Source organism: Malaclemys terrapin, chromosome 1, assembly GCF_027887155.1.
Source record: "Malaclemys terrapin pileata isolate rMalTer1 chromosome 1, rMalTer1.hap1, whole genome shotgun sequence".
Taxonomy (NCBI): Eukaryota; Metazoa; Chordata; order Testudines; family Emydidae; genus Malaclemys; species Malaclemys terrapin.
Genome location: NC_071505.1, coordinates 233,278,259 through 233,566,616, shown reverse-complemented (window position 1 = coordinate 233,566,616; position 288,358 = coordinate 233,278,259). Strand labels below are relative to the sequence as shown.

The following is a 288,358-nucleotide window of genomic DNA, read 5'->3' as shown; positions in this document are numbered from 1 at the left end:
TTTTGCCACTGGTGCAAGCCCACAAAGAGTATGTTTAGGGCCCCATCAGTTCCAGTAGATCGTGTTGGGTGGTGAAATGTTTTAGCCTCATCTGTGTCTTTTTAGTGAAGAAAATGATGTTGTGCCTTTCCTCTTGAAAACTAGGATCAGGAAGGTCAGGTTGTTGTCTCACACCATGGGTAAAGGGCTGACCTCAGGAGTAGGACTGCGCCCCAGGCACAGACTAGGCCCAGGCACAGACTAGCTGTGCAAACAGCTTTACTAGGCTGTGCAAACCAAACACGCATTGTCAGCTTTTGCCCTAGAAGAAAGAAGTAAAAGTGGCAGAAGTGAAAAACCCCGTTTATTTTTTCTTTTGAGCCTTTATATAGGCTATCACACTTAAACAGATGATAGTTTGGATTCACTCACCCATAAAACTGAATGATTCTGCAGATTGAATTTCCTTAGATCCTGAACTGTCAGAGGTTATTTCTTCCCCTGCTGTTTATTGCCTCAGGGTAGTTGTAAAGGAGGTTATGCCCATGTATAAACTTGCAGACAACGCCACACACTCATGGAGCCCTTTGTACTTTAAAGCAATCAGAGTTTTTAACCAGACTCCCTTCCTCACACTTCTTGGAAACACTCGACTTCACTGGAGCAATACTGCCTCTTTTACTACTCTTTGGAAACATCTAGGAGCACAGCTCTTGTGAAGGATCCTACCCTATGTGAAAAGGGCTCGGAAGTGCCACAATTTCCTCTCTCATAAGGGGCTCTGGCTGGATTACACAGAAAACAGGTTATAAATCAGGCATGAATCAAGGTTTCTAGCAGCATATGGGCTAAACATGGTTCCATGCTTTCAGTTTGGACATCCCAATCCCACCCACGCATACAAATACAGACAGAATTGTCTAATGAGGAACTCATTAATCATCATTATCCAGAATAAAACTAAATCTTTGTCTTAATCCGGGAAACAATATTTCTACAAATATTTTAAAAAATTCAAAATGTTTTTGTTTAATAGCGGTTAAACTGTTTTTCCCAATACATTTTTATTTTAAAATAAGATTTGTTCCCCTGTCTGAGATAATAATGTTTTATTTTGGCGAGACCGCAGCTGCTCTTGGTGCCTTAGCAACAGAACAGAGATCTCATCTTGATGGGGTCAGGAAAGCTGAAAATATCAACAAAAGATCTTGGCATTTTTCCAGTGCTGCAACCATTTCTTTCTGATTCTGCATTATTATTTCGTTCCTGTCCTTATGACCCTCTCAGGGGATGGTGCTGCTGACCTCATCAGCAGATGGATTTTTAGTGTATTGTTTCTAGCTTGAAGGCTATATACAAAGAGCATGGTAGCAGGATTTTTCTTTGGAATCAATGCTTATTTGCTCTTTGGTATAAGAGCCCTTTTTAGCTAACTGTAGTCTCCACAAGTACTCCTGTTCTTCTTTTTGTAAAGTTTCAGAGTAACAGCCGTGTTAGTCTGTATCCGCAAAAAGAAGAACAGGAGTACTTGTGGCACCTTAGAGACTAACAAATTTATTAGAGCATAAGCTTTCGTGGACTACAGCCCACTTCTTCGGATGCATATAGAATGGAACATATAATGAGGAGATATATATACACACATACAGAGAGCATAAACAGGTGGGAGTTGTCTTACCAACTCTGAGAGGCCAATTAATTAAGAGGAAAAAAAAAAAAAAAAAAAAAAACTTTTGAAGTGATAATCAAGCTAGCCAAACTAGACACAATCAACTCCGGTTTGAATAAGGACTGGGAATGGCTGAGCCATTACAAACGTTGACTCTATCTCCCCTTGTAAGTACTCTCACACTTCTTATCACACTGTCTGTACTCGGCTAGCTTGATTATCACTTCAAAAGTTTTTTTTTTTTTTTTTTTTCCTCTTAATTAATTGGCCTCTCAGAGTTGGTAAGACAACTCCCACCTGTTTATGCTCTCTGTATGTGTGTATATATATCTCCTCATTATATGTTCCATTCTATATGCATCCGAAGAAGTGGGCTGTAGTCCACGAAAGCTTATGCTCTAATAAATTTGTTAGTCTCTAAGGTGCCACAAGTACTCCTGTTCTTCTTTTTGTAGTCTCCCAACTTTACTGAATTGTGATCAACTACTCCTCCAACTATCTCTTTGCATTATAATCTCTCTTTGCCTGACCAAAGTTATCTCTTTCAATGGTTTTGATATCATTTTGCTTGGCACAGGGAAGTAGAGCCACCCGCTTTACTTGTTGTGGTGATTTGGGGAACCTATGTACATATGACTAAGGCTCCATGTTTGTCACTGAGGTCATGGAAGTCATGGATTCTGTGACTTTCTGCAACCTCCATGACTTCTGCAGTGGCCGGCCTGGGAGCAGCTTGGGCAGCCCCCAGGGCAGTCTCGGGCTCCCCCGCCCCCCAGCAGCAGGAATTTGGGTGTGTGTGGGGGGCTCAGGGCTGGGGATTGGGTTCCAGGGTGGTGCTTACCTGGGGGGGGGCTCCCCGGAAGGGCAACACAACTCCCCTCCCTCAGCTCCTAGTTGCACGTGCTGCCTCCGCCCGCAGGCACCACCCCCACAGCTCCCATTGGCCACGGTTCCTGGCCAATGGGAGCTGCAGAATCAGGGCTTGGGGTGGAGTGGAGGCAGTGCATGGAGCTAGGAGCTGGAGGTTGCTGCTTGCCAGGAGCCGGGTAGGGAACCTGCCCCAGCCCCAGCAATCCCCTAGGCCCCCTGCCCAGCATCCCCAGCACCCCACTGAGCACCCATGGCCCCCTCTGCCCCCCCCCCCCCGAGCCTCCCCAACCCCCAAGTTGTAGTCAGGGGTATATAGTAAAAGACATGGACAGGTCACGGGCCGTGAATTTTTGTTTACTGCCTGTAACCTGTCCAAGACTTTTACTAAAAATACCCGTGGCTAAAATGTAGCCTTACATATGACTTCTGCATTCTGGTTGATATTATTAAATTACTACGAAGATGTTACCGTGAAAATTGCTGCATCATGAATGCCCTTCTTTCTATATGTATCCACCATTGCTGACAAGCCTTAAGCATGTACATCCTAGATCAGAGACAATGGTGGGTCATTAGTACTCAAAGACCATCTACTCAGAGTAAAGCCACATGAGACAATGGGTTCACTTGAGCTGGGAGAAGATACTTTCTCCTCTTGTCTGGGGGGAGTGGCGGGGGGAGAGAGTGGAAATTGGCAAGACAGAAAGACAGTGGTGTTGATGTTGGGACATGTCACCTAGGGAGATGCAGGCCAGGTCTATACCACAGACTCATATCAGTATAACTGTGTCACTCGGGTGTGAAAAATCCACACCTCTGAGCAACGTAGTTATTCTGATCTAACCCCCCAGGTAGACAGTGCTATGTTGGTGGGAGAGCTTCTCCTGCCAAAGTAGCTACCACCTCTCGGGGAGGTGGATTAATTACACCAATGGGAGAAGCTCTCCCGTTGTGCTACACAGCTGCTATAGCACTGTACGTGAAGACAAGCCCTCAGAGAGACATACTGAAAGTCTGGGCAGAAGAGGGGAACAAAGCTCCATGTTTCAGAACCCAAGCTATGCAGTAGAGCAGAAGGATTCTCGAGGGCCCCAGACGACCTTGCCTCTTGCCCAAAGAATGGTCTGGAGCAGTGAGGAAACTGAGGCAGGGAAATGAGTAGCGTTAGTTCTTTTGTATAGATCTTTGTGTATGTCTCATCCTATTCAAGAAAGAGCAATAATGTGTTAGAATCCTGTGCAAAGTCTCTATGTGTTATGTGCTACACCTTAGCAAGTGCCCTGAAGAGGTAACTCAGAAGGCTCACACCTTCAGGTGGAATTCTGCGAGAAGGTGTGTTTAACCTATCAGGGCAATCTGAGGACTCATCACTAGTTCCTGGGGCTGGGCAGAAGACCACATGGTTGCAGCTCTCAGGAGAGGGTGCCAGTTAGAAGATCTGCACCCTGAAAGGGCGTCCAGAAGTCCTAAGATAAGGACAGTGCCAAGGCTCTATTCAGATTCCAGATGCTTATAACACCTGGGATCCAGCAGTTGAGTCCCATCACAGTGGTCTGGTGAGCCGTCAGGAGGGGGCACTCAACTAGACTTGTGACACAAGTGAATTTCCATTCATCACCATATGAATTTGAGTGGCTCTATGTAAAGCTGATTAGCTCATCTTATTTCAATGGAAACCTGCTTGGTTTCCTGCCAGCTCACCCACTCTGCTCCTCAGCAGCCTGCCTGGCAAACTGCTGGGTCTTTTAGGCTCTGTGGTTCTGGGGCAGCCTACTGTATGGACCGCCCCAGGGCAGGAGACCCTAGGGCTTCCAGGGTCTGTGGCCACACTGCCGCTAGCTAGGTGGACTGCCCTGGGGCTTGGGACCCCAGGGCTTCAGGCATTCATTACCTAGGGAATCCAGAGGCTGCAGTTTGGGGACAACCAACCAGGTGGGCTGATCCCAAATCCAGAATCCCAGGACTTCTAGGGTCCATGGCTCCAGGGAGCCAGATAGGCAGACTGCCCCAGAGTTGCAGACGCCAGGGTTTTCTCTCTTGGCAAATTTCAAAATTGTTGGTGTGTTTCCAATTAGAACTAAACCAAATGTCTAACAAGCTTAATCCTCCTCAAAACAGAATTACATTTCTCCAAATGCTCTACAGTACTTTTGTTAAGACATGTGATGCCTGCATTGTATCGATCTACACTTTTTCTCCTAATGCAGTCAGTGTCAATGCCAAACAGAAAGGTGACAGAACGCATCTTTGTTTGACACCTATGTTAAACAATTCACTCACATCTGCATTTGTTTTAACTGTGCAAGTTTCACCTTGATATAAAAAGCCTTGATGAGGTGAATTATTTTTCTTGGCACACCATAGCATTTCAAGATGTTCCAGAATGAATCATGAAAGGGGCTGTACAAGGCTTTCTTAAAATCTATGAAGTTTACAATGAGTAGGTTTTGCCATTCAATGCTCTCTTTGACAATTATTTGTAAAGTGAAAATATGGTTGATGCATAATCCTCTAGGTCAAAATCCAGTCTGCTATTCCCCATGCTTTGCCTCAACTGCTTCCTTTATTCTGCTTAAGGTGCTACTGTAGAAGACACTGCCTATCACCAAAAGAAGTGTAACATCTTGTTAGTTATTGCAGTCGCTTAGGTTACCTTTCTTTGGTATTTTGACTATAATGCCCTTTCCCATTGTTCTGGAGGCTTTTCCTTATCTCATCTTTTGTTGAATAGTTTGGTGATTTTATCAACGATCTTAACATCACAAGCTTTCAACATTTCCTTGGTGACTTGGTCTTCACCTGCACCTTTTCACTTTTTCATTGCCTCTTTCACTTCTTTTGTGATGAGAGGTGTTATGATGTCTAGTTCTGCATGTTTAAATTCTTTGTCAGAATCAATAGATTCTTGTGGCCTTGGTCTGTTTAGAACCTCTTGAAAGGGTTCTGCCCGAAATGTGGCTGATAGATCATAATCCCAAGTTTCCTCTCTTCTAATATTTCAAATTGAAGATCCAGATCTACACTTGCAAATCTACATGTCAAAATCCATTACATCAAAATTGTGCAAGTAAAATTATAAAAGGAGGGTCAGTTCAATTCTTTATGTCAAAAGACTTGCATTCCTCTCCATCCAGTTAAGCAACTACTGAGTACATTTTTAACCCGGTTGGATAAGTAATGGGGTAGGAAATGACAGGGAGAGCAGGAGTTATGGACAAAATATTTAAACCTGTCTGAAGTTAGTCTCCTAAACCCATATACAAGCACGTAAATAAAACTGGCCTGATTTTTAAAGATGCTGAGCACCTGCAGCTCCCATTGACTTCAGTAGGTACCTCGCCCTTCTGAAAATCAGGCTAGGGCCAAGCAGAGGAATGACGACAGGGCAAGTTATTTTCTTGTATATCTGTCATCTTATCTATTAATACTAAGCCCTGGTCTACACTACAGAGTTAGGTTGACATAAGGCAGCTTACTCTGCAAAGGTCTACACTACAATGTAGCTCCCACTGATGTAACTCACCCAGAACACCAACTTACTAACTCCGCTTCCATGAGAGGCGTAGCACTTAGGTCAATGTACTTAGGTTGACCCAGAATCAGCATAGACACTACCTTGCTTACATGGACTGTTGCCGTATTTCAGAATCCACCCTACAATGCCCTACACTGACAGCTAAATTGATGGAAGCGTTTCTGGTGAGGACATAAAGCACCGACACAAGGAGCATACTGTGGACATGCAAAAGCAATTTAATTACTGTGGTGGTTGTACGTCGACATAACTTGGGTCAACTTAATTTTGTAGTGTAGACTTGCCCTAATATAAGAGGAGGGAATATAGTAGGGTTCCAGCAGTTGAGTTACAGTAACTATTTATTGTATTATAAAAGTTATATCCATTTTTTTAATCCTATCATCCCACTTGGTCAATCTCTTTTCAAATAGTTCAGCTGTTAATCTAATACAGTCAGAAAATTGCTCTATTTCTTTTAGTTCGTGCTCTGATTTGGTTTCTGAGAAGTTGGTTTTGATCCATAAAGCCATAATGTCTTGCCAACTGCCTACTTCAGATATCACCTCTTTCCCCATGTCATACTGACACAGTTGTAGTCAATGTAAGTGCTTGTGCTGGAGTCACCTTGATTTAAAAGAAAGGGGGTTAATCATAGAGTGTTTTCCTGGAAGAACCCTAAGCTTTAGAATCTATTCCCATAATTATCAGCAGTACAAGTTGCCCTTCATGGAGAGAATACCAATGAGACATTAGGAACAGATATTTTTACTCACCAAAACAAAACGAAATAGACAGAAGTGACCCAGAAAAATGCTGAAGAGAAGGCCATGATATAGGGAATCATCTTTCTGTCTTCTGTAAGTTTGAAAGGCTTCTGGTCTTGATGTTAGAAAACTAGAATCAGTGATGCCAACATGGCTGTTTTGTGCATGTAAAAGCTTATGCTCCCTATGAAACAAAGGGAAAAAATGTCTATCAAAATAATGAATATTCATTATTTAGATTCATAAAGTCCAAGGCTAGAAGGAGCCACTGGGATCATCTAGTCCAGGGATCGGCAACCTTTGGCACGCGGCTTGCCAGGGTAAGCCCCCTGGCGGGCCGGGCACATTTGTTTACCTGCCACGTCCGCAGGTTTGGCCGATCGCGGCTCCCACTGGCTGCGGTTTGCTGCTCCAGGCCAATGGGGGCAGCAGGAAGCGATGGCCAGCACATCCCTCAGCCCGCGCTGCTTCCCGCCGCCCCCATTGGCCTGGAGCGGAGAACTGCAGCCAGTGGGAGCCATGATTGGCCGAACCTGCGGACACGGCAGGTAAACAAACTGGCCCGCCAGGGTGCTTACCCTGGTGGGCCGCGTGCCAAAGGTTGCCGATCCCTGATCTAGTCTGACCTCTTATATAACATGGGTCATAGAACTTCTGCAAAAGAATTCCTAGAGCATATTTTTTAGAAAACCAACCAATCTTGATTCAAAAAGCTGTCCGAGATGGAGACTCTACCACGACCATTGGAAAATTATTCTAATGGTTAATTACTCTCACCCCATTAAAGCTGTATACCTTATTTTCAGTCTGAATTTGTCTAGCTTCAACTTTGAGTATTGGATCGTGTTATACCTTTGTCTGCTAGACTGATGAGCCCATTATTAAATATTTGGTCCCCATGTAGATATTTACAGACTAATCAAATCACCCTTTTCTCATCCTCTAATTCTAATAATTCTTATGGCTTTTCTCTGAACCCTTACCAGTGTTTCAACATCCCTCTTGAGTTGTGGGCACCAGAACTGGACACAGTGTTCCAGCAGTTCCAAATACAGAGGTAAAATAATTTCTCTACAACTACTAGAGAGTATCCTGTTTATGCATCCCAGGATCACATTAGCTCTTTTGGTCACAGAGTCACACTGGGAGCTCATGTTCAGCTGATTATCTAACACAACCCCCGAATTCCCAGACTTATGAGGCCTCAGTAGGCCCAGTACCATCCAACCCTACTCTAAGGACTGGGGCCTTCCATTGACCAGGGGTCCTGTCCATTTGCTGGATCAGGAAGAAGGCCCTGAGCCTGTTTAAAACCAGGCTATTTATAAAAAAAATCCTTTTTTTGTCTGTTGGTCCCTGAAGAATCCAGCCTGAACTAGTATATGTAGATTCACAGGGGGTGGAGGTGGCTTCAAAGGGCTGATAACCGAAGTAGTACATTAGCATCCCCTTTCTACTAGAGAAGGTACATACGCCACAATAACACATACACAATTACATTTTTAATACAGTGTACCTCAAAAGTATTAACCCTAATTCAATAAGGTTGAACTTAGTTCAATAATCAAAGTGGTAGCCGTGTTAGTCTGGATCTGTAAAAGCAGCAAAGAGTCCTGCGGCACCTTATAGACTAACAGACGTATAGGAGCATGAGCTTTCGTGGGTGAATACCCACTTCTTCGGATGCTCTTCGGTGCATCCGAAGAAGTGGGTATTCATCCACGAAAGCTCATGCTCCTATACGTCTGTTAGTCTATAAGGTGCCATAGGACTCTTTGCTGCTTTCTTAGTTCAATAAGTTTATCTTGAGTCCATAAAATTGTTCAGAATATTGCAGGATATTATCAGTCTGTCACATGCTGCTAACTGATAATTTGGCAGAAGAAATCTATGCTATGTCTTGTGGCACCTTTAAGACTAACAGATGTATTGGAGCATAAGCTTTAGTGGGTGAATGCCCACTTCGTCATGCATCCGACGAAGTGGGCATTCACCCACGAAAGCTTATGCTCCAATACATCTGTTAGTCTTAAAGGTGCCACAGGACTCTCTGTTGCTTTTTACAGATCCAGACTAACATGGCTACCCCTCTGATACTATGCCATGTCTGACACTCTCAAAAGGACTGCTGAGAAAACAGACATCATATAGAATATGATCTTATCTCTTTCCTGAAGTCTATGGCTTACATCTGCACTAGAGAAAATCCCTCTAAGCTGTTACAGCCAAAGGCTCTGATCCTCAAAGGTTCGTAGGCATTAACTCCCATTTAAATCAATAGGCATTAGATGCCTGAATACCTTTGATAATATGGGTCTAAGTCCCTACTGCCCCACATCTTACTTTTGTAAGGACACCTATGGTGATAAAAATAACAGAATGGGCACATCTGGTCCTAGTACTCCAATTCCTTTCCAAAGAGCCTGGAAGAGTTTTCATTGTTACATGTATAGATGAGAAGAAAGACTTGTTTCTTCTTAAGGCTTGACAGTCTTCTTCCTTGGAATAGAGAGAATTCATGTTAGAGGCTAGTCCTGATCTCCCCTAAGATCCAGCCAAGAAAACACTGTTTTACTCCTGCTTGATGCTATTGTCTTGACAAAACTGAACCTAGCACTTTCACTATCATTTGTGAGACAGGCAGGCCAAGTGAAGTGAGAACAGGATTGTGAGCCAGGAAATAGAGAATTCCAATCCTGACTTTGCCACTGATTTGCTGTGCGCTTTGGGACTTGACCTCTGTGTCTCAGTTTCCCCACTGGAGGAAATTAATGAGAATAAATAATACTGCCTATCACACAGGATGCTATCCAACACCAATAAAATGTGAAGTATTACCATATGCAGTTCACTACAAATGGCAAGGCAAGATACAAGTTTCAGTTCATTCACTGGATGTTACTGTGAGAGCCCAGAAGAATCTTGCTGCTGGGGGAACTCGAGTAAAAACTTAAGCTGTCAGCAAAGTGAGCAGATCTGACTCTGAGCACACACGGAGGGTTAAATCCTGCCCCCTTTGAAGTCAGTGGCAAAACTCCCATTGACTTCAGCAGGGGCAGGATTTAATCCTTAAAGTTAGGCACATGCAGAAGTAACTTGCTGAATTAGGGCCTTGTAGCCCCAGAATGTATGTCTGGCATTTTGAATACTACCTAATGAGTCTTATTACTTCTGTATTGTTTTGTGCATTTTATATATTGCTTTAGAAAATCAGTCTTCATAGAAGGAAAAGTGCCAACCACTTTTTTTTTTTTTTTTAAATTATTATTTTGGAAAACCTATTGTCACTGAAAAGGGGTTGATCTTGGTTGAATTGCCTTTAACAATCTTAACTCTTTCTTCACAGTTTTTGTTTTTGAATTAATAACATCAATTTTAAAAAGTAGGAAAAGAATATTTAATAGGAATCCTCTTGCCAAAGTGCAATGGAACTGCATAACAATTAATAATACCCTCTCTTTGACACTTGCGGTCCCTTCTAACCCTGTGATTCTATTAATACAATAGGGCATGAATCATAGACTCATAGGATTAGAAGGGACCTCAAGAGGTCATCTACCCCAGTTCTCTGCACTCATGGCAGGATTAGGCATTATCTAGACCATCCCTGACAGGTGTTTGTCTAACCTGCTCTTAAAAATCTCCAATGATGGAGATTCCACAACCTCCTTAGGCAATTTATTCCAGTGCCTAACCACCCTGACAGTTAGGAAGTTTTTCCTAATGTCCAACCTAAACCGCCCTTGCTGCAATTTAAGCCCATTGCTTCTTGTCCTATCCTCAGAGGTTAAGAAGAACAATGTTTCTCCCTCCTTCTTGTAACAACCTTTATGTACTGGAAAACTGTTATCATGTGCCCTCTCAGTCTTCTCTTTTCCAGACTAAACAAATTCAATTTTTTTCAATCTTCCCTCATAGGTCATGTTTTCTAGACCTTTAATCATTTTTGTTGCTCTTCTCTGGACTTCAGTTTGTCCTCATCTTTCCTGAAATGTGGCGCCCAGAACGGAATACTCCAATTGAGGCCTAATCAGCGTGGAGTAGAGATGAAGAACTACTTCTCGTGTCTTACTTACAACACTCCTAATAATACATTCCAGAATGACTGTCGCTTTTTCTGAAACAGCTTTACCCTATTGACTCATATTTAGCTTATGGTCTACTATGACCCCCAGATCCCTTTCCGCAGTACTCCTTATAGATTCATAGATTCATAGATTCATAGATTCTAGGACTGGAAGGGACCTCGAGAGGTCATCGAGTCCAGTCCCCTGCCCGCATGGCAGGACCAAATACTGCCTAGACCATCCCTAGTAGACATTTATCTAACCTACCCTTAAATATCTCCAGAGACGGAGATTCCACAACCTCCCTAGGCAATTTGTTCCAGTGTTTAACCACCCTGACAGTTAGGAACTTTTTCCTAATGTCCAATCTAGACCTCCCTTGCTGCAGTTTAAACCCATTGTTTCTGGTTCTATCCTTAGAGGCTAAGGTGAACAAGTTCTCTCCCTCCTCCTTATGACACCCTTTTATATACCTGAAAACTGCTATCATGTCCCCTCTCAGTCTTCTCTTTTCCAAACTAAACAAACCCAATTCTTTCAGCCTTCCTTCATAGGTCATGTTCTCAAGACCTTTAATCATTCTTGTTGCTCTTCTTTGGACCCTTTCCAGTTTCTCCACATCTTTTTTAAAATGCGGCGCCCAGAACTGGACACAATACTCCAGCTGAGGCCTAACCAGAGCAGAGTAGAGCGGAAGAATGACTTCTCGTGTCTTGCTCACAACACACCTGTTAATGCATCCCAGAATCATGTTTGCTTTGTTTGCAACAGCATCACACTGTTGACTCATATTTAGCTTGTGGTCCACTATAACCCCTAGATCCCTTTCTGCCGTACTCCTTCCTAGACAGTCTTTTCCCATTCTGTATGTGTGAAATTGATTTTTCCTTCCTAAGTGGAGCACTTTGCATTTGTCTTTGTTAAACTTCATCCTGTTTAACTCAGACCATTTCTCCAATTTGTCCAGATCATTTTGAATTATGACCCTGTCCTCCAAAGTAGTTGCAATCCCTCCCAGTTTGGTATCATCCGCAAACTTAATAAGCGTACTTTCTATGCCAATATCTAAGTCGTTGATGAAGATATTGAACAGAGCCGGTCCCAAAACAGACCCCTGCGGTACCCCACTCGTTACGCCTTTCCAGCAGGATTGGGAACCATTAATAACAACTCTCTGAGTACGATTATCCAGCCAGTTATGCACCCACCTTATAGTAGCCCCATCTAATTTGTATTTGCCTAGTTTATCGATAAGAATATCATGCGAGACCGTATCAAATGCCTTACTAAAGTCTAGGTATACCACATCCACCGCTTCACCCTTATCCACAAGGCTCGTTATCCTATCAAAGAAAGCTATCAGATTGGTTTGACATGATTTGTTCTTCACAAATCCATGCTGGCTATTCCCTATCACCTTACCACCTTCCAAGTGTTGGCAGATGATTTCCTTAATTACTTGCTCCATTATCTTCCCTGGCACAGAAGTTAAACTAACTGGTCTGTAGTTACCTGGGTTGTTTTTAGTTCCCTTTTTATAGATGGGCACTATATTTGCCCTTTTCCAGTCTTCTGGAATCTCTCCCGTCTCCCATGACTTTCCAAAGATAATAGCTAGAGGCTCAGATACCTCCTCTATTAGCTCCTTGAGTATTCTAGGATGCATTTCATCAGGCCCGGGTGACTTGCAGGCATCTAACTTTTCTAAGTGATTTTTAACTTGTTCTTTTTTTATTTTATCCGCTAAACCTACCCCCTTCCCATTAGCATTCACTATGTTAGGCATTCCTTCAGACTTCTCGGTGAAGACCGAAACAAAGAAGTCATTAAGCATCTCTGCCATTTCCAAGTTTCCTGTTACTGTTTCTCCCTCTTCACTAAGCAGTGGGCCTACCCTGTCTTTGGTCTTCCTCTTGCTTCTAATGTATTGATAAAAAGTCTTCTTGTTTCCTTTTATTCCCGTAGCTAGTTTGAGCTCATTTTGTGCCTTTGCCTTTCTAATCTTGCCCCTGCATTCCTGTGTTGTTTGCCTATATTCATCCTTTGTAATCTGTCCTAGTTTCCATTTTTTATATGACTCCTTTTTATTTTTTAGATCGTGCAAGATCTCGTGGTTAAGCCAAGGTGGTCTTTTGCCACATTTTCTATCTTTCCTAACCAGCGGAATAGCTTGCTTTTGGGCCCTTAATAGTGTCCCTTTGAAAAACTGCCAACTCTCCTCAGTTGTTTTTCCCCTCAGTCTTGATTCCCATGGGACCTTACCTATCAGCTCTCTGAGCTTCCCAAAATCTGCCTTCCTGAAATCCATTGTCTCTATTTTGCTGTTCTCCCTTCTACCCTTCCTTAGAATTGCAAAGTCTATGATTTCATGATCACTTTCACCCAGGCTGCCTTCTACTTTCACATTCTCAACGAGTTCCTCCCTATTTGTTCCTAGGCAGTCATTTCCCGTTTTGTATATGTGCAACTGATTGTTCCTTCCTAAGTGGAGCACTTTGCATTTGTCCTTACTGAATTTCATCCTATTTACTTCAGACCATTTCTCCAGTTTGTCCCGATCATTTTGAATTTTAATCCTATCCTCCACTTGCAATCCCTCCCAGCTTGGTATCATCCGCAAACTTTATAAGTGTACTCTCTATGCCATTATCTAAATCATTGGTGAAGATATTGAACAGAACCGGACCCAGAACTGATCCCTGTGGGACCCCATTCATTATGCCCTTCCAGCATGATTGTGAACCACTGATAACTACTCTCTGGAAACGGTTACTTATCACCTTATTATCTTCTAGATATTTGCAAATTGATTGCTTAATTATTTGCTCCATTATCTTTCCAGGTACAGAAATTAAGCTGACTGGTCTGTAATTCCCCAGGTTGTCCTTATTTCCCTTTTTATAGATTGGCACTATATTTGCCCTTTTCCAGTCTTCTGGAATCTCTCTTGTTTTCCATGACTTTTCAAAGATAATTGCTAACGGCTGAGATATCTCCTCAGTCAGCTCCTTGAGTATTCTAGGGTGCATTTCATCAGGTCCTGGTGACTTGAAGACATCTTGAAATCCAGTTTCCACTTTTTGTAGGACTCTCTTTTATTTTTAGATCATTGAAGATCTCCTGGTTAAGACAGTGTGGTCTCTTGCCATACTTCCCATCTTTCCTACGCAGTGGGATAGTTTGCTCTTGTGCCCTTAATAATGTCTCTTTGAAAAACTGCCAACTGTTTTCTATTGTTTTTCCCCTTAGACTTGCTTCCCATGGGATCTTACCTACCAATTCCCTGAGTTTTCTAAAGTCTGCCTTCTTGAAATCCATTGTCTTTATTTTGCTGTTCTCCCTCCTACCATTCCTTAGAATCATGAATGCTATCATTTCATGATCATTTTCACTCAAACTGCCTTCCACTTTCAAATTTTCAACCAGTTCCTCCCTATTTGTCAAAATCAAATCTAGAACAGCCTCTCCCCTAGAAGCTTTCTCCATCTTCTGAAATAAAAAATTGTCTCCAATACATTCCAAGAACTTGTTGGATAATCTGTGTCTTGCTGTGTTATTTTCCCAACAGATGCCTGAGTAGTTGAAGTCCCCCATCACCAGCAAGTCCTGTGCTTTGGATGGTTTCGTTAGTTGTTTAAAAAAAGCCTCATCCATCTCTTCTTCCTGATTAGGTGGTCTGTAGTAGACCCCTACCATGACATCACCCTTGTTTTTACCCCATTTAGCCTTACCTAGAGACTTTCAACAAGCCTATCTCCTATTTCCATCTCAACCTCAGTCCAAGTGTACACATTTTTAATATATAAGGCAACACCTCCTCCCTTTTTTCGCTGCCTGTCCTTCCTGAGCAAGCTGTACCTTTCTGTACCAATATTCCAGTCATGTGTATTATCCCACCAAGTCTCTGTGATGCCAACTATGTCATAGTTGTGTTTATTTACTAACATTTCGAGTTCTTCCTACTTATTGCCCATATTTCTCACATTAATATACTAAGATACTGATTTGATTCCCCACCCCCAGTTCTGTCTTGTCTCTCCTTTATCCCTGCTATAACAGCCCATGCTCCCCACAAATTCCAACCCTTCTCCCAGGTCTCCATGTTTTTGACTTACCTGTGCGCTTTGGTCATCTGCCCCCTTTGAACCTAGTTTAAAGCTCCCCTCATTAGGTTAGCCAGTCTGTATCCAAATATGCTCTTCCCCTTCCTCGATAGGTGGACCCTATCCCTGCTTAGCAGTCCTTCTTGGAACAGTATCCCATGGTCAAGGAAGCCGAAGCCCTCCTGGTGATACCATCTTCGCAGCCAGGCATTAACCTTCAGGATGCATCTGTCTCTATCTGGGCCCCTACCCTTGACCAGAAGGATCGAAGAGAACACCACCTGCACTCCCAACTCCTTCATGCTTACTCCCAGAGCCCTGTAGTCACTTCTGATCCGCTGAGAGTCATACCTTGCAGTATCATTAGTGTCCACATGGATGAGTAGCTTGGGGTAGTAGTCAGATGGCCAGATGATCCTCGACAATCCCCCCATAACATCTCAGATACAGGCCCCTGGCAGGCAGCATACCTCCCAGGATGCCATGTCAGGGTGACAGATGGGTGCCTCCATGCCCCTAACCACCACCACTACCCTATGTTTCCTCCTGGGAGTGGTGGCTGCAATCCTCTCAATCTTGGGAGTACATGGCTTCTCCTCCTCCACCTTTGGGGGTGATTCCTCATCGCTCGTTGCCAGGGCAGCATATTGGTTTTCCATAATCATGGTGGGTGGGTTGGGAGTAGGGGTGTAACACTGCTTCTGCCAGAAGTAACCAGCAGCCAGTATCCTCCCTGTGACAGAGCCATATCCTCCTCCCTGGTGGTGTGACAGCAGTCCTCTGTAGCTGGATAGCTTCCTCAGTCTTGGATGTCTCCATGTGAATACTCTCAAGGAATTCCTTGTGGGAACGGATGCTCCTCAGCCTAGCCACCTCCTCCTATAGCTCTCCCACCTGCTTCCTGAGACATTCCTCCAGCAGGCACCTTTCACACTGGATGGTCCCCCCAGCCTGGCTTTCTGTGAGTGGGAAATGCAAGCCACAGTCTCTGCAAATCCACACCAGGATCTGGGTGGAGGCATCCGTGGTTAGGTTCTCTGTCTGGATACAGGCGCAGGTGGAGGAGACAGGAGCAGTGTTGGCACTGGCAATGCGGCCCTTCCTAATGATTATAGTGATTATATTATGACTCCCACTTAAAACTCCCTCTCAAACTCCCCCGTTTGCAGTCCCCTAGGTCGCTTAACCTCTGGCTTTTAAGGCCTTCTCCCCTAGGTCAGCCCTACCCCCTCGTTAATCACACAGGGGGAGGGTGATCACAAGGTGATTGAGGCTGATCAAAGGTGATCCAGGGAACAAAGGCTCAAACAGTCCCCAGACACACAATCCCAACTGACCCAGTAACTGAAATAACTGAAAATAACCAAAATAACCAGAAAGAGAAAGAAAGACACAAACAGCCAAACAAACTCACTCACCCCAAAGTTAGTAGTCGCACCTTGTTTGTTCATCGGGGATCTCCTTCTCCCCCTCTCAAAATTCCCCTTTTTCGGTCCCCTGTTTGCTAGATAATCCCTTCCTACTCCATTCTCCCTTCCACACCCCCGCGCATTCCAGTTCAAAATAATATACTTCTTGGCTGAGTCCTTGCATGTTAAATTTCATCTCAGAACCACTTCTATTGTCAAGTCAAAATCCTGAAACTAGGGAGTGAAGGGGTCTAATGGGTACTGGGAGTCTAGTCTGGGCTCAGCTACTGACTAACTGTGAAAGCTCGGGCAAGCTACTTATTATTAACATTGTGGTGTATTGTGGTACTGCTTAGAGGCACCATTGTGTTAGGTACTGTGCACATATACATTATAAAGGCGATCCCCATTCCAAAGTGCAACCACTGCTCCTCAGTTTCTCTACCTAAAAAATGGGAATGCTGCTTTCCTACTTTATGAAAGAGGTTCTGGGAGGCTCAGTAAATATTTACACAGTAAAATGATTGGAAGAAAAGTGCTATGCAAGCGCACAGTATAATTGCTATTAAACTCATGTTTTATAACGGAAATAACAAAAAAACAAAGTACAGAACAAAGCTATAGGTGATACATTTTGTTAAACTCAGATGACTAACTAAAAGAATAAACACTAAACAGGCAAGCTTTTAGGAAACAGTATCTTTTTCAGGCCCTGGGATCCCTGCAGAACTAACTGTGTTCTGAACTATTTTTATTTCATGAACTAAATAATAGAAATGTTGGCGAACGCTTTACTTTAGTGCCACAGCAACTACACATGAATTATTTTGTGCCCAGATGGAGTGTAAGCATGATACACATGCAAACAAGGAGGAAAATGACAGCTCAAGCTCACCATAGATCCCTAAATGACACTGAAGAGAGGTTAGATTTGAATGGCCGTGGTAACTTAGTGAGAGGTAAATATAAGGCTTGGTGGGTGAAGGGAGTGAGAAGGGTAATTAAGAGAGGGAAAAGGTTTGTTTAACACACTGACCTGGGATTCAGTCATGGGCAGTGTGTGAACTGCTGGCTGGGGGAGGCTAGCCCACAGCCCCACCCCTTCTGCCTGAGGCCCCGCTCCCCCAGAGTGTTGGGAAGGTAGGCAACATGGCCATTCCCACCCCCCCCCCACCCCGGAGTGCCGGTGGCGTGGCCCCAGCCCCAGAGCACTAGGTTGGTGGTGCGGCCCCAGCATCACGCCAACCCCAGCCCAAGCCCTAGCTGGGGACATGGCACAGGGACAGGGGAACTGGCAGGAAGGGGTCAGGGCGGGGGCAACATGGGCAGGGCCATACCTGGCTATTTGGGGAGGCAAAGCCCCCCCCGCCAGCCTATGATACCCACTGCTCATGGATTCAGGAGATGTGTGTTAATTCCCAGCTCTACCACCGATACCTCGGTGGCCTTAGACAGATCAATTGATTTCTCTGTGCCCCAGTTCCCCACCTAACCCAGGGGGGTAATAATCCTTTCTTTCTCCCACCTTTTGTTGATTTTATCTATTTAGACTGTAAATCTTTGGGACAGATACTGTCTCTTATTATGTGTTTTCCCAGCACCAATCACAATGGTCCCCGGTCTCAGATGGGGCATCTTGGTTCCCCCATAATGCAAATAATAATAAATAATAATAATAATAATGATAAAGAATAAATCTGGTGTGTCCATCTAGTGCTAATAGAATAACCCGTTCAAATACTGGAATGGAAAGACCATGCACAGTGACTGAGGAAGACGCATTTTTCTTCGGCACCTTTAGTTTGGTCTCATAATCAAGCAGGCAGCACAGAGATTGCAAATGTGCTCTCATTGAGTTTAGTGGAGCAGGATTGAATCCAGAGTGTTAATTTTAGTTAAACAGGGCCTGGTTTTCAAAGGGGGATGTGTCTATCTGGCTGGCGTTTGTGCACCTGCTTCTTTGTGCAGATGTTTGTATACACATACACTTTTTGACCGCTGATATCTGTGCCTGCAGGTGATAGAATTTACATGCATGAAGGGGTGGACAAGTAGGTTTTATGAGCATAAATTCTATTACCAATGTGTGCAGAAACTAGAGGTCAAGAAATCGATGTGCTTGTCTGTGCACATAAAACTGAAGGTGGATTTTTGAAATATGACCCCCAAAATATGAAGATGGAATCCCCCTACACAATTCCCTCCTACGCAAATATCATTTTCCCTTTACGAATGAACATATTGTTCTGTGCAGAGGCGGACAGTTTGCTGAATTTCACTTCACTCCTTGAATCCATTTAATGAATAACAATGAGTTGTGAGGCTTTCATTGGATTCCGGTACCTTGCTTATATTTGCATTAACAGTTTTCAGTGCTCATTTGATTTTGGTTTTGTTCTGCGTTTCTGCCTCTTGTATTTGTCTGTGCAGCTACAATTCAAGGCACAGTAAATAAATAAACAAAACCCAAGCAGAGCATTCTCCAGGGAGCTACACATTACAATCTATAAAGTCACAGTACAGGCAGAGCTCACTCCTCAAATTGATGTGACTCACTCCTAAATTAAATCATAGCTATATGACTGTGGCTTCCCTGCTAAAGAAAAGCTATGTGTGTATGGAGTCTAGGGGGACGGTAGGAGATGCAAAAGCCATAAAGACGACAAGACTCTGGAGGATAGGTCTTCACTGCGCAGTTAAACTTGATCCTGAACTGGGATTTAGCCAACCACACACAAAAACCTATGCCCTGGGTTTGGAGGTGCTTTAAGCCTGAGCTAGATTCCTTGGCTGGAGGTTATAGGTTAGAGGCCAGACTCTACTTTAACTCAGGCTGGAACTCACTGTGCAGTAAGGACTCAGCCTAAATCATTGACATGCTGATAGTACTCCAGTGCCTTCCCCCAGTTCCCACTAAAGGACAGACAAGTTCTCCCACAACTGATAGTGTTGAGTCTTGCCAGTTCTCTGGCAATTAGGGCAGTTTTTCTTTCTGGGCATTCACTGTGCTGAGAGTCCACAAGGGGGCGGACATTCCAAGTGGCGAAATTCATTGTCTTGTATCAGCCACGGAGTTGAGTGATCCCACTGGATGCGGCCATCCAGTCGGAAGAGTATGAGACAACCTATGTTTTGGGCATCTTTTCTAGCTCCCTCCCCGTTTGGGGTGAGCAGAGGGGATCCTAAAGAGGCCTGCTCAATCACAGCCACTGCTGCCGAAATGCATTTCTGTCTCATCCAAGCACAGGACGACCGTCGCACGGCTGCCGCCTGCGTGCAGATTTGTGACGAAAGCCTCCCAGAGATCACTGCGCCTGTCTTCACTGCCACTCATCCGTCACCGCAGGGCTTTGCACGAGTGCGAGCCCTTTCGCAGAGGCCTGTGCATGAAATCTTTTAACATGGGAAAACTAGTTTGGAGGCAGTAACCACAGAAGACTTGACAGGAGGAAAATCCTGACTCAGTGGCAAGGAAATCTAAGACAATCAGGGGCCTCCCTCCTGCTGGATCCCTCATGTGCCTTCACAGCCGCAGAATACTAGAAGGTCCTCTGTATGCACCTGATCTACCATTGGGGTCTTGTGAAGTTTGGACTGCGGTTAGTCAGGAGCCTCCCCTCAGACCTGCTCACCAAATGGGACCCTACCAGGAGTATGAAAGCGCCGGATGATGTTGCTCCGAGGGTCTTTATCCCACGCAAGGCTCTCCACCACCACAAGGTTGTGGTCCATCAGAGAGGAGGGGTACATCTACACTGCAGTGTAAGCCCAGGGTTTGAACTCAGGGTCAAGCCTAATCACCCCTTTGGTCTACACACAAATTGCACTAACCCAGGGTCCCAGGACCCCCCGGGTTGGAGGGTCTGAGACTCATTCAGGAGCCAGGGTTCAAGCCCTATTGCTTTGCAGTGTAAACACATCCCCACTGGACTCATGCTCTAGGAGTCTGCCAAAGCTATTCCACACTCCCATGGGCCAACTTTCTTTGTCCTCTGGATAGTCACATTTGGTGGATAGTCAAGTTTTCCCACACTGGACCACAAACACAGGGCTAGAACAGCCCCATTTTGGGTGGGCATTACAAAATCCAGGATATGGGCGGTTGGACTCAGGCCTGCAAAATGCAGTGTAGATGCTGGAGCCCCAGGTTGGTTCCCTGGGATCAACAACTCCTAACCTAGGAGTGTCTACACTCAGGTTACAAATGCGTGTAGACACTCAAGCCCTAGGTTAACAAACCCAGGGTGTCTGCTAACTTGAATTCTACTAACGCTGGGCTTACACTTCAGGGTAGACATACCCTTAAAAGTTAGGTTGACATAGTTACTATGCTGAAGGGTGTGAAAAATTAAAATGCACACCTCTGAGCACTGTAACTATACCAAGCTAAGCGCTGGAATAGATGTTTCTAGGTTAATGGAAGAATTCTTCTGTTGACATAGCTTCCGCCACTTGGAGAAGTGGATTATGTACAGCAATGTCAACCCCCTTCTTTTGCTGTAGGAAGCGTCTACACTATGCTGCTACAGCAAAAGAGCTGCAATGCTGTAGCTGTGCTGCTGTGGAGCCCATAGCGTAGACATGGTCTAAGACAAGGTCCCTTCCCAAGGAATGTGCAATGTCATTTATACAAATAACAAAACAAATAAGGATATATCATCAATATCGGTGTGTGGTGGGGGGAAGGAGAGTAGTAAGGGTAGGAAGTTTGTATTGCATGTGTTGATTTGTGCATTGTCACTACTATAAACACAACACCTGTAGGATATATAAAAAGGATAACAATAAAGGGCTACATTTTCAACACAAGTATAAAAATTAATCTCTGCATTCTCTCTTCCGGCAAATGCTTGCTATGAAATATTTGGTAAAATGCTGTTTTATTATAGTTTCCTGGTTATTTCTCCCCAATAAATTCCTGAACTGTTTCTGCTTTGAAGACTCTCTCTCTCGGTTTTGAATGGCCAAACATCACCATAGCATGGGAGTGACTTTCCTGTAAAATAGATTGGCAGTAAGAAAGTCCCTAGTGGAGTTCCTGTCTTTTTTCCTTTTTCAAGGTTAGAGAAAATTCTGCTTGTGGAAGGGTCTTTTTTCAGAATATGGCAAGAGGGGAGTGGTTGATGCTGTGAATGTTATTCTGATTGTGGTGGGAAAAACTTTATCAAATAGCAACGTTTTGAAGCATATCCTACAGGTAATACAGATTTTTCTATCTATTTTTTCAGTTCTACATCTCTCTTAAAGAGGAGTCACTGATGCAGCAGTTACTTAGACCAGGAGAAAATTCTCTTTTGGTAGGTGAGGCAACTTCTGCAATACATTTCCCAAAAAGAAATAAAGACAACTCCTCACTTAAATTTGGTCCTCTAGAAACAATAACAGAGTACCATGCTTCAGACCACTGGCAATTGAAATCCTGCCAAGGTAAAGCATCATATGCAGTAACATGTCAGCTTTCATACTTGAGAAATCCATTTTTTTGTTAGAAAGGAATGCTATATTGCCAGCATTGCAGATGATGTGCTAAGAATGGACAGGAGAGCACTAGCAGCACAGTGCCGATTAGTGTACATTAAAATCTTTTGTTGAGCCATCTCCCTTCAGAAGTGACCATGCCTATGTATTCTACTCCATGTGCAGCAAGATGTCTCTGTTGTCTTTATGTCTTATGCCCACAGTTTATTGGTATCATAACAGTCCATATGTTTTTAATCTCACCAGTGCATAACAGCATCTGCACAGCCATTTCATATTAATCAGCTTATGCCTCACACTTAGAGGGGCCTTCTGTGCTAAACATCATCATGCCTGTTCCTCTCCTACTGCTAAATGCACCCAGTTAGTTTTATTTTCCTATTATAAAGCCTCTATGACTCCCAAAGCACATTTGTTATATGAACAGATTTTCCTAGAGTGATATTGGTTAAGGTTACAATTTTGTTATGGCTCCAAGCCATAAACAGCAGGGGATGCTGGAGCTCGAAGCTGCTGGGGGCCCCCGGAGCTGCCCAGCCACCGCAGGGGGTGGGAAATCCTACAGCCCCAGCAGCAATGGGTGCTGGAGCCTTCTCCCTCTCCATTTTGTCATGGATATTTTTAATAAAAGTTACGGAAAGGTCATGGGCATCTGTAAATTTTTCTTTATTTCCCATGACCTGTCTGTGACTTTTACTAAAAATATCCATAACAAAAATCTTAGTATAGGTTGAATCTCGCTAGTCCGGCACCCTCGGGAACTGACTGGTGCCGAACCAGAGAATTTGCCGGACCATGGAAGGTCAATATTGTAGCGAGCAGGTCTCTTTTCATTTTTATCTTGCCGAGGCAAATAAATGGAACAACACTTGCAACACCACTCAGCCAAGGCTTCCCAGCTCTCTTCATAACAAAAGTGTTAATGTTGTTACACAATTGTACAGTATTGGCCCAAGGAAATAAGTAGATAAAGCATAAAAAAACCAAAAAATAAAATCATGCTGGACCACGGATATTGCCAGACCAGAGAGTGTCAGACTAGAGAGATTCAATCTGTAATTGGTAATATGTGATAGGGATCTTCCCTAATACCAGCCACGCGGTGCGGGGAGGGATAAAGCGATCATCCAGAGAACTGGATGGGGTGGGTGGTTAGTTTGTTTTCTGCTGCTGAATGTTAACAGGAAAACCGCAGCACTCAACGGGCTTTGCTTGGTATGTGGGAAAGGAGGGCACAGAAGCCGAAAGACAATGGCTTACCATGGCCGCATGCAAGCCAAATTCTGTTGCCTGGACCTGCGTCTGTGATCTCTAGCAGCAAAGCCACAGGCACTCAATATTAAGAGGCAAAATGCGACCTTGCACAGAAATCACATGTGCTATGTAATGTGAATAGTGTTGGTCACCGTGAAAGAGTATAAGCATTGTTCTGCAAAATGTATCTTTTTAAAAAAATTCTCTCCTTTTTTCCCTCCCTCCAGCAGCTGCAAATTTTTCAAGCCTCCCTCCTCCATCCCGAAGGCTATCTCAGATAAGGAAAAAGAAGACGCGAGACGAGATGTTCACAGAAATCATGAAATCCACCCGCAGTGACAGAGCTCATCTGAATGAGTGGAAGGACACGGTTTCAAAGTATAGGAAAGAAGACAGTGAACGTGAGCACAGGAGGGACCAACGTGAGGAGAGGAGAGACGCACGAGATGAGAGGTAGCGGCAGGAAGATCAGAGGAGGCAGAATGCAACGCTGGGGCTGCTGCGTGAGCAAACAGACATGCTCCGGCATCTGGTGGAGCTTCAGGAACGGCAGCAGGATAACAGAGTGCCACTACAGCCCCTATATAACCCCCCTCCCCCTTCACCATGTTCCATAGCCTCCTCACCCAGACGTGTAAGAACGCGGGGGTGGGGGGGGGGAGGCTCCGTACACCTTCCCATTCCACCCCAGTGGACAGCCCAAGCAAAAGGCTGTCATTTTTTAAACCTTTTCTTAGTGGCTTTTTCCTTCCCGCCGATCCTCCTCCGAAACCCCACGCGGGTTCCCTCCCTCTTTTTATAATGTATTAATAAAGAATCAATGATTTTTAAACGATAGTGACTTTATTTGGTTTGAAAACAAGTTGGGGGAAGGGGGAGGGTGGGTTCCTTACAGAGAATGAGTCAATAAAGGGGGCGGGTTTTCATGAAGGAGAAACAAACAGATATTTCACACTGTAGCCTGGCCAGTCATGAAACTGGTTTTCAAAGCTTCTCTGATGCACAGCGCTTCCTGGTGTGCTCTTCTAATCGCCCTGGTGTCTGGCTGCGCGTAATCATCAGCCAGGCGATTTGCCTCAGCCTCCCACCCCGCCATAAAGGTCTCCCCCTTACTTTCACAGAGATTGTGGAGCACACAGCAAGCAGCAATAATAATGGGGAGATTGGTTTGGCTGAGGTCTGAGCGAGTCAGTAACGATCGCCAGCGACCTTTTAAATGGCCAAATGCACATTCTACCACCATTCTGCACTTGCTCAGCCTGTAGTTGAACAGCTCCTGACTCCTGTCCAGGCTGCCTGTGTATGGCTTCATGAGCCATGGCATTAAGGGGTAGGCTGGGTCCCCAATAATAACTATTGACATTTCAACATCCCCAACGGTTATTTTCTGGTCCGGAAAGTAAGTCCCTTGCTGCAGCCCTTTTAACAGAGTAGTGTTCTTGAAGACGCAAGCGTCATGAACCCTTCCCGGCCAGCCCATGTTGATGTTGGTGAAATGTCCCTTGTGATCCACAAGTGCTTGCAGCACCATTGAAAAGTACCCCTTGCGGTTTATGTACTGGGTACCCTGGTGCTCCGGTGCCAAGATAGGGATATGCGTTCCATCTATCGCCCCACCACAGTTAGGGAATCCCATTGCAGCAAAGCCATCCACTATGGCCTGCACATTTGCCAGAGTCACTACCTTTCGTAACAGCACCTGAGTGATTGCTTTGGCTACTTGCATCACAGCAGCCCCCACAGTAGATTTGCCCACTCCAAATTGATTCCCGACTGACCGGTAGCTGTCTGGCATTGCAAGCTTCCACAGGGCTATCGCCACTCGCTTCTCAACTGTGAGGGCTGCTCTCATCTTGGTATTCTGGCGCTTCAGGGCAGGAGACAGCAAGTCACAAAGTTCCATGAAAGTGCCCTTATGCATGCGAAAGTTCTGCAGCCACTGGGAATCATCCCACACCTGCCACACTATGCGGTCCCACCAGTCTGTGCTTTTTTCCCTTGCCCAGAATCGGTGTTCCATGGATAGAAACTGCCCCATTAACAACATGATCTCCAAAGCACCGGGGCTCGCGGTTTGACAGAATTCTGTGTCCGTGTCCATGTCCATGTCCATGTCCTCATCACGCTTGTCGCTGTGCTGCTGCCGCCGCTGCCTCCTCGCCTCATTTTTCTGGTCCTGGCTCAGCATAAACTCCACGAGAACGCGCGAGGTGTTTACAATGTTCATGACTGCTGTCCTGAGCTGAGCGGGCTCCATGCTTGCCATGGTATGGAGTCTGCAGTGTTCACCCAGGAAAAAAGGCGCAAAATGGTTGTCTGCCGTCTGTTGCTTTCATGCAGGGAGGGAGGGAGGGGTGAGGCTGTACCCAGAACCACCTGCGACAATGTTTTTTGTCGCCTATCAGGCACTGGGATCTCAACCCAGAATTCCAATGGGCGGGGGAGACTGCGGGAACTATGGGATAGCTATGGGATAGCTACCCACAGTGCAACACTCCAGAAATCAACGTTAGCCCTGGAACATGGACGCACACCGCCGAATTAATGTGCTTAGTGTGGCCGCATACATTCGACTTTATACAATCTGTTTCCCAAATTTGAATTATATAAATTCAGATTAATCCCCTAGTGTAGACATACCCTTTGTTGTGCTTCAGCTTCATACACTCATTCTCCACCTTCTTATCATTCCCTGACCTCTTTTCCCAATTATTCTTTTACTCTTTCATGGTAGATGGCCTCCTATAGCTTTTCAACATGTCTCCCATCATCTGTGCTATCTTTACTCATGCTGAGTAGTACTTTACGATGCAAATTGCCTAATTGAAACGAACTGGTCCCCTTGTGGAGGAAGGGACTACTCAATGAAAGGTACAGACTAAGGCACACAGAACTGAATTCTGCAAGGTGCTGAGCACTGTGGTCCCAGTCCAGCAAAGCACTTTGGCACATGCTTCAATTGAAATCCATGGGACTACTCAAATGCTTAAGGTTAAGTATGTGGCTAAGTGCTTTGCTGGATCGCTCCCAGAGTGCTGAGCACCTTGCAGGATCTGGCCCAAAAAGAGTGGAGATCTTCTAGATCTCTAGAGTGGAGATCTTCAAGAGCTTCTAATGAAGATATACACTATGCGAAAAAGTGAGTAACACAGCGAAAGGTAAAATAAACCTGGCTGGAAAAGGCACAGCCTGCCTGCTTATGTGGGTGAGCCAGCCATTTTGATACCAGATAACAACAGATTAGGCTGCTCCATTCCCACCGTTCGGTTTTAGCAATATTCTGGAGGCCATTCTTTTATACATGCTACAGGGAGCAAACAAAGGTATTGCTTGGTGCTTGCTATAAATTACGTCCTTTGGATTCCAGATATCCCTCATTTGCTTTTAAACCTTAATACCCTCAAGTTTTCATGTTCTTGTGGATTCTGGCACTTTTTTCTTTCAAATGTGAGCATATTGACCCTGGTGTCTTTATTTCCTCCCCCCCACTTCCACTATACCAGTTATTTTGAAAAAAATTGAAATCAAAGTAGTAGTCTCATTTTCCTACTGCTGTGCACAAAGGGCAACAAATAATGGACATTTTCACCATAATTTTGAGTAGTTTTATGCTCCTTGATTTTCCCTTTCATCAAAACCAAATGAGGCTTGTATTATGGGCCTGATCAGAAACTCACTATAGTCTGTGGGAATCAATCAAATATTTAGTAGTGATCAATCTAGGTATACTTCTGAAGTGCTAGTATCAGAAGTCTCTTGCAGGACTGTTATTGTGACTATTTTTATTTTGAGGAGACAGAATCCTTTTCAAACTGAAAAATAGGGAACGTGTATGCTCGGAGTCAGGCTAGACATATGTTTCCTGACTTTTCCAGACAAATGCAGGTATGTATTTGGGAGGAAAACTGGATGTGATGTAAGCCAGGTTTTGTGTCTTGGAACTCAGCTCTTTGAGGTAGGTCTCTTATGTCACCTAAGAAATGTTGGGAAATTTGAATCTCCTAAATTTATCATCTTATTGATTATTTAGTCTTCAAGATTATGTTTAGATACATTTAAAAAGTTTCTGCAGTATAAAAAGCTAAATCAAACATTATAAACAGATTCATCACCATATGAGAGAACCTGAGCTCAACTTTAAGCAAACCTAGGATGATTTATAGTCTTGTAATGAAATCGTGCAAAATTCACAGTTTTATATGCTTTCAAACAAAACCTGGCAAAATTCCAGTTTTGCTTTTGTTATATTTATACATTTAATATTTTAAAAGCCAAAACAGACATTACACAGAGGAAATCTGAGTAATGGAAATGAACAAAAATGATTGTGGATTAAACCACAATCAAAGGGGAAGGTTACAGAAATGTAATATATAATTTTATACATTTGAGATACCACAAATATATAACAGCTAACATTATCTTGACTTGAAGAGTTGCACAAAGGAAAAACCATGACTAATTATATATAAAGAAAAGGAAGAACAATTCTTATTCACGGTCAACAATAGTTTTAGGAAGAGGCCACCTCAATAGACATAATTTGAAGTTTTTGTTCATCCTTTTGATCCTGAAATAATGGAGTCTTTCCATGTAAAAAACCATTTGGCTTCATCAAATTATATCTAGTGCATTAACTACAATACATAATATTGTCAGACATAGCACACTTGCTCTTGCTCTATCCTTTAAGTATTCATGACTTAGTCTGACTCAAAGAAAAGTATCATTTTTATTATTTACAATATCCTATATTTAAAAAAAATATTGGGAGATGGTTCTCTTTCCCAGTTTCAGTACCATGAGTTAACTTTTGACTACCAATCGGGAGGAGCATGGGCGGGGGGGCATGCCGGGCTGTTTGGGGAGGCACAGCCTTCCCCAGCCTATGCGATGTGCTGCCCATGGCACCAGTGAACTTTCCCCAACAAATCCTCCAGTGCCCTCTTCTGCCACTCTCTGCAATCTCCCCACTTAACTAGCTAACAGCCTCCTTCCTTATTCCCAGTACTCACAGCCCCATGCAGCTCTGGGCAGGAGTGATACTGAGTCCAGCTCCGGCCTGTCCTTCTCAGCCAATTCCTCCCTGGCACAGTGCTCCTCCTGGCTCCTGTCCTGGGGTGTCCCCGATCAGCTGCTCTGTCTCTTCCAGGCTTAGGGCAGGTTCTCAGCTGCTTCACTCTGTGAGGCCTGCTTGCTGCAACCCTTCTGTCTGGAGTTCTAGCCACACACCCTCTTTCTCTCCCCTCTCTCTCTGCTCCCACTCCCCCCAACATCACTTCCTGCTTCTGGAACAATCAGCATTTCTCCCCCTCCCACCTCAGGAAAAAGATGTAAAGGGGCTATGCTCTCTAAACCCCAAAGAGGTTGCTCTCAGATCACCAAGAAGGAAGTGAAGACCTGAGAAGAGAGGGGAAGAAGGATAAATTATATTCAGACTCTAATATCATGTTCGCCAACATGGTACTTAAACACCAAATTTGGATCCTGCTGTCCATAGTAATGCATTTCCCAAGTCGAAAGAATGCTTAAACTCAGTGGTAGATTCAGGGAGAATTAACCCCAGCAAACTGAAACCAAACCAAAGAACATATTCACAACTAACCCATACAAAGGGAGACCAACAGTTTTTTTTGCATAGCATGCCCAGTCAGTCAGTCAGTCAGTCAACCAAGCAGCCTTGCAATTAGAAAGGAAGAGGGGCCAAATGCAGCCCTGCAGTAAGCATGCGTGACTCCTGTAGAAACAAATGGGAGTTCTATCCACTTACAAGGACTTAATTTGGTCCAGAGAATGAACAAATGACTAGTTGTATAGCAAATGACTAGTTTTTACAGCAAATGATACTGTCCTTGTTTCAAACATTCTTTCAAAAAAGAATTCCAGGAAATAAAAAGAAATGTCAAAACAATGCACTGTTAGGGAGATTATTTGTAGAGTTATCTGATCTTTTATGTAGAGGGAAATGTACCATCAGAGTGTTATGAGAATTGTCATTTTTCTGCAGTCTTCAGCAAACAGACTAATAATCAGTTTCTCTCTTCACCTTGGTGCAGTGTGCTGAAACATAGTATTATTGCCACCCAGCAGATGGGAATATTTCTCATCAGGAGATGGGAAAGACAAGTTGCCAATATATTAAGAACAGTTAAAAAAAAAGTCAGGTTAAAATAGCATCTATCATATTGTATTGGTTTTACAATATCAGGTTAGCAATTTTAGACTGGGATTTATTAATTGTACAAATACTTTTTACAATAATATAAGTGCAGAAAAGCCTATGCTATGGAATACAGTCTGTACTATGGTATGCAGTATGGAGAATACATAAATACTAGGGATGGAGTGAATTGTATTAATATTGCATTAGTGCCCAGAGGCCCAGTCAGGATCACCACCTTGGTATACTACACGCTGTAGAACAGATGACGGTTCCTGCCAGAGAATTTATCCAATATGGATTCAATTTGGACACAAATCTGATCAAATTCAAATATTTCAGACTTTTTGCAGTTTAATCTAGAATGCAAGGGTCTCAGTTCACCCCTGTAGGTACAGGGGAATGCAATTTTCCCCACATTTTGTCTGTGGGAGCAGCCTAGTCCACGGGGAGATTTACCTCAGTGAAAGGCAAAAGGCAGTTTCTCCATCATTTTTTCCCAGGAGTTCTGCCATGAGGAGCAGATTACGTTTACAGCTGAGGCTCTGTGGGGCCCACTGGCAGAGATTGCCCAGAGATGTGCTGAATCCACATTGGAGTGGCATTAGCTTGGCCCGCAGCCCCTTCTTTCCTAGAATGTCAGAAGTAGCATACGGCCCCCATATCCTCTCAGAGTGGCAGCAGTGCCTTCATTTCCTTTAAAGGTAGGAGGGGCAGTTTCATGGGTTCACCTCCCCTCTTCCTCTCCCACCCCTCCAAAGTGACAGCAGGGGGTATTCCAGTACTTACACCCTGGCTGCTGGGCTATCTGCTTGGGCAGGGGACCAGGTCTGTGGCATTGTTCTCAGTGCCAGGTTTACAATGGTGCCAATGGCACTGTCGTGCCAGGCCCACACTCAGAAGGGGTCCATTACGCTTGCCAGTGAGGAGTGCTGGAAGTTCCCTAGAAGTGTGTGTGCGTGGGGACATCCACTCTCCCCCTCACCCCAAGGCCCCACCCACACTCCGCCTCTTCCTGCCCCCTGTTCCAGCACCCCTGTTGCCAGGTGTCCGGTTTTCAACTGGAAAGTCCAGTTGAAAAGTGGGTCTAGCTGTGTCTGGTCAGCACTGCTGACCTGACATTAAAAGTCCAGTTATAGGAGTAACCACAATTAGCCTCCTTGCTAGGAGGGCAGGAAGAGCAGCTGCTGCTGCCTGGAGGAGCTACGGTTCAGCTGGAGAGAGAGTGACCTGTCTCCCAAGGACCTGGCTTTGGTGGAGAGAGGTAGGTACTGTCTCCACGCCGCCCTGGGGGAGGGGGGATCTGTCCACTCCCTACCCTACCTGCTGTTCTTGCCCCTGGCGCCCTGCCTTGCTCTGGGGAACACACCTCCCACCCTGCTGTGCTCTTGTCCCCAGCCCCTGTCTTGCTCCAGGCACCACCTTCCCACCCCACTATGGTCTTGTCTCTGGCCCCTGCCTCTCTCTCGGGGACCAACCCCCCCCTTCCCTATGCCAGACCCACAAAAGGTTAATACAGCCCTTATTGTTCTCCTGCCACAGAGTCCTCTGTTGGAGTGTGGTGGCAGGCCTTCCCACAACAGTAGGTCTAGACATTAACATCCCATTGATCTGAATGGGGTGAATCTGTGACAGAATGTACTGGTGTCCACACTCTATACACTATTGTAATAATCTTTGTACAAGGTATGTCTGGTGTATCATTTGAAGACTCATAATTTGCTGGTTGATATCGTCCTGATAAAATGTGTGGCAACATTGTGAAGTTATAAGATTTCCTTGTATGATGTTATTAACACGTTCCAAGCTGAGATTGGCAAAAAGATCCCTCTCAAACAGAAGAATGTGTGCTCTGCTTCATTTGCATTTAAACAGAGTCATCAAGCAGGAAGGGAGACAAAGGGAGTTCAAACAGGTGGGAAAACCAGCAGGGAATATCCTTACATATAGACACTCTGTCTCTCGATTCACAGCTTGAAATGTTTTCCAAGGGGGGGGGGGGAAACTCACACTACAAAAAGGAGGAATAAATGCCTCTTTTCTCCCTCCCTGCCCATCACATTCATGGCATCTGAAGCCATAGGACAAGGAGGCATTCGCTGGATTCTGGGGAGAAGAGGTCCTGATCTAAGAAGTTTGGTCAGTAAGATTGCTAAAGCATGTGGTGAGAAAAACTTTGTTTTGAATTTAACAATTTGTTAAGTTAGACACCAGCTGCATTTTACCTTTATTTTCCTTGTAATCATTTCTGACTTTTATGCCTCATTACTTGTACTCACTTAAAATCTCTCTTTGTAGCTAATAAGCTTATTGTACGGTTTTATCTAATCCAGTGTGTTTAAATTGAAGTGTCTGGGAAATTCTGTTTAGGGAAACAAAGTGTGCACATTATTTCTATGAAAGAAATACAGGCTATATGGATGTGTATTGTCCAAGAGAGGGCTGGACAGTACAGGACATACATTTTTGGGGGGGTAAATCTTGGATTGGAGGGTGTACTGGGGTCACCCTGCAATATAAACAAGGCTGGTAAGAGCCAAGCTGGGGCTGGCTGGCTAGAGCTCACACATAGATACATGTGGGAGTGACTTACATGCTGGAGTCTGTTTGTGAGCAGTCCAGGCTAGAGGCTACAGCCGCTAGACTGGGCAAAGGGCAACAGGTTAGAAGGCAGGGGTGACACAGCTATTTATTAGTCTGGATTGTCCCCAGGGTATGTCCCAAGATCATTCCTCTCAGAGCTATTACTTCAGGCTGGCTGCAGACTCAGGTAGAAATCATTTTGGTTACACTCCAATTCCATTTTGAAGCTTCCCTTTGTGACCATGTGGCCTAGAAGTGTTAAAAAATATGAAGGGTGAATTTCTGCCCCCATCATGAGACTTTAGCATCTGAGACTGTGGGCCTTAATCCAACCCTGCTGCCCCATTCAGAGGGAATGATGCTGCAGAAGCGCTGTGGTTTTAAAGCCATAAGTTTCTAGTTAACTTTGTTCCCTTCTGTATCTTTTTCTGTGGGAGGCAACAATCTGGCCCTTAGTCAGGAAACTACTTCTCCCAGAGGATTAGCCACATAAATTTGCCTTTTCCTGTTCAGCTCCTTTTGGAACTATTAGCAAGCAAACAAGTCTCAAGCTGAGAAGATTTGATTTTTTTTTGAAGCAGTGTGTTTTAGTCACTGAGATAACTCCAAACCAGCTGAAAGAATTTCCTCTCTCTCCAGAGACCATGCATGGAACATATGAGATTGATGGAGAATATTTCAGCAAGTTAACAGCCTGTGCAAACAGGTGGTTATAATGGAAGTTTCTTAGATGTGAAATCCAGAAGGGAGCATTAGGATCATATAGTCAGTCTTACCTCCTGCATAATCCAGGACACAGATTTTCACCCAGCAATTCCTGCATCAAAACTATAGTTTCGGGCTGAGGTAGAACATACCTTTTTAGAAAGACATCCAGTTTTGATTGAAAGACTTCAAGTGAAGGAGAATCCACCACATCCCTTGTAGAAGCTGTTCCAATGATTCATTACCCTTACTGTTAAAATTGTCTGTCTTCTTTCTAGTCTGAATTTGTCTAGCTTCAGCTTCTACCCACTGAATCATGTTATGCCTTTGCTAGTTTAAAGCACCCTCTACTATCAGAAGTCTTCTCCCCAGGTAGGTACTTTTAGATTGTGATCAAATCAACTCTTAACCATCTCTTGGAGAAACTCAATCTCTCTGTAAGGTCGAATTTCCAGCCCTCCAATCAGTCTTAAAGCTCTTTTCTGAATCTTCTTCAGTTTGTCAACATCCTTTTCAAAATGTGGACGCCAAAACTAGTCACAGTATTCCAGTAATGGTCTCATTAATGTCATAAATAGAGGTAATACCACCTCCCTACTCCTGAAATCTCAACATGATCTTAGCTATCACTGGCAGTGAATGCTATAGCTATCATTCATCTGTGGTCCTACAGGTGCAAAACAGGGAGCAAGACAAATTCCATTCCTTTCCGAGCCTGACCTCTCAAACTGCTTCATCATGTCAAGTTCTGCCCCCTGTCCAGCTACTCAGCAGGAAGCCCATCATCCATACCTGGCATACCACAAACTCCTAATGAAGTCAAGAAGTGCAACAAGATCAAGCTGAAAGAAGGACTTTCCAGGTGTCTCTTATAGACTCTGCAATCACCTATAAAGCTACTGATGCTGTGCTATATTCATATTGCACACACCAATTGCAATGATCTGCATTTCTTGGTCTCTCACCAGCAGGTATGAATTTTTCTGGACCACAGAGACATAGTTGCTTATTGATCTTTTCATTATAGGTCAGTGACTGAAATTCAGGTTTACAGGTGGAAGGACTTGGTGGCTGGTCTCCATTAGCTGCTTATGAACTGTGTGTGAAAGCAACTGAATCAGATGCAGAATGTCTTTGGAGTGTCTGTTACTTGGTGCTAATGAATCATTACCTGGTGGAATCTCTGGTCATACATGAATATTTTAGGTATTTATCAGATGGGCCCAAACTGCAACAAAACCCTCTTTAAAAGTTGGGGAAATTCGGATCTAAAACGTGTGGCTTGTGCTATAGAAGATAGATCCAAAGCCCCTTCAGACTTTGTGGAAGTTTGGATCTAGATTTGAACTTTGCAGCTCAGACCCATTATTAATAATAAGAAGGCTTCTGAACTATTTAAATCATGTGTCCTTGATCCTCAGTGACAAAAACCAAAGGCATTGTATTGCATCTCAGACACATTACAATGGCAAGAATTAATTCAGTGATGCATAGAATGCCCAGTGCATATACTATGAAAGTTGAGTTTTCAGATGAATCTGTAGCTCATCCCTGTGATGGGTCCCCCCCGGGTGCCACCTGGAACTGAGGTACAGCTGAGTCCTCTGTCTCACCAATCTGGGTTCCCTCTTGCATTGTGATGTTGTGACAAGCTGCAAAGCCTTCCAGGCTTGCACTCACACCAACATCCACAGGCAGGGACCACAACCAGCTGTGTTCATGAATGCTCTGGCCAGCCACGCATGAACCCAGGATAGAGAGACTACAGCCAAAATATTCCCAGCTCCCGAGCCAAACACCCTAGAGCTGTACCATCCTGCCCTGGTCAAAGCCCAATCAGTATGAATTTATTACTCAGTCCGCCACTTCTACAAAGGAAAGTGGACATGCACCAACTCTTGATCATGAGCTGAGATTTATCCCCTTTGCACTTCAAACAACACAGGTAAAATGTTTTAGGTAAAATATAAAATAGATTTATTAACTACAAAAAGATATAATCACTTAAGTTAAGTGATAGCAAACAGATCAAAGTAGATTACCATAAGAAATAAAACAAAACCACAATCTAAGCCTAAAGTACTAGCTAGTATTTGAATCAAGCAGTGTCTCACTAGGTTAGCTTTTGCATACACAGGCAGGCTTCCTTCTTTCCTGCCTGGGACACCTCTTTCCCCTCTCCCCCCAGTTCAGCCTTTTTCCTCCAGTACTTTCAGGTGTGCTGTTGTACGGAGAATGCGGTACCGTCATGATGGCATTTCCCCCTTTTATACCTTCTTCCAACTTGCTGGAAAGCTCTTTTGCTGTGACCCGGGTCAAACAATTCTCAGTGTGCAGTGCTATTTCTGAGAGGTTTCTCCTGTACACAGTTCCTGGGGTAATCCTTGTGCTTATTTCCTCAATAAGCCATTAACATTGTTTGGCCTTTTTATTGTTGTACCTGAAAGGCTGCTTGTGGGTGTTCTCAACCTCACAACATGTTTCAGTAGCACATACATAGCCAAACTTCACATACAATGATAGCACATACAATCCAACGAGATATTAATGATTAGCAGATGAAGATTTTTAGAATGATACCTCAGAAGGTACAGTTTGTACAAAACTTATAATTATATGACAATGGTGAATATGGGGGTTCGAAAGTGTCACAATCCCATCTACAGATAAGATAAGCAGTCATGCAGCTGCATCCATTTAATAAAATATGTTTGGAAAGAAAAGGAAAAAAAACCCACCACTACCACCACACCAGCAAGGTCCAAGTGCTTCTAATTCATCTTGCATTTTAAGATACAGCCTGTTCCATGTTTCTAGACATTTTCACTGCAGAAAGGAACTGAATTAAATGTGCAGGCCTACCATAGTAGCTTGAATAGTTGTTGAGGTGGATTCAGAGAGGGGGGGAAAAGTAGCAATGCCTCTAGAACAAGGGTCGGCAACCTCTGACACGCGGCTCGCCAGGGTAAGCACCCTGGCGGGCCGGGCCAGTTTATTTACCTGCTGATGCAGCAGGTTCGGCCGATCGTGGCCCCCACTGGCCGCGGTTCGCCATCCCAAGCCAATAGGGGCGGCGGGAAGCGGCGCGGGCGAGGGATGTGCTGGCCGCGGCTTCCCGCCGCCCCTATTGGCCTGGGACAGTGAACCGCGGCCACTGGGGGCCACGATCGGCCGAACCTGCTGCATCAGCAGGTAAATAAACTGGCCCGGCCCGCCAGGGTGCTTACCCTGGCGAGCCGCGTGTCAGAGGTTGCCGACCCCTGCTCTAGAACCTCATAGAAACTGTCAGCAACAGAATTTTTCCTTTAATTTCAGTAAAGGCACCATAAGAAAGTCAGTTTCCAGTGTTTGGTCAATCTGGATTCCTTACACCATTTGTCTACCTTTGCTTTCCCTCCTCCCCCACAGTCTTTTTGCCAGCGACTATTTCAAGGAGACAATATCTAGATAAATGGATAGTTTTTTTTTTTTCAGGATGAATATTACATAGCAGCTAAGGAAGTACTTCACACAACACAGAGCTATGAACGTCCTCTCACATTCCTTTTCATGCTTCATGTGATTTTGTTTCAGGTGTATCATTTTGTAATGTCAATAAGCAACACTGCTACTATCAATCATATTTAAAGCAACATTTTTTATTGCCATTGGGAACATTTTAGCTTTACAGGATGATATTACATTCTGGCTAAGAAATACTATCTTTACTTGGGATGAACAGCACCTTACATAAAAATAATTCCACTGACGTCAGTGGCACCACTTGTGGAGTGAGATGAAAAGGGGGGCAGGGGAGGGGAAAAATAAGCTCCAGATATTTAGCAAACTGTGAATAATGTTTCCCAATAAATCTCATGCACTTTAATTTCCATTTATCTGTCAGGACCTCTAATGTGGACTGCCTGACCTAGTGGTTGGAGCCGAGCTGGGGTTGTGGTCATGCCAAGAGTCAAAGCCAGAGTCAGCAACCTGGGTCAGGGCAAGGAACCAGGAACAAGATATAGGAACAGGCATGAGGCAGGGTAACAGGAACCAGGGACTTGGTCTCAGGTTTGGGCAGCAACAGGCCTAGCAACTAGGTGCTCAGACAAGGGTTGAGACAGGAACAGGAGGAGACAGGAACAGGAAGCTTTATACCTAGTGATGTCCAATCAGCAGTTTCTTGTTAGTCATCTGACCCCACTGTGTCAGTGGGTGTAGCTTCTAGTGGTGGGGTATTAGCAGCAGTTTCCTCATCGGCCCTGACAGTGCAGGTGCAGCAGGTAAGAATCCTGATCAGATAGCACCTATATCATCATACTCAGGGCTGGCTCAGGCTTTTTTGCCGCCCCAAGCGGCGAAGGAAGAAAAAAAAAAAAAAAGCTGCGATGGCTTCATTCCTTGGTGGCAATTCGGCAGCAGGTCCTTCGCTCCGAGAGGGACTGAGGGACCTGCTGCCGAATTGCTGCTGAAGCCCCAGACGTGCTGCCCCTTCCCATTGGCCGCCCCAAGCACCTGCTTCGTTCGTTGGTGCCTGGAGCCGGCCCTGATCATACTGTGCCTGCAATGATGCATCTGGGAAGAAAATTAGATGAAGCTTTACTTCATCATCCCATCCAACTGTCATGTGGTCAAGCAAAAATGTGCAGACACGTTAGATGATTTTTTCAATTACATATACCAGCTGCCTAGAGAGAGAGAGAGAGAGAGTGTGAGTGAGTGAGTGAGTGAGTGAGTGAGTGTGTGTGTGTGTGAGTGTGTGTGTGTGTCAAATGATTCAATATATTGGAGGAGGAGGATGAAACACAGAGCAGGGGGAAGTAGTAGTAGAGCACATAGGTTGGCTGGGCACTTGACCACAGCGGTTTTGCTGGATGTGACACTACATCTTCAGATTGCTTTAGCCCATCTTACAAGAGTGCACATATCAGTTAATACCTTAAACTAGAAGCCTGGTGTCATTGTCTCTAGGTAGGCTTCACCTCCTGAGATCCCTTTCCAGTCCCCCACCTGCAACCTTGTCAACTTCTCTTTGGGCTGGCCCATACCTCAACTTCTCTTTAGGGTGGGACCCTGCAATCCAACCACTCTGCAACTGGGTCTCCTGGTTACACTTCCCAACCATGTTACCTAGAAAGCCCAATTGGCTGGCACCTGCCAGAGTTTCCTTTCGGGAGCCTGTGGGCAGTAACAGTATGCAGAGACACAGAAGCAGCTGCTTCAAAACAAAGTCTGTTTTATTTGCCCAAAAGGTGCATAGAGCTTAGAGAAATTAGTTTGAAACAAGAGCTGCATACTGTCTTACTTGCACTTGGCACTCCCTTCAATCCCCTGGAAAACAGAATTTAGCCTTGGCACATTCCACCTCCTTCTCCATTCCTCCCCTGCCTATTCTCTTGGGGACCAAGCTAGAGCCTGCTGATGCAGACCCTGGTTTGCAGTCAGTCTTTGTTAGCCTGCAGCTGCTGACAACTCCACCCCTCCCTCTCTGTAGGGTGGATCTCTTAATGGATCAGCCTCTTTTGATCTCCAGATTCTTAGCCGTGGCAAAACAACCATGTCACCAAGGTTGGGTCGGAGGAGTCACCTCTCCACAGCTGTAAATGGAACTATTATGATTGAGTGTCTGCTGGGATGTTTCTTATCTAGGCCATTGTTTTACCTTTCCTGCTTGGTTATTAACAACCCCTTTTGATCTAACTCTGTAGCAAGTAACACATCATAAAACGCACACATTCATGCAAAATGATACCAATATTCCTAGTTCTCAACGCCTGGTATCCAGGGTCTGTACCAACACATTTTCCCATCAAGAGTAGGGCGACCATACGTCCCGTTTTGGCCGGGACAGTCCCTTTTTAAACCCTGTCCTGGCAGTCCTGACTTTTCTTGTCAAAAGAAGGCATTTGTTCCGTTTGCGCTTGCCAACTTGATTAGTTGGCAAGAGCAAACGGGACAAATGCCCACTTTTGTCAAAAAAGTGGGGTGCAGAGGAATGTGCAGGGGGGTGAGTGGTGATGCCAGCCTGGTGTGGGGGTGTGGGAGGGAGGTAGGGCTTGGGCAGGCAGAGCTTGAACGAGCAGCAACACCAGCCCCAGCCTTTAGGAAATATGGTTACCCTATCTAGTATGTGTGTTGCTGCTCGCCTGCAGGGGTGTCTCTATGTTCTTTGCCGCCCCAAGCACGGCAGTCAGGCGGCCTTCGGTCCGCTGGTCACGCAGATTCTGCGGCATTTCTGTGGGTGATCTGCCGGTCCCGCAGCTTCGGCGTACCCGCCGCCGAATTGCTGCCAAAGCTGCGGGATTGGCGGACCTCCTGCAGGCAAGCCCCCCGCGGCTTGTCGCCCCAGGCACATGCTTGCTGAGCCCTACCTGCCTCCTGCGCATGGAGGGGAGCTTGGCCAAGTGGCTTGGGCCAGCCTCAGGGGGAGGGAGAGAGAGGGAGTGCGGGTGAGTGTGAGTGTGGCCAGCCCCACGCAGTGTCCCATTTTCCCTTTGGGAAATATGGTCACCCTAATCAAGAGGAAATAACCCACTTCTGCAATTTATGCTTTCCTGACTTCTTGGAAACTCGACAATAGAATTTTAAATAATGTTTTCAAAGTATTCTGAGTAATTTCTCGTTGAATCAGCCCTAAAATATTTTATAGGATGTCTGATACTTTATGAAGGTCAAAATTTTCTGCTGCTATAATTCTACTGAAGTTGATGGTGTTAACCAGCAGAGAATCAGGCTCCAAATTTCTTTGGGTTATCCTATAATGAGATGCCCCACTTGAGAAGGGTCACTATACTCGGTAAGTCCATGTTAGTTCCTTTAAGAGGCTGGAGAGATTAAAAAACCCACCCAACAACCACCACCACCATGCTTTGCCTTCCTCACCCCTTCTTTCCTGGGCTGTGCATGGCATTCCACGTAGTCTGTCACTGATATGTCACTGCTGTGATGATTCAGTCTAGAACCCCAAGATACATGATCCTGCAATCGCAGGGGAAAGAGGCATTTCTCAGAATCCATGGAAATGAAAGTGTGACACTACATCCCATATTCTTCACAGTTATATTATGATAATATGATTATGACATAATCATAATGTATTTTATGCAAGATGGTGATAGGAGATATCATTGGAAAGATTATGAATATGATTATCCTATTTGTATGCCTGTATCATTTTTGTATCTGAAGTTAGGAATATTGTCTATGTATCTATTACAAATGTATTTACACATGGGGAACTCCCACTAGGCAGAAGACACTCAGTCCAGATGGCTGGCAGGAAAGGGCCCATTCAAGTCAATGGACCATTAGGGAGAATAATAGGTTTTAGTAGAAGCTAATCTCCTACTGGGGAGCCTTCCTGAGGATGCTACAAACAGCCTCCAAGTCATGGCTACTATGACACTACAGGGGCACGTGACCAGATTACTTGGTACTGGAACCAAGCTTGGAGACAAAGGGTTCCCACCATCTGCAAAATCTATTTAAGGCAGGGGAGTGACATCATCATGGTTCTTCACTGATTCCTCACCCAAAGGAGACTCTTGGAAACAACTGAGGAACAAGGACTGAACCAGGGGAAGTGCTGGACCCAGGCTAGAGGGATTTCTAGCTTGTGAAAAGAATACCTGGGATTTTAAGCTGCAAGCAAGTGCAGCTTGCCCCTTAAGAGCCTGCAGCCATCTTAAATCATCATTTAGGGTGAGAATTTGCTATTCATATCCAATCTCTTTAGTATATTGTTTAGATTGCATTTTTATTTATTTGCTAGGTAACTTGCTTTGATCTGTTTGCTATCCCTTATAATAACTTAAAATCTATTCTGTGTAGTTAATAAATTTGTTTTTGCTTTATCACAAACCAGTGTGTGGGGCAAAAAGCTGTTGTATATTCCTCTCCACATTGAGTGAGGGGGCGAATTTCATGAGCTTATGCTGTACAGATCTCTGTGCAGTGCAAGCCGGTATAATTTTGGGTATACACTCCAGAAAGGGGTGCATGCCTTAGGAAATGGGAGGTTCCCTAGCTGTGCCTCCCCATGCAGAGCTGATCATAGCGTCCATATGTACTGCAGCTTGGTGTGTCCCTATCTGTATGTGTGCTGGTAAAGTGCAGGCTGGAGCCTGGGAGAGGGCTTGGTAGGCTGCTCACAGCAGCACAGTGTAAAGGGAGCCCAGGCTGGTGGGCCTGGGTGGGCTCAGTGGTACCTCAGTTCCAGGTGGCACCCCGGGGGGAACCTGTCACAGAAAGGTTAAGTATATCTGACTGGTTTATATTCTTCTGGTGTCTTCTTAAAGAAGCAATCAGCCTAGAACTCTTGTCCTTACTGCTAGAGGGGTGAAATCTTTACAGAAGCAAACCAATAGCATGTGAGTGAGTTATTCATAATTTCTTTATATATAAGGTAAATAAACCGTGTCCCTGCTCCTGTAGGTGCTTAAGCACAGATGTAACTTTGCAGAGAGGAATGTGTCCTGGGACTACTCATGAACATCAATTCAATCTTTGCAGGACCAGAGTATATATGAAGTGTATATCCAGGAAAAGATGAACCTCTTTGCCAAAAATGGCTTGAGGGATAGCAGTTCTTTTTAACAGGGCTTTGGAGCAGAGCCCGGAGCTGGAGCGCGGAGCAGCTCTGGAGCAGTGGAGCTGCAGGTTTTTGCCTGGAGCTGGAGCGGAGCTGGAGCACAACTCCAAAGCCCTGCTTTTTAAACACACCTACACACAGACATATGTGCACATCTCTGCAAAGGGAATTTTTGCATAGAATTTAGGATTTTAACTTATTTCTCTTTTAGGAAAATCTGCTTCCCACTTAGGATGATAAAGGGAGATATTTTATTTCTTGACATTTCATTTATTTATGTACTGATTGTTTGCTTAGGCAGACAATGATGACAGTAGATGGGAAAAGGGAGATAAGGATACCACACCATAAACTGCTCTTTATTGGCTAGCTAAATCTTTGTCCATAAGGTCATTTTCCATCCCCTTGAAATGAACATATCAACTAAACTGCAAATTTAAAATCAATCAAATCAAAATCACCCACAACAAAGAGCATCAGAGCCTGAAATCCTGTGTCATGCTAAAGTTTGATGCTGTTGCTGTCTAAGTTTTCTGCCAGGGCAGTTCATGGTTTTCAGGACTAAATTCATTTAAAAGAAAAATTGTCAGGTATATTTTACTTACACACACACACACACACACACACACACACTTACTTTTAAGTATGAATCAAACTGATGTATGGCAAACTTTAACATGAAAAATTGTCAATTTATGAAACATATTGCCTTAGAGTCATATACAGCTTTTTAGTCCTCACACATCTCTCCTATTGACAGATAAGCAAACCCAGCACTCATTGACATGCTCAAACCAGAAAGATAGTCTGCTCCCGCAAACAAAATCTTATTATCAACATTTTTGTCAAGAAACACCCAGTCAGTGTGCCACTATTCCCTTCCCAGCACCCTGTGTTGCAACTGCTGTAAAAAAGGCACTCAACATCTTGAAAGAAAACCCCCAACTTGTTAGCGTAGATGTCTCGGGGGAAAGGTATGTATGTGAGTGTGTACATAACTGGCATTCTCATTTCATGTACAGTAGAGGAAAATTTTGTGCATGGTGTCAGATCATGGCAGGGGGAAGGGGTCATTTGATTTCACTTGTAACCAGTCTATCTGGCTGATGTATATGGTGCCTTTTTCTTTTATTAAAATAATCTAGGTAGAATATAGGCCTCACTGGATCTGGACACCATAGCAGCATTGAGTAATGCTTTTGTCATATCCTGCATTGATTCTTTTAGTCCTTTTTGTGCCCATCTCAGGTGTGGGCTGCAGGTGCCTTGATCAAAATAACTGTAATCACTATGACATGAACAAAAGTACATGTTTCCCCCATGAACTCTCACCCCCATTAGAAACAGTGACATCCCATTTGAACATGGATGGATCCATGTCTGGCATATCCTCATGATCTCATTCTGGAGTGCTAATCTACCTAAGTTCCCATCCTCCAGCAGGCACACTTGGTTGCTGTATTGACAGCACCAATGTGCTATTCATCCACTGTTGATGGGGGTCCTGTTTCTGTAGTGATGTCTCAGTTCTAGAACTGCCTCCTTACTTTTGGGGGGGATTTTTATTGCCGAAGATTACTTAGAACTCATAAAAAGTTAGAATATGCTTTTATATCTTCAGCTTAGCATATATTGCTTTCTTCCCTCATGTGGTATTGAGAGATTTGGTTATGGCACGATAGAAAAAAATATATGCAGCCAAAGAATATGGCCAGAGTTGGTGCGGGCGGGGGGAGAAAGAGGAGAAAACCAAGCTTCCGACTCATCTAAAATAACCAGGACTTAATTCTGCCCTGGGACATGTATACGGCTCCCCTGGTTCAACAGATGAGTGGTTATATGTACACACATTTATTTGAGGGCATAGGCTGACCCATATTTTGGTATGTCCTTTTATAGCTCATACAGGGCTGAACTGCAGCTTTGCCTCCCTCCTGCTCCAAAGGGGGAGTACTCTGCACACAGTGTATTTGCTGGACAGCCCAAGAGCATCGGTACAGATCCGCTAGCCAGTACATTGGAGCAGAGCCAAGGTTCCATTCACCTCCTAAACCCTCCCACCCATCTATATGGTGCATACCTAAAGTCTTTGCGGTGCCTGTTCTTCTCCCTGTGAGGCAACCTGTGGTACTGATGATGCATAATAAGCCTTTCAAATAAAACTCATTGAGTATGCTGGTCCCACACGGAACCGGATAATTAAGCACAACATAGAAAAAAAAAAGGATCAATAATGATTAATTATTGTGTGTAATTTTTTAAAAAGAAGCTTAAGCAATATTAGATTTACTCTTCTATATAGCTAGCTCCTTTGCCAGTTCTAAAATGAGTTTATATTAGCCAAAAGGTCACTTTCTGGTTAAGAATGTGAAAGCAGTATGTTTATTTTCAATATGAATTATAGCCTTGCCTTAAGGCATAGGAATCATTTTTCACCACTGGCAGAGTCTTCCTCTGGTCTAACAAAGATAGCACAACATTTCAATAATATTAAAGCAAGATTGGAACGGTCATAATTAGCAAATCTAATATTAATCAAAGATGTGCATAATGGAAATGATCTACTGGAAACTAAATTGCACATGAGCAGAAATGATAGGGATCATAAACTTTCTCAAAACACTTGTAATTTATCACCTGTGTCCCCTGGATCACATGAATTAAGGAACACTTCTCTTTCTAGAGATGTTGCACTCGCATCAAACGTTGCACAATTTGCCAGCACAAGGTGGTCTGGCGAGTTCTACACTGGAATATCATTTTTTTCTTAATCTCTTGTTGCTCATTGTGTCCTGGATGAGTGTTTGACCAAAGTGTCTATGCTGTTGTAATCTGCCATCAGAAGGGTGCTGTGATCGACAATAACACAACGCTTTATTAAACGATAACCCAAAATACCACAGTAACCGCCAGCAATAGCCCAAGTAATATAGTGTCACAGTTGTAAACTGCAGTATTTTGAACTATTAATGCAGAATACTATATTTGTTTTCATTAAAGATGACATGGACATTTTCCAATCATTATTGAAGGTTTCCAGAGCAGCACAGCTATCGGAGTGAAGAATTTTAAAGAGAAAAAAATAGAGTATATTCAGATTTCATGCTTCACGACTCATATATTGTAATTATCTGTACAGCTCAGCAAACCTGAAGCAAAAGGAGAACAGGAAGTTGGCTATGACTTCATCAATGATGAATGAGACGGCAGCCTTTGATCATAACAACAGAGAAACTGGTTTGGAAAGGCTTCTGTGTCAGCCAACCATCTTAAGGAAGAATTCTGAGCTCAATTCTGAAAGGGTACTATTAAAACAAACAGTCTTGATATCATGAAATACCTAAAACCTTGATCCTACAAGGAGATCCACTTGCATAGACCCATGTGCCCAGGTGGAATCTGATTCAAGATTTCCAGAACAGAGAGATTTGAATAAACATTGAAAAGGAACCAAATCTTTCAACATTTGCCCATCATTAGTTTAGCAACAAATTCTAAAATGCTGAAAAGAAATACTTTTCCAAAAAAGGATTAGACCTTTATATGGGTAACAAGAGGATGCAAAATTACATTCAATAGGACGAAATTAGATGGGTTGTAAACTCACATGCTTCAGTGCATAAACTGGCCACTAAACGAGGCAGCTTACTAAGAAATTTCTTGTTTGCAGGTTATTTCATAGTGGTCCATTATGGGATTTCTTTCATTTTCCCCTGAAGCACCTGATTACTAATCACCATCAGAGACAGGTAGGGCTGTTCAGAACACTGATTTTTCCCATGAGAAATTTTGGATGAAAAAAAAATCTTCATTCTAAGTATTTCAGATGAAAAACTTCAGTTTTCCCATGGGAAGTGTTGAATGAATTCTAAATAAAAATTCTCATTTTCAATTGACCTTTCAAAATGAAATGACAATATTCATTTTATGTCAGCTTAAAGTATTTTTCCATTCTGAGCAAAGAACTGAAAATAATTCTAAGACATGGTTGTTCTTATTTTGATGGTTACAATTTTATCTTTCATTTACAATTGATTTTTCAGTTCAGCAGCTTAATAAAAAGCTACTAACCCTCTTACCAACCCCCAAAGCCACCCCTCTCCCCAAAATAAATCAAACCAACCTCCCACCCCAAAACAAACAAACAAAAACCGAGATTTTTTTTGTTTTGGGTTGAACAAAAAACTTTGTTTGCCCTGTAATAATTTCCCCACTCCTTTAGTTATTTTTGGGAGGGGTACAGAAACGTGTTGCCCTTGTTTGTTTGTTTTTAAATAAATCTAGAACAATTTTGAAACAAAACATTGTTTCAAAACAAAAAGTTGAAATGGTTTCATTTCAAAAGTATAAAAATGAAACCTTTTGACTTTGAAATACCTCCCCTCTTTTTTTTTTTCTTGCTGAAACTATTCACCACTTTTGCTCCAGATTCACAAATAGTTTTGGTGCACTGCAGTTTTGGGCAAATAAACTTAATTTCTCTAATTACTACTCCCATAGCAGCATCCACACACTGAAACTTCACTTACAAATTCTACCATTTTTTTTTCTAATCATGGCAACCGTGGAATGGAGTTTCACCTGCTCAGCATTTATCAAGGTATTTCAGAGGGCAACAGGCTCTTAGGAACATCTGCATTATAACTGAATATGAAATTACAGAGTTACTAGACCTAAATGGCTTGAACAACAAATTTACTGCTGATGAATTATCATCTAGATGAATTTTTCGGTCTTTGTGTTTCTTTGGTCTTGAAAAAACAAGTCAAAATTAAAATAATCTGTGTTGAAGTGTTGCAGTGACAGTTACTGCTGAGGAGACATTTTCACTGTAGAAAAGATCTATTGCTACGAAGTCCATTGAAGTCTGACACTGAATGACATAGGAGGGTGGGGTGAGAGCATTTTAAATATCATGCTATATTCTTGGGACAGTGTAACCTATGATGAATACAACACTTTAATTGCATCTTGCCATTTGTATGTGCTCCAAACACAAGTGAGAAGTATGGGATTCCAGTTGCAGGTTAACATTCAAGAATTTAAAACTGGGTTCAGAAATAGGTTGGTCTTCATGGTCCTAAAGATAATTGAGGCACAGGGAAAATATGTAAGGAATATGCAGCACTGATCATGCACATCCTTTAGGGGAATTCGCCCATCAGTGGAGGCACATAGTGTTCATTCATACTAACTGAAATTATCTATGTGCTCTAACGGAAGAAGAGACCTCAATATAGATGCACAGCTCTTGAAAAGGTTCAACAGATATACAAGGCCTTTGGCCAACAAATGTTCTTGCATTATCAAATGTCCTGTTTTATAATTATTGGCGCTTTGGAGACCACTCTAAATATATTGTGAGCTTTCCTCTAGTGCCCGCTGGCTTTGTCAGCTACATCAAGGAACTTCTCCAGTCCATCAACTAGTGAAATGCTAGCCTGTCAATGATTCATCCTGAAAGCAGATCTTCTGTTTTCTGGGTTACCATGCCTCCTTCAGTTACATCACTGATCAGCTTTAAAATTATCAGATGGACTAATTTGGGATGTCAAAGCTAGTATCACAAAATTTTTAGCTATGTCAACATTTCAAAGCACAGAAACTTCAAAGTGATGGAATGAGTTACCACAAAATTATGGTTTAACCTGCCATTCATGATTTTCTGACATTAAGGAGTAGCCAGTGAAAAATTAGACACCCGTCTATGTTTTGTGCTGTATAGCTTTTTTTGGCCTGGATAGAATGCCTGGATCCCATTGAAAGGTCTTTATTGACTTTTTTAAACTATCCTTAATCTTAGTACGTTATGTACATTTTCACATTTCTTCAGTTGCTCTCTCTCTCTTTTTTTTGGCAAGGTTATCTGCTCTGTAATACTATCCTTGTGACCTGCTGCTGTCTTTCAGTGTTAATTTCAGTGATGTTTAGCTTTGTCTCTCTGAATCTGTATTCCCATCTGTAAAATAAATCTAATAAAGTTGGAAGAACCCAGGAAAAGCCCTACATCCTCATTTTATCTTCACTTACGCAATCCATTAATGATGGGCCAGATTGTGAAGTCTCTGTTCAGGGCCCAGGCTTGTTCTCATTCAAATCAGAGGCAGAGCTCCCATTGATTTCAGTGGACACAGACTTCAGTCTTTACTCAGCCCAAAACTCCTATGGGACAAATCCTCAATTTGTTAATCAATTTTTTAATCCTGCCTTACTCAGTCAAAACGGGGTGAGTAAAAACTAAGTCAGGACTTCAGGTTTTGGCCTCGTATGAATAAGTGAGGCACATATCTTCAGGGATTTTCTGAAGTAATTTCAGTTATGGCCCACTGACTTGTGTCATCTTGTACACTGTGCGAAGGTGGAATAAAATGTCACCATTCTGGTTTGGTGGTATTTTACATCTGTAAGATACCCAGCTGTAAGTGACTGTACCAAGGGTAAAGTGGTGGGGAAATCCGGCTCCACATCGAAAAGAGGAACAAAGCTGCAGCACGTACCTTTGCAGTTTTACAGAGAAACTGAAGTGCTCTTTGCTCATTTCGGTATTCCAGAACAACTAGTGACAGGCAATGGACCACAATTCATTGCAGCGGAATTTAAGTCATTCCAAACTAAATATGGTTTTGAGTGTATTAATAACAGCCCACATTACCCACAAGCGAACGGAGAGGCTGAGTGGCCTGTACAGACTGCCAAGATAATCCTACAGCTGCCAGATCCATTCCTTGCTCTACTGAGGTATGGATCAAGACCAACAACAACAACTACTGGATATAGTCCAGCACAAGTCACAATGGGGAGACAACTCTGAACTACTGGAAAAGAACCTATGTTGGAACAATCTCCAAAGTGGCCAACCATAGAGAGTAGCCAAATCAAAGAGAAAAAGAGCTTACAAACACTTTTATAAACAGACATCATTCAAATATAAAACTTTGTGACCATGTTTGTGTCAGACTAGATGGAGAAAAGGGATCGTCACAGGGTCCACTCACTACTGGTCTGGCACGTCCTCCTGGTCACTCTGGGAATTAGCTCTTGAGGTTGATGCCCCCAGCCACAGTTTGCACACTGTTGCTCTGTTTCTCCCTCTGGCCTGGGCCCCACTCTCACTCCTGGAACTGCCTTTGTGACTCAGCCTTCTGGCTAGTCCTCTAGCCTTCAGTATTTCCCCCTTCTGGGGTAGCAAAGTCCCTTCTCCCTAGAAGTTTTAGCCAGTCTTCCCTTTCACTGGCCCTCAGTGCCACTCCCTCAGTGGCTAGTAGGGGAACCTGGGCCCACCCTCTACTCTGGGCTCCAATCCAGGGGCCCACAGTTCTGGGCTTTCCTTTCTTAGCCCTCACTGCTCCTTCCCAGGACTGCTTCCTGCCTTCCTGCAGCACCTGTCTGTTGCCAACTACCTGGCTTTACACAGGCCCTTCTTGTTCCTGCACAGCTGAGCCTGCTCTCAATTAGTTCCCTGGTCCCCGACTCCTACACCAGGTGCAGCCTGTGGAGTTCTTTGGCCTGCCTGGCCATCTTAACCCCTTTCAATCCTGTGTGGCATGGACACCCCATCACAAGGATGGAGAACTCCAGCTGTCATAAAGAAACAAAATTAATCGATCAGATCATATGTGATCGAGGCTGACAATGGAGAGTTCGGCAGGAATCAACATTTATCGTTTGTTCCTCAAAAATAACAATCAACGGAGCAGAGTCTACAGATGGTGAATGCAGAACAAGAAGACAATTCAGACTCCAAACCGAGCTTTTACACTTTTGGGTCATGTAATTAGAAAACTAATACAATTCAGAGACACATAATAGACTGATACATACTGAACTTTAAAAATAGCATGATACTGTACCTGTAAAATTTATACCTTATCTGAGCATACAACAGATATACATGGCAGTGCATTAAAAGATGTCACGGAAGATGCATCTCTAGTATCTCTCTTCAGGGAGAAGCTCTGTAGCCAGTTCATATGTATGACAAGCAATGGATAGTGTAGTTGCTACAAACATGGACAAGCTGGTGTAATCTCTCTGTCAGGTGGGTTTTGTTTATTTTTACAGTAAAAAAGCTAAGCTCATATGACAACACTATCCCTTTGGCTGCAACTTAGTGGCACTTTTAAAGTAAATAAAGATTTAGCTCAAGCTAAAAATTCAGCCCACCTAGAGCACTGTGCTTTAAGGGTGTAATTCAACCAATGTTTATGTTCCATTTAAACCATTTTGAGGACTGAAGTGGTGCAGAGTCCTTGTGCTGACTCTCTGCATGGGAGAAAAGATCACCTTCAGAAAATAAAATGGCTTGGCTTACTAAATTGGTCATTCCCACCTCAGCAAGTGCTGAGAGTCAAGTGTGGTTTGTAAAGAAATCAGAGGGCCATGACTTTTTGACTCAGTTTAACAAACAAAAGGAAAAGCAGGAGGAAGTAGCAGTAACAATGAACAGTAAATGATGGAGCATAAGGTACACACAAGAAAATAGGGAGGCAGTAAAACACACATTTAGTGATAAGTCTCCAGTCTGTGCCTAGTTGGAGCTTAAAAAAGTCAGTTCCTTGGAACAAGGAAAAGTCATCTCAGCAGGCAGTGTAGCTGAGGAGGAGTGCACCTTTGGTTGGAAATGCCAACTCCCCTTGAAGCAGAGAAACAAAGGCCGAGACACCTCAGATTTCCAGCGGCAGGACAGACCATAAGGAGACTCCTTCCCCATCTCCACATAGGATCCCCTTCTCCTAAGGAGGCCAGGCTCCTCTTCTTACCTTGAGTTATCTTCTGGAGGAGGATTCAGTGTCTCCTTTGGTGTTTTCAATGTTTGGCTGACTGGCCTTGATTCTGTCTGTTTTCCTCCACTCTTTTCAGAAGCAGCTGTCTGGCTCACTCGCCTTTTCCTGATTTTTGGGGGAGGTAGCCCAATAGGTAGTCCAATGAGTGTGAGAGTAAAGTGATCTGGATTTGGCCCTTAGTATGTTGAATTACGATTTCAAGAAGCCACTAATCTCAGTTGTCTGCTTCTGGTTCTTGTAGGACCTGGCCAGAATGTGTGAGAGTATGTATGTGTGTGTTTATAATCTGAGGCTGATTTTCAGAAATCCTGAGCACCTGCGACTCTCATAGAATCATAGAAATGTAGGGCTGAAAGACACCTTGAGAGGTCATCAAATCCAGCCTTCCGCGCTGTGGCAGGTCCAAGTAAACCTAGACCATCCCTGGCAGGTGTTTGTCCAACCTGTTCTTAAAATCTTCCAATAATGGAGATTCCATGACCTCCCATGGAAGTCAATTCCTGAGCTTAACTACCCTGATAGCTAGAAAGTTTATCCTAATATCTAACGAAATCATTCTTGCTGCAGATTAAGCCCATTACTTCTTGTCCTTCAGTGGACATGGAGAACAATTGATCACTATTCTCTTTGTAACAGCCCTTATCTTATTTGAAGGCTATTGTCAGGTTCTCTCCTGAGTCTTCTTTTCTCAAGAAAAAATATGCCCATTTAAAAAAAAAAAAAAAAAGCTTTTCCTAATAGGCCAGGTTTTCTAAACCTTTTATCATTTTTGCTGCTCTCCTCTGGACTCCAATTTGTGCACAACTTTCCTAAAGTGTGGCACCCAGAATTGGACACAGTACTACAGCTGAGGCCTCACCAGTACTCAGTAGAGGGACAGTTACCACCCATGTCTTACATATGACATTCCTGTTAATACATCCCAGAATGGTTTTAGCCTTTATTGAAATTGCATCACATTGATGACTCATAGTCAATTTCTGATCCGTTATAACCCCCAGATCCTTTTCAGAACTACTATCACCTTGCCAATTATTCCCCATTTTGTAGATGTGCATTTGATTTTTCCTTGCAAAGTGTAGCACTTTGCACTTGACTTTATTGAATTTCAACTTGAGTTCAGACCATTTCTCCGATTGGTCAAGGTCATTTTGAATTCTGAGCCTGTCCTCCAAAGTGCTAGCAACGCCTCCCAGCTTGGTGTCATCTGCAAATTTTATAAGCACCCTCTCCACTCCCTTATCCATACCTTGAATGAAAATATTGACTAGTACAGGACCCAGGACTGAAATCTGCAGGACCCCACTAGATACAGCCTCCCAGGTTGATGACAAAGCATTGATAACTACTTTTTGAGTACAGTCTTTCAACCAGTTTTGCAGCCACCTTACAGTAATTTCATCTAGACCACATTTCTGTAATTTGCTTAGGAGAATGTCATGTGAGACTTGTCAAAAGCCTTATTAAAATAAAGATATATCACATCTACATCTCCTCCTTTTCCCCATCGACTAGGCCAGTAACCCTGTCAAAGAAAGAAACTAGCTTGGTTTGCCATGACTGGTTTTTGACAAATCCATACTAGCTATTCCTTATAACCCCATTATCCTTTAGGTGCTTCTAAATGGATTTGTTCCAGTATCTTTCCAGGTATTGAAGTTAGGCTGACTGGTCTATAATTCCTTGGGTTCTCCCTATTTTAAAGGTAGTACTATATTTGCCCTTTTCCACTTCTCTGGGACCTCACCCGTCTTCCAAGATTTCTCAAAGATAATTGCTAACTGTTCCGAGACTGCTTTAGCTAGTTCCTTATGTACCCTAGGATAAATAGGATAAATCAGACCCTTTCACCTTGAACACATCTAATTACTCTTGAATGTGTTCTTTCCCTATTTTGGCTTGCATCCCTTCCTCCTTGTTGTTAATATTAATTGCGTTGAATATCTGGTCACTATTAACCTTTTTAGGTTAGCCTTTTAGGCTGAAGCAGTCAGCCTTTTTAATGCCATCAATTATTAGCTCTCCTTTCCCACTAAGTAGAAGAATTACACTTTCCTTCATCTTTCTCTTGCTCCTAATGTATTTAAAGAACCTCTTCTTATTGCCTTAATGAGAGAGGCAAAAGTTCAGTATGACTCAAAATCAGGCCTGAGAAAGAGAAGAAAAGGCCTCTTGTGGGGGCAGTGGATTTTCACAAATCTTCTCCTTCTAAGTGGTGGGGTTATGTCATTCCCTAGATTCTTACTCTCTTAGTAGGCTAAGGAAATGACCTGTGGAATTTTCCTGCCATTATGCTGCTTAGGATAGCATGCTAGTGCAGACAACTAAAGCTCCCACCAATCAGTCACCCTGCCCAGACCTTCAAAATGTTTTATTTGTGCAAGTGGAAAGGAGGATCCAACAGTATTCCCTCTCCTCCCCCCCTTAAATTTCACTCATGATTGTTGATCTCAACTAGATCTTGCAGAGCTTTTCTCTCATGCAGGCTCTCAGGCAGGGGGGGCTCTATGTTTTTTGCTGCCCCAAGCACAGCAGTCAGGTGGCCTTTGGTGGCATGCCTGCGGGAGGTCCGCGGTCACATGGATTCGGCGGCGTTTCTGCGGGTGATCTGCTGGTCCTGCGCCTTTGGCCTACCCGCCACCGAATTGCTGCTGAAACCGCGGGACCGGCAGACCTCCCGCAGGCATGCTGCCGAAGGCCGCCTGACTGCCGCCCTCACAGCGACCGGCAGGCTGCCCCCTGGGGCTTGCTGCCCAAGGCAGACACTTGCTGCGCTGGTGCCTGGAGCCGCCCCTGCCCTCAGGGCAAATACAAAAGATTAAGTAAATTAACACGTTTGCTTTTGCAATCCTTCCTCCCAATCCCTTCTCAACTTTAACCTCAATTTAGATCACAAAACATTCACAAAACAAAAATAAAAAGCAGGAATTTTCCATTTCTCTATTAAAAATAAAAGGCCAAATTCAGCAATAGTAGAATTATGCATGCTTAAACCAGGATTGAGTATGTCTCAAAAACAGCCATGTAGTGAAGGGAGGAGCTTTTTAAATTTACTACATTTAAGAAAGTGTAACAAATAGATCATTTCTTTGGCAGTCAGGCAGGAGTCCCAGCTGCAAAAATCCATGAGATCTTCAAAAGTTTAAAGAGGAAAATGTCAGCATAATGAAAAAAGGGGGTTCCTGTGCTCACTCTATGCTGCTTAGAAAATACAGTGATCTCAGATAAGATACACTCACTTAGCAAATAAAGACCATCCTTAGCAATGTGAAAACTTTACCGGGGGCATTCTCAGAAGCTGCATGCACTTCAGATTGCAGTATTTCTGAATACTAGCTTGCCAACAGCTTCCTGATGTGTTCAGTTGGGTCACCAGGATTAGACTGACAGTTCTCCTTTGCCCTGGCTTGAACCAAAATCTTCATAACTTTGTCAGTGGATTATTAGCAGCATTTCAAAATAATCAGTCTGTTTTGGGAAGTTACCAGGTGACTGTCTCACTTGCCCTTACTAAGAAATACTATAAATCATTGACTTGCCTGGCTGCCTTTGGTAGAGTTGCAAGTATGCCTGTCAAGGCTTGGTGACTGGAAAGGAGGATGGTGGAGGGGATAGGAAATTAGCTTCTCTTGAAGAAGGGGGGGAAACTGTTCAAAATGGTAAAAACAAAAAACATTCTGCCTTTTTATTCCAACTTAAGTGAGTCTACATAGTTATAACTTCTCTTTATGTTATAATATTTCAGAACTGTAGAAGTATTATTTTTAAATTACTTAAGCCTATATTCTAATATTAGGGACTGCTAGCAGATGAGCTGAAATTAATCTTAAATAAAAGATTTAAATAAACCCTAGATCCTAAGTCAACAGCAGACTGCACAGGCAGGTCTTAAAGTGACAAAGTATTTGAAAATGATTTCCTATTTCCTGCCAGGAATCTAAATTTAGGGTTGTGTATTTCTTATGCAATAAGTAATGACTTCAGAAACACCCAAAGGAGTGCTCTCTGCTTTAGGTGTTTGCGAGGGGCAGCAGAAACACAGAACTAAGCAGAGTTACCGGAAACGGATGGGCCAGATTCACTGGTGTGCTTCAGTGACACAGAGCAGCCATACCCCGAGCTGAAACAAGTGAGACTGGGTTTCTGACTGTTCTTTAATGTGGAGTGCTGCAGAGCAGCCGGAGTAGAGCATAGATTCCAAGGCCAGAAGGGACTGTTGTGATCATGGAGTTTCACCTCCTCTAGAACACGGGCTAGCGACGTTCCCGGACCGAAATTCCTCTTTGAGCTAGAACACATTGGTTGAATCCCGACCCATTTGTTGCTACTTTTTTAATGTACACCTCTACCCCGATATAATGTGACCCAATATAACACAAATTCGGATATAACGCGGTAAAGCAGCGCTCTGGGGGGCGGGGCTGTGCGTCTTGGCGGATCAGTGCGTCAGCGTGTCTGACTCCGATACACTGCTTTGAGCGGCATGTTAAGGGTGCAGGGCCGGGGCCAAGGGGTTGGATAAGGGGCAGAGGGTCTCAAGGGGCGGTCAGGGGACAGGGAGCGGGGGGGGAGGGTTGGATGATTTGGAGGTTCTGGGGGCGGGGAGGTCAGGGGACTGGGAACCGGGACATTGGATAGGGTGTGGGAGTCCCAGGGGACGTGTCAGGGGGCGGGGGTGTGGATAGGGGTCGGGGCAGTCAGGGGGCAGGCGGGTTGGGTAGGGCGTGGGGTCCTGGGGGTGATTAGGGATGGGGGGGGGTCTCTGGAGGGGGCAGTCAGGGGACAAGGAGCAGGGGGGCTTAGATAGGGGTGAGGTCTTGGGAGGGGGTAGTCAGGGGCAAAGGAGCCGGGGGGGTTGGATGGGTCGGGGGTTCTGAGAGGTCAGTCAGGGGGCGGGAAGTAGGTGGGGGTTGGATATGGGGCTGGGACAGGCTGTTTGGGGAGGCACAGCCTTCCTACCTGGCTTGATTTGCTGACTATTAATAACGGAAATGCTCAAGGCCAAAGCAAGTTCGATATAATGCGGTTTCACCTATAACACGGTAAGATTTTTTGGCTCCCAAGGACCGCGTTATATCGGGGTAGAGGTGTGTTTGTTTTATTAAGGCTATATGTGTTTTGTTTTGATATTGTAATTTAAGTTCTTAGAACTATTGTCTGAAGATATGCTCTCCTGACTACCTCTTTCCCAGTCTGAGCGCAGCACATGCTTTAGGCGTTTACTCTGTGCTAGGGGAATGTTCTTTAAAAGCCAGATTTTCAAAAGAACTCACCTTGCTGGGTGCTGAACATCCAACCATAAGTGTCGCCTTTGGAATTGCTGGGTGCTAGAAAGTCTGCACCTGAGCTTTTGAAAATTTGGCCCACATGGTTCTATTCTGCTCCCATTAAAGGCAATAGAAAGACTCCTATTGATTTAAATACTGTACATGTTGCGTGTACATATTGCAAGACTCCTATTGATTTCACTACATGTACATGTACTGTACATATTGCAAGCACGATCTATAAAAATAATAGTTTATGATCCTCACTATTGAGTCAGAAGGCTTTGATTTAAACATTTTCTAGTAACACAAGATTCACAGTTTTTTTCTGAAAGTATTTCATATCACTGTAACTTTATTGTCCCCAACGGTCCTCTCCCTATGATGAATGAATTATAACTGAATACTCTGGGACCTTTTTATAGCAAAGCTTTTTTCTTTTCTTACTTTTTACTTTACTTACACAAAACATCTTCATGATAGAGATTCACTATAAATGGAATTGCAGCTAGCACACTGCAATTCACTGAAACGATTTTGGACTTTCATCCTGTATGTCTTTGCTATATATGGAGTTTCAAGGTCCTGAATTTTATTGTCATCATTTGCAAAGAGTCAAAGAAAGGTTGAAATTTTAGACCCAGTTATGCTGTAGATAGGTGAAGGCAGAATGTAGCAGTTTATCACCTCACTAAGAAGCACATCTGTCATTTTAGACCCAGTTTACCTCCATCCCATGCAAAACATTGTTATCTCACTTCTAATATTGACAACTATTGATAGCTAAAATGCTGAAGACAAAAATAACATTTTTTTATATTCAATAAACTATTCCCATCTCACCTTCTATACTTCTCCTACTAGAGATGGAGTCAGATTGCAAAATTTGGATCCAGACTTCAAACACCCAATAGAGTGAGGGTTGTTCAGATGTTTGGTTTGGTTTGTAGTGTTAGTTTCGCTTCTATCATTTCTCTATAGAAACTGTACCATAGTCCGTGTTCAGCCTGTGGAGAGATACATTTTTTTCTCTCATATGCCACACACATACTGTAACACGTGGCATCTCTTGTGGATGAAAAGCTAATGACCACAAATTAAGGAGTCTCTAGCCAGTAGCAAAAAGAATCCTTGAGGAAAGATGTGGGAGAAAGATAATGATGATGTGGAGGCGTGACAGGAAGAGAAGGAAGAGCTCAAGGTTAGGGTGGGGAGGAGGACATTACTTTGCTGTCTGGCTGATTATAACCAACATCTCCTCCAACTTTTGTCTTCTGTTTGGTCATTTAGCCTTTCCCCCTTGAGTTTTGCCTGCTGTGGCCTGATGGCAACACAGCACTGTGAGCAGACACCTCTGCCCATGTCCCTTGACCAAGGCTATGTGGGAGAGAGTCAGAAACTCAACCTTAGGAGAGGTGTGCGGAAGAGTAACAGGATCTGTGATGTTGTGCAGTCTATATGGTTTTATAAAAACATGATAATAAGTTAATATAATGTAACTGGGATAGTTTTAGAAAAATATGGTAATAAGTGAATATAACGTAACTGGAATATGCTTTATGCAAAAGGTCTCTTGTAAGGTATCATTACAAAGCTTATAATCTACTGAGTGTGATCATCCAATTTGTATAAATGTACCACTCTTGTATCTAAAACTAGAAACATAAAATATAACTCTGAGGGCATATTATGTAAAGTGTGGGCCATTAATGATGGTTTGGAATCTTGATGACTCCCATTAACAAGGATCATTATCCGCAGATGACTGTGTTTATCTGTGAGTCTTCCTGTCTATGTGTGTGCTGGCAAGTGGGCAATGAAGTCTTGCAGTGACATGTGATCATGTCACCTGAACTGGAATCAATCTTTAACCTGTGCTTTTCCAGTGAGGGGGGTGGAAACCCAGAGGGATGAAGGGTTCCCACCTTATGCAAAAGATATATAAAGGGGTGAAACAGAATGAAGTGGAGAGAGGAGCCGTCATGAAGAATCCCTTGCTATCACCTGAGCTGGAACAAGAGCTGTACCAGGGGAAAGAATTGTGCCCAGGCCTGGAAGGTGTCCAGTCTGAGAAAAACTTACTGAAGCATCTCTGAGGGTGAGATTATCTGTATTCAGTTTGATTAGACATAGATTTGCGCATTTTATTTTATTTTGCTTGGTGACTTACTTTGTTCTGTCTGTTACTACTTGGAACCACTTAAATCCTACTTTCTGTATTTAATAAAATCACTTTTTATTTAGTAATTTACTCAGAGTATGTATTAATACCTGGGGGAGCAAACAACTGTGCATCTCTCTCTATCAGTGTTATAGAGGGCGAACAATTTATGAGTTTGCCCTGCATAAGCTTTATGCAGAGTAAAACGGATTTATTTGGGTTTAGACTCCATTGGGAGTTGGGCATCTGAGTGCTAAAGACAAGCACACTTCTGTGAGCTGTTTTCAGGTAAACTTGCAGCTTTGGGGCAAGTGATTCAGACCCTGGGTCTGTGTTGGAGCAGACGGGAGTGTCTGGCTCAGCAAGACAGGGTGCTGGAGTCCTGAGCTGACAGGGAAAACAGAAGCAGGGGTAGTCTTTGCACTTCGGGTGGCAGCTCCCAAGGTGGTTTCTGTGATCTAACCCGTCACAGGATCCTCTTCTCCGTGGGGACGCCTGCATGAAATCACCCATATGATTATAACAAAGTTTATTAAAACAGAGAAAAAGAAATGGAAACAATGATAGTTTGCTTAACATAGCTTGATGTAGACTCCTCATATGCCTTGTCTAATTTATCTTTCTCAGCAGGGAAAGGCTCTGCTCTGACATCCCCTTGTCCCCGGAGCCAGAATGTGCTGTTGTGTCCAGAGTGACTCCCTCTCCCTCACTCAAATGAGTTATTAAACCCTGCCTTTGGGTCAGCTTGCATGTCCAGACAGGCTTCTCTTGATCAGGAGGTGCTACCCCTGCTTTCAGAACTAGTTTTCTGACTTCACCCCTTCCTTCTCTCTATCTACACCTAGGCTCGCATCCACACAGGTTTGGATTCACTGCTCTCAGAGGATGTCTCTGCCAGAGACATAACAAACAGTACACTGAAAGGCCAGGTTGTATGCATTTGAGTGCATGGATATCAAGCACATTCTGTGGAGACCAAATCTATTAACATGATTACTACTGACAGTCTATTGTCTAGTCCCCAGCTTCCTTACCTTGGGCATTCTTGAAACCCAGGTAGGAGCTGAAAGGGGGCAGATTCAGAACCAATCCCTTTGGTTGTTACTATACACAGCTCCTGACAATGCAAAAAAGCTTTGCAAAATACCATCTTTTGGGAATCCAATTTCTGCATCCCTTTTTTTTTTCTACTTTGCAACTGTCTGCAGTGAAGCAAAAATGATGGAAAAAAAATGTCCTTGAGAGTATGTTGCATGCTAGGATTCAGCTGCAAAACTAGATTTCAATGAGCCAACAAAATAAGACAATAATGCTACATTTTGAATGCTGTTAAGGTCAGAGTGGGGAAAGTGCACCATTCAGCTATACAGCCTCTGAGTTTCTGAAGCTCTCTTTTGTTTTTGCTGTTATCAGCTACACAATGTGTTGTAAAAAAATGAATCCCCTCACCCTTCCATATACTTGCCATTTTGCTTGCTTCTGAAATTTCATGGAGACACTTATGAAACTGCCACAGATAGGCAGAGTGACCTTGCTATATTAATAGATATGAAGGATTACAAATACGTGCAGAGGGAAACAAGATGTGAAGTCTGGATCTGAACTTCACCACATTTTGTTTGATGCGCATGGACAAAGGGACCTGCTGAGGCATTCATATCTGGAATCAAAGTTGACCAAAGTCCAGGGACATTCAGATCCTGGTGCTTCGGTGTTCAAACCCATTCCCAACTCCCCAAATACGTACCTAAAAACATGTGATTAAACACAGCTTTCTGGAATCCTAAGTGGTAACTACACCTGCTGTATATTATCGGGGGTATTCTTGGCATGAATAGACATGACAAGAAACAAAGGATTTATATCTTTTAGTTTGTTTGTCAATGCTTATACCATACTAAAACCTGGAATATGAACAACATTCCCCCGTTAGGAATGGTTTTGAAAAGCACTGGGTGTAAAAGATTAACTATGTATCGATGTGGCCATTCCACAGGCTGGCTGGAAAACACTTTAAATTAAAAAAAAAAAAAGTTTCCAAAATCTGTGTGTTCTCCACACTGGAACACAAACAAGTCCTATTGATATTTTCCCATGAAAACTAGACATCCACTACCCCAGAATAGCCACTTGCCTGGAAGACCTGGGATTAAGTCCCTACTCCAAATCAGACTGTGCAGGGATTTGAATGTGGGTCTCTTGCACCACAGACTAAAGCCCCAGCCTGCAGGTTATAGAATCAGTCTCTCCTTATATGAATGATTAAATGGTCATTGGCCAAGTAAGAGAGAGAGAGTGCCACTGCCCCCAGAATAGCCAATAGCTTAGTGGTGATGGCATTAACTCGGGACATGGTGGAGGGAAATGAACATGGGTCTCCTATAGCCCAGGCTCTTAGCTATTCTAGTGGTGGTGTGTCTTTCTCATTTCACCATAGACCTGAAAAACCTTCCTAATGAAAATTTCACCAAAACTCACATCTTTCTGCAAAACATTGTGATTTCAACAACTCACCATTTTTCAATGGAAATAATTTTAATTGACCAGCTCTATCAAAGGGTATGAATGAACCTCCAGAATGGATGAATGTGTTTAAGGAAAACAACTGCTGGGAAAGTCAGTTACCAAATTAGCAGACGATGTTATTAGGGTGAAGAAAGCATTTTTCTCCCCTCCGTCAAAATCAGAAGTAGGCCTAATTCACTGACCATGGCTCCAAATTTCTCCAAAATTCCACAGGGCTTGGACCCATGTCTCGTTAGTATAAAATCAGCTCAGCACACGGTATACTTTCACCTTGTCTCCCCACAGTGTGGATGGGTGCAGGAAGCTACTTATTCATGGAGAAGGGGACTAGCTGTTATTATGAAAGAGTGGACAACCCTCTCCCCAAAATACAAACAAAAAACTGGTGTCACTGTATGTGTTATTGCAATTCTCCCCTATGCAGCTAGTTCACATTGACATCAACAACACCTCCCTTCTTCCTGACACTCTCAACCCCCCACCCCCAAATTAAAACAGCGAGGAAGGTTTATTCATGAATCTGGGTAGCACTATTACCATTAGCTAATAGTGGTACATAAAAGATAAAATGGGGGAAAAAGAGAAAATGTGTTCCTGAGGTATTTTAACTGCAGAGAGCAGCAGCAGCACAAGTGTCAGTTCTCACATCTGATGCATGTTTTAGGGGCGTAGTAGGCTGTCGGGGAGCCGCTCCAGGCAGCTGACCTTACTCTCTATTTGTGAGAGAGGGGATAAATCTCTCTCTGTTTGTAAGGCTGGATCCAAGTAGGTGACTTTCCCCTGAAGAAGCTCAGTCTACCAGCCCCCCCTTCTGCTGCATCATGTTTCTACAATTAGATTGAGTATATTATATGGTAATATCCCCTGGATTGGTGTTACATCCAGCAGAGAAGCTTTGTATGTCACTACGGCTGGGATGGAGACCCTGGGACCTCTGCCAACAAGAACAAGATCATAATCTCTTGGCAAACAATGCAGCAGGCAAGAAACAAGAATGAGTTCAGGAAAACACATGACCGGTGCTTACTTTCTCAACTCAAGTTCTTGCTTTTGACTCTTCCGTCAATGACCCATTAATAAAAAGCATTGGACTAACTGCATTTATGAATTTCCCTTTTCTTGACAAAAAAAAATAAAATAAAAAATATGATCTGTCATTTGCCAGACACTGGGCCTCATTCTGATCTCACTTACATCGGTGTAACTCCATTGACGTCAGTGGAGTTACTCCTGATTTATACCAGTGTAGTTTCTCCCCATCATTCTCGGAAATCCTCAAAGGAATGAATAGTTCTTAAAACAATAAAAACTAAGGCCTTGTCTACACTTAAAAGTTGATCTATACCAGAATAAAGTTCCTTACACTACCATACTGCATCTACATTGGGGTTCTTATCAGTATAGCTATGCTGGAAAAAAAAATTACATCTCAGCACTTTAGTTATGCCGATAAAACATTTAAAGTGTTAGGTATAAAAGGGAATTTTAAAGTGATCTGATTGTTCAGAAGAATCTTCACATTTTTCCTTTACTTTAAAGATGTTCTCCTAGGCTTTGTTCCAGCAGGTTTAACTTCTAACCCCACTTGCTGCAATATTCAACCATAAAACATTTATCTGCCCTGGGTTTGAGCCAATTGGAACCATGAAGAGCAGACAGCCTCTCAAGAATGTGGTGCATTCTGCAGCCTGCCTGCCAAACACATCAAGAGCTGCTGCACAGATCCGATTCTCTTTAAGTATCATCAGTGGCGTGAAAATTCCTCAGAGAGAAGTTTTGAAATTGGCCTAGCACAGGTGGCACTTCAGTGCTGCTTTCATCCTCCCCCAACTCCCACACACTTTGCATTAGATAGAATTTTGTATATACTTTTACTAACTAATAAACGGACATCATCCCAGAGCTACTGTAGAACTATCAAGACCTCTGGATCCTTGCAGCAAAACAAATATCTTGAGAAAGGGAGGAAGTGCGTTATTTCCACAACACTAAGGGATTCAGCAATATAGACTGTTTACTTAAGCAATAGTGGTGTTTTATGAGGTAATAATGCAGTTCCCATGTGGACAAACTATGAGACCAAAGATCAAGTAGTGTATTCTGATCAGAGAATTGAATTGATGCTGTACTAGCTATAATAAAACCTTACAACAATACACTAACATCACTACAGTGCGACCAGCATTTGGTGCCGAATTTCAGGTTGTTGTTGTCCCATTTTTTAGCTTTTTGTTATTTTCATTTTTCCAAATGTATTACACATGCGTGATACATACAAGTGTTCACATACTGTGGGATAGACACGCTGAACTGTTTAACTCGACAACACATCCGACCGGCTCTTTGTTGCCAAGGGTAAAGTCATCAACTGATTTTCAAGCTAATGGAAAATTCTGGCTAGTTTCTCTTACCAGAAGAGCTCAGTTCTGCAACCCTCGCTCACAGTCAGCAGCACTAGCTCCCAGGATTCGTCTCATTGCCTTCAAATTCACTAACAGCATTATTCAGCACTAATGAAGGTCAGGGTAGGAGAATCAGATTCTGTGAACCTGATCCTGCACCACTGAAGTCAACGAGAGTTTTGCCAATGGGAGCAGAATCGGCACTAGGTGGATAAACACATTAAAGAACTTACCTTTTAAAAATCAGATTAGCTCTTTTTCTGGCAAGTGTAGTTTGTCAGCTAGGTTGTGCCCCGAGGCTAACCTGCCACAGAGAGGGGTAAGGGGAGGTAAGACACCCCTGCACACTCCCTTGTGAAGTTGCATTAGCCTTTATTGTGGCTCCAGATTCCCAGGGAGAGGACAGACTGGGCACCTGATACATCCTGTGAGTAACTGTGTAGAGCAGGGCATAGAGAGAGATGGGGAATGGGTAGGGCCATGCCCCACCACCCACCAGTTAGCAACACTGGCCAGGCATAAGAAGGGCAGTAAGTGCCCTGAAAAGCAGGTATGCTCCCCGCTTTACACTGGACTAAACTGAATGGCTCCCTCTAGCCCACAGTGACATTGAAACAAACATTCTTATTTTATTGTTTATATTTTAGACAAATAGTTAATTCAGTGAAGTGAAGCTTGATTATATCGCACATGTATGGGTGTAAAGGGGCATTCAACATAGGGTTTATGCTATGGACACAATGTAAGACCTATACAGGGTTCCCCATTCTGGTTGTTTGACCCCAGATGGTCCTTCAGATCTATCCCCTACTGAAAAATCTGCTAGCTTAGTCAGACCTCTCACAACCTGGGAACACTTGTATGCTTTGCTAACAGAGAAAACGGTGTGCGAGCACAGCACTGAATGTAGGGCTTAGTACTGCTACTCTTATTCACATTGCGCCAGATCACTGGCTTGTGTAAATGAGATCTTGAAGTCCAGGCAGCTAATCCCATTGAATAGTCCCTTCTGTGTGAGAAGTCCCACTGAGTCCAACAGGACTGACTGCACAGGAAGCTTGTCACAGGACTGTCCACCCCACCACACCTCTTCCGGGGGAACCAGGGTGCTGCAGGTGCTCCCTGCTCCAGTTTCCTCCTCCACGGTGGCTCTCCAGCTCAGTCTTTGTAATGTAGCTTGTCCCTCCAGCCAAGTCACTAAACAAATTTAACCTCCTCCAAGGTTACAAAAGCCCAAACAACCACCATATTCTTCTGACCCCTTGGACTGTTCTTCAGACCACCTCCTCGGCTCCATTGTCAGCCCCTTCTGAGCTACCTTTGTTTCCTCTGTTCTGTTATACAGGGCTAGCTCCCAGGCTGCCCATCTCACATGCTACTACTTATTGGAGCTTCCTGCAGACCAGACTGTAATAATCTTGGGGTTCATTAAATAACAAGCCAGTGAATGAGAATGTTATATTAAAGTTTTATTCCTAACTCAGGAGCATCCCTGGTGAACTGCTGCCCACAGCCATGTGGTGATCCCAACCCCTGACTCCATGGCACATAAGGTGACCAGATAGCAAGTGTGAAAAATCGGGATGGGGGTGGGGGTTAATTGGTACCTACATAAGAAAAAGCCCCAAATATCAGGACTGTCTCTATAAAATCAGGACATCTGGTCACCCTAATGGCACATCTCCAAATTCCTATGTTCATAATACTGGCCTTTAAGAGGGAGCATTTCTAAATTATAATAGTCTACAACCATGTCTCTACACTGACCTCACTGCCTGCTACAGGAGCCCAACCTGCTCCCCACAGTCCTCCCCACCTGAATTCTCTCAGCTCTTATGAGATCCAGGGGTTCTTCAGTCCCCATTAGTCCCACACCCTCAGGTTGGGAAGCAGCTAATTATGGAACAGGTGAGGTCAATTGAACCAGGTTGACTGGCCTAGGTCCTCCTGGCCCTAAATGGGGCAGGCTGTCCTGTTCCAAAAGTCCTGCTCAAACTAAGGAGCACTGGTGTCATGTGCTTCTGGCATCGTTCACCACTTAATCAGGGGGGAGGGAGGGACTGTGTTTTGCAGCAGCTTCAGTTTGCAAGTGGAGTTAAGATGTAGCCCTGCACTGAGTGCAATTTGAGAAGACTAAGATACAGATACCTATAGCAAGATCTGTAACTGATCCAAAACAGTCAAAGCTTTCTGACCAGACATAGGCTGAAATAAAACCCTCATCTTGGCCATGGTTACAAAGTGGGGATCCTAAGCTGTGGACTCAACACTATCCCTGAGTTGTGAACTTGGTGACTGAGGGAATATGAACACCCTCAGTCAGAGGAGTAGATATTATATTGCTGCCAACGCCTACAGTTACTTTCCCCACAGTCTACCATTACCACTTAGTCTTATTCAGAGTGAGCCTAAACCAGATTGCTTACATCTGTTCTTCCCACATTGACTCGGGAAAAAATGTGAATTCAACTTTATGCTTCAACTGATTGTCTTTGGCACAATTGGATTCTTTTACTGGTGCTCTAGCCATCTTCCTCCTCACTTCATTTGTTGTATGTCATCTTTAAACCAGGGTTGGTTTTTGGCCTCATCCTCAAAGCCATTGACAGAGAGGTCTGCTCAAAGTACAGTATTTTCCTTGAAATCTCTGGAAAGGCACTGGTTCTACTATTCTCTGGGGGCAGGCCATCAAAGCATGTCCCTTGCCTCAGTGTTGGTCCATGGCATGAGTAGACTTTCCAGTTCCTTAATCTCTAATCCAATTTTTAGTTTCTATTTTTTCTCTATATTATTCCTGAAGAGACTTTTCCACAAAGAATGGTCAGAGTAAAAGAAACTGGAACATGCCCATTTCTGGGCATTTTGAACAAACTTCTTAACCTCACATACGTCTTTCAAGTTTTAAGAAACTACGGCCTTAATCCTCAGGTACACTGGGGCTGCTTTGTGCTGCTCTGTTCTGAGCATGCAGATCCAGTCCCGGGAGGATTCTCCCTGCAGATGGGGGAATCTGTGGTTGGCATAGAGCCATCATAGCAACTCCTAAGGCATTCGCCTCCTGGCTGCAAAGTACAGGTGATATGACTGGGGGGTGGGGAAGGAGGCCTGGTGGTGGGTCTTTTATGCCATGGCAATTCCAGGCTGTCATGATGGCCCTTTGGGACTGTTGGCTGCTGGCACAAATTAAAATAGCCTTCAGGATGTTCTGCTTACATTGAGTACCAGTCCACTGCCTTGATGGCCCCAGAATTGGGGGACGTCAAGGGAGACCTAAAGACATCTCTGCACCACCTCATTGGCACAGGACTCTTCTCAGTCACCCTTGAAGTTCTGCTCTCATCACCTGGTTCAACTGGCCCCATATGTGCCATAATTAGTTGCCTCCCAGCCTGAGGGTGTGGAACTAATGGGGCCAGGCAATAGACTGAAGAACCCAGGGCCTCATAAAAGAACTGAGAGAACTGCTCAGTGCAACATATAACAAGGATTTAATTGGTGTTTGTGGCATTACAAGAATCATACATTTATAAACAGCAGAATCTCTCTCGAGAATCTCTGAAAAGCTGTAAGAACTGAGACTCTCCAGCCCCGCTGCTGCCATAAAGTTCTGAAGTCATTTCTCACAGCTTACTTGATTGGATTACTTTCTGTATATTCTTTTCACCCTTAAAGATTATGGCAGAATGAAAACTGCAATAAAATGAAATCTAACTAACAGAATTCACTCTAAGAGCATTGTAGCTGAGAGAAGTCTCTTTGGACCCAAGAGACCCATTCTACTCTATTTTCAGGTCCAGGTTTAATTATTTTCAACCTACGAGAGCAAATATCTCTAGTTTAGCCATGTAAGAAAAAAAAAAAGCCTCCAAATGACTTGTACAAACTGAACAAACAGCAAAAGAAATTCCTGCTGGGCTTTTAAATGAAAACTTTCTTCTACTCATTGCTAGAGGCAATCAACTCTCACCTACTTTGCAGGGCTTGTAACCTCAAAGCTCTCACATCTGAGTAATCTTTTTGTTCCTGGAAGTGTTCATTACTGACAGCTGGTGTCCCACTTGTAACTATTTACCAGCACAAGGCTGGGCCTTCAATTCACATTTCAGACCTTAGCTGATGGTCCCTGGACTTCCTTTGTCTGGATTCCTTTCTTCTCCCATACCCCCTCTCCCCTTTTTTTGAATGCTTGTTTTTTTCCAGGTTAGCAGCTCCATCAAATGAATTGAGTGTAATCATAACAGACATCTGTGTTGAGTTAAATGTTACTAAACATTTGAAAGCATTGTTAGAGAACTGAGTGCCTCCTGTGTGAAAATGGAATAGTTAGATATGGATCTCTTCAAGCAGTCAAAACACAATTTGAAGCAGTGTCATCTCATAGGCATTATAGATGTTCAAGCATAATGCACACATTTGCTATCAGAATATTTCTGGATCAATACAACATTCTGAAATCACATGGGGACCACGCTGTAAGGGAACATTAAGGAAGATTGCCTGCCTGGGAGTAAAAATTGGGGTCTCTGTGTCCACTAAATGGGAAAGAGAATTACAGGAGAGTGATGATGTGGGTAATGGGCTACTTGTACAGATGCTTTGGTCTTTGAATTGTGGTGCACCATTGAACTGGATTGAGGTTCTGGGATGAAAGGTGTTATTTAAAGGCTTAGTATCTCCAGTGGGACAGAGAACACTTGCTTGTAGCCCTGGTAGGTACCAAATCATCAGATGATAAAATCATGATGTTAGCGTGCCTAAGCAATTTCAGGTCATTTTTATAGATAACTGACAGGATTTGGGATGCAATCAAGACCAGTGAGAGGTTATGTCACCACTTGACCTGCAATCCTGGTGTTTCACAACAGTTTGCTGCTGTAGCTCCCAGCCTGGGACACTCACAACCAGCCTACAAGCATGCAGGTCACACCCTGAAGTGTGTGTGCTAGACAGCATAATTCAGCAGCTTTGACCCCAGCAGCCTGTCTACAGCCCCACTCTGGCTTCCACCAACAAGGTGACCCCAACACAATCCCAGTCCTGAGTTTTCCCAAAAGTGTGAGCTCTGCAATGTCCAGCCCTCTCCTTGACAGTTTAGAACAAATTAACTATATTATTTCTCTGAAGACACAAAAACACATCACAGCCTTATTAACTTAACTGGGGAAAATACACCCTTCCATTTAAACACAGTACTGTTTTGGTTTATAGTAAAACTAAAACAGATTTATTAACAATAGGATATAGCAGAGGTCGGCAACCTTTGGCACGCGACCCATCAGAGTAATCCGCTGGCGGGCCAGGAGACATTTTGTTTATGTTGACCATCCACAGGCACAGCCCCCCGCAGCTCCCAGTGGCCACGGTTCGCTGTTCCTGGCTAATGGGAGCTGCTTAGTTCAATGACTTTGTTTCAAGGGGCAGGATGACCTCATGCTGTTCTTCCCTTTCTGTGCGCCTCCCATCACCCTTTATGTAATGGAGCGTCCATTCTTTTGATTCCACCATGTTTCATTTACATAGCAGACAGGTAAGTAGCTGCCTTCTCTCCTGTCTTGGAGGGAACCTGTTTCTCCTTGTTTGGCCACAAACTTTAAAACATAATATCATTAAGTATCCATATTTTCTCACAAAGTGTTAATACACACATCACAACGCCAGAGTGTCTTAGCTTTCAGAAAAGACCTCACTCTATACACTCTTATAATACAGTAATATTATGTGCAATCAGTTGATTCAATTGCTTAGCACTTCCTTTTCAGAACCCCCCACCCCTTTATAGACCAGTAAACCTTTGAAAGGGATTCTTCTGAGGGTTACCCCTCAAAGTAATGTTAATTCAATGCTGTGAGGAAGGTGACACATGGAGTCCTGTGGTGAAGGAAGTTCAATGCTCTTTCTTCCCCCAGTTGTGTTTGCTAAAATGCAAATTGTTCTGCCTCCTGCCATCTCCTGCCCCTGCTGTCTCTTTACTGCTTATCTGTAAATCAAACTAAACATCCATTCCTTTGTTTAGGGCAGACCTGTTTAACAAGTCCCCCTGATGCCTGGTTTACACACACTTCAGTCATAATTCTAGCATATATCCATAACTCAATACCCAGCACGTACATACATCATGCAAGAAAATTATTAGAGAGTTATTAGTTTTCAAATGATACCTCACAAGGCATGTTTTGTACAAAAAATAGTACACTAGTGCATTGAGTATGACTACAGGAGTTAGTGTTACAGTAACACTTATTAGTTATTATTTTCTTCTTCCTGTGATATACGTACATTTGAATATATGGCACTGGGATACCTAATTGGCAGAGGGAGATGAAACCTAGTGCAATACACTTATTTAAAGCTCTCCCAAACTTTTTGAAAGTGATTCTTCTGTAATATGTCTGGCATGTACAGAATACAGGGTTGGAACATGATGACGTTGGAAGGGAATATATCACCCACAATGTTTTACTATGTTTTCCTCAGTATGCTGTAAGTCTCATGCACTCTCTCTTAGAGCTTGCCTATAGGGCAAGTAACTCACCATGTGTCACTGCTAGAGTCCCAAAGTCCGACTTAGCATGCTGAGCCTTTCAAGGAGCACAGTCCCCATGGTGAGTTACTGTGCGGCAAGCTGGTGCGCTGTAAATTCACACCCTGGCTTGCTGCGCAATAACTCGCCATGTAGACAAACCCTTACCTACCCTCTTCCCTCTGACTCCAAACAGCTAACCATTGTACACATTGAAACTAAAATGGGCCCTAGTATGTACTTCAAGAATCTTCTTGGAAGCCACTTTCTGTACCTGAAAAAGCGACCACTTCTTATATATGTAAGGCCAGATTGTTATAAACTAATATAGCTTCATTGAACTTGTCCCATACTCTGTGAAACATCCTCTACACCTCTGTGCATAATCATCCTAGCCTTCCAACAGAGGTCTCATTGTCATTACAGTGCAAATGTGTATGGTGTCAAATAGTATGAAGAATGAATAAGAACTAGGGCTCTCAAGCGATTAAAAAAATTAATCACGATTAATTAACAATAGAATACCATTTATTTTAAATATTTTTGGATGTTTTTTCAAGTATATGGATTTCAATTACAACCGAATATAAAGTGTACAGTGCTCACTTTATATTATTATTTTGATTACAAATATTTGCACTGTAAAAAACAAAAATTGTATTTTTAATGCACCTCATACAAGTACTATAGTGCAATCTCTTTATTAAAAAACCTGCATTCAAAAATAAAAAAATATAAAATTTTAGAGCCTACATGTCCACTCAGTCCTACTTCTTGGTCAGCCAATCACTCAGACAAACAAGATTGGTTACAATTTGCAGGTGATAATGCTGCCTGCTTCTTGTTTACAATGTCACCTGAAAGTGAGAACAGGTGTTCTCATGGTACTGTTGTAGCTGGCATTGCAAGATATTTATGTGCCAGATGTTCTAAAGATTCATATGTCCCTTTATGCTTCAACCACCATTCCAGAGGACGTGCTTACATGGTGATGATGGATTCTGCTTGATAACGATCCAAAGCAGTGCAGACTAACGCATGTTCATTTTCATCATCTGAGTCAGATGCCACCAGCAGAAGGTTGAGTTTCTTTTTTGGTGGTTTGGGTTCTGTAGTTTCCGCATCAGAGTGTTGCTCTTTTAAGACTTCTGAAAGCATGCTCCACACCTTGTCCCTCACAGATTTTGGAAGGCACTTCAGATTCTTAAACCTTGGATCGAGTGCTGTAGCTATTTTTAGAAATTTCACATTGGTACCTTCTTTGTGTTTTGTCAAATCTGCTGTGAAAGTGTTCCTAAAATGAACAACATGTGCTGGGTCATCATCCGAGAAATATATGCAGAATGCGGGTAACACAGGAGACATACTATTCTCTCCCCAAGGAGTACAGTCACAAATTTAATTGACTTTTTTTTTTTTAAACGAGCATCATCAGCATGGAAGCATGTCCTCTGGAATGGTGGCTGAAACATGGAAGGGGCATATAAATGTTTAGCATATCTGGCATGTAAATACCTTGTAACGCCAGCTACCAAAGTGCCATGTGAACACCTGTTCTCACTTTCAGGTGACATTCTAAATAAGAAGCAGGCAGCATTATCTTCTGTCAATGTAAACAAACTTGTTTGTCTTAGCGATTGGCAGAATAAGAAGTAGGACTGAGTTGACTTGTAGGCTCTAAAGTTTTACACTGTTTTGTTTTTGAGTGTAGTTATGTAACCAAAAAAAAATCTGCATTTCTAAGTTACACTTTTACGGTAAAGAGATTGCACGTCAGTACTTTTATGAGGTGAACTGAAAAATACTATTTCTTTTATCATTTTTACAGTGCATATATTTGTAATCAAAAATAATAATATAAAGTGAGCACTGTGCACTTTGTATTCTGTGTTGCAATTGAAATCAATATTGAAAATGTAGAAAAACATCCAAAAATATGTAATACATTTCAATTGGTATTCTATTCTTATAAGTGCAATTTATCATGATTAATTTTTTTAATCGTGATTAAATTTTTTTAGTTAATCACATGAGTTAAATGCCATTACTTGACAGCCCTAATAAGAACCTTTAAACCTATTTTTTAAGAAAACTAAGTAATTTTCAGAATGCTTATCAATTGGCAAGCTGTGCAGGTATATATATATTTTGGGGATTAGCCAGTTTCACTGTTGCACTTTCCCAGCCACTCTCAACCTCCAATAGGGAATTCAGAATAATTTATTTGAACTATAGTGGAGAGAATTGCTTAAACAGCTCATCCACTCTATGGTACATATGAAATATATGCCTTGAAGGCCCAAAAGTTTTTTGGATGTGTGTTTGTTCAGTCTGAAATAAAAATAATAATAATAATTAAAAAAAAAAACCCAGCTCTGGCTTTGTGACTTGCTCCTCCAGCCTGGCTGCTGTAGTTTTCCTCTTCTGGATGTGTGTGTGTGTGTGTGTATCAAAGTCTCTTGGAACCTACTGTCCCAGGCAGTCTTCCCATTCACTGCCCCTTAATAATAATAATTATTAATGGAGATATCCCATCTCCTAGAACTGGAAGGGACCTTGAAAGGTCATCAAGTCCAGCCCCCTGCCTTCACTAGCAGGATCAAGTACTGATTTTGCCCCAGATCCCCAAGTGGCCCCCCTCAAGAATTGAACTCACAACCCTGGGCTTAGCAGGCCAATGCTCAAACCACTGAGCTATCCCTCCCCCCTTAACTATGCCACTTCCCCAGTGGCTGGGAGGGGAATGCAGGCCAACCCTTTACACTGGATTCCAGACCAGAGACCCTACAACAAGTAGTCAAGGTCTGAACAGTCTTCAACCTTATTGCTACATCACTGGGCTACTTCCTACCTTGCCTTCACTCACCCCGAGAGCAACTATAGTCTCACTCTCTGCATCCCCCGTCTGCTCTGAGCTACTGGGCTTTATACAGGCCCCTCCTGCTTCTGTCCAGCTGAGCCTCCTCTTTAATTAATCATCATTGTTCCCTGGATGCTCCTCCAGGTACAGCCTCGTTAATTGGCCCACCTGGCCACCTTCACCCCTTCAGGGCTTGTATGGGGTGGACAACCTGTCACTGTCTTGCAGTGCCTATTGATCTAGTAGACATATCCTATCAATACACCCAGATTTAGTTTGTTCTATCCAGTATTCACTATAGAACAGGGAAGGAGAGTTAAAAATGTACATGATGTGTATGTGTACTGTTTCACAGGGAGTGAAAATATATATAATCGAAACGGACATGAAACTGCTCAAAATCTTGGCGAGCAGTTCATTTTCCTCACACCAAATGTATTTCAATTCATTTTGCAGTTAGGTTTACATTTGAAGGAAATAGTGTGATATAGAAATCTGACAGCTCTTTGTTTAGACTCCTGGTAAGAACACAGTGTTCCCCTGGGGAAAAAAGTTAATCTGATGTCATTTAAGGTCCATTCCTAATACAAAAAATAGCTACAATTCCTGGACAATTATTTTATGGAAAAAAATTCATGCTCCTCCATCACATTCCTCAGCTGCCAACTTCTCTATGCACTAACTCTATCACAGCCTCTTTACCAAGGCACCATTAAATGCTCGGGAAATAAACTAGGGGACATTTATCAGCACAAATGAAAACGTATAGGATTCAGTGGGATGTGTTTGAGGCAATCCAGATATTTCCCCTATAGCTAGCTTTATTTTTCAGCAATTCCAAGGCCAGAAGGGCCCATTATGATCATCCAGTCTGTCCTCTTGTATAACACAGGCCATCGAACTTCCCCAAAATAATCCCTAGAGAATATTTTTTTAGAAAAAATCTCTATTTAAAAATGGTCAGTGATGGAGAATCCACCACAACTCTTGGTAAATCATTCCAATGGTTAAATCACTCTCACCCGTAAAAATTACACCTTATTTCCAGTCTGTATTTGTCTAGCTTCCACTGCCAGCCATTGGATCATATTTCTCTATTAGATTGAAGAGCCCATTATTAATTACACCTCTACCTTGATATAACGCTGTCCTCGGGAGCCAAAAAATCTTACCACGTTATAGGTGAAACTGTGTTATATCGAACTTGCTTTGATCCACCAGAGTGCACAGCCCCGCCCCCCCGGAGTGCTGCTTTACCATGTTATATCCGAATTCGTGTTATGTTGGGTTGCGTTATACCAGGGTAGAGGTGTATTTATTCCCCATTTAGATACTTAGTCTGTAATCATCACCTGTTAAAAGTTTAGCTAAAACTATTGCAGATTTTAATATTGAAAAAGCACAACAAAAATTAGGACTGAAAAATAATAGCTAATTCTAGTCCCAAAACCTTTGGGGCAAATTCAACTCTGGTATAAACAGAAAACGTCAGTGGCATTTCATTACCTATTATCATGGCTGAACTTGACCCATTGTCTAAAACCAAAGTTGCAAACGTTTTCATGATGTGGACTACACTTTAAAACAGAGGTTGTCTCATGGACCATCTGCCCTCCCATTCACATAACAACCTGTGGCAACTACAGCAATTCTCCATGGGGAAAAATATTATTAATTGTAGTTTTTAAAAAAAATGTGTTTAGGCTTCTGGAAAGAGGAGAAAAAGCCAGTACTATGTGACCAGCCAGACTGTGGTTTGAAAATCTGGTTCCCAAGGGCTTTTTTCATGAGTGCACTGCCTGCTGGTTGCTACTTTATTCAATAAATCATCATTTTCAAAAACTGACTTAATTACAAATATTTTAATTCCATTTTTTCACAGTGATTCCACCATCTAGATTCATAGGAAACTGAAGTAGGAGTCTTCTGTTTGCTGTGTTGCTTAGGGGTACCTCTACCTTTACTGTATACACAAAAGGTGTGTCTCTCTGCGGTGTATGTGGCTATGAGTCCTTTCCCTGCACTTTTAAATGTCATCTGCTAACTATCTGCTGAGGTGACTGTGTGGGGAGATTCTGACAGAATGAGATCCTGCTTTCTCTCCCATGGAGATTTTATCCTTGTTCTCTCTTTGAAGTCTTTCATAATCTAAAATAAAAGTCATCCGGAATGAAAGTTCATATTTTGTTCTTCTAACACCCTTATTTACAAACTACATTTTACAGTTACCACATCAAAATACACTCGTGAGGTGCCAGACCAGGCAGGCACTGTTCCATAAATGCGCAGGTCAGCAGGAACCTCGTTGGACTGAGCTGCTATATTTAAGAGAGATGTTTGTCTGAGTAAATATTCTTCTTCAGTAAGTAAAGATTGTATGGTCCAGTTGTGACAATATACCTAGAGGGTAATGTAAAGAACATGGGACTAATCCCTGCGGCTCACCTGCTAAGAAAATGATACTTGGCTGCCATTTCTGGAGCATGTTAGGAAAAAAATAATCAGGGACAAATCCTTGCATTACTCAATCAGAAAAAGTGATGGGTGTGAATAACTACAAGGTCCTGACAGCTCTTGCTGTGCCTACTTTGGAGAATGACAGTGACTGCAAGATGTCCCAGCTAGAATCTTTCTGTTGGAATGGATGAGCCTTGATACTAAGATGTTTTTCTCTTCAAAAAAATTGTGAGTGGATTTAATCTTCATGGAAGCGAGGCATTGATAGCACAATCTTGTGCCAGGCATTGTGGGCAAGTGGTAGGAAGGTTTCCCTTGCATCTCTTCAGTGAATTGCTCTGAGCTAAAATACCCCTAATCTGTGCTATTCCAGTTCTGGACATCCCTGATACAGAGTGCTAACTGCACTAAACTCTGGTGATTTTGCCCTGTATAAAAGTGTAAATTTATAGGACAGTTATTCTCACATCTCTGCTAAGTCAAAGAAGGCCTCTGCAGGTCAAAGATAATGCACCAACCCATAAAGCTAATGCCCTCTGCCCTCCAAATGGTGTTAAGTTCCAGACTCTCAGCAACAACATAGAAGATGTACTAGAAAACAGGAAGAATTTCCCACATACAATTCCAGCAACAGTTCCTAACATAGGTAGCATAGCTCACCTGAAGCTCTTCCACAGGGTTTTCTGCATGAAAATGTTCAAATAGGTGAATGAGCTAATCGCCAACATTAAATGCTGCTTTGCAGCTGAGAAGACCCTGTTTCACCACTGTCTGAAAAAACATGATAAGCCACCACAGTTGCCACGGATATCTTCCATCATGGAGATGAATGGAACATATAATACACAACAGCACTATTCTACCAGAACGGCCTTCAAGACCAAACCTGTTGTCGAGTTTGTGTGTTCCTTGTCCTCCTTTAAAAAGATACAGCTTTTCAGAGGAGAACAAGGAACACAGAAAATTTAACAATTCCGCATCCCCGTAAGCTTTACACAGGATAATTCTGAATGTTTGCATTGATCTGGACAGCAGAGGCATCATTTGCTATGGCGTAAGGGGGGCAGTTGCTCCTCCCCCCTGACTTTTCATAGGTATATATGCTCCATTGTGTCTTCTACTTTTTTCTTCCCCTTTCCCCCTTCTGAAATGATGCTTCTGCTGAATAGTCAACCAACTGGCTACAAAAATTTGGAATCATAACAAGAGATGAGTCCTTGGGGTAGGGACAACGGATAGCTTAGAGGTTAGGTGATGGTCCAGTGAACCCTTCATCTCTGGGTCACCAGTTTAAATCTCAGCCAGGACAGTTGTGACCAAAAGTTGATCCCATATGTCATCTGCATAGGGAACCTGTGTGATATCATTGGTGATCTCAGCTCACTTCCTAATGGATGAGTGTCTACACATCACACATAACCAAGCATTGAATGAGCCATAAATACTGCTCTCTCCTTATCCTTTCCTTTGTCACACAACACAACTGCCACAAAGAGAACTCACCCCTCCTTCCATCATCGTCAGTGACATCAGTTCTTGTCAGACTTTGGGGGGACCACTCTAGGTGGAAGGGGAGAGGGTCGAGATGGAATGGCAGCCTAAATTTGGGAGTCCTTTAAGTATCAATAAATGGGAGGTTATCTAAAGCTATTGTCCTCTTTCCTACATAGTCAACTAGCCCTTGCTTGAATTAACCCCTTGTAATCATGTAGCAAACACCACAATAACAATCAGATAAAATGGACAGAACATGTAATATTACAGGAAGCTCCCACGTCCTTCACACAGAAAATGTGCAGTGCAAGATGGTATATTCCTGAGCTACGAGGCTGGGAGGATTTGGCTAGTGCCTTTCTCTGTATGATTCATGAGTGGCTCTGGGAGCAGTCATGCAATGTAGCTGGGTGTGGGGCTCCACATGCAGTTATGCTGAGTGACCACAGTGCCTGGAGGGGTTTGATGCTTGTCACTAGCAAAGCATTGTGAGACACAGCCCAGGCTGGAGAGATAAGTGGTCACAGAGGTCCCACAGTCCCAGGCTGCACCCTGGGAATCCCATCACACAGGGAACTCTCTTTAAAGATATAGACTCTTATGTCTCTGTGTTAAAAGCGCATCTGCAAACACTTTGAAAAATAGTCTATTTTTTAAATTCTGCTTATGTTTCCTTTTTTTGTTTGTTTATTGTTTCCTCTATTATTTATCACTAAAATATGTTTCTCATGTAAATATGGTTACTCTTTGCAAAACATCCACTTTTCCTTAAGACAGAATTCTTCTCCCTGGGCCTGATCCAACGCCCAATGAAGTCAATGGAAATACTTCCCTGGACTTCAATGGGGCTTGGATCAGGTTGCAGTTTTTGTTTTGGAAATGATTACTATATAAACAGAGGATTATGAAGTCAAGTGAAGAATTAGCTGCCAGGGCAGATTAATTAAAGAAGAGATCCATTTTTATACAAATGGCCATATCGAGGAAGAACTAATACAACAAGCAGAATTGTTTCTTAGCAAAAGGTTTTCCCCAAGTTTCCTAGGAAGTCTCAGCAGTATCTGAAGTTTCTTGCTGACTCGCTCACACTGTTGGCAAAGAGAATTGCTGCACCAGAAGTCCCCGAGTACTCAGTTGCAGAGTGCTCCAAGATCTACAGCAGGGGAAACCTGTTGACAGTTTTTATGAATGTGCACTGGAAATTAACAGCCAACAGCCTCCACTGACATCCCCTTTCAAACACAAGAAGACAGATGATGCATTTCAAATGTGCACTTCTTTTTGTGATAAGACACCCTCTGATAACACACATCCTTAGAAGCTATTAAGACATTTGACCCAGATCCTAAATTCTGCTCTCAACTGCCACCAGGTTCTTTTCTTCCAAAGATATTATACACAGGGACCTGCCTGTAGTGTGAGGAAGCCTTTTCTGCCTGCCAGGGGTTAGCTTCCTAACTCCGCTGGCCACAGGCAACACCAACACTCCCCTCTAAGCCTTGCAGGCCCCACGGTCTCTTTCCAAGTTAGCATTAGGTACACTTCAGCCCTTGAGCCCTCCAAACCTCCACCGGGAGTGTGCAGCCCCTGATCCGCCGGAACCTTGCGGTGTTCACAGATTCGCGGCTTCCAAAGATACAGTGCACCCCAGCTTACCAGTTTTACCTCAGGTCACCATTCCGCTTAACTTATAGCACTTAGATTTGTTTATAGTGAAATCAGGTTAACAAAACTACTAGTAGTAAGAAGTAGTATTGGAAGCAAATGGTCATATATGGAATAAAATCATCACACACTTTCTAGAGCCTTGCCTTAACTAACAAGATACTCTCATGTCCTGTAGAATATTGCACACCCAAAATCCTTGCAGCATTTTACAGCCAAGCTGGCTATGATCCGCCTTTCATGGGACAGACATGTTGTCAGTTTGCCTCCTAGCTGAAGGATTCTGTTTGTTTCTTTGCCCCCCCCCCACAATATACCAATTCCATCCTTTGTCTTTAGTCATAAACAGGGCACCCCTTGTTACTTGGTTCATCCTGCGAAGTCCCGCCCTGGTAGATTTTGCAATCTCTCCTTTTGCCTGTGAGTCAGAATGCAAATAGGCCTATACCATGAGGCAGACAATACACAATACCCAAATGTCCAGACGGAATGAACTACCTTAACTCCAAGACCTTAGAACATAAATTTTAGCATAGCTACTCCTTTAATATTATCCGTACACACTTTTTGCAGTGATTATGACTACCAGTGTGTTACTGGCTCTCAGCAGAGACCTCACATACTACACTGTGGTGAACCATTATGCATATATCTGACCTGGAGATCCTTGTAAAACTCTATCCCCTTCCCCATGTCCTTGTCCTGTTGGCACCAAGAGGTCCCTGGGGCCCAGTGGTTTTTCCATGACAGGTAGGCCTGCAGACCATTGGAACAACTAGCCATCTTACTAGCATTATCATACAATTGTCCACAGCCATTAGACACATCCAAACCTAGGTTATTTCTCATAGGCAGCACAGCCTCAGTTTGCACCTGTGTGGTTCTCATGTGACTGAAACTCAATGAATCACTCAGTTATTTGCCCATCTGAGTGGAGAAATCAGAAGATGAATGTGAGCTGGTCTGCATGTGCTACAGCAATGCTGAAGAAACAATTACAGAGAAATACTTAGCTTGCTGCAAATCTCTTACTATGATATTTTAAATTTTCTTTCCCATCAATTCAATGACTTTGTCCCCTAGAGTCAAGGACGGGTAGCAGAGCTTACCTTTCCCCTTCGGTCCAGATTTAGAAAGGTGGTCAGCCAAACATGGATCAAACTGTAATAGTTCTGAAATCCATGTGGCAGGGCACTATCTGTAGTATCGTGGTCACTGAAGTGGCTGCACTACTGTGAGGACTACAAGCTTATTAGGTTAATTAGCCAGTTGCTGTGGAGGAATTACAGACGCCTGGGTGGTGATTGCTGAGCTAATGAGACAATTGACTCAGTACTTGGAGGAATATATAACTGGGAGGACAAGGCAGTAAAGGTAGAGCTCACAAGGTAAGCTGGGTGGAGGAAAGCAGCTGTGTTAAAAGCCCCTTCTGTAATATACCTGTAGTATGCCCTGCCCTTCGTAGAAACAGAAGATTTAACGTACTTATGTTGGAAAAGAAACTCACTGTGAGTGTTTGTGACTAGGAGTCTAGGAAAACAGTCTAGGCAGTGTTGCTCACTGGGTACCTATTGAAGCACTTTGTGACAATCCCCAAATGTTTTCCACTGTTTTTGGATGCTTACATCTCCTTCTCTCTCTCGAAGCTAAGCCCATGAGCAATTTCTAACTTCTACCACACCCTCGTGAATGTTTCTCTAGTACTGCTGTTCTGAATTAAAGTACCATGCCAGAGCAGAGGCAGCCTTACTAAATGAGGATTTTGTACGTTTAATACAAGAAGCCTGCCCACAGTTTCAGTGTGTTCTGTATCTCTCTTATGCTCAGAAAGTCACTTGGGAGGTTTCCAAGTGCTGAATCCTTCTGTAAAAGCATGTGATCTACTGGAGAAAATCTTCTATGCAAAGCAGGAAACATAGCCAGTAACTGGAGAGTAATTAAGCCAATACCACGCAACGGCTTCATTGTTGTGCAGACAAAATGAAGAAAGTTCTTTATGAAACATTTTTCTCTTCACTGCAATTACCCTCACAGAAGTCAGGAGTTTTCTACATCTATCTTTCTACGCACAGCCAAACCTTTAGCGTCCCCAAACCAAACTGGCTGTCTTTGCATCAAATTTCCTGCATAGTGCAGGATCTGCAGAAACTTGGTCAGTAGTAGGCACATTTACCTTTTTTTCTTGCACAGCTACTGTATTTCTATGGCCTTTCCTTCTGCTTGCAAATTTTCAAGGTTACTGGCTCCATGTTGCTCCCCATCACTTTTTTCAGTCAATTCAACTCTCTTGCAGAGGTTTCTCTGGGTTTTTGTAAAACGCACTAAGCTTAAACTTCACCATTTTTTCTAACAACACTGCTGTTTTCAATTTTTTTTTGTTTCTGTTTAGCATCCCCACTTGAGTAGCGTGGTTGGTCTACAAATCCAAGATTTGCAAATTTGCATCTCAGGAGCAGTTAGAATATGTCCTTAATGCCAGCATGAGCAAACACACAGGGGTATGCCCATTAATTTAAATGCTCATTCTGCAGTTCAAACAAATGGGTGTTTGTCTAAAACCGATCAGGCCACGTGTCAAAAACATGCAAGCCATTTTCAAGGTGTGTGTGTGTGTCAAGTGTGATTAAATGAAAATGGCAAACTGTTTTCTACTCTTACAGTGACGTACACAGGATATAAATACGTTTTAGGGCCCCATAAATAAAAGAATATGGAAGATGAAATATGTAAGATCATAATTAAGGGGATTGTGGTCTCCTGGGGGCTGTAGGCCTGGGTGCCATAGGGCAGTCCATTAATGGAGCCCTGTATATGACATTATAATCCTTGAGGCATAGCATCTTGATAGCAAGGACTAGGAAATACCTGCGGGAATATGACCACCACCGGGCGTTAGTGTAAGGCCTTTGTGATGTGATTTTCATTCATCTAGGGATATTTTTAGAACAGTCTTTTATTAGCAAAATTACATTGGCCAGCTGCTTTGGAGGAGGGGGGAAATGAATTCCTCATGACATATACACTGTTAATTTCCTCTCCCTGTATAAATAAGTGTTTCATGAGCATCTGGGACTTGCTCGGTGAAGTCTGTGCCCTGGCCTCACTACACCTAACACAAAAGGAGGCATTATTCTAAAGGGCTGATCCTGCCTGGTGCTGAGTCAGCTCCCACTAAAATCAATAAGAGTTGACAATGCTCAGCACACCTCACAGGATTGGGCCCGGAAGCAATGATTTTACATGCAGCGCACTCTCGTAACCCATTGATAGAAAACATCATTTAGCTCGGTTTTCATAAAGCCGGTGGGGATTAAAATTACACTGAGATGGAAAGATCACAGGACAAACGAACCAGTTCCAACGCCATTTCGAGGCGCGTTGGGCTTTGGCCAACGAGCTACTTGTAATGTGCAAAACCAACAGTGAGCTAAAAGCATTAAAAATACAGTGTGGTGGATCTCAAGAGAGATCAGTTCTCATTTATACACTGCATAAATAATGGGTCTGACTCTCCCCTGCCTTGTACCTTGTGCAGTCATGTAAAGTAGAACAAAATGCTGCTCTGCTGAGCTGACACCCACTATACAGAGGTGTAAATGACTGCGTACAAGCCCAGTATCAGCATAGTTCCTGCAGAGTAATAATTGTGCATTAAACACCCACGTTCCTAACTGGGTATGAAACATCTACATTGATTACCTGTGGACTTCTCCTTGAAGAACAGCTTTGCTCCAAGTATCTATGCATATACTTGTATGCACAGAGTTTGTGGTGCTTGTTTCGTTACAGTTTACTAGGGTGTGTTTTTCCATGTTTTGACTCAGACATAATATTCTATTTTTTCTTATTGCATTACTACTGATGGAGGTTCAGGCCTAATGCCCCATGTCAGGGCACAGATGTCTTCATGGAGGACATTTTGCAAAGGTGGCCTCTGATGTTGGGAGCCCAACTACAGATGGGGAGGTAGTGAGCAATAGGAGTTGTGCACTGGTGAAAATCAAGTTCAAGTTGTCTCAGAAAGCTGGACACCTATAAAATAAACCACTCAGAATCAGAGGCTACATGGGACACTTTTGACCTGGAGAGGTGTGAATTTGGAAGTGGAAGGAAGGAATTTAGGATGGGCAGCGGAGCCAGTTCCAGCAGAAAAGTTTAAACTTGCAAAAAGCTGCGTCAGGAAGCAGAAATAGAAAACAGAAGAAGACTGAAAGGACCTCTGAGGAAGTCATCTGCAGGTGCCGATGCACCTGGGCCTCGTTCTTATTTTGTGCATTGTGTCAATTATTGACTGGAGGGAGAGTTTTGCATGTTCATTCTTTCCAAATAGTGCTTCACGGCACTCAAAAATCTGTTTCACATCACACCTTGCAACCTAATTTAACACAGCACATGTTTCCATGCATAAAATGCTATTTCCCCTAAGCACTTAGTAGAAGCACAGCAATAAAATAAAATAACAAACAATAAAAGCACTTTGCATGGTTCCCGCAAACACTTAGCTATATCCTTACAGTCAAGTGGTCAAGTGCATGTATAGTACATTTCATCTCACCAGCTCAGACATTAATCTTCACATTACCTGATCCCCATCCAATAAGGTAGGCAAGTACAAAATGATTTTGATTTGACAGTAATTAGAATAAGGGATCTCTGTGGTAAATAATGGGGCAAGTTGTGGAAATATCAAATACCATTCCTGATAACCATTAGTAAATGTTCACATTTTAACACCAAGCCCTTTAAATTAAAATTCCCATTTAAGCAAAATAAATTTAGAAACCAACTTAATTTGGTGCTGTTGATTTTTTTTAACCCCAATTTCTTAGTTACTGTAATCTGTCTGTGGCGTTATGGACGGGGGCTGCCATTAAAGAGTCAACATTTGCCAAAAGTGAAAGCTGAAAGCTCTCCCAGGCTTTTCCTGTTCTAAGTAGAAGAAAATATTGTGGCATCTCACTTACCAGTTCAGTAGTAAATGTGGGGAAATGACACTGCAATTCCGACTACTGCGTTTCCATGGAAGAAAGCATGCTCATAGGTATGGGGCTGAGAGTGGGAAAGCATATGCTATTCTCACTTGCTAAGGGATAAGTATCTGAAGAACCTTATAGGTGAAACATCTCTATAGTTACTCATGTGATGGCCTACACAAACTCACTCTAATTTATAAAGCTGCTCATGTCAGTACTGGGCATGAGAATTTTCTCTCCCTCCATCTATCTATCTCTATATGGCCTGCATCACCATGGTACCTGAGCCCCTCCCATGAGTTAAAAGATAACAATGCTCTCTCTTTCTCCTTCCTTCCCTGCCACCAAAAAAGCAGTTAGAGCTTTAGATGTGTTTCACTTTTAACCGCTTTGTAAGAACGGGGGGGCTATTGTGGAAATCTAGGGCGAAGAACTGGCATTTTTGGATGTAGCTCTGAATGTAGTGAGGTTTGTGGGTGTTATTTCTGCTAGCAGTTGGTTCCATACTCTTTGTGTGGTTCCTGTGAAGAGTATGTCTCCTGTAGTCATGACCCTACCCCTATTGGTTGACAGTAGCATTGCTTCAGTGGAACAGCTGCCAGGGGAGGCCATTTTGAAGAAAAGCAGAATGCCTGGTGCTCTCCTGTACATGGCAACACCCAGCATAGTCTCACATTTCACAAATATTTCACAAAACGGGTGGGGTCCAAGCTCTGGTGAGAACAAATGAGAAGATTTATGTGCACGATACACCCTGGCTTTGGCCCCTTCACACCAGGTAAAAGGGCCAGGGCAGCGTAAAGGTGCCCTAAAAGCTGTGCATCCAGCTGTGGGAGAATTCCACCGATCTGGGAACTGAGGGAGATACTAGAGGACAGTCTTCTGAGGACTCCCCTGCAAGCCTTGGTATAGGGCGTGGAGCTGCAGCGCATAGTGCTGGGGCGATTCTGGGCAGCCCAGGGCATCTGCCATAATTTAGATAACCCCACAGGGCTGTCTAATGGTAAGTAACATCTTAACATCCTGCTGTGTACAAGCCAGGTGTAGTTTTACCATGTATTAGCAGGTTGAGGTAACACTGGGCTCCCCTCTAGTGTTTACCTCAACCTGCTAACTTGTGTTAAAATTACCATTGCATTGTCCATAGTAACATGCTCCCATGTGCTAGCTAACAGCATTAAGAGCCCACCTTTTTTCCTAGTGTGGATGCACCCTCAGAGGCACAGCATATGCAGAGCCTCTGTCACCCCGTGGTCTTTTCTCTAGAAAACGCCTGGAATGAATCAAGAGGGTCTCTGTTATGCTCAGTACATTGGCCTTCATGAACTATTCCAGAAATGGGTTTCTGATTGAAAATTCACAATTGTTTTCTTTTTAAAAAGTCGCTGACCTTGCTGCTAGCTCACACCCTTTGGGCACAGGAACATTTAATTTAACTGGGGGGAAGGAGAAGGTGTTGGGTGCAGTGTGAGAACCTAAACAGGATAGAATCCTGTAAGCTGAACTTTATAGGGGTCTTGGTAGGTTAAAAGAAATAGAATCATATCCCCACTGAACTTGAGTGCAAAGGGTTAACTTTCATTAGGCTCAGAAATTTAGCGCAAAACCTTGGTAACTTTAGGGTATATTCTCCCCTTGATATATGCAGTCAACTCACATTAACATTAATGATTTTCATATACACTGAGGGGAGAACCCTTTAGCCTTTAATTAGTGTCTTAATTTAAATTAAGAATCAGTGTAATCATTTTGTCTTGTTTCCAGTGCTTTTATTTCAGTCATCTTTACATGGATTTTAAGATTAATTCCCTTTCAGCTATTGTAATAGCTCTCTGGTTGCAGAACATAAACTAACTAAAAGTTAACTGTATCTACAAAAGCAAACAGTATAAAAAGAAGACAGAAATCTCACAAACCCCCAGTCCATTCAGAAAAACTTAGTTCATGTGGGGATAAAAGTGCTAGCGATAATTAGGGCTACTAGAAAATTTTCTGTTGAAAAAAAACCCAAAACTGGTTTTCTGATTGTTAGAGGGCTGCTACCTCCAGAGTGCCCCTTCATGGGCTGGGGAGGCTCTGCAGCAGATCTGCCTCAGTTTCCCCTTCTCAGCCTGCTTGGGCAGCTGCAATGACTTGCTGTTGTAACTCAGTGCAGTGATTTGACTCTCCAGCTAAGTCATTAAATAAAAGTCCTCCCCCTTCTGGAGTAACCAAGTCCAAAAATAAATTAAAAATAAAGGCTGTCTTACCCAGTCCCCAGCTGGGCCCAGTTCCTCTTACACCCAACTGCCTCTAGAGAGCATAAGCATGAGAGTGATTGTGTAGCCTGTAGTGCACTCAGTTGGGAGGGAGGGACCCAGGATCCAGCCCCCCTGCCAAGTGAGTGCACTACAGGCTACACTGATCAAGTTGGTAAGAGCAAATGGGACAAATGCTCATTTTTGCCAAAAAAGTTGGGATGGCCGGGACAGGGCTTAAAAAAGGGACTGCGCCGGCCAAAACCGGATGTATGGTCCCCCTACTTAGAGCACGCTCAGGAGAGGTGGCAGAGCCCTGTTGAAATCCCTTCCTCCACCAGGTAGAGGGAGAACTCGAATTGGGGATCTCCCACATCCCAAAGCCCTAAGCACTGGGCTAAAAGTTGTGAGGGAGGTCATCGTCCCCCACCCCCAACTGTTTTGTCTGAGCTTGCCTGAAGGGCCCGATCTGGTAGCTGGGCTCTGAGCACACGTACCAGATCGGCCTCCTCAAGCTAGTTAGATGGCTGAACACCTAACTTCCTCAGTTTTGTGAATCACTCTGGGGCTTAGATGGGAGGTACGTGCCCCATTTCCCACAGGGAGGCAGCAGTGCGCATGCCCAGAGGCACAACTTCTGCCAAGTGAGCTCAGCAGGAGTTCTGGGTCCCGACACTGGGACTTAAGTGCCTAAACAAGAGACTTAGGCACCCCACTCCTTTTGTGCATTCAGGCCTTAGTGCCTTTTGTCTGTATGGCACCAGTTCTTTAATTGTTGTTTTAATTATTGTACACACTCTAAGGGATTGTTTTGATTCCGACATTTTATAAATTATAGTAAATACATGACTGATGTGGGACTGCAGCCTGAAGTCTTTGCTCAGTTTATGCAAAACTCCCATCAGGCCAAGTTCGTAGGTATTCACTCAGTTTTATTGGAAGCAAACCCCATGTGTCACGGTTACTGGGCTAGCTGCGTAGCTGTCCCATCTCGGGGTCTCACCGACCACACCCACAGGTGCACCCCTTCAGGGCTTTACCTCTTCTGGGTAAACCTGGGCCCACTCTTCACCACAACCTAGGTTACAACCGCCTGGGTATCGACTATGACTTCTTCAGCGGGTACAACAGCATCTGCAGCTGTGAGCCATTTGTTCTCCAGGAACTGTGACAGCAGGTTGTTGCAGTGAGACAGAAACAAACATCTTCAAAACCAAGTGGGATTTATTCATGTCTCAAAAGCACCAAGCAGGGAGAGCAAAGGGTAAAACAATAAACGCCTCCTCACATTGGTAAGCTCCCCTCAGCCCATTGAACTCCACCGCTAGCAGGGAGAAACAGCTTGCAGTGCAACAGCATGCCCCATGGCTCTGTCTCAGTCGGACTGCGAGCCTTGTTACTGACATATCCTGGCCAGCTTCTCTGGGTATGTCTACACTGTGATTAAAAACCCACGGCTGGCCCGTGCCAGCTGACTCAGGGTCACGGGGCTTGGGCTGCGGGGCTGTTAAATTGCTGTGTAGATGTCCAGGCTCAGGCTGGAGCCTAGGCTGTAGGACGCTGCGAGGTGGGAGGGTACCAGAGCCCAGGCCCCAGCCCAGGCTCCAGCCCATGCTGGAATGTCTACACTGCAATGAAACAGCCCCACAGCCCAAGCCCGGTGCACTCCAGTCAGTTGGCACGGGCCAGCGGCAGGTGGCTAATTGCAGTGTAGACATAACCTCTCAGCTCACCCAAACAATCTCCCTTTTGTAGATCCTTGATCTTTTGGATCTCCTTTGATCCCAGGTTTCAGCCTTGGGAAGAGTAAACAAATCTCACCTGAATGGATCCCAGCCATTTCTCCTCAAGGAGCTTATCTTTGCTATAGTTTTGTTTCCTGTGGGTTTCTCCCTCAGCAGTGTCTTTTGATGTAACTCCTGGCAGTCAGACAGATTACTATCAAACAGATATACTGTCAAACATTTATACACATATGTCCCAATATGTCACAAATGGCACTTTAAAATTTGTCCTAATAAGAATTCTCACATCGGCAAAACAGACTTCAAGAATTTGTTGACTTTACCTTCCCTGGGTACAATATGCTAACCCTTCTGTTGGATGGATATAGGTGGTGGTGCACTTTAAATGTCACAGGGAAAATTCCTGGACAGAGCAAACACCCCTAAAACTACTTGGAAGGCATTGTTCAAGCTGGAGATAAGGCCAAAAGATCAACATATGCCCTAGAATTTAGTCTCTTAATAGGTTCTGCTTTCAATGTAACTTATGACCCTTGGAACCTGGCCCACATTTTCAAAAGTGGCCCCTAATTTTGGGTTGCTCGGTTCTTGTGTTGCCAGCTCCAGTCACCTGGGGCTTGATTTTCAGATGTGCTGAGGCCAGGGACTCCAGCTGAAATCAACTCTGCTCCAACTAAATTTCAACAGGGATGTAGGTGTTCAGCACACCTGAAAAACAGACCCCTACACATTTAAAGCTGGGCCTCCAAAATTACAGGACACTTGAAAATCTGGCCCTGCGTGTACCTCTTAGGTTACCAAAAAGGATATTCTGCTGTAGTTCCAATTTTATTTTTTGATTGAAGACACACAGGCTGCAACTGTTAAAAGGCTTATTCATTAACATTAAGAAATCTTAATTAGCTTCACACATAAGCACTATCAGTTGTTGGAATTCTTTTCACTAATTACGCATCCAGAATCCCCACTGCAGCAATCCCAGAGAGTCAAAGGCAGCCAATACTTAGCACAGCACATTTTCAATAGTGTCTTAAACTGCAGACAGTGCAGCCACCTGCATAGATTTTTAATCTAAGGGATTGTTATTGGAAAGTGAGGGAGAAAAGTTAGATCCTGCCATGATGTTTGGGGAGCCAGATTGTTTAGGTGATTAGTAATGGAAGAGAGAGTATGTCTACACAGCATTTTGGAGCAAATGGAAGCGGACCTCTGGGCTCACAGACTTGAGCAAGAGCTCAGGCTCTGAAGCTTGGGGAGTTGGGGTGAGTATTTGCTACTATTACACTACAGTATATATTTATCCGGACTGTCTTGCCTACTATACCACCAATGTTTCCCAGAACTCCTACATGGGTCAGGACACAAAGTACACTTCCAAATTTAATTGAGGCTGAATAATGCCTCAGGGGCCGTACAATTTGAACTGAGAAATAGCTGTGGCAAAAGATGTTTTATTTGGTTTGGGTTTTTTAATGTGGATTCCAGGATTAGGGCAGAAAATGCGATTCCCAGATGACTGAACCACCAAATGAAGCAACATCCAGGCTTGATGTAATTTATTTGAACCATACTTTAACATATCCATATATTGCAATATAAACAATATAAGTGCAAAATATTTTTATATAGCACCTTTCATGAATAAAGATCTCAAAATGTTTCACAAAGACTATCTGTTCGTTGATAGGGATCACTTAACCCACCACCAAAATTCAGGCAGTGAGAGAACGGAATGAGCTTAGTGGGGCACTGAAGCACTACACAGCTGCTTAAGACAGGAAGTGACAAAGTAGCACAACATCATAACTGAGTGAGCAGAGTCTGGGACATCAGTTGTGGAAAGAATGCCATCTTGAGTGGTCATGTAAAACCCAATCCTGTAAGATGTTGAGCATTCTCACCATCCAACCCATAATTTGATATTAGGTGGATGGGAAAGTTGCCCCTTGAAATCGGACGCAGCCTCTGTAGCTGTGTAACTAGGGAGGCCTGAGGAGCTTTCATTCCCTGGCAGCTGTGGAATCAGCTGTTTTCCTCAACAAAGCCCTTAAATCGATGTGGACTGTAATCTGAATTGGGCCAGCGTCACGGATCAACTGTATCACCTCTGAACTTGTGAAAAGGACCAGAGCAGTGGTTCTCAAAGCTGGTCCGCCGCTTGTGCAGGGAAAGCCCCTGGCGGGCCGGGCCGGTTTGTTTACCTGCCGCGTCCGCAGGTTCGGCCGATCGCGGCTTCCACTGGCCGCGGTTCGCCGCTTCAGGCTAATGGGGGCTGCAGGCAGGGCCGGCTCCAGGCACCAGCCCAGCAAGCAGGTGCTTGGGGCGGCACGTCAGGCTCTTCGGCGGCCATTCGGTGGCAGGTCCCTCAGTCCCTCTCGGAGGGAAGGACCTGCTGCCAAATTGCCGCCTCAGGAGAAAGCGGCGTGGTGGAGCTGCTGCCGATCACGATCGTGGCTTTTTTTTTTTTTTTTTCCCTTCGCCGCTTGGGGCGGCAAAACCCCTGGAGCCGGCCCTGGCTGCAGGAAGAAACGCGGGCCAAGGGATGTGCTGGCTGCCCTTCCCGCAGCCCCCATTGGCCTGGAGCGGCGAACCGCAGCCAGTGGGAGCCGCAATCGGCCGAATCTGTGGACATGGCAGGTAAACAAACCAGGCCGGCCCACCAGGGGCTTTCCCTGAACAAGCGGCGGACCAGCTTTGAGAACCACTGGATCAGAGGACAATCAATAGTCACCAGTGGCCGGGGTCTTGGTTTTACATCTGCATCAAAAATAGAGGCATTATGATCTTGGCACATAGTTAAATACAAGTTAAATACAGCTGAACCGAGTAATAATACTGGAGTACAATTTTGCGTCCATTTCAAGATTTTATATGCCAGGTTTTGCCTCATAGTAAATATTTGCCAGAAATATAACATCTGAAATCGAGGCAGTAAGATGATAGAGTTCTTTGTTAATATTACTGTACTTATATCTAGCTATTGAAAATCAAAGTCCAGGTCACTAGTATCTGTTTATACAGTGCCTAGCACAACAGGGCTCCAGTGCTGTTACAATGCAGTAATAATGACAGGGAAAGAAGTGAAAGGGCCACACGATTTGTATTTACATGGATCCATTGGCCCCAACACCCTACATACCTGCCGTGGGGCATCTGGAGCTGTGCTGCAATTGCAGCCACAAGGGCCATACAGAGCCACCTCCTGCCCTGGCCACAGATCTTGTTGGGCCAGGGAGTGGATTTCATGGCCCCAGCCTCTCCAAAATCCACCCACTTGGTGTCTGACTATTCTGGCTTTATGTGGGTGGAATGGATTTCACCCTGACATCCTGTTTTACAATTTGAGGAAATGTTTCTCCCAGACGGCAATATTTTCACACGGATATTGCTTTAAAAAGGTGAGCCATTACTTCCTTTGCCATTAAAAAAAAGAGATTGTAGCTCCCCCTAGGAGAGTTCTTTGGACTGGCACATGCTGCATAGTCCATGTTAAATGTCTGCAAGATCAATTGGACAAATGAATCCTTCCAACAGGATTCTATGGGATGCATTTGGTGATCTAAGTATGTGTAGAAATCTATTGCCTGATTCCTAAGGTAACCACATAGAATGTAGACGCATTACAACACTTTCCGCCAGTAAGAATCTATTAAAAAGAAGAGAGATTTCCTCTATTTTAGACCTAACACATTCTTTTTGGAGGTGAGATAAAAATGATAAAGCCCTGCTTGAATCACAAGTCCTTCCCCAAGTCAATCTCATGTTTAATGAAAAGCTAGAACATGTGAGTGTTGTGGATACATTTAGCACATTCATTAACTACTTCATAATGAGGATAGAAATATTCTCATTCCAAAATGTAGTTTGGCTGTATGATTGTGTGTCACATTTTATCAGGGCAACGTAAAGAAAGCCTGATAGTAACCCTTTATTTATATTGCTTTTACTTCTCCCTTTGTTCAGGTTTCGCATTTTGATATGACCAATTCTCTCTGCATTTGTGGGAAGAGACCAACATGGAAACCCTTTTAAAAATACCCAGAGAGACTTAGAAACCAGTGTATGGCAAATATTGGGGCTTAAGGTTGAGGGACTCCATGGGAGCCAATATGGCTGGGGATTTCCTGTTAACACACAGAGAATGAGGTGTGCAAGTTTTGAGCTTACACAACTAATAGTAAACAAAAATAGGATGTTCTGAAAACTCAAGCTGCAAAGACAATACGTGACAACTAGATCATATAATCATAGAATATCAGGGTTGGAAGGGACCTCAGGAGGTCATCTAGTCCAACCCCCTGCTCAAAGCAGGACCAATCCCCATATCCTGTGGTAGTTTATGTGTGGAGATGGCACACGCTATGTGATTATGGATGCAAACCCAAAACAGCCTCCCGAGGTAAAGATGGCCACTAATGACTTGGGCTTCAAGTCACTGGACTAGAAGTGAAAGAGGCTGTAATCTATAACAAAGGGATCTCCATGTATTCTTTAGCAAACTGGACCTACATTCTTCAGCAAGTTCTGTGGCATTTCAATGGAGCAGACTGCTGCATGCTGAGAGTGCTCTCAGTTCCCACTGACTTATATCATACCGCACATACAACATACAATCACTTACCCCCTCAACATCTCTTTACAAAGCAAAACGGTTTTTCTTTTCAAAAGGAATGGCCCGACCTGCCAAATGCAAGCTATTTTTACTGACTGCAAGTGAAGCACTGAACTCTTATTAACGCCAGACTGGGCAACCACTTTGTATTAAGGATGGTCATTTCTTTATTGTTTTATCATGAGAAATAAAATGCTACTGAGGAGATATTCAATTATGGTGACATTTATAAGATGCTGGTGTATTTATACGGTGGTGAGATACTGTTAATATTTACAAAGAGGTATGATATTTTCAAAGATCTGCCCAGCAGTTTTCCCCTTAAAAACTTGATTGTCAGACCTCACAGAGATTTTTTATTTTAAATCAGATGACAAATTATCCAAACTGCTGGGATGTAGTGTTATCATTATGTTTTTTCCCGTCCCTGATTGCTGAACCAACTATAATCATGTCTATAATTGCTCCTGAAATCCAAACCTTTTGGACAAGGTAGGTAGGTCCATTGCTTGCAATACTTGCCAGAATGAAAGAGAAGCAACTGAAAAAGAAACAACCTGCATTTTCTTATAAAATGAGATAAAAAAATTCAAGTGTATTTTCTTCTTTATATTTAAAGCTCTTATTTCAATATACAGCACTTAAACATTTTTTAAATATTTTTTTGTACCTTTGATTGCCTGTTTCATCTCTGGAAACAAGCAGAGTAATTTCACTATACATCTGTGCAAATAAAAAATATATAAATGTACTCAGGGCCCATGTCATAAGAAGGTGGTTTCAAGAGTTTCACTTTTACAGAAATTAGTTGGGGTCCCTTTAAGTTGTTCCTGGAAGTCATTTGAGTTCTTCCCTGTTAAGCCTTTGAAATCCTGATGCAAAGAAGATATGGAGCCAAGCACACACATGTTGTCCTGTACTTCATTTTGTAAACGATGTGGTGACAGTTGTAAAACTCTCCCAAACCGACTGAACAGGGGAGTTGATGTGATCCAGTTCAATAAACTGAAGCTTGACTGGTTGACTGTTGTGTTCCATGGGAACGTTTCTTCTACAGACATTGACTCCATCTCTGAAGTGTTGTGAGTAATTTCGTGAAATCCCAGGGATCGTTCTTGACTGTTTGCCACTGAGGAGTGTTTTTCCCCCCCACATAACAGAGATCCAGGAGGAGAAGCAGTAACACTCAGTCCTGTTGTGTGTTCTGCCTTTGTATTTGATGGGAAAGCTGGGTCATTTCCATACTGAGATGATTGCGAAGAGGGGGTTTGGTTGCAGGCCTTAAAACAATCACTATCATTTGACTGAGGATTCTGTGGGCAATGTTCTGCACATGGGGGTTTCTGGGGAATGGTTTCCTTTTTGATATTCAACCTGTTCGGAATCTGGTTGCGAGTCTCTGGAGGCAATCTATTCAACTGGCGTCCAAGCTGAAGTTGGGTTGGGAAGACGGTCCCCTGAAGGGTTCTGTACAGAAATCTGAAGGAGGAAAAATGTACATATGAAAAGAAATCAAAGAAAGAGGATCTGCTTGAGATTTTATCAAGAGAAAAATGTCCACAGAACAGAATATACAATTACTTTAACAGAATGAGAGTTTATACAGGCAAGTACCACAGTTAATTCATTTTCTTTAGATTTGACATTTAAAATAAAAAGATTGCCCAAAGAGCTCTGAGTACTCTGACAATAATGTGATCTATAATAACTACCCACCAGCGATAATACTAATACACAAGTAATTGGACTCAGTTAGCCAGCAGCCTTAAATAATCAAATGAAGCTAATAATATACTTCAGCTGGCTGACAATAAAAAAGAAAAAAAATTAGAAACGCCCCTCACCCCAAATCATATTCAGGCACATCCCTTCGCCTTTCCTCTCATTCCACCCCAAAGTGTATGAGCCACTAACATATACACACACAGGGGGAAGATACTATACCTGGGCAGTAATGCAACAACTGGTGATATAATACAAATCAAGTAAAACACAGGCTCTCCCATCAATTTTTCCATAGTCCAGTAGGGATTGGATGGAGGATAACATATTGGGCAAGAAGCATTATAAACCAGAGCCACAATGAAAAATAAAAGGATACTGAAGATACAAGATGACCAGTGGAACAAAGTCTAGAAGAAACAGCAACAAAAACTGATTTTTAATTTTCTGGTACAAAATCCATGCACAGAATGTATTTACATCAGTGTAATTTCACAAATCCTTATTCTACAAACAGGATTACAAAGCTGCTCTCTGCTCGCAGTTTCAAACCATTTTCATGTTTGGTTAAAATGCTTGATAAAAATAGACAGTGCTGAGGGAATAACACACGCTTTTCTTGATTTTAAAGAGTGACACTAAGGAAACAAGTAAAATATCCCAGAAGGCTCCTTAATAATTTCCATGTGGATGACTTACCCAAGTTTTGGTTTCAATAGCCAAATGTAATATAATGGTGAAAAGAGCTATTGTGGTGATGGGCGTTCCCCAGGAGAATAGATCCACCTCTGAGTCATAGTAAGTCTGAAAAGAAGGAAAGGGGCTTTACTCTAATCTGTATTTTCAGGTCTGCTCCTCACATTGCATGAAATAGTATGTCTGAATGGATAACTTACGAAAAAAGGGATGTAAAAACAAACTAGACTTTGATAGAGCGCATCAATCATGTTCATCCAAAACATGTGTGGTTGGTACTCCTGTGACACAAAAACATACAGTAAGAGTCTAACGAAGAAGCCATTTGTTAGTACTAGACAAAAATCTGAATTGAAATGTATTTCTTCCAGTGCTTGTACAGACAACCTCATCACTCTTCTCCCTTCCGAGGCCAACAAACCCCACCCTCCTGATGGAGTGATTAGTTGGGATTTCCATGACCTGAATTTCTGCCTCTAAAGCATCCTCTTCTGTGAGTTTTTCCACAAGAGGGTATAATTTAGATCTAAGCTCTTGATCCAGCACCGATTTGTATACATGCCTAACTTTATGCATTATAATTAGTCCTATTGACTTCGGTGGAGTTACATTCTTGTGGTATTCAAACTTCAACACATGTTTACATCTTTGCAGGACTGGGGTTTAAGGGCCAGATTTTAAAATGTATTTTGGTGCCTGATTTCAGTGGGGAGTTAGGCACTTAAACTCATTTAAAAATCTGGCCCCAAGTCTTCTACATATAAAACGAAAGACTATATATTCAAGAAAGATTAAATGTGAAAGTATGCAGCTTACTTTGAAAGGAAAATCCACAACAATATTTAATGAATATTTACACAGCAATATAATCAGTCCTTAAGAAACAGTACTGAATTTTACTAACCCATTAGTATAAATAATTTAACCATTTTTTACATTCACATGAATTATCATATAGAACAACTGGGTATAGAGGAAATCATTTTGTAAACATAGATCGGTAAAATGCTCATTTATTTTACTAATGTTCTTATGCAGGTTATACATTTCCTGTGATAATTTTTTTTCATGAATTCATTAAGCTCCTTTTCCCCCTAGCTCATGGTTTCCTAAGCCTAGAAATGAGACTTTCATAAAACTCTTGTGTTCTTTGGTCTAATGAAACAACATGTAGACTGCTTCAATTAAAATCTTTTTTAAAGAGAAGAGTGAGGATATTACTGGCTACCTACAAGCAGGAATGGTTTAGCAAAAATTTTTTTATAAGTCTTTTTAGACATGTATTCAATGAAATTGCTTAATAGCATTCAGAGAACCTCAGAATGGACAATGGACTCAACTTTGAGAAAGAATTCTACTGTGAATATGAAAGATTTCTCTTGTCAATCTGCTGACTGTTTTGCCAAACCAATCATCCTTTAGACTGGTTTGTCAATGAAGAAAACCAAACAATACCTCCAAATCAGCTTAAACGAAATCAGTGACTATCTATTTTTGTCATCTTTTAGTAGGGAAGTAAATAGGGGCATTTATTTGGTGGAACTTTAATTGCAATGTTCTGGAGCAGCAGGCCAAAGGATGGAAATATAAAACCCAGAAACAACAGCTGATTAAAAAAAGAAGATAAAGACAAACACATTGTAAATGAGCAGTTCTGCAATTCCCCACCTCTTCTTTCAAGTATAGCATCTAGATAGATTACTAGAAATGTAATGCACCAAGCACTAGGTGCACTGTTGCTTGGGAGAGTCAATGACTCTGTTCAGAGGCCAAGGTGCCAGTTGTCTTAGAGGAAGCTGTTGTAAGGCTTCTGATCAAGAAGACATCTCTTGACAATGATAGTCTTGCTAACCTGAGAAGCCACCCTTCTCCCCTCATGATAACATTGCAGTTGCAATCAGCAAAAGTGATCTAGCTTGATGGCCTTCTGCCCCTTTCCTTGCAGTTTACACAGAAATGGGCTGCAGCCAATGTGTTTTCCATGAAGGGTTTCTGACTCTGCATGTTTAGTTTCTGGCATTTAGATATTTTGGTTCGGGTTATTATAGGGTATGTCTACACTGCAATGAAAACACCGAGTCTCAGAGCTTGGGTCAGCTGACTGGGGCTTGTGGGGCTCTGGCTGAAGGCTACAAAGGTATTTTGGGCTTGGACTGGAAGCCAGGCTTTGAGACCCTCCCTCCTCGTGGCCAGCTGTGGGTCTTTTATCCCAGTGTAGACTTACACCTAGAAATGCTAACAAGCAAGAAAAACAGTTTCTCAGACTCCCATTCTTTAGCTTTATTCGGTGCCATTGTATCCCTTGCCACCAAGATTGGTTTTCATTTAAACTCATGACCATCAGAAAAAATCTTCTGAAAGGCAAAGATTTTACCTCCATTTTCTGGCCACTTTTGTAGAGGTGAGGTACACCAATTAGCACTTCAGCTGGTATATCCTTATCCAGCACACCAGTGACCAGTTGTGGAAGAGAAGAGAATAATACATTAAAGAAGATCAGGTACCACTGATCAATCATTGAAGAGCCAGAGAACCCGCAATAGAACTGGTACCAGAAGAGAAGGGCCACAAACATCTGCAATCAAAACAGCAGTACAGGAAGCATGATCAGTCAGGAATTTAAAACAAGTAGGAAAAAAAACAGTGTAAATCTCAATACATCATCTCTCCATGACTCTGTGAAATCATGTTGACTTTGATTCTGCAAAGACTTGCACATGTGCTTAACCTTAAAGTCATGAGTAGTCCCTACTGAGGACACCTGATCTTCTATTATTTATTATTCCCATTCCCACTACTCATGCTTAAAGTTAAGCACGTGTATAAGTCTTAACAGGATTGTGGTCTTGGATATGACTGGGGCTTTTGCCTCACATGAAATTAATTTTCAATCCAATTATAACTCTCGAATACAAAATGCAGCTAAACATAAATCAATAATGACACCATTTTTTGTGGAATTCCACATATATTTCATGAATGTAGATCTCTTTGTGTTGTTTATTACTGTCATAAGAAGGATCCTGTTTCTATTTCAATATCTTGTGTTGGTTTGAGAATTTTCTGGAGACTTAGCTAGCTCACAAAGGCAAAGTAGATAGCACGAGGATAACTGGGCTTTTCAGCTCTTTTCAAGACTGTAATGAGAAGAGCACAGCCAGGAGGATAGAACTATACATTGCAGTGAAGTTGTGTTTGATTTGACCACCACAATATCTTTGATTTTCAATTTCATCAGATTAACAGTGAGTGGAGATGTATCATTCTACAATCCTCACTTTAAAATGAAAAGGTAAATCATTCACACTGAGGGAGTGTGATGACCCTGGTCTTGGGAATGCTGCCTCCAGCTAGGTTGGGGTCACCCAGGAATGGACAAAACACACAACCCACTTTGCTACCATGTATGTGGGATAGACAACCAGACCAGCAAGGCCGAAGTGTCCGTAGAACAGCTGGGGTTCATTTAAACTACAGAGCCCAGCTGTTAGTGATGTATCTACCTATAAATGGAGGTAAAGTGTGTCTGGAGATGAGGACATGCTTGTTTCAGCTTGGAGAGGAGAGTGGATGCCACAGCTTGAATCCTAGAAAAGGGAGGTGTAAACTGCTGAGCAGGTTTACAGCCAGGGAAGGAAATAAAGCTCCAAGCCTCAGTCCTTCTACGTCCCTGTTCTCCAGACTCGCTGATTATCCACCAAAGAATTACAAAAATGTAAAGCAAATCAACTGAAAATACTTGGCTGTAATTCCTGAAAGGTTTTCCCTGCTTTAACCAGCTAGGAGGGGAGAGGCTGTGCCCTCTCCCTTAGCTCCCATTTGACCCAGCTTTCCCTTCCTTTTATACGCCACCCGAAGCAGCCATATGACCAGCTGGGACCTACCCTGCAGCACCTTTGTAAATCCTGCAGCATGGTTTCTGCAGCAATCCGAGGCTTAAACTATGAGCTAGATAAGTTCTACTGCAGAATGGAAATTGACACAATACAAGCAAATGTAAAAACCCGAGGAGATAGAGATCTAGCAGAATATATGCAGCACAGTTATCTTGATTCCCTGTAGACAATTCATCAAGAGTGGTCTCCCTGTGAATGAATCCGGTACTTGCATCTTAGAGGAAGTTAGAATTCTCCTTCCCTGAGGGAAGCTACTATATGTCTGACACATTCAGGTCTATAAATTCTATTTCCTACTGTGGTTTCAGGGTTGGTAGCAACTAGGATTGCTCTTACGGGCTCTGAAGACAGCAGAAGCAGAGCAAACACAAACAGAAATTCTTAAATTTCATTCAAGCCTGGGGGCAACAGCTTCAGAAAATGTCTGCAGTTGGATGTCTTACTAAATACAGCATGAAAAAATAACACTTGTAATTGGGGATGGGGAAAGGGGTGTATTGGAATGTAAGATTTTACAAGTATTGAACAAAAATGCAAATGTATAAATTGAAGCCTTGCATGCTGATCATTGGAATGTACTTACATATATTTCTTGAGAGTGTTTGGATTTAAAAATAAAATTGCTCTGAATACACTTCTCTGAAAGTATAATATTCCACTTTCATTGATGAGGTTCAGTATTATCACGGTGATGGGCACAACAGAAATATATAGATAGGAAGGCGCAGATGCTCAGCACATTTCAGGATCAAGCCTAGAACCATGAGCCTGTGTACACCAGCATTTTTCTGTAAGTTTCCTGCCATTGCATTACCACAGGTGCAGCTCCAGCAATGGTAGCAGCACTAGGATAGGCCAACTTTTCAAATTTGGCTTGCTTTTTAAGGCTCAGTGAGATCTTTAGAACTTCAGAATTTGGAAGTGTTTACTTTGATTATTTTTTGAATGCATGCATGTATGACATTCTTGATCAGAACAGGCTTAGAATATTTTTATCGTGCCCATGTTAATGCAAATATAGTTCAACCAATGATTATTTTTATTATTTACCTAGCACACACGGTGTTCCTATCCTGGTCAGCAATTTGAGGAAAAATACAGTCCTGTCCCATGCCAATTAAAAGTTACCTTTGGACTGAGACAGGGATCAGCAACCTTTGGCACACGGTCAATGATTCTTCTGTGCTAAAGGAATCCTCAGCTGCATCTTCGAGTATTGTGTGAGTGATACAAAGGGACTCAGGCAGGGCTGAGGAGGTGGGTTTCTAATAACCCCGTATCTATTCATGACTGGCACTGGTGTAACTGGAAGGAGATTCAGGCCCATACTTGGATATGTATTGCAGTGTGCTCCTTTCAAAGTGTATTTATTTGGCTGAAGGAAGTCAGGGGAAAAAAAAACACTTCCAATATGCTTGGCTGATAAGTATAGATGGCCCAAATTAGCTCAGATCACTGGGGACAATTTACAGTTTGCACAAGGAATTATAAAACAGGATTAGGAAGAGAAAACACATCCACTACTACTTCTGACCAGCACAGGGTGGACTTGGCATTAAAAGCTCCTCTATCTAGCCAGCTAGATTTTTGCGAAAGGTACTGCTCTATAAAGAAACTTTTGTTAAGCAGCACTTCTTATTCATGTTACCTAATTTGCACATTCTGCAGCACACTGTCGCTGTCACGGAGTGGGGCCTCTATTCCTGTGAATGGCAGCCAGCTGTCTTTCAACTCTGCAAGCTTCTTTGCAGCTTATTTATAAACCATTTGAAGGCTGACCTCATACGCATTTCACACAAAATAAACCCTGGAAACACGCAGAGCCACAAAACTGTCAAGTCAAACACTTACTGCATTTTTGTAGAAGAAATACAGCACCATATTGGCAAGCCGGGAATAACACCAGTGCCCGTGAACAAGCAAGAGTTTTTCCAAATGCCGAAATCTTGGGACTGCAAAGTCACTCGCCATCACTGCCTTCAATGAAAGAAGAGTTGAAATCATTATTGTAAAGTGTCACCTAAGACACACAGACAGTGCATTTGAGTATCCTGCAAACATCCACAAACGTAAAGCAAGAGTAACTCCATTAAAGTCCAATGGAGTTGGATTAGTTACACCCTGGTGCAAGTGAAAGAGTCTGGCCCATTGTTTCCTCAATGCTTTCACAAATCGTTATAATTTTATAGTGCCCAAAAGCAAACCAGGTGCTTCAGAGAATACACAAAATGACAGTGTCCTAGCTCCTAGAAGATCACAATCTACACTACTACAGATGGTGACATGAGTGACAAACCATAGGAAGGAAGTGGGGTGAGGAAGGACCAAGAGTTATAGTTGTGCGATTGCACAGATGCTCATAGATGATGGCTGTGAGCTTTTCTCTTTTTAAGAAATACAAAGAAGACAGTATTATTTTGTGCAGAAGAAGGGAGTTTTCAGGAGGGATTCAAATGACTGAGATAAATAATAATATGCTACATTACAATTAGTGGAGTTAAAAAGGCAAAACACCCAAATAATTTATTTTAATTAATGATCACGATCTTGACTTGCAAAGATTTGCCCAACCCACATTTCCCTGAGATCTCAGTATTCTGAGGAAATTTGTTTTAACTATATTCACGTTCCCTAAATTGTGAGAAATCATTACAGAAGAGGTTCCCCTGAAATTTTAGAACCTGCCAAATCACATCTATAGATGAATCACCACCATTTCTTTCTATATCATAGCTACTTTTGACTGCCTAAATTTCAAGGTAAAGTATGCCCAAGATTTAAGACCTCACCATGAATGGAGCAGAATATCAGTTGCTTTAGATCCCTCCAGGGCATTGAGTTGGCCACAGATTCCACCTACAGTTGTATTGCTTTTTAAATTTACATTTTGTTTATTGTCTTATTAATTCACAAGGATGCCTACATCTGTTTTCTTCGCCCCTACCCATTTTCTAATTCTATTATGGAATGATGAGGTAAAATTGTTTACTTTTCTTTATTTTGTGTTTCCACCAAATTATTCCAAAACACAGTCTAAGAGTTTTTAAAGGTCTATTTTTGATATGGAGGAAGGAATGGAAAGATAGTTTTATCTAATTACACTTGCATGTTTATCTTATCCCAAAATATCAGCTTGGACTTGACATTTTCATTCTCCTCCACCCCCCAGGTTTTGCATAGGAAAGTGTGGTTCATGCTCCATGCTGCTCCTTCCATAGCATGTGAAAGAAAAATAAATCAGCCAGTTTGCTGTCTGAGAGATCCAGATGCTTGACTCCTTTGAAGTACCTGCATGTATACAATTTTGACAGCTGCTTATTATATAAAGGCATGCATGATTTCCTACAGAACCCTGGGATCAAAGGCAGGGGATCCATAACCCTTCCCACTATGTGTGAACATTCATTAAAAAATAAACATAAAAAGAGAAATAATCCAGGTGGTTTAATGGAATAACAAGCAAAGTGACAAGCTTTCAGAGCAGAATGCACTGAAATGGCTAGGGACACTGAAAGACCAGATGTCTCAGAATTACAAGATCAACTGAAAAGAGGAATTGGAAGGAGGAAAAAGAAGAGACGGAGAGCGCGAGAGACGTGGAGTATTATATCTGGGAACTAAAATGATGTTCATGAGAAATCAGGGGTTTGAGTTCACGCAGAGATGCTAGGAGCCGATTCAAAGTGCAATGGAAAGACTCCCACTGACTTCAGTAGGCCTTGGAATGGGCCCTCGGACAACAGCCTGCTCAGGATTCTACGCTTGTTAGGCTCTATTCAACCCAAATGTCCCCCCATGCTTGTAAAGCCTGGGGAAGCTGTGTGAGGCTCCCAGGCTCAGCATCTGCCGCGTTTACTCCTTACTCTCTTCCTGATTACAGCAGAAAGCCCTGTTAAAAAAAACCTATTTCAGTCTTAGCCCAAGGTTTCATCTTTTACTACCCAACTGCCCTGCCATATATAGCAATCAGGCTGTCTGGAATGATGGCTAGAGACACAGGCATACTGAGTGAATCCCCCAAAAATCTCAGCAGGGGCAGCTTCTTCCCAGCTGATTGACAGACAAACAGGGAAAAGGTTTTACATGGACTGTATGACAATCAGGGGGCTGAGCTCCCCTCGCCACCCAAACTAGCACTCCCTTAACTCTCGCTGCAGCTACTCACATTCCAAGGGCTGTAGAGCAAAACTCATATCCGACCTGCATGTGCCAGCAGGGAGAGGAGAGCAGGCCTTGTGCACTACTTAGGCATATTGTCTCAATAAGTTGGCTTGGAGCACTTCTGAGGCTTATACTCTTCAGTGCCACCTATCTTAGCTGCTTTAGGTAAATAGATTTGTCCAGCCACACCAGAGGATAATTTTACAGGACCAGTGCAGGAGATCAGAAGAATAAAAGCCAGAGGAGGAAAATGAAAGAGGGGGAAGTCAATTTAATCTTTATTTATTATAGAAATAGGACATAGCTGAGGGCTTTTTAAAATTAATAACTGATTTCTTTAAGAAGTAAATGTGCCAAAAGACCTCCTGTAATTTGTGTTTTATGAGGTGAATGTAAAATGTTTAAGCTCACCACAGATTGGATAAGAAACATATGCTTGAACTCAAGCATAAGTGATTTTTTACAAATCCCAACTGGTACACCTCAGGGCAGCTTGCAACGTGCTCGTTTACTTTTGCTGTCTGTCAAGAGGTAACTTGCTCTCACTGACTGGGAGGCAAGATGCAAGCAGACATACGGAAAACATTTGGTCCAACTTTTTCCTGGGGAAACTTTTCAATAAACAACCCACATTACCTGCATGCCCTCTGGACCAGAGATCCCCACACCCACGTCTGCCACCTGGATCATGCTGACATCATTAGCTCCATCACCTAGTAACAATAGGATGCAACATTGTTTGATATTAATAAAGCAGTGATGATTAATGGCAGAAAACAAAGGAAAAAATAGGTGACTGTAAAGCATAGTGAGAAAGGATGGTGTAGGGACCAGGTTTGAAACACCTGTACTTCACGGAACTACAGTTTCAAAGCCTTAGAAAGGACCACCAGGCCCTTAACGTCTATCTATCTATGTTTTTGCTATACCATGCCAAGGAAACATAAACTGAGTACTTCTGTATGAGTGAGTCTCTTTAATGGGACCTGGAATACAGAGATCATGTCTGTGTTGCATGGATACTAAGGCCTGGTCTACACTATGAGTTTAATTCGAATTTAGCAGCGTTAAATCGAATTAACCCTGCACCCGTCCACACAACGAAGCCATTTATTTAGAAATAAACAACTTTTAAAATCGATTTCTCCTCCCCGATGAGCGGAGTAGTGCCGAAATCGATATTGCCATTTTGAATTAGGGTTAGTGTGGCCGCAATTCGATGGTATTGACCTCCAGGAGCTATCCCACAGTGCACCATTGTGACCGCTCTGGACAGCAATCTGAACTCGGATGCACTGGCCAGGTAGACAGGAAAAGCCCCGCGAACATTTGAATTTCATTTCCTGTTTGCCCAGCACAGGACAGCACAGGTGACCACAAAGAGCTCATCAGCACAGGTAACGATGCAGGCCGATAATCGAAAAAGAGCACCAGCATGGACCGTACAGGAGGTACTGGATCTGATCGTTATATGGGGAGAGGATTCAGTGCTAGCAGAACTTCGTTCGAAAAGACGAAATGCCACAACTTTTGAAAAAATCTCCAAGGGCATGATGGAGAGAGGACACAATAGGGACTCAGATCAGTGCCACGTGAAAGTCAAGGAGCTCAGACAAGCCTATCAAAAAACAAAGGAGGCAAACGGTCGCTCCGGGTCAGAGCCGCGGACATGCCGCTTCTACGCCGAGCTGCATGCAGATCTAGGCGGGACAGCCACCACTACCCCACCTCTGACCGTGGATTCTGGGTCGGGGATAGTCTCATCAGCCACACCTGAGGATTCTGCGGACGGGGAAGAGGAGGAGGAGGAGGAGGACGAGCTTGTGGAGAGCACACAGCACTCCGTTCTCCCCAACAGCCAGGATCTTTTTCTCAGCCTGACTGAAGTACCCTCCCAAGCCAGTATCCAAGACCAATGACCCCATGGAAGGGACCTCAGGTGAGTTTACCTTTTAAAATATAAAGCTTGTTTTAAAAGCAAGGGTTTTTTAATGATTACTTTGCCCTGAGGACTTGGGATGCATTTGTGGCCAGTACAGCTACTAGAAAAGTCTGTTAACGTGTCTGGGGATGGAGCGGAAATCCTCCAGGGACATCTCCATGAAGCTCTCCTGGAGGTACTCCAAAAGCCTTTCCACAAGGTTTCTGGGCAGTGCAGCCTTATTCCGTCCTCCATGGTAGGACACTTGACCACGCCATGCTAGTAGCAAGTAATTTGGTATCATTGCATGACAAAGCCTGGCAACGTATGGTCCCGGTGTTTGCTGGCATTCAAGCAATATCCGTTCTTTATCTCGCTGTGTAATCCTCAGGAGAGTGATAACGCTCATGGTAACCTGGTTGAAATATGGGAATTTAATTAAGAGGACAGAGGTGGCCGTTCTTACTGGGCTGTTTGCCTGTGGCTGAAAATAAATCCTTCCCTGCAGTTAACCAAGTGTGGGGGTGGGGGGCGCGGAACTGGCCCTGAGCTTTTCGCATTTGGCTAGCAGGGATCTTCCCTGATACCAGCCACGCGGTGGGCGGAGGGGTAAAGTGATCATCCAGAGAATTGGATGGCGGGGGGGGTTAGTTTGTTTTCTGCTGCTGAAGGTTAACAGGAAAACCGCAGCAGTCAATGGGCTTTGCTTGGTATGTGGGAAAGGAGGGCGCAGAAGCCGAAAGACAATGGCTTACCATGGCCGCATGCAAGCCGAATTCTGTTGCCCGGACCTGCGTCTGTGATCTCTAGCAGCAAAGCCACAGGCACTCAATATTAAGAGGCAAAATGCGACCTTGCACAGAAATCACATGTGCTATGTAATGTGAATAGTGTTGTTCACCGTGAAAGAGTATAAGCATTGTTCTGTAAAATGTAACTTTTTAAAAAATTCTCTCCTTTTTTCCCTCCCTCCAGCAGCTCCAAATTTTTCAAGCCTCCCTCCTCCGTCCCGAAGGCTATCTCAGATAAGGTGTCGGAAAAGAGGACGCGAGACGAGATGTTTGCGGAAATCATGGAATCCACCCGCAGTGAAAGAGCTCATCTGAATGAGTGGAAGGACACAGTTTCAAAGTATAGGAAAGATGTCAGTGAATGTGAGGACAGGAGGGACCATCATGAGGAGAGGAGAGACACTCGAGATGAGAGGTGGCGGCAGGAAGATCAGAGGAGGCAGGATGCAACGCTGGGGCTGCTGCATGAGCAAACAGACATGCTCCAGCATCTGGTGGAGCTTCAGGAACGGCAGCAGGACCACAGACTGGCACTACAGCCCCCGTATAACCCCCCCCCATGTTCCATAGCCTTCTCACCTAGACATGTAAGAACGTGGGGGGGGGGGAGGTTCTGTGCACCCTCCCATTCCACCGCAGTGGACAGCTCAAGCAAAAGGCTGTCATTTTTTTAACCTTTTTTTAGTGACCTTTTCCTTCCCGCCGATCCTCCTCCCAAACACCACACGGGTTCTCTCCCTCTTTTTATAATCAATTAATAAAGAATAAATGATTTTTAAATGATAGTGACTTTATTTCCTTTGAAAGCAAGCTGTGATCGAAGGGGGAGGGTGGGTTCCTTACAGAGAATGAGTCAATAAAGGGGGCGGGTTTTCATCAAGGATAAACAAGCAGAAATTTCACACTGTAGCCTGGCCAGTCATGAAACTGGTTTTCAAAGCTTCTCTGATGCGCAGCGCTTCCTGGTGTGCTCTTCTAATCGCCCTGGTGTCTGGCTGCATGTAATCAGCAGCCAGGCGATTTGCCTCAGCCTCCCACCCCGCCATAAAGGTCTCCCCCTTACTTTCACAGAGATTGTGGAGCACACAGCAAGCAGAAATAACAATGGGGATATTGGTTTGGCTGAGGTCTGAGCGAGTCAGTAATGATCGCCAGCGACCTTTTAAACGGCCAAATGCACATTCTACCACCATTCTGCACTTGCTCAGCCTGTAGTTGAACAGCTCCTGCCTCCTGTCCAGGCTGCCTGTGTATGGCTTCATGAGCCATGGCATTAAGGGGTAGGCTGGGTCCCCAAGGATAACTATTGGCATTTCTGGTCCAGGAAGTAAGTCCCTTGCTGCAGCTGTTTAAACAGAGTAGTGTTCCTGAATACGCGAGCATCATGAACCCTTCCTGGCCAGCCCACGTTGATGTTGGTGAAACGTCCCTTGTGATCCACCAGTGCTTGCAGCACCATTGAAAAGTACCCCTTGTGGTTTATGTACTGGGTACCCTGGTGCTCTGGTGCCAAGATAGGGATATGGGTTCCATCTATCACCCCACCACAGTTAGGGAATCCCATTGCAGCAAAGCCATCCACTATGACCTGCACATTTCCCAGAGTCACTACCTTTCGTAGCAGCAGCTCAGTGATTGCTTTGGCTACTTGCATCTCAGCAGCCCCCACAGTAGATTTGCCCACTCCAAATTGATTCCCGACTGACCGGTAGCTGTCTGGCGTTGCAAGCTTCCACAGGGCTATCGCCACTCGCTTCTCAACTGTGAGGGCTGCTCTCATCTTGGTATTCTGGCACTTCAGGGCAGGAGACAGCAAGTCACAAAGTTCCAAGAAAGTGCCCTTACACATGCGAAAGTTTCGCAGCCACTGGGAATCGTCCCACACCTGCAACACTATGCGGTCCCACCAGTCTGTGCTTGTTTCCCAGGCTCAGAATCGGCGTTCCATGGATAGAACCTGCCCCATTAACAACATGATCTCCAAAGCACCGGGGCCCGCGGTTTGAGAGAATTCTGTGTCCATGTCCATATCCTCATCACTCTTGTCGCTGCGCTGCCGTCGCCGCCTCCTCCTCACCTCGTTTTTCTGGTCCTGGTTCAGCATAAACTGCACGAGAATGCGCGAGGTGTTTACAATGTTCATGACTGCTGTCTTGAGCTGAGCGGGCTCCATGCTTGCCGTGGTATGGCATCTGCACTGTTCACGCAGGAAAAAAGGCACGAAACGGTTGTCTGCCATTGCTTTCATGGAGGGAGGGGTGAGGCTGTACCCAGAACCACCTGCGACAATGTTTTTTGCCCCATCAGGCACTGGGATCTCAACCCAGAATTCCAATGGGCGGGGGAGACTGCGGGAACTATGGGATAGCTATGGGATAACTACCCACAGTGCAACGCTCCGGAAATCGACTCTAGCCCCGGTACATGGACGCACACCGCCAAATTAATGTGCTTAGTATGGCCGCATACATTCGACTTTATACAATCTGTTTCCAAAATTCGAATTCTGTAAATTCGGATTAATCCCATAGTTTAGACATACCCTAAGAAGTCCATGTGCAATAGGGAAACAAACTCCTGAAAACATTCCTGCTGCAAACTAACTGACTGGAAGTATTAAGGGACCCTAAAATTGGGCATGAGGCTGGGCACAATGGGATAAACTCTATGACATTAGACTCAGAGTGAGGAAAGGAGGGTTGTGTGAGGAATAAGCAGAGCTTTCTCAATTTAAAGTGCAGGAACCTTGTGGGTGCTGCAGGATTCTGAACTGTCTGACTGACAAAGAGTACCACATAATGGAAAATGGTTGTGAAGAACTATGTTAGCTGACATGATGCTGATCACAACTTTACAATCACTGTAGCCCCGGACAACTGGTGTTCAGCACTGTCACCTACTCATGATAAAAAATTGAAGGCCTTGGGTTTAATAATGAGTAGCTGAAATGACGCTGAACACAGATTTGTCCTGATATATACTGCAAAGCAGTGGTCAATGGTGTCAGCTCACTCAATTCTTCACAAAATGTTGCTCTATTCAAGTACCATTGTGGAGTAGACTAGCTCCATTTGGCCAGCTTCTGCAGGAAGTAATCCCAGATGTCACCTTAGAAACTCTATTTTTGTTTGGAATAAATGCTCTTAAGCTCACAGAAGCATTTTCAAACTAAAATTGAAGGTTTTAGGTTTCTAAAGTGTCCAGAAGAAAAGGGAAATCCATAAGGGGTGTGTGCATGTAAATACAGGCTCATTTAAATGGAGATACTTGCCTATTGCCAAGGTCATTGCTTTGAGTTTATCTCGAACTAGTTTTACTACCATGCTTTTTTGCAGTGGGGTAGAGCGACAACACAGAACCGAGCGACATCTCCTGGCTAGTGAAAGAAATTTGTCTTCTAGTGTTTTATCCAGTGCATAAGCCAGAGTCTTTCCATCAATCACTAGGCCCAAGCTGGAATGCACTGAAGATGAAGGTGGAGAGAGAGGGCAAAACCCAACTGTCGTGTTTCCAGCAGTCTTGTCGATTGTGTTGTTTGAAAATTTAGACTCTATATATTGCAGACAGTGGTCCAGCAGAGCAGCACTTGTCTCCTGAAATACAGTACAAAAATAAATATGTTTAAATGAAAGTTGCTGCTGTGGGACCATGTAATCAACTTACTGTGCTTGTTATAAATTTAGAAATGGGGAACATGAGAGTCTGCACTATTGATTCCACTTTGACAATTTTTATTTCTATTATTCTTTCCTTCTTCTTTACCCCATCTAAAAACATTTAATTTTTGTTGCAGAAGATACTGCCAGCAATGGATAAATAAAGGGCTTGAAAGCAATTCTGTTTACTTTTTAACCTGCAGTGCTGTCTTTTAAACTGATTTCTTTCAGCTTGTCCTCAGAATAGCAGAATTGACATGTGATAGAATGAGAATCCAGTGCTGAGCTAACTATGGTGATGAGCATCACAGAATGCCTATTAATCAAATCATTGATCAGGTATTTGTAAATGCCAATTAAAGATTATTTAACTTATTTTAAAATCTATATCCCAACCAAACTTAATTAACAGAATGTATTACTAACATATAAACATTTAAGATAAAATGCTACCAGTCTTGTAGCAAAATATTTTTCAAGTTATCAGAAATAAAGAAGTGAAATCATAGGAAATCAATTTACCAGCTAACTTGCTACACTAAGAATGGACCATAGTTATCTTTTCCTTCCTTTAGAAAGGAATTGTAGTTGGATAGTACTAGTCTACCTCCAGTTCTGGATTTGAAAACTGATTTAATCACCACATTCAATTTCTTTGGTGCTATCAACCTGGTTCCTTCTATGTTTGACCATATCAGCAAACCCCTTGCTATTGTGTATTTAAGACAAGCTGAGCAATGCCTGACTGTATCTCGGGTTATCAGGCCATCATGACTATGAGCACTGAAATTCAAACATTTTCCTAACCATTAAATGAAACGGAGGGGAGGGATAGCTCAGTGGTTTGAGCATTGGCCTGCTAAACCCAGGGTTGTGAGCCCAATTCTTAAGGGGGCCGCTTAGGGATCTGGGGTAAAATCAATACTTGGTCCTGCTAATGAAGGCAGGGGGCTGGACTCAATGACCTTTCAGGGTCCCTTCTAGATCTATGAGATCAGTATATCTCCATATATTAAGAAAAAGTCAATATAGCAGAGTATGAATTATTGTCCATTGGTTTTAAAATAATTATTCTCAACAGGCAGTTCATTGTTTTCTCCTTCAAAAACATATGATAGATTGCTTTTGTATTTTCAGTGGGTGCCAATAAGAAATATGTGAATACAGTGGAACCCCGCTATAACGCGATCATTGGGGTCCAAAAAATTCAATTGCGGTAAATGCGGGGTTGCGTTATAGCGGGGTTCCACTGTACTTGTGTTCAGTTTGCAGCAGTGTGTGCGCCCTGGCTAGCGGGAGGGAGGCAGCGGGGGGGAGAGAGAGAAGAGGGGTGGCCAGCAGGGCCGGCTTTAGGCAGATTCGCCCTGGCGGCAGTCGTCTTCGGGGGCCCCGCTCCCCTGGCCAGAGTGCCGGCCGGAGCGCGGCAGCCCGCTCTTCCGGCCAGACCGCAGCAGCCCCGCAGCCCTGCGACCCCGGCTGGACCTCCGGCCGGACCGCGGCAGCCCCGCTCTCCCAGCCGGACCGTGGCAGCCTCGCAGCCCCACGACGGCAGCCGGATGCTGGCCGGAGCGCGGCAGCCCCGCAGCCCTGCCCTGTGACCCCGGCTGGACCTCCGGCCGGAGCGTGGCAGCTCCGCTCTCCCGGCCTGACCGCCGGCTGCAGCCGCCGGTGCGGGCTGAAGCTGGCCCTGCCGGGGACAGAGGTGAGAACCCCAGGGGCCTGCTGGGGCTGCAGGGAGAGTCGCTCTTGCTGCAGCCGCAGGGGCATGGATCCCAAATACCCCACGCTCGCTGCAACCGCTGGGGCCAGACTCACCCCGCGTTATAACCGAATTTGCAGTATCGCGGGGCGCGTTATAGCGGGGTTCCCCTGTACTATGTCCCGGCATGTACCTTACTATAGTATGTCCCAGTGGCTCTCAACCAGGGATCTGGGGCTCCCTGTTGGGGGCGCGAGCAGGTTTCAGGAGGTCCACCAAGCAGGGCCAGCATTAGACTTGCTAGGACCCAGGGCAGAAAGCTGAAACCCCACCACATGGGAGTATAAATAATTAATAAATAAATATCCACATACAAATCCTATCCCCAAAATATAGATTGAACAGGAAGAAGAAAGATAAAAAAAGAAGATGAAAGCAATCAACCTTTTAACTGCAGTTGCCAAAATCAAAGCAACACTATTCACATTTGGACTTAAACCTAACATTTAACCATCTGACAAGGATCTGTTTACCAGTGATTCAGCATTCAAGGTGATGATTTCCTCATCATGATCTAGTAGCTTGCATGCATAAGCTATATTAATAGCTGTTTCTTGCTTGTCTCCGGTGAGAATCCAAATTTGCAGCCCAGCTTTACGTAAGTTTGTAATTGTTTCTGGGACACCATCTTGTAAACGGTCTTCAATACCAGTTGCACCTGAACACATGAACAAAGCAAATAAATCAATGTTAACAAAATACTTGGTTACTCAAACTGTTACATCATGAGTTCATCTTAAAATCTGGTTTTGGAAACACCACCAGTCACCTTCATTGGCAGATAACTCCTCTAATCTAACAAATGTAAATTAAATTCTGACCACCATGATCAATAATGATGACAGTTTTTTTGCAGGCAGCAGAGGGACTGTGAGGAGAGGGGAAGGATGAGGCTGGGGTAAATAACCAATCAGTCAACAGACAACATCATCCAGAGTTCAAATCCTAAAAAGCAGTCTGCTGACATCACCAGTACCAACAGGATTAGAATGTATGGGGAACCTCCATAGTAGTCTTGCTGGGTCTCTGCCTGCTCTGTTGCCTCCATTACTTCTTCTGGCTGTTGCTAGGGAAGATACTGTTGCTCCCAGGGGCTAGCTCCATTCCAGAAGGTCTTGTTCTGCTTCCCTTATGCCACATGGCTAGCAGGCTCACAGGGTCTTGTGCCCTTTAAGGGCATCTCCAAGAGGGGATTTCATCAACTACCGGCTAGATGCATGGTAACAGAGCAGGAGGCCTAGACTGGGCCTCTCCCTGCTCCACTGCTGGTTCTGGCTGTCACAGTATGACACTGGGTCCCAAATGAGATATGGCAGAGGATAAATCATAGAATCACAGAAATATGGGGCTGGAAGGGATTTCCAGAGGTCATCTAGGCTAGCCCCCTACACTGAGGCAGGACCAGAGTAAGCCTATTATTTCTAGTCTACCTTCAGTGGACAACGAGAACAATCGATCACCTTCCTCTTTATAACAGCCCTTAACATATTGAAGACTTATTAGGTCCCCCCTTAGTCTTCTTTTCTCAAGAGAAAACATATCGTTTTCTTATCTTTTCATCATTTTGTTGCTCTCCTGTGGATTCTCTCCAATTTGGCCACATCTTTCCTAAAGTGTGGATCCCGGAACAGGAGACAGTACTTCATCTGAGGCCTCACTAGTGCTGAGTAGAGGGCAATAATTACACCCCGTGACTTACGACACTCCTGTTAATACATCCCAGAATGATATTAGCCTTTTTTACAACTGCATCATATAGCTGACTCTCTTTCATTTTGTGATCCACTATAACCCCTAGATCCTTGCCAGCAGTACTACTGGCCAGCCAGTTATTCCCCATTTTGTAGTTGTGCATTTTATTTTCCTTCCTAAGTATAATATTTTGCACTTGTCCTTATTGAATTTCATCTTGTTGCGTTCAGACCAATTCTCCAATATGTCAAGGTTGTTTTGAATTCTAATCCTGTCCTCCAAAGGGCTAGCAACCCCATCCAGTGTGGTGTCATCTGCAAATTTTATAAGCATACTCTCCACTCCATTATCCAAGTCATTGGATAATGACTGCACTGGCCCCAGGACAGACCCCTGAGGGACTCGCTAGATGTGTCCCCCCAGTTTGATAATGAACCATTGATAACTACTCTTTGAGTATGATCTTTCAGCTAGTTTTGCATCCACTTTATAGTAATTTAATCTACACCACGTTTCCCTAGTTGCTTATGAGAATGTCATGTTGAATTGTGCTAAAATCCTTACTAAAATGAAGTATCAGAGGGGTAGCCGTGTTAGTCTGAATCTGTAAAAAGCAACAGAGGGTCCTGTGGCACCTTTAAGACTAACAGAAGTATTGGGAGCATAAGCTTTTGTGCGTAAGAACCTCACTTGCATCTGAAGAAGTGAGGTTCTTACCCACGAAAGCTTATGCTCCCAATACTTCTGTTAGTCTTAAAGGTGCCACAGGACCCTCTGTTGCTTTTTACTAAAATGAAGGTATATCATGTCTACTCTTTTCACCCTATCCACTAGGCCAGTAGGTCGGTCAAACAAAGGAAATTAGATTGGTTTCGCATGATTTGTGCTTGACAAATTTCTGCTGGCTATTCCTTATAACCCTATTATCCTCCAGGTGCTTACAAATTGATTGTTTAATAATTTAGTCTAATATCTCTCCAGGAATTGAAGTTAGGTTGAGTAGTCTATAGTTATCTAGGTTCTCTTTGTTCCCCTTTTAAAACATAGGGGGTATTAGGTTTGTCCTTCTCCAGACATCTAGGACCTCACTCATCCTCTATGAATTTGCAAAGATTATTGCTAATGGTTCCAAGATTTCTTCAGCTAGTTCCTTAATTACCCTAGGATGAATTTCATTAGGCCTGCTGTTTTGAATACATCTAACTTATCTAAATATTCTTTAACCTGTTCTTTCCCTATTTTGTGTTCCTTCCCCCTTGTTGTTAATATGAATTGTGATAAGCATATGGTCACAATTTACCATTTTAGTGAAGACTGAAGCAAAATAGGCATTACACATCTTCTTGCTATCATCTATTGTTACCTCTCTTTCCCTGCTACGTAGTGCCCCTACACTTTCCTTCATCTTTCTCTTGCTTTTATTGCATTTATAGAGCTTCTTCTTATTGTCCCTTGCTAGGTGTATCTCATTTTGTGCTTTAGCATTTTTGATTTTGTCCTTACATGCTTGTGTTATAACTAGTAAATCTGACTGGGCTGCATTGTGACGTGTATAGGCAAATGCCCCTTCTTAGTGTCCCAAGGAATCTTGGCTGCAGTATAGTTTATAACAGACTGGCAACATTCCTTCCACTTTAAAACGCCAACTGAGAGAGACAAGTCTTTTGAATGTTGTAACAAAAGTAGTTTGGAACTAAGTTAAGTGTCACCACTGATACATCATTGTTTCACCAAATTCCAGAAAGACTCTATTGTGAGGCAATACAAGTCTTGACTAGTGGAGGAAATAGAGATGAAAGGTGTGCAAATTAACTGAAACAGCAAGGAAAGCAAAGTAAACTTCTCCCAGCTATTTATGTGTTCAAAGACATAACAATAGTAACACACTACCAGCCACGGGTGTCTGTCCTATAGTCTGGTCACATAGGTTAAAACTCAGAAAATAAGCACTGAGTTCAGCTGTGGCTTAATGCTATAGACCAAAACATGGGTGATAGGAAGGTACAGAACCTGGCCAGGGCCTGAGCCAATGCCTTGGGCCTAGTCCAATGCCTGTTAAAATCAATGAGGGTCTTTCCATTGACTTTTGTGTGCCCTTTTGTGTGGCACCATTTTATATCAATATAATTCTGTTGACGTCATCAGAGTTTAACTGATTTACACCAGTGTAAGCTAGAAGAAAATCAGGCTGATTGTGCCTCAGTTAAGCACAATGTCTCTGGGAGATGAGGGGGAGTTTTAGTTCTGCAGCACTTGTTCATAGGGTCAGGAGTGGCGCCAGGGATTTTGGCGCCCTAGGCAGAGGTCCTTCCGTGCTCCCGGTCATCGTCGGCAATTCTGCAGCGGGGGGGTCCTTCCACACTCCTGGTCTTCAGGGCACTTCGGTGGCGGGTCCTGGAGCAAGTGAAGGACCTGCCGCAGAATTGCCGCCGAAGACCCGGAGCGCAGAAGGACCCCCCCGCTGCCGAATTGCCGCTGAGGGCGGCAAAATGCCGCCCCCCAAATCCTGGTGCCCTAGGCAACCACCTAGGTCGCCTAAATGGAAGCGCTGGCCCTGCATAGGGTACAGCACATCCGCTGGTTTGCTGGCTGGTGCTGAGGTCCTGTTGCCTCTCTGAGTACTCTGGGGAGACTAGTTCCAACAGAGGTGCTAGCCTGGAGCAGTCCATGCAGTTACAAGGAATGCTACTGCCTATGCACAGCTGCAAGGGGAGAGATGTATCTCTCCCAGCCTCACTGGTGCAATCCTGCAGTGCTTGCCATAGTGCACCAATATGTGATTAGACTCAAAGTCTCTTCTACCACAGTTTGAGGTTGTCAGAGGAGAACTGGCAGAACAGATTGTTTATTTCTGGCTGGAGTCTATTTGTACTTATCCAGCTGTGGTTAACTATGTTTTTATTTATTATTAAGATGTGTCTGTACACGCAGAGTCAATAGAAGCAGCCCAGTCACATTTGCTTGAAATGATTAAAAACATTAGCGCTGTTCCAGGTATCTTTGCCAGAGAAAGAAACTAATTGTCTGAAGAAATAATAGATATTTATAATTTATTGAGCTTTTGACATTTTAGTTAAGTAAATAAATAGAACTACTTAGCACTTGAACAGTCCTTTACATTTACAAATGTTAATGACATCACGAGATCCCTAGGAAGTGACTGTTATTACCCCCTTTCTTTGGAGTACGGAGGCCCTGATTGTCCAAACACGAAAGTGCTTAACTTTATGTAGATGGTGTCAGGAATCAGGGCCTGCAGCAGAGCTAATCTCCAGGCAGCCTCATGAGTACAAGCTGGCTTGCAGCAGGCTGCCTGATTGGCCACACCACCTGATTGACTGGAGGGACCAGCGGGCCACTCTTAAGCCAGCAGCAACAGCAGCTCGCTGGATGCTCAATGCTCATGCCCACTACTGTGCCTGTTCCAGTGTTAACTTGTTCCTGCTGCTCCTGTCCTGCCCCCAGCCTTGCCTCTGTCCTGCTCCTGCCCTGATCCCCTCCTTGCCTGCTACCCTATTTGCTGTAGTTCCGGACCTCTGTCTTGACCTATGGCTCTGGCTTCTGACTACTGGTTCAGGCTCTGACCCTAGACCTTAGTTCCTGATGCCCAGGGCTTAAATTCATCCAGGGCTGTCCAGAGCAGAGCTCCGGTAAATAGTTTCAAACCCATGTGGCAGAAGCCCTGAGCCCTGGCGTCTCCCATGAGGCAGAAACCCCAAGCCACTGGTGTCCCCGCAGGGCAGAAGCCCCAAGCCCTGGCGCCCTCCACGGGGTGGAAGCCCCGAGTCCCAGGGCTCTGGGAAATACTCTGTGAGAATTTAAGCCCTGCTCTAATCACCATTGCCTGATGCCCACTCTGATCACTAGGCTAGACAATCCTAGCTCCAATCGCCTGACACATGGGCCGTCTCAATTAAACCACTTGTGTAAAGCATATGCATAAATCTTTGCAGGATGAGCACCACAGAGAGGTTACAACTTAGACCTTTCAAAGTACTCAGTATGTGACCCTAACTCTGCTCCCATTGAAATCAAGGGAAATTTTACTACTGACTTCAATGGGAGCAGTTAGGCTGATGCACACTACTTTTTGATAATCCTACCCTAAGTGACTTGCCTGAGGCAATACAACAAGTCAACCAGAGAGTCCAGGATTAAATAAGTTCCTACTTCCCAGACTTGTCAAAGTGTTTGGTGTCCCAGAGGGATGAAAAATCTCAAGTATTTTCAAGATGCACCATCACTGTAACGAAAATCTGCAGACAGATTGGGCCAAATCCTGCTTTTCTTACTCAGGTTAGCCAATTCATTGAAGATAATGGGTCAGGTTCATCTCCAGTTTTACACCATTGTTTTAATTCAGGGGTTCCCAAACTTGGTTCATGGCTTGTTCAGGGTAAGCCCCTGGCGGGCTGCGAGATGCTTTGTTTACCTGAGCGTCCGCTGGTACGGCCGCTTGCAGCTCCCAGTGGCCGCGTTCGCTGTTCCAGGCCAATGGGAGCTGCAGGAAGCAGTGCAGAGCGGGCCACCGCTTCCCGCAGCCCCCTTTGGCCAGGAACAGCAAACCACAGACACTGGGAGCTGTGAGCGGCCGTACCAGCGGACGCTCAGGTAAACAAAGCATCTCGCAGCCCGCCAGGGGCTTACCCTGAACAAGCCATGAACCAAGTTTGGGAACCCCTGGTTAAGTTGGTATTACATCAGGGATAAAATTGTTACCTAAGCAAGGCAAACAGGATGTGTCTTATGTTAATTATTATCCCATTCTTTTGCGATGATGCAAGAGACACTCGTGAGAAAGTCCAGTAATAACCAATTTCTGTATGCATAGAAATCATTGAAAAGATAGAGCAGAATTTTAAAATCGAACTTTGAAAATGTTTAACACATTTTAATTTAATGTCCCGCTCTCATGTAGTTACCGAGTAGATGCAGATTTGTCTCTATACGAAGTGCAGATTGAAACAGCAGCTCTTCGCGGTTTTCAATAGAAGATTCTGCTTCTAAATGACTTTTTAACCAACTAGCATATTCTTCTTTGCTTAGAACCTATTTAAAAGGAGAAGGTAAGAGTACATCCAAAAAGATGCATAAGCATTCATGCATTACTGAGTAAAATGAAAAAAAAAATCCCTAATAAATGTTCTTGCTAATGGACTGCAACAAAAAGATTTGTCAATACTCTCCTTAAAAGCAAACTAAGAGCTTGCATATACTTACTCTCTTGGCAATACACAAGGTCCGCAGCCCATCTACAGCATACAGATTAAGGTAATTCTGAGTTTTGCTTTGGATTTTTTTTTGATGATTGCCTCTAGGGTCATCTAGTTAAAAATAAAGGAGAAAACTAATGAATGAAAAATAATAGCAATTAAATGGCCTTAGAGAATATAATTGTTTCTTCAGCACTTACTGTACAAAAGCTTAAGAAGCAATACTTTTAAAGAGCTCCTGACGTCTCATGGAAAATTTTGAAAAGCTTTCTATTTAGAAACAATTCTCTTTACATACTATCTATTTTTTAATTCCCTCTTTAAAAGTCACCAAGAACAACTGTATAACAATAAGATCTTTCCTTATTAAGCATTCATCTGCTCCTCAAGTATTTTGTGACATCATGATAATCTCCATAGCAACCAAGTATGTCACGAACAGAAGTATGATTTCAAACTGGCAATAAACAGAAGCAGATGGGCTATGTATCAAAAATCTTATTATTAACCAAATGTTTCTAAATAAATGTGGGTAGAAAAGATATTTAATTTTATTTAGAAATAATACTAAGTTCTCAAAATGATCTTTTCAAGAGTTGGAAAGGGATGATATTTTTATCCTCCAGGATCAAGACAGACTCAGTACAATGTACGATCACAGCAATAACCAATATTAAGAATTAATTATAATAACAGTGATAAAGTGAACATAGAAGCAGACAAGAGAAAGCATTTTAGGTTGAAACAACAGAGTGAGGATACTCGAGAAACCTCGATATCTTGAGGCAGCAAGTTTACTATAAATCAAAATAGTTCCTGAAAGTCTACAAGATTTCTAGGTTTATAAGACCTATGACTTCAGACGGATAGGCCTATGCAGTGTTCCTCAGGCAATATTGGTGTTACTGGAACTTCTTGCTTTACATGGTTCACAGTTGTGATTGAAACTGGAGATAAGGGGTTGGGAAGGCACAGTTTGGTGGATATAGTGTTAGCAGTTCTTGGTAAGTTTGCTCTCACCCAGCAAGGATATTAGCAGCGGGTCTTGACAATAGATAACTTTCTAATATCAGATCAAATGACGATAGTGATGATTGATATATTTATCCAGGGTATGGACATGTGATGTCTGTCTTATCTATCTTGGAGTTTTATACTGGCACTCAACACCATAGTATCTGAGCACCTGCCAGATAAAATCAACAGCAGGTTGACTTCATGAAGTCTCTGGCCCTTTTTCCTTGTCATGGTAAATAACTCTGCTTTTCTTTTTGATCTTATTAATTTCCTTTTTTATTTTTATTTTCTGGTAGTTGATTTTTTGGGGTATTATTTTCTTTCAGCATTTCCTTGTTTCAGGGCAGCAGGTCCCTGTCCTAAGTTTCCTAAGCAATGGTAGTGCACATTACTAACAATGGCTTAGCAGACTTATAGTAGAAATGTTTTTTTGTCATTGTTTGCCCAACCTTGCTTAAATCTGGTTTGGCTTCACAACTTCAAGTTTCATGTTTCTTTTAGGAAACAGTTTTGAGGGAATACATATGCATACCAACAACGGAGAGAGTAACTTATCAAAAGATATGTGCTGATACTCAAGTAACTTAAGACAGGTTTCTTTGCTGGCATTCTTGGATTTGGTGTGTATGCAACTCTTTTACAACAATTGGAAAGATAATTCTTTCAAGGATGTCCAGCCTTTAAATCTGGTGTCACTCTTCTGGTAGTGTTCCAATTCTCTTATCTGAAAAATCTGTTATAATAATCTTCAACAATTATATAATCTAAGTTGTTGCACATAAACAGATGGTCTTGTTGGCATTTCAGTAGCATCCTTGTTTGTTTTGTTTCTTAATATGACTCATACACTGAACCTTTCAAGTGTTACTGACATCATTAATGATACTTTTCATTTTGCTGACACATACACAGCCAAATAAGAACATCTTGGGCTTTCTTTACATTTTCCCATGTCCATGAACCCACACAATATTGTGTATTACCACAATGTACGTTCATGTTAGCTGTTTTATATATATAACTATTTTCTCACCTTTAAAGATTGTGCCATCCAAGAGTACAACTCTGTAGTTCCATTAATCTATAATGTTGGGAGTACAACTTTTCTACTGTTTGGCCATTCATCCAGTATTACTGGCTTCAGAACCTTTATTTGTTCATTTTCAGTTCCATCTTCAATTTCTGTCATTTTCTGGAGTACCATATGTAGCTGCATGCCCATTCATCCACTAGTGTTATGTGGATATTTTCTTGACAGTGTACCTGCAATAGATTTTATCTTTTTCTGGAAGATGAGCAATTTCAATCTTGTATTTATGCAATCGGAGAGCCATTCCTGGGTGGTTTTGCCAGAGATAGAGATTTCTTCAAGAATTATTCAAACAGTTCACAAGCTGATTCAGTTGTAACACAGGGCTGGAGCACACATTTACTGAACTTGCAGCCAAATACAATTACATATAGTTTCTTTTATACATGTACATAATTATTCTCTGTGGTGTATGAGACTTGCAAAGACATGGCCTTCTGGGAGCAGTCCTGAAACAAGTCCATTTTTAGATCCAGCTAGTTTTAGAGAGTCAGCATTTTTTTAAAGGAACAAAACATGGAAGCACTGAACCTATTTCATTGTGATAAGGTCTTTTGTATTCTAGAAAGCAATGTTGTTTGCTTGCTTATTCCAGATGAAGTATCTCACTGTAGAAGCCATCACAGTGATGCAGTGATTTCGGATAAGTTTGGTGTAATCTTGGACAGATGGATAAAACACACCAAGAACTGTTTCTGTCACTATAAGCTTAAGGGTACGTCTACACTTACCTCCGGGTCTGGCGGCAGGCAATCGATGTTCTGGGATCGATCCCGGAAGTGCTCGCCGTCGACACCGGTACTCCAGCTCGGCGAGAGGAGTACACGGCATTGACGGGGGAGCCTCCCTGCTGCGTCTGGACCCGCGGTAAGTTCGGACTAAGGTACTTCGAATTCAGCTACGTTATTAACGTAGCTGAATTTGCGTACCTTAGTCCGAAGTGGGGGGTTAGTGTGGACCAGGCCTTAGTGGCACCAGCATTAAGAACAGGTTCAGAATAGCTTACTTTTTGGAACATAGAAAATGATTTTCTATGGATGGAGACATATACCTTTTTCATGTGATCTCTCATGTACAGCATGATGGATTGCATCACATTCTTTATTTTATCGAACAAATAATAGGGAATCAACAATGATCGCTGTAATTCCTTTTAATCCTTCATATGCCTCATCAGTCTTGCACTGAAATTCACCTTCTGGTCAGATGTAAATAAGTAAATAAAAATGCAGAGAAAAGGAATCTGCTAAAGTTATCAAAAGATATGTGCTGATACTTAAGAAACTTAAGACAGGTTTCTTTGCTGGCATTCTTGGATCTGATGTGTATGCAACTCTTTTACAACCATTGGAAAGATAATTCTTTCAAGGATGTCCAGCCTTTAGATCTGGTGTCACTCTTCTGGTAGTGTTCCAGTTCTCTTATCTGAAAAATCTGTTATAATAATCTTCAACAATTATATAATCTAAGTTGTTGCACATAAACAGATGATAATCAAGTAATTTAAGACAGGTTTCTTTGCTAGAATTCTTGGATTTGATCTGTATGCAATTGTTTTACAACAACTGGCAATTATAATTCTTTCAAGGATGTCCAGCACATGTAGCCAAAGGAATCAGCCAAAATCTATTTTGAAAGTTGATAGTTGTGGTGTCTATGCAGTTGTCCAGTACCTTGACCTTGCATTCACCCACTCAAACAGTGTACACTCGTAAATGTATATGTGATGTCTTCAACAGCTGGCAAAGGACGACATGTTTGTTTAATTCCTCAGAACCAAAGAGAGAGTCAGGTTTGCTTGTTTGGGCTTTTTCCATGACCACAAGTGAGTTAATCAAACCTGTCATTGCTTTAGTAATGAGACCCGTATGTAATCTAATTCCTGCTCAAGCTGATTACTCAGTTTAAGCAGTAACTTTCCTTTTTATGGACTGTAGGAGTCCCTGTTTGGCAAGATGAAAGGAATATTATCCTGGGAATAATCCAAGTGCTTTGAAAAATTCTGCATATTGTGTGAGAACACCAGCTTTCATAGTCTCAACTGGAAAAACAAATAGCTCCAATGTAATAAATTCAGAAATCTTACAAGTTTTCAAGCTCATTGGTGGTTTCTGATTATTCACAAGATAACACTCAAGCTATAGCATGGCATTTTTGCATCTGCTTTCTGGCTTGCATGTACATGATACTTTAAAATGTCCTCCTCCGTAGCCAGATAGTTTGTTCCGGTAATGGAACCTGACATTTGGATATTGTAGTGGTCCCTTGGTCTCAGGCTTGGAAGGAGGCCACTCTGTCTTGCTGCATCAGGCACCAAACAACAGTAAATTAGCCATCAATGGCTCTGGCCCTCTGGGAGGGACAGAGCAGTAAACAGTCTCTAGTCCCAGCTTCCTGGCTAGGGCAGACAACAATCACAGTCTAAGGCCAGAGCAATAAGAATGGTCGCAGGCCTTTGGGCCTAAGGAACTCTTGAAGATAAGGTCCCTGTAGGATGGATCCCCAAGTACAATTCCATGAATGAAGACAGCGTTTGTACCATGGACAGATTAATTGATACTTAAGGTCACTCAGAGCAGTTTACTAAAGACAGCCTACTTATGGCAGCTGATCATAGCGCTGAGAAGGAAGGTAAGAGCAATTACTACACTTTGCTATACTTATGAATCCAAAAGTTACAAAACATCATGACTCAATTCTGGATAAGAGTCTTTATAAAAAAAAAATATCCAAAATTCTAAAACCAGGGTCAGTTTGGACATCTCCAAGTGCTGTGGTTCAGAGTTGTTCTATTTCCATGTGCCCATCGGTAGAATTTACCCCTTCCGAACAGCAATTTTCAAAGCTCTTTCCTTATCCTTTTCTGACCAATTCCAGAATATTTGTTTTACATTAACAGCAGATTTTTTTTGCAACTGCCTATGTCTGGAAAAAAAAATCAGCTTCTTTTTCTCCTAACTTTAATCTCATGGTGAGTTCGATTAAACTTTCCCAGCATTACAAATTCTTTATTAACACTTTGGAGGGAAACAAGTAACCTCAGATGTATTATGTGCATTCCTTGATATCAATAACTTTATCAGACATTATTCAAGAATACTTTATAGTGAGCTAAGAACAAGTTCTTGAATTTTTGCCTCTGCTGTGACCTATATAGCTGTAAAGCAGAAAACTAATTGTGACAGCCTGAACTCCTGAAATATCATGGACAAACTTTATTGAATTAAGTTAAACCTTATTGAATTAGGGTTAATACCTCTGTGGTCCATTGTATTAAAATGCAGTTGTGTATTGTTATTGTGGAATTGTATGTAATTCCCCTTGGAGGATGGGGATGCTGATGTAATTCCTCTGGTTATCAGCCCTTTGAAGCCACCCTCCTGGAGAGGTACACATATACCAAGTCAAACTTGATTTTCGAGGGTCCAACAAAGAAAGGATTTTTGGATAAATAGCCTGGTTTTAAACAGGCTCAGAGCCTTCCTCCTGCTCCTGCAAATAGACAAGATCCCAGGTCCATGGAGGGCCCAATCCTTACGGAAGGGTTGGAAGAACTTGGCCTATTGAGGCCCCATAAGACTGGGTGTTTGTTATGAGCTGATGCTGTGCTGAACTTGAAACCAAAACAAAAACCCTTACGAGGAGTGTGGAAGGATTGCTCCTGCCAGAGCCCATGTAAGGGGTGGGGTGATCTCTAGTAAGCTTATTAGCAGGTAGATAGGTTCCTTTATTGTTTTTAATATGTTTTCTCTGTAATGCTTTTTACCTTAAGAACAAAGTAGGCTTTCTTAGAAAGAGCTGTGTGGTAACTTATAACTGTGGGCAGTCACACTGCTAACTCTCTCTGAAGAGGACGCAAGCACATGTGCTTGGCCAGCCTGTCCAAGCACATGTGACAGTTGTTCTGAACTGTGACACTAAATTAACATTTCCTGTAGCTCTTTAATGAAAATTACACAGTATGATCCTTTCACTGGTATTTACGGCAGCAGCCGTCAGTAATGTGAAAGTAACCATAAAGTCAACACACTAGTGAGATACAGGAAATCTCTGTAATACATTAGATTTCTGTCCAGTTACACTGGGTTAACATTTGAATGTTGTACATAATAAAATGTTGAACACAGTAAATCAGACATCCCACATACTGAAAAACCTAGGTCTCAAATAAGTGTATAAGAGCTGACCAGGTTGTCTTTAAATCCAATTGATTATAATAAAGAGGCATTAAGATTGCTTCTGGTTCACAGCATGTTCACATATTTGAGACTTTGTAACTGAAAAAACACCTTCCAAAAGATAAGCTTCCTGTTCACAGTTAGAAGTCTATTCATCACTAATCATCTGCATCTTTAAAACTAAGACCACTAGTAATTACCCAAACAACATTTCTCTTAATACAGAAACATCTGAGTAAGCAAGCAATGTTGGGAAAATGTACTCAATGAAAAGTAAATTGATTTGGCAAGGTCTTAAAAAATGTTCACTTAAAATAAGGTTTGCCATTGGGAAGGCTCATACTGAAATCAATATTACTCACATTTCTTTAGGCAAAGTACCAACAATCCATTATAAGAAGTTACTGGTTATTGAGTTTATAAAAGAAGCAGAGAGGTCCTGCTATAATATATTTCCGCATACCCGTAAATGATACAGACATGGCTCTGTGCTAGAGAACTGCAATCGGACATGCTGAGATTGAAGTTCTCTAGCACTGTCTAAGAGTTAATTGGAAAAAAAGTAAGCGAGAACTATACCTGAAGAACAGGGCAGAAGAAGATCCATAATAACTGAATCCGCTCCTTTGGTGTAAACATTTATTTCATCTGTAAGGGGATGCCTAACCACCACTGACATTCTTTTTCTGATGGAATCGAAGCCCAGTGTGTGCAAGAGTTCAAAGGTTAACCTTCCCAGATGAGGTAGCTCTACTGATACCTGGTCAGACAGTCTTCCAACCAGAGCACAGTTATATGCCCGAGCTGCATAGACAAGCGCAGCTTCATCTGGACTCTCTGCCTCATAACGGAGTTCTCCTTCTTCAGGTCTACTCCCTATAGCCCTTCTGTCCTGCTGTGAGCTATATCCATTGTTATTCATCTGCGGAGAGTGCACCAACTTCTCTTCCAGTTTTAATAAAGTGCTCTCAGTGGATGTAGATGAAAGAATACTAGAACCGACTCTGGGCATTGATTTACTGGTAGTCAGGCTTGATGAACTGCTGCTGTTAGATCCAGAGGTCAGACGGCTGGGAGTGAATCTTCGAATGAAGTCTTCTATGGTCTTTACCGGCGACTTCAGTTCAAATCTAACTCTAACCTTGAGAAATAAAAACCAACCACCAAAAAAAAAAAAAAAAAAGATATATAAGAAATCTGACATTGTCATTTGATAACTCAAAGTAAGAAGCAAATCTCAGTCAGTGGCAAAAAGCTACGACAATCAGAGCTGAACAAGTAAGTGACCAAAAATCCGTAGGCTGACACTGTACCAGAAATGCTACTGGAACCAATATGTATACACTTCAGAATTTACACTATTGTTGACCCTTCCTTGTGGAACCAATGTTAGAATTGCACCCAAAAATAATGTTAATATAACTAAAACCTTTGCATTCTATGGGTATGTCTAAGTGTGTAAATTCAGCTTGAAGAGACATACTCCTGCTAGTTCTGATCAAGCTAGCACATTAAAAATAGAAGTTACTCCTGGGGGAATTCTGTGCCACTGCATGTGTGCATAATTAATGACCACACATATTTTTAATTTTTTGCTCAGATAAAAGCTTCTGCTGGAAAGTTGCTGCAGTTCCACATTTTGCCCATCAGAGGGCACTGTGGTGATAGACTAGAGCAGCAGCTCCCAGCCAGCTAGGGAAGAGAAAGAGGCTGCAGTGCCTTCTCCACAGCACCTGTTGGATCAGGTCATGAGACAGAGACTATGGGGAGACAGACAGCGTGGGGCTGCTGGGGGTCAGACAAGGGATCATAAGGGCTAGTGGAGGAAGACAGTATGGGGTAGGGGCTGAATGGGAGTGGAGGCGCAGGGCCACGGGGGGGGAGGAAGGTGCAAGGCCACATGGGGATGGGAAGGGGGTGCAGAGCTACAGTGGGGAGGGGGATGGCTGAATGGGGGCACAGACACTTGCAGACAGGGGAGGGGGTGCAGTGCCATATGGAGATGGGGGGAGTGGGTGTCTGAGTGAGGATGGAGGGACACTAGGGGACAGGGGCAGTTGTGCCTGAGTGAATGGGAGAGGCTAGAGGTCAGCCAGGGTCTGCATGGGTCAAGCTCCCTAAAAATCCCTCTCCGCTCCCCACCCCCCACAAAAAGCTGTTCCATACTTTTCCCACCCATACACAGCAATGCTCCAAATTCACACCCAGGCTCCTTCCCAGCAATTACTTCCCTCTCCCTCAGCTACTCCATTACCCCTGACTTCACCAAGCCTTTGCACTGCTTCTGAGGGGTGTGGGAAACATGGTTCTGTATTGTAATTTAAATGAATTATTACTCAGAGTTCTGTATTAATATGCCTAGTAACGAATTTATTTGTCAAAAGATACATCCCGAATCTTTTTTGTTGTCTGTATTGTTACAGACATACTTACTGATAGGTATTTTGAAATAAATGACCAAAAATAATTGAAACTAGTGTGGTTATATCATGTTATTTTGACAAATAAGATATGCAGAATTTGAAAATATTGTGTGCAGTATCTTAAATATTTTGTTGGAGAATTTTTAATTTTTTGGCGCAGAATTCCCCCGGGAGTAAGAAGTGTAGCCATGTTGGTGTGAGCAGCAGGAGGGGCTACCCACACCGAGTATGATCCCATCTGAGACTATAGGTATGTAGTTGGGGGAGCCAGCTCCTCCTGCCACTTGTGAGGCTGTGGCTACACCACTATTTTTAGTGCACTAGCTTGATCAGAGCTAACCAGGCATGTCTTCTCCTATTGGAATTTACACATTCCAGCTCTAGCGTAGACATACCACTTGTGTGTATTCAGTAAAGTTGGTCGAAAAAATGTTTATGGAACACTTCTGTGGGAAAATGCAGTTTTGATGAAATCTAAATGTTTCATGGGAATGTGTCTATTTCAACACCATTTTAGACCAGACGAAGTTGAAACAAATCATTTCAACTTTCTCCTTCATTTTGATAATGTTGAAACATTTTGTTTTGATAAGGTAAAATGTTGTATTCTGATATTATCATTTTAATTCATTTTGTTCAGACTTGTATATTATACTAAAATATTAATTTACAATTATATTATATTCATGATATTTAATGTTATATATTATAATGTTTTAACATCAAAACAAAGTGTTTCAATGGGTCCAAATTGAAATTCTTTGGAATTTTCATTTTGTGGGAAATTTTGACATTTCTGCTAAGAGAGAAAACAAATTTAGAAATGTTAGTATTTCCTGTGGAATGGAAACTCCAGCTTCTGACCAGCTCTAATATTAAGTCTAATGATATTTGTGTGATATACATTAGATGGTGAGTGTTTTGTTCCACTTCTCATTAATAAATGATACTACTTTCTAAGTACATAAGTCTTCCAAATCATCAGCTGTCATAATCTTGCCTAATGTATATTATTAATTTTCTTTTACATAATTTGCAACATTTAAGAGGAGATTTTGTCAGCACACCCTCTTTATAATATTTTAAAAAATAATATAGCCTTCTAAAAATGTAGTTTATATAAGCAAAATATTTATAAAGAACTGCCTATGTGCTCCTTATTCCAGGGGACTCTGACAAATTAATCTAAAACATGCCCAGAGATGCGAATTATGTTTATTTAAGAAGTTTCAGTATGTGAAATCAGGAAGGAAAACAGTTTTAGAACGGCTTCAAAAATTGCACTACATACAAATAATCTGTTGGGGTTAAGAGAAACAGTTGAAATACACCTTTTAACTAGTATCAGAGGGGTAGCCGTGTTAGTCTGAATCTGTAAAAAGCAACAGAGAGTCCTGTGGCACCTTTGAGACTAACAGAAGTATTGGGAGCATAAGCTTTCGTGGGTAAGAACCTCACTTCTTCAGATGCAAGTAATGGAAATGCCTCTGGAGATTTCCATTACTTGCATCTGAAGAAGTGAGGTTCTTACCCACGAAAGCTTATGCTCCCAATACTTCTGTTAGTCTCAAAGGTGCCACAGGACCCTCTGTTGCTTTTTACCTTTTAACTAATGCTTGACCTCATCACTAATTTTAAACTTGTATATGTTGTTTTCCTCATTTATGTATGAATTGGTGCCAAGAATTGTATCATAAACATCTCTGTTTCCTTCAAGGAAAGGACAGTTTTATGTCTCCTATTTACACATCTCGGAGATAATCAAATACAACATAATGGAGACTCACACTCCATGTTGCTGTCTCTCTAACCTACCTTTTGCCGTGGCTGATCTGGAGAGGTAACAACAACTGTATTGCAAATAGTCAATGCTATGAAAAAGTCAAAGATGTCAGAAAGTTCAGGGGTGAGCTGGGATAATGGCTGTTCATGGCTTCTCATAACATCAAGATTCCTTGCACATTCGTTTACTTTTTCTAACAAATTAGGATCCGGAGTGATGTCTTTTTCCTAGAAATACAACAGGAACAGTGTTAATACTTTGCAACTTCGTATATTTTAAAGTCTCAGACTGAACTGGTTCTGCCTGATGCATCAGCACCTCTCTGGTAGCACCATATATTTCTGGAGAATTTCAATTTTCCATCAAATGACACTTCCCCTGTCCTCTTTCCCCTAACCAGACATGCAGAAATGTGTACAATTTTAGGCCTTATGATTGCAACATTAATTTTGTGAACGTAAACAGGGTGTCTTTCTCTCCCCGGTAGACCACCTAAAATTGCTCTAAAAATGATGTGGACTACCTCCATTAATTTCAATTGATTGTTAATACTGAACCCTAATGATGACAATTACATTGTAAATGAGCTATTGTTAATCCTTTAATTGCTGATCATTGTAACAGAAACATTCAGCTATTTTGGGATTGTGGAATGGAAATTGAGTAGTGTCCTGACATATCTTCCTCTCTTCGGTCTTACCTGCGAGAATTATTGTAGGCTGCCACAATATATAGACCTATATCATGAAAAACAAGACAACAAAACTAAGAGCTAGTTCTGACATCAAAACAGTAAGCTTACCCATTTTGCATCACTAAGAAATTGTTTAGCTCCACTATATTTTAACTACTTTGAACTTGAGAGATGCTCATATGCCACTGAAATCAAAATGTGGCATGTTTTCCACTGTGATTAAACAGCTATTACATTCCTTTCAGGGCAAAGATATCAATTTCCTAGGAAGGCATAATGCTGGTTACAGAAAAGATACAAACTGTGCTTCATAAAGATATGAGCCCTAAAGCGTTGTCTTTATTGGGACTTTACTCCAGTTTCATCAATTGTTGCACAACTAGTGAGGTAGCTGCACCCGTAGAAACCCCGTGTGTCAACACAGAAAGCTGTGCGAATGGAGCTTACCATTGACTAAACCTGGGGTTAGCTCCATCAATGCAAATTGCAGCTTTCCTTTTCCACACTTGGGGTTTGCACTAACGCAGCTTCATTGCTGACTGGACATCAACAGCTGGAATTAGGGCAGACTCTCAAAGTATACAGGACCTAATTCTTCACTCCATTAAAGCAATTTAACTTTGGCAAAATTCCATTGGCTTCTATGTAAAAACACGGTAACAGAGTAAAGCAGTATGACCATGCAATATTAATGAGATAGCAATTTGCAGGAGGAAAAACATGCACATGACATGTAAAAACACATGTTAGAGATTAGTCATGGAAAAATTATGAGAACATTGTTCCACTTAACTTTTCTGCATATGCAGGACGTTTTTGTTTGTTTGCTTTTTAATGTAACTTGCTCTATTTAATGATAATCTTGAACCACCTACACTTGAAACTATGGAATGACTTACAGTTGCAATTAAAGTGTGAATTTGAATATATTAATATCACAGGTCCCAATCCAGTACTTACTATTCATGCATTTGTAAATCACTGCTTCCCAAAAACTAAGATAGCATACATAGGCCAGTTAGAACCCTTGATTTTAATCCTTAATCTAACATCAATTGCTGTAAACAAAGGGATGAAACACATGTTGTTCTTGAAAATCAAGGAATACCCAAAACTAAGGTTTGAGTTTATCTTTCTGAACTTGGAGCCTAGAGGGATGACTCTTTATATAAGATCTCTGCATACTTTGTTGTTTTAACAACAACAACATAAAAGCGATGAAAAGGAAAAAGCCAAGAAGATGAAAGCTATGAAAAGTACACAATGTGGTACACATTTCTTCATCTTTTCCCTTTAAAGCAATTGATACAAAAGATACAAAGCAAGGCACATTTGTTGCTCACAACTAACCATTGGGCTGCTGAATGCAGTGTGCTTGGAGAGAATGCTTGCTCTTTTTGCTTCAGCCCTGCTGCCGGTGCGTCGGTGGGATTTCATACTCAGGCTTCTGTGGACAACCTTAATGCTCTGATGACTGCTGACACTGTTCCTCTGGGATAATGTTCCTCCTTTAGCTGCTGTTTCTTCCTCCTCAGAATCAGCTTCCTGGTACATGGCTAAACGTCTGGCTATTGACAAAAATACACAAAGTGTAAGATTACACATTTTGTAGGGAAGAAGAAAGAGAGAGAAGTGGTGGCTAAAACTTTCTCTATGTGGTCTAGTTTTAGTATTATATTGCACTTTACTGTAAGAATGAATGATGCTATTATTACAATATAACAGGCTAGTCTTAATTGAACACTGATATCTTTTGACTAACGCAGATAAAATAATTAACAATTTAATTCAGTACACTGCCTGCCTCATCTTCAGTTCAGTGTGACCAGGCTATTAGGTTCTACAGTCGCTCACAAATCAATTGATGCCCATTATAAAATCTGCCTCCATAACATTTTTCTTGCTAAAACTATCCAAAAAATTTGCTTTTCAGTTATGGTTTATGAAGGAAAAACCTAAACTTTACTGTCCTCCAGCAAAGATTGGGAAATTTTGCCTTATGTATTTCTGCCCACAAACATTTCAGAATGAATCTATCTATGGTACTTATAAGGCCCTCATTATCTTAATATCTGAGCACTTCACAATCTTTCCATGTTATAAAGGGGAACTGAGGCACAAAAAGGCTAAGTAACTTGCTTGAGTTCACATAGAAAGTTTGTAGCAGAGCAGGGCCAGGAAGCTAGGTTCCCAAGTTCTAGGCTAATCATTGGCCCATACTCTTTGAATGAAATCCTAAGCAAAACAAACATGACAATGCTAGGGAAAAGTACAGTAAATAATCAACTGCAACAGGTCATCAATAATGATTTTTAAAATCTCACTCTATGTGTAGAGTCATAACGTAGCTTATTAATGCTGTAGGATTGAAAAGTGCTATGAATTGGGTTATTGCAATAGCTTGATTCTATTAGTTATGTACTGCAGAGCACAAATATTAAGTGTACCCAGAATTAAGTTTGCTTCAGAGTTTTCGCGGCAAGTTTTCCCATTTTTTAAATCAAATCTTTAATCAACTGTGTAACTACAAAAGTTTATGATAACAAGCTACAGTGGCAGTTTAATCAGCATAAGGAAGATATCACTGAACAAAAAAAAGTCTGGATGTAGCGCACATCTATTTCTAGTGGATTTCATTATTTCTAGGGCTGTCAAGCGATTAAAAATTAATTGTGATAAATCGCGAGATTAAAAACGTAATCACAATTAATCACAGTTATAATCACATTGTTAAACAATAACAGAATACCATTTATATAAATATTTTGGATGTTTTCTATATTTTCAAATATATTGATTTCAATTACAACAGATTACAAAGTGTACAGTGCTCACTTTATATTATTATTTTTTTTATTACAAACATTTGCACTGTAATAAAGATAAACAAAACAAATAGTATTTTTTTCAATTCACCTCATACAAGTACTGTAGTGTAATCAAGCAGGCAGGATTATCTCCCGTATATGTAAACAAACTTGTTTGTCTGAGTGATTGGCTGAAAAGAAATACGACAGAGTGGACTTGTAGCCTCCAAAGTTTTACATTGTTTTATTTTTTAATGCAATTATGTAAAAAAAATCTACATTTGTAAGTTGCACTTTCATGATAAAGAGATTGCACTACAGTACTTGTGTGAGGTGAATTTAAAAGTATTATTTCTTTTGTTTATCTTTTTAACAGTGCAAATATTTATAATAAAAATAATAATATAAAGTGAGCACTGCACACTTTGTATTGTGTTGTAAATGATACCAGTATATTTTGAAAATGTAGAAAAACATTTAAAAATATTTATAATAAATTTAAATTGGTATTCTATTGTTTAACAGTGAGATGAAAACTGCGATTAATTGCAATTAATTTTTTAAATTAAGTTATTTTTTATTAGTTAATCACTTGAGTTAAGTGCCATTTATTGACAACCCTATTTATAACTGATGCATATCACATTTATACATTGAACAAGACTCATGATCATTTCGTAGTTGGTCTTTCCTTTCAGTAGATAGGCATTTATCACTAACATTTATCCATTTATCAGGTATCACTGAAAAGACTTCCATTATACTCAGAGAAACCAAAGTAGAATAATGCACAGTATACTGGATGCAGATGCACAGTATCAGTTATGTACCAAAGTCTTCACTTTCTATCAATTCTCTGGTGTAACCAATCAGGCTTTCCCAATGTCATGTACTAAATCACTAATTGTGGCTTGACATGCAAACAACATAACATTAAATATTTCCATTAAAACATTAATTGGAAAGAAACCTTGCATTACATTGAACTGAGTTCATTGTGGGGTTTCTTTTAATACAGCTAAGATGTAAAAAAAACCAATCTATAATCCAATGTAATCTTCATAACAGACTCAAGTTTGCCACAAGCAATAATCTTTCTTACAGTTGATAATGTACACTTGAATGGCATGCCCAGGGAACGTCATACTGCTCTGTATTATGCACCTTTGCCAGGGAAAAGGACCAAACAAAATGACTACTTTTATCTTTATAAAATGTTGCACACAGCTGGTCAAGCTCTTCTCCAACTATACTGGTTAATAACAGGCCATGGCAGTTTTGGTTGAATGCCTGACTTACAGTCTTGCCAAATAAATATGAGATCTTATAATCATATTTAGGAAAAGTTTCTGTTTTGAAAACATCTTTCAAAATGCAGGACTTCAAGCACAAACCCTGAGCTAATTATTATTTTATTCTACAGATACACAAATCAGAAGCTAAGTGAAAATGCATTACAAGGAAAATGTACCAAAGCTGCCTTTGCATTCCTTCTCTGTATAATTATTCATTGCTTTTGTCTCTTCTATTTAAAAAAAAATGTTTTGTTTACTGAAGAAGCATACAGTAAGTGTTTTCCTCGAATGACGTTCAGCAAGCTTATCAATATTATATGTATACTGTCGTCATCTCTAGTCGGCACATAAGCAAATGAAAATATTCTGTTCCCAAGAGAGATTTTCTTTAGAACTCAATCCTTTAGTCAGTCTTGCCATTTTAAACCTAAGCGTTACCCCTAAAGTGATGTAGATATAAGATCACGGTCTGAAGCACAGACACCCGAGTCTCATCTCATGAGCATCTGTGTTCAGCATCATTTCAGCTAATCTCTGGTGGCCCTCCAGATTTACACCAGTGTACGTGAAACAAGGCTCAGGCCCACAGAGTGGAATAGGATTTTGGCTGTTTCTGAAACAGTCTTGTATGGTAAGTATTAAGAGGCGTTAGAAACTAGGATATGTGGTTTAATCTATGCACTATGGTTCATAACTCTTCAACTGTGCAAAACATGTTTCTTTAAGAACACTATGTTCTCTCCACCCATCCCTCCTTCTAGCCTCAAATTCAGAACCTTTTCTATGAACTTTACATCACGAAAGACATTGTTTTGGGATGGTTTTCAGTGTCAACAGCTTTTACTCACTGAATACTGATTGCCTTTCCCCATGTAGAAGGTTCTTTATTTGGAGTAAATACGTACATACCTTTCAGAACCACAATAATGTAACTGGGAATATCAAATTACACAATCACATAACTTATGTTATATAATCTTTCATATTAAACAGAGTAATAAATACCAAAAAATCAATGCTTTTTCTATGAAGTAAGAAGCTCACTTCCATTACGTTTGTCCTATTCAAATGCAACAATGAAGTGTTTAATATAACTACACTACACTAATAATCAACTAGGGTATTTGGTGAGATTTTTTTTAAAGATTTATTTTTACTTAGCCCTTTGCTTCACTTATTAATACCAAATGACCCTCCATAGCATCCTGCGACCTCTACTGGAGTAACATTTTGTAGCTTTCCTATTAGGATGAAGGAGTCATCCTGGCACGTTGGTAGCTAGACACCTGCAAGAGATAGTCATGACACACGGGGGAAGCTCCATGAGCGATATCTTCCAGGTAAACTGCAATCAGTATTCCCCCTCCTATACAAGAGATTTTTTAGCTGCTCTATTCTGTGTCAGGAATACAGCATTAAGAACATTGCCCTGCCACCACTAGCTGAAACAAGGGAAAGATAAAATTAAACTTATTTAAATTAGTAAAAATGGAGTGGTGACAGTGAATCCTAATGTTAAAATGCATATAAATGTGTAATTGTTTATAATTATAAGGATGTAATAATTAATTAAAGACAGTTTCAAGCAGTTACAGCTAGGGATAACAAGATGGTGGTTTTGGAATAATTCGGCCTATAGGAAACAGGCAGGCTAAGATGAAATAAAGGTTACTCCAAAACCTGAAGGGAAAGCTCAGTCGAGCATGGCACAGGTTTTCAGTCAGGTCCAGCTTTGATTGAGAGCTGAGTTCAGCAACTGTGATTGGTTCAGAAGAACAGACCAATCAGGGAAGGCTTAAAGATGATTGGTGGAGGGTATGCTAATGATAAGGATTGAGGAAATAACCAATCAGAATAGGCCAAAACCTATATATAAGGCAGAGCGCTGACAAGCTTGAGTCACTTAATAGAAGAGCAGGTGGACAAGCAGGAGAGGAAGAAGGAAGATCAGAAGAGAGCTGAAATCACTGAAAAGGGAGAAGTCATGGCAGCAATAGCTAAGAAGTAGCCGTGACAGAACTGAAGAACCCTTTGACAGAGCAAAGGGGAAAAAGATGGCAGAGAAATAAGCATGAGGACCATAGTATAAGGAATCAATAGGACATATGAGTGTGTCTGCCTGAGATAATAAAGTTGGATGTCTGCGTATGTGTGTATTTATTACTAAGTATGCAGTTTTAATGTTTAAGTAAGAACTTGCTGCCAGCATCCATAAGAATTTCCCAGGGCATAAGCTAAGAGAAAACTTCCTCTGTGTATTGAAGGCCTCAGATTACATCCATGCTGAATGCCATTGTGCTTGTGTATTAGATGGGTTAAAAACACACAGTAAAAATACACCATTAAAACACACAATTCTAGCTTTGCTGACCCCCCTCTCTTCCTCAGGGACAAATTAAACCATTATTCTTTTCACAAAGCAAAAGAAAATGAAATAGGAAAAAACAAATCAGCTACATCACTGTGTTCAAAACACCCCACCCTGTTAGCAGGTGTTGATCCTGTAGGGAAAGGGTTAAAAGGCCCTGACACTGATGACTTGTTACCCTGTATAAACATAAGGGAGGTGAGCAGTCATGAGGGAGCAACAGCCACTGTGGGGAAAAGAATTGAGTTGATCTTTATCATCTTTTTAAAAATTTCCTATTAATAAAGTCAAATCCCAGGATGGATGCAAGGTGAGTTTGGACTGGGCAAATTATGTCTGTAGGTCAGATAGGGAAAGACATCTCTGTTGGGATATATAAGGGTTAAGTAAAGACCTGGGTAACCGCTAGCATGGTATTAGGGCGGAAGGCACGGGCAGGCACTGTCTCTTCGCTTGATAGATAAAGTGCTATCCCTCTCCCTTCCCTTCTGCTTGTTAAGGATTGATAAGCGTTGCAGCTGCATAAGGAATGTGGGTGTCTAAAGAATACCCTTTGTGTAAAGAAGTGTTATCTCCTCCTCCCTTCCTTTCCCAGCTACATAAACGAGCTCAGGGTCATGGCCCCTTCCTCCCTTCCCTGTGAACTGCTGATTAAGGGAACCTGTGGCTGCAATTACTGAAAAGAAATGCATCTTAAAGGTAAAAATGTCTGTAAAATATGCTTAATGCTGTAAACAGTAAATAGGGGCGGGGATAATTATATTCAGTATATGGGTATTCATATTACTAAATAAGGGTTTTGGGGGCGTGGTAGTAAATGTGGGTATTTCCATACTAATTTAGATAAAAGAGCGTGATGTAATTAATTCAGTGCTTACTCGACAATTGGGTCAAGGGGAACAAATACCGCAATAAAGAAGCCCATTTACTCCATCTGCCTCTGGGTCAGCCTGCTCTTCTTTTCATTCTCTAACAATCTGCTCACAAGAAAACAACAGTTATGGCGCAAAATTGACATAAAACTGAGAAAGTGATCTTGCTGCATGATGTACACCATCCCAGCCGAATCTTCACTAAGAACAGACAGACAACATGCCAAGAGGGATCTCATTTTCCCAAGACAGTGACAAAGAAAACTGGCTAATCCAAATGGAAAATGATAGGGTTTTCACCATTCCCTTCCCTCTGAGCTTCCCTTTCACTGTTCCACTCTCTGGATTCACCCCCTCCCCCCCCCAAAAAAAAAATTGGAAGGAGGGGAAAATGCAAAGAATGAAAAATTATGCGTTTTTTGCTGTGTGTGACTAAGCTCTTGGGAATTAAACTTGGGTTTGGACAATCATTCCATAGACAGTGAAAAACTAAAATTAGAAGGATTGGCAACCACATCCCTGGACAAGTCTACTATAAAGTTAGACTTTGGAAAAACATCTGGGGCAGATGCCAGGCTGATCATCATCTGGCTGTAGCTAAATCATATCATGTGTGTCACAGACACAATCAGGCCATTAACTTCTGTAGGGATCTGTAGGGCCAGTTTTGAGACGTTAGGTGCCAACTAATTGTGTCATTAATTCCATGGACGTTGGAAGAAGAGCATTCCGGAATCATGGCTTTTATTATAAGATGGGGATTACCTTTTCTTTGGTTGTCTATACAGTTATTTTTAGACCACTAGTGTGAACCCCACTAGCCTGAGTCTGTCGACTTGGGCTGGAAGGCTCACTCCAAAATGCTGAGTAGACATACCCACTGAGACTCTGGCTGGATGACGCTGTGAGCCCTATGCTGGCTATCTCATGCGCCTGTCCCCCCAACACTCAGCCCATCACAGACCCAGACAGCAGAAGGTGGAAGTGGCACTACATTTATCTATTCTTCACACCTCAAATCCAAAAGAGGTGCCTCACATAAGACATCTTCATTCAAATTCATTCATCTGACAACAGAAACCAGAGCTCACTGACACCTTGTGCAGACCATCACCTCATTAAGGAGCCATCATAGCTCTCCCAGCTCCCAGGCAACAAGAAAGACCTCTAATCCCGATTCAACCACAAAGACCCATGGACTCCACCAAATTCCCAAGCAAGTTAAAGGACAGAGGCACTCCCCTCTACATCACTGAAAATATCACACATGTTTGGGATGGCTTTCAAACAGCCTGGATCTATTCCCCCTTTGGGGTGATTTAACCAACAAAGAAGTTGCCTGTATTCCCAGAGATTAGTATATTTAATCCTCAAGAAGTACTGGAAACCCTGAAGGAGTCTGGACCCAAGGTCTGGACTACAGCAATGAAATATATCTGGACACATCAGCCCTTAGGACACTCCAACTCAGACAGAATGCTGCAGAGGGATAGCTCAGTGGTTTGAGCATTGGCCTGCTAAACTCAGGGTTGTGAGTTCAATCCTTGAGGGGGCCACTTAGGGATCTAGAGCAAAATCAGTACTTGGTCCTGCTAGTGAAGGCAGGGGGCTGGACTTCATGATCTTTCAAGGTCCCTTCCAGTTCTAGGAGATAGGCTATCTCTTATTATTATAAGCAGTTCTCAGCAACACAGGCTACTTGAGAATATCACACCTATCCTCTGCTCCCTGTACTGACTTGATATTCTGTGGGTAGCCAAGTTCAAGGTTTTAGTGCTTAGCTTCAAGGTTCTCCATAGTCTTTGCCCAGGATATCTAAAAAGGTCTCCTAAAGCTTTGGGATGAAGATTGTGATTGACAGTTCTGCTTCTCAGGCACAATAGAACTTTCTACCATAAGGGTTAAACTTGTCTCTTCTGGAGATAGGACTTTCTCAGGGGCTGGTCGAAACTGTGGAATGAACTCCACACAGGAAATAAGGATCATCACAAACCTCATCATCTTCCAATTCAAATGCAAGGTACATTTCAACCTTGCCTTCCCTAACATAAACACAGGGTAGTGTCTACATTAAACCAAAACCAAAATCCTACCAAAACAAAATTCTGCACGGTACGTGCTATTTTCACAGTGGGAAGAGGATGAGCGAAAGTACACAAAGCACATGGGACAATCGTTACTTATGCTGCTTAATGCACTGCTGGAAGGTGCTCAGATACTGTGGTGATGAGGGCAGTATAAGAACCTAGACAGAACAGAAAAAAAAAACCCAGAACCTTTGGATGAATTTTCAGCGTGTGAACAAAGTTTGTAACATATCACAGGTCATGGAACAAAGCTGGGAATACCATGCCCAATCTGCCAGATGAGTTACCAGGTACCACCAGATTACATTCCTATATAACAAGCTCAAACCAAAACGCTCAGAATAGAATTTCTACTCCAAGTACATTCGCTCCCACAAGGCACCACAACAGAACATGAATTGTGGATTTCAGCATGCAAATCATGACATTGATGTAACAGTTTTAAATCAGATCTTGCCATGAGTTTTACATTTATTTCATCACCTCACAGACTATTCACAGTTTGGTTTCTAGTGTTAAATTACTATGATTGAAAGCAATACTATGATTAACAGAAAAAGGCATACAATAGCTAAGATTATGCAGGGAGGCCAATGGGTTTTGTTTGGTGTTCTGGGTCCTTAGTACTCAATCAGTTTTAAACTTGCATATGTGGCAAGACTGGATCTTTTTATAAGTGGCAGATTTGAGAGTTCTCTAAACCTCATTTTAATCCACAACCAGAACTGACTGGGTCAGCTGGACAGAATCCAGGATCGGCTCTACCATTTTTGCAGCCCCAAGCTAAAAACAAAACAAAACAAAAAAAAGCCGCTCAGACTGCCTAAGAAAAAAAAAAAAAGCTGCCCGGACTGTGCCACCCCTTAGCATGTGCCGCCCCAGGTACGTGCTTCCTCTGCTGGTGCCTGGAGCCGGCCTGACAGCATCAGTTATTAAATATATCCTAAACACAACCTGGTGGGATTGCTGGCTTTTGGTATGTATAAGGGCTTCCTCAAATCCTTTGTATTTAAACACAGGAGCATAAAGTGTTATAGATGTTATTAATGACAGGAAAAACAATTGAAGGAGGGATCTTATGCGACCTGAACTAGTGGGTAGTCATCAGGTAGGAAGACAAGATATCAGTGGAGTAACTTCACAGAAAGAATGGGCCTGGGAATCAGCCTGGAGAATAGACTCTAAAAATCTTGAGTGAGAACACTTATTTATTGTGTCATTGATCCTAAAAGTGGAGAATAAAAACAATGAAAATTATGATCATTTATACACATGCGTCTGACAAAGTGAGTATTCACCCACGAAAGTTTATGCTCCAATACATCTGTTAATCTTAAAGGTGCCACAGGACTCTCGGTTGCCATTTATACACAGAAAGGCAAAGAATTAGTGCAAGATCACTTTATATAGAGAAGAGCTTCAAATACTATGATTAAAGGGAATTGTCAACTTAATCACATTTCAATCTGAAAATTTTGCACCAACTAGAATTACAAGTGAGCATAAAGATGCCTATAAATGAGAGAAGGTAAAGGAAAAACACTACTGTATTTTGTTTGCTTTGTGTTTTTGATAATGTTGTATATTGTCAGTTTCGCTGTTTTGTTTTTATTTTCTAACATTTATAGTGTAATCCTAAATCACTTAAAAAAAGTATGGATAGACTTGACAATGATAACACTGGTCTACAATTTTTGAGAACTCGTCTGCTTCAGAGATAAAATGTGCTATTTATTATGTATTTTGATGTGCTGAATTCAAATATGACAATTAAAACAACTGATTGGCTACTGTTTCTAAGATATTTAACTTTTTATATTTTATGTCTATGTATATTGTGTAGATAGTAGAGTTTTAATCATAAATTGTAAACCTAGGTCTTTTCATGTGTTTATGGTTGCTTTACATGATAATATTTCACCTGTCCTGTTTATGTAACACTTTAAATATCAGCAAAAGGGTTATATAAATAAAATGTATTATGAAACAAAAGGCAAAAAACTATTATGTACATAGTTTAGTCCTATTCAGTGTCTACTCGGCGCTTCTTGGCTTGTCTCTTGTATTCATTAAATGGAGCATCTCTTGTCACTGTCCAGCAATAGTCTGCAAGCATTGATGGGCTCCATTTGCCCTGATAGCATTTCTCCATTGTTGCAATGTCCTGGTGAAATCACTGGCCGTGCTCATCACTCACTGCTCCGCAGTTCGGTGCAATAAAAAATCTAGATGAGAGTGCAAAAAATGTATCTTTAGTGACATGTTGCAACCAAGGCTTTTGTATGCCTTGAGGAGGTTTTCCACCAACAACCTGTAGTTGTCTGCCTTGTTGTTTCAGAGAAAATTTATTGCCACTAACTGGAAGGCTTTCCAGGCCGTCTTTTCCTTGCCAGGCAGTGCATGGTCAAATGCATCATCTCAAAGAAGTTCACAAATCTGAGGACGAACAAAGACACCTTCCTTTATCTTAGCTTCACTTCACCTTGGAAATTTTCCACGGAGGTACTTGAAAGCTGCTTGTGTTTTCTCAATGGCCTTGACAAAGTTCTTCATCAGACCCAGCTTGATGTGTAAGGGTGGTAACAAAATCTTCCTTGATTCAACAAGTGGTGGATGCTGAACACTTTTCCTCCCAGGTTCCAATGACTGTCGGAGTGGCCAATCTTCCTTGATGTAATGGGAATCTCTTGCACGACTATCCCATTTGCAGTGAAAACAGCAGTACTTTGTGTATCCAGTCTGCAGACCAAGCAAGAGAGCAACAACCTTCAAATTGCCACAAAGCTGCCACTGGTGTTAGTCATAGTTTATGCACCTCAAAAGTTGTTTCATGTTGTCATAGGTTTCCTTCACATGGACTGCATGACCAACTGGAATTGATGGCAAAACATTGCTATTATGCAGTAAAACAGCTTTAAGACTCGTCTTCGATGAATCAATGAACAGTCTCCACTCATCTGGATCGTGAACGATGTTGAGGGCTGCCATCACATCATCAATGTTGTTGCAGGCTACAAGATCACCTTCCATGAAGAAGAATGGGACAAGATCCTTTTGACGGTCACGGAACATGGAAACCCTAACATCACCTGCCAGGAGATTCCACTGCTGTAGTCTGGAACCCAACAGCTCTGCCTTACTCTTGGGTAGTTCCAAATCCCTGACAAGGTCATTCAGTTCACCTTGTGTTATGAGGTGTGGTTCAGAGGAGGAGGATGGGAGAAAATGTGGGCCCTGTGACATTGATGGTTCAGGACCAGAAGTTTCATCCTCTTCCTCTTCCTCGTCTGACTCAAGTGAGAATGATTCTGGTGCATCAGGAACCGGCAGTCCTTCTCCGTGGGGTACTGGGCGTATAGCTGATGGAATGTTTGGATAATGCACAGCCCACTTTTTCTTCTTTGACACACCTTTCCCAACTGGAGGCACTATGCAGAAGTAACAATTGCTGGTATGATCTGTTGGCTCTCTCCAAATCATTGGCACTGCAAAAGATTTCCTTTTCCCGTTCAACCACTGGCGAAGATTTGTTGCACAAGTGTTGCAGCATATGTGTGGGGCCCACCTCTTGTCCTGATCTCCAATTTTGCAGCCAAAATAAAGGTGATAGGCTTTCTTAACCATAGTGGTTATACTGCGCTTTTGTGATGCAAAAGTTACTTCACCACAAACATAGCAGAAGTTATCTGCACTGTTGACACAAGTACGAGGCATCTCTGCTCACTTTGGCTAAACAGAAATGTTTCCCTTTGCAAAATCAAACACTGACAAATAAGAGAGCACGACACTGTATGATTTCTAGAGCTGATATAGGGCAATTTGTTCAGCAGAGTAATGTAAGCTTCATTATGATTGCATCATCCATGACTTCTAGGAATAACATGATGCAATTCATATCATGTATGATGCAATACCAGCTTCAGATTGCATCATTCATTGTTTTGTCTAAAAAGCAAGTACTTTCCAAACCCAGTCATAGATTTATTCATAGATCCAGTCAAAGATGTATTTTAGTCATTTCTGGTTTAAATTGAGATCGCTTCCCTTTATAACTCACTTATCCTCTGCCATTCCCAAGTCAAGGGTTGTATACACTGACCCAATAGCATATCTTGAAAACTAGAGCCAATCAACAATTTTAAGCATCATTTTCATTCTCAGTGACCCAGAATTAGTAAAGTTTGACTACATTTATTTCAGAAGCATTTTGGCTGTAGAGCAGTGATAATACATGGTAAGATAAAACATTTGACACTTAATTTCTTCTTTACTTACCCATCAAGACCCAAGTGTAGGCTTCTGTATTTGCGCTGCATCACCTGATACAATCTAACCCATAAAATACTGCCCTTCCTGAACTGCTTTAGTTAACTGTAATGTCATTAACTCTTGGAAGGAACACAATATGCCCTGAAATCAGAGGGTGGCAGGTAAACAAGAGGAATGAAGAGAAGCAGTATGGTCTACTATTTAGTGCACAGAACTGGGAGTCAAGAAATGTGCTGTTGATTCTAATTCTACTTCTGTCTCTGACTCACTGTGAACCCTTGGGGAAGTTTCAACTTCTCTTTTTCTCAGTTTTCCCATCTGTAACATAGGGTTAATAATAATACCCTACTATCTCTGTTAGGTGCACTGATTTCATCTTAGGAAAAGTGGTGCAAGTGCAATATATGATTGCTATTTTAAAATATTTTATTTTAAAAGTAAATTCACTCTGTAATTTAAGCCTCCACAATATTCTGTTACTAACTTGGGATCTCATACAATTTTAAACGTCTTTTTTAGGTTTACAGTTCACCTTTAATAAGTCTCTCTTATTCCATTTCTGATGTGTTAGCTGAACTCTCCAAATGAACTTCAAGGAAAGAATAATGTACTGCAGGTTAAAAAGCTTAATTACTGCATTTAGAAAGCCAGTACAATATCTATCGAGTATGCAAAGAAATTTGAGAATGTAACATCTTTGAAGTCCCAAAGGATACAGCTAAAACGTTAGGGGGAAAATAGCTTAATACAAATTACACAAAATCACAAAATCGGAAGTCACTTAATAATTTTAAGAGGTTGATGAGATGACACATGGGTGACAACTAAAGGGAACCTCATTCCCTTGGGGTAATGAATTACATTTTAATGCTTCAAAAGTCAGCTACTTGAGGATGTTCTGTTCAGTTACAATATTTGTTTGGCAGCAAAAGAATGTTAACCCAGAGATACCCATCACACTGGGGCATTGAAGTGAACAGGATAAAGCTAAAACAGATGAAATATTATTACAACAGACTGTGCTCTTGTGTTAACATGAAAGCCACACTAGTAACCTTGTTCACCTTTCATTCTTGACACTGATTGAGTATCTTGGAGTGAAGTTACACATTAAGGGACAGATGTAGCAATGTAGTCCCATTGATATCAATGGTACTATTTATGTGTTTAAAGTTAAGCATGTTTCTAAATGCTTTGCAGGATCAGAGCGTAAACCTACAGAGAATAGCAACCTTGACAACACACTCAAAATCCCAAAGAATTCCTGATAAGATTATAATTCCGAAATGAACAGACATCAAGTTATAGCTAATTTTACAACCATCATTGTGGTGTCTGATGCACATATCATAAATCCTACACAATTTGTTGTTTGTTTTAAGAACATAGTCACTTTTTTGTGTGATTGAAATCAAACTGAAGTAAAACCCTTGGACAGCAAACAAGAGGCTCACCATTAGCATCATGGGAATACTCTATTCCAGAAACAGTGCATCTTCGGAAAACCATCTTATTTTCAGTAAGAGTACCAGTTTTGTCTGAGAATATATATTGTATCTGCCCTAAGTCTTCTGTGATGTTTAAAGCTCGACACTGTAGCTGAGAGTCTGTCTCTTCATCATATAAATCCTTGTCTTGATGAATGAAGAACACTTGGCATGCTTTAACTACTTCAATGGATACATACAAAGAAATCGGAATCAGAACCTAAAACACATGGAAAACACACTAATTAGGAGAAAAGAGTGGGCATTGATATTATATTGAATTGATATAATCTAATCAACTTTATGGCAGACTAAAATCACAAAGAGTGTATGTACTATACTTTACCTTAAAGAATTTAATAGGCTTAGATTCAATATTGTAAAGTAATTAGAATTTTTGCAAGGAGTTTACTTGGACAGATTAGAAAAGCCTATGGTGCAACTGTAGAGCTGAAATCCATAATTATGTCTGGAAATGTGATTATCAAGGCTTGGAGAGAAGCAAACGTTTTCAGGGTAATAAGATGAGCTTGAAAGAAGCTAGGAAAGGAAAAGAAGGGAGGGGAGAGGAACATACAGTACAGTCAGAATCCTGCAAATACAAAAGAATATCTTGCGTTAAAAAAGGGATGAATAGCTCCCAAATTTTATCTGTGTAAATAACAGACTCTACTAAATTAGCTTTCCAGGAACAGGAGAGGTAAAATGAATGATTGGTGGAAGGTTCTGCAGAGAAAGCAATGTTGTCAGTTGCAATTTTTGAGCAGCAGTTCAGCTGAATGAAGAACATATTTTGTAATTGCTGAACAAAGTGTTAAGCTAAGAGAGTTTTCCTGAAAAAAAAAATCAGCAGTTTCTTGGGGATTTTCAAAAATCCATGAAAGACATCATTTCTAGTTGACTGTTCCTTGCACATGTTTTTTCAGTGCAGAAATTTCTGGTTATATACAAAATGTAGCTTGGTCAATTAGACTAGTGGGGTGAATCGCAGTACATATACAAGTACCAAGGGTGGTTATTTAAACAAAACCTATAGTAAAGGGTGCATACTTAAGTAGATCTGTTCTGAGTTTTCTTTAATAGAAAAAAACCTCTTAATACATTAAAATCATAATCTAGAAATGGCAAAGGCCATTATTTAATCCATCCCTCTTCACTGCAAGATCGTTCCCTTCATTAGTATGCTATCTTCTAATGGTCTGTCAGTTCTAGTTTTACATGTCCCAAAGACAGACATCCACACTTCTCTTGACACACCACAGTATTCAACATTATGGTAGATCTCATCATCAGAAGACTTTCTCCCCCCTGCATCCGCCCAATATTCTCCTCCTATGTATAGACGCTGAATGATGACAACTCTAGTCATTTACCTCCTGTATAAATTCTAAACAGTTTGGGGCCATTAAAGAGTTAAATCCCAGCATGAACCTTGTCCTGGTAAGGTACCTGCATTCCAACCCCACCAAGGTTCTAGGTATTCCTCCAAAGTAGGCGGGTAACTCAGCTTTTGCAGCCTGGTATCCCACAGAGTGTGAAGTTTGCTGCTCCCCAACAGGCACCCTCCTCATCTTAGCCCATCTTGCTTGTTAAAAAAACAACACACCTAGAATGTTTGGGACAGAACCTCACCAGGTGTGAATTGTCACAGCTCCACTAAAGTCAATTGGAGGGAAGACAATTTGGAGCATCTGTCCATTGATTTTTTTCAGAGCTGTTTTCATTTTGGTCACCATTAGCACATTAATGAGGCTCTTTTATTTTTCTGGCAACATAATATTTTATTCTTCATTTTCATGCTTTAATTGTATTGTATCTAATTGTATTGTATTTTAAACACTTAATTAGCACCTCAAGTTCCTTGGTGGGAGAAGTTGGGCTCTCTTTCTCTATATATAATTATTAGCATCAGTAAACTGTGAACACAGGAACCAATATGGACAACGTTGTTACCTGAAAAACTATTATCATTGTCAAAAATAAATATACTGCAGCTAGAACTGGGGATAGATAGTTGCCATCAAGCCCGGGAACACTGAAAGCTGGTTTCTTCTCACCATATTGCCACACCCATAGGCCATGACCTACAGAAAAGTTGAAATAGATGGAAACTTAAATTAACATTAAGACATTAAAAACAACACAGCATTGGTTTATTTTGTATGTGTTTGTCTTTAAAAGTGACCAGCAAGGGGGGGAAAAAGGGGAGGGGGAGCTTGTGCCTTTTCCTACTTTGTTATGATTTATGAGATAGGCCTGAATTTTTTTTTTTTAATATGCATTTTCTACATTGGAAACTCAAGTCTTGTCTGCCCCGGAAGACACCATGACAACTGGAGAACTAGTGAAAAGGTGGCCATCACAAAAGTCAAAGGAATAGAAGCTGCCCAACTAAGATGGGAAGTAATTTTAGTCAGACTATTTCAATCTCTTTGTTTGTTGTCTTTCTTTGTTAATTCCTATTTAATGCAAGGAAAGCATTAATATTTTGGAGCAATGATGTCTTTACCAAAGATACGGCAATCCCACCCTTTTAATTAGGGTGTGAGAAAAATCAAACATATACTCTGAGACATATAATAGGTTTTCCCATCCCAGCCAGGGAAGACCTGAGTTGTTATCTCTGATATTTATATTAAAATCAAGCAGAAAAAAACTAATACCTTAACACCCCTCCTCCCCCCCGAAACCTGACAATCTTTCAGGCCCTATTCTTTATATGTCATAAAGCAACAAAAAAGGAGTAAAGCCCATTAAAAAAATCCTTTGTAAGCAGGGCCGGCTCCAGGGTTTTGGCCGCCCCAAGCAGCCAACCCCCTCCCCCCCCCCCAAAAAAAACCCGCAATCACGATTTGCGGCGGCAATTCGGCAGGAGGTCCTTCACTCCCAGGCGGAGTGAGGGACCGTCCGCCAAATTCCTGGACCTGCCGCCCCTCTCCGGAGCGGCCGCCCCAAGCACCTGCTTGAGAAGCTGGTGCCTGGAGCCGGCCCTGTTTGTAAGGCACCTCTATCAAGTTTCTAAACTGCCCCCTATCCCACACTGAAATAACAATAAATAAAAATGACATTGTCTCACTAAATATTTTGCAGCAGTTCAAAGCTTTACATTATTTATGCTCTGATGTATCGATAGCTATTTTTAATAATCTAGAGTAAAAATGCTAAAAATTCTGCACTTGCAATGGATTATATCAAGTTTCTTTTTACTAAATGTTTTGATTTTCAAATGACCTAGTGATTTTAGATGCGAATTTATGAATTCCCAACTTATGGAGGTGTCTTAAAAGGGCTTGGTTTTCAGAGGGTGGGTACTCAGCACTCTGAAAAAAACAGGGCCCTTCTCAAGGTGATTCAAGATGGGCAGCCCAAAATTGAGGACCCCCAGATCTCTATTCACTTTTTCAAATCTTGGTCTCTCATTTTAGTTCATATTTGATAGACAATATTTATAAGAAAGTTATGGGGATACACAACTCATTTTAACAACAGGCAAAAAAAGAAAAAAAGAACCACTTCTGTTACTAGGGTTCTACTCTAAAACAAATTGGAAATCGTTAGGATGAAATGCTGGTTTTGGATATGCGAGTTGCCCATTTAACTCAGTGGAAACAAAGAGCATAATAATAGTTTTGCCCTCAATTTTCATCTTTAAAGATGATTATCAACAGCTGGAAAAAGACACAATTAAGGGTATTAAAATAACACAGAAGTTTCGGTAAAATACATTTAAAGTTGCCAAGAAAAATTCCAGATCTTATGTACTACACACAACCAAAACAAAACCCAAATATTACAAAATATGGAATTCAAAACAAATGGCTAAAGAAATGTTTTGCACACAAACCTTTACACCAAATTCTCAGTCTCAGACCAATACACACACACACACACAGAGACAGAACCCAAACTTACCCCTGCCCCTCTATTTTTGTTAAAATTTTTGATGCCAGTAACAATTCCATTGAAGTCAATGGTAGACTTTTCTTTGACTTATCCTTTGAATTTGGCCTTTAAATTAAATTAATGGAGATATCCTATCTCCTAGAACTGGAAGGGACCTTGAAAGGTCATCAAGTCCAGCCCCCTGCCTTCATTAGCAGGACCAAGTACTGATTTTGCCCCAGATCCCTAGGCAGCCCCCTCAAGGATTGAACTCACAACCCTGTGTTTAGCAGGCCAATGCTCAAACCACTGAGCTATCCCTCCTCCCCTTTAAATAGCTTAATATTATACATTTGGATACTTAAGTATGGTAGGTTAATATTGTATATTATGAGTCCCTGTTTTCATCTAATAGAGCTAGGTGAATGGTATTGTGCTAGTTATGTTTACTCTGTGTTCATATATCACCTTGGCAACTAAGTATGTGCCAAATTCTGCCACCCTTAGTCATGATCAATTGATTTCAAAGATACTACTTTTGAAGTAGGGCACTACTCATTGCTACTGAAGGTGGCAGAGCCTGACCCAATATTTGTCTGATTTGGTCTAGTAATGGTATGCAGCTGATGGTTATTAAAAGATTACTATTTGGATGAGCTTATGTACAAAGCTGAAGTTTCCTACAGAAAACCCAAACTTTACATAGAAAAGGAAGTAGCTACATGAATGAAGAGACAGAAGATATACATTTTTGAATTTTTAAAGCAAAGCATGTGACTCTTAGGATAGAGTTTGGTCGACTTAACTTTTATTTGTAAAGAGGACTTACCAATGGCTGAAAATAGACACATGACTATAAGTATGAGGACACACCAAAGGACATCAATATTCATCTGTCTTTCAAGCTTACTGCGCTTGTAACGTGGTCCACTGTTATTTAACAAAGCTTTGGTCTCATGCCCTGCAGAAGCAATACATTAAACAATATAGATATTTGTTGACAGTCTAAGGAAACTATCAATTGAACATGTAAATTAAAAGAGAAAAGCTGTCTTTTACCTGCATAGATTACTATCCCTGTAACCTCTTCTGTGTTCCTAACAGTACATCCACGCAACAAAAGGTTTTCTTTATATAGTCCATCCCTTTTCCCACTTTTATGTACACTGCAAAAGATTTAATAACAGAACTTGACACAGAGAATCAAAACTTTCAGTTACTGAATCACATCCCCACTGAGTAAAACAAATCTGCGGATTATCCCCAAAGCTTAAATAGTCAGCTACCCATACACTGGCCTAAGGACAAAGGACTCTGGGATTCACAAGCAGTTTTGACACCACAGATATTCCATGGAGGATATATTTGGTTCCAATGAAAGGGAAGTGAAGGGGAAGGATGTACGTGCATGAGTGAGAGCAAGATGACTGCACTACATATTTCTTACTGACTGCTCTTTAAAGAAGAAATGGCATGGACTTTATAATGATGGCGGTTCTAGTTGTGGCTGTACTCCTGAGTTGAATTTTGCACTTACAGTACTATAAAGATTATTTTTGAAGAATTCTACAAAATATTTTTATAAGTATCCCGCGTGTCTCTGTTTTTTTTTTCTATTTTCTAACCAGTAAATGTTTCTTTTTCCCTTTCCAAGTCTCAATCTCTTGAATTCCCTGGGCCCTTTTGGCCCAATTCTGTCTCTGGGAACTCTGTGATCCCTTTCTCCTTGCTCTTCTCCATTTCCTCCACAGCCTATTCACCCTTGCTCTCTTTGGCCCCCTCACTCTGATCTCCTTACTGCCTGCTAAACAGGATCAAATTAAGAATTCTTGGGATTCTAGGCACAGAATATCCTGAAGTCCCATCCAGTTATAACATACTTAAACTTTCCTGAGATGATTAAAAACATGTCATTTAAAGAATTAACAGCATATGGGAACAACACAAGCACCATAGCCAGACATTAAGAATTATATGTTTCGCTAAAAATTAAAAATTCACAGCTAACAGGTTCTCACTGCTGACTTGATATTGTATGTGAATTTAGACATTAAATGCTCTAGCTATTCCATGCAAGCACTGACAGAGAAAAAAAGATAATGAGTTCACTACAGGGGAACAGAAGTGGGTGAGGTAATTGGTTATTGGACCAACTTCTGCTGGTGAAAGAGACAAGCTTTTAAACAACATAGACTCTTCTTCAGTTGAACAGCTGAGAATCAATAATCTCTGGCTCGTGTCAGCATTTAGATTGTGGAAAATAGTTTTCTATCAATATGTGCATCTGAGCAATTGTTAACACTGCTGACTCCAATTACATTTAGGGAATGTGCAGCACATGGCACATAGTCTTTTGGTGGATTTTCCGTGACAGATGGGCCTGCAGACTATTGGAATGATCAGTCACATCACTAGCATTATCATACAATTGCCCACAGCCGTTAGACTCATCCAAACCTAGGTTATTTATCATAGCCAGCACAGCTTCAGCTAGGTTTGCCCCTGTGTGGTTCTCAAGTGGCTGAAACCCAATTATTTGGCCCTCTGAACGAGAAATCAGAAAATGAATGTGAGCTGGTCTGCATGTGCTACAGCAATGCTGAAGAAACAATTACAGAGAAATACTTGGCTTGCTGCAATTCTCTTACTATGGAGTTTTTAATTTTCTTTCCCATCAATTCAATGAATTTGTCACCTACAGTTGAGGACAGGTAGAATGGCTTTCCCCTTCTGTCCAAATTTAGCAAAGTGGTCAGCCAGACATGGATCAAACTGTATATTAGCTCAAAAATCCCCAAATCTCTTCCATAGCTTTTGGATCCTAATACTTCATCCTGACCCTGGAAGACAAGCCCACAAGTACTTAAACTTTGTAACTGTCACCACACACTGAAGAATGTCTCTTCAGTACGGCTGTTCTGAATTAAACTGGTGTGCCATAGCAGAGTCAACCCTACCAGATTGTGATTTTTTTAAAGTTTTAATCGAGTTAGCACACAGGTTCAGTGTTCTGTACCCCTCTCATGTTTGAAAGTTGCTTCAGATGTTTCCAATTCCCAAATCTTTTTGAAAAAGCGTACAATGCACCCGAGAAAAGCTTAATTGCAAAGCAGTAAACATTTCCAGTAGATGGAGAGTAAATAATCCAATATCATGCAACAACTTCACCACCGAAGAGACAAAATGAAAAAAGTTCTTCGGTGAACACTCTTTTCTTCTCTGCAATGACCTGCACAGAAATCAGGACGTTTTCTACCTCTGTATTTCTATGCACAGCTGAACCTTTAGCAATCCCAAACAGTCTGTTGTTTTCATTGAATTTTCTCCACAGTGTGGGATATGTGGAAATTTGGATGTTCTTTTTATCCAGGTAAATATAAGAAGTCTAAGATGTTTCAAATTAACCACTAAGTGGTAATAAGATCAGCCTCTATAAACAACTGCCTGACCACCGAAGCCAAACAGAGAAAAAAGTGGGGCATCGGGATATATGAAAAACTCTTAGTAAACAAAATAACATCTATCCTAGCCGAGTACTTACTGTTTGTTATTTATGTACTGACAAAAACTGCATTTACGTCAGAGAAACAGGGGGAAAATGCCTGGGTGAATGGATTGCCACAAGGGAAATATTAAGAATAAAAAAATAACTTCTTACATCAGTAGCACTATAACATTGCTAAGGGGAATAAGGGGAGAAGAAAAGTCAAATAACTTTTATAGACCTGCTGTGTATGAATGAAATTCCACATAACAAACTCCAGGATCTTAATGCTGCAGAGCAGATGGTGAAGGAAAATTGGAAATATTTTAACTACTGTGCATTCATATAAACAGCACCGAAAGTAGGATTCTTAATTTTTCAAAACAAATTGGAATGCAGAGCTAATAAATAAAGTGAAATGTCGAGAAACTGAATGCACTAGAATAAAGATATCTAACTGCTGTTGCTGCATAATCCAACTTTATTTTTATGTTTATTTTTCTATATGTTATTTTATAGTAGATTTTGCCACCCTTAAGTATGGTACAATTTAACACCATGTATTGCAAATCCTGAACATTTAAAAAAAAAACAACACCATGAACCAGGCCCCCAATATCATGAAATTGGTTAAAAAATCGAGATTTTTTTCATTAAAAAAATTGGGTTCTTTTTATTTGTCTTTGGTTTATGAGCCTTTAAGATGCACTTGGGTCATGTGTTCATGCTTTTCTTCACAACCTGAGTGCTAGAAACTTATGCTTTTTAAAAACAAATGCTGAGATTCTAACCTTATTACATGCCTTTAGGAGCTGTGGCTTTAAAAACCACACCAAATATCATGAGACTAGCAGTAAAATCACCAGAATTGGCAACACTTAATCTGTGGAAACACTGAGACTACTCTCAGAGTAAAGGGCTGCTCATTTAAGTAGCCCTCAGTGTGTGCATAAAGCATTACACAGAAAAAAAGAAAACACACTCCCTGCCTCAAAGAGTTTGCAATCTGATTTAGATGACCAGGTGAGAGAAAGAACCATGGTATTGCCAAGTGTTTTAGCAGTGGGAAGGTGTGGATTTTAGATATGTTATAAATACAGCAGTGATTATATCTGGCAAGAGACCAGAACTGAGGAGAGAAGGAAATGGAACTAGTAAGATTACCCCAAGTTTGCAACTATGAAGCGCAAATGGTTTCTGCCACTCTAGTAGAGAATACCCCTCAGCAGTTCTAAGATAGCAGAACACAATTTCATTTTATTGATTTCTGAGTTACCAAAATTCTGCTTTTGTCCTCTCTCATCACTGTCCCATCCCTTGATCATCGACTTCCTAATGATGCTCAGCACAATAAGCAGCAATCATTCACTGCCAGCTTGGAATGCTGAGTATTTGGGATGTATCAAAGTTTTATACAATCTAGGGAGAATAATTTGTTAAATTATCCACAATGAAACTGCAGTAATCCTACTATTCTGAGTATTATGCCTTCTCTTCTTTTTAAGACCAAATCCTCCTGAAGCTTGACTTGTGAATTAGTAGGATGTTAGCTTAAGTTTCCAGTAAAGTCTCCAAATTGTAGTTAACTTCCCTGTTAATAAGTGGACTTCATTTTCACAAATCTACTGGAAAAGTAATAGCTCTGTTTTGTGATTTTATATCCCACACATGTTCTTTATAGATGACTGTTAATGACAGCGGAGAGCGATATATATACTGTTCACTATAAAATTGTGTATACAGTTATAACTAGGGCCCTATCAAATTCAGGGTCCAGTTTGGTCAATTTCATGGTCATAGGATTTTAAAAATTGTAAATTTCATTATTTCAGCTATTTAAATCTGAAATTTCTCAGTGTTGTAATTGTAGGGGTCCTGACCCAAAAAGGAGTTGTGGGGGGTGGGTATCGCAAGGTCATTGTAGAGTGGGGGTTGCGGTACTACTACCCTTACTTCTGTGCTGTTGCTGGCGGTGTAGCTGCCTTCAGAGGTGGACAGCTGGAGAGTGGCGGCTGCTGGCCTGGAGCCTAGCTCTGAAGGCAGAGCTGCCACCAGCAGCAGCACAGAAGTAAGGGTAACATGGTATGGTATTGTCACTCTTACTTCTGCACTGCTGCTGGCGAGGTGCTGCCTTCAGAGCTGGGCACCCGGCCAATAGTCACCACTCTCCAGCTGCCCAGCTCTGAAGGCAGTGTAGAAATAAGGGTGGCAACAAACACTGCAACTCCCCTAAAATAACCTTGTGATCCCCTGCAACTCCCTTTTGGGTCAGGCCCCCCAATTTGAGAAATGTTGGTTTCCCCCATGAAATGTGTATAGTATAGGTCAGTGGTGGGCAACCTGCAGCCCATCATGGTAATCCGCTGGCAGGCTGTGAGACCGTTTGTTTACATTGACCGTCCACAGGCATGGCCGCCTGCAGCTCCCAGTGGCCGCGGTTCGCATTAGTAGGAGCATTGCCAGCAGATCGAGGGAAGTGATTATTCCCCTCTATTTGGCACTGGTAAGGCCACATCTGGAGTATTGCGTCCAGTTTTGGGCCCCCACTACAGAAAGGATGTGGACAATTTGGAGAGAGTCCAGTGGAGGGCAACAAAAATCATGAGGGGGCTGGAGCATATGACTTATGAGGAGAGGCTGAGGGAACTGGGTTTATTTAATCTGCAGAACAAAAGAGTGAGAGGGGATTTGATAGCAGCCTTCAACTACCTGAAGGGGGATTCCAAAGAGGATGGAGCTAGGCTGTTCTCAGTGGTGGCAGATGACAGAACAAGAAGCAATGGTCTCAAGTTGCAGTGGGGGAGGTCTAGGTTGGATATTAGGAAAAACTATTTCACTAGGAGGGTGGTGAAGCCCTGGAACGGGTTACCTAGGGAGGTGGTGGAATCTCCATCCTTAGAGGTTTTTAAGGTCAGGCTTGACAAAGTTCTGGCTGGGATGATTTAGTTGGAATTGGTCCTGTTTTGAGCAGGGGGTTGGACTAGATGAACTCCTGAGGTCTCTTCCAACCCTAATCTTCTAGGATTCCGTGAATTTGGTAGGGCCCTAGTTATAACATGCTACCGGCACAGGAAAGTAATACAAGGGAATCTCAAGCTTACTTGTCTTGTTATTAAAATATTTCAGTTGCACTCAGCAGCTCTCGCCCACCTCATGCCCAATGTGTTCTTATTCATTTAGCTCAGATAAAACACTGAATTCAAACAGAACACAATCTGTGCCACTCCATAATAGTGCAGCATTTCAAACTGATCTGTTGATGCTCAAGACCCAATCTATTTTCTTTCATCCATTGACTGGGCCTTCCCTCAAAAGCATAAGGAGGAAAAGTTGAAGAATCCTATGGCAACCTTTCCCCATTTTACCCATCACTAAACAAACAGCATTTGCTACTAATTTTCATTTGTACATAACAAAGTAAATCACAGTCATCCACTGGTGTTCTACATACTCTTAGAAAATGACATGGAGGAAACTAAGCCATGGGAGAGCAGAGCTGAGGGAAATACAACCAATTTATTTTCCTCCACTTTTCCCCACCCCGTCCTACAAATGATGCACTAACTAGGTATATAGAAAAATGATGAGCTATTTGGACATGGAAATTTAAGGAAAGAAAATTACAAACTAGGGGATGTGCACAGAAAAAATTCAAAACCAGCGCGGCGGGAAGTGGCGCGGGCGAGCGATGTGCTGGCCGCAGCTTCCCACCGCCCCCATTGGCCCAGGACAGCGAACCGCGGCCAGTGGGGGCCGCGATCGGCCGAACCTGCCACGTCAGCAGGTAAATAAAACTGGCCCAGCCCGCCAGGGTGCTTACCCTGGCGAGCTGCGTGCCAAACGTTGCCGACCCCTGGATTACATGGTAGAAGTCAAACGGATGAAGTCACTTAGCCTAACTGGAATTGATTACATGGTAGAAGTCAAACGGATGAAGTCACTTAGCCCTGGTCTACACTGGGGAGGAGGAGGGGGGAATCGATCTAAGTTACGCAACTTCAGCTACATGAATAATGTAGCTGAAGTCGACGTACTTAGATCGACTTACCGTGGTGTCTTCATGTGGTGTCTTCGACGTGAGTCGACTGCTGCTGCTCACCCGTCGACTCCGCCTGCGCTTCTCGCGGCGGTGGAGTACAGGAGTCGATGGGAGAGCGCTTGGGGGTCGATTTATCACATCTAGACTAGACGCAATAAATCGATCCCCACTGGATCAATCGCTGCCCGCTGATCCGGCGGGTAGTGAAAACATACCCTTTGTATGTTTTCGGGATCTTTTGACTCACTGAGCCTAACCCTTGTGGTTAGAAGGATTAGCACAAGTCAGTTTGACTTATTTACTAGAGTGTCCTGATAGTGTTTGCTCCTTCTAATTCATCCAAGAGAAAAAAATATAGGAAAATCATGGCATCTCTTACTTTTCCGTTGGCTTGAACCTTGAGCTTTCCCTAGCAATTACTCATCAAGGCATATGTGGGTCTGCTTGCCTCAGAGGCCTTTTAAGCAGATTCCCAGATGTCATATGTGGGGGAGCACTGCTAAGCACCTTCTCCACCAGAGACCATGCTGACTTTGGGAGTGGTGGCAGTGACCTTCTCTTTGAAAATAACAGAGAGGAGAGTGACTAGTAGTCTGCTACTCTGGAGGGGAGTAGCAGACTACTAGTTTATTCTATTCATGGTGATAACAACAGATAAAGGGGATGGGGATTTGCTCGGAGGAAGATGTGTGGCAGGGCCTGCTGGGGAAGGTTGATTGCAGCAGGCCACAGAGAAAGAGAGGCATCAAAACTTTATTCTGAAATGCACTTCTAACTTTTGGATGTCCCCCTATCACTAGCTTTACATTTATTTATTTGATGAATTGCACCATGGTTTTAGATACATTTGTATGTTGTGAGTTAACACCACTCTCTTATACATACACAAGATTACCAACTCTCACTATAATTGGTGTTTCTTAAAGCCCCAAGCTTCTGGAGTCATGTGATTATGTGAGGTTTTCAGCTTTTATTTAAAATTTAAAAATAATTCTAGCCCATATAGCTCCAGAGCAAAGCTGTAAAACCAGAAAGCACATACTGCCCCCATGTATTTTTAAAACAAAATCTCAGTATTTTTAGGCAAATTTTGTTATTTCTGGGGCCCAAATCATGGTTAGCAATACTGTATATAGTTTAAAGCAACAGAGGGTCCTGTGGCACCTTTGAGACTAACAGAAGTACTGGGAGCATAAGCTTTCGTGGGTAAGAACCTCACTTCTTCAGATGCAAGTAATGGAAATCTCCAGAGGCAGGTATATATCAGTGTGGAGTTAACGAGGTTAGTTCAATCAGGGAGGGTGAGTTGCTCTGCTAGCAGTTGAGGTGTGAACACCAAGGGAGGAGAAACTGTTTCTGTAGTTGGATAGCCATTCACAGTCTTTGTTTAATCCTGATCTGATGGTGTCAAATTTGCAAATGAACTGGAGCTCAGCAGTTTCTCTTTGGAGTCTGGTCCTGAAGTTTTTTTGCTGTAAGATGGCTACCTTAACATCTGCTATTGTGTGGCCAGGGAGGTTGAAGTGTTCTCCTACAGGTTTTTGTATATTGCCATTCCTGATATCTGACTTGTGTCCATTTATCCTTACTGGGAGCATAAGCTTTCGTGAGGTTCTTACCCACGAAAGCTTATGCTCCCAGTACTTCTGTTAGTCTCAAAGGTGCCACAGGACCCTCTGTTGCTTTTTACAGATTCAGACTAACACGGCTACCCCTCTGATACTTGACACCATGCAAGGCACTGCATTTAGCCGTATGGAATGGAAATCTATCAACCTCATGAAGAAACTTGCACAAATACAGACAGATATCATCTTCCTATCCAAATGCAAACAGATGGACATCATACCAAATGGACTGAAGGTGAAAAATCCATTGCTATCTACATACTGCACAGACCACAGTGAGAGATTATGCCATACATTATCAAAGAAACTGAGGAACCACCTGATCAGCATCCTATACAGCAAACAGAAAAACATCAAGAAAGAGCTCTCCAACCTGGAGACTTCCATAAATAACCAACCCTCCACACAAATGGACTTTACTAAAATAAGACAGGAGATCTACATTACACACTTCACCTCTCTACAAAGGAAAAAGGACCGTAAGCTGTCTAAAATCCTACCTGCCACATGGGGCCACAACAGGGGTACCCCTAACTCACCCAGCAATATCGTCAATTTATCCAGCTACACACTCAACCCAGCAGAAGAGTCTGTTCTATCTCGGGGACTCTCCTTTTGCCCCAGCACCCCCACGAACATGATACAGTTCTGTGGTGATCTGGAAGCCTACTTTCGCCGTCTCCGACTCAAAGAATACTTTCATGATAACACTGAACAGCGCACTGATACACAGATACCCTCCCACCAACAACACAGGAAGAAGAACTCCACATGGACTCCTCCTGAGGGTCGAAATGACAGTCTGGACCTATACATAGAATGCTTCCGCCGACGTGCACAGGCAGAAATTGTGGAAAAACAACATCGCTTGCCTCATAACCTAAGTCGTGCAGAACGCAATGCCATCCACAGCCTCAGAAACCACCCTGACATTATCATCAAAGAGGCTGATAAAGGAGGTGCTGTTGTCATCATGAACAGGTCTGACTACCAGAAGGAGGCTGCCAGACAACTCTCCAATACCAAATTCTACAGGCCGCTTTCCTCAGATCCCACTGAGGAATACACTAAGAAACTGCACCATCTACTCAGGACACTCCCTACACTAACACAGGAACAAATCAACATACCCTTAGAGCCCCGACCGGGGTTATTCTACCTACTACCTAAGATCCACAAACCTGGAAATCCTGGACGCCCCATCATCTCGGGCATTGGCACTCTCACTGAAGGACTGTCTGGATATGTGGACTCCCTACTCAGACCCTACGCCACCAGCACTCCCAGCTATCTCCGTGACACCACAGATTTTCTGAGAAAACTACAATGCATTGGTGACCTCCCAGAAAACACCATCCTAGCCACCATGGATGTAGAGGCTCTCTACACAAACATCCCACATACAGATGGAATACAAGCTGTCAGGAACAGTATCCCTGATCACGACACAGCACAACTTATTGCTGAGCTCTGTGACTTTATCCTCACGCACAATTATTTCAAATTTGGTGACAATATATACCTCCAGACCAGTGGCACTGCTATGGGCACCCGCATGGCCCCACAATATGCCAACATTTTTATGGCTGACCTGGAACAACGCTTCCTCAGCTCTCGTCCACTCATGCCCCTTCTCTACCTACGCTGTATTGATGACATCTTCATCATCTGGACCCATGGGAAGGAGACCCTGGAAGAATTCCACCATGCTTTCAACAGCTTCCACCCCACCATCAACCTCAGCCTGGACCAATCTACACGGGAGGTCCACTTCCTGGACACCACCATACAAATAAGCAATGGCCACATTAACACCACTCTATATCGAAAACCCACCGACCACTACGCCTACCTTCATGCCTCCAGCTTCCACCCCGGTCACACCACACGATCCATCGTCTACAGCCAAGCACTGAGGTACAATCGCATCTGCTCCAACCCCTCAGACAGAGACCAACACCTACAAGATCTTCACCAAGCATTCTCAAAACTACGATACCCACACAAGGAAATAAAGAAACAAATCAACAGAGCCAGACGTGTACCCAGAAGCCTCCTGCTACAAGACAGGCCCAGAAGAGAAACCAACAGAACTCCACTGGCCATCACCTACAGTCCTCAGCTTAAACCTCTCCAACGCATCATCAATGATCTATAACCCATCCTGGACAATGATCCCTCACTTTCACAGACCTTGGGAGGCAGGCCAGTCCTCGCCCACAGACAACCTGCCAACCTTAAGCATATTCTCACCAGCAACCACGCACCGCACCATAACAACTCTAACTCAGGAACCAACCCATGCAACAAACCTCGATGCCAACTCTGCCCACATATCTACACCAGCAACACCATCACTGGACCTAACCAGATCAGCTACAATATCACCGGCTCATTCACCTGCACATCCACCAATGTTATATATGCCATCATATGCCAGCAATGCCCCTCTGCTATGTACATTGGCCAAACTGGACAGTCACTACGCAAGAGGATAAATGGACACAAGTCAGATATCAGGAATGGCAATATACAAAAACCTGTAGGAGAACACTTCAACCTCCCTGGCCACACAATAGCAGATGTTAAGGTAGCCATCTTACAGCAAAAAAACTTCAGGACCAGACTCCAAAGAGAAACTGCTGAGCTCCAGTTCATTTGCAAATTTGACACCATCAGATCAGGATTAAACAAAGACTGTGAATGGCTATCCAACTACAGAAACAGTTTCTTCTCCCTTGGTGTTCACACCTCAACTGCTCACCCTCCCTGATTGAACTAACCTCGTTAACTCCACACTGATATATGCCTGCCTCTGGAGATTTCCATTACTTGCATCTGAAGAAGTGAGGTTCTTACCCACGAAAGCTTATGCTCCCAGTACTTCTGTTAGTCTCAAAGGTGCCACAGGACCCTCTGTTGCTTTTTACAGATTCAGACTAACACGGCTACCCCTCTGATACTTGTATATAGTTTGGCTATGCTCATGCTGGGTTTTGAATTTTTTTTATTTTATTCTTCTCACAACACTAGAAGCAGGACAAGAACTATTTAAAGGGTGGGGGGAATGAGGAAATGACTTTGGGATCCACAAAAGAGCAGAAATTGTGGCCATTATTAAATCAAGTTGTTGAGTGGAATAGACCATTTGCATGCCCCCTCAGCATGCACTGGGTATGTTCAGTGCAGTTTATGACTGTGAGTATAAAGGCCAGCTTCAGTAATGCTTCACATTTGCAACATTGAGAAAGCTGGGGGCCAGGCCTGCCTCAATGTATTTTATTGTACTTTTTATGGCTCATTGTGCCGACTAGTATGCTGATCTGCATACAGGGTACTGACCACCAGTACGGGTAATACTTTGGCATTCTGCTAGGGAACAGGCCAGCTTACTTCGTTTTGAATGTGCTGCTGCCTGTAGAATTGTTAGTGTTTTAAAAGACGGGTGATGACTTTCTGGCATGCAGCTTACTAGAAGTCTTTCAAGACAGAAGTCCTGGTATCTAGAAGCCTCAGCAGTGCTGCACTGGGATGCGAGGTTTCTTTGCTCCTTGGTCTTGGTGGTGACTTTTCACTCCTCTTGGACTGTTTCTCAGGGGAATGGGGTCTTTAAGTTAAGTCTGAGTGCCCGAAGTTGCACCATGGTCCTGGCTTACCAGAGCTGGAGATGAGGAAGTCACTGGAGTGCTCTGAGTGGCTGAACCTGAGGTACAGGGGTGAATCGGACCCCAGAGAGCACTCTATGGGGAGCAGTTTCAGTCTGTCTTCTTTCAGCTTCCTAGATCTGCTCTTGAAGCTGGAGCAAGCCTTATATTGCCATAGGATGTGGGATGCCCGCCTGGTCTACACTGGGGGCGGGGAGCAATCTAAGTTACACAACTTCAGCTACAGGAATAATGTGGATAACGTAGCTGAAGTTGACTTACTTAGTTCTACTTACCGTGGTGTCTTCACTGTGGTAAGTCGACAGCTGATGCTCCCCCGTCAACTCCGCTTCCGCTTCTCGCTCCGGTGGAGTACCGGAGTCGACTGGAGAGCGCTCGGCGGTCGATTTATCATGTCTAGACTAGACGCGATAAATTGATCCCCGCTGGATCAATCGCTGCCCATTGATCCAGCGGGCAACGTAGACAAGCCCTTGGGGGAAAGACCTGTGGCAGGTCTGGCAGGGCTTTAATCCTTGGGGTTTTGGCATAACCTGCTAGGAAAGGCTGCAAGCAAACAGGGTCCAAAGGCAAGAAGGCCCTCACCACATAGGAAAAGTAGAGAGGAACCCACCCCCGAAAACTGTACTATATAAAAAATACTAAAACTGAAAAACAAACAATAAGTAAGTTATACCAGCTCTCATCTTTACATGAAATGTATATCTTGTGTGACTAGTACAGGGCCACATTCTCAGCTGGTCTAAACTGATGTAGCTGCAAAGGAGCTATGCTGATTTGCACAAGCTGAAAATCTGTTCCATGCCATTGATAATGTTTATAATGTTTCAAATAATATATGAAGGAGTGTCCATCCTGAACTCACTGTTTGAAGCTAATGTGGATAAACAGTTTATGAAATCTGGGGGGAAGGAGGGTGACAAAAATAACAGTTTGTGAGATGGAAGGCAATATCGATTCAAAGCCCCATTTTTCAGTTTTTGCACTATTCATCTAGTTTATTAACAGTGCTCATCACTGCTAATAAGAGACACAGGAATACATCACTGTCCACTGAACAGAATTATTTTATTTTTTTTTATTTTAACTGAAGTTTAGACAAAGATTTAGGTAAAGAAGTCTCTCATGTTGTACCTGACTACAGACTGAAGAATGTAAAGTTATTCCAGGACAATATTTCCTAAACCAACACCACCAAAACTAAGACAACTTTATTCATTTGCTTGAAAGACAGGAAGAAAACATCAATGTGAGTGGAGAAATATCATTTCTACTTCTGAGTTTCCTCCATGAGAATCATTTAAAAAGAAAAATCAGCCACAGACAACTTAACAAAAATAATATGCAACTGATTCCCTCCCACCCCCTTTCCAGGTGGGCTTTTTTTGCTCCTTGAGGGTGGTGGGGGAGGAATCTTTTATCTATTACCTCCCTGCTTCAGGCATTTATAGCCAGGGTATTAGCTGACCACTACTGACAAATAAATTCATCTTCAGGAATGGAAGTGAGAGACTTCTAACTCCATCTGAATGGAGAGGCAGGAGTTTTGAATGACTGCCCCAAGACATGGGGTATTCAACGAATAGATGCACCTTACAAAAGAGAACAATTTTAGCAGTTACTCTTGATAAGCAAGACAAAGCATTCCAAAGTTAAGAAATGCCAGAATTAAAGTTGCCTGTGCAACCTTAATTCAGCTCTCTTGTGTGTATGCATTGTGATACAGTCTTGAATTACACGATCACATACTATTTTTTCCTGTAGAACTGATACCTCTGTAAGAGCACAAGATGGTCCTGCTCTGGGGATGAATCAGGGTTGTGTAGTGAAGGAGGCTGTTGTCTGTAGGATTCCTGACTCATTTGTTTCAGAAGTTGGAAGCTGTGTAGGGAATGAGGCAGGGGACCAGAAGAAGAGAGCCTGGAAGTCAATTGTGTCTTATAGAGAAGGGGCTGCAGACTGAAGGTAATTATATGAAATACTCACATGTAACCTCGAAACCTACTTAAGTCATTGTTTGGCTTCTCACATTCAATGACACTGGTGAACTTCAAGGGGTCAAATTCAGAGTCCTGGAATCATAAAAGTGTTAAATATTTAATCTTTTCATTAAGCGTTTAATTTATAAGCATAATTGTTTGGGGTTTTTTTGCACAACATCCATAATACATTATGGGTGGGCTTTTTAAAAGCACCTCAATCAAAATGACTTAGCAGCACAAGTGTCACTGAAAGTCAATGAGACTTGTGCTTCAAAATTCCTTGGGTGCTTTTGAAAGTCTCCCCTTAAAAGGATGATTTACCACTCCCCAAAGTAAAGAACACAAGTCTCAAAGGCATGAAATAAACAAAAAGTCAGACTGAGGAGACATGTATTTTGGGTTGGAGAGGAAAGACCAAATTTGTCTGAGTAGGCTGAAAATATTCAAAGCATCATTACTAGGTTTCAAATACTTCAAATTTAAACAAAGCAACTACAAGTCTGGAACACTATAAGTCAATATATTGTGAATTAGGAAAAAGTTAATTTGAACTTTCTGAAATATAAGCAATATTTCTTAATTGCTTTATACCAGCTCAGATATAATAATCCAATAGAGTAATTAGACACCTACGGTAGGATCCTTTATTTCTCCTAATTAGCACTCAAAACTCTACTTGATACTCTGGCTAATGAGGCTGAAGTTGGTCATTGGACATTTACCAACAGCTAACAGGCTAGGGTGTTGGAGACAGAATGCTCTATCATAGAGCAATTATTTCATTTCATTAATGAAATGAGATGCTTCCTGTGGATGAGGTATTAAACACAGGGTGGATTGAGTTAAATCAAAGTGATTTAAATACCCTATCTCGATAATTTAAATCAGCAAGCAGCTTGATTTAAATAATGTATTTTAATCTTGTTTTGCATTTGTAGTTTTTATTTATTTTCCTAAAGAAAAGCTCATTCTCATTGGTTGCCAACCATTATAACATGTTGATTTACAACCAAATACAGCATTTACATAGGCTTGAAAAGATTAGATTTTTATCGGTATATATCAGTAAATATAAATTTCACCGTACCAATGAAAATCTATTTCTACCGATAACAATCACAATTTACAGATAGGCAAAATAAGAAAAATGCTGCTTGAGAACTTAGTAGAGTTTGATTTAGGGATGTTTACTTTGTGATATATTCACATATGATAGTGATAATTTGTGTTGTAATGGTTATAAAGCTTTAACTTTTTGAATCTCAACATCTGTCATTAAATAATTATTGTCCAACTCCCCTACCCATAATTTATCAGTTAAGTAAAACTACCTTAAATGTGTCATATACGAGGGGAAAAAAGTTTAACAAAACATGTTTTGCATTTAAAACTAACTGACTTCTTAAACAAAGGCAATTATTTATTAGGCTATAATTGACTATAAGTAGTGAATGAATGGAGTGTTTCTGGTTATCAAGGGCTTTTTCAAAAACATGTAGGTGTCTAAAGATGCAGATTAAGTGCTTTGTGATATTTTCAAAATGCCAGCCCATGACTTTGTTACATTTGTGAGAAGCAAGGCTGAGAAGATGGGATGGAGGACTATAATGTATCTCAGACGGCCACAGAATCAGGTGACAGAGAGAGTCACATTTGTATACAGAATTCAACTTCCAACCAAGAAAAACAAATAAGTAACATGAACAATGGGTAACTGTGAGCTGCCAAGAAGAGAGCTAGTTCACATATCCTTGTAAAGCAAGCATCAAAGAACCTAAGACACAATAGGTAATTTGGGCACTCACTGGGAGCCAGATAGCCAAAATATACAGGCTGAGGAGAATTGTTAGTGTTATCTCAAACAGATTGGGCTTTTGAATTTTTTAAGTGTAGTTCATTTATGAAAAGTGACTGTAAAAGAGCATTATTGGGTTCCATAGTTATTGTGAATCAATGACTTGTACATCAAATTGGTCAGTTTATGAGTAAAAGTGCCAGCCTCTCACATTCACCTGGAATCTAACAGTTAAATCTGGGTTCTTGCCTTCTCTGTCATATCAGTAGAATCATCGTAATATTCGTCCAGAAGAAAGTAATGCAATGTGATATTGTGGAAAAATGTCTTAACCCCACGTTGTAAAATACCCCCTGAATGTTGTGAAAACACAATTGAAGAGTTTGTCCTGTTGGACAAACTTAGGTTCTAATCCAGCTACGCACTCGAGCATGTACTTAACTTTACATCACTTCAGAGGAGCTACTCAGGTGCTTAATTACTTAAAATCACTATGTATTACATTTAAATATTTTTTTAAAAAACATTGTTTTCTGAAGTCAATGGAAGAATTCAGATCTCAAGATTCCAGGCCAATGTAAGATGAGAATACTGCATAAATTACTCATTCAACCCTTTGGCCATGTGTTCATCTACTACTCCCTTTAACCACCTTCAGAGTAGTGTAGACAACTTTTCAGACAGAACTGAGGGTTCACCAGTAAGAATACTCTTAAAAGTCTTCAAACCTTGAAGTCTGAGGTCTGCTTCTAAACACCTCAGTTGTCCCCATCTCAGAGTGGTCTCATTCCTACTTCCAGCATTCAAGGGTTCACACCACACACACACTACCTTGGCAACTAGCACTATCTGGGAACTCCCCATTATATGCCTTAGCCACAAATCAGCAGAATGCATGAGTGGGAACTAGGTGATGTCCCTCCAAGTTAGACTAAGGCACATTATAGGGAGCAGGCTGGCAATCTTGCTCTGCCCATATAATACCTGGTGTGTGGATAAATAGAAAAACTGGTCCACCAGACTGTCAATCTAGCATCATTCACCATAAAAAAAAAATGTATAGGAGAAAACTGAGTTAATCCCTCTCACACACACCAACCCAGCAACATATGAAAATCACAAGATATTTCAGTAAGACACATTATTGTCCTAGCTGCATATTATATGAAGGGTTAGTGTCACACCATTTTAAAATCTAGGGGTACATCTATACAGCGATAAAAGACCCATGGCACAGCTGTAACTGGTCTGGGTCAGCTGACTTGGGCTTGTGGGGCATAGGTAGTGGGGCTATAAAATTGCAGTGTAGATGTTCAGATTCTGGGGGGTGGGTCTCAGAGCCTGGGCTCCAGCCTGAGCCCAAACATCGACACTGCAATTTTATAGCCCCGCAGCCCAAGCCCTGCGCCCGAGTCAGCTGACCTGGGCTCTGCAACTCAGCGCCGCAGGTTTTTTATCATAGCGTAGACATATCTTCTGTGTAAACGGAAGGACAAATAATATTTAGGCTGGGTAAGGAAAGATTTTACCTTTCATTATAGTACACAATGATGTCACTTTTGAGCAGGCTTTAGCTTATTGAGCATACATTTTCATTGAATGCTCTTAAAAAAAAGTCTTAATTTCTTTGATAAACGTCTCTCAGGAAATCCTAGAGACACTTAACACCAAAGGCCAAGCTAATCAAATGAAAGCTCTCTGTGGCTGCTGAACTCAGCAAACAGAGTATGGTTCCAAAGCTGTGTAGCTACATTAACTTTTACAGACATTGCAAGTTTATGGACTGTATTTCCTTCCTCCCAGGAACACCTGCCAACAAAGCCAACAGCTTTTTAAAAAAAATCCATTTTACATCAAGAACAAAGTCTATCTAAACAAAGATCCTGTCAAGATCTGAAAGAAGTAATACTAGCAGACTTCCACATCAGCACCACAAAGCACATTTGTTTGTCCTGCCTGGTGTATAACTTTCCTATCTGACTCCTTTTTGGAGCTAAAATTCTTCCTTTCATTGCGACTTGTATACTTGAGTTCTCTTACAATTTCCTTAAAAATATGCCACTATAACCTTTAACCAGCTAGCATCCGGGATAGGGGAAAATCCAATTACAGTAATAGTCTGAGGTAAGCAATTCTGATTTACTGCTAAAGCTCTTTAGCTCATAAATAAATCAGATGGCTTCTTCCTTTCCTTGTGAAATGAAAGTGTAGATACACTGTATTGTATTACAGATGCTGACAGTTTTGACATGAAATTGCCTTTTTGTAAATGAATGAGCAAATACATTAAATACTGCCTGCATGAGGTTGCTTTGGATGCATATAGAGAAGCTACTAAGTTAACACAAGGTTTCATGCTGATCAAAGTTTTGCTCCTTTTTATGCTGGTCCTAATACATCAGCAAGTGAGAGGCAACTGTGTCTATGTTCTTGTATAAGAACAGCAATCTGAAGGTGTTGCTAGGAGAATGAGGCCAAATGAAGATTGCCATCTACTATCAAAGAGTGTAATTCCTATGCTGTACAAATAAGTATTTTGACTGTATGAGGTTAAATTTATATATTCACATGCAAAAAATCCCCACCAGCCACCCCCTAGTATTTTTCCTCTCCCAATGGATTTTATTTTTCACCCCTAAAAAACAATTTCATCATAAAAAGGGAGAAGTCGTTTAGCAAGGAATTTTATGCATTCAGATTCATTTAAGTCTGAATACATCGCAAGTCTAGGGTCCCCACCACAGCGTACATCAGTCTTCATGGTAGTACTCAGCAGTGGTGTTACGTTTGCACCTACATGCCTTCAACTGAGACCAGAATCCCATTGTGTTAGGTGCTGTAATCCACCCCTGCTCTGAAGAGTTTTCAACCTAAAAAGACTTGGGAGACAGGAAATATTATTATTCCAATTTTACAGATGGGGAACTAAGACACAGAAGGATCAAATGACTTACCTAGGATCTTGCAGAAAGTCTGAGGCAAAGCCAGAAATTGAACTCAGTTCTCCTAAGACCAGTTCAGTGCCTTAACCACAGGACCATCCTACAGTTCAATGTCAACCCTCTGGAGGCTACGTCTACACTTTGACTGAGGCATGTGATTCGCAGCTTATCTGCACATACTCGAGGTAGCTCAGGAATAAACAGCAGCATAGCCGTGGCAGCATGGGCAGCGGCAACATTGACCGAGGGCAAGTATGTGTATACAAGCTGGGAATCACACCCCTCACTCAAAGTGTAGACATAGCATGATTCTGCTGGCAACCCTCTTAGGCCTGGTCTACACTAGGTGTTTATGTCGAAGTTAGCGCCGTTACATCGAATTAACCCTGCACCCGTCCACACCGCGAAGCTATTTAGTTCGACATAGAGGTCTCTTTAATTTGACTTCTGTACTCCTCCCCGACAAGGGGAGTAGAGCTAAATTCGACATGGCCATGTCGAATTAGGCTAGGTGTGGATGGAAATCGACGCTAATAGCTCCAGGAGCTATCCCACAGTGCACCACTCTGTTGACGCTCTGGACAGCAGTCCGAGCTCGGATGCTCTGACCAGCCACACAGGAAAAGCCCCGGGAAAATTTGAATTTGAATTCCTTTTCCTGTCTGGCCAGTTTGAATCTCATTTCCTGTCTGGACATCGTGGCGAGCTCAGCAGCACTGGCAACGATGCAGAGATCTCCAGCAGTGATGGCCGTGCAATCTCAGAATAGAAAGAGGGCCCCAGCATGGACTGATCGGGAAGTCTTGGATCTGATCGCTGTGTGGGGCGATGAGTCCGTGCTTTCCGAGCTGCGCTCCAAGAAACGGAATGCAAAGATCTACGAGAAGATCTCTAAAGACATGTCAGAGAGAGGATACAGCCGGGATGCAACGCAGTGCCGCGTGAAAATCAAGGAGCTGAGACAAGGCTACCAGAAGACCAAAGAGGCAAACGGACGCTCCGGATCCCATCCCCAGACATCCCGTTTCTACGAGGCACTGCATTCCATCCTAGGTGCGTCCGCCACCACTACCCCACCACTGATCGTGGACTCTGAGGATGGGATATTGTCCACGGCCGGTTCCTCGGACATGTTAGCGGACGGGGAAGATGGGGAAGGAGATGAGGAGGACGAGGCAGTCGACAGCGCTTACAACGCTGATTTCCCCGACAGCCAGGATCTCTTCATCACCCTTACAGAGATCCCCTACCAACCGTCCCCAGCCGTTAACCCGGACACAGAATCTGGAGAAAGATTAGCCAGTAAGTGTTGTAAACATCTAAACATTTATTTGTAACAGAACAGGAATATTAACCAAAACAACAATGGGTTTCTCATGATTAGTTTGCCCTAGGCGCTTAACGTTTCAGTCCTGGGCAGTGCAACTATTGAAAAAAAATCTAACAATGTCCGGTTTTGCATGATTGTCCTGCCCAAGCCGCTCTACTGTTTAGTCACTGCCAGTGCAGCTAGAGTAAAATGCGGTCTATATGTCCGGGGATAGAGCAGAAATCCTCCTGGGACATCTCGATGAAGCTCTCCTGGAGGTAATTGGAAAGCCGTTGCATCAGGTTCCTGGGGAGAGCGGCCTTATTGGGTCCTCCGTAGTATGACACGTTGCCGCGCCACGAGACAATCAAGTACTCGGGAATCATTGCTCTGCACAGCATGGCGGCATACAGCCCTGGTCTTTGGAGGCTTTCCCGAAGCATTCTTTCTTTCTCACTGTCTGAGATCCTCATGAGGATGATGTCGCTCATGGTGACCTGCTTTGAATTAGGTTGGGGAATGTTAGTGTTGGGACTGCTTGCCCGTTCCTTTACAGAACTGTAACCGCTGGTTTGCGGCCACGCGGTGGAGGCGGGAGAGGGGCAGCCTACAGGGATCGTTCCCGGGGACAGCCGCGAGGGGGTGGGACAGGGGCAGAGTTCCTGCTTGCCGGATTGCTGGCAGCAGGGACGGACATTGCTTTCAATGTGAAATGAGGCCATTGCTAATATTAAAGTTTTAAGCTGCCACAAGTCTACGGCTTATCATGTCTGCCTGCTACAGAAATTCCGGTGTCCTGCCCCGCTTCTCAAATCTGCTGTGCAAGACCCCAGGCACTGAATGCGAAGGCCGAGAATTCGACCTTGTGCTGAGTGCGCATGTGATAGGTGCTGTGCATGGTCTTGTTCACTGAAAAAGACTATGTTCTTTGTTCACAACTACATTTATCTTTCTGAGGAATTCACTCCCTTTTTCCCATTCCCACAGCCACATCTGCGACTGTCTCACAACCTAGCCTGGCATCACACTCCCAGAGGCTAGCGCAGATTAGGCGTAGGAAGAAGAGGACACGGGAGGACATGTTCTCGGAGCTTATGGCCTGCTCCCGAGCCCAGGCAGCACAGCAGACCCAGTGGCGGGAGAACTTGTCCCAAATGCACCAAGCAAACATGGATCGGGAGGAGAGGTGGCGTCAGGAAGACCAGCAGGCGACTCAAACGCTGCTTGGACTACTGAGGGAGCAAACGGACACGCTCCGGCGCCTTGTGGATGTTCTGCAGGAATGGAGGCAGGAGGACAGAGCCCTGCTGCAGTCTCTCTCTAACCGCCCTCCCCCGCCACCAAGTCCCATACCCCCCTCACCCAAAATCCAAAGAAGGAGGGGCGGCAGAGTCCGTGCTAACTCTCACTCCACCCCTGCAGAGAGCTCAAGTAGTAGAAGGCTCTCATTCCCCAAAATTTGACAAGTTTTTCCCTTCCCGCCTCACACAAGCCCCCGTCCAAGTTTCACCTCCCAGTTCCATGTGTAGTTGATAATAAAAAATACGTTTCTGTTAATTACTGTTTCCATCATGTTCTTTTGGAGGAGGGGGGGAAGTGGGTTGGTAATTGGACAGGACAGTCACCTTTGGCAGGGTACATAGGCGGGGGCAGGTCCAGCAGCAGGGCACATACACAGTGCAGTGACTAGTTACCCTGGTCAGTCTGGGAGGTGGTTTTCATGTTATGTGGTGGGGTCTGGGTTGCTCTGTGACTTTGTGGCGGGGGAGGGCAGTTACAGATCTTAAGCGGCGGTCCTTATCCTGGATCACAGAGCCACACAGCAGGGTATCTGTAACCGTCCTCCCCCCGCCACAAAGTCACATTGCCCCCCCATACACACCGTCCCGATCAGGAGGCGTGACAGGCTCCGTTGAAACAACCAGTCCACCACAGCGGAGCCTGTCAATCCTGGAGTTTAGAAGCTTCATTTGCGTCAGTACACTACACCTGCTCCCCATCAGAGTCTACGTCCCAGTTTTAAAACATTCCCGCGAAAACAGTAATAAAGACAACGGTGTTCATTAACAAAGTAGAAGTGATTTTATTTCTAAACGTGTGTTGGAAGGGGGTGAAGGGGGTATGTAACTGGAGAGGATAGTCAACATTAACTGGGTAAAGAAACGGGGGCAGGTTCAGCTTCTCTGTACAGTAACTTAAAAATCACAGGTTACCCTGCTCAGTCAGGAACCTAGCTTTCAAAGCCTCCCGGATGCACAGCGCGTCCCGCTGGTCTCTTCTAATCGCCCGGCTGTCTGGCTGGGCGTAATCAGAAGCCAGGCTATTTGCCTCAACCTCCCACCCCGCCATAAAGGTCTCCCCCTTGCTCTCACAGAGATTGTGGAGCACACAGCAAGCTGCTATAACAATGGGGATATTGGTTTCGCTGAGATCACAGCGAGTCAGTAAGCTTCTCCATCTCCCCTTGAGACGGCCAAAAGCACACTCCACCGCCATTCTGCACTTGCTCAGCCGGTAGTTGAAGAGTTCTTTTTCACTGTCCAGGGCGCCAGTATAGGGCTTCATGAGCCAGGGCATTAGTGGGTAGGCTGGGTCCCCGAGGATGACTATAGGCAGCTCCACATCCCCAACAGTTATTTTGTGGTCCGGGAAGTAAATACCTTGCTGCAGCCGTCTAAACAGACCAGAGTTCCTGAAAACACGAGCGTCATGAACCTTGCCCGGCCATCCGACGTAGATGTTCGTAAAACGTCCCCTGTGGTCCACCAGTGCTTGCAGCACCATGGAAAAGTAGCCCTTTCTGTTAATGTACTGGCTGGCCTGGTGGTCCGGTGCCAGGATAGGGATGTGAGTTCCATCTATGGCCCCACCGCAGTTTGGGAATCCCATCGCTGCGAAGCCATCTATGATCGCCTCCACGTTTCCCAGGGTCACTACCTTTGGCAGCAGTACATCAACGATTGCCTTGGCTACTTGCATCACAACAACCCCCATGGTAGATTTGCCCACGCCAAAGTGGTTCGCAACTGACCGGTAGCTGTCTGGTGTTGCAAGCTTCCAGGGGGCTATGGCCACTCGCTTCTGGACAGTCAGGGCTGCTCGCATCCGGGTGTCATTGCGCTTCAGGGCAGGGGACAGCAACTCACAAAGTTCCAGGAAAGTTCCCGCATGCGAAAGTTTCGCAGTCACTGGGATTCATCCCAGACCTGCAGCACTATGCGGTCCCACCACTCAGTGCTTGTTTCTTGGGCCCAGAATCGCCGTTCCACGGCATCAACATGACCCATTGCCACTGTGATGTCCTCGGTGCTGGGTCCCGTGCTTTCTGAGAGGTCTGTGCTACTCTCAGACTTCAGGCCCTCACCGCGGTGCCGTAGCCTCCTCGCCTGACTTATCTGCATCTGCCTCAGGGAAAGGTGGATGATAAGCTGCGAGGCGTTGAGAGCGGCCACAACTGCAGCGATGGTCGCAGCGGGCTCCATGCTCGCACTGCTGTGGCGTCCGCGCTGTCACTGACTAGAAAAGTGCGTGAACTGATTTCCCGCCGGTGCTTTCACGGAGGGAGGGCGGGAGTGATGGACGGATGACGACAGTTACCCAAAAGCACCCTTGAGACATTTTTTTTACCCAGAAGGCATTTGCGGCTCCACCCAGAATTCCAATGGGCAGCAGGGACTGCGGGAACTGTGGGATAGCTGCCCACAGTGCACCGCTTCCAATGTCGACGCTTTCCCCGTTACTGTGGACTCACAAAGTCAAATTACTGTCCTTAGTGTGGACACACACGTTCGACTTTGCAATATCGATTCCAAAAATTCGATTTAAGTAAAATCGAACTACTCTCGTAGTGTAGACATACCCTAAATTGTCATATCTTAGGAAGCAAAGCCCATTGCCTTGCCAAGTGAGACCATTTTATATGTTAAATAATGATGTATATTTATTATTAAAATATTCTCGTTCAGTGGTCTGGTCTGCTCTACTCTACCACATACAAAATTTGAGTTTGATTTTTGGTCCTGGTCCAGACCCTCCCCGGAATGGCATGAGCTGGCAGGATACTGGAGGAATGTACTCAACCCCTTGTACATGGGGATGGGGGGAAAGAATCTCACATTACACAACTGTGACTTTTCTGGCCACTAGTCAGAGCATCTGGTGTTAATTGGTGTTAATTCAGTACTCTCCTTGAAGGATAATAGCTGTGATGGAGGCTTTAAGATTTTTTTGGGGGTGGGGAGGGAGGGAAGATATGCAAGTAGTCAAAACTCTAATTCAGAAGTTTACAAAAATAACAAAAACATATTCAGTGTTGATATATTTGCCCATGTTATTATTGCCTTATACAGTAAGCTACTTCATATACTGTCTAAAATTAATCTAGCATTTTATTAATGTGCAGTCTGAATTACATAATGATGTTATTTATCCAAAACATGCAGAATGTACTCTTAGCAGTTGTTTATATATTAAAGTAGTGATAATTTAAAAATGTCTAAACAGCATTAGCATCCACAACAGAATTTATCTATGCTGCTAGTTCACAAGGGGAAAAAAAAGCAGTTTGATCTATGGTATTGGGGGGGGGGGGGGAAAGACCAAACAGTAAATCAGAATTTAACAGCTTTGTTTTCCTCATTGACTACTACTATAACTAGATTTTTTTTCAGGCAATGTTTGTTTAAAGAGAACAACGATGTATAGTTGCACAAGCCAAACACACTTGTGGCCAGATCTAATGGAAAATATGATGAGTGATCTGTGCAATATTCAATATGCAGGAAAACAACTTTGATGTTCGTGAGAAGTACTCCACCATTCTTAAGTAGCAATTTGGTGAAAAGATCTTAGCCAGTCATGGGACAATCCACTAACCAAGAAGTTGACACATGTAGAACGTTCATGAGCATTTTTTTTCATATACTCCTATGCGTCGGTGAGGTCTTGAGCAGAACATTAAATATTACACAGCTGCCAGAGAGATGTGAACAAGACAGATGGCTGAGTACAAAATTATTGTTTTGTATGGCGAGAGGATAAGCAATGTTCAAATAACCAAGGCCAGAGTAGTGAGCTAGTGAAGAGCTTCTGAAGTGCTTTGGTGCAGTGAGTACTCTATTTATTTAGCGTGTGCAGAGTCATCTAGCCAAGTGATGGCATCTTCAGTGGTGTGATGCCATTCTTCTAGGCCACCTCTGAACCTAGTTGGCAGGTATTCATGGACAATGTGCGTCATCGTCTGTGTTACGTTACCGCTGCACAAAGAGCTGTCAGGAAGGCCCCAGCGATACTGGTTGGCTGCACAGAGACCTTGCCCAGTCCAGAACCTGTTCAACAGGGACCATTGGTGATGGGGCAGGTCAAAACCAGGCGGGCAAATTGTGGGGTCTGCGACCAGGGACTGGTTGGGGATTACAACAGATATCCATTCTCTCAGCAGAGCGTTTCCGCCCTAACATCCTGGCACGGTGGATGAGACCATAATGGGTGATGTGGTTGCAAATGTGCAGCTGGTGGTTTTAAAAGGTCATTGAGCAGCGGCAGGCTTGAGTTGGCATGTGCTTTCTCCAGTAACTTGCCAGTGGCAACCTCTCGTCTGATATGAGGAGGAGCAATATTGCTCAGAACTGGGAGCCCTGGGAGTGGAGTCAGACGCAAGGTGCCGGCGATGATACACATGGCGGCATGTAACTGCTTATCCACCAGTTTTGTGTGTGACGATCAGCTCCATACTGGTGCGCAGTACTCCGCCACCGAATATGAGGTGGCAAGAGCTGATGTCTGCAGAGTTGGAGCACAAGCACTGCATGAGGAACCTGCCAGTTTGCTAAGAAGATTGTTGCACATCTTAACTTTAGCTGCTGTTTTCTTCAGGTGGGCATGCTAACTCAGTGGGTGGTCTAAGGTCACACCAAGACAGACTGGTTCTACTTCATGCTTCACCTTCTGACCATTCAGATCAGTTCTCGGGTTGCAGTGGCGTGATGAAGATGGAACAAACTGGAGACTGTTTTTATGACGCTTGGCTGGAGGTGCCAAGTCTTACAGTAGTCAGCTAACTTTGTTATGTCCCAGTTTAAGGTGGCATCAAGCTCGTGGAACGTCTGGGCCTGTGTAAATGAACTTTAGTGACTCCGTCGTTGGCAGGTCATTGATGTAAAGGTTGAACAGGGTTGGTGAAAGCACAGAGCCCTGGGGTAACACATTGCTCTGTTGTCTCCAAGCACTCATCTTCTCCCCCATATGGACTCTGAACTGCCTATCACGGAGGAACAGTTCGACGCTTGTAACCCAAGGTAGCAGGACCTGTGATACCTTCACGAGCAGCTCAGTGTGCCATACTGTATCGTACACCGCTGTTAGATCAATGAAAACAGCGCCTGTTTTCAAGTTTGTCTGGAAGCCATTTTCAACAAATGTGGTCAGCTTGAGTACTTGGTCATATGTGCTATGGCCTCAGCGAAAACCAGCTTGGTTAGGGCTCAAAATTCTCTCCACGTCAGGTAATATGCACTGTAGGACCAAGCGCTCCAGTGCCTTGAAGCACACGGACAATAAAGATATGGGATGATAGCTTGATGCTTGACTTGGATCCTTTCCAGGCTTTAGGAAGCCAATGACTTTTGTGGTGCGCCATTTCTTTGGTAGCCTCCTTTCACTGATGACTCTGGTGAAGAATTTCACAAGTCAAAGCTGAGCACGGTGGCCAAGGTTTTTCAGGAATTCTGGAGATATGTTGTCATAGCCCGCAGCTGTTCCACACTTGATGCTACCCGGTGTCTGTTCCAGCTCTGTTACAGTGAATGGTTCTGGGCAGCTTCTGATCTGGTGCACACGTTTAAACATACACCATTTGTTCCTCACTTGTCTTCACACCTGAAGGAGACTAACACTGTAAGGCGGTAGTTATGAGGAAAAAGAGCATTTCATGGTTGAAGTAGCTTCCCAAATATGGATCCAGAACTTCACTGAAGGTTAAGAATGTGGAGACCCACAGCTACCAAAGGACAGAGAGTGGAATGGATTAACTGGTTTATACTTAACAAGAACCAACCCAAACATTAGCCCAACCTTTGAATAAAAACAGAGACCAAAGCTTTAGTGTTTGAAAAAGTTGTGTGCGCAACATGGGCTGTTACCTTATGAACTCTTACTAGTTTCATCCTCACAACCCCTCCAAGAGGATACACTGATATTCTTCCATATCTTGTCCATGTCCTCATAACTCCCCAGTAGTCCATGCTCTCCTCACCTTTGCTTGATACTGTTGCTCAACACCTCTACCAGTCTTTCTGCTGGCAGTCAAAATTGTTAAATTATAATCTCACACACGGTGTGTTCTGCAGTACAGAGTGCACAGAATTTTAATTTGACAGCACTAAGGCCTAAGAAAGCTTCTAAAAATAAAGGGGCCTGATGCTGCTGCCGCCACCACAGCCTCCTAGGCAGGGCCAGTGCATCCACTAGGCAAACTAGGCAGCCACCGAGGGCGCCAAGATTTGAGGGCTCCAAAAAGCGGTGCCCAAAATGTCTGGGATGCTCACCCGGCACCGGCTAAACGTGTACCCCTCTTCCTGCCGCTGTGTGAGGGGGCGCTGTGGCTTTGATCAGCTCCGGCTGGCCAGGAAGTGATGTCATTCCTCCTCCAGCCGCCGGGGGTGTTGCGCTGCTCCCTGCTGCTCTGGCTGTTCCCCAGGGCCCCAGCTCCTGCTCAGCCCCGCCCTGCCCCCACTCCCCTGAGCTCTGCAGCAGGGCTGGGGCTGCACTCACCGGCGGCAGGAAGTACCCAGACCTGGCCCCAGCCACGTCACCGGTGAGTGCTGGGGGGTGGTTCCCCTCTGCCCTCCAAGCCAGCCCCCCCCCCCCGGAAGCCAGGGGCCCCCTCCGCTCCCGTCTCCCCCCACGGAGGCCTGGGGCACACCCCCCCCGTGGGGGGGCTGCGTAGGGCCCCAGAATATCTAGGGACGGGCCTGGTACCTGCCACCCTGCCCGCAGCCAGCCCCGCACCCCCGTACCCAAAGCCAGCCAGCCCCACACCCTGTCAGGTTATTCATTTATTTTCATTAAATATATAGTCTAAATAATGAAATTAATAAATTTTCAAGCCGAATATGTATTAATTCTAATGAACAATGCCATATTATGCAGTATTCATTTTTGAAAGTTTATAATAAGCGATGCTCCGGGGGGAGGGTGGGAGGCGCAAGGTGGAAGTTTCGCCTAGGGCACAAAATATCCTTGCACCGGCCCTGCTCCTAGGGAGTGTCTACATAGCCTGTGGCAGCAAGCCTCCCAGCCTGGGTCGAGAGACTTGGGCTTGTGGGGCTCACACTAGCGGCTCTAAACGTAACTGCAGACTGCACTTGGAATTTGTAGCTTGAGCTGGCGCTCAGGGTCTGTAGCTTCGGGAGATGGGTGGGCTTTAGGGTTCAAGCTACACCCTGAGCCATAGCTTCAAAGCAATGTCTACACAGCTGTTTTTAGAGTGCTAACTCGAGTATGCTGACTGGGACAGGGAAGCTCCTGCGAGCTGTGTAGACATATCCCTAATAGTCAGGGGTGAGGGCTGCTCAGACTCCTCATGGGTAGAACTGTTGCTGGGAAAAGGAAATAAAAGCAGGAAGCAGGAAAAGTGAGTTGTTAAGCCGCCTCCTCAGCTCTTAAAAGAAGCTGCTGGCAAGAGGGGAGCCCTTGGGCACACTCTCTCCCCTCCCACAAAGATCTGCCAAAAGGGAATGGAAGGAGAGAAAAAAGGGAGGGAGACGGGTCGCTGCCCTCCCATGAAGAGGATCAGTCAGAGGGTAGGGGTGCAATTCTTCCATGTATTTATGTTTCTCTGCTCTTACGTGAGTTCTCTTGGAAACTGTAAGATAGGCGCTTTCATTGGTGCTGGCACACAGCTCTCTTGCTCTCTCTTTGCTGCAAAATTTTAAAGTGGAACTCCAGAGCCCCAACACCACAAAGCAGTGACTGGTGATGGAAATGTCCTTTATAAATAGTAAATTCTGAGATTAATGGGATACCAGCTGTGAATGGTGAAGCCTGATGTACCTATTTCATTTCCATCTCAGAAATGCAATTTAGATAAAAGAGTTGATCTCAGGACATAACACAGAAGAAGTGTTTATATAGGCTGATTCTAATCTTATTTTGCAAATGGGTGAAATCTGTAACCTGCAGGGAGCCTCTGCTTCTGTGAGATTCCAGTTCTCGCTGTTGGAGAAAACAGAACAGTTCTAATATGGATAATGAAAATGGAGCATTAGATTTGACTATTAAAGGATACCATTAGTGATGACACCACTGTTACATTTGTGTCAGTCTTTCCATTATAGTCTCTAATTTCTAGGTTATATAACTAAGTGATAACAATGCTCTCCAAACCAGAAACTGGCATAAAGTCTTAGCCTGGAATCATATTTTTTTTTAACATCATCCATTATCACAGACTTTCTGCACTAGTGTTCCTGATGCTATCATAGTATTAAGAAGACCCCATCCTCACATATTACCAGAGCCAGGTACCTCTATGATAGCTCTGCTGAGGGAGGAGCCGGGGAGATGGGAGGATTAACAATAAATCTATGAGTAATAACTCTGTAGTTGACATACACCATATAGGAGAGAGTTGGGGAACTTGAGAACCACTCTGGGTAAGTTAACATTTCTGTGATGCTGTTATCCGGACCTAGCTAAGTGTCTGTTTTACTAATTAACATGAGTTCCTTGTTGCGTAAATGTTGACGAGCCCACGAGCCATGCTTTAGAAACATAACCTCTCTGCTGCTGCCACCCCTACCTTTTTGGAGGAGAAATGGAGTCTGTGAAGCCCTGTTGTGGTTCCATGAAATAGAGGTGGTCCCATGCTGCTGACCTTACCTCTGTGGAATGGGAGGAGCCCTTGTCATTGCCCCTCTATGTGAGAGTGTGGCTATGGAATGGGGGTGGGGCACTAGGGGCAGTGCCATGGGGAGCTGTGTGTCATGCTGCTACTAGGGCTCCATGTCTACACTAGTTAACTTACAGCGGCACAGCCGTACTGATGCAGCTGTGCCGCTGTAAGATTGCTCATGTAGCCACTCTATGCCGACGGGAGAGAGCTCTGCTGTCGACATAATTAAACCACCTCCAATGAGCAACAGTAGATATCTCGGTGGGAGACTGTCTCCTGCCGACATAGTGCTGGGCATACCAATGCTTCTGTCGGTGTAACTTATGACACTTAGGAGGGGTCTTTTCATATCCTGGAGTGACATAAGTTACACCAATAAAAGTATCAGAGGGGTAGCCGTATTAGTCTGAATCTGTAAAAAGCAACAGAGGGTCCTGTGGCACCTTTAAGACTAACAGAAGTTCTTACCCACGAAAGCTTATGCTCCCAATACTTCTGTTAGTCTTAAAGGTGCCACAGGACCCTCTGTTGCTTTTTACCAATAAAAGTGTTAGTGTGGATGTAGCCTTACTCTGGTCCTGAATTCAAAAATGTTCAGTGTTTGATAAGAAAAAATCATCTTTGGTAACAGATATTATAAAATGATTTCCCCTTCCCAACAGGCACAGCAATTGGTATCTAGGACTAAGGAATAACCAACCACGACATTTGGTTTTGTTAAAGAAAGCCATATTTAAATGATGCAAAACAGTCACAAAACATTGGAGTTGACGCTTGAACCAGCAACAACCAGGAAAATTTAAAGGAAAGGCCAAAAAATCTGCTCTTAACTTGCTTTAAATTTAAAAATTTACCCCTTTGTTGCAAAAAATTAGTTTAAAATTTTTTCTCCAGATCTGAAATGCTTAATTTTTCCATCTGAAAAATTGTAATGTAGAGGTGCCAAACTGACCTCCTGGAGACTTAAGTCTCCTATTTCTCCACATAGCAGATAGATACATGCGCGGTAGCATTACGCATTCCCCTGTCCCCAGCTTTACCCCTGCACCTTGACTCTGGGCTGAAGGGACCACCTTTAGGAACACGAGGGTATTTCAGTCTCCATGAGTAGGATTTTCAACCCTGGATACTTTAAGTTAGGCCCCATAACCCATATTTAGGCACAAAAGTAACTGGAGATGCCAAGTGCTCAGCACCTTCGAAAAAAAAAATCACACCATTTATTTAGGTGCCTCGGGTTAGATGCCCAGGTTTGAAAATTTTGACCTATGCCTACTCAAATCCTTAGCCTCTGTAATGAGACTGCCAATAAATCTTGACAGTAAGAATAGCGATGTGGACACCTACACACTGGAAACTAGAATGAGATAATCAACTCATTTCACATCGACCACACAGGAACTGAACTATTCTTTAATCATTTGCATAACTTCCCCCTGCCACTGAAAAAGTAATCACAAGACAACAACACAAAGGTAGTGACGGAGTGAAAAGGTGCTAAACTATTATATTAACTAAAAATTCTAAAAGTAAACAGATTTATAATCCTTCCACTTGCTAAGGACCCACTTTAAATTTTATACTCAATAAGATGTTCTATTTGTTGCTGTTTTACTTTGTCTTGCTAGTTGCTATATCATCTTGTTAGAAATATATTTTCATAATTAGAGACCTCCACAATTTTCTCAGAAGCTGTCTCTGAACACAGCATTACCTGAAAGGATATGGTACAGCAGTATAAATGGTGTGCTTTTCACCCTGTTTCAACTTTTAAAAAATACATTTGTGTTGCTTTGAAAGGTTTTACTTCTACTGACATGGTGAAAATTAAAAGCCTGCCTTTGATCTGTGGTTTTGAATGGGCTTGACGTGTTAGCATTTTGTGTTGCATAACAAAAAGCCTATATAATACAGTGTGACATGTCAAGTTTGGGAATTCTGAAAAAGACTTGTTTCACTGAAAGCTTCAGCTAAAAAAAAAGTCCGTTTTTAGTTTAACTACATTGCAATACAAAAGATACAAAATGAGGAAGTTGGTTTCTCTTTTTTGCTTGTTGTGGGATTTTTTTAAACTCTCTTTTCCCTATGGTGAATCTAATTTTGGCAATGTGTGTGGGATAGAGCATTAGTCTGCTATTTTAACATTCACATATCTGGAATTTTAAAGTAACTTTACTTAGCTCCATGAACTTTTTTTTTTTTTAAAAAAGGAGTGCACGGGAAATTACACCAGAAAGTTGCTAGAAATGTTGTGCAGCCTGCTCATGTCCATCCAAAGTATTTACATCTCTAAATACGACCAAGCATTATGATTAGTCAATCTCCATCTAATTATTCATTATAATTTAGTATTTTTACTAGTCCTTTCAGATAGGTACACACAGAGCTAGACTGAGGCTGGCCCTCTATGGATGGATGGAGTGGGTAGGAAAAGGAAAGGGAAGCAAGGATTCTTCTTTTACCCTCTTTGTCCCTTCATGGGGTTCAGCCACAATCTCTCAGGGCTAGTTTATATTATAAAGGCTATCCCCCTTGTGGAAACACAGCTTATACTAGCAAAAGGAGTTCTTTTGCCAGTACAGTTAAACTTTCTCCCCAAATAACAAGCTATACTGGCAAAAGCACTCCTTGTGCTGGTATAAGCTGTAGCTACATCGGGAGTTTTGCTGGCATAGTTATGTTGGTTGGGGTGTGATTTCCCCCCGCCCCCCATCCTGACATAGCTACGCTGGCAAAACTTTGTAGTGTAGACCTGACCACAAGCATACAGCTAGTGGCACCAGCAATGCTAGAGTCAGTCTATGGGCTTGTCTTCACTACCCGCCTGGATCGGTGGGTAGAAATCGATCTCTTGGGGATAGATTTATCGCGTCTCGTCGGGACGCGATAATCGATCCCCAAATTGACGCGCGTACTCCACTAGCCCAGGTAGGAGTAAGCACCATTGAAGGGGGAGCCGCGACGGTCAATTTGCCACCGTCCTCACAGCGGGGTAAGTCAGATCAGATATGTCGAATTCAGCTGCGCTATTCTCGTAGCTGAATTTGCATATCTGAAATCGATCCCCCCCTCCCGTAGCGTAGACGTAGCCTATGTGTGCAGTTAGGAGTTACTTTAAACTGGTTTAGTTAAACCAATGCAGAAGGCTGTGTGTGGATGCTCTTATTTAGGTTTACACCATGTTTATTTCCAGTTTAGCTTAAGTTGATTAGGACTTGCAAATTGATTTTTTTACTGACTTAAGTTAAATTGAAACAGGAAAGTTTGAATCCAAAGTGTCCAAAATAAACCAAAATAAATGTGCCTCCACACAGGAATTTTCACTGGTTTTGCAGAACCACTTCATCTAAATCTATTTAATCTAACCAGTACACAACTATGTGTAGACAAGGCCCAGCTCTTCAGAAAGAAAGAGGGCAGGGGTTAAGACATGATCCTCCACTGTCCAGGTCTGAAGAGGAACACAGTCCAGCTTTTCAAAGGGTAGTGCCGCTGCTGCTCCAATATGCACTCCCCACAGAGCCTTGTCCTGGGGCTCCTGCTGAATTGATGCTCTCCACCTACGTCCCACAACATGACCAGTGGTTTTATGAACCATAATCTAGTGAACAACATCTAAAAGAGCCTTTGTGGATTTTGTTAGGAACACACTAAATACAAATATTTGGGTTGTTTCATTCTGCAGTGCATTAAGAATGTAAATGTTTTTCATGAGTCTAGATTAATACTAGCAAAATATTCTAAATCATCCTTATGAAACCTGAAAGGAAGGATTGATCCCTGTAATGAAGGCTGCATCTGCTTAGCCACTCTCAGAAGAGTGGTTGGACAAAATATTTTAAACACATGTACAACATTCCATAAGCAATTATAGAGGGTGTGGTGGTAAAACAGCCTGCACAGTAATACAGAAAACACATTGATTTTTCTTGCACAATGTGGCTACTATTAGATACAGCACACTCAAATGTTAGCTGTGACATAAAGAACAAATAGGGTGGGTTAGAGTTTAGCAGGAACTTGGTATATCACCAAGATACACTAAGCTTTTCCAAAAAGAGTCCTGGTTGTTCACTGCTAGAACTTTAGGTCACTCAAAACTTGGGTATAGCAAAGTATTCTCAGCTTAACTTTCCAATGTGTCTCAATACACACATTGATCTGATCCATGCCCCCGTATGAAAGAAATCCCCTATATTTTTTCTGATCTAAAGGCAAATTATATGAAAGGAAATTTCTGATTATTTTAAGGTTTTTGAATATACCAATCTCCATAGAATCTAGGTCCGGAGACTACAGTACCTAAATATTAAGGGGGAGAATTTCAAAGGCACAAATGCCTTTGAAAAATCTCTCCCTATATTTTCCTTCCCAGAAGAACCATTTAAAAAAACCCAGCACTGAGCATCATGACAAGCTAAAAGAAAAATAAAAAATTCTGAAATAGTCCATTTCATGAGCTGCTTTATTCATTTTAAATAGAATTGTTCTCCAAAGATTTGTTTACATAAGATCAGACATACAGGGATACTGAAATAAAAACTACTGGTTAAGTGCAAATCAGTAAATTTAAAAAAAAAAGAAATTGCCTCTTATAAATTTATGGCAAAATGAGGAAAAAAGATTAATAAACTCAATTACTGTGCAGTAGCACTTCAAATATTGACTGGTTTCAGGAGAATCAGATCTTTAAACTGTAATTACACAAATGAATCTCTCACCTACTTGCTTGAGTGATCGTTTATTTGCTAGCCTACCTGATGTAAATGTATACCAAAGAATCACACATTCAAATTAGATTCTTCAAAAGCCAGAGAAATGGCAATACTGCCCATGAAATTAAAATCGTGTACAGCGTCAAGGATTGATTTCACAGTTTGAGTATCAATGGGACGTATGATCATATACAGAAAGTATAGGTTTTATCTCAGAAGCATCACATTTATTAACATGCAAACAATACTAAGTAACAATAATGTTCCCAACATACTAATTATTATTCAGATAAATCAAGGCAGAATTGAAATAATTTATATTTCTAGTTACTCCATCATAAAAATTAGGTTCTTGGGATTCACCAGCTGAGAAGACCAATAGACGGCCATAAATGCTGCAGAAACAATTCTAGGATCTTCATGCGCCTTCTGCACATTTGTTTAGAGCAGGGATCATAGAATCAGAGAATATCAGGGTTGGAAGGGACCTCAGGAACTCATCTAGTCCAAACCCCTGCTCAAAGCAGGACCAATCCCCAGACAGATTTTTGCCCCAGACCCCTAAATGGCCTCCTCAAGGATTGAACTCACAACCCAGGGTTTAGCAGGCCAATGCTCAAACCACTGAGTTATCCCTCCCCCCAAAGGATCAGCAACCTTTGGCATGCGGTCCACCAGTGTAAGCACCCTGGTGGGCCGGCCGGTTTGTTTACCTGCCACGTTCACAGGTTTAGCCAATCGCGACTCCCACTGGCCGTGGTTCGCCGCTCCAGCTAGTGGGAGCTGCGATCGGCTGAACCTGCGGACGCAGCAGGTAAACTAACTTGCCTGGCGCGCCAGGGTGCTTATCCTGGCGAGCCGCGTGCCAGAGGTTGCCTGGTTTAGAGTGTAATAAGGCCTGCAAAGTGCTGCATCCTCAGTCTCAGGACTGCCACTGTAATTGCTTGCTGTGATTCAAAGTACTGCTGACAAATGAACCATCCAATCTCTAGTGGACAGATGTTGTTCCAGTAAGAAAACGGTGTTTTCTGAGCACAGGACTGGCAGCCAGGAATACTGACCATCTCTAGTTTTGGGAAAGTCACTCTCTGGGCCCTGTATACGCCGTATGGAATGTGTAGAGGTCATAAAGGGGGTATAGACTGCCCTGGAAGATCACCCCTCTTTGCAGGGGAATTCTCAGACCAATATAGAGCTGGCATAACAGCTCTGCACAGGCTCCTCAGTCTGACCCTGACAAATGAGAGTGTGTTGGTGTCTAGAAGAGGCATGCGTGTCAAGCACTGCACTCTGGCTAGTCTGTATTGGTGACATGGCTCTTTATGGCATGCAACTTAGAGCAGACCTGGCATGCTGTAAATTGCATGGGTGGGGACAAGGTAGGGACTCTGAACTGAGACAGAATTAGGGAGTCATAAAAGTGGCTTTCCCATCCCAGGCGGCATGCTACCTCCTCTCTTCCTCATGCCCAGCACAGGAAAGGGTGCTAAAGAACTTGGCCCTCTCTCTCAGCTTCCCTGTCTGTAAAATGGAAGTCATAGTACTTCTTGACCTACTTCACACATTTAAGAAAAAAATCATTGATATTAAATCTTTCTCAATGCTTGCTACGGGAATGTTAGCTCAAATCCTGTGATGTGCTGCTGATATTTTAACAGCAGGTTCCCACATCTTGCCCTTGGCCTGTCACGTGTGTGTTCTATAAAGAGGAGAGAGGAAGGACTGCACAATCTATTCGTTTGTTTCCCATTTAAACAAGAGTGCTGTGGAATGAGCCAGTGCCACATGGCAACAGACATATTAAGACTAATTTTACTGTACATACTGATAATGTAACAGCATTTAGCTCCAATGAATTAATGGCATGGGGTGGAGTTCTTATAGGGAATTTGGGGATTTCTTTCATGACACTTGGTGGAAAAAATATGTTCTTCAGAAACATATTTCTGAGCCCCAAGAATAAACCATCTCTGGTGGGGATGATTCAGCTGGCTCCAGAGAAGGGGTGAACATCATTTTAGGAACAGAGAACCCACCCCAATCTTCCCTGTCATTTGGTTGTCTAAAAAGTGACTCAAAGGAGCTGCCTCTGACATATCACTGTTCAACACTCACCAGGGCAAGTTTTTCAAAGGTTGTAAAGACTCTTCTTATATTAGTGAGACACATATAGTGACATCACATGCCAGGGGTTTTGGCCAATACTTTAATAAGGACTGCTAGCATATTGCTGAGGGAATTACAGGATGCTGCAGTTGCCCTAGACTTTGAAATTGCAGGTATGCACGCTGCTGACAACTTAATTGACACTGAAACCAGGAATTGGGTATTTAGTGCTTTCTGAGTTATTCTAGGAGGAGGTAGTCATGTGCTGTTTTCTTTGGAACTCTTTTTCAATATTTGACTTGCGGGGGGGGGGGGGGGGGGGGGCTTTCACTGAAATAAATGCCAGTTTTGTCATTGACTTCAATCTATATTTGCTACTTAAATGGGCCTCATTACTGCAGTATTGGAGTGCCTCACAATCACAGCACTCCTGTGAGTTAGAGAAGTGCTATTATCACTATGTTACATATAATTAATACTCAAGTACGGTTGCTAGATTAAGTAAACCTCAAGCTAGTTTTCCAATCATTTCATACAAAGCACCTCCTATTTCTGTCCTCCTGGGTTTATTTGTTTATTTGCATGCACAATGTTGTCATGGAGAGAAGAATGCCAACAAGAGAGCAGTGAGGCAACTTTTGTAGCTCGTGCTCTCGCCGGCTGAAAATACACCATTAAAATACATGCATGCTGTACCATTAAAGCTAGAGGGACATACTGGGATAATGGATTTTTAGGTAGAATTTCCAACTGAAAGTGATTTAGCCCACAGACTTGAAAAATAGTTATTTTCTATGTTGAAAACTATCTACAGAAAGAACAGTTAAAAATGTAATACAAAAACCAAAATACAATACAAGTCATTAAAAAAAAAGTAACGTTTGCCTGCCCCACACAATTACCAAATATCTCCATTTTCAAAGAATGTGGCAATAACTGCATAATGGTATCTGAGGTAACTGTTGGCATTTACTAGCAGTTTAATTCTAATTGCAGGGGAGCACCAGTCCTGCTAGAAGAAGAAAGGTTAATTGATTGGTGTGGTTCTGGATTGATGAATCACTTATTGAGTTTAAACAAACCATTATCTTAAATAAAAATAAAAGATGTTGACTTACCAACTCTAAGAATCTCCTCACTACCTGTCTTTGTTTTAAATTGGTCTCCCCATCCAGGTTAGCAGTTTCTATATGACACAGCCCATCAGGGTCACTTGAAGAGAGCAGCAATATGTCAGCAGGTATGATTTCATTACAACGAAGCTGAATAAAGTCGCCAACTTCTACTTCTTTCCAGTATCTGTTCATATATTTCTTTTCATTCCTGACAAAGAGACATGTACAGGAAATACATCAAAACGCTGACCAGGTAGGGATGTCTCAGTCTAGTCTGTTTGGATTTTAGGCTGGACCACAGAGTCTTTGCGAAAAATCACCAAGGTGTTCTCAAATTCTCCCTCTTTAGAAAAATCAGATGGCCACAAAAAGTGTGATGAAGAGGTCATGTGGCTGGATAACAATTATTAAGGGCTAGATCACAGGCTAGGCTGTGTGGTTTGTTGGTGGCATAAAAGAGAACAAGACACCTTCCTTTCAGCCTCTAAATGGCCTACCTACCTCCTGGGAATGAGTACATTGGGGTAAATAGGTTCTGTACACCCATTACTCCTACCCTTGACAGATAGGTTGGCCGTGGCTCCTCCCCCATCGCAGTGCACCAATCAGTTCAGCTTAACCAGTGCAGGGGAGGGGGTTAGTTACCTGCTATTGATGAAGGCCAGTAATAGATTTGTATCCCACCTCCAGGGGCGAGGGTAGGACAGGAAAGGAATTGGCCAGGCCTCTCTGAGGCACAACTCCTTCCTTGCACTGTTCCTGAGGCACCACAGCTATGTGCCACCTTGTATCAGCCCAGTCTAGCCTTCAAAAGAAGCAATGAAAATATCTGTAATGCAAATATATAAAAAGTCACTAACATCTTTGGGAATTACTCTTTAAAGAAATCCAACATACAAGTGTTTTTCCTCTCCCCACTGACTACCAACAACTACTATGACTTATAAGGATGAACTTTGTGTGGTGCTGCATGTGAAACTTAGACCCAAGAGCCAAAAATACACAACCCAAATGAATTCCAGTAAAAAAACCCACTAAGCTAGAGTCACCACGGCATCTCTGCTGAAAAACGCAGCCACAAATAGAGTGTGGGGAGAGGACATTCTTGTTTCCTTAACGTGAGCTTTTATAGTGACACATTAACTATAGTGATATCTGTTGTATACAGTAGTTAATAGTCTCTCTGCCCAGCCATTGTAAACCTTCTATTTTGCAGCTGAATTTCTTTGTCACTTCAAAGATGTATCTAGTTGAACATTAACATATATGTTGTTAATCTAAATCTGCTCATTAAACCTCTTTATTTTTTAAAATGAGTTAATTGGTAACTTTTTTTTGTTAGGAGCAGGGGGAAAAAGAACAGGTGCCTGTTTAATTAACTCTAGTTAAAATAAAATGTTTTTAAAAAAGCATTAGTGTAAATTCTTCCCTTTGGTATTTTTAAAACAACCAAGATATTAACTTTGCAAAACACCTACTGCAAATGGGAAATAGCTACTTTTGACACTTTCCTAAACTACCAGTATATTAAAACTTAATGAAATGACACAGCACAGTATCCTAGATGGTTGCCATTGTTGTTACATTGCAATTGGCACTGCCGTTGTTCTTCCTTGACACCACCTATGCCAACAGAACAGGATTCTGAAATGGAAAAAAGTTTGAAATTTTGTGTACTTTACATGTATTCCTTAAAAATATGTTTTGTATATGAAGATCCTGAATAGATTTTTAACTAGATCAAAACACAGAAGACCTGGTAACTTTTAGAATTACTGTTAAAGATTATGACCCAGATTTTTTAAAGGAATCTAGGTATTGCTGCACTCAGGGATTGCAACATCTAACTGGTTCAGGAGCCTAAAATTCATTTTCAAAAGGGATTTAAGCATTAGGTGCCATCCCTTTTTAAAATAAGATTTAGGTTCCTAAATCCTAAGCACAGTGACACCTAAATACTTTTAAAAATCTGGACCTATGTGTGACGGTACCTCCAATAAGGCTTTATGGAAATATGCTTAGAATGTGTTTTATGCTACATATGCCATGTAACATAGCTCAAAGGTTATGATCTACTTAATGTATTAATCCTATTTGTATGCATGTATCATTTTTGTATTCGAAGTTATGAATGTTATGAATGTTGGCTGTGTACTCGCTTGATTTCTAAATAACCTTAGTAGAGCATTTGGTCAGTTCCTGGAGAAAGGAATGTTGAAATTATGTACCAAATCAAGAAACACTTAAAGGACAACGGATCTTGGAAGGCTCCAATCCACATAAGTCTACTTGAGGACATTCAAGGTAGCATGTAAACAATGGATGCTACCTGTAAAAACTGTGAGTCATGCATGGACATGTGACCTCCAGGTGATTCCTAAACTCCATCTTGGAGCTTGACTTTGCATAGGAGTGAGGAGGGGGTCTCCACCCATAAGAGAAAGTCTATTTAAACCCCTGGGAAACCCCTCCATTTTGTCCTCAGCTGGCTAAAGAGAGAGCATCTCCACCCCCCCCAGGATACTTGGAAGAAACTGGAACAAAGGGCAGTGACTGCAAGGAGTGTGAGTGATTGCTGGACCCAGGCTAAAAGGAGATTAGTCTGTAAAAGGGAGCATTCTGGAACTGGTGAGGATCTTATCTGTATTCAGTTTGATTTGACATAGATTTGCGCATTTTATTTTATTTTGCTTGGTGACTTACTTTGTTCTGTCTGTTACTACTTGGGCCTGGTCTACACTATGACTTTAATTCGGATTTAGCACCGTTAAATCGAATTAACCCTGCACCCGTCCACACAACGAAGCCATTTATTTCGAAATAAAGGGCTCTTAAAATCGATTTCTGTACTCCAACCCGACGAGCGGAGTAGCGCCAAAATCGATATTGTCATTTTGAATTAGGGTTAGTGTGGCCGCAATTCGATGGTATTGGCTTCTGGGAGCTGTCCCACAGTGCACCATTGTGACCGCTCTGGACAGCAATCTGAACTCGGATGCACTGGCCAGGTAGACAGGAAAAGCCTCGCGAACATTTGAATTTCATTTCCTGTTTGCCCAGCGTGGAGAGCACAGGTGACCACAGATAGCTCAGCTCATCAGCACAGATAACCATGCAGGCCGATAATCGAAAAAGAGCACCAGCATGCACCAGTACGGGAGGTACTGGATCTGATCGCTATATGGGGAGAGGATTCAGTGCTAGCAGAACTTCGTTCGAAAATACGAAATGCAAAAACTTTTGAAAAAATCTCCAAGGGCATGATGGAGAGAGGCCACTATAGGGACTCAGATCAGTGCCGCGTGAAAGTCAAGGAGCTCAGACAAGCCTATCAAAAAACAAAGGAGGCAAACGGTCGCTCCGGGTCAGAGCCGCGGACATGCCACTTCTACGCCGAGCTGCATGCAGTTCTAGGGGGGGCCGCCACCACTACCCCACCTCTGACCGTGAATTCCGAGGCGGGGATAATCTCATCAGCTACACCTGAGGATTCTGCGGACAGGGAAGAGGAGGAAGAGGAGGAGGAAGAGGACGAGCTTGCGGAGAGCACCCAGCACTCCGTTCTCCCCAACAGCCAGGATTTTTTTCTCAGCCTGACTGAAGTACCCTCCCAACCCTCCCAAGCCAGTATCCAAGACCATGACCCCATGGAAGGGACCTCAGGTGAGTTTACCTTTTAAAATATAAAACTTGTTTTAAAAGCAAGCGTTTTTTACTTTCCCCTGAGGACTTGGGATGCATTCGCGGCCAGTACAGCTACTGGAAAAGTCTGTTAACGTGTCTGGGGATGGAGCGGAAATCCTCCAGGGATATCTCCATGAAGCTCTCCTGGAGGTATTCCAAAAGCCTTGCCACAAGGTTTCTGGGCAGTGCAGCCTTATTCCGTCCTCCATGGTAGGACACTTGACCACGCCATGCTAGCAGCAAGTAATCTGGTATCATTGCATGACAAAGCCTGGCAGCGTATGGTCCCGGTGTTTGCTGGCATTCAAGCAACATCCGTTCTTTATCTCGCTGTGTAATCCTCAGGAGAGTGATATCGCTCATGGTAACCTGGTTGAAATACGGGAATTTAATTAAGGGGACAGAGGTGGCCATTCCTACTGGGCTGTTTGCCTGTGGCTGAAAAGAAATCCTTCCCTGCAGTTAGCCAAGCGCGGGGGGGGGGAATTGGCCCTGACCTTTTCGCGTTTGGCTAGCAGGGATCTTCCCTGTTACCAGCCACGCGATGGGGGGAGGGATAAAGCGATCATCCCAGAGAATTGGATGAGGGGCGGTTAGTTTGTTTTCTGCTGCTGAAGGTTAACAGGAAAACCGCAGCAGTCAACGGGCTTTGCATGGTATGTGGGAAAGGAGGGCGCAGAAGCCGAAAGACAATGGCCTACCATGGCCGCATGCAAGCTGAATTCTGTTGCCCGGACCTACGTCTGTGATCTCTAACACCAAAGCCACAGGCACTCAATATTAAGATGGAAAATGCGACCTTGTACTGAACTCACATGTGCTATGTAATGTGAATAGTGTTATTCACCGTGAAAGAGTGTAAGCATTGTTCTGTAAAATGTATCATTTTAAAAACTTCTCTCCTTTTTTTCAACCCTCCCTCCAGCAGCTGCAAATTTTTCAAGCCTCCCTCCTCCGTCCCGAAGTCTATCTCAGATAAGGTGGCGGAGAAAGAGGATGCGAGACGAGATGTTCATGGAAATAATGGAATGCACCCGCAATGAAAGAGCTCAGTTGAATGAGTGGAAGGACATGGTATCTAAATTTAGGAAAGATGCCAGTGAACGTGAGGTCATGAGGGACGCTCGAGATGAGAGGTGGTAGGCTGCAACGCTGGGGCTGCTGCGTGATCAAACGGACATGCTCCGGCATCTGGTGGGGCTTCAGGAATGGCAGCAAGATAACAGACTGCCGCTCCAGCTGCTGTATAACCTCCCTCCCCCCTCACCATGTTCCATATCCTCCTCACCCAGACGTGTAAGAACGCGGGGGGGGAGGCTCCGTGCACCCTCCCACTCCACCCCAGTGGACAGCCCAACCAAAGGGCTGTCATTATATTGAATTTTTTCAGTGGCCTTTTACTTCCGTCCTACCCTCCTCCCAAACCTCACCCAGATTACCTTGTCGGTTCTCTCCCTATGTTTATAATCAATTAATAAAGAATATATGATTTTTAAATGATAGTGACTTTATTTCCTTTGAAAGCAAGCTGGGGGAAGGGGGAGGGTGGGTTCCTTACAAAGAATGAGTCAATAAAGGGGACGGGTTTTCATGAAGGAGAAACAAACAGAAATTTCACATTGTAGCCTGGCCAGTCATGAAACTGATTTTCAAAGCTTCTCTGATGCACAGCGCTTCCTGGTGTGCTCTTCTAATCACCCTGGTGTCTGGCTGTGTGTAATCAGCAGCCAGGCGATTTGCCTCAGCCTCCCACCCTGCCATAAAGGTCTCCCCCTTACTTTCACAAAGATTGTGGAGCACACAGCAAGCAGAAATAACAATGGGGATATTGGTTTGGCTGAGGTCTGAGCGAGTCAGTAACGATCGCCAGCAACCTTTTAAACGGCCAAATGCACATTCTACCACCATTCTGCACTTGCTCAGCCTGTAGTTGAACAGCTCCTGACTCCTGTCCAGGCTGCCTGTGTATGGCTTCATGAGCCATGGCATTAAGGGGTAGGCTGGGTCCCCAAGAATAACTATTGGCATTTGAACATCCCCAACAGTTATTTTCTGGTCCGGGAAGTAAGTCCCTTGCTGCAGTCATTTAAACAGATTAGTGTTCCTGAAGACGCGAGCGTCATGAACCCTTCCTGGCCCGCCCACGTTGATGTTAGTGAAAGATCCCTTGTGATCCACAAGTGCTTGCAGCACCATTGAAAAGTACCCCTTGCAGTTTATGTACTGGGTACCCTGGTGCTCCGGTGCCAAGATAGGGATATGCGTTCCATCTATCGCCCCACCACAGTTAGGGAATCTCATTGCAGCAAAGCCATCCACTGTGACCTGCACATTTCCCAGAGTCACTACCTTTCGTAGCAGCACCTCAGTGATTGCTTTGGCTACTTGCATCACAGCAGCCCCCACAGTAGATTTGTCCACTCCAAATTGATTCCCGACTGACTGGTAGCTGTCTGGTGTTGCAAGCTTCCACAGAGCTATTGCCACTCGCTTCTCAACTGTGAGGGCTGCTCTCATCTTGGTATTCTGGCGCTCCAGGGCAGGGGAAAGCAAGTCACAAAGTTCCAAGGAAGTGCCCTTACACATGCGAAAGTTTTGCAGCCACTGGGAATCGTCCCCCACCTGCAACACTATGCGGTCCCACCAGTCTGTGCTTGTTTCCCGGGCCCAGAATCGGCGTTCCACAGCTATAACCTGCCCATTAACAGCATGATCTCCAAAGCACCGGGTCCCGCGGTTTGATAGAATTCCATGTCCATATCCTCATTACTCTCGCTGCCACGCTGCTGTAGCCTACTCCTCGACGCCTGGTTTTGCATGTTCTGGTTCAGCATAAACTGCACGATAATGCGGGAGGTATTTACAATGTTCATGACTGCTGTCTTGAGCTGAGCGGGCTCCATGCTTGCCACAGTATGGCGTCTGCACTGTTCACCCAGGAAAAAGGCGCGAAACGGTTGTCTGACGTTGCTTCCCTGGAGAGGGGGGAGGATATACCCAGAACCACCCACGACAATGTTTTTGGCCCCATCAGGCATTGGCATCTCAACCCAGAATTCCAATGGGCGGAGGAGACTGCGGGAACTATGGGATAGCTATGGGATAGCTACCCACAGTGCAATGCTCCAGAAATTGATGCTAGCCCCAGTACATGGACGCACACCACCGAATTAATGTGCTTAGTGTGGCCGCATACATTCGACTTTATACAAACTGTTTCCAAAATTGGAATTATATAAATTTGGATTAATCCCGTAGTGCAGACATACCCTTGGAATCACTTAAATCCTACTTTTGTATTTAATAAAATCACTTTTTACTTATTAATTAACTCAGAGTATGTATTAATACCTGGGGGAGTAAACAACTGTGCATATCTCTATCAGTGTTATAGAGGGCGAACAATTTATGAGTTATACAGGGTAAAACGGATTTATTTGGGTTTAGACCCAATTGGGAGTTGGGCATCTGAGTGTTAAAGACAGGAACACTTCTGTGAGCTGCTTTCAGGTAAACCTGCAGCTTTGGGGCAAATAATTCAGACCCTGGGTCTTTGTTGGAGCAGACGGGAGTATCTGGTTCAGCAAGACAGGGTGCTGGAGTCCTGAGCTGGCAGGGAAAGCAGGGGTAGAAGTAGTCTGGTCACATCAGGTGGCAGCTCCCAGGGGGTTTCTGTGATCCAACCCATCACACTATGTACCTAATTCATTGTTGTTTTGACTCCTCTGGTGTCAGAGTTACACAGCATCTATGTATTTATTTAACATACACATCAAACAATAAAATATCAGGTAATGGGTCAGGGATGTATCTTTCTTAGCTGTCCCTTCCCTATGCCCAGTTTATAAGAGGAAGAATGAAAATTATGGTTGTATCCTCTTTTTAAATAAAGATCACTACAGATTAATAAGAGCTCTAAGTGTAAAACATGATAGCCTAACAAGGGCAGATAATTTTCACATTGGCTGTAGATATATTTCTTATTCCCTCCACGACCAGTCTGAAACTAGCATTTAACTTTTCCTACTAGTGAGTATGAATTGCTTTGAAACCAAGAGTGCAGTAATGTAGTACAAATCACTGGATCACAGATCTGAAAGGTTTGTTAGCTATGCACGCAGTAACTCAGAACACTTTCACATGTGACTGCTACTCTTGATCTTTTTTAATTTAACTGTGGAAGTGAATGAAGTTCAAATGCATTTGTAATCAGTGGTGCTATATAAGTGTTACAAGACTAAAAATGAGACAAGAGTCCTGCAGTCTATAGTGCCTAACAACTTTTAATTCATTTTTATTGTTTAAAAAGAATTGCACTTCAAGCATTTCCTAATCTCCCACACACTTGGCGACTATCACACCGGTATACTATCTGCCACAGGAAGGGAGATCTTGGACTAGAATGCCAAATGCCTTTTTAAGGATGGATGTACTGTAAGAGTGTTTGCACACATGCCAGGGACACAGAATAGTTTCCCCTTAATTAGGAACAGAGGAACTGCCATATCAGGTCCATATAATCTAGTTCCTGCCTCTGACACCTTGTATTTAGCTGTGATACTCTGAGTACCTTTCCCAGACCTGAAGAGCTCTGTGTAGCTCAAAAGCTTGTCTTTTTCACCAACAGAAGTTGGTTCAATAAAAGATATTATCTCACCCACCTTGTCTCTCTAACATATAGTGTCTACTCATAGCTCCAGTCTTTCTGAGAGCCCCAGTTCAATCCCTCTTTTATATGAAAATATTTCCATGCCTCTGAGAACACAGTATTCCAGGCGAGGGTGTACCATAGATTTCTACAAAGTGGCATTATAATATGTTGACATTGTCTTCCATTCATTTTTATACATTCTACCTTTAAAACAAACAAACAAAATTACTGCTGCACTTTGAAGGTCTATTTTTGACTGAGCTGTTCACAATGATGCCCAGGCCTTTTTCTTGAGCAGTTACCATTAATTTAGACCATAGTAAGGTGGAAGTGTAGTTATTATTCCTTCTTATGTGTATTTGCCAACCATGTTTTTTTTTTTTTTGCCATTGTACTGCCCATTTGTGAAATGGATAGGTGAAGTGTTTCCATCTTCTCTACTGAATAGTCTAAATTGTGCATCATCTGCAAATTTTGCCACCTCTCTTTTCACTATTTCCCAGCTCATTAATGAATACATTAAATTAATTGTGCTAAAATAGATCTTGGGCCACCCTACTGCGACCTCCTATGTAACCCTCTGCCACACCGAAATCTGTCCGCACATTCCTGATGTGTTCTTATCTCATAGCCAGTTTCTAATCCATGACAATACTTATGCCTGTCACCCCTGACTTTAACAGCCTCTTGTGAGCCTTTGACAAATGTCGGATGGCTCTTGTTTAGCCACTATTTTTGACATGCATTATGGTCCTCACCCTCCAGCAACTGACTAACTCTAGCACTGCAGCTTCTTTTATATGGCCCTGCTGGGCCCTGATTGGCTGCTCCATGCAATCTCTCTGATTGGCTGCTTCCTCCCACAGCCACTCTAGGCAGCCGGGACGATTTCTCTACTGCTCCTTTCTGGGATGGGGTGTAGTAGGACCCCGAAGCCTCCAGCTGGGGCCTCTGGGCCTAGCCCACCGCGTCACAAACACTAAGCATCCCCCTACACAGACTTTATGTGGTCTGCAAAGTCTTGTGCAGGCCCTTAACACTTAATGTCACACCACCCCCATTCCAAGATCACCTGCTGGCTAGCTTTTGAAGCAACATTTGCCTTCACTTCAAAGGAGGTCAGATGCTTTAGGAGGTAGCAAACCAATCCCTAAAGGACAAGATAAAGGAGAGAAACAAAAACAAAAAACAAACCCACCAAGACACCACTTGGATCAGTGCTGGATACCAACCAATTTCTTCACCCATTCCCTCTCAGAATGACATCAAATGATGTGGGACAGGACTAAAAATATTAGGTCAAGCTCTGCCATAAAAATCCTTAAAATCCATTTAAATTAATTTGGCTACAAGCGCAAAACTGGTGACAACATTTGAGATACTCTTTTTGTTTTTGTTTTTTAAAAATGTTGTGGTAGAAGTTGCATTGTTACCAAACCAGTAAAAGAGAAGGTGCCAGATATATAAGGTAAGACAATACCACAGAAGACAAGCAATATCAAATCATCATTAGAAAATGGAGGGAATATGACAGGTTTAAAACAGTTAAAGAAGTCAAAGCTATCCCTGAGCCTAATGCGTTTATTACTTAAGATTGAACAAGCTAAATAGCTACAGACACATGCTGAAAACCATTTAGGTAAGATTACAGTGCATGGCAGAATTAAGGAAAAACATGTAGTAGAAACTAGAACCAAAGCAGGTTACATAAGGTCCTGAATATGTCTCTGTTCCATCATAAAGCATAACATCTGTTTCTACGGTAAGATTCACAAACAGAATCTGAATCTGATACTAATTAGATAGAACAGATGAAGAAAATATACTTCTCTTGAGAAACTTCTAATAAAAAGGGCAGAACCCTTCCATGACAAAAGTTACTAAATGGATTTCTTGTCTTTAATATTATACTGAGAGTCCTTAACATTTTTTCCCTTGTTCATCGTCCTCCAAGAATTTACTATCAATTAGCAATTGGGTAGGTAAATAAAATATGTTAAACTTCTCAAAAGAACAAGGAGTGTGTATGAATAATAAAGCATAAATGTGCCTTTTAATGAATTTCAGAGCTTCTATCTTTCTTGCAACAAATCAATCTGATTTCACTTGCTCTGAGAAACCTAGCCCCCTGGAACCTCAGCAGCTCAGGTTTTAGAATCTGAAGCAAATGCTGATTTTTTTTTTTTTTTTGGCATGGTGCTATCTTCTGTGCTGAGAGCAATCTTACAATTGTTCACTGTAATGAAACATTTGATACCCGGAATAAATGATTAGCCAAGAAACTTAGTGTTGAGATAACAAGATTAAACGTAAAAGTAGAACACTTAATGAGATCTAACATAAACAGAAAACAGAAACACTAGCTTCCAACAACTGACTTTCCACTCAGAATATTTTTTTTAAGTTACAGGAAGCATAATAATTGGATAATAAAATCATCTCAACGTATATTTAGGGTTTATTGTTTTAAACGATAGAATTTTTTACACTTCTCAATTTATTGCTGCAAATAGAAATAAATGAATATCCTCCTCCCAACAAGCAGACAGATTGTGAAGAAAGAATATCTACTGTATACTTTCATTGTGGCTAGGTGTCATGTTGGCGCTCAAAGGAGTGCCCAATAGATACCATATAGTGTTGTGGGGAAAGTGTAAAAATTGATTGGGGAAATTCGACTGGCTAGGATATTGTGTCATGCCCTTTGCGTTGGCCCTGGCCATGGAAATCCATGCATTAGTCAACTTCAGGCTCGACTACTGCATTGTACCGTACCTGGTGCTGAAAGTGAACGCCACAAAAAGTTTCAGATGGTATGATACACTGCAGCCCCTCTCCTAAGTAAGGCAGGGCAATGAAAACATTTCACACCATTGCTCTACACACACAGTTCTGGCTCTCTGTCCACTTCTACCTTTTCTGGCGTAAGGCCTTGATCCTATTCTTCAGGACTCTGAATGGTCTTTGTCCAGGATGTCTTTGGTCTTGTCTACATGGAATAGCAATGCTTACCAGAGGGGTGTGGTTTCTAAAGCACACCAATGTGTTGCACACTAACTGGTCCGTGTAGACCCTGCTGGCATGAACTAAAAATTCCATAGTGAACATTAAGGTAGTGCTATTTCAAACAATGCTAGATTAACATGCAGTAGGGAACTTTTAGTTTTGCCAGCAGGATCTACACAGGCCATTTAGCATGCAACACACTGATGCACTTTAGAAATCACTCCCCTCTAGTGCGCACTGCTGCTCCGCATAGACAAGCCCTTAAGAATCACCTCTTTGCAACAATGACATACCATGACAGCTGTGCTCCTCAGGTAGTAATGATACCCAGGATGAAACTCACAGTTGCAGGGGACTGAGCCTCCTCAGCAACAGGCTCACACCCATTGAACTCCCTCATGCTGAATCATAGAGAGACCATACACCTTATTATTAAATGCTTATATTATGGTAGCACCCAAAGGCCCCAATTGGGATTGAGAACCCATTGCGCTGGGGACTGTACAAACACAGAAGAGAGATAATCCCAGCCCTAAGCAAAGCCATGATTCTTCTAGGACACATTAGACCTAAATTATGTAGCAGGCACCCCAGAATTTTAAAGCCCTCCTCCCTTAAGCTCTCTCCCATTTAATGCCCTCTCCTAGTTTAGTCAGTGCAATATAGTTTAGGATGCTTATTTGAATTTAAATCTCAAATTAAATTACTTTTGACTGCCTCATCATTGCATATCTTCCTTGCACAGTATCTTTATTATTTATTTTGATCCTATCCAATCACACCTAAACTAATCTAACCAAGTGGGCGTTTTTAGTCAAACACTTAGAGAGTTCTTCATACCCGTTCAAAAATGCAGAACTTATTGGGTTGTTTTCACTTCATATCCTAAACTATAAGCGTAGTATTGCTGTGCCAAGTAGGTGGTGGAAACCACCTTTACTGTTTGAGACGTGGACATCTAAATGGGACAAAACATAGAGAGCAGTTTGTAAAGAAATGGTAATTTACAAGAAGAAAGGCACTGCTTAATGCAATATATTATTTTTATTTTAAAAATATTCCAAATCTTCCAGTTAAAAAATTAATCACAGAAAGGATTCTATCAGTAAAAGTATTTCCTTGCTAATTACACACACAGACCTGCTGTTGATGTTGATATCCTATTTGCAAGAATATTTCTTCACGTATCCTCCTGCACATAACTGTGCCATGCAAAGATATCCCCTTTAGACACTGCTTTGAAACCCAAACATTATCTAACCACTCGACTGCGTAAGCAGAAAGTAAGCCAGAAATTAGTTCTACGTTAGTGAGCATTATTAAATCATACAGAATTTCATAGCTCATCTTTACTTAGAACAAAAGTTGTCTGTTAATTATGACCTTTTTCTTACAGGAAATTTGGTATCTAATAGGCAAATACCAACCTCTCTATTAAAAGATAAAGACTTTATTCCTCTTTCCACACTCTTCTCAAGAAAAAGTGAATGAAGTTTCAGGATTTCCCACCTTTCCTGTTCTTTTTGTTATGTTCCTGTTAGGATAAAATGACAGGAGTCCCTGCCCCCTTTCCATTCTTTCATTCATCAAAGGGAAAGTGGAAATAGTGTAAACCAAATTTTAGTTCAGGATCTGCAAAAAATTCCCCCTCCAAAGGCCAGGTGCATCTAAGGCATCTCAGCTTGTGATGTTCTAAGTTTGGTTCAAGTGAGATGAGCTTTGCATGCTGTTATCTGTAAGTCCTCTCAGGTTGGATCTCTATATTAAAGTTCCAAGGGGTAGCTGTGTTAGTCTGTATCCACAAAAACAACAAGGAGTCCGGTGGTATCTTAAAGACTAACAGATTTATTTGGCATAAGCTTTCGTGGGTAAAAAACCCACTTCTTCAGATGCATCTTTTTTTTGCCCTCGAAAGCTTAAGCCCCAATAAATCTATTAGTCTTTAAGGTGCCACCGGACTCCTTGTTGTTTATATTAAAGTTGAAGAAAACACTGGCCCGTGCCACACTTTGCTGTATCCAACATCACGCAACTATAAATGCCTAGAAGGGATCACCCGTAAAAGAAAGGCAGAAAAGCATCAAGACGACAGTCTTTTAGAAAGTACCTTACATGCAACAGTGAAGCTGACTACAAGAGGCCCTGCACTACACTTTAATGAGTCTTCCCTTGACCTGAAAGTATTTCTAGTGTTGTTCTCAAACTGAAATATGAATCTGTATAATTCTTGGGTTAGAGATTGCAAAGAACCTATGCCTGAAGCATGTCTCCCTGCACACATTGCTTAATTCTTAACAACTTTTTTTTATTTAAACTCTACCACTAAAGAATTCCACTCCTCCTTCTATGAGATTTCATCAGATGGGAATGTGCAGAAAGAACAAAACCTCACACTGTGTCTGTCACATCATAGCCATTGTCTACAATGGGAAAATATCACTCCGGATCAGAGCCAAGGTCCTTCTACCTCATTATCCCAGCTCAGAGGCCAGCACCAGTTGCTTCAGAGGTAGGTACAAAAATCTTTGCTATAGATGTTTCTTGGATAACCAGCCCCCCAAGAAGTTTCTTCCTAACCTTAGACAGATAAAGGTTGCCTTACACCCTGAAAAATGAGGGTGTTTATAGTCCTTGCAAAAGCCTGTTTTTGTTTTGTTTTGACTATTCCTAAATCTCCCTCTGTTGTTATTTTGCCAGCTCCATCAGTGCTAGGGACAGTGAGGGCACATCTACACTTAAAACACTGCATCAGCACACACACCTGTGTTTTAATGAAGACGCTCTAAGCTGACGGAAGAGAGCTCTCCCATTGGCGAAGTTAATACACCTCCCCAAAAGGTGGAAGCTAAGTTGATGAGAGAAGCTCTCACACCAACTTGGCACTGTCTACAAGGGAAAGTTTGGTCAGTATGACTACGTCGCTCAGGAGTGTGGACTTTTCACACCCCTGAGTGATGCAGTATTCTGACATAGGTCTGTCTTGTAGACCAGACTTCTAGCATAGATGCCACCAGCATTCTTATCACCATTCTGTCTAAATTAGGTCTCAAGTAATTGATGGTTGGTCTATGCTACTGCTTTCATTGTTGCTAGTGCCATTGCCAGGCCAAAGTCAAGAGAATTACCTAACATTTTCCATTTAGATCCAGTAAGATTTCCATGAGAAGACTGCAAGTTTAAATCCCTGGGGAGACCCCGATTTGAAACATGCGCTTCTATTTCCAGCATTTTCACATCCACAAGACTAGAAGGAGCAGTAAATAGCATTGGAACTTGCAAAAATCTTATTCTTCATTGTAGTTGGCAGCAGACTAGGCCTTAACTTGTACTCCAGTGTGGTGGATCTGAGAAGTATAGTTAAAGGCCTGGTCTACATCTAGGTCAAACAATATACATCACTGAGTGTGTGAAAAATTTCAGACACTGTGTGACATAGTTAGGTCAACCTAACTCCCACTGTAAATGAAGCTAGATTGATGGAAGAATTCTCTTGTCAACCTAGCTACTGCCTCTTGAGGGGATGGATTTATTACAGTGATGGAAAAACCAATCTGTCACTGTAATAAGTGTCTACAGTACAACACTACAGCAGCGGAGCTGCACTGCTGCAGCTGTAACCCTTGTAGAAATACCCCAAGCTGTATATTTAACGCAGTAGTGATTTATCGTAAATTATGTGTAGTCCAACTTCTCTATATTTAGCTGCTATCCCAGGTTATGTTGTCTGTCCTTATTTTTCTGGAGCACTGCTTTCCCCAACAAGACAAGAATAAGTAGTGTGAGGAAACGGAAACAGCCTCAAGCTATATTTCAAGTACTAAGAGATGCCGAAAGAACCATATTGGTCTCCCAACAAAATCATGTTGTAGAAGTCACCTAAGTTCTTTGACTATTTATAAAAGAGTCTCCAATACTTTGGTATAAAACAATAATGAGGTGGTTCCCAAGGAGTTTTTTTTTGTTAAGGTTGGCAAAATAAAACTTTAACTCAGAGATTATACAAAGAAGGAATGCCAATGAACCACCTCCTCCCACACCAAATATATATGCAGCAGAAAACCGAGGGCAGTCCAAACTTTATGCACATGACTGCATATAATGCTCAAAAAGAAGAACAGGAGTACTTGTGGCACCTTAGAGACTAACAAATTTATTAGAGCATAAGCTTTCGTGGACTACAGCCCACTTCTTCGGATGCATATAGAATGGAACATATATTGAGGAGATATATATACACACATACAGACAGCATAAACAAGTGGGAGTTGTCTTACCAACTCTGAGAGGCCAATTAATTAAGAGAAAAAAAAACTTTTGAAGTGATAATCAAGCTAGCCGAGTACAGACAGTGTGATAAGAAGTGTGAGAGTACTTACAAGGGGAGATAGAGTCAACGTTTGTAATGGCTCAGCCATTCCCAGTCCTTATTCAAACCGGAGTTGATTGTGTCTAGTTTGCATATCAATTCTAGCTCTGCAGTCTCTCTTTGGAGTCTGTTTTTGAAGTTTTTCTGTTGTAATATAGCCACCCGCAGGTCTGTCACTGAATGACCAGACAGGTTAAAGTGTTCTCCCACTGGTTTTTGAGTATTTTGATTCCTGATGTCAGATTTGTGTCCATTAATTCTTTTGCGTAGAGACTGTCCGGTTTGGCCAATGTACATGGCAGAGAAAACACCATCCTGGCCACTATGGACGTAGAAGCCCTCTACACCAATATTCCACACAAAGATGGACTACAAGCTATCAGGAACAGTATCCCTGATAATGTCACAGCTAACCTGGTGGCTGAACTTTGTGATTTTGTCCTCACCCACAACTATTTCACATTTGGGGACAATATATACCTTCAAGTCAGCGGCACTGCTATGGGTACCCGCATGGCCCCACAATATGCCAACATTTTTATGGCTGACTTAGAACAACGCTTCCTTAGCTCTCGTCCCCTAACGCCCCTACTCTACTTGCGCTACATTGATGACATCTTCATCATCTGGACCCATGGAAAAGAAGCCCTTGAGGAATTTCACCATGATTTCAATAATTTCCATCCCACCATCAACCTCAGCCTAGATCAATCCACACAAGCGGTCCATTTCCTGGACACTACTGTGCTAATAAGCGATGGTCACATCAATACCACCCTATACTGGAAACCTACTGACCGCTACACTTACCTACATGCCTCCAGCTTCCATCCAGGACACACCACACGATCCATTGTCTACAGCCAAGCTCTAAGATATAACCGCATTTGCTCCAATCCCTCGGATAGAGACAAGCACCTACAAGATCTCTATCAAGCATTCTTAAAACTACAATACCCACCTGCTGAAGTGAAAAAACAGATTGACAGAGCCAGACGAGTACCCAGAAGTCACCTCCTACAAGACAGGCCCAACAAAGAAAATAACAGAACACCACTAGCTGTCACCTTCAGCCCCCAACTAAAACCTCTCCAGCGCATCATCAGAGATCTACAACCTATCCTGAAAGATGATCCTTTACTCTCACAGATCTTGGGAGACAGACCTGTCCTCGCTTACAGACAACCCCCCAACCTAAAGCAAATACTCACCAGCAACCACACATCACTGAACAAAACCACTAACCCAGGAACCTATCCTTGTAACAAACCCCGATGCCAACTCTGTCCACATATCTATTCAAGTGACATCATCATAGGACCTAATCACATCAGCCATACCATCAGGGGCTCGTTCACCTGCACATCTACCAATGTGATATATGCCATCATGTGCCAGCAATGCCCCTCTGCCATGTACATTGGCCAAACCGGACAGTCTCTACGCAAAAGAATTAATGGACACAAATCTGACATCAGGAATCAAAATACTCAAAAACCAGTGGGAGAACACTTTAACCTGTCTGGTCATTCAGTGACAGACCTGCGGGTGGCTATATTACAACAGAAAAACTTCAAAAACAGACTCCAAAGAGAGACTGCAGAGCTAGAATTGATATGCAAACTAGACACAATCAACTCCGGTTTGAATAAGGACTGGGAATGGCTGAGCCATTACAAACGTTGACTCTATCTCCCCTTGTAAGTACTCTCACACTTCTTATCACACTGTCTGTACTCGGCTAGCTTGATTATCACTTCAAAAGTTTTTTTTTCTCTTAATTAATTGGCCTCTCAGAGTTGGTAAGACAACTCCCACCTGTTTATGCTCTCTGTATGTGTGTATATATATCTCCTCATTATATGTTCCATTCTATATGCATCCGAAGAAGTGGGCTGTAGTCCATGAAAGCTTATGCTCTAATAAATTTGTTAGTCTCTAAGGTGCCACAAGTACTCCTGTTCTTCTTTTTGCGGATACAGACTAACACGGCTGTTACTCTGAAACTTGGCATATAATGCTATGATTCTTAAAGAGTTGGTTTATGAAACCAAATCTCCATTTTTGTGTGCCAGTTTTAAACCCAAAATGAACTGTGGCTTGCAAAGCTATTCCAGAAAATAGAGGTCCTAATTGAAAAAACGAAGAGCTACAAAATTTAATAATTCTATTATTAAAATTAAGTGAGAGTATTTGTAAGTATTGCCAATGCCAGTATGCAACTTAAAACCAGATCCCATATTTTTTACACATTTCGAGTCTGCTGCTGAAGTAAAGTCAGTCTTTCTATCTATCTCAATAATGTGTCAGACTTGCTGGAGCCAGTCATTGAGGATAGTGGATCTGAAGTTCTCTATGCTTGAACAATCTTTTCTTCCCCTCATACAAAGAGAGCTCAGGTTCCTTGTTCTGTCCCATTGATTTACAATCCATGACTGTCAAAGATCATAAATGGGATAAAGTCAGCTGAAATACTCTATATATGTCTTAATATGCTGACATGCCTCTTTTCAAAATAACTTACATTTAGAAGTCTCTGAAGGGATGCAAATCAATGTTGCCATTTGCCCTCAACTATCATCAATAAAGGAGACATGAATGAAGAATGGAATATTGTCAATATACATATTTGTATGCTCTTACCATCAGTTTACTAGACAATACGTTGTTTTAGACCAGGGGTCGGCAACGTTCGGCACGTGGCTCGCCAGAGTAAGCACCCTGGCGGGCCGGGCCAGTTTTATTTACCTGCTGACGCGGCAGGTTTGGCTGATCGCGGCCCCCACTGGCCGCGGTTCGCCGTCCCGAACCTGCCGCGTCAGCAGGTAAATAAAACTGGCCTGGTCCGCCAGGGTGCTTACCCTGGCGAGCCGCGTGCCGAACATTGCCGACCCCTGTTTTAGACCAAAGGATATCCTTGCATATCTAATAATGATCCATAATCTTTCTTATCAGTCAGATAGTCATGACCTGAACCTTTGGAAAACCATCCTGGTTGCCATACATACAAGAATCTTATTCTTATGACTTCTTGAATCTGGATCAGGTAGGTCATTCTACAACATCCTCTAAAATACTTGCCTCTCCACTGAAATCTTTTAAGTTCATTTGAAGTCTTGCATTTGTTCAAAGAGGTTGTATATTCTTAAAAATAGAGCTGGTCAAATAACAGTCATGAGTAATGTATTTTTTCAATATTTTTCCTCCCAAGAAATGAATATATTTGTGAATACTTTTTTCCCCATTATTCAGCCAGGTCTATGCATGGTCTGGTCAAATAATTAGTTAGGTAAATTATTTGCAAATTTTCCTCTTACAAATCTCAAAAACATTCAGGAATTACTTCTGGTTATTATTCACTGAGCTCCATTAATAGATGAAAACTAAGGCCCTGATTCAGCAAGTTGACTAAGTATGCACCCAACTTCAAGCCAGTGAATAGTCACATTGGCCTAAACCAGTGGTTCTCAAACTTTCGTACTGGTGACCCATTTCACATAGAAAGCCTCTGAGTGCAACTCCCCTTATAAATTAAAAACACTTTTTTATATATTTAATGGCATTAAAAATGCTGGAGGCAAAGCGGGGTTTGGGGTGGAGGCTGACAGCTCGCGACCCCCCCCCATGTAATAACCTCATGACCCCCTGAGGGATCCCAACCCCCCAGTTTGAGAACCCCTGGCCTAAACCCAAAAAGAAAACTTAATTTGAGTTAACTTTCATATGTTCTTTGAGAGAAAAGCCTGACAGAACATCAGAATGCTGTATCATAGAAAAAATAATTTTCACCTTAGCCAAAAGAAGAATGAGAACTTTAGACAATCATGTTTTTGAAACACACTGAAACTGAAGTTGAGAGCAGATGATACATAGGAATTATTCACTGGAAGGTTTCAAAATCATTAGAGGGAGAACAAATAACCTAAAAGGTTTTGAGATCTGAAACATCTCAGCAGATTGCAGACAACCCAGAAAAGCCAACATTCAGCAGCATTGTGCTTTCACAGAGACCAAAAAGTTACATTTTGCCTTAGAATTTTAACATAAATTTTAAAAGGCCAGAAAATTCAGTGTTAAAACTGACACTTCGACCTCCTCTCTCAATAGATCATTCAGAGAGAAATCTCTCTAATCTGTAGACAGCAACACTATACACTGTACAATAATTGTTTTTCTAAAAAAATTGTAAATGTACGAGAGAAAAAGAAACATTTTTAAAAACTACAAAAACAACAAGGAGTCTGGTGGCACCTTAAAGACTAACAGATTTATTTGGGCATAAGCTTTCGTGAGTAAAAACCTCACTTCTTCGGATGCATATGCAGAAAAGCATATGCATCCGAAGAAGTGAGGTTTTTACTCACGAAAGCTTATGCCCAAATAAATCTGTTAGTCTTTAAGGTGCCACCAGACTCCTTGTTGTTTTTGTAGATACAGACTAACACGGCTACCCCCTGATTTTTAAAAACTGTAATTCACGTCATATTACAGAATAGGAGTCTCATCATCAGATTAAGTTTAACAAGATTAAAGCCAAACTCCTAACTCTTCCTCCCAAACCTTTTCTACCCCCTGTGTTCTTTAGCAATGTCAACACTCCAACCCTTCTCCCTATTATTAAAACCCATAATCTAGTAGATATTTTTTACTCCCTCTCATTTGATCTACACATCCAGGCCATATCCAATACAATATATCTAGCATTTGTGCTTTTCTGTCTAGCCCTACAGCTAAACTCTCAGTCAGGCCCACATTTCTGGTGTCAGCTAGTGCAACATCATACACCCACATTGACCCCTTACAACACATATAAATGCTGCTGCTGAAATCATTTTCATTGCTCTTCAGTGCTGATTGTCACCCCCGCCCCTGCAGTTGAAGCCAGTGGTTCCCCTTCTGCTACACCAAATTAGTTCTTAAACTGCATTTAAGAAAAAGCAAGGCTGTTATTGTGTTGTGACCACTGCCTAACACTTGTCTAATTGTTATCTTGTGCTCTGTTTGTATGTTGTTGTATTTACCAGTTGTCTCTCATCATACTCTTAGACTGTAAGATTTTTGGGCAAGGGCCATCTTTTTTCCTCCGTATTAGTACAGCGCCTACCTTAACTGGGTCCTGATCCCTTACTGGCATTCCAGTCGAAAACCTGACCCCTGACAACCCTAAATACAAGTAAATGAATGAAAAAATAAATACTTTACTAATGTTACTTTTCCATGTGAACATTTGCTGTAGTCTCCTCGAGGATGTTATTCCATCAGTAGCAGAGGAGGTGGACTGTGTAGTTAAGAAGCCTAGAGGAGAAGAGAAGCACTTCTCTAGACCGTGTAATAAGATGCAATCTACACCATGCAAACCTTTGACACTATCCGACCTCTTGTGCTAATCCAGCTACTATGCATGATCACCAGGTCGGCATGCTAAAATTCCATATACATTATTGCAGGACTTCAAACAAAATATTTAAATCTTTTTCTAAACAATAAAAAATTAATAACACAAACAAATGTGCCAGCCCACATTTTGGATTTGGATCTGAATTTTGTTTTATATAAAAGACAAGGCTGGTTTTGTTTTACAGAAAGCCGTCTTAAATCATTTTTTGTTTTAAGATTTTAAAAAAAGTTGCTACTTGGCCAAGACCTTGTTTGAGAACTTTCTGTCCAAAGCAATTTTTTCTTTTGAAGAGCAGAGTAGGGAGAAAGTTAACAGTGGAAACAATGACACAACCTTAGTCCCGGAGGTGGGAATGGTGCTGCCATCGACATCTCAAAATACACACTGCCTGACCACAAAACACTACCATTTTTGTTACTTGACAACTCCTCCAAAATAAACAGAAAACTGCTTACTGGATCCTCCACATGAGCAACCTAATGATCCACACTCATTTCTAATTATAATACAATTGGGCTTGACTGTGGCTTTGCCACAATTCCTAGGGACACAGTCCCGAGCCACAGATTTCTGTGCTCCCTCAAGAGTAGATCGGGAACCAGATTGTGAGTGCTGCAATTTGGTCACTGCTTCCCTCTAGCTCCAGGGCTGAATGAAAGGGCAGGGGCAGTAATCTGTGCCAGCCCTATACATGATGGAGATGACATCCCCATGCCTGCTTGGTCAGTGCAGCTGAACCAAGTCTCCACCCACAATGCGTGGGACGGGACGTAGTGGCCACACAGAGGCTGCTCTTCTCCTTCTGGTTCACAGTTGAACCCAGTGTGTTATTAAAATGAAAGGCCCAGTTTCTTAAATGCAGCGTTTATATATACAGCACTTGCCTATTGTGACGGGTTCAGGAGTGAGCTGCATCTGAGCTCTCTCCTCCAGTTATGCAGTAGGGCTAAAAAAAAAAAGAGCTACAAAACAGAGACCACACTATGAAATCCCTTAATGTTGGATTGAAGCTTAGAAGTTCCCAGAAACCCCAGCATAGGCCGAACTACAGCAGCAGCGACCCTTTGCAGCTAACTGGCTCTCCCATTCTAAATCCCTGCTCACATCAGAGGCTGAATTGCTCTGAATCGCTCTGAATCAGAACTTTTGGTCTCCCGTTGAAGTTAATGGATGACTTCATAGACTCATAGAATATCAGGGTTGGAAGAGACCTCAGGAGGTCATCTAGTCCAACCCCTGCTCAAAGCAGGAGCAACCCCAACTAAATCATTCCAGCCAGGGGTTTGTCAAGCCAGGCCTTAAAAACCTCTAAGGAAGGAGATTCCACCACCTCCCTAGGTAACCTGTTCCAGTGCTTCACCACCCTCCTAGTGAAATAGTTTTTCCTAATATCCAACCTAGCCCTCCCCCAATGCAACTTGAGACCACTGCTTCTTGTTCTGTCATCTGGTACCACTCAGAACAGCCTAGCTCAGTGGTGGGCAACTACGCGGCCCGTCAGGGCAGCCCACTGGCAGGCTGCCAGGCAGTTTGTTTACAATTGCAAAGCTGCCCGCAGCTCCGAGTGGCCGCGGTTCACCATTCCCGACCAATGGGAGCTGCGGGAAGCGGCGGCCAGCATGTCTCTGTGGTCCGCGCCGCTTCCTGCAACTCCCATTGGCCGGGAATGGTGAACTGCGGCCACTGGGAGCCGTGAGCAGCCATGCAAATGTAAACAAACTGTTTGGCGGCCCACCAGCAGATTACCCTGATAGGCTGCATGTGGCCCACGGGCTGCAGGTTGCCCACCATTGGCCTAGCTCCATCCTCTTTGGAACCCCCCCTTCAGGTAGTTCAAGGTTGTTATCAAATCCCTCCTCACTCTTCTCTTCTGCAGACTAAATAAGCCCAGTTCCCTCAGCCTCTCCTCATAAGTCATGTGTCCCAGCCCCCTAATCATTTTTGTTGTCCTCCACTGAACTCTCTCCAATTTGTTCACATCCTTTCTGTAGTGGTGGGCCCAAAACTGGACACAATATTCCAGATGTGGCCTCACCAGTGCCGAATAGAGGGGAATAATTACTTCCCTCAATCTGCTGGCAATGCTCCTACTAATGCAGCCCAATATGCCGTTAGCCTTCTTGCAACAAGGGCACACAAGGGGGGGGGGTCCATATTTTGCTCTGTTAATAGAATTGCGCCCATTTAACAGAGCGCAGAATCTGACACAAGTTATATACAAAACACATACTGGATTTCAGTGAAGAAGCTACTGTGTGAAAATGATCAAAAGCGAAATATTAGGCTCATATTTTTAATGTGACATAACAGAGACAGAGGAATATAAACAGTAAGAGAGTTACTTGATCTTAATCATCATGGCAGCAGGGTTTCCCTGTTTCTCAACTCCTCTCCAAAAACCCAACCAACAGGGAGGTAAGTTTTTCCATTGAAGACTTTTTCCTTTAGGTAGGACCATAAGCTTCTGTCCTCTACCTGGCCAACATTAGACATGCCACAACATGTAATCATATTTTGAAGGAAATAGTATCACCAGAAAAACACCTGAATAAAATACTGCAACCCGGCTTGCAGAAAAAGCACAGAATAAGATTTAGGTGCAGAAGATTAGGACTTAATATTTGACTTGAATATAGATCAACCCTTCAAAATGTTTATTTTTAATATATGGTTAAATATTAACATTTTTGATTCTCCAGTAGAAACCGAGGATTAAAGTTGCATTAGAATCAATAGGAATTTTTATTATTGATTTCACTGGGTCCAGGATTTCACCCCTGGAATGTAGACCTTATAATTAGCTGCTGTTATATATATTTTTTAATTTAGAAAACAGACATTTGGTTTAAGACATTGCCACTTTTGCATATCCCTATGACATTCAGAGTTATGATTAAGAATAAATCATCATCATAATATTAATAGTAATATGTGGCACTCATATAGTGCTTTCCATCTGTAGATCTGAAAACACTTTAAAGAGGAAATATTTATCAATAACTCCATTTTACAAATGGTGAAACAGAGGCAGAGAGCGATGACTTGTGCGAGATCACCACCTGGCCAATGACAGAGCCAGAAACAAAACCCAGATCTCCTGAGTTGTAGTTCGGTGCCCTACCCACTAGGTCACACTATAAACAAAATACTTGCAATCTGAGAATCTCTTGAGCCTGTTCTCTGCCAAATTATTTTGACTTCAGTGCAACTGGTATATTTATTCCTCAGAATTAACTCCCTCTCTTCTGTTGATTTTTTGCTCCATTGTGTATTTCTTTGAAAACAGTAGATGATCAGCTTCAGTCAAAATGGATGACAAGGCATAGAGATTACAGAATACCTACTCACTAGTCATGTGCTACCATGAATTCCTGATTTCTGTCATAGTATAAGGAATACCACTAAATATATATTTGCTGATAACAGAAAGCCTTCTGGGTGAATGTGGCTCTGTGTTGCCGCATGCAGCATTTTAAATGAGATCAGAGCCGGCTCCAGGGTTTTGGCCGCCCCAAGCAGAAAAAAAAAAAAAAAAAAAGCCGCGATCGCGATCTGTGGCGGCAATTCGGCGGGAGGTCCTTCGCTCCCAGCAGGAGCGAGGGACCATCCGAACAGCTGGACTTGCCGCCCCTCTCATAAGTGGCAGCCCGAAGTTGGTAAGCTAGTGCCTGGAGCCGGCCCTGAGTGAGATACAACTTTTAAAGCACTGTAACATTATTTAGTTTGATTACTTTAATGGAAGAGAAGAGGCTATGATCAATTGAGGAATGCATTTATTTTAGCCCTTGATCCCTTATTCATAAATATGCAGCTTTCCAGCCTTCAATTTTTCACTGTGTCAGTCTGGAACAAAGTAGTTTTATCAGAGCATGAAAAATGCATGCACTCAGGGTGAGAAGTTTTTCCCAGGCAAGTGAGCTGAGTGGGGCTGAGTTGTTGCTGTCTCCATCTTTTACGGGACACCAGAAGGAAAGGAAGAGATTAGTCCAAGTGCTGCTGCTCTTTCAACAGGACGAGATAAGGAAGGCAGGGAGCTGAGCTGCCCCCTTAGTTCTCATTTCTTTTTGAGGATGGGAAAAGGGAGGGAGGGAACAGAGCGACTTGAACCTCTATATTTCATAGCCAGGGAAAGATGACTGTAATATGAATTTATGTATTTAGAGCCACATTTTCTCTCTCTCTCTCACACACACCCCTACTTTCCCCAATACTCCCTGCACTGCAACATATAGAACTCAGCTAACCCCAGTAGTTGTTTTCAATGTTAAAGATAATGGGCTAATTTTAGCCACAATGCACAGGGACACAACTCTACTGACTTTGCTGCTGTGTTACACTAATAAGGAATTTGACCCAACAATTGTAACACTGACATTTTGTATACACGGTTTGAGCAGTACTGCAATATAAATGTATAAAATTCTACTGTACATGTGCTTATCGTTTACATTTAAAAATAAAGGTTTAAAACGTTCCTTTCCCCCCCGATACTCGTTTACTAAAAGTCACTTTTAAAACTGTTACTTTTATGCAATCATCACTTGAGCAGTAGATAAAAGAGGCCGGCATAGCATGAAAGAACTGACCTCTCAAAATAGCTTGCTAATGTGAGCAAAAAGCCAGTAAAACACATACTGCATACAGAAGGCCAGATGCTCTTAAGAGGCACAGCACAGAAAGCACAGCACAGGAGGATGGTATCAGGGGGTAGCCGTGTTAGTCTGAATCTGTAAAAAGCAACAGAGGGTCCTGTGGCACCTTTGAGACTAACAGAAGTATTGGGAGCATAAGCTTTCGTGGGTAAGAACCTCAGAAGTGAGGTTCTTACCTACGAAAGCTTATGCTCCCGATACTTCTGTTCGTCTCAAAGGTGCCACAGGACCCTCTGTTGCTTTTCACAGGAGGATGGTGGGCCCACAAGGGTTGCTTTATGCCTCCTTTGTATCACTTGGATTCTGGGCTCCTGCAGGAGCTGAAACAGCTGTTGGCATAAGCATCTCTGGGGGCTGCTACAACTGACTCCTACCCAAGGCTGCTCATGAGCTGCCAGGGCCGGCTCCAGGCACCAGCCTTCCAAGCAGGTGCTTGGGGCGGCAATCTGCAAGGGGCGGCAGTCTGTGTGTTTTTGCCCCCAAGCAGCGCGCCGAATTGCCACCGCGGACAGCCGTTAGGGCGGCACGCGTGTTTCCGCGGTGGCGGCAATTCGGCTGCAGCTTAAGACAGAAGCTGTGAGCTGCACAGTCTCTGCAGAGCTGAGAAATACAGGCTACTTATGGTAACTCCCAGCCCTGCCCCTTTCACTGGGGTTTGCAAAGGAAGTGTAGATCCATTCCCCCCCCCCCATCTCTTGCTCCTTAATTACGATCCCTAATACACTATTGGACCTAGGGATACATTTGGCCTCTTTAACTGCACTCAATTTATATTATTCTAATAACATTCATTAAAAAAAAAAAAGAGAGACTGTACTTTACGAGCCACTAGGTGTGAGGCTTCCTGGATGTACCCCGGATTGTGTGGCACCTCGCTACCACCTGCCCTGAGCACAAGGAAATCTTGTGTGTGCCTGCTGGTGGTCAGCTCCCTAATTCCACCAGTCACAGGCAGCACCTGCACGCCCCCCAAGGCCTGTGCAAGCCCAGCTGTGTCTCTACAGGTTAGCAATAGGCACACTCCAACACCGCCTGTCCCCCCCCCCAGCATCTCTGGAATGTCAGCCCCCATTCCATTGGACACTCACAGTATTTAGATTCAGTGCTGTGCCTCCCTAGAAATATGAGTCCCATCCTTTGTCTTCATTCATAAACAAGACACCCCCTACCGTTTTGTTCCTTCATGTAGATTTTCTTTCTTATAGATTTTGCAAACTTTCAACTGGCACCTAGGCTCAGTATGGAAATAGGCCTCCCTGGTGAGGCAGACAATACACAGATGACCAGACTAGGAAATAAGTCTCTGTTACCACCTGTTTGAAAGGAATCTATCCAAGGCATGTCATCTCCTGGTGACCTGCCTTAACTCCAAGACCTTTAGAACCTAATTTTCAGTATTGATACATAACTTCTTAAATATTATCCATACATACATTCCACAATGATTAGGATGACCAGTGGGCTACTAGCTCTCAGTAGAGACCTTACCTGCTGCACTTTGGTGCACTATTATGCCTATATCTGACTGAGGGGCTCCGTCACCCTATGCACCTTTGCTCTCTGCCAGTTGGCATCAAGAAGTCCCAGGGTCACACTGGGTCATCCTCAAGTTGCCACCACTATTACTGAACAGTTATCCCATATCAAGCACATATCACATATCAAATCTAAAGATTTGAACTTCTGACTCTAACATCCCCAGACAGAGCCAGTGCTGTTTCATTGATTGTAATTTAATGGCTATTCAATAATAAATTGAGGTAAAATCATACAACAACTTTTTAACAAAGCAAATTTTATAATCTCTTTAATTAGAAGGCTGCAGCACACAAAACTATGTTGCTTTGAATTTCAGCACACCGAGGCTCCAATCCTGTAGTCTATTCCAAAGCAATGCTCCTACTGATGGCATTAAATAAGGACTGCGTATGGACCATAGGTTTGGCCCTATTAAACTTACCGTTGATGATATATTACAAAAATTTAGGTTAATGTAACATTCAGATAACAAGTTTATATATTCAAAAGAAGTGAGAATGTTACAAGACAGGCTGCACACAAGAATATTAACTTGGCTATATTGCACACCCTGTAAGCACATCCTGTATGTTTTATTGCAGGTATTCAGTAACTAATGTAATATTACAGTCAGCTACAATTTTAAAAGAGAAGGCATGGAAGGAAGTTGTCACTGCTTGCATCTGAAGAAGTGAGGTTCTTACCCACGAAAGCTTATGCTCCCAGTACTTCTGTTAGTCTCAAAGGTGCCACAGGACCCTCTGTTGCTTTTTACAGATTCAGACTAACACGGCTACCCCTCTGATACATAGAAATACAAGTTATCTTTTTCTTTAAAAAACTAATTCTTAATTTTTCTGAGTAAAGAAGGGCAAAATGCACCAATGTGAACAAAATAAGATTTATAAGCCAGGATAAATACCTAAAGAAAACTGGATGGAACAAGGGGTAAATCCACACCAGTTATTAAAAACTATTTTGTTTGGTACTGACCCCAATACTAGGAAACATTCTCCACAGTGATATGAATGAGCCTCTCTGTACATACTATCTCCAGCAGGGCTTGCATTATTAATATTGTTTAACTTACAGAGTGTGATATATGACTGAAGAACAATTTTGAGTCAGGTTTCTTCCGATGTCAGTGATCTTGAACAAGAACACATGAACTCCTAAATCTCATTACAGTAGGCATCAGATAAATTAAGCTGAAAATCCCTCTCTCAGGGTGCAATGAACTGAATTATTTTCCAGGTCCTGACAGTAACAATTAATTTTTAAGTTTTAGACATAAATCTTTTCAGGGACTGGTAATAAAAGTGGCCTTAAACTCTTTGGGTGCTGTGATGATCTGTTATATGTCTAGATTTGATGGAACAGTAGCACTTATGATGTAGGTATTGAGATATAGAATATGCTTCCTCAGTGATCTTTTGAATACTTCTTAAGGATCTGAATTTTCTTGTTTCAAAAAATGGAGACATTTTAATAACATGACTGTCATTGGTTTTCTACATAAATTGGGCACACAGATTTACAGAGCGACGAACTTATTGATTGAGTTGAAATTTAATGATATTTCAATACTTCCTCACATTGACAGCAATCCCCACATCGGGATGGAATTTGAAAGCAATTGTTCCTGATCTAGTTATATTAGCAAGAATCTATTTTGTAAATTTCAGCAATTAAAAAAAAAGTGTTGCTACATAGTTAACCAGTGTATTTGTGTTGGCCTATGAGACTAGTAGTGTCCCAGCAATGATGCCTACAATTTGGGAAGGCTACTTGTCTTCTCTCCTTAGAACAGTGATACTCAGACCTCAGTGGTTTAGGAGCCAAATTAGCGATCAACATTACCCAAAAGAGCCACTGTAGTGTGAATTCATTGTTTCATGTACTGTGGCACTATATATTCATATTTAAACCATATGATGGGGAAATATTTAGTTTTTATTATATATTTAAATATAATTCTCACAGCGAAATGACTGACCAAGTATTATTATTTTATCAACTACAATTGGTTAATAACATAGTAAAAACATCCTGATTGGTTAATAATTAAATCACACTGTGTTTTAATACAGTATCATGTACTGCAGGAGACGCATTGAAGAGCCACTTGCGGTTCATAAGCCTCAGTCTGAGTATCACTGCATTAGAATCTAACTCGATGGCTCTTTTTTTTTATATGCAGCCATTCATTTCCTTCCCTAGTCCAAAATCATCCACATGCTTTTTTAATATTTAATGTCCTTCATTCAACTTTATGCATAAAGTAGACTACTTAACAAGATCATTGCATGTTTGTTTTAGTATAGAGACACAGTGGCCTTTAAATAAAACTGCTGGTTTTATTTTATTGGGAATGTTTTGTCATCAGTTTTAAAGCAAAATACCCCAATTGAAATTAATGGAGAAGACTGCCTAACAATTTATGGAACAGTGTGGTCCAATATTATGATTTATTATTTGTACTGCAGTAGTGACCAGGGGCTCTAGTCAGGACTGGGGCACAGTATAAACACAATTATTAAGACCCTGAGTTTATCCAGCAAATATATAGAGAATGAAACATATTTTTAGTTTTGATCGACAGGGTATATAAATCATATCATCAGCATGTAATGAGACAACATGAGTTTCATTATCTATCACGATTCCTTGAATTTTAGGATAATGGCATAATATGCGAGCCAAGAGTTTAAGTGCCAAGATGAATAACAATGATGAAAAGAGGCAGATTTTCTGTTGCCACATTTTAAATTAAAACTGTCAGAGTTCCCATTGATCAAAATTGCGGATTTTTGTCTCACATGCCTGGCAGTAATACAGTGATAAAAATTGCTTATCAAGTCTATTTTTGACAAGACTCTAAACTTGATTATATTTTTTGAAAAGTTAGTAGATGACAGAAACAGAGGATATAATATTTTTGGACTTCAGTAAAGCTATTGATACAGTGCTTCATGAAAGTTTAATTGAAATGTTAATTTAAACTGGCTTGTGTATAAAGAGCACTTTTGCATGAATTATAAACTAGTTGGAGGACTGTAAACATAGCTTAATAATAAATGTCAATCTATCAAGTTGGGGGAGGTGCACAATGGAGTGCTGTATTAAATACAGTCTTATTCAACATCCTGACTAATGACCTGGAACACAGGGGTATGTAGCATGCTGATTAAAAACCAGATGAATAAAACTGGGCGGCATTGTAAACATTGCTGAGGAAGATTTGGGTCATTGAGAAGTGTCCTCTGGAATTGCTACTGTAAGTCGAAGTCCAACTGCAGTGTCTCCTGCTCCAGCTATTGTCTCTAAGAACTGTGATCTCTTGGCAATTGAGCTTTCTCCCTAATATGTTGCAATACGTTCAGAATGATCTGTGAGGAGGGTAAGTGAGTTTAACGAGTAATTCCATTTTGGGAGACTACAGCAGCCAGTGTATTCCGGGGTGTGTGGTTCATTTCTGAAGCTACAATGTTCTCTAGAAAAAGGAGCAAATTCTTCCATACAGAGTGTGTACAGAAAGGTGGTTTTCAAATAAGCCAGTTCAATTTTTAAATAATTCATCATCTCCTCAGACCCAAGATAAATACTGCTTCCAGATAAGTTTTAGGTTTGTGTATCTCACAACAATTTTGATTTCTTTTTTAATTAAGATTCCTGGAATGATCCTTGACATACCCTATCTCCACAGGGTGGGGATATTGAAATATTTAGTTTTTAATCCTCACTGAGTGCACTAGTATTCATTTTCCCAGCTGAATACTAGGGCTTTTGCTACACACAGCACACCTTTTAAGTATTGTCAAAGTACACATGCATGCGCACACACGCGCACACACTTTCAAAATGGGAGCCTAAAGTTAGGTTCCATGGCTAACATTTTCAAAAGTGACTAGGGATTAAAGGTTCATCAGTGTTTTGGTGCCCAGCTTTGGTGATACTTTAAAAAGGCCTGATTTTTCAAAAGTGATGAGCAGCCCACCCTCTGAAGTCAGTCACCTTTATTATGTAACAAGTTGGGCACCCAAAATCATCAGTCACTTTGGAAAATGAAGACCCTGATCCTGGAATTAACGCCACATTGTTGATGGGGCTCCAAAGGGGTTCAAGAATCAGAGAGTTTGTTGATGGATTGGAGCCTAATCCTCATTTAGATGCCAACATACTGTAAATAGACTGATTTTCTCACTTTGGAAAATCATGCCACTTATTCAGACACCTAATAAAAATTTAGGAGCTTAACTTTAGGCACTTATTTCTGAAACTCTCGGCCATTACATGTACACATGAAGGGTTAAGGACAATCTAAGATATGGAAAGTTAAGGCTGCCACTTCACATTAAATTTTCTCCCTCACATTGGTTTTGGAGAATGGAAAGACCAAAAGGCCTGGTATCGATCAATCTTAAAACCAACAAAAACCAGGAAACAGAAACTTAAGTCGGGTTAGGTTATCAACAACATTTAAAAGAAGAGTTTTGTATTCAATATAATTTACTCTGGACTAAGTACAAAGCTATATTTGTGTATTCTTTGTGCTCTAGTGTATACGCTGCACTGATTCTGAACAATCAGCTCGAGGAAACACTACTACAAAAATAAATGCATTTTTTTTTAAATTCTAAACAGGGAAAAAACAAACAAGGAATTTAAGTATACACCCAAAAGTTTTTCCCAAGAACATTTGTTATTAGATCAGTAACTATGCTTCGCTGACCACATCAAAGCACCTTCATTTATCTATGATCAATCTGTAATAATCTTGTAAGAAAATATCACTTTTTTCCCTTTAACTTAAAAGAGCAAACAGGAAAAAATTATCCAGACTTCAAGCTAGTGCCCTATATCAAGTTACAAATCTTTCTAATCTTGACTAGTCCCCTAAGAGTGGATTTTAAAAACAATGAAGTTCACTTTCTGATTCAAAACCACTTGTAATTACAAGTGTTTGTACTTTCCCTTCTGGAATGATCTAGTGCTTCAACCAAAGCCTGTTGAAGTCAATGGCCGGTTTTGCATTGACTTCTGTGAGATTTTGGAGCAGGCTCCTAGTAAAACAGAGATTTCTGGCACACAAAAGGTCTTAAATAACCTCCAGATTTATAAATAAGATGGAAATAAGGAAGGAGAGCAGGACTGATTCTCACACAATGCTTTGTACCATCAACCATACCATGAACTCCCCCTGAAGTTAACTGGAGTTTTGCAGAAAAATCAATGGCAGTACTGACAAACCAGCCGAGAAAAATCATTTGTTTATGCAATGAAGTTAAACAAAGAGAAGAATTCATCTGGGTCTAAAATAAGCTGAACATACGAATTCTGTCCGATACCCGGCCTCGTCCAAATCACTCACTTCTGATTTTATTTTTTGTACAGTGTGAAACCATGGGACTGATCTTGTGTCCATTAAATGTAATGCCATTGATTTCAAATGGGAGCAAGCCCTATATTTGTTGTTATATTTATAACTCAGGTTGTCAAAAACAAATTAACATTTAAATAAATATACACTCTACCCCGATATAACGCGACCCCATAGAACACAAATTCGGATAGAACACAGTAAAGCAGCGCTCTAGGGGGGGCGGGGCTGCACGCTCCGGTGGATCAAAGCAAGTTGGATATAACGCGGTTTCACCTATAACGCGGTAAGATTTTTTGGCTCCTGAGGACAGCGTTCTAGCGGGGTAGAGGGGTAGTTGCCTTGTCAGCTAACAGATAATCTAAAAATGCATAGGAAAGAAATCTAAGCAGAGATTGAACTGGCAATATCAATGTATAACGAGGATAATACTGGGTTTCTATGTCAAGTGCCAATCTATTTAGTTTAACAGAGAAAGTTGATAGGTGACTTTATCACAGTCTAAAAGTACATACATTGGGGAGAAGATACCTGACAGTAGTGGGCTCTTTCATCTAGCAGACAAAGGCATAACTATCTAGATTGGACATTAGGAAAAAGTTCCTAACTGTCAGGGTGGTTAAACACTGGAATAAATTGCCTAGGGAGGTTGTGGAATCTCCGTCTCTGGAGATATTTAAGAGTAGGTTAGATAAATGTCTATCAGGGATGGTCTAGACAGTATTTGGTCCTGCCATGCGGGCAGGGGACTGGACTCGATGACCTCTTGAGGTCCCTTCCAGTGCTAGAATCTATGAATCTATGAATCTATGAATCTATCACAAGATCCAGTGGCTAGAAGCTGAAGCTGGACGAATTTAGACTAGAAGGCACAAAATGTTAACAGTGAGGGTCATTAGCCATTGGAACAATTTATCAATGGGTGCAGGGGATTCTCCATCATTTCAATCTTTAAATCAAGACTGCATATCTTTCTAAATGAGATGCTCTAGCTGAACCAGAAGCAATAGACTTGATGCAGGAACCACTTCATGAAGTTCTATGGTCTGTGTTATGCAGAACTTCAGACTAGATTTTCATAATAGTCCCTTCTCGCTTAAAAATCCATGTATTTATTTCAGTTTTAGTAATGCTGTTATTCTAAAATTGTAAGTCCTACTTTTATAGAGTCATAGAGTTTAAGGCCAGAAGGGACCACCAGGTAATCTAGTTTGATTTCCTGTTTGTCACAGACTACCACCACCTGCACACTAAACACAACAACCAAAATTAGACCAAACTATTGCAGCCCACAGGAGACTAGATTATTATGTGCCACATGCAGAAAATAGGAGGGACCAAGGTGCACCAGTGCTCAATGCCCCCTCAATGACAGGGAAATGATTAAGTGAGATATACCCAGATAATCCTGGCCAGTGATCCACACCCACATTCTGCACAGGAAGGGGAAAATCCCCCAAGGTCACCGCCAATCTAACCTGGAAGAAATTTCATAGTTTCAATAGAATTTCCTGTCCAATCCCACATATAGTATCAATTAGACCCTGAACATTTTTAAAGTTCACTACCCAGCAACACATTCCCTAGACCACAGCAATTGTAATTATTTAAACCACTATTAATAGTAGGCTAAAAATACAAGTCACAGGACGCAAGCTTATCTCCTCCGGTATAGCCCACCGGGGTGTAATTTAATACTATAAGATTGCTCTGCCTTTAAAGCATCCTTTTGTAATTTTAACTTTGCTTTTATTACATTATTAAAAAAAAAACTTGTACAAAATATAAAAATCTTTCCATTTATCACCACAGAAATTTAGGTGTGTGAGAGAATATAGGGCAATTAAAATAACATTCCCTGGGATCCATACCAGACATGGTCCTCTTCAGCTACCATAACATACATAACATTTCCTTATTTACTTTCTCAATACCAGTCATGATTTTAAAGACGTCTATCATATCCCCCCTTAGTCCTCTCTTTTCCAAGCTTCAAAGTCCCAGTCTTTTTAATCTCTTCTCATATGGAAGCTGTTCCATACCTCTAATCTTTTGTTGCCCTTTTCTGTACCTTTTCCAATTCAAAATATTTCTTTTTTTAAATGGAGCGACCAGATCTGATACAGTATTCAAGATGTGGGCATACCATGGATTTATACACTGGCATTATATTCTCTATCTTATTATTTATCCCTTTCCTAATGGTTCCTAACATTCTGTTAGCTTTTTTGACTGCTGCCACACATTGAGTGAGTGTTTTCAGAGAACTATCCACAATGACTCCAAGATCTATTTCTTGAGTGATAACAGCTAATTTAGATGCCATCATTTTGTATGTATAGCTGGGATTATGTTTGCCAATGTGATTTACTTTGCATTAATCAACACTGAATTTCCTCTGCAATTTTTTTGCCTAGTCACCCATTTTTGTGTGGTCCCTTTGTAACTCTTCCCAGTCTGCTTTGGACTTAACTATCCTGAATAATTTTGTATCATTTGCAAATTTTGCAACCTCCCTGTTCATTTCTTTTTCCAGATCATTTATGAATATGTTGAACAGTACTGGTCCCAGTACAGATCCCTGGAGGACACCATTTACCTCTCTCTATTCTGAAAACTGACCATTTATTCCTACCCTTTGTTTCCTGCCTTTTAACCAGTTACTGATCAATGAGAGGACCCTCAGTCAGCAGCCATCACTCTCCGGCTGTGCAGCTCTGAAGGCAGCAATGCAGATGTAAGGTGGCACGGTATGGTAAGAACGGCCATACTGGATCAGACCAAAGGCCCATCCAGCCCAGTATCCTGTCTACCGACAGTGGCCAATGCCAGGTGCTCCAGAGGGAGTGAACCTAACAGGTAATGATCAAGTGATCTCTCTCCTGCCATCCATCTCCACCCTCTGACAAACAGAGGCTAGGGACACAATTCCTTACCTGTCCTGGCTAATAGCCATTAATGGACTTAACCTCCATGAATTTATCTAGTTCTCTTTTAAACCCTGTTATAGTCCTAGCCTTCACAACCTCCTCAGGCAAGGAGTTCCACAAGTTGACTGTGCACTGTGTGAAGAACTTCATTTTATTTGTTTTAAACCTGCTGCCCATTAATTTCATTTGGTGGCCCCTAGTTCTTATATTATGGGAACAAGTAAATAACTTTTCCTTATTCACTTTCTCCACATCACTCATGATTTTATAGTAAGGTATTGCCACCCTTACTTCTGTGCTACTGCTGGTGGGGCGCTGCCTTCAGAGCTGGGCACTTGACCAACAGCCATCGCTCTTCGTCCGCCCAGCTCTGAAGGCAGCGTCGAAATAAGGGTGGCAATACTGTGACCCCCCCTGCAACTCCCTTTTGGGTCAGGATCCCCAATTTGAGAAACACTGGTCTCCCCCATGAAATCTGTATAGTATAGGGTAAAAGCACACAAAAGGCCAGATTTCATGGGAGGAGACCAGATTTCACAGTCCATGAGGCTTTTTTTCATGGCTGCGAATTTGGTAGGGTCCTACTCGTTTTGCATAAATTACACATCTTCTTAGGTGATCTGGCAATGCTGCCTTAAAATCTTTTCAATCTAAGTGTTCTCACTCAATCAGAAGAGAAGAAGAGAGAATTTAATCATTCTCACAGACAGTAGGCGCAGTATTGAGAGTTACCCTATTAATGTCACTCTTCTTATAGAAGGCACATTTTTTTTAATCCAGTGGAACTGTGGTTTTCCTATAATTTATCTTTATACACTGTTTAAATTCATTTTGCAATTAGCTCACTAATGACTTTATGAATTAAGTTTATGTTTGCAATGTGCTATTACAGAATATAATGGGCTGTTTTCCCTAAAACATGCTGTCTGTTTTCTTGGATCTTCTGGACTGAAAGAACACAGGGTATATGTTATCAGGGGGAGCCTATTCAAAATCTAGAAATGTCCATTTTGATTGGCTGATTAGCTAACAAATGAGATTTCTGCTGCTTTTGGATAAAGATTTACTGATATTCCTCCCCAACAAAGAGCTCAGTTCATTTCTACACTCTCCAACTCTCCTCACCAGAGGTCTCCAAATGACGTATCTTGTAATTGTTTCTAAAACTTGCATTACTGCACAAGTGTCGGGCCATGTTCAAACGAATGGAAAAGTCTGAATTTAACTACAGTCTGGTCCAGTGTAAGTGCTATATACGACGTCCAGCTGTATATTTGCTTCTAATTGTGAGTTTAATTAGTCACTGTCACTATGACAACAGATCTTCATAAGACAGAAAATACTTGACTTTGGAGGATGGTATGAACTGTTGTATGCATGGCCTGGGAGTTTATTAGTACTTCCTATAAGTGGAGTATATATCACACTACAATTAAAAGACTTAGCAGGTTTTATTTGACTGAACCCAGGATTTTAAGACACAAAACTCCCAGGGGCCTTATCATAGGCGCCAACTTTCCCCGGTGCCGGTGGGAGCTCATGCCCCCCCCCCGCCCCCCGGCCCCGCCCCCCGGCCCCGCCCCGACTCCACCCTTTCCCCTTCCCCAAAGTCCCTGCCCCAACTCTGCCCCCTCCCTGCCCCTATTGGACCCCTTCCCTAAATCCCCGGCCCCGCCTCTTCCCTGAGCGCGCCTCGTTCCCCCTCCTCTCCCCTCCCTCCCTCGCAGTGCTTGCCATGCGAATCAGCTGTTTCACGGCACAAGTGCTGGGAGCTGGGGGAGGAAAGCAGGCATGCAGAGCACCCAGGGGAGGAGGCGGAGGTGGAGGCAAGCTGGGGCAGGGCGGGGAGCTGCTGGTGGGTGCTAAGCACCCACGGAGTCAGCGCCTATGGGCCTTATTGTCTTATTAGTCGACATACATTCCCCTTGAAGTCAGTGGGAATTGTGTGTGAGCAACTGACAGGATAACAGAGCCCCTGAGTTCTAACTCCTGACCTGCCATTGATTCACCGAGGGGACTTGGGAAAGTCACTTAGCCTCACTCCATTTTAGTTTCTCCATCTATAAGAGGGGGGATAAATACTTACCTATTCCACAGAAATGTTACAAGTAACATTTGAAGATGTAAACTCCTTACGATTCACTGTATTAGCAAATTCCATATGAAGATCTCAAAGTTTGAGGCAAATTTTCCAAAAATGATTAGTCATTTTAGGTTCCTCTATTTCTGGATGCCCAGCAATTGAGATACATTAAAACAGCTTAGTTTTAAAAAGGCAATGAGCACCCAGCCTCTGAAAATCAAACCCATGTAAATAATTAAGACTGGAATTTCAAAGGATCCTAAGGAATTAGGAACCCAACTGCCACTGAGTTTCAATGGGAATTAGGAATCTAACTCCTTTAGGTTCCTTTTAAAATTCCAGGTCAAGCTTCAAACACTCTGTAAGACAGCAAGTGTTAGCCCCATTTTACAGATCATGACACTGAAGCACAGAAAGGTTAAGTAACTTGTACAAGATCACATAATAAGCCTGTGCTACAGACGTGCTGGCTCCCCATCATGTGTTTAAACTACAAAGCCTGAGTTCCTCTGAAGGGGTCTGAAGCCTCTTAGTAACTTAACAAAATGTTAGCTTAAAAAAAATAAATAATAAAAAAAAAATCACAGAATTGGCAACTAACAGAGCTTCGGACGGTCTGGAAGGATATTACGATTCTCCCTTGTTTTCTTCCATTGGCACACTGGTGCATAAGAAATCTTCTCCTAGGATCATCTTCAAGAGTCACCTTGGTATAGAGATGAAGAGTTTGAGAAAGAGATCTACAAGTCAGACAGACTGAGGCAGAGAGTTTTTCCAAATCCCTGTTTTATGGCTATGGATGCGGATTCCTAGCCTAGCATCCAAGAAGTCTTGAACTCTTCCTAATGATTAACACTATGGAGAATTCAAGATCCTTCTGTTTTGAAAAAAAAAAAAAGATTTTTCTCTTTGCCAGGCATTTTGCATTTACCACACAGGTACGACTAACTGGCTGCAAATGAGATTTGCTGTTTTCATGGTGATAGTTTCAGGTCCAATGGAAACAAATGCATTATGTATGTTTCAGCTGGTTTCACTGACTGGGGTTCTAGAGGAGCACCTGCCTATGAAATCAGTGTTCCTCATGCTTAGTAAAATCAAATGGGGGGATACTGGGTCAATTACTGGTCAATGATCTATCAAGTTGGGGGAGGTGCACATGTAATTCCTCCCTTCAGAAGGGCAGGGTACTAGCCTTTGGTCCATTATCAAAACATCTCTTGGCATCAATGATTCATACCATTTAAACTGTCTTTAATTTCCTCTTTTGGGATACGCCGATGACACTATTCAGTCTGGCTGATTAATATCCTTGATGGGCAAGAGGCCTAGAATGGATAACTGTACTTCACTTCCCATGAAAGCCACATGGAAGCTTCAGCAAGTGCAGAATATGGCTGAAGATAATGAAACAAAGACACAACTTATATCAGAAAATGATGACTTTTCCATGTGAGCATCTGCTACTTTAAAAAGGAACAGTATGAGTTTCTGCCCTGAAATGTTTTCTACCTTAAAATGGTCCTTCTTTGAGAAGTCCTCCAAGTTACTTCTCCCATTACTGACATATAAAGTAATAAGTAAAAAGCCATCAAGCTTGAAACAACAATATCTTGTCCTCCCTAGCTACTAAGAAACACCATTCTTGAAAATGTGCTGGGGAAAAACTAATGCTTGTGGAAATACAAGTTTGTTTTGCCAAGAGAAGGTTCTTATAAGTCTGTGTGTATGTGTGCATTTGTAAGGTGTTGGTAATGTAGCTTATTTTAACTCCATCCAAATTGCTGCAGAAAAATACCCCTAAAAAACAAAAATACAAATGTTTGTCAAGTGTAAAGGACAACATTGCTAGGAAAAAAATATTTACTTGCAGGCATCTAAAATTATTACAGACAATGGAAAGCATTTAAGAAAACCCAATTTAAAGTTACTCAAGTGTTCCTTTAATATCCATAAATGAAAGAAAACAGAGTCAATTCAATAAATCCATAAAGGTTGTCACTGTTCTTTTTGCTCAGCAGTTTAAATTAAGTTAGCGTCACCTCAGATTGCAACCTTATTGCTTCATCACCTTGGCTTTGTGCCTGTAGAGAGAGTGCACACATCCATAAAAATATTAAGTATTTGAATTACCCTAAAACACATAGTTATGCCAGAGGTTGAGATGGACACAGCCTAAGTGAAATTAGACTACATCCGAAAGGATAGGTTGCAGCTTTCTGTGTTACACAGCATATGCTCTGAGAGGTCGGTGTTCAGTTTGGAGCAACATTGTGATTGTACTATGCATCATTTTCTTCATGATGTCTCTGAGTTCTGTGAAGAAAGTACCTACCACTGCATTTGTAATGATTCATTCTCCATACCTGGTACAAAGTTGTCTACTGGGATGCTTTTTGGAATACAGTCCCTGTATTGCATGCCAAACATCTTGAACATTTACAGCTTGAGTAAATTCCCCCCCCCCCCATCCCGTTTACAATCATCACGCTCAGTGTACAGTGTGCCACATGCTTCACCATTGCTAGCCGTCAATTCACCTGCCTTTGACAAGACAGCTACACCATCACCTTGCCACCAGAGAGAAGAAAATGGTCTTATTGCTAAACCCTGGATTCTGTTCCTGACTTTTCCCACAGATTTCCTGAGTAACTTTAGCCCCTTGAGCCTTCTGTGCCTTAATTTCCTCATCCACATATTTTTCTAACACACTAATGTATTTCAAGACTAAATTAGTGATGTTTGCAAAAAGTGTAATGTGCTCTTTGGATAGAAGGCAGAAATCCATAAAGGTATTACGTTTCATATGCTCTTTAAAGCCCTAACCAGCTCCCATTTCATCCTCCTCCAGACTTCCCTCACTCCAGACATTGAAAAATTTACAGCCATATTACCCTTTACTACTGACAGTGTTTGGAAGCCTACAATGACAGACATCTTAAAAATTCTATTCCTTTGTGGTTAGGAATATACTCTACTGTGTAAAGCACTGTGGGCAAGGTTTAAGATATCTTCAGACACAGATGAAATGTCAAAATGAGTGGGGATTGAGATGATGAAAAGGTCCGAGATTAGCTTTCTGTGGGCACTACATAGAATAAGATAAGGTTCACAGTCATCTGGGTTTCTGGGGACTAATGTGTTGAGTAGTTTTCATCCTTGATACACATGTACCTACCTTTCATGAAGGGTAAAGAGGGCAATAATAATTAGATTAATGTTGTTTGGGGGCATTTTAATGTTACCTTTTCATCATATTTACTGAAATTTTGAACATTCTGCCTTTCAGCTATTTATGGTTCTTGAAATCATATTGTTCTAGTAAGAGTTTTCCCCTTTGAACTTACAACTGTAACTGCATTCCCCCCCCCCCCAAGGAACACTTATCCAACATTCATATTTACAAATGTTACATAGTTGGCTATAAGTAGCACATAAACTTTTGTTTTAATTAATATATTGGATAATGAATGTACCATAGTGTACAACTATAGTTATTATAGTAAAGAAATGTTTTACTAGCAAAAAGTATATTATTTTAAAAATCCAGAAATTAAATCTGGTCTGATTGAAGTCAATGGGAGTTTTGCCATGGACTTTCATGGGGCCAGGATTTCACTACAGAACTTTATACTAAACATATCAAGCTGCTAAGCTATCAAACTTTGTACCTTATGATTACTCTCCTATATGATTCTGAAAGCTGGTGTGAGCAGCTTCATTGCTGTATAGGAGTTTAGTAGGTGCGTTCTCTTCAGTTTGTTTAAATTCTTCATAGAAGTGGATTTAGAGGACAGACATGCAGAACAATTTATGCAACATTCAGCTTCACTTGTTTACACTGGCATCTTTTGAACTTTTAAAACTTAAAATAGCACTTTTTGCTGCTTTATGACAAATGTGAATCAAGTGGCACTTTTATTAGCACTGATATGGTAAGTCGCATCAGTTTCTTATAAATGTCACATTTAAAAAAACCCAAAACATTTGCACAAATGTTCTATTTATTCTGATTATTTTTTTGTCATCCAAAATTGCTAAGAAAACATTGGGCCAGCACAGATGACCACATTTTAACATTAGTTTCATTAGGCAAAACTGGAATAACCCCTAGCAAGTCAGTCAGATTTAGCTATTTACTCCTGTCGACATTAGTGGGTTTCTATGACTAGCTCTTTACAAATTGAAGATGTTCTAGAGTCGTTACCGAAGTTCTAAAAATTGATACTCAAGAAATCAATTAATTGGGAAGTTGCAGTTTTAAAAAATGTATTTCTTTAAGATTTTGCCTATCATTTGACCAACTTTAGGACTATGTAGTATGAATAAGAGTACAATATTTATATAGGCCTTTTGGGACTTGGACCATATCGGCCTCTGTGTCGCATAGCACAGAGCTCTAACTAACTAAATAAAATATGGTAGAGGTATACAATATAATGTATACTATGGGGAAGTTATATTATAAGGAATTTTTTTTATCCTATCCCATATGCATTTAAACTGAATTAAAAGTTTATGTTGTATATTATTCTGTGGAACTAATTGCTGCAGGATATTATTGGAATAAATTGCTTAACTAAGATTAGATCACAAAGGAATTCGATTTTTATATGAGAAGACATTGTCTACAGATGTTAAACAATAACTATGTGTAAGGCAGGTAAATGGGAATTACAGGAAGTACAATGTCCTCATGTTACAGAGCATAGAGGGATCATCAGTAGGATCAGAAAAAGTTTTGACACAATTAAGCTTTTTCCCCTATGGTAAAAGGCTAACAACACAGCACAGTTTTCCTCAGTCAGAACTCTTTTTGTAAGGATGTGGCACTATCTTCAAAGGCATTTTTTAAAATTGAATTTGGAGAGCAATAAAGATGTTCCAGAAGCTGTCAGACAGGACTGCCCAAGGAGCAGTTGTTATGACTAAAAGACTGGGCTTGCTGCAAGAAACAGTAACAGCCAGTGATAAAACACAAAGTTCAAACAACTGGGCCCAAGACTGCCAGATAGAGAAGGGAAAGTTTCCAAGTTAGGAGCAATGGAGCAGAGAGACAGTTTAGTTATCTCAGAACTGAGTAAGGATATAAAAATCCTTAAAGATAAACTAAACGCTACTGAAAATAAACTTACGGACAAAAACATTAGAAATTGGGCTTTGAATTCTAAACATTCTTTCAAGATTGAGAATACTTTGAAAATCTCTGGCAAGAACTGGAACACAAACGTTGAGGGTCCCTGAGTCCCTTTGTGCTTAGAGACAAATACTGCAGTCCCTGTTTTGCCAGAACTCCCATTGACTTCAACAGCATTTTTATCTGAGGAAGTTCTGACTGGTCCCCCTATAAGAACTGAAATGATCAAAATGATTATCGCAGTTTTGAAATCTTCCTTTTTGATTTATGAATGCTGCAAGGGCTTGAAGCTTAATCATCCTCCCCTCCAAAATACCCACAACAACCAACCATAACCACCACCCCTGAACATACACACAGTTATATATATAAACCCTACCTACATTGGTGGTTTTCTTTCTAATACAGATATTAGGTGGCATTAAATATGGTGTAAGGCGGATAGGGCAGGGAACTATGTTTTGATATTTCTTATTAGGTTGCAGGATGCTTGAGGTGGACAAATGTACATCTTCCCTACTCCAACTGCCAAGCCACTTCACTGATATATTATTATAATGGCTTATGATTACATTTTATGGGTATTAGAGCTTTAAAGATTAAATCCACCCTTCAGTAACTGCAGTATTATTCAAATTGCTTGTACTGTATGCATTGTTCATTCCATGTTAATAGCTGTTATGGACCATTAGCTGAGCCACTGGTCCCAGTGCTGAGGAGAACAGTGAGAAGTCATCCCTACTGTATCCCCAGGAGTGATAGCTAGCCCAGCTCTAGCACAGACTTTGCGTTAAAATTGCAGTGTGAAAAGCACACCTGAGGATCAGACAGAAATAAATGCTCCCACTTACAATGATTATTTATCACAGAAGCAACATAGAAAGTAAGAACAGGAAAATGAGGCCTGGTCTACACTAGGCGTTTATGTCGAAGTTAGCGCCGTTACATCGAATTAACCCTGCACCCGTCCACACCGCGAAGGTATTTAGTTCGATATAGAGGTCTCTTTAATTCGACTTCTGTACTCCTCCCCGACGAGGGGAGTAGCGCTAAATTCGACATGGCCATGTCGAATTAGGCTAGGTGTGGATGGAAATCGACGCTAATAGCTCCGGGAGCTATCCCACAGTGCACCACTCTGTTGACGCTCTGGACAGCAGTACGAGCTTGGATGCTCTGAACAGCCACACAGGAAAAGCCCCGGGAAAATTTGAATTTGAATTCCTTTTCCTGTCTGGCCAGTTTGAATCTCATTTCCTGTCTGGACATTGTGGCGAGCTCAGCAGCACTGGCAATGATGCAGAGCTCTCCAGCAGTGATGGCCGTGCAATCTCAGAATAGAAAGAGGGCCCCAGCATGGACTGATCGGGAAGTCTTGGATCTCATCGCTGTGTGGGGTGATGAGTCCGTGCTTTCCGAGCTGCGCTCCAAGAAACGGAATGCAAAGATCTACGAGAAGATCTCTAAAGACATGTCAGAGAGAGGATACAGCCGGGATGCAACGCAGTGCCGCGTGAAAATCAAGGAGCTGAGACAAGGCTACCAGAAGACCAAAGAGGCAAACGGACGCTCCGGATCCCATCCCCAGACATCCCGTTTCTACGAGGCACTGCATTCCATCCTAGGTGCGGCCACCACCACTACCCCACCAGTGACCGTGGACTCTGAGGATGGGATATTGTCCACGGCCGGATCCTCGGACATGTTAGCGGACGGGGAAGATGAGGAAGGAGAAGAGGTGGACGAGGCAGTCGACAGCACTCACAACGCTGGTTTCCCCGACAGCCAGGATCTCTTCATCACCCTTACAGAGATCCCCTACCAACCGTCCCCAGCCGTTACCCCGGACACAGAATCTGGGGAAGGATCAGCCAGTAAGTGTTGTAAACATCTAAACATTTATTTTTAACAGAACAGGAATATTAACAATTAAAAAAATGGGTTTCTCATGATTAGTTTGCCCTAGGCGCTTAACGGTTCAGTCATGGGCAGTGCAACTATTGAAAAAAAAATCTAGCAATGTCCAGTTTTGCATGATTGTCCTGCCCAAGCCGCTCTACTGTTTAATCACTGCTACAGCAGCTACAGTAAAATGCGGTCTATATGTCCGGGGATGGAGCAGAAATCCTCCTGTGACATCTCAAGGAAGCTCTCCTGGAGGTAATTGGAAATCCGTTGCATTAGGTTCCTGGGGAGAGCGGCCTTATTGGGTCCTCCGTAGTACGACACGTTGCCGCGCCATGAGACAAGCAAGTACTCGGGAATCATTGCTCTGCACAGCAGGGCGGCATACGGCCCTGGTCTTTGGAGGCTTTCCCGGAGCATTCTCTCTTTCTCGCTGTCAGAGATCCTCATGAGGGTGATGTCGCTCATGGTGACCTGCTTTGAATGAGGTAGGGGAATGTTAGTGTTGGGACTGCTTTACCGTTCCTTTACAGAACTGTAACCGCTGGTTTGCAGCCACGTGGTGGAGGCGGGAGAGGGGCAGCCGAAAGGGATCGTTCCCGGGGACAGCCGCGAGGGTGTGGGACAGGAGCAGAGTTCCTGCTTGCCGGATTGCTGGCAGCAGGGACCGACATTGATTTCAATGTGAAATGAGGCCATTGCTAATATTAAAGTTTTAAGCTGCCACGAGTCTACGGCTTACCATGTCTGCCTGCAACAGAAATTCCGTTGTCCTGACACGGTTCTCAAATGTGCTGTGCAAGACCCCAGGCACTGAATGCGAAGGCCGAGAATTCGACCTTGTGCTGAGTGCGCATGTGATAGGTGCTGTGCATGGTCTTGTTCACAGAGAAAGACTATGTTCTTTGTTCACAACTACATTTATCTTTCTGAGGAATTCACTCCCTTTTTCCCATTCCCACAGCCCCATCTGCGACTGTCTCACAACCTAGCCTGGCATCACACTCCCAGAGGCTAGCGAGGATTAGGCATAGGAAGAAGAGGACACGGGAGGACATGTTCTCAGAGCTTATGGCCTGCTCCCGAGCCCAGGCAGCACAGCAGACCCAGTGGCGGGAGAACTTGTCCCAAATGCAGCAAGCAAACATGGATCGGGAGGAGAGGTGGCGGCAGGAAGACCAGCAGGCGACTCAAACCCTGCTTGGACTACTGAGGGAGCAAACGGACACGCTCCGGCGCCTTGTGGATGTTCTGCAGGAGGACAGAGCCCCACTGCAGTCCATCTCTAACCGCCCTCCCCCGCCACCAAGTCCCATACCCCCCTCACCCAAAGTGCACAGAAGGAGAGGCGGCAGAGTCCACGCCAACTCTCACTCCACCCCTGCAGAGAGCTCTAGTAGCAGAAGGCTCTCATTCCCCAAAATTTGACAAGTTCTTTCCTTCCCGCCTGACACAAGCCCCCGTCCAAGTTTCACCTCCCAGTTCCATGTGTAGTTGATAATAAAAAATATGTTTCTGTTAACTAATGTTTCCATCATGTTCTTTTGGAGGAGGGGGGGAAAGGGGGATGGTAATTGGACAGGACAGTCACCTTTGGCAGGGTACATAGGCGGGGGCAGGTACAGCAGCAGGGCACATACACAGTGCAGTGACTAGTTGCCCTGGTCAGTCTGGGAGGTGGTTTTCATGTTCTGTAGTGGGGGGTGGGTTGCTCTGTGACTTTGTGGCGGGGGAGGGCAGTTACAGATCTTAAGCGGCGGTCCTTATGCAGGATCACAGAGCCACACAGCAGGAGATCTGTAACCGTCCTCCCCCTGCCACAAAGTCACATAGCCCCCCCATACACACAGTCCCGATCAGGAGGGGTGACAGGCTCCGTTGAAAGAACCAGCCCACCACAGCGGAGCCTGTCAATCCTTGAGTTTAGAAGCTTTCTTTGCGTCACTACACTACACCCGCTCCGCACCACAATGCGCGTCCCAGTTTTAAAAAATTCCCGCGAAAACAGTAGTAAAGAAAACGGTGTTCATTAACAAAGTAGAACTGATTTTATTTCGAAACGTGTGTTGGAAGGGGGGGAGAAGGGGGTATGTAACTGGAGAGGATAGTCAACATAAACTGGGTAAAGAAACGGGGGCAGGTTCGGCTTCTCTGTACACAAACTTTACAGTCACAGGTTACCCTGCTCACTCAGGAACTTAGCTTTCAAAGCCTCCCGGATCCACAGCGCGTCCCGCTGGTCTCTTCTAATCGCCTGGCTGTCTGGCTGTGCGTAATCAGAAGCCAGGCTATTTTCCTCAACCTCCCACCCCGCCATAAAGGTCTCCCCCTTGCTCTCACAGAGATTGTGGAGCACACAGCAAGCTGCTATAACAATGGGGATATTGGTTTCGCTGAGATCACAGCGAGTCAGCAAGCTTCTCCATCTCCCCTTGAGACGGCCAAAAGCACACTCCACCACCATTCTGCACTTGCTCAGCCGGTAGTTGAAGAGTTCTTTTTCACTGTCCAGGGCGCCAGTATAGGGCTTCATGAGCCAGGGCATTAGCGGGTAGGCTGGGTCCCCGAGGATGACTATAGGCATCTCCACATCCCCAACAGTTATTTTGTGGTCCGGGAAGTAAATACCTTGCTGCAGCCGTCTAAACAGACCAGAGTTCCTGAAAACACGAGCGTCATGAACCTTGCCCGGCCATCCGACGTAGATGTTTGTAAAACGTCCCCTGTGGTCCACCAGTGCTTGCAGCACCATGGAAAAGTAGCCCTTTCTGTTAATGTACTGGCTGGCCTGGTGGTCCGGTGCCAGGATAGGGATGTGAGTTCCATCTATGGCCCCACCGCAGTTTGGGAATCCCATCGCTGCGAAGCCATCTATGATCGCCTCCACGTTTCCCAGGGTCACTACCTTTGGCAGCAGTACATCAACGATTGCCTTGGCTACTTGCATCACAACAACCCCCACAGTAGATTTGCCCACCCCAAACTGGTTCGCGACTGACCGGTAGCTGTCTGGCGTTGCAAGCTTCCAGAGGGCTATGGCCACTCGCTTCTGGACAGTCAGGGCTACTCGCATCCGGGTGTCATTGCGCTTCAGGGCAGGGGACAGCAACTCACAAAGTTCCAGGAAAGTTCCCGCATGCGAAAGTTTCGCAGCCACTGGGATTCATCCCAGACCTGCAGCACTATGCGGTCCCACCACTCAGTGCTTGTTTCCCGTGCCCAGAATCGCCGTTCCACGGCATCAACATGACCCATTGCGACCGTGATGTCCTCGGCGCTGGGTCCCCTGCTTTCTGAGAGGTCTGTGCTACTCTCGGACTTCAGGCCATCACCGCGGTGACGTAGCCTCCTCGCCTGACTTATCTGCATCTGCCTCAGGGAAAGGTGTATGATAAGCTGCGAGGCGTTGAGAGCGGCCACAACTGCAGCGATGGTCGCAGCGGGCTCCATGCTCGCACTGCTGTGGCGTCCGCGCTGTCACTGACTAGAAAAGTGCGCGAACTGATTTCCCGCCGGCGCTTTCAGGGAGGGAGGGCGGGAGTGATGGACGGATGACGACAGTTACCCAAAAGCACCCTGGACACATTTTTTTTACCCAGAAGGCATTTGCGGCTCCACCCAGAATTCCAATGGGCAGCGGGGACTCCGGGAACTGTGGGATAGCTGCCCACAGTGCACAGCTTCCAATGTCGACGCTTTCCCCGTTAGTGTGGACTCACAAAGTCGAATTACTGTCCTTAGTGTGGACACACACGTTCGACTTTGCAATATCGATTCCAAAAATTCGATTTAAGTAAAATCGAACTACTCTCGTAGTGTAGACAAGGCCTGAGTGGAGGAAGAGATATCCAAGACAAAAAAAAAATCACAATTATTGACAGAGACAGTAAATTAAATCTGAAATATCACAAGGGGCTGAATGTCAACAGTGCACTACCATTAATATAAATTTAGAAAGTTTAATATAAAAGATATACATTACCATAAGTGGACATGGTGCTATAGACTAGCTACATAAGAAGAGCCTTACTGGGTCAGACCAATGGTCCATCTAGCCCAGTATCCTGTCTTCCAACAGTTGCCAATGCCAGGTGCTTCAGAGGGAATGAACAGAAGAAGTAATCAATCATCTCCTGTTGCCCATTCTCAGCATCAGGCAAATAGAGGCTAGGGACACTTCAGAGCATGGTTTTGCATCCCTGCCCATTCTGGCTAATAGCCATTGATGGACCTAACCTTAATGAACCTCTCTAATTTTTTTTTTAGCCCTGTTATAGTTTTGGCCTTTACAACATTCTCTGGCAAAGAGTTCCACAGTTTCACTGTGCGTTGTATGAAGAAATACTTCCTTTTGCTTGTTTTAAGTCTGCTGCCTAGTAATTTCATTTGGTGACCCCCTAGTTCTTATGTTATGAGAAAGAGTACATAACATTTCCTTATTTACTTTCTCCATACCAGTCATGGTTTTATAGACCTCTGTCATATCCCCCCTTAGTTCTCTCTTTTCCAAGCTGAAAAATCCCAGTCTTTTTAATTTCTCCTCATATGGAAGCTGTTCCGTACCCCTAATAATTTTTGTTGCCCTTTTCTGTACCTTTTCAAATTTCAATATTTCTTTTTTGAGATGGGGTGACCAGATTTGCATGTAGTATTCAAGACGTGAGTATACCATGGATTTATATAGAGGCAACATGATATTTTCTGTCTTGTTATTTATCCCTTTCCTAATGGTTTCTAACATTCCATTTGCTTTGACGACTATTGCTGCACATTGAGTGGATGTTTTCAGAGAACTATCCACAATGACTCCAAGATCTCTTTCTTGAGTGGTAACAGCTAATTTAGACCCATCATTTTATTACTTTGCATTTATCAACATTCAATTTCATCTGCCATTTTGTTGCCCAGTCACCAAGCTTTGTGAAGTCCCTTTGTAACTCTTCACAGTCTGCTTTGGACTTAACTATCTTGGGTAGTTTTGTATCATCTGCAGATTTTGCCACCTCACTGTTTAACCCTTTTTCCAGATCATTTATGAATATGTTGAAAAGGTCTCAATACAGACCCCTGGGGGACACCACTATTTAACTCTCTCCATTCTGAAAACTGATCATTTATTCCTATCCTTTGTTTCCTATCTTTTAACCAGTTCCTGATTCAGGAGAGGACCTTGCCTCTTATCCCATTACAACTTACTTAGCTTAAGAGCCTTTGGTGAGGTACCTTGTCAAAGGCCTTCTGAAAATCTAAGTACACTATAGCCGCAGGATCACGCTTGTTGACCCCGTGAAAAAACAAATCTTGTAGATTGATAAGGCATGATTTCCCTTTACAAAAACCATGTTGACTCTTCCCCAAGAAATCATGTTCATCTATGTGTCTGATAATTCTATTCTTTACTACAGTTTCAACCAATTTGCCTGGTACTGAAGTTAGGCTTACTGGCATGTAATTGCTGGGATCACCTCTGGAGCATTTTTTAAATATTGGTGTCACATCCTCCAGTCATCTGGTACAGAAGCTGATTTAAATGATAGTGAATACCATCTGGTCCTGGTGACTTATTACTGTTTAATTTATCAATTTGTTCCAAAACCTCATCTAATGGCACCTCAGCCTGGGACAGTTCATCAGATTTGTCACCTAAAAAGAATGGCTCAGGTTTGGGAATCTCCCTCACATCCTCAGCAAAGAATTTGTTTAGTTTCTCCACAATGGCCTTATCATCCTTGAGTGCTCCTTTAGCATCTTGATTGTCCAGTGGCCCCACTAGTTGTTTAGCAGTCTTCCTGCTTCTGATGTATTTAATTTTTTTTTTTTTTTTTTGCTGTTACTTTTTAAGTCCTTGTTCTTCAAATTCTTTTTTTGGCTTTCCTAATTACATTTTTACACTTCACTTACCAGAGTTTATGCTCCTTTCTATTTTCATCAGTAGGATTTAACTTCAACTTTTTAAGGATGCCTTTTTGCCTATAACTACTTCTTTTACTTTGTAGTTTAGCCACAGTGGCACTTTTTGGTCTTCTTACTATGTTTTTTAATGTGGGTTATACATTTAAATTGAGCATCTTTTGTAATGTCTTTAAAAAGTTTCCATGGAGGTTGCAGGGATTTCACTTTTGGCACTGTACCTTTTAATTTCTGTTTAACTAACTTCCTCATTTTTCTGTAGTCCCCCTTTCTGAAATTAAATGCTACTGTGGTGGGCTGCTTTGGTGTCCCCCCTCTCCCCTCCACACACATACAGGGATGTTAAGTTTTATTATGTTATGGTCACTATTACCAAGCGGTTCAGCTATATGCACCTCTTGGACCAGATCCTGTGCTCCACTTAGGACTAAATCAAGAATTGTCTCTCCTCTTGTGTGTTCCAGGAGTAGCTGCTCCATGAAGCAGTCATTTAAGGTGTCAAGAAACTTTATCTCCACATCCCATCCTGAGGTGACATGTACCCAGTCAATATGGGGATAGTTGAAATCTCCCATTATTAGTGAGTTTTTTATTTTTACAGCCTCTCTAATCTCTCTGAGCATTTCACAGTCACAATCACCATTCTGGTCAGGTGGTTGGTAGTATATCCCCACTGCTATATTCTTATTATTCAAGCATGGAATTACTATCCACAGAGATTCTATGGTACAGTTTCGTTCATTTAAGATTTTTTACTTCATTTGACTCTACGCTTTCTTTCACATGTCACTTCCCCACCAGCATGACCTTCCAATATATTCTGTATCCTGGTATTACTATGTCCCATTGATTTTCTTCATTCTAACATGTTTCTGTGATGCCTATTATATCAATATTATCATTTAATACGACTCAAGTTCACCCATCTTATTTAGACTTCTAGAATTTGTATATAAGCACTTAAAAATTGTCACTTTTTAGCTGTCTGCCACAATGTATTGTAATTGAATGAGAATCTTTCATTTGACTGTTTCTCATCAGATCCTACCTGTGTTTTATCATCTTCCATCCACTCCTCCTTACTAGAATATAGAGACTCTCCATTAACAGATCCTCCCCTAAGGGATGTCTCTGTCTGAACCACGTGTTCCTCCACACCTGTCAGCTTTCCCCCCAGCCCTTAGTTTAAAAACTGCTCTACAACCTTTTTAATTTTACATGACAGCAATCTGGTTCCATTTAGGTTTAGGTGGAGCCTATCTTTCCTACATAATACATAATGCAAAGAGAAGAACAGCAATTCAAACATAGAAGTGAAGAGATTTAGGGTAAAATCCTGATTCCACTGAAGTCAATGGGAGTTTTACCCCTGACTTCAGTGGGGCCGGGATTTCATCCTACATCAACCTCGTTATCTCCACACTGATTTATACCTGCCTCTGGAGATTTCCATTACTTGCATCTGAAGAAATGAGGTTCTTACCCACGAAAGCTTATGCTCCCAATACTTCTGTTAGTCTCAAAGGTGCCACAGGCCCCTCTGTTGCATCCTACATCATGTAATTCCAACCCTGTTTGCGTAGCATCATTATTTGCTATATATAACATCTATACCTAGAGAGTGAGAAAACTTTACATGTCTGTATGTGACACTTTAAAGCTACTTTGCAATGTAAGCTTATTTTCTGTTTTGTAAAATAGCAGTAAGCATGTTGAACACATACACACTTCTGTATTTTTAGTAAATTATAGATATGAAACCCTTTTAGTTGACCTAGTACTTAACCACATAAAGATGAAGCAAAGTGATTAACATAGAATCAGACACACGCTACAGTAACTCGTGTTTTAAAAACAAAAAACAAACAAAAAAATAAAACAAGCAAACCGATAGCTATGACTTGAAGGTAAAAGCAAACAGCAAAAGCAAAAAGAATGCCCACTTTATAGACTGACAATTCCACAAAAAGGTCATCAGTTATTCAAGGAAAAAAAATATTTATTAACAACACCTAATCTCTTACACTGTTTCTTAGCTTTGATATAAATTATGTAAATAGAATGTGCAAGTATGAATAATATGTTAATGGATAATGCTGAAAACGGAATGCAATTTGAGATAAGGCATTTGAGACTAAATTAACCACTTCATCTAACAGAACACATTTAATCTATGCTTTTTAAAATCCAGTTGTTAAACAGGCCATTTAGAAAAACAGCAGGACAGACAACACACCCAGGATCCAGAAGTCTTATTGGATATTGATTGAAGTGATGCATACATTGGAATTATTAAAATCCAGTTCCTGTCTGTCTCAGCGAGAGAAAACAAACAAACTAATTACTGCAGGCAACAGTCTGTCAGGTCAATGACACATTAATGGATCAACCTTTGTACATGTGGAAGTCACGTAACTGTATATGCAAAAGAGACCAAACAACCCATCTACTCAGGGAAGAGTTATTTTATACAATAATGAATAAAATCTGAACATAGAGTAGGTATTGGGGTTCAAAAAAGAGAGGCCACAATGCTGTCAACAGGGCCGGCTCCAGGCACCCAAGCACATGCTTGGGGCGGCACCTGGTAAGGGGCAGCGGGGGGAGCGCGGCGCAGCATTCCGCGGGGGCGGGGCGCTCCAGCGGCGCGGCCCGGCACTCGGCGGGGGGGCGGCGCTCCAGGGGGGGGTTCCGGCGGCGCTCGGCGGACTCCGGCGACGCGGAGCTCAGCGGGGGAAGGGGCAGCACGGGGCTCGGCGCTGGGGGGGGGGGCTCCGGCACTCAGCGGGGGGGCGGTGCGGGAGGGCGGTGCTCGGGGGGAGGGTTCCGGCAGGGGGCGGCACGGCGCTCGGCGAGGGGCCTTGGGGGGCGGCGCTTTTTTTTTCTGCTTGGGGCAGCAAAAAAGCTAGAGCCAGCCCTGGCTGTCAGGTGTGCAAATATCATTCAGACGCTAAAAATAAAGGATCCCTTTTTTCCTGGTATGATGTATATGCTCAAGCTTTTATTTCACAGCTCTGCAGGACTATAACAAAGAAGAAGGCAGAAGGAAAAAGCTGACAAAGTAGGCAGCCAAGACACTGGAATCCTGAAAGGGAGAGGCGAGATCCTGATGAAACACAGCAAACATCTGAGCCCTAACAATAAGGAGTAAATTTGTGACAGTGAGGGTAATTAACCATTGGTAGATTACAATACAAATACAAACAATACATACAATACAATACAAACCATTAACAATTTGTATCTGCATCCAATTCGCGATCCAGAAACATGGACCATGGATATAAAGCAGACACCCATAGATTTGCAGGGCTCGAGATATAAAATTTGGATCTGCATCCATCCACAATCCACAAACATGCTCCACAAATATATCCACAGATATAAAGCAGATATCTGCAGATTTGCAGGGCTCTAACTATTGGAACAATTTACCAAGGCTAATGGTGGATTCTCCATAACTGACAATTTTTAAATCAAGATTGGGTGTTTCGCTAAAAGATCTGCTGTAGGAACTATTTGGGGGAAGTTCTCTGGCCTGTGTTAATCATGAAGTCAGACTAGATGATCACAATGGTGTCTAGATCAGTGGTTTTCAAACTTTTTTTCTGGGGACCCAGTTGAAGAAAATTGTTAATTCCCACGACCTAACGGAGCTAGAGCAGAGGGGTTTGGAGTGTGGGAGGGGCTCAGGGCTGGGGCAGAGGGTTGGGGTGCCAGGTGAGGCCAGGAATGAGGGGTTCAGAGTGTGGGAGGGGGTTCTGGGCTGGGACAGGGGGTTGGGGTGCGGAAGCGTGTCAGGGTTCTGGACTGGGGGTGCAGGCTCTGGGGTGGGGCCGGAGATGAGGGATTTGGGGTTGTCAAGGCTGTATCCCCACTTTGAACTTTAGGGTACAAATGTAGGGGCCTGCATGAAAACTTCTAAGCTTAACTACCAGCTTAGCTCTGGTCCCGCTGCCACCATTCCCTCCCTGGGAAGCCTTGAGAAACCTTTCACCAATTCCCTGGTGAATACAGATCCAAACCCCTTGGATCTAAAACAAGGAGAAATTAACCATTCCCCCTCCTTCCTCCCACCAACTCCTGGTGAATACAGATCCAACCCCCCTGGGATCTAATACAAGGAGAAATTAACCATTCCCCCTCCTTCCTCCCACCAACTCCTGGTGAATACAGATCCAACCCCCTTGGATCTAAAACAAGGAAAAATCAATCAGGTTCTTAAAAAGAAGGCTTTTAATTAAAGAAAAAGGTAAAAATTATCTCTGTAAAATCAGTATGGAAATTAACCTTACAGGGTAATCAAACTTAAAGAGCTCAGAGGACTCCCCTCTAGTCTTAGGTTCAAAGTACAGCAAACAAAGATAAACACTCTAGTAAAAGGTACATTTACAAGTTGAGAAAACAAAGGAAAACTAAGACGCCTTGCCTGGCTATTTACTTACAAGTTTGAAATAGGAGAGACTTGTTTAGAAAGATGTGGAGAACCTGGATTGATGTCTGGTCCCTATCAGTCCCAAGAGCGAACGCACTCCCAAACAAAGAACACAAACAAAAGCCTTCCCCCCCCCCCAAGATTTGAAAGTATCTTGTCCCCTTATTGGTCCTTTAGGTCAGATGCCAGCCAGGTTACCTGAGCTTCTTAACCCTTTACAGGGAAAAGGATTTTGGAGTCTCTGGCCAGGAGGGATTTTATAGTACTGTACACAGGACAGCTGTTACCCTTCCCTTTATGGTTATGACAGGGGTACAGGAAGGGGTTCCAGGTTTGGGGGGGCTCAGGGCTGGGGTAGGGGCTTGCGGCACAGGGTTGGGGCGCGGACTTACCTCCGGCGGCTCCTGGTCAGCGGCGCAGCCGGGGTGCAGAGGCAGTCTTCCCACCTGTCCTGGCACCGCAGATCGTGCTGCACCCCAGAAGCGTCCAGGAACAGGTCCAGCTCCTAGGCGGAGGCGTGCACAAGTGGCTTCGTGAAACTCTCCTGCAGGCAAGGGGCGGGCGGGCAGCACAGCCAGACTCCGGAGGAGCCACTGGGGGGGGCGGTGGGCGCGGCCGGGGGAGCGAAGGGGCCGGCTCCTCGGCCATCGCGCCCCACGCTCAGCGCGGCTCCAAAATCACCACGGCCGCCTCCTGCGGCAGCTCAGGGCTCAGCAGCCAAGCACTCTCTCCCCAGCAGCTTCCTGCTTCCCTCGGCCCGGGCAGCCCAGCATTAGCAAGGGGTGGGACCCTGCCCCTTGCTAATGCTGGGCTGCCCAGGGAGAGGGGATCTGCCCGCCAGCTGTGGAGCGCTCGGCCGCCGAGCCCTGAGCCGCTGCAGGAGGCGGCCGCGGCGATGTTGGGGCCGCGCTGAGCGTGGGGCGCGATGGCCGAGGAGCCGGCCCCTTCGCTCCTCCGGCTGCGCCTGCCGCCCCCCCTCCCCATGGCTCCTCCGGAGTCCGGCCGTGCTGCCCGCCCCCCACTTGCCTGCAGGAGCCCAGCACCAGCCCGGGCCGAGGGAAGCAGGAAGCTGCCGGGGAGAGGGGATCTCGCCAGCTGCTGCCCGCCCCACTGCTCTGCTCCCTCCAGCCCCCGGGAGAAGCGAGCAGCGCCCGCCCGCCACCCCTTCCCCGTGCCCGCCCCCCCCCCCCCCGGACCAAGCCCCTCCGAGGAGGGGCGCAGCATGGCCGTAGTGTGGCCGGAGGAGCGAAGCGGGAGGGAGTGGCGCAGCGCGGCGCGGCTGGAGGAGCCAGCCAAGTGGGAGGGGGGCGTGGAGGGGCCAGAGGAGGAGCCAATGGGGGCGTGGCCAGAGGAGGAGCTGGGAGGGGCGCCTTTTTTATGTTTGCTCCCTCTGCACTTAGAACCTGGCTGTGAGGGTTGGATCACAGAAACCCCCTTGGGAGCTGCCACCTGACATACCAAGATTACCCCTGCTTCTGTTTTCCCTGCCAGCTCAGGACTCCAGCACCCTGTCTTGCTGAGCCAGACACTCCCGTCTGCTCTAACACAGACCCAGGGTCTGAATCACTTGTCGCAAAGCTGCAAGTTTACCTGAAAACAGCTCTCAGAAGTGTGCTTGTCTTTAGCACTCAGATGCCCAACTCCCAATGGGGTCTAAACCCAAATAAATCTGTTTTACCCTGCATAAAGCTTATGCAGGGCAAACTCATAAATTGTTCGCCCTCTATAACACTGATAGAGAGATATGCACAGTTGTTTGCTCCCTCAGGTATTAATACATACTCTGAGTAAATTATTAAGTAAAAAGTGATTTTATTAAATACAGAAAGTAGGATTTAAGTGGTTCCAAGTAGTAACAGACCGAACAAAGTAAGTCACCAAGCAAAATAAAATAAAATGCGCAAATCTATATACAGATAATCTAAACTAACTACAGATAATCTCATCCTCAGAGATGCTTCAGTAAGCTTTTTCTCAGACTGGACAGAGATGGCTTCATAAGCAATTCAGACAGATTTTTGGGGGGATTTTTGTTTGTTTTTGTTTTTAAGCCACCTTAACTTGTCTGTGTGAAAGCCAGAAAACTTTCCCAACCCTCAAGGATGATAGGGGATGAGAAGAAAGATCCTTTGAAGGACAATAAAGATATCACAATCAACTTCTATTGCTGGAGATAGGTGGTAAAAGAGGGAGGCTTTCTTTACTATTCGGTGTGTGTTTGTGCTCACAGAAAGCTGAGATTAGAGTCTTAACTATGCCAGTAATGATGTATCAATGAGAAGCTTCCTGAACAGTGGTCTACAGAGTTCTTTCTGGTAGTCTGCAAAGAGCATGGTCACATGGTGTTGTGTCTCCTTGCTAGATCACATTAAGTACTTTCCGCGTATTACTTTTCCAAATAAACAACTGCTGTGGAATGTTATTTGATCAACATTGGGACGGAATGTGGTATACACAATTATGGATGGGCACACAACAATCTTTCTGAAGATGTGGCTATACTATGAATCTGAGACACCCCCTGCTCCCCCCACCCCCGATCTTATTGCTGGAGTATGGTGCAAATCTGGACCATAATTCTGAGAGGTTTTAGTTCTGATGGTCCTGCCTCCCAGGGGAGAACTGATACATGCTCCTGTTGGGATGTTAGAGCTATCCATGTGCCTGAGGGTGATCTGTGAAGCAAAACCTGTTTTTTGGACACAGTAAGTCCACCAGTGCATAGTGCCCAATGAGTGAGATGACAGGGCTAACGATGCAGTCTTCATGAAGGGAGTGGCCAGCAGAAGCCTTTGAGATCAGGACTAAGTGTACAGTTCCCTTTGAAAACTCAAGAACTCTTAAGCTTGGTTGCCACCAAACATGGAAATAAGTGTCCCACTGCAATTCTTATAAAAGAACCCAGGCAGACATGCCATCTTGGATTTCTGATCTTACATTTCAGGCATGGTCTAGATTTAGGCCTACTTTCCTGAGTCTCTGTGCATTAATGATGATGTGCTGTCCACAGACCAACACAGGAACAGTAGAGTTTTTTGCCAGGCCTATTCTGCCTCTGAGTGTTTATTGTACTCACCACTTTTTAACTACACCACCATTTTAAAAGCCTCGGATAGGTCAATTAAAAGTAGACTTCACCTGGAGCTTGTTTTTAAAAACAAAAGTTTGATGGCCTAGCTCTTGCTTCCACATCCTGGCTGGGGAGACAGGCTGAAGGCATTACTCCAACATCATCAGCAGAACTTGTTGACACTTGGGATTTGCCCCAGTTACAACCACTGGTGGCTGGCCACCAGCATAGCTGCACCACTTCCAGTGTGGAAAGGCAAAATAGTTCTAAGCCATGATGAGCACTACAGAAGGTAACTCCTCCAGCCTGCAGCAATGGTAAATTACAGGAGTGCATGGCATGGCTTATAGCAGCTTTGCCAGTTTACAATAGGAGTTACAATGGGGAGCAATATGAGATAACTGAAATCCACTGTTTGGCCAGGCCTCTGCCTGTCAGTTCCCTTGGGTCTCTGAATCTCTGCCTAGAGACCAGAAATACGACCCGATACCTTATGACGTATGCCTAGATCATTTCTATAAGGGCTCTCCTATGCATCATAAGGGGCTAAGATATTCATTTTTTTTAAATGGGGAAACTGAGGTAGTTGAGGAAATTTGCCCAAAGTCACACAGCAAGTCAGTGGAAGATCTTGGGAACAGAACCCAGCTCTCCTGATGCTTGGCTTGGTTTCCACCCGACCACATGATTGCCACAAAACACTTGTGTCTGGCAAGTTGACATAGTGAGTAACTGGTGCCATTATGCTTCCCAATTAGTTATTCACAGTCAGTCTGGACAGAACATAGAAAACAGACAAAAAGAGAGTAACATTAAGAGGAATGTTCCCCTTGCCAGCTGAAAAAGGATACTGACCCCAGTCACACAATCCTACTCCCTTATTCTCCGCAGTCAATTTCTAGTGTAAAGAGCTCCCTGCAGAGGAAACAGACTAATCCTAAGTCGTTTCCTTTTGAATCAGATGCAGGAATGCTTTATTTCTGGAAAGGATGCAGAGAAGTGATTCCAGCCACCACATGGATGTCTTAGGATCCAAAGGGATGTAACTTGCTTTGCCCCGTTCCTCAGATTGTGTGTGGGAGTTACCCTGTGTTTCTTCTGGAGGGCTGAAAACCTATTAATTAGGTGAACATATTTTGGAAATTCCATGAAGCAAGTTCCTCATGCTCTCTTTTCTCTTTCCCTTGGGTTTTATTGAGGGAGGATAATCTTGATTTTCTAAGGCGATAAGCACCTGCAGCTCCCATTACAATCAGTAGGAGCTGAACAGTAGGAGCGCAACACCACTGAAAAAAACAATCAGGTCAGAAGTTTTGATTTGATAAATCTAAGTTTCCATGTCCACAAAAGAAACAGTATGGCCTTCTGATCTGTAAACAGAGAAGCTTACACACTGCAGCAATACTTTTTCTGGACCTTAAAGACATTAGAGTAGGCACTAAAACTGAAGCCTTTCATTTTGAAAATAATACTCCCTGAAAAATGTTAACTGACAGTGTTTCAGCAACATTGCATGAAATCACTTACAAAATATAATTCCATACAGCAGTGTTTCCCAAACTTGGGACGCTGCTTGTGTAGGGAAAGCCCCTGGCAGGCCAGGCCGGTTTGTTTACCTGCCGTCCGCAGGACCGGCCGATTACAGCTCCCACTGGCCACGTTTCGCTGCTCCAGGCCAATGGGAGCTGCTGGAAGTGGCGGCCAGTACGTCCCTCGGCCCGTGCCGCTTCCAGCAGCTCCCATTGGCCTGGAGCAGCGAAATGCAGCCAGTGGGAGCTGCAATTGGCCGAACCTGCGGACGGGGCAGGTAAATAAACCGGCCCGGCCCGCCAGGGGCTTTCCTTACACAAGCAGCATCCCAAGTTTGGGAAACACTGCCATATAGGATGAGTGCCAATGTTATTCATATTAATTTTCTATTTATACAGCATGTGAATGCATATCGTGCTTTGCAAGAATATACTGAAAACAAGACCTCTGCCTAGAAGAGCTTTTAAGACATGCACTCCCAGCCCACACTTGGTGTTGCCAAATATTTAAAAACAGCAGCAATGTCTGTATCTCGGAATCAGTCTGAGAAAACGTTTCAGTGTGCAATCTGCATTTTTTTCTATTGCTATAGGGCATTGCCAAACGTCATTCGACTGATGTCTGAATTCACACTGCAATAATAACTTTATAAGGAGTGGTCGGTCATCAGAGTTCCCATTGTTGTGGGGAGGTAGGAGGAGAAAGGTATAGCCCCTACCACAACTTTTTTCGCATCTTGCTTATTGGTGTAATATCAACCCTTCCTATCCTATTCTGTGATGTACAGATACGGGAAAGGTCTATTTGTATATTTATTACTGAAAACCTCTTACTGAGGTTACTACTTTTGTCAATATCCTGCCTATCATTAAATTTCAGTTTTGCAATTTATGCTCAAATAAGGAATCGATACTGTAGCCATGAGTAAAGGAACAGAGTGACCATAGATGAACGAGTCTAGGTAATGTAAGAACTGACTTCCATCTTCATCTGAAAAGAAATGTTAAACAATTAGAAAGCAAGGGCCAGTCTGTTCTGCATGGACATTAAGGGGCCTATGGTACTTAGCAGAAAATAAATGGTTTTCCTTACAACTCCTGGGGGGAAAATCCCGGCCTCTGGCTCTTGAATATTTTGGGAGCTAGTTGTCTGCTGCTGTCTCCCCCAAAGGTGGCTCCATTTCGACAGTATGGTCAGGGGCAGGGGGAAAGCCGGTACAAATTACTGGGCATGGCGGTTGGGAAGGGGGCCCGGGGCCCCGCTTCCTCCCCCCCCTTCTCATCGGCCCTGTTTAGCCGGTCCGCCCTTGCTGGGGGGCCTGAAAAAATTCCGGGCCCGGCTTTCCCCCACTCCCCATCAGCCCTGGTTAGCCAGTCTGCCCTTGCTGGGGGGGCCCGAAAAAAATTTTTCACCGGGGTCCGAACCCACTCTTGGCGGCCCTGCGTATGGTACATAGATGCAGTAGTCTGTGAAGCACTTTAGGATCTTTTTGGGAGTACAGACATTACCATACATTTAAATTACTTAGGCCCAATGCATATGCTAAAATAGGGAGGGTGTTGAGAACAGCATTAAATTCCACACAACTATCCACCCAGTTAGGAGTAGATCACGCAGCTGAAAACTGCCCCTTCCCAGCACAGCCACTTTTCTTCTCCAGAAATGTGAAGTCCTGGCCTTCAAGGGAAAGAGCCCACTTGGGCTTTGCTCCTGGATGCAATTCTAACTAAGCAGCATTCAACTTTCATCCCAATTCAGAAATACTTTTATTTGAGTAGCTGGACCTACAGTTTTATGCTTTCAAGTTTACTACACTATTGAGAATAGATTGATTCAAAATCAGAAGGGTACTCAAGTTATTCCCCACTAAATAATAAAACAGTAACTCTAAAGTAATGTAGTCCACAAAATACTAGGACGCTAATTTTGAGTTTAATCACAACATAAATGCTAAGCATAACAAACTAGAACAAAGTACAACACATTAAACGCTTAGCTGTGAATCTCAACGAGCTTCAATATCAATCTGAAAGTGACAGTGAAAGTACACATTTTCTAATGGTCACTTTTAACCATTTAGTTGCAGTTCAAAAAGAAAAGTTTTGGTGGGGAAAGCCAGCCCAGAATTATTATTAAGGCTTTTGAATGGCTTCTACAACATGTAGTTTTTTTAATTTTTAACTTTGGGGTCTAGATTACATGTTTCTATTTTATTCCTATTTACTAGCAGATAGATTTTGGAACTGCTCAGAATAAGGTACAGGAAAATAACTTAAATACTTTCCTCATGGATTGTATTTTCTAAATGGACAACATACCTAATTCTCAATTACTGAGGGACAATCTCCACTCATTGTTATATTTTGCTTTCCACAATCAAATCTCTGTACAACTTTTCATGTGTGATGTAACCGAGTATTCGGATACTAATATCTAAACCAGAGATCAGCAACCTTCGGCCTGCGGCCCACCAGGGTAAGCCCCCTGGTGGACTGGGCCAGTTTGTTAACCTGCCGCGTTCACAGGTTCGGCCAATCGTGGCTCCCACTGTCCGTGGTTTGCTGTCCCAGGCCAATGGGGGCTGCGGGAAGTGGCGCGGGCCGAGGGATGTGCTGGCCGTGGCTTCTCGCAACCCCCATTGGCCTGGAACGGTGAACTGTGGCCAGTGGGAGACGTGATCGGCCGAACCTGCGGACGTGGCAGCTAAACAAACCGGCCCGGCCCGCCAGGGGGCTTATCCTGGTGGGCCGCGGGCCAAAGGTTGCTGATCCCTGATCTAAACTGTATTGTTAAATCTACTCACCTTAAATTGGGATATTGCTGATTATGTACTCTATGTATCATATGACCTTAAAAACAAACTTTGTATTTGTGGATAATCTAAGCACTATACCCAGCTGTACAGACACTCTTTTCTCAACCTATGTATTATATAATTTTTTTAACATTAGCTTTAATAAAAATTTTAAATCTGTTCCACATGAGTTGGGGTGTCAGAATGTGGTCCTAAACAAGTGTTACTTGTTTGCATGTGCTTTGCCTTGGTTTAGTTATTACAGTTTTAGCCAACTGAAATAAAAAAAATATCTTTCCCACACAAGAATAACTATAGGAGGGGGAAAAAATTAGGTTGAGATTTCTTGATGTGATATGAGACTGGGAAATGAAAGACAGAATTTGATGAAGACTAAAAATAAAGCCTACTGCAAGTATTTCTGACTTAGTCTGTTCTGACTTGTAATGAGAGAGTTGCTGCTGTCTGCTGGAATGCCTGTCTCAGTCAGGACCCCCTCACCCCCCAACCAGGAAGAGACAACATAAACTTCTTAACACATGTTTCACATTCCTGCCTCGCTTTACTACCTGTGCTGTAATAGCAGCAGAAGGATCAGCAAAACCAGCTCTCTTGGAAACTGGTGCATAAGACCACCGCCCTGGCTTCCCAAAAAATCTCAGTCTCAGCTACGATTGGGTAAATAACCAATGATGCTTTAAAAAGGAACAGCTAAAAACTCTAAGGGCTAGATCCTCAGTTGGTGTAAATCAGTGTAGCTCTGATCACACGTAAAAATTCATTTCAAAGAGAGAAAAAACAAATGGATGAAAACTCCTCTCTCAGCACCAGGAGGTAGCAAATTCACAGTGCATGATGACACTTCTGATGATAAATGATGGGCTTTTGAAAAGCAAATGTTGAATGATGCCCCCACCTCACATTCTTTAGAAAAGCAAACACAGCAGAACCCCACCAATTCACACTTCACTAACCCACACCCCCCATAATTCAAACAGAGAAACCTGAGGCCTCTACCCTCTGCTCAGCAAAGATTTAATAGCACATTGCTTGAGTGTGGTTTCATGTTACTAAAACTAAATCCCTGTTAGCAAGTATACTGCAGTAGAATTGACCACTTACATGATGAAGTATTCTTACAAATGCTTACAAATCAAATAATACTTGTCCGGTAAATGAATGAAGTTCATTTTGTGATGCTGCACAAGCCTTTTTTTTAAAAAACAAAAACCTTTGCTTACTCACTAACTCTCACAAGTCCGTAATTCACTGTGGGATTCCCAGTCATCCGAATGAATTAGAATTTTTCTGTTTGCAAGCACAGCTTATCTCAAATGCTTTGGAAATGTCAAAACTTCTGGATAAGAGGACAGCAAACTGGGTTCATGGGATAAATACCAAAGATGTGAATAACAGCGTATTTTCATTAAGCTGAGTTTAGTGTTGTAAATGGAAACACTTCAGAGCATGTCACCTGCTCACTCCCCAACTCTCATTATAATACTGTAGCATGTAGGAGCCCTAATTATGGGCTGGGAGGGACCCCATTGTGCTAGGCGCTGTACAAACATGGGCAAAAATACAATCCCTCTAGACCCTCTCCCACATTTCATAGCAGCAAGCACATAGGGGAAGAGACAAATCCCTGTTTGGTGATATCAATCCCTCAACATGCCCCCGCCCTTCTTATGTGCCCCCATCTCAGTCTTTCCATTGAAACCAGTTGCCATAATGCTCCCCCCATGTCTCTGCCAGTCTCCCACCCTCCACCCCATGCACATAGCATGCTCCCTCACCTGCAGTAGACCAGACACTCCATGTGGTTAATCTCATTGTCAGAGCGGTAGCGGCCGTAATCCTCCCACAAGTCCTTGATGGCAGTGACAGCCAGGATGAAGAGCACAGGGGCCAAGGCCAGCACAGGCTGGAAGGCATTCACCGCCGGCACGAAGTTGAGCAGCGCAATGAAGACGAAGTAGACATTGGCCAGGCGGTGAAACTGTTCAAAGAGGTTCTTGGGCAGGAAGGACAGAGCCGTGTACTTGGTGGTCTTGAGGCGATTGTTGGCCAGGGGGCTCCTTTGGGGCTTCTCCGCCTCAGGCCCAGGTAGCAGCAGGTTAGAGCGCACAGTCCGTGTCTTGCTCTCCTTCTTCCTCTTGCTTCGCCTCCTGTTCTTCCTCTCCTTCTCCTCTTCCTTCAGCACCTGGGGCGCATCCTCGCCCCCTTCAGCATCCTGTGCCATCTCTCCTGTCCCCCTTCCCAAACACACCAGACAGACGTGAGCACTTCTGCAATGGGGGCACCTGGCAGAGCCTGGGAGAGAAAGGACTGGCTGCCCCTCCCTGCTCTGCACTAAGTTATCATCCTCAAAGCCTACTCACTCTTCACTTTCCTTTTCCCAGAAGGGGAGGAGGTTTCCTTCAACTCTCTCACTGTTTTGTTTGGCCTCTGCCTCTCTTCCTCCTCCTCCTGTGTTTGGGAGGAGAGAGCTCTTTTTTTCCTGATTCTCTCACCCTCCCTGGCTCAGTCTCCTCTCCTCCTTGCTAAGGCTAAGCTAACTAATGCTCCGAGAGGAAGGGAGGGTGGACTGAATGACTGTCCCGTTGTCTGTCTCTCCAGGAGAGGAGACGTACAAAGTAACCCTTGTCCTGTACGTTATTTCAGCCACACCACTCGTTTCCGCTACCAAAAAGAGACGGCAGCAGCAGCACGTTAGTAGTGGAAACACGAGAGAATCACACACACAAGACCGGGGTTGGGGGAAGAGACTGATGCATTTTTTAAGAGCGAGAGAAGGGGGAGAGAGGGAGACAGAAAAGCATCCACACTGGGAACTTTAAAAGCAGGAGAACTTTTGACTCCACAAAGTCAGTAAGTTGAAATGCGATCCAGTGCCTGGTGTGTGTGTTAAACGTCTGGTCTTTGGCATCGCTGGAAGCTGCTCCTTCATTCCATCCTCTCAGTCTTTATTTACACAATCAACCAAGGGCAGGCACTTCCTTCCCCCCGGATGTAAACCCACAGGTTACACTTTATGTGCTGCCTTTGACTTTCCATTACACATAAGGAGTGGGAGGGTTTGGTTTGGTTGTCCCCCCCACCCCACCCCCGTATTTGATAGTTGCAGTTCTGTATGCTTTCCATCCACGGGGATCTAAAGAGTGCTATATAAATCTGCACTTAACCTTGTCAGTTTAGGAATATTTTGAAATAAATCAATTTATAAAGGCTGTTTGATAGAGCACTCTTTAAAAACAGTATGTCATTATTTATTTTTACACACATACACGCACACTTATATTTAACATGGGCAAAACATATTTTCCCCTAACTTTGTTCTCAAAAAGAAGAACAGGAGTACTTGTGGCACCTTAGAGACTAACAAATTTATTAGAGCATAAGCTTTCGTGGACTACAGCCCACTTCTTCGGATGCATATAGAATGGAACATATATTGAGGAGATATATATACACACATACAGAGAGCATAAACAAGTGGGAGTTGTCTTACCAACTCTGAGAGGCCAATTAATTAAGAGAAAAAAAACTTTTGAAGTGATAATCAAGATAGCCCAGTACAGACAGTTTGATAAGAAGTGTGAGAATACTTACAAGGGGAGATAGATTCAATGTTTGTAATGGCTCAGCCATTTTGCGGATACAGACTAACACGGCTGCTACTCTGAAATTTGTTCTCAAAAACGGCTTAATCATTTTTGCTCCAAAAATAATTGAGCCTAAGGCAGACACCTGACATGGAAAAGTTCAGCTTCAATGGTTAAAGTTCAACCTTATGAGCAACTGAAAATATGGTCGTATAGTGGACTGGGTTGGCAACCTCAACTAGAATGACTACCAGCAGCACCTCTAATACATTATTTAATTTCACACGGATTTTTCAGGTCCTACCCTGAGGAGGGAGAGTGAGAAGGGCACTCTACACTGATCTGGTCTCCACTTTTTAAACTGGGAAATATTAAAAACTCAAACTTCAGGGAAAGACAACCAGAGTGATACAGGCACTTGAAACTGAAGAAAAATTAATTTAAGTTGATGTATTTAGCTCAAAGACATGAGCTCAAGGGCATTTAGCTCAAGGGGAACACAACTATGAAAATCTCTAAAGAGAAATAATATTAGAGGAGTAAAGACTATTGATACCAGTCAGCTCTGTGTTCTTGGGGAAACCAGGGCACAGTATCCAGCCTGTCTGACTCATGAAGGGACCCCCCCCAGCCTCTGCTTGAACCAAAACCGATCAGAGAAAAGACTTGCTAAAAGCAGTGAAGGACGGTGGGAGACTCACCTAGACCCCTCCTGACAAGGGTGATAGGATTAACGCAACTCCCCTAGCCTCATTTGCACCAAAGATGGGACAGGGAGGCATCTCCATTAGCATACAGAATGGAGAGCAGAGATTCCAAGGCAAGAACCGCACTGAACTCTGGGAGCAGGGAAGCACTGCATCCTGGGGGATCTTGGCTCCAGATGTTACAGATGTTAATGAACCTACACCTGCACACACCCAGCTCAGCAGTTAGCAGATCAATTCTAGTAATGAATCCTTGATTGCAGAGCTGGCTCCAGGCACCAGCTGACCAGGGATGTGCTTGGGGCAGCACCTTGTAAGGGGCGGCGAATCTTGGCGTGGCGGGAGGTGCTTGGGATGGTTTTTTTTTTTTGGTTCGGCGGGGCAGCGTTCGAGGGTTTTGTTGTTGTTGTTTTTGTTTTGGCTGGGCGGCGCTCGGGGGTGGGGGGTGGGTTGTTTTTGTTTTGGTTGCGTGGCGTGGTGCTCGGAGGGGGTGTGTTTCAGCAGTGTGGCACTCAGGGGGGAGGGTGTTTCGGCGGCACGGCGCTCGGGGGGGGCGTTTCAGCGGCGCGGCGCTCAAGGGGGGTGTGTTTTGGCAGCGCAGCATGGCACTTGGGGGGGGGTGTTATGGCGGGGTGGCGCTCTGGATTGTTAGAGCCGGCCCTGCTTGATTGATATCCAAAATACTGACGCTGCCTAATTTTATTGTGAGCTCCCTGGAAGGAACACTACCCATAGCCAAGAGTAATCAGCTTCTATTGTCTAGCCTAAAGAAAACCCTTGAGTCATCAGTTTACCCATAAGCAAATCTAGTGTTCTCCCTTGAACCATTGTTGTTTCCCTACAAAAATCTCTACCCACGCTCAAGGAAGTGCTCTAATGCCTGGATCCAAACTCTGGATCAGTCCCACTGGGATTTCATCTTCTCCTGACTGATCGTGCTGGGGACTCTGCCTGTCTCCTGCACTCAGGACCCTGAGCTACCACCATCACTTGGGAACCCCAACCAGTTCAAGCTTCATGGATTCGTGAGATCCCAGCTCTAGCTCTCTCTCTCTCTCTTTGTGTTTTCTTTTCTACCTCAGGCAGGTACAGTTTTCTATATATGACTTTTGTAACCTTTAATAATGTAACTGTTATGGTTGTTTAGGCTCTCCTTATGTGGTTATCACTATTATTCAATTAATAACTTTTATGATTAGCTGGTTGCTTCCCTCACTGAGCTTTACTCTTTTGTGGTTTTAGCTTCCCCATTCGCTCTGCAGCAACACTTCTCTTACCTAAGCTAAAGATCTCTGTAGTGCCCAAAAATACTGTGGGGTTTGCTCATCAAGTGAGTTACTACCACAACAATTGTGACGTGAAAGTGAGGATAGGGACGCCCGGACATGCTGAACCTGTGGCATATAAGGGAGGCAGCTTGGAAGTGCTGCTTGGCCCAGCCTATTGAGGCCAGGGATATATAAGGGGTCAGCTTGAAAGTGCTGATTGACCCAGTCCACTCAGACTTGCTCTTACACATATATATATTATGTGTGTTCATGTTCATCTGATTCTGGGGCTGGAGGAACCCAGCCCTAGGGAACCTAGGTCCTGCAAGATAGCTCCATTGGGAGGGGACTTGCAGAAGGGAAAAGTAGAGCTCCATATGAAAACACAAGTGACACAAGCAGCACATTGATAGAATTACAGACCCCTGCCCCCCCAGAAGAGTAACCTTAATAAATGAGCATACCCCAAAGTAACGGGAAAATCTGGCAACACTATTTACATCAGACGTGCAATAAACACAAGACTTTGCAACTATCAAGTATAGCACCCCACATCTAAGGATCTCAAAAGCACAAAGCTGTTCAGGCTTCTCTTCCTACTCTTTGCACATATGACTGCCTGCCTGTCTTTTCACTTTCAGTTTGAACTGAAAGAAGCCAGAAATGTACAGATGGGGAAATTGAAGTGTAAAGAAGCTAAAAGGTGTCCCCAAGATTGCACAAGAAGATCATTGCAGACCCAGGAATAAAGTCCACTTTACATGGATTGCCATACCTATGCCTTAAACCACAATAATATCTTTCCTCTCATCCCCTCTGTAGCTTCATTTTCTCCATTTGGGAAGTGGTAATAATCACCCAAATGTCTTGGACAGCTGTTTTTTGGATGATGAATATGAAACATGTCCAAGATATAAAGCACTATACAAGTGCTAATTAATGCATGTCTTCTCAGAACAAAGCTCAATAGTGGTATAGCATGCCTTGCAAAGTTACAGTATGAACTCTAGCCTTGTGTGCGTGTGGAGATGGGCGCATCTATGCTAACCCAAGTAAAAGTAGATGTTCAGATTAGTAAACTTGCTGTAAATCTGAATTTTTAAGAATAGCTTTTGCACAACATTTTGATGGTAATACTTTCTTTAAAAATGAGGTTATGAAATACGCCAGCTAAACAGTGCCTTTCCTGTGTTGCCAACTTTTGTTGTTTTACCATGAGTCTAGCAATATTTAGTGTTTTCCAGAAAGCCCCAGCTCCTGGAATCCTGTGATTGGGGGGAATTTCAGATTTAATTTCTATGTTAACATTACACATCTAACCTACATGGTTGCAGAGAAAATCTTGAAAATGTGACCCCCTACAGGTTCAAAAACTAGAAGACACAGAAAAATTCCAAAAGTTATTATTTTTAAAGATCTCATGATTTTAAGCCAGTCTCGTGATTTTTGGGCACTTGGGGTTAGCAATATACTTGTATTTGGCATGAACTTGAGAATCCCAGTATTGGATATGAAAAAAAAAATTGTGCTTCTTTTGAGTGCAACACAGGTGCTGAATTGGGGGTAGGGAGAAAACAGTGGCACTTTTTCAAACTCCAGCACATGAGATATCAAAATGAGAATCAGTTTCCAAGAGGTTAGGCAGATGTTCATAGTACTTCTTGGACTTGGCGCACCACCCATAGGGTTCAAAGAGCTGATGGGCTCTGTTTGGCTTCTCAAGCCTGTCTCCCCCTCATGGAGGCTCAGATATCATCCTGGCTTTCAGGTCTCCCTGGGCAGGACTTGGGTGCTCCTTTGGCTTGTTGATTCAACAGGTCAGATTAAGGGGGAAGCATAAGTGGCTGCAGTTACCGAAGCATCACTCACTTGTGGTGCCATGACATGATGTCAAAGTAGACTGTGCAGATCCTCATGATATGATCACCCTTCTCCATTCTTCTATTCTTTGATCAGTGAAATAGTTAACCATGTTGACATGAAATCATTCTCCTTAGGCTTCTGAGTTAACACTTCACTGAGAAGAATGAGCTTTTGTTTCAGACTCTGCGGCCATCACCACTTCATTGACACTATTTACACATTTTTCTTCACAACCATAAAGGCTAGAGATTTAGGGCCAGATTTTCAAAAGGACTCAGCACTCACAACTGGGGCCAGATTCTCAAAAGAGCTCAGCACATTAGCTACTGAGTTTCTCAGAAAAATCTAGTCAGTGTCACAATAGGAGCTGCTGGGTGGAAAGCATTTCTGAAAAACCTGAGATGAATGAAAACCTGGACCCATAGAAGTCAATGGCAAAACTCCTATTAACTTCAAAATGGTCAGGATTTCACTTCAGTTCCTAAATTAGAATGGAGCTTTTCTGAAAATCTGGCTCCAATTGTGGTTGCTGAGAATTTACAAATCCAGCCTTGAGCTCTTTTGAAAAATTGGGCCTCACCTTTTATTTTTTTTAATGCGAGCTGACAGCCTGGAGCACATAGAAACCGCAAAAATAAGACGTACTGACTTGCTGAGCTGCTGCTAGGCAGGTCAGTCTAAGCCTTGGTGCCATGCATCAGTCTTTCCTCCAGGCTTTGCATTGTGTGTGTTTGGTGAAGAGTGACAAAAAGTAAGTTCTGTACTAGGTATGGAATAGAACCAAGAACTGCCTTTCCCTCACAAAGTTGAACACAAGCCGAGAAAAATCTAAAGCTGACACCATCCATAACACACACCTCTAGGGAAAACAAGTGTATGGCAGTTAAGGATGGGGAGCCTGATTGTGAGAGGAGTTGAGCAGCCTCTTTTTCCAAAGACATTGGTTACACTTTTCAGGAGCAGAATTGCTAACCTCAAGCATTCAAAAATCATGAGCCAGTCCCCCCCCCCCCCCCCATCATGAAACTGGCTAAAACAGCATGAGGGGCTGTTTTTTTAAATTGGAGTCTTTTTATTGGCTTTCTGGTTTTGAGCCTTTTGGGTTCTTGTTATGAGCTTTTCTCCACAAACACGAGGGTTAGAAACTTACTTCTATTTAAAAGAAATAAAGAAATCAAAAAGAAAAACAAGAAAGCTAAAAGTCTCATGACTCCAAGAGCTGGAGCTTGATAAAAAAAAACCCACCAAAATCATGAGACTCAATCTGAGCACTGTAAAGTGGTTACAGATTTTGTATGACTTATTTGAGACTGTTTTAGTGTCTTTTGTCAAGCACCCACAAAATCAGTGGCCAGTTTTGAACAGCTTGTCCTTAAATAAATGAAGAGGGTGATCAGCATCCCACAGGATCAGGGCTTTAAAACTCTCATTGAGAACTCACTGATTTTACCCCTCTGTGTTGCTGCTGTGTTGCCACTCAACTCCTGCTCTCACACAGGCGAGAGTTTAACTTGGCTGTTTCATTTGAAGATTTTTCAACTGTTAATATATCCTCTCACTCAGTCATATGAGTATCCCCAAGTGTCAAAAATCATGGATATTTATTTAAATAACCATGCTGATATAAACAAGAGTTCAGCCTTATTTTAAAGTGTCATTGTTGGTGACTCAACAGCTTAAGCTTGCATTGCAATATTGCCAGCCACAAGAGTTAACACACCATGAATCAACCCTCCCCCCCCAAACCATGTGATTGGCCTAAAAATCATGTAAAGGTTTAAAAAGAATAAATACTGGGGCCATGTGTCTATGCTACGGGAGCTGCAGCTCTAGCGTTGAAGTGCAGACCTTTGTTACTGCAATGGAAAGGGTTTTTCCCATCACTATTAACAATCTACTCTCAGAGCAGCAGTAGCTAAGTTGATAGAAGAATTCTTCCATTGACCTAGCTGCCTCTATACCAGGGCAGTTGTGTTGGCATAGCTTTCACATGCGTAGGTGCCATAGCTATGTTGACCTAACTTTTAAGTGTAGATCAGGGGTTTTGCTCTCATCTGTTTTTTTATCCACTGCCCACCTTGTGCATGTGTGTGAGTGATATGACAACTACAGGTTGAAAATATATACAAAGTACGCACACAAAAATGCAGGTCCCTTGGCTCCCCTGTGTACTGCTCCCTCACTCCCCTCCCTGCTATTGCCCAGAGGGCTTTGCATTTCCCTGGGCCCCTTTTCCCTGACTGCCCTGACTGTCCCCTCTCCCACTATCCAGAGTCCTCCTTGAGCTCCCCCCCTCCACACACACTGCCCAGACCCCTTCCTTGTTGTGGGAGCAGGTTTATATTCTGATTTCTCAGGGCTAGCACACAGCATGGCTGAACAAAGAAGTGGTTTATAAACATAAGTTACCCACACTGCAGAGTGAATGAATGAAGTTTTATGGAGTCATCACACCACAAGATAGTTCTTAAGGAGGGACATGCCAGTGTTCAATTTTGTCATTGATCTTAAATAAGATTTCATCTGAAGCAATTTCTATGTCAACATACCAGTCTTTTGGAAGTGGGACACAAGATCTTTCTCACCTTCTCAGTGCTGCCAGATCTTGCGATATTTGAAGTATTACTTAAAGCCTCAGCTCCTGGAATCATGTGAATACATAAGAATCCCTATATTCATTAAAAAGGAGTGTAAGTGCTTAGTCCTCATTGCTGTGAAGAAGTGCTTGAAACTGACCTGCATGCAACTTAAAGGTAAAAATCCCCAAGGCAAATAAACGATTTCTAGGATATGGCCAATCATGTGTCAAATTACCCCAGATTCCCACACCCTCAGCCCCATCTTTGTCTATATGGCCACATTTTAAACTATTAATACTCTTCATCTTATGGGAATGCCCTAATGCCTTAAATCAGATTCTAGGTTCCAGGGAGTCAGTCATGGGACAAACAGTTAGAGAGTGGCACTGCTCATTGTGCAGAATCTGTCTGTCTGTCTTCAGGTCAGGCTCTTTCCATTTGGCTCTCATTAAGGCTGAGAACTACCTGTATTCACTTTTTAGCAGACATACATTTTTAAATTGCAAAATTGAGGCTAGATCATGCCTACAATTTTTCAGTGTGCAGCTTTAAATAAGTGGATAACCCACTAAAATGTCCCACATTTAATCAAAGGAGAGGGATTAGAGCTGGTCAGGAATCTGAGGCACAGAGAATGCCAGAATAGTGAATAGGCTGCTGGTTAGGGAAGTGAGAACCCAGATTCAAGTCCCTACTCCAAATCAGAGAACCCGGTTCTCCCACACTCCAGCTGTCTGTCCTAGCCAAAGAGCTAATGAGTATTCAGGGCTGGGTCTCCCTCTTTTTCTGAACATTTCAAAGGTCTTGTTTTTGTTCTGATGTGGAATGTAAACAAATGTCAAAACCTCAATATTTTTCACAAAATGGAATTCTGGTTTTCTAGCCAGCCCGAGAGGGGAAAGAGCCAACTCAGCCTCACTCCCTTTCCACTCTGCAGATCTAATGTTCTGAGATGGAGGCCTGAGGGGAGGGGAACAAAAAGAAGTGAAAGCTGTGTTCTCTGTTCATCTTTTGCCTCCTCCAAAGCATTGGGAAATTTTTCCATTCCTTAGTTTCAAACTCCCACTGAAGGGAAATTCTGACCTGGACACGAGCTGGATGCCATGTTTAAAAGAGAAAAAGAGAGGCCAGTTAAGTTCTGTATTAAATAAGAGAGAGAAAGGAGGGGTTATATTACAACAGGGATTCTCAATCTGGAGGTTGTGAGGTTATGATGTCAGCCTCCACCCCAAACCCTGCTCCAGCATTTATAATAGTGTTTAATATAAAAAATTGTGTTTTTTAATTTATAAGGGGTGGGGGAGGTTGCACTCAGATGCTTGCTGTGTGAAAGGAGTCATCAAGACAAAAGTTTGAGAACACCTTTATTAGAACTTTTTAATGTGTTGGTGAAACTATACCTTGGACACTTTACACAAATCAGACCTCCACACTTTTTAAAAGGGAGATGTGTATAAATAAAATAAAAATGAAACTTCAGGGTATTAGGAAAGAGGACCTACAGTTGAGCCTGGGAATGGCTAACTAAGACACCAGGCCAACAGTTCCTTAGTCCTGACTCTGGTGCCTGGCTCCTGACTCTGTCTCTGTCCCCTGACCCTGGCTCTACCCCTGGGCTCTGGACTACAGCTCTGACCCTCAGCTCTGGTTCCTGGTCCTGATTCACTTTGACTCTAACCATTAAGCCAGACTGCCCATACTTTAGTCTCGACACAGGGAAAGGCAACCAAAGTGATACAGAAACTTGAAAATGAAGACAAAATAATTCAAGTAGATATATTTAGTCTAAAGACATGAGTCTCAAGGGGAACACCACTATGTAAATACTTAAAGAGAACTAATATCAGAGGTGTGATGACTTTTCACATTGGACACACAGAAGATCACATTAAGACTTTGCAGCTATGAAGTATGATAACCTTCATCTAATGGTCGCAGGCAACTTTGCAAAAAGATAAGTACTATATTTATTAGACAAATGTACCAAAATTAATTGAGTTTCCTAAAGCCACATAGTGAGCTAGTGACTGAGTCAGGAATAGAGGCTTTGTAACATCTAGTCCTCTGCTCTAATCATTAGATAATGCTGACTCAGAACTATGGCATGCTTTCAAAGCATCTTTTATCTCAGTCAGCTTTACCAGGGAACTAACTTACCCATTACTTTAGTACAGCAGCTGTTTAACAGCTCACAGGGACACTACAGAACAATTTAGAACAGGAAATGAAGGCTAAAATCACATGCAATTAAACTGCAAGAAGAGTCTAAGGAGGCACAATCTAGATATTCAAGTTGGAATTTGGTAGGACACAGGGATTAACAACCCTATTTCAACATTGCCAACTATCACAATTTTATCATGAGTCTCATAATACTTGGTAAAAAGAAGAACAGGAGTACTTGTGGCACCTTAGAGACTAACAAATTTTAGCATCTTATGCTCTAATAAATTTGTTAGTCTCTAAGGTGCCACAAGTACTCCTGTTCTTCTTTTTGCGGATACAGACTAACACGGCTGTTACTCTGAAACCTGTCATAATACTTGGTGTTTTTCTTAAAGCCTCTGCTTCTGGAGTCATATAATTACTTGAGAATCTCATCCTTTAAAGGAAATAAGTATCTCACCCTCATGGTTGCAAAGAGAAGCTTCAAAACACAAAACCTAAAGGCTCAGACAGCAGAAAGCAAATAAAAAGATGCAAAGTCTTATTTTTTAAAAATCTTGTGATTTTTAAGCCAATCGTGTGATTCTGGGAGGCCTGACTCAATTTTCAAACAGGTAGGGTTGGAAATCCTGCTATTCTTATGAAGCATGCCATGGGATTTTAAATGGCCACAAGGGGTTAGGACTGTAGTTTTATGCCTCGAATCCCAAGCTGGGGCATCAGTGCCTCAGAAATTGGAGTGACTGCTCTCAAGATCCCTTTTTGCTGTACATCTCCCATTCCCAACAAAGAACTGACTTTAGCTGATTAAAATGTCCTTTGCAAATAATTTATCCGAGGAGTGTAGCCCTTTCTTTGTTTGAGAGTTAGGGAAGAACTGTTCGTTTCTTTTAACTGTTTGCTCGTTATCAAAAAAATTGTGTGACAAAAAATTTGTGCAAACAAATTTTAGCCTGTGCATTGTTTGCTAACTAGTCACTCTGATCTAGATTCTGACTTGGGTTGTGTGACCACATAAGAGAACAGAACAACCACCCTGGTATCCCAGTGCAGGCTACTGAGTTCATGGGGCTGGTTAGGCAATAGTAAGTAGCCGCTGTATGCTTAATGCTGCTTCCCCTCCTGGAGCAGCTGGTGCAACACGGCTTGCACAGGGGGTGTCTTCATTTGTAGCTGGTATAGGCCAGCAGCAATGAGTTCACACAAAGGTGGAGTAGTAAATTAAGAGTAACAGAAGAAAAAAAGTGATCTTCGATACTAAGAAAAAATTTTAAAATAATACAGGAAAAAATGTGATAGCAAGAACCGTCAGGAGGGGCTTCCTGGCTGCGGAGAAGTGGCTTGTAATGTTTGTACCCATGCCATCTAAACTCATCAGTGCTTGACTCATGGATCCAACCCAATTGTCAGTCAGTGGCTAGTCCTTTTAAAACAGCTGAGTATAGATAGCCACAAGACCACATACACAGAATATACGCTGTTGTCATACAGAGAACTTACTATCTGTATTTACTGTATATGCCATTGACTATTGATCAGTTCTGCACTGAATTAAATTCACAAAATAGAGAGAGAAAAATTTTGGCCCCATAGATGTCAATGGGGCCAAGATTTCACCGAGAGTGTATCAAGAAAGGTTTTCCTAAGGTGCCAAAATGGGGCTTGATCCAGCTCCCATTGAAATCAATGGTAAAATTCTCATGAATGTAAATGGGAGCAGAATGAAGCCTATAATTATTTAATGTTTTAAATGCCCCTTTAAAGATAAAAGAAGAACAGGAGTACTTGTGGCACTTCAGAGACTAACAAATTTATTAGAGCATAAGCTTTCATGGACTACAGCCCACTTCTTCGGATGCATCTGAAGAAGTGGGCTGTAGTCCACGAAAGCTTATGCTCTAATAAATTTGTTAGTCTCTAAAGTGCCACAAGTACTCCTGTTCTTCTTTTTGCGGATACAGACTAACACGGCTGCTACTCTGAAACCTTTAAAGATACAAGTTCTATTATTATTATTTCACGGCTAAGTAGCGAGCAATAGAACAGAGATTGGCAACCTTTGGCATGCGGCCCATCATCCGCTGGCGGGCCGGGACGGTTTGTTTACCTGCAGTGTCCACAGGTGTGGTTGAACACAGCTCCCACTGGCTGTGGTTCGCCGTTCCAGGCCAATGGGGTCTGCAGGAAGCGGCGGCCCACGCCGCTTGCTGCAGCTCCCATTGTCATGGAACGGCGAACCGCAGCCAGTGGGAGCTGCAATCGGCTGAACCTGCGGACACTGCAGGTAAACAAACCGTCCCGGCCTGCCAGCGGATTTCCCTGATGGTCCGCGTGCCAAAGGTTGCCGATCCCTGCAATAGAAGGTGAAGTATATATGGCAAGTGAAGCAAAATTTCCTTGAATGTTCAACGCCATGGAACCACAGATTACTTAGGCTGAAATTCCTAGAAGATGAGCACTTATATAGTATGTTTACCAACATGATGGAAAATAGAACCCATTTACTCATGCGGAATATGGAGCTTTCCAATGTTTAGTTAATTAGCTTTTACTGGCTTTGAAAGACTAGAAAATAAAATATCAACATTCTTCTATTCCACACAGGCTTTTCTACCACATTCATTACTGTAGTATCTGAGTGCCTTCTAGTAATCCACTATGTTAGCTACATTAATAGTGATAACTTTAAAAACAATACCACACTCAGAAATTCAAAACCCATTATTCTGTATTTGAATAGGCAAGCGCAACATTGGGTCTGCGAGGCGCGTACCTTCAGTTAAAATAGGTTAATATGTGGGAAACTGGGGAGAATGGCAGTGGAAGGGTGATGTTTTGAATGCAGTTAGAAGAAACCTGAAGGTCAGCCAGTGTAATAAATGGAAAAGGCGGAGAAGAACTGTGATAGTAACACCGTGTTTTCATAAAATAGAAAACTTTCATATAGGTAGCAAAGCAAAAGCCCTAGACCTGTAGGCCCTGAGTATTCCACAAGCAGAAGATGCTGTAATTATAAAACTTAATACAGTTCTGTTTTGATTTAAGAATAATTCTATGTGTAATTCTCACATAATAAATACATGCTATTCTCCAGTTGTACCTGACTTTATGAACCACTACTGAAAAAAAAAAAATATATATATATATATATAACCAAGTGGAGAGGCCTGCAACATAATAAGGAGGAAAGAGTGAGCTCATATTTTTAAAAAGGGTGTGGTCTGAGTAAAAGTCCAGTCATAAGCACTGGGGACTACTATTTATTTTTAGCACTCTTATTTTCTTTGGAATAGACAGCCAGACCACTGTAAACTATGATTTTATTAGATTTTAAGCAGAGAATGCCTGCATTAACATATCAACCTCCCACTCCCCGCTAATCTGGCACTCTGTGCTGCTTGACTCTGATGCCGTCTCTCACTGATCTTCCCCAGATTTTGTCCTCACTGTGGAATTCAATGTGAATGTAATGTTTCTCACCCTGAGGCCTTGGCTACACTTGCGAGTTACAGCGCTGTAAAGGCTCCCCCAGCACTGTAACTCACTCCCCGTCCACACTGGCAAGGCATTTGCAGTGCTGTATCTCTGTGGTTGCAGCGCTGCATGTACTCCACCTCTCCAAGAGGAATAGCAAGTATTGCGCTGCCGCTGCAGCGCTGCGGCGCCAGTGTGGCCGCCCAATGCACTGTGAATGGCCTCCAGAATTATTCGGCAGTATCCCACAATGCCTGTTCTAGCCACTCTGGTCATCAGTTCAAACTCTACTGCCCTGACCTCAGGTAACCAACCATGTGACCGACTCTACATTCCCCGGGAATTTTAAAAATCCCCTTCCTGTTTGCTCAGCCCAACATGGTGTAGAGTGCTATCAGCGAATCTTTCCAGGTGACCATGCCTCGACGCGCCAAGCGAGCCCCAGCATGGAGCAATGGCGAGTTGCTGGACCTCATCAGTGTTTGGGGGGAGGAAGCTGTACAGTCCCAGCTGCGCTCCAGCCGTAGGAATTACGATACCTTTGGGAAGGTATCAAAGGACATGATGGAAAGGGGCCATGACCGGGACGCCCTGCAGTGCAGGATTAAAGTGAAGGAGCTGCGGAGTGCCTACCGCAAAACCCGCGATGCAAACGGGAGTAATGGTGGTGGGCCGGATGGAGACACCCCGGAATCCCTGGAGTCATGCAGCCAGGAGCTCTTCTCGAGCCAGCAGAAAGGTAACCAGTCGCAGCAGCCAGTACTTGGTGGAGGACAAACAGAAAAGCAGGTTCCCGGTAAGCGTTTTTTTTTTCTGGAAGGAATTTTTTCCGTGCGGGCTCTTTGGGAGAGGAGGGTTAGGCATGCATGCCTAGATGTGGAATAGTGCATTGATGTGGTTTATCACATCACGGTAATCGGCCTCAGTAATCTCTTCGAATGTCTCATCCAGAACATGTGCAATGCGCTTGCGCAGGTTTATTGGGAGAGCCACCATGGTCCTTGTCCCAGCCAGGCTAACGTGTCCGCGCCACTGTGCCGCGAGGGGCAGGGGGACCATTGCTGCACACAGGCAAGCTGCATATGGGCCAGGGCGGAAGCCACATTGCAGTAGAAGACCCTCCCTTGCTTTCCAGGTCACCCTCAGCAGCGAGATATCGTCCAGGATGAATTCCTGTGGAAAATGTTGGGACAGTGTTCAGTGTAGGTGCCCCCTGAAGCTGTTGACTCTCCCCAAGGCACAGAAACCCAGAGGACAGTGCAGCCCTGAAACAATCAGTCCTCCTTACTCACCATTTTGAGGCTCCCGTGGGATATGTGTGCTCTGTTTTGGACGGGAAAATTATGCTATTGTGTAGACCCTGTGTGTTTTCTACTCCTTAAGTGCGGGGGAAATCATTACTCTGTCTGGTATAAACAATGCCGCCTCTGTTAAATGTTATGTTTTGCCTATACAGCTGCATCAACCTTGAGACCTCAGCCGTCCTTCTTATCGCCTGCTCAGAGACTTCAAAGACTGTGAAAAAGCAAAGAAGACATGCTGCAAGAAGTGATGCGGCAATCTATTAAAGAGAATGAGAAAGCACAGGACTGGAGGGAGAGAGAAAGCAGGATCCGCCAGGAAAACGCAGCGCACTGGCAGCAAAGCACTGATAGGCTCATAAGCATCCTGGAGCGCCAAGCAGACGCTATCCAGGAGCTGGTAGCCATGCAGAAAGAGCAGCAGTACTGCAAATGCAAACGCCACCTCCCCTACAGCCTTTGTCTCAAAACTCTTTCCGTTGTGCCCCACTGTCACCTCCAACCCACTTTCCCCAACTTCCGTGTTCTTCACACCACCCGCTGCCTCCAACACCAGTATCTTCACCACCCAGCCCTGAAAACCATGACCCTTACCCTCTGCACTCAACCCCCATCACCATGCAGTATAGCTGTCCTGAAGTGCAGCACTCACTGCACAGCACAAGAGACAGGACATACACGAATATGTGACTGTAGTGTTCCCCACTCCACCCCCTTGTGTCTTTTCAATAATTTTTTTTTCTTTTCAATAAATGGATTCTTTGGCTTTGAAAACATTCTTTATTATTGCATGAAGTAAAAGACTCCTTAGCCCAGGAAATAAACAGGCACTGCAAGTCTGCTTGTCTGCTAAGCAGACACTGATTCCTAAAGATTGGAACTACTGCACTTCACTTCCGTGCAGGGCACCAGATATCACTGCTGGTTTTCAGGCTCAAATTGCTCCCTCAAGGCATCCCTAATCCTTGCAGCCCCGCGCTGGGCCCCTGTAATAGCCCTGCTCTCTGGCTGTGCAAATTCAGCCTCCAGATGTTGAACCTCGGAGGTCCATGTCTGAGTGAAGCTTTCACCCTTCCCTTCACAAATATTATGGAGGGCACAGCACGCGGATATAACTGTGGGGATGCTGTTTTCGGCCAAGTTCAGCTTCCCATACAGAGATCGCCAGCGGCCCTTTAAACGGCCAAACACACACTCCACAGTCATTCGGCACCCGCTCAGCCTGTAGTTGAACCGTTCCTTGCTGCTGTCCAGGCTCCCTCTGTAGGGTTTCATGAGCCATGGCATTAACGGGTAAGCGGGATCTCCAAGGATCACAATGGGCATTTCAACTTCCCCTACCGTGATCTTCCACTCTGGGAAAAAAGTCCTTGCCTGCATCTTCCTGAACAGCCAAGGGTTCCAAAAGATGCGTGCGTCATGCACCTTTCCGGGCCAGCCTGTGTTAATGTCAATGAAACGCCCACGGTGATCCACAAGCACCTGGAAAACCATAGAGAAATACCCCTTCCGATTAACGTACTTGGATCCTAGGTGGGGTGGTGCCAGAATAGGAATGTGCGTCCCATCTATCGCCCCTCCACAGTTAGGGAACCCCATTTGTGAAAAGCCATCCATTATTTCCTGCACATTACCCAGAGTCACGGTTCTTCTGAGTAGGATGCGATTAATGGCCTTGCAAACTTGCATCAACACGATTCCAACGGTCGACTCCAAACTGGTTTGCGACCGACCGGTAGCTGTCTGGAGTTGCCAGCTTCCAGACTGCAATAGCCACTCGCTTCTCCACTGGCAGGGCAGCTCTCAATCTCGTGTCCTTGCGCCGCAGGGTGGGGGCAAGCTTCTCACACAGTCCCATAAAAGTGGCTTTTCTCATCTGAAAGTTCTGCAGCCACTGCTCGTCATCCCAGACTTCCGTGACGATGTGATCCCACCACTCGGTGCTTGTTTCCCGAGCCCAAAAGCGGCGTTCCACGGTGCTGAGCATATCCATGAATGCCACAAGCAATTTCGTGTCGTACGCGTTCCGTGGCTCGATAGAATCGTCGGACTCCTCACCCTCACTCTCACTGTCACTTTGGATCTTAAGGAATAGTTCGACAGCCAAACGTGACGTGCTGGCGAGACTCGTCAGCATACGCCTCAGCAGTTCGGACTCCACTTCCCGCAGACAGATTGCGCTGCACAGAAACCGTTGAAAGATGGCGCCAAAGGTGGACGGAAACAGAGGGATTTCTGGGATGCGAAGCAATGCATCAGGGGGCATTGGGACAGGACCCAGAATCCCCTGCACCCACGCCCCCTTCCCACAACCCACGGCGCCAGAATGGGAAAAGGTGCTCTGTGGGATAGCTGCCCATAATGCACCGCTCCCAATAGCGCTGCAATTGCCGCAAATGTGGCCACGACAGTGTGCTGGGCAGCTGTAAATGTGGACAGACTGCAGCACTTTCCCTACTCAGCTGCATGAAGTCAGGTTTAACTCGCTGTACATCTGCAAGTGTAGCCAAGGCCTAACCCTCATCTGCCCTACCCAGGCCCTACCCATCTTTCCTCTCTATGCTTGATTCCAACTGCCTTACCTCATCTGTCATTCCCGTGCCTTTCAATCCCCCTTTTTAGCTTTCCTATTCTATTCCTGATTTTACTACCATACCTTGGTTATGTTTGGACACATTTGCCAAAGCCTCATGCTGTCCCACCAAAAATTGCTTTCTGATTGCAGCACCATGATACCATGATAATACACCTCTACCCCGATATAACGCGACCCGACATAACACGAATTCAGATATAACGTGGTAAAACAGCGCTCCGGGGGGGCGGGACTGCGCACTCTGGCGGATCAAAGCAAGTTCGATATAACACGGTTTCACCTATAATGCGGTAAGATTTTTTGGCTTCCGAGGACAGCGTTATATCAGGGTAGAGGTGTACATCCTGATGCAGTGTTACCAACAGCAAGCATTTAAAAATAATGAATCAGCCTCCCAAATCATGAGATTTTACAAATAATAAATGTTGGGATCATTTTCTGTGCCTTCTGGTGCTGGAAACTTTAGGGTTCACATGTTCTAGCTTTTCTCTGGCACCATGAGGGCAGGAACTTACTTTTTATTCTATAAGAAAAGCTGGGATTCTCGGGTAATAACAAGAAGATTCCAATAGCTGGGGCTTTAAAAAAAAGCACAAAAATATCACGACACTGACAATAAAGAGAAAATCATATGTTGGCAACACTTTGATGTGCTCTCTTAATCCTGCTTTTGATGGACCATGCTCCCCCCTCTTCTGTTACTACCTTTAGTGCTGCCTTGTCCTCTGTCTTTAACCAGTTAGTCCCGTTTAGCACTCACTGTTTCTCAAGGTTCAGCTTAGGGAGGCTGGGGAGTGAAGGAAATACACAAACTCCACCCATTGATATAGTTAATAATGTTAGCATTGTAAATAGTCCTCATTAAGCTTCAGTGTTCACTCCATTAAATGAATGTAGAGAATTCACAAATCTTTTGAGGAAAGGCTACTTCAGGCTCTAGAGGTGATATAGAAGGCCCCAAATGCAGCAAAACCACTGTGGTTTTGCTATGCACACAGACTGGGCAGTGAAGAGGCTGGACAGGAGTTTGCATTCTCCTGTGAATTGGAGCACCAACCAGTACGCTGCTCACTACTCACGAAAATGTTGAGGGCATAAGGATTAGGCCAAGCAATGTTTGAGGTCTACCCCAGTGCATCTGAGAACTGTACAGTTCCAGTAGCCACAGACTAAGATTCACATTTTCAGACTCACAGAAAATCAAACTGTGACCTGGAGCAGTGGTTACAGACCAGCTGCACAGGTGCCTGATGCCAGATTGTGGGAGGTTTCTCTGACAACCAAAAGAGCTAAAATATATATATTTAAATAACAAAAGGTTAAATTTGACTGACAAAATTGAAGGGGTCATCACAGAAATGGAATCTAACTCAGTCAAGCCCCTGCTGTTATCCACTCCTCTGGTTTCCTTTTGTATAAATGCCCTCAAATGCCTCGATCTTGAGTCTAGTTCCCAAAAACGCTGGTAATCCTTGCCTTCAATTCCATACCTTTACATTACCTTTTCAACCTAACTAGCTTACTCTTCCCCCAACATGAAGCAAGGAATTTGTTTCCTCTTTCTTTCAACCTAAGATCACCTCATTTCATAACAACATAGCGTACAACAGAGCAAAACATGGTAGTGCAGTAGGCAGCAGACAGATAAACACAGATCAAAGGATTAAGGAAATACACCTTTTTGTGTTTTATAAGACCCCGCAGTTACTGGATCCCTTCACAGATGGAATTTTTCCTGTACCTCATTTATCACCACAAGAAAAAGTTGCTGTTTTGCTTCATTTCCAAATCATCAAACTGATGGCACACCAGGGAACTGTCATAATCCAGCTATTCCAGATGCTCCTGCCCTCTTTCCACCATATCTCCTCCATTCCAGGTCTTATACATTTTTATGTAATGAGTACATTGGGCAATGTTTGAGAAATTCCTTTCCCCCCAGAATTAAACATTAAGAAAGAGTAAAAATGCTTCTGGTTTGGATTTTAAATGAATGTTTATCACAAAAGCGCCACCAGAACGGACAGGTTTAACAGCGACCATTGGTATATAATAAGGAATGCAAAAGTTTGTACGATGCTCCTCCTTCACTCCCACTCAGTTTCACGCTGGGGTGTTGCCTGGATTTGGTTAGCGGGAAAAGGAGGCGCGAGGGAGGGAGTGCTGCTCAGACTGTAGCTTGAAAAATGTGGAGGAAAATAGTTTCTTCAACTCTTAGTCAACAAAAAAAAAAATCTCCATGTGTAAATAGAATTTTTAAGCACAGATTGTAATTGCCCAAACTCATTCCTTTCTTGATTTGAACAGTGAGCAGCATCAAAATCATTTATAAAGACACATTGTTTTGGTGTTCCTCAAGGGCTATTTTTTTTTGGTTTGTAAGCACAGCGTGGCTATCATGTGAGGGTTCAATAGCCTGACTGTCCTTGTTCAGAGCAATATGTAGAGTCAGAGAGCGAGAAAGGAAAAACAACTGAAGGAAGAGATTAGAAGGACAAAAGTCAGATCAGGGGAGTAGGTGGGGGTATAGATTAAAGAAAGATTTTGAGAGAATTACACACATGAAAAGGATGCAGTGTTAATCTGAGGGGAAATAGACCTGAAAAAGGGTTAGGGAATGATGCATTATAGTAGAGACAAAAATGTAGGGGAAAAAAATAATGTGGGATTGTAGTAAATGACTTTTTAGTTGTATAGAAAGTTTACTTTATTCAGTATTTTAAATTCCAGATTTAATGGTGTCTGGGTTACTTCCAGTCCCAAAACAATTAAAAACCTCTGCAAATTTTCCCATCCTTTGCCTGCAGAGGGTGTGATGGCCGGTGGATTGTACACTCTATGCTGTATGGACTGTAGTGATTCTGAGAGGTGGTGGGTATAGACAGAGCTACAGCCAGGAGAAATAGCCCCTTTACAGAAGAGGAAAGCAGACATAAGCTGCCCGTGGGCAGGGCAGAGAACAGGAGAGTGCAGTCCAGCGAGGAGGAAGCAGTGTTGCTACATAGTGAGGCCAGGGGAAGAGCCATTGCTGTGATCAGAGTTGGAGGAAAGGCCTGAGGAATTGCCTGGCTCCATGGGCCAGCAGGGGCTGAAGAAGGTTTGTGGGAGGAGTTTCACACAGAGATTTAGGGGAGTTCTGTAGTCTGTCGTTCACAGGAGCCAAAGCTGGATGCAGCTGGGCAGGAAATAGCGTCCACCCCCAAAACATGAACAAATCATTTCTGTTATTTTTTTCTTTCTAGAATAAAAAGCACTGTCTAACACCTTCCGCCCCCCCCCCCCACACACACTGTTGAAAACATGGCCACTAGATTCACATCTAACGGCCACGTCCTTATCCTAATCCCAACCTCACATCTCTCTTAGCAATGGTCATTCTACCTCATTACCCACCAATGACAAGCAATGGGGAAAATGGGGTGTAGGCGGCAGGGTAAGTAACCTACTGACTGTACTAGAGATAATGCTTGGTCCTGATACACTGACTAAACTGGAAGATAGAAACAGCCTGTAATAACCAATCCCGCCATCTAGTGGTGAAATGGGAGCCTAACATGACACTGGCTAATCAAACACTGGAGCACTCCAGTCATAAATAAATAAATAAATAAATAAATAATCTTAGGCTACATCTACACTACAGGGGGGGGGGGGGTCGATTTAAGATACGCAAATTCAGCTACGCGAATAGCGTAGCTGAATTCGACGTATCGCAGCCGACTTACCCCGCTGTAGGGACGGCGGCAAAATCTACCTCTGCGGCTTCCCGTCGACGGCGCTTACTCCCACCTCCGCTGGTGGAGTAAGAGCGTCGATCCCCGAGAGGTGGATTTCTACCCGCCGATTCAGGCGGGTAGTGCAGACCCAGCCTTATTGACATATAACGCACAGAATAAATACTGTTTATAATCCTCCTCCACTGAACTGCTGTATTGCACTGAAGTCTTTTGCAAGGGAGTTATAGCCGCTTAGTAATAACCAGGTGTCCCTGAAGCACTAACAGAGACATCCTGTGCATTCCATTTTCACCGTACATTTATTCTAAGGGAAGCCAAGTCCATTGCAATTAACATGTGTTTTTTACTATATTTCCAAATAGTTAATTTTGTGACCCATTTCGGACCCTTCCCTAAACTCTTGGTGGAAACCCTGACTATCTGACGAAATAGTGTTCTGCCTTGTCAGCCCTGGGCCAAAACATCAGAGTGTGAAGGGGTTGCCGTGACAAGGAGAGAGGCAGCGTAAAGCTGTCTTGTCCTCCCTCCTCACTCTCCTAGAGTCTTAAGAAACTGAGCTGGAGGCCTACACACAGGTCCCTGACACCAAGGTTTAGATTCTAAACTGCTCAGCTGCTTTTTCACCTCAACACCTGGGCTTGGAGAGGGAAGTGGGGGCTCCTGTTAGAGGGCCTGCTATTCATGCCCCTCATTCTTTAGAAACATGCTGATTTTTGCCTTCTTCCCAAACCCAGCCTCTGTGGAGGCACCCTTGTCAGCCCTAATTGCAGCAGCAAGAATTTATTTCCCCATGAACCCCCAGTCTTGCATCCCTCCAACCAGCTGCAGGGAACTCGGTTCATCTCTCCTTCCACTCTTTCCTGTGATGCAGGAACACCCTGAAGCCCTCAAACTTCTCCCAACCTCCCACCCACAAATATCCCTCCCCACTCTCTCTCTATTTCCCCCTTCCCTTTACCTGCCCCCACCCTAAAAGCAGTTTCTCTCTCCATCCAAATTAGTTAAGTCAGTTAATTAGACTCCACCTTCCTAAAATAAACTGCAGAGAGGGCACCCTACAGCTAAAATCAGCAGCTGCCATCTCTTTACCTCTTTTTGTGGGACTTTTGCTGCTGCTGCTCCTCTTCCTAGTGCTCTCCCTTCTGAGTGCCCTGCCTCCCCCTGGACAAGCTGCTTTGCTTGTGAAGAGGACAAGCTCTGACCCTCTGCTCTTTCACTGTCCCCTGTCCCCTGCTATTAAAGCAGCAGCCACAGCTGCTGCTCCCCAGAGGCTACTTTGCCCCTCCCTTCCTGAAGAGAAAGCTATCAAGAACTCATTTTCAATTTGTAAACAATTAGAAACATTTTCTTCTTAACGCAATTGCCTCAATTAACACCTCTTTTCTAATAGATGTGGGCCAAAAAGGGTAAGCAGTTGCAAATACCTGCAAAGTCATTAGAGTTATACCAGTCAAAATCGGCCTATGTAATTTACTTTCTGCTCTGAGCAATTGGATGTATGTGCTGGATGCACACACAATGGTTGTCGAGATTGAGACAGGATCAAAATGTGTCTAAATGTGTTTTTTCAAAGGCTATGTAATTAAAATGCTTACATTTGTATCACGCCTAGCATGCCTATATGGACAACTCAATTAGCATATCTACGACAGATTCTTTACCGTCACCTTGCAGATACTGTAGCATTGTTTATTTTAGCACAAGAGAGACTGGCCACATATCCATGTTAAATTACATTCACATTCTCTGGAGTCACTTGCAAGAAATAAATCACCGCAAATTAATTTTTCCCTGATTTTTCATACCCACAGATCTAAGGAGCAGTAATTAACCACACATTTTAAGTTCTGCTCTAGTTTGCGGTCTAAGGAATATTCTTGAGTACTTACAGTATTTGGGGCTGATTTAGAAACTTATGTTAAGAAGAGGAGTGACAGATCAGCTTTCATTCTACTTCTTTACTATCTTATTTGGGAGATCCTCATCTCAGGATGAGATACCAGTTTTCTGAGGTTTCCTTTCAAGATGAATTGTCAAGTCGCACGTACAAAGAGATAGAATTTGGCATTCTCTTCTTTTAATGTAGAGGCTTTCCTTTCCTGCAAGCCCCTTCATTTGACAGATAATTTAAAAAAATTTATTTAAGTTAGTGCTCATGTATAATTACAGATTCACAGTCTAGGTCCAGAGTAATTGGCATCCAATAGTTTTGGTTTGCTGGTTGCAGCTTTGGTTTCCTCTAAAGGGTAATCACAGGGTACACTACACAGAAAGAGCTTAGTTGCATTGCCATCAATAAAGAGTGGTGCCAATACAAGCAATCTCCACTGCATGACCAAGATGAAAACTTCCAACCATTTTCGAGGGAAGAAATAAAAAAGTGACTGAAATCAGTGAAAACGGGGAGAGCCTGCAGTTCTGACAATGTATCACCAAAACTACTACAACATCTTAGGAAGAAAAGCCAGCACTGGTTGTCCATCTCATGTCCCATGTTGAACAGGTAAGATGATGGTCCATCTTGCCCAGCAGTCTGTCTACAACAGTGTCCCAAATCAGAGTTTTAGGGGGAGTGTACTGTACAGGGCAGTTATGGAATGATCTATCCCTGTCTTCCACTCCTGGCTTCTGGTAGTCAGAGATTTAGGCTCACCCCGAGCGTGGGGTTGGGTCCCTGACCATCTTGGCTAATACCCATTGATAGACCTGTCCTTCATGAACTTATCTAGTTCTTTTTTGAGCTAGGGTGAACATATGTCCCGATTTTATAGGGACAGCCCTGGTATTTGGAGCTTTTTCTTGTATAGGTGCCAATTACCTCCCACCCCCCTCCCGATTTTTCACACTTACTATCTGGTCACCCTATTTTTGAACCCAGTTATACTTTTGGCCTTTACAACATCCCATGTCAATGAATTCCCCTGGTTAGTTATTTATTGTGTGAAAAAGTACTTCCTATTGTTTCTATTAAATTGTCTATTAATTTCATCAGGTAACTCCTGGATTTTGTATTGTGTGAAAGGCTAAATAACACTTCCTTATTCCCTTTTCCCACACCATTCATGATTTTATAGACTTCTATTATATCCCACCTCCCTTAATCATCTCTTTTCTAAGATGAACAGCCCTAATCTTTGTAGTCTCTCTTCATACAGCATCCATTCTATATCCATGATCATCTTTGATGCCTTTCTCTGACCCTTTTCCAGTTCCACTACAACCTTTTTGATATGGGACAACCAGAACTGAACACAGTATTCCAGGTGTGCACACACCATTAATTTATATAGTGGCATTATTAAATGTTCTGTCTTTTTTTATTTCAGTCCTAATAGTTCCTTTGACCACTGCTGTGCATTGAGCAGAAGTTTTCAGAGAACTATCCATGGTGACTCCAAGATCTCTTTCTTAAGTGGCAACAGCTATTTTAGAACCAATCGTTGTATACTTATAGTTGGGTTTATTTTTTCCAACTTGCATTATTTTGCACTTATGAACAATGACTTTCATCAGCCACTTTGTTGCCCAGTCACCCACTTTTGTGAGCTTCCTCTGTAACTCCTAGCAGTCTGCTTTGAATTTAACTATCTTGCATAGTTTTGTATCATCTGCAAACTTTGCCACCTTACCATTTGCACCCTATTCCAGATAATTTATGAATGTGTTAAACAGCTCCCAGTACAGATCCTTGGGGGACCCTCCTGCTTACATCTCTTCATTGTGAAAACTGATAATTGTTCCTGCTCTCTGTTTCTTATCTTTTAACCAATTACTGATCCATTAGAGGAACTTCCCTCTTATCCCATGGTTATTTAGTGGCCCCACTGCCTGTTTGGCAGGTTTCCTGCTTCTGATGTAACTTAAAAAAATTATTGTTACTTTTAGCATCTTTAGCATGTTGTTTCTCAATTCTTTTTTGGCCTGCCTTATATATACACACTCCTTCTTATTTTCCTCATTAGAATTTAACTTCCAAATTTTAAAGGATTCCTTTTATGCCTCTAATGGTCTCCATTACTCTGCTGTTTAACCATGGTGGCATTCTTTTGGTCTTTCTACTCTTTTTTTTATGTGGGTATACATTTAGTCTGAGCTTATATTATGGTGTTTTTAAACAGTCTCCATGCTGCTTGTAGACCTTTTACTGCTTGTTACTTGTTTGCTTGTTACTGCTTTTTTTAATTTGTGTCTAAGTACTGTCCTCATTCTTGTGTAGTTCCCCTTTTTAAAGTAAATGTTACTGTGGTGTTTTTTTGTTTTTGTTTGTATTCCCCCCCTGGAACAAGGATACTAAATTTAATTACATTATAGTCACTATTACCAACTGGTTCAGATGTAGTGACCTCTTGGTCCAGATCCAGTGCTCCACCTAGGACTAGATCAAGAATTACCTCACCACTTGTGGATTCCAGGACTAGCTGTTCCAAGAAGAAGTCTTCTAAAAATTTTATCTCCGCAACATGCCCTGAGGTGACATTAAATCAGTCAACATGGGGATTGTTGAAATTACCCATTACTATCAAGTTTTCTGGTTTTGTAGCCTCTTTAACCTCCTTAGCATTTCACAGTCACTATCACTATTCTGGTCAGATGGTCAGTAGTATATCATACTATTGCAAGGAACAGACACTGAAGCCAAGTACATCAAAGATCATGTCAACATGTTTCCAATTACACCATCCACCGAGCCAGGTTGAGCTTAACATATTTTTGAATGGTCAATGGCTGGCACACAATACAAAACCAGTATATTTAGGGGTTACCCTAGATCACACACTCACATACAAATGCCATCTCACTAAAGTAGCTGAAAAGATCAAGAGCAGAAACACTTCTGAACAAATTGGTAGGGAGCCAATGTGCAAACACTGCACAGTTCAGGGCTTGTGCTCTGATACTCAGTTGGAGAATACTGTGTCCCACTTTGGTTAAACTCTGCACCATTATACTAGTAGACACACAGCCTAATCATACCATGAGAATTATCTCGGGCACACCAAAGCCAACAAAACTTGCATGGTCACCAGTCCTTGCCAATGTTCCTCTGTCTAACACCTGGCATCAGAATGCAGCCAACAAACTGACCAGCCAGGTACAGCAAATGATACACAATGTTCAGCAATCCTATCTGGACAGTGCTGTACACCCTCCATCCAGCTAATAACATCACCAGCTCACTGTGGTGGGCAGACTGGGAGTGAGCCTCTGCCACGACCAGGAACTCCCACACTATCACGAGGCCACATGAATGGCGACCTAGCTCTGGGCTCTCACACCACCTCTGGAGCCAGCTTAATAGGTTCAAGTGCGGCATGGTTCACTGTGGCAAGACCGACCTTACCAGGGGCATCCAGGGCAGCCCACTATGCATCTGTGGTGCTGTGAAGAATGCGGCACATATACTGGATGGTTGCTCTTCTCATGTTGGGCTTCCATGAGGTCTTCCCAAGCTGAATACTATTGACTCAGAGGCCACTGACTGGCTCAAGACTATTAAGCTGTTTTATTTTGGGTTTTTAAACCTTGCCCACACACAATCACCATATATATATACATATATACACACACATACATACATTATTGAAAAATGAAGTCCCCATTCAACATGCAAACACACTACACACACACACACTATTGAAAAATGAAGTCCCCATTCAACGTACAGAACACATACCGCTTAAAGGGCAGTGCCACTGCAAGCTTCCCTGCCCTTGTGTTCACCTATGACCTGGAAGGAGAAGTTCTAAGGGTGAGGAATAGAAAGAAGTAGCAAAATACAATGGTTTCCTTGCAATAAAAAGCATTATGGCCAAGAATTTTTTGCTAACTCATTTGATAAGACACTAAATATTGCTTAACAACAAAAAGAGATTATTTGGTTTTTTATATATAGATTTCTCCATTAACTATTGAGGAAAAATGTTAATTAATTTAAGTACTATAATTCCAAATTTGCATACATTTATGGAAAACCTGTTCTTGTTGTAACTGCATATATCCATCTAGAATACAAAATTCCAATTAACAACACTTATAAGTTCTGTTTGTGTCATGCTGGAGATAAGATTTTTCTGAGGCAGTGTAGCATGGATAGCTTCATTCTAAACAGATTCTCATTTCAGATTCAGTTTGAAAACTTACTATAAAAATATACTGTTGACCTCAAATAATATTAGATGGTCTCCAGGAGCACAAAATAATACATGCCATTGTTAAAGACACTACCCCATTGTCTCTGATTTCAAAGGCCATTTAAACTAAGGCAGACTAAATGTATCCCTGCAATAGTCTGGATAATTATGAAGCGAACGACATACATTCTGGGCAGCTTTTTTCCCCACATATCTGAAATAAATAGCACTTCCATGAAGTTCAGGGGTCTGATTCTGATCTCACAGCAATTTGAACCTTTGTAACTCCATTACCGTCACACAGATTTTGCAAAATCCTGAACCATTTCTTTCCAGACAATGGTGTAGGGAGGAGGGGGTTTAGATTTATTAAGAACTGGGGAAACTTTTGGGAAAGATGGAGCCCATACAGGAAGGATGGGCTCCACCTAAACCAAAATGGAACCAGATTGCTGGCACTTAACATTAAAAAGGTCGTAGAGTGGTTTTTAAACTAAAGGCTGTGGGAAAGCCGACAGGTGCAAAGGAGCACATAGTTCAGACATGCCTTAGCGGAGGATCTATTAATAGAGAATCTCTATGTCCTAGTAAGGATGAGAGGATGGAAAATGATAAAATACAGGCAGGATCTGATCAGAAACAGTCAAATAAAGAAGAGTCCCATTCAATTACATCTTGTAATGGCAGACAGCTAAAAGGAGACAGTTTTTAAAGTGCAGGAAAAACACCACAGTGGCCCAACACTGTAGCATTTAATTTCAAAAAGGAGAACTACACAAAAATGAGGAGGTTAGTTAAACAGAAATTAAAGGGTACAGTGCCAAAAGTGAAATCTCTGCAAGCTGCGTGGAAACTTTTTAAAGGCACCATAATAGAGGCTCAACTTAAATGTATTCCCCAAATTAAAAAACATAGTAAGAGAACCAAAAAAGAACCACTGTGGCTAAACAACAAAGTAAAAGAAGCAGTGAGAGGCAAAAAAGCATCCTTTAAAAAGTGTAAGTTAAATCCTAGTGAGGAAAACAGAAAGGAGCATAAACACTGGCAAATGAAGTGTAAAAATACAATTAGGAAGGCCAAAAAAGAATTTGAGGAACAGTTAGCCAAAGACTCATGAAGTAATAGAAATTTTTTTTTAAGTACATCAGAAGCAGGAAGCCTGCTAAACAACCAGTGGGGCCACTGGATGATCGAGGTGCTAGAGGAGCACTCAAGGACGGTAAGGCCATTGCAGAGAAACTAAATGAATTCTTTGCATTGGTCTTCACTGCTGAGGATGTGAGGGAGATTCCCAAACCTGAGACGTTCTTTTTAGGTGACAGATCTGAGGAACTGTCCCAGATTGAGGTATCATTAGAGGAGGTTTTGGAACAAATTGATAAATTAAACAGCAATAAGTCACCAGGACCAGATGGTATTCAACCAAGAGTTCCAAAGGAACTCAAATGTGAAATTGCAGAACTACTAACTGTAGTCTGTAACCTATCATTTAAATCAGCTTCTGTACCAGATGACTGGAGGATAGCTAATGTGATGCAAGTTTTTAAAAAGGGCTCCAGAGGTGATCCCAACAATTACAGGCCTGTAAACCTGACTTCAATACTGGGCAAACTGGTTGAAACTATAATAAAGAACAATATTGTCAAACATATAGATGAACATAATTTGTTGAGGAAGAGTCAACATGGTTTTAGTAAAGGGAAATCATGCCTCACCAATCTACTACAATTCTTTGAGGGGGTCAACAAACATGTGAACCAAGGGGATCCAGTGGATATAGTGTATTTAGATTTTCAGAAAGCCTTTGACAAGGTCCCTCACCAAAGGCTCTTATGCAAATTAAGCTGCCCTGGGATAAGAGGGAAGGTGCTCTCATGGACTGGTAACTGGTTAAAAGATAGGGTAGGTATAAATGGTCAGTTTTCAGAATGGAGAGAGGTAAATAGTGGTGTCCCCCAGGGGTCTGTTCTGGGACCAGTCCTAGTTAAGATATTCATAAATGACCTGGAAAAAAGGGTAAACAGTGAGGTGGCAAAATTTGCAGATGATACAACATTACTAAAGATAGTTAAGACTCAGGCAGACTATGAAGAGCTACAAAAGGATCTCTCAAAACTGGGTGACTGGGCAACAAAATGGCAGATGAAATTTAATGTTGATAAATGCAAAGTAATGCACATTGGAAAGCATAATCCCAACTATACATATAAAATGATGGGGTCTAAATTAGCTGTTACCACTCAAGAAAGATCTTGGAGTAATTGTGGCTAGTTCTCTGAAAACATCCACTCAATGTGCACCAGCAGTCAAAAAAGCGAACAGAATACTGGGAATAATTAAGAAAGGGATAGATAAGAAGACAGAAAATATATCGCCCCTACATAAATCAATGGTACACCCACATTTTGAATACTGCGTGTAGATGTGGTCGCCCCATCTCAAAAAAGATATATTGGAATTGGAAAAGGTTCAGAAAAGGGGTATGGAATGGCTTCCGTATCAGGAGAGATTAGTAAGACTGGGACTTTTCAGCTTGGAAAAGAGATGGCTAAGGGGAGATATGATTGAAGTCTATAAAATAATGACTGGTGTAGAGAAAGTAGATAAGGAAGTGTTGTTTACTACTTCTCATAACACAAGAGCTAGGGGTCACCAAGTAAAATTAACAGGCAACAGGTTTAAAACAAATAAAAGGAAGTATTTCTTCTCACAACACACAGTCTACCTGTGGAACTCATTGCCAGGGGATGTTGTGAAAGCCAAGACCATAACAGGGTTCAAAAAAGAACTAGATAAATTCATGGAGGATAGGTCCATCAATGGCTATTAGCCAGGATGAGAAGGAATGGTGTCCCTAGCCTCTGTTTGCCAGAAGCTGGGAGTGGGTAACAGGGGATGGATCACTTGATGAGTACCTGTTCAGTTCTTTCCCTCTGGGGCACCTGGCACTGGCCACTGTCGGAAGACAGTATACTGGGCTAGATGGACCTTTGGTCTGACCCAGTAGGGCCATTCTTATGTTCCAACAAGTAGGATTGCAGTTTGTGCACGAACTGAGGAAGAGGAGGACAAGCAGGGAAAGGGAGAAGAAAGTCAAAATTAAAGATGGTCAACGACTACGCTTTTTTGTTTTATAAAATTAAAGCCAGGTTTGGTTGAGACTCAGGACCCATTTGACCAGAAACCATAAAGCTCAAGGAGATGGAGTAGGGTTTGGATAAATGATTCACTTTTAGTTCATTCCTCGTTACAATCCTACTACACAGATGTACTATTCACTGGGTGGTGGCAGCAGATGAAGAGGGATAAAAGAACAGAGAAAAAGAAGGGTTGAAATCACCTTTATTATTAGTTCCCTCAGAAGCAGAATAGTTCAGTGGCTCAGGCACTGGACTGGGAGTCAGGAGACCTGCATTCTATTCCTGGCTCTGTCACAGACCTCCTGTGAAACTTTAGGTAAGACACTTCCGATCTCAGTCAATATTTCCCCATTTGTAAAATGTTGATACTGACACCAGACCCACCTTGTAAAAGAACTTTCTGATCTATGGAAAAGAAGCACCTTGTAAAAGCTAAGTGTTATTTAAAAGTGTGGATTGATTTGAGTTCTAGAAACTGATGGGGGAAGGAGAGTCATGGCTCTCCCCCCTTCCCCCGAATTGGAGGGGGGGTGTCAAGTTTTGTAGCAACAAGTTTCTAATATCAATGTTTGCACTTAAAAAGCCCTAGTTCTTGTATTCATGTGGGACACATTTAGTGCATGGGGATTATTTTCTCTTTTGTCCCCGTGTTTTCAACACATGGGAGGTGCAGTAGCTTCACCAAAACACACTCTTGTTTTTGTCAGACCCCTCTACCAAAGTCAATGGATGCCGACACAAACTATTTCGGTATTTAAAATCCATATAGCTTTGCCAGCTTGGCAATGGGCTGTGATTTAGCATGCTAAGTAGGCTGGAGCTCACTGATATTTAACAGCCTCAGCACAGTAGCTATTTCCCTTTAATTACAGAATCACCATGGCTACATTAAACACCAGATGCTTCTTGTTATATTTCAGTTCCAGTTCGCTTTAGTTAACGCTCTGACTAGCACATCTGGACTGTAACTATTTTTTCCTTGTTACCTTTTTTCAGCACAGTACTAAGGCCCAGATCTTCAAAGGTATTTAGGCTCCTAACGTCCACTGAGATCAGTGGACGTTAGGACCGTAAGTACTTTTGAGGATCTGGGCCCAACTCCTTATCCAGCCAAATGGAAAGCAAAATGCCCAGCCAGACTGGCAAGTCTATTTGATTACCATTGACTTTAATAGAAACACCCAGAACGTTCTAAACCCTTTCCAAACTGAAAAGAAGGCCCAGTTTCTGCCCCAAGGAGCTCACAGTATGTGTAGAACTCGGGAAGCAGTTGCTTACTTTATCATGCTCAGACTCATATCACATTTAGTGATAGTTATTCAACCACTACAACAAGTAAGTGCAGTTTGGTAATGAGCTTCAGGAATGAAGGGGAAGGTTCTCATGTCTGCTGTGGTTACTTAGTGCTGTTGGACAATGCAAATAGGCTGTAAAGCTCATTTAAATGGCTACATGGGAATTCTTTCAGCAAAAGGCACCCCTGAATGGCACAGAGCTTGGATTACAACTCTGTGCTATCCTTTTCATTGCTCCTGGGCTAGGCAGCATGGCTGGGAAGAAAAGGAGTATGGTCAGAGTGTTTCTATGCTCTGACTATTCCTGATGACTACAATGGGTCATTGGGGCCATAGGCAGCCTGGAATAAATTAGAGCTCTCTTAAGGCTGCTGTAACTTACATGAGGAAACAAACTCACTTCTGCCTAGCCTCAAGATCTGGTAGCCAGTAAAGTTGCTTTAAACTACCTTTGTCCACTTCTGCCCAGATCCTGTGTTGACTGGCTGGATCTGAATTGGGGGATGCCATTTGTTTTAATTGTGATTTATTTACCAGGTAAAAGTCATTCATCTCAAAAAGATGCATTGACTGTTGTGGAGCTTACATAAAATATTTCATACCTATTAATAAAATGTCTTTCAGGGCAAGTTTGTGAGATGTAGTTTCTCTGGAACTATTTAATTTCTGTTAATATACACTGTGAGCTTGCATCTAATTCAATTTATAAAAACATCAAGTGCTGTTTACGAGGAACTCATGGATTGTTAGACGGATGCGTAACCCAGATGCCTGTATAATTCCCTTCAATGTCATTAATTGGACTGATTGAATTATTATTTACATGAGGCTTCTGAATAATCTTCTGAAATGACAGTATAATGAGTACTTGTAGGGTGTTGTTGGTTTTGGCGCAATAGCATATAGGAATCTCTTCATACATTAATATTAAATATCACAGTATTTAAAAGAGAGAAAGAGGGGAAAGATGACTTTTTTACTCCCTTAGGTACCAATACAGTTCAATGAGTGTCAGAGTCAACAATACTGAAACCAGGATAATTTAGGTTCCACTACATCACAAGTGTAACATCAAACAGCAGCAGCAGTATTGGAGTTTGGCTCGCTCACGGTCTGTTTTTAATTAAATCTGTGAAACCTACTCCCCTCAGTAATCATCCCAGTTGCATGAAAAAAAAATAAGTGAACCAAAACCAACCGAACAACAAACCCTTAGTGCAGTAAGCAAGTTTGATTTATAGGACAAGGTAAAATTTGTACATTCCCCTACAGTAGACCTGCAAAATCTTTTATTGGGATATGCTAATCTCAGTTCTGAAATCTTTGCTATGCTTCTGTTTTTCATTCCTCCAGGGGCAAAGCCATTTCTGCACTCCTAGCTTGAATGGATCAAATTCAATTGGGCTAATGTCAGGTCTAACTGTTATTAATGAACCTGAACTGGGAAAGTTATTAATTTGAAAAATGGGCTCAAATTTCAATAAAGTCAGTCCCCTAGACAATAAACAAGCCTGATAAATGGAAACAAAAATGTATAGGCTGCATTTATGTTAGCTCTAAACTATTTATTTATTAATAAAGGGACGCCAATACCATACACACATTAGATTATGGAATAGGTTCTCTTCTCATTTACAGTGCTTGAACTCAGGTCCCCAGATATTGTAGTGAGGAGCATAATATAAAAATCAAGATTATTATTGGTATTACAGTAGCACATATAGGGCCCCATGAGCTAGATGCTGTATACACACTTAGTGACAGACAGTCCTGCCTCAAAGAGTTTACAGTTGTATGCCGTGATCCTGTACTGAACTCCCTACAGGCTCAGGTGTCTGCCATCTGTCTCCAGGCCTGCTGACAGGTGGGGCCCGGGTGATTTAAAAGGGCCCGGGGGCCCCTGGTTGCTGCCAGGGGCGGCTCTAGCTTTTTTGCCGCCCCAAGCACGGCAGGCAGGCTGCCTTTGGCAGCGTGCCTGCGGGAAGTCCCCGGTCCCACGGATTCGGTGGCATGTCTGCAGGAGGTCCACCAGTCCCGCAGCTTCGGCATACCCGCCACCGAATCTGCAGGACCAGCAGACCTCCCGCAGGCATGCCGCCGAAGGCAGCCTGACTGCCCCCCTCGCTGGGACCGGCAGGGCGCCCCCCGCGGCTTGCCACCCCAGGCACGCACTTGGAGCGCTGGTACCTGGAGCCGCCACTGGTTGCTGCTGCAGCCGGCAGCACAGCAGAGCTAAGGCAGGCTTCCTGCCCGCCCTCGCTCCGCGCTGCTCCCAGAAGTGGCTGGAACAGCCTTCCGGCCCCTGGGGTGGGGGGCAAGGGATCTCCGCACGCTGCCCCCACCACCAGTGCTGACTCCACAGTTCCCCTTGGCCAGGAACTGCAGCCAATGGGAGCTGCAGGGGTGGTACCTGCGGGCAGTGGTGGGCAGAGACCCTATAGCCCCCCCTGCCAGAAGAGTGTGTCCGTCACTTTTGGGAGCCATTTGAGGTAAATGCTGAGCCCTTGACCCCCTCTTGCACTCCAACCCTCTGCCCAAGCCTAGAGCCTACACCCAAACTCCCTCCCAGAGCCTGCACCCCACACCCCCTCCTGCACCCCAACCTTCTGCCCCACACTGGTGACAGTGAGTGAGGGTGGGGGAGAGGAGAAACAGAGGGAGGGGGGATGGAGTGAGCAGGGGGCGTGGCTTCAGAGAAGGGGCTGGACGGGGGCATGGCCACAGGGTAAGGGCAGGGCAAGGTTATTTGGGTTTGTGCAATTAGACAGTTGGCAATCCAACCGGGTGGGCATGTGGAAGCCTGGGCCGTGCTGGAAGAGAACGCCCAGCAGCGCAGCTGGCAGCTTGCTGGGCACCAGCCAGTGCAGGCACAGCACTGCCCAAATGTTAGGCGGACCGTGTCCATGTTGGAGCAGCTTGTGTGTGCGTGGGGGCCCATTGACTGTTCGGCCCTGGGGCCCGGAATTGCTGTCAGCAGGCCTATCTGTCTCTCAATGCAGGATGAAGCAGTAGTTTAAAAAAAAATGGAAGAAGGTAGCAGGTGGCAAAGCAAACAAGCAGTGTATAAGGAGATCTATTGATGTGGAGAAGACAGGGGAATAGTGATACAAGTATTGGAGCTGGGTCTCAGAGCTCAGGCTCCAGCCCAAGTCCAGAAGTCTACACAGCAATGAAACAGCCCAACAGCCCAAACCCAAGTCGGCTGGCACTGGCCAGCTGTGGGTGTCTAGTTGCTAAGTAGACATATCCTGAGTGTCACAGCTAGAAACAAGGTGGGATACAGAAAAATTATTAAAGACAAACACCTTATCACCTGGGGGTGAATACTTTTCTTAGAGTGATCACTCTATATCTGACGTCTCTGTCCTTACTGTCAAAGGACAATTGAACACCTTCAAAAGACAAACGTGGGAGACTAAATTAATAACTTTGTTAGAAACTGAAGACCTCTGTGTAAGCCTAAAAGCTTAGTGCCCTCACCTGCAGAAGTTGGTCCAATAAAAGATATTACTTCACCCACCTTGTGTCTTTAATATCCTGGGACCAATGTGGCTAGAAAAACATTGCATACAATGATTGCCATGTCAATTTCTTGGTTATAGCAGTGGTCTGGGAACCAGGGAAGTACTGAGTTCAAATTTGTGATTTAAAACAGTGACTCATTTTGTGACCTCCGGTCAGTTCCTTGCTCTCCTTATGTCTGGTTATCTACAATAGCTATAAAATTGAGTAAAACACAGGAACTTAATGAAAAACAGATGCTGCTTTTGAGCTGTGCTACCTTGGGAAAACAAAATAGAGAATACATATTCCATTATTGTTTCAGATAATATATAGTTAGTGATGAATCAATAATTCTTAGACCACCGCTCATGTGGAAGTTCAAAACATAATTCTGGGTTTGACTTTTCTCCCATATTCTGGTAGAACTCAGGAACAATCCTATTAAAAGAACTGGAGACACACTGCTACAAAGATGTTATGAGATCGCAATCAGACCCACTTTTTTTTAAAATGGCAGAAAACAGCTTTTCTTTACTCATGATAGGACATATGTAGTGTTTGTATGTCCAGAGCAAGAGAGTTATGCTGTTTAATACACATAGCAGCACTACCACCTTTGTTACTAGAAGACTATACACAGCCTTCCATGATAAACTTTCAAATGTATTTCATAGCCAAAGTGCACCTGAGCCTGATGTTATGGGGACTTTAGCTCCCAATGACACTCTTGAAGCTACTGCTGCTGGTTAGAGATGGGTCCAAAGATCTGGGGGAGGATCTAAATCCCATCCCTGCACTGAATAAGATATCCAGCATATCCCCTGAACTTTGGGGAAGTTCATTCTGGGTTTAAACACTGTAGGTTGGGGTTATCCCTACTGCTATCAGCTTTTGCTGCCATCGTCACCATCAAAAACTAGTCGATTACTAGTGACTAGTGTTAATTATGCCCTTTTTGATCTACACCTTTATACAGGAGCTCACTCTCCCAGATTCCCCACACCACATACAAGTGCCTGGCTCTGCCACCCTTAATCCCTCACCTGCAATACCATCCAACTTCAGCGGGCTGTGGCAGAAATTGAATACCTAACTGTCCTGCCCAACTCTTTGCTTGAGCAAGTTGAGTTTTACATTCACCCTCTGGCTTCTTGGTTCGCCTAAGGATATTCCACAGCATCCAAGATGGGAGAGGCTTCTTCTTTTAGTTTTGTTTTTAAAACTACAGCCTAATGATGTCATGTGACTCCTATCTCAGACAACCGTGTTGTGATTCATAATCCCTCTCCTTCTAACCTCTTCTTTTCTCCTCCTTTCTATTTTTGATATTGATAACATGCTATTGTCCAGGCCCAGCTCTCACCCATAAAAATCGGGAACTTTTCTCTTGCTGTAGAATGGCAACTATCACCTCAGGGTCTTTGATTTGCTCCAGAATCTGCTTCAGTGGCTGGTGACACATACAGTGTCTCTTTGGAAATGTTCCATTAATCACTGAAGAGAGTTTTGGGTGTATCTTGGCACTGATGCACATTTCTTTTGAAGTCTCGGGACTTGTCTTCACTGCTAAATAGGTATGTTTTCTACCTCTGAGTAACAGGTGTGAGTTATTCTGAGGTACAAACACAGTGAAGATGAGGCACTGTAGTTTTAGCTGGAGCTAAACTCACTGAGGTCAATGTCAGGAATTCAGCTGGCTCCAGGCACAGTTGCCTAGCTGCCCAATGAGCTCAGCCCAATCAGCCTTCACTAAGTGACTGTACTCCTTGATTGGACAGAAGGGCCAACAGATCCCTATTTAAGCCTGGTAGCCACAGTAACTGCTGAATGGGTTCTATGTCTGTAACTACACCAGAGGTGCTTCTCGGTTAGTTCTTGCTCCTGTCTGTCTCTGATTCCTGGCTCTGACGATTGGCTTGTCTTCTAGCTATGACTCTGCTCGGTGATTCTGTTCTTGACTCCTAGCTATGACCAAGGGTTTGCCCCTGAGTATGCCTCTGGTTCTACCTTCTGCTCTGACTGCTGCCTACACCTTGATGTGTGATAGTCAAACCTTGGAGGAGGAATGAGACTGTTTACCTCATGGTAAAATTAAAGTACCTGTGCTTCACGGAATGAAGGTGGATAAAGGAACACTTAATATCATACTTCAGTGAGAGGGGAAAAGGGGATGACTGAACCATACTAACTGGTATGTGGAAAAAGGGCTGGAATCATTAAAATCCTGATCTGCAGATTTTAGTTAAATACCATTCAGTTCAAGTTGTAGTCATTACTTTACTTTTTTTGTTTTTTTTCAAAGACACTTTAAGTTAATATGTAATTAGTTCTTTTGTTTGGGCTAGATTTAGGATGGAAGGATTGTGGCTGGGTAGATCATAAAAATAGTTCCTGTTAGTTCTTCCAGACAAAGATAAATGTCTCTAATTAGTTTAGTTTTAACAGTCTGGAAAAATGTCCACCTGCTGAGTAGGTATGTGTACATGAATTTACCATTAATTTACATACTTTGTGCTGGCATTTCTCCTTTACATTCTGATTTTAAAATAAAGAACAACATACAGTTATCTTTAAAGTATGAACACAACTCAAGTTTCCAGTCTTGCTGTTATCATCTGCAGCTATTAAGTCTTGACTTGTGAAAGTTAGCATCATCTGATCTCTGCAGTCTCTGTACAATTCATTTGTATAGCTAAGCCTATTTAGAGCTCACTTTTTTATGGTATCAGTGTTTTAGATTAGGTTTAAGTAAGGCACTGTCATGTTTCTATGATAAACCCTTTTTGCAGGAGTTGATACTTTAAATTACATTGGGGTGAAATATAACATGAGTTTGGAAGCAATATATTTTTCAACACAATTATTTGAATGTTATCATCTATTATAGTTACAAAGCAGCAACACAACTCACTTTAAGTGTGGTAGGTGAAATAAAATTTTCAGTTATACAGATAGAATCTTTCAAAGAGGGCGTGGGGATTTAGTGACAACTGCCATTGACATGAATGGGCATTTTGTGGCCATATACCTTTGTCTGCTTTGAAAATCTTAACCAGATTGTTGGATTTCTGTATGGTCTGGAGATGGCTCTGAGAACAGACCAAAGCCAGTGTAAGGCAACCCCTCTCAAATCTGTAAGTGAGACTGCAGCACCTCTTGATCGATGATAGCAAAGGCAGCTGAGAGATCGAATAAGGTCAACTTTGGTAGCTGAGATTCACACACAGCCAGGAGCAGGTCATAATTCAGTGCCATCTGTAATTCGGAGACAGGACCAGGTCTG

At 42.8% G+C, this 288,358-nt stretch overlaps 1 protein-coding gene across 2 annotated transcripts; it reads right to left on the bottom strand.

Moving 5' to 3' along the window:
* Positions 1–88,442: 88,442 nt before the first annotated feature.
* On the bottom strand, positions 88,443–250,291 carry ATP10A (ATPase phospholipid transporting 10A (putative)). Of its 2 annotated transcripts, XM_054009188.1 has the most exons (21): positions 249,506–250,287; positions 185,264–185,468; positions 161,391–161,476; positions 147,648–147,754; positions 147,418–147,549; positions 144,660–144,790; positions 142,674–142,926; positions 128,872–129,089; positions 126,860–127,054; positions 123,201–123,762; positions 116,344–116,447; positions 116,046–116,172; positions 109,905–110,089; positions 107,288–107,609; positions 101,941–102,017; positions 98,995–99,120; positions 95,622–95,822; positions 93,448–93,528; positions 93,251–93,355; positions 92,774–92,961; positions 88,443–92,308 (listed from the first exon to the last, which is right to left on the bottom strand). In XM_054009188.1, the coding sequence occupies exons 1-21, from the start codon at positions 249,949–249,951 to the stop codon at positions 91,594–91,596; spliced, it is 4,566 nt and encodes a 1,521-aa protein (XP_053865163.1). In that variant the 5' UTR covers positions 249,952–250,287; the 3' UTR covers positions 88,443–91,593. The 2 variants fall into 2 exon arrangements, with proteins under 2 accessions (XP_053865163.1, XP_053865173.1); XM_054009198.1 differs by lacking the exons at positions 88,443–92,308; positions 92,774–92,961; positions 93,251–93,355; positions 93,448–93,528; positions 95,622–95,822 and having other exon boundaries at positions 99,036–99,116; positions 249,506–250,291.
* Positions 250,292–288,358: the final 38,067 nt, after the last annotated feature.

What these genes read in the sequence shown, in the direction of transcription:
- ATP10A (XM_054009188.1), bottom strand. Translation starts at nt 249,951, where the DNA reads ATGGCACAGGATGCTGAAGGGGGCGAGGATGCGCCCCAGGTGCTGAAG. An exon ending in AGGGATAGTAATCTATGCAG is followed by an intron (nt 147,550 to 147,647) that starts GTAAAAGACAGC and finishes TTGCTTCTGCAG; the next exon opens with GGCATGAGACCAAAGCTTTG. An exon ending in GTATTCCCATGATGCTAATG is followed by an intron (nt 129,090 to 142,673) that starts GTGAGCCTCTTG and finishes TTTTGTCAATAG; the next exon opens with CCAGACGTTTAGCCATGTAC.